Consider the following 278649-nt stretch of genomic DNA (forward strand, 5'->3'; position numbering starts at 1 on the left):
GACAGGATTGTTCCTACCTCTGCCTGTGTAGAAAGGATGTGGATGTGCTGGAGCAGGTTCAGGCGAGGGCAACAAAAATGATGCAGGGGCTGGAGCACATGACCTGTGAGGAGAGGCTGAGGGATTTGGGCTTGTTTAGCTTACAGAAGAGAAGACTGAGGGGTGATTTAATAGCAGCCTTCAACTTCCTGCAGGAGAGCTCTAAAGAGGATGGAGAGAAACTGCTCTCAGTGGTGTCAGATGGCACAACAAGGAGCAATGGTCTGAAGTTACAGAGGGGGAGGTGTAGGTTGGATATTAGGAAAAACTACTTCCCCAGCTGGGTGGGGAAGCACTGGAATGTGTTGCCTAGAGAGGTGGTGGATTCTCCATCCCTCGAGGTTTATAAGTCCTGGCTTGACAAGGTCCCAGCTGGGATGACTTAGTGGGGGTTTATCCTGCTTGAAGCAGGTGGCTGGACTAGATGACCTCTTGAGGTTCCTTCCAGCCCTAGGATTCTATGACAATGAGCCCTGCTGCTGCTGGGGCAATAGGGTGACAATCCACATGTCTGACTCAGCCCACCTAGCTGAACATGGGCCTGCCAACTGCCTATTCCCTTGGCTCTGGTGCAGGCTCTGCACCTAGGAGTTAGAGAAAAGGTCTCAGGATTTAGGGTGGGGAAGGGCTCTGACCCATTTAAGTTGTCCCTCCCCCATTTCTGGCTCCTTGCTGCTTGGCACAGGATGGGCACCGCACACCAGGGCAGCCCTGAGTCTCTCAACTTCATTTCACGCTGCCCTGGGGCTGCTGGGAGCAGGAGAGCCTCTCTCCCATTCTCCACCCACCTTGCAACAGCTGCTCTTTGGTGGTCAAGGCTTCTCTTCGGTCAGCAGCTGCTGGCTTGGGTTCTTCACAGAGAGAGTCTGCTGCCCTTCAGCTCGCCGGGCAGCCGTGCCTCCTGCAGGGGGGCTCCTCCACAGGCGCTTTAGCACTTGGGGTTCCACGTGCAGCTTTGCCCCAGGTATCGCCAGTGCCCTGCAAGTCACTTGAGGTGCCCCGCTCTCCGTACCAGGAGCTGCCCGCACTGCCCTGCAGCTGTAGCGTCCACCACGCTCGCCGTCAGCCACCTGGCCCTAGTTGGCTGGAACTATAGATTTGCTATAGCAGGAGCCACAGAACTGGCTGGCTTGAGACACGCCTCTGTGCCTCAGTTTCCCATCTGTAGAACGGGGATAACAGCTCTGTTCTGCCCCCTGCCTTTGTGCGGATGTGGACAATAAAGACTTACCAATGCTCAGCTGCGAGTCCGGAGGAACATCTACGACAGAAATTAATGGGAAACAGGCAGCTGCCTTTTGGGCCCACCTCAAGGGAGTCCTGCATGCATAGTGAACCAAGGGAGTGACTGGACAGGAGTTTCTAAGAGAAATCCCACGCCCACCACCACTGGGCAGCAACACCAAAGATCACCTGATCGAACAGGTTCTACTCAGAGCCTCCAGCAGGCTGGGAGAAGCATCCCACAGGGAGAGACGAGCTCCCTGGTGCCCCAAAGAACCGAGCCCCACAGCTCCTCCATACTTTGAGATGGTTTAATATGAGAGAAAGCGAGTCCACAATACAAAATTTAAAAACCAGCCCCTGGGTTTTTCCCGCCCGTTTTCCTAGCCATTCCGGAGACGACACAAACTGAAATAAAACGAGAGGGCGGCTGCCCAAAGCGCTGCGTGGCCGCGGACGTGCCCCGGGGTGGAACGTCGAGACGGCAGGAGGCCTTCGGGCAGGGCCGTGGCCTATGGAGGCTGCTCCCACCCCGACGGTTTCTCCGGACACATACGCACAACACGATGCTGATACACAATTGGTCTTTTTGTCTTCATCCCTTGTCTGGATCTCGGCCCGGCCTGGTTCTGACACGCCCGGCCCGGCCTGGTCCAGGTGCGCGAGGTCACTGCTCTTTTTTATCCGTTCCCACCGCTGCGTCTTTGGCGTCCCCAGGCCCCTCCTTTGGCGCGGAATTCTCCTCGTAGCTGAGGGCAAGAGGGGAAGAGGGCATTGGGAGCTGAGCAGCTGCAGTTCTTGGGCTGCAAGCGGGGCCCAGCACTGCCAGCAGTGAAGGGAGTGGAGCTGCACAGGCTCGCCGGCCTCTAGCGCTGCCTAGAGCGGGACTGGGCACAGCTGGAGGGGAGAATGTGGCTCGCCCTGACTGCAGCGTTACAGCGCCAGGCACGGAATTCAGCGGGTGGCCACCCTGACGACGCACGGCTGTACCACTCCACCCAGTATACCTCCCAACCCTGCCCCTCTCTAAGCTCCATGGCTGCACAGCAGCCTGTTAAGTGCCTCTCAGGCCTGTGGCCAGGAGCCATGCCTCTCTGTCACCCCCACAGCTGCTGTGGCTGGCGGGGGAAAGGTGTCCTTCCCCCAGCCCCACCCCTCTTCTCCCCAGCCCAGGTGCTGCTGTGGCAGGTCCCCCCTCCCACATGCAGCCTCTGCACCCCAACCCCCGCCGCACTGCAAACCCCTCAGCCCCACCGCGCTCCAGGACGTTTGGTGGCGGAGTCACACGTCACCTCCACACCAGCACCCGTCACAGAGTTCGCACTGCACGGGCGCGGGCCGAGTTCGAGGGGACACAGCCCCCGAGCCAAGGAGAGAGGGTTTTGCTACGGCAGGAAGACGCACATGTGGATACACAAACACACGCATTGGTTGGCCCATGGAGCGCACTCCCCGCCCCCGGGCTAGACCTAGGCTCACGCCAGGCCTGGCTTTCGTAGGTGTGCGTGGATCTGCTGACACCGGCTGCCCCCGCCACGCAGAACTTGCAGACACTGGCGGTAAAGGCCCGGCCCCTCCGTGCCATGGGCCACTGGCATGTCCATGAGGTGATGGGCCAGGCAGCCAAGAGCTCGTGTGCTTTGTGCAAGTGAATCAGGAGAGCCTGCAGCTGGGGGGCGGCTCGGCGAGGCGGATTTAGGAGGGTTCTTTCGGTGGCTGGCTCTGGCCGCGTGAAGGGGCGAGCGTGCGCAGAGGCTGGCCCCTTGGCAGTGCAGGGACCGTTTCGTGGGGCAGGAGAAGCCTCAAGAGTAGGTGAGAGCAGAGAAGCGACCCTGGCAGCACGGCCATCAGGACAAGCTGAACGAAGGCAATGCTGCCACCAAGCCTCGGACAGAGCCAAGCTCACAGCTCCTGTCCTGTCGGATGCTCGAGCCTCTGGGGGGCTGCAGACAAGCGTCACCCGTCCAAAGAGGACAGAGACCCGCCCAGGCAGCAAGGTGGCTGGTCACAGCACAAGCCAGAGGGTGTGCAGCTGGGAAGGGGTTTGCTGGAGCTAGAGAGACCCTACCTGGCCAGCCAGAGACAAAGAAAGGGCACCGCGAGCGATTGCTACATGGCGCTGGGGCTTTGCTGCCGGCGTCGGCGGGGACAGGACAGTTTCTGCTGCATGGAATCGGCAAGGCTAGCCGGAGAACCCGACACGGTGGGGAAGTGGGTAAGTCTCGGAGTGTGTGGCAAGATTTCAGCAGAGGATTCGTAGCTGCAGAAAAGACGGGAAGGAGGCAGGGGACAGGGAGGAAAGGGAAAGGAGGAAAGAGAAAGAAAGGAGTAAGAATCGTTCAGAGCGAGATGGCTGCAAATGCTCTGCCCCGCAGAGCCTGCGTCTACACTCGCCCTCGCGCCCCCGGCATGGGCTGGGCTGCGGGGCCACGTGGGGCTCCAGGGAGCTCACGCTACTGCGCTCTCTGTGGAAACCCTTGGGGCAGCTGTCCAAGGAGGGAGGGGCTGAGGCCTAGGGCATGGCAGTGTGACCACAGAAAGCCCCAGGCAGGGCCAGGCGCAGAGACCATTGAGAGGCAGGAGATTGATGCAGGCAAAAAGCTCTTCCATGCCAGTCACACCAGGCTGCCCTGCAGCAGCTCCCACTGGGCATGCTGGCTACCCGCTTTCCTGCTGGTAGTTCAAAGCAGAGGTAGACGGGAGTTAGGGACTGGCCACGGGGGCTTCGCAAGGATGTCAGCTCGGAGCCGGGTGCTGTTTAGCTGTGCTCCAGCCTGCACCTCTTCCTTACCCCACTCCCCCAGCCTCTAAAATCTAACTGTGCCCCCCAGCTGCCCTTCCAGTCCCCCGCAGCCAGGCCCAGCAGGTACCCTCCCTCCTTAGCACGCTCATTCCGGGACCCCAGCACCGTGTTCTCAAGTGCCAGGCTGCTTCAAAGGCGGCGGCAGCGGGAGGGATTCCACCGGTTGGTCACCTGGAGCTCCTTGGGCAGTGCCATGTCTCCAGTCACCACAGGCTGCAGGGCCAGGCCGGGCCGGGCCAGGCTACCACAGGCCGAGTGGGGCGTGAGGACGGGGACCAGCCGCACACTGAGGTGTGCTGCCAGCAGTGCAGGTGGCTGACAGAGACACCAGCTCAAATCACAGACTTTCAGCGCTCACAGGAACCCGGGCGGCATCAAAGCACTGAGGCACCTCCACCTGGTGGAATTCCTCGGGGGGGCGGGGGGGCTTCCGCTCCTCCAGGCGGATGGGCTTGATCACATTCCATTTTCTCCTCCAAGTCCTGGAGCTGGTTCAAGAGACGCTGGATCCCAGGAACTTTCCTAAGCCAGCCAACCCCTGCTCTCTGGGGGACAGCCAACGCCCAGAGATGCAGAGGGCTGTGTCTGCCGGCTGAGGCTAGCAAAGAGTGACACCCTCCTGCCAAGCTAGTTCAAAGAGGGCCGTGCTAATCACGGGGAGCCATGCGGGGATACGCTGTGCTCTGTGCCTGTGCCAGCCCTGCCATGAGAATCCGTGAGGTCCCTGTTCAAACACCGCCTGCACGGGCTACGTGTCTCTCGCCAGAGAGATGCTGCTGCAGCAGGCTGGTGAGTCACTGGCCTGTGGGAGAAGCGGCTGCGGGATATCAGGTGCACAGGAAGGAGGAAGCCAGAACACACAGTGCCTGCAGCAGCGACTGTCAGAAGCAAACATCAAAGAGCAGGCAGGTGCGGAAGGGACTGGGAAGAGTGAAAGTCCCAGCTCAGAGCCACGGGGGGAATGGCGCAAAGCGGGCTAGGAGACGGGGAGGGAAAGACGGGGTCCACTGGCCCCCAGCGGGTGAATGACACCTCCCCCCTTCCCGCAGCACATGCCTGCCTCCCCGAGTTTCTGAACAGTTCTGGGGGGGGCCCTGGGTTCAGGCCGACTGCCAGGCCCGGAGCCAGAGTCCTCCTTGGAGCAGCTGGTCGACAAAGAAAGTAGCTCACGTTCCCACGTGGCGGACGCTAGCGGTGGAGGAAGACTTACGGGGCAGTCCGGCCCTGCTCCACTGGGCTGGGACAGGCCAGCCGGCAGGTGCTCTGGCCAGCCTGAGGGGTGCCACCAGTCGCTGAGCAGCTGCCTGAGAGCAGCAAAGGAAGGATGGGGCCATAGGTGCCCTTCTGCAGAGCCTGGGGTGGGAGCAGCGTGGAGAAGACAGCTCCTAGCTAGGACCTGTCTCCCTGCTCGGGGGAGGCCCCCCCGATGAGGACACATGCCATCGCCTCTCCAGGCTCCGTGGCTGGGCTGGCTCCGCTCCCTTCTGCAACAGCTCCTGGGGCTGACGGGCCAGGTGTGCAGGCCCACCCCACCCTGTGACTTCGCCCCAGCTCAGCGGAAGAGTGAGTCAGAGCTCCCAGCGCAGAGACAGCTGCAGCCGCGCCTTCCGCTCCCACACAGCTCCCACGGAGGTGGGGAGGGGCCGGGCGAGAGGAGGAACACGCCAGGGAACATACAGTCACTCCCTCACCCGTACACGCCCCCCAGCATAGCCAGGTGAACTCATCCAGTCGCCTGTGGGCCAGCATGGGAACACCTGCACTTTGCAGGCACTCCCAGGGCCGGGGCTCGGAGCCGTGCCACCAGGTGACTTACCTGAACATTTCAGTTACTTCTCCCTTCACCAAGGCCACGAGGAGCGGGAACCCAATGCAGGCAGGAACCAGGTACAGCAGGGCTGGCTGCAGGGGAAGGAGAAACAGGCAATTACTGCATCAGAGCAGCCTTGAAAAGCAGCTAAGCCTGCAGCCAAGGCTGCTGGGGAGGAACAGGGCAGCCTTGTCCCAGGATGACAGCTGCTCAAGGTCCCTGGATTATGGTCACACACATCGGCCACAGCTCAGGGATAGGGCTCGGTGCCTGATCTTTCCCTGGTACTCCAGAAATCTGCAAGCTTCACGTCCCAACAAGCTGCAGCATTAGGACAAGACTGACCTGAAGTCCCCCCTTCTGGCCCAGTGTTCACGAGACAGAGCAGCTCCTGGAAGGGGCAGGTGACACTTGCAGGCACTGACTATCCCACAGCCAAGGTCTGCCTGGTTGTCTAGCACCCTCTTTGGATGGGGACTAACAATCTCGGGGCATGGCCCCCAAAGGCAGGGAGGGAAGCACCTCAGTGCAGAGCCCCTCAGAACAGCCCACTGTCCGAGGCCAGCAGAGCTGTGAGTGGCTGGGAAACAGAACCAGCTGGTATTTCTGCTGTGCTGGCACCTGGTTCTGGGAGCCAGGCGACTCCAGCTATACTCAGAGGTGCCCACTGCAGGCTTCACGCTTGGCACCTGCAGATCCCAAAGCTAGTTTGTTCAGTTTGCAATCCAAGCCACATCCTCAATGCACACTGCACCTGGGATGAAAACCCTGGCGGCCTCCTGCGTCACCCCTGGCAGGACACACCCTGCAGGGGATCTTAGCAGCCAGGCGTGCAGCTGCATGGAGCTATGGAGGGGCACTTGCTGTGAGGGCAAAAGGGTCAGAGCCAGCTCAGGAATCCAGCTTCGATCTTCTGCCCCCAAAGCGGCGCCCTCACTCTCGGACTAACACTAGCTCTGACCAAGCCCCAGCCTGCTGCTGCATCTGGCTGTGTGGGGCACAGGCACCAGCGAGCAGAACACCACTCAGGGCCTGCAAACCCTGAGCAGCAGAGGCCACGCATCAAAGAGCCTCCCTGCCCCAAGCCAGGCGGACGTCATGGCCGAGGCGACAGCACCGCTGACCGCTGCTGCCCTGTGTGGCCGCAAGGCGAGGCCGGCGGGAAAGCGGGCTCACCTGCGCGTGCTTGAAGATGTGCATGATGAAGATGGTCAGGCCCAGGCCAAAGATGTACGCCACGAAGCTGGTGTAGAAGTACGTGTGCGTGTTCTTCTTTAAACTGCAGGGCAGGGAGGAGAGCAGAAGGTCAGACCGGCCAGCTGGGCTCAAACCCAAGGTCCCCCCAGCCCAGACTCCTGTCTGCCCACAGCGGCCAGTGCCCAATGCCCCAGAGGGAGTGAACAGAACAGGGAACCAGTGACTGATCCCTCCCCTGCTGCTCAGTTCAGCTTCTGCCAGACTAGGAACAAACTGGCTAAAAGAGGCCAGGAGGTCTAACTTCGGTATGGGCCAGACTGGTTGAAGCTCTAGGAAACACCGGTACTGCCAGGCACAAGTCAACATGGCTTCTGCAAAGAGAATTCATGGCTCACCAAGCTGCCGGAATGCTTGGAGGGGGCACCCCAGGGATATTCTGGTCACTGTTACCAAGCGGTTTAGTTACATTCACCAGATCCGGACCTCCACTTAGAACCACATCAAGAACTCTCTCTCTTCTTGTGGGGTCCAGAGCAGCTGCTCCCAAGAAGCTGTTGTTTAAGCAGGATGAATGTGGGCTCTCAGAGTGGCACTACCAAACCACCCCAGCTTCTGGCATTGGTGGGTTTTATCAGGACACAGGCATAGCTGGCTTAGCAGTCTAGAGGCAACACACCCACACACTGGCACAGACTGAGCAGCCCGTCCTGCCCATACTAGGAGTGGTGCAGAGAGGGTCTGGGGAGAGCACAGTGCAGGCCTGGAGGGGAGGCAGGAGGCCTCTGGAGGGATCCTGGAACCTCCAGCCCTTACCCAAGAAGTACAAAAGGAGCCTTACTCCATGAACAGGGGTGAGCAAACGGCAGTGAGAAGCCCTCCGCCAAGGGAGCAGCTCTTCACCTGGCTCTCCTGCACCCACTCCCTAGCTGGGAGGCTGCTTCCCTGCAGGTCAGGCCGGGCAGCACTGCAGGCAGACATGGGCAAAGGCACCCAGCACGCTTGCAGCCTGCCTGGAGAAGCCAGCATGGGGCTGGGGCAAGTGGAGCGTTTGAGGAGCGGGGACCTGAGCGCCTCAGGGAGGGAGGCACGTTCAGGAGCCCGTCCTCTGAGTGACGCCAGGTGACCACAGAGAACTCGAGCCCCGAGGCCAGCAGGACGCCCCATGCGAAGGTCCTGCATTCCCGACCCATGGGAAAGCACGGCACTGCTATACCCAGCTCTTCCCCGGTGCGACGGCCTCCTCCTGGCCTCCACCTGCTGCAGCAGAGCCCCGAGCACTTTCCTTCCTGTCTCCTGGTGCCCAGCCGCCCTGGCGTTGCTGCCTTGCGTCTGCTTCTCCCAGCTCTTCCTCAAGCACCAGCTCTCCAGACTGCAGCATGGGCAGGATGCTGCTCTCACAGGCTCTAAGGCATCAGCATTTTCAGGGTCTGCCCAGACCCCAATCGCTTCAGGGTCCAGATCATAAGTGACCTCCTCTGTCCAAGGGCTCTTGACCCTTCTGGGCTTGCCTCCTCTGTGTCTCCCTGCTTCCTAGATTTACCCCGTGGCCTCCTGTCACCGCGCCCCATCTCAAAGCTCAGCACATAAGGTTTGGCTGCCCTGGCCGCTCATCTACTTCAACAAAGCAGCCCGGGGCAACTCTCCAACCCAGAGTGAAGGCAAACTGTACTGGAGACAAGCTCTGGGGGCACAGCTCACCTGACGTCGAAACGCAGCAGCAGGGCAATGAAGATCCCTGAGTGGGAACAGATGCACAGTTAGAGGGACAGGGGAACCCGGCGCAGAAGGCAGGGGGACAGGAGAGGAGTTTGTGCTTGGGTCCCTCCTAGAAGCACACAGAGGACCACAGCGCCCACTTGCGGCTGAATTCAGTATCGGTCCATTTTTAGCAAAGCAATTCCCCAGTTGGTCGGTCTTGTAGAGCAGAGGTGCTCGACCTGGGGTAGCCCCAGAAGACCTCTGCGTACATCAGCCCAGCTTGACATTTGCCTTGTTTTACGACAAGCTGCAGAAAAGCCCTACGGAGCTCAGTGCGAACTCTGATTTCGTACAATCCCTTGTTTGCGTACTCCTCTTTACACCGTACCCTGAAACAGAGGCACGATATTTATATTCTAACTGATTTTACCATCGCAGGGTCACAGGAGAAAGTTGGCCTTTTTTCAGCACTAGTGCAGCTGTGACACTTGGGTATTTTCGTATCGGATTTTGAAAGCAAGTTGTTTGTAAGTAAGACATGTGGCGGGTGTGCAAGACAAATCAGCCTCCTGATCTGGGGGTCAGTACTCTGTAGACACCCAACCCCTTGCTGCACAGAGACAGCTGTAGGAGGGAGAGGCACTGAAGATCAGAGGAGTTAAATACGGGGGGCCAGCTGAGGCACAGGGCAGAGCGAGCCAAGAGAGGGGTGCACCTGACCCCACATGCTCGCCCATTTCCTTTCAGACAGGTGGTCCCCAGCCTGGAATTCAATCATCAGCACCTCTCCAGTGTGCAAGGAATGGCCAAGCACTGCTCTCTCCACCCCCACGCCGTGCAGCACAAGAGATCTCTACCCCGGCCCTAAGAGGGAGGGAGGCCTGGCGTACCAGGCAGCAGCCTAGAGCCAGATGATGCGCCAAGGCCCAGCACACCTGTGGCCACCACTAGCTGTGCTGCCAGAAGCCGAAAATGCTTCTAAGCCCATCTGTGCCCTGCAGCTCCTTCTGGAGGGGCCCTTGGCTAGGGCGACCCTACCGCCCTGTCCCAAATACGGGATAGGGAGATACGGCGGGAGGGGCAGCTCCTTCTGGCTGCACCAAGCCCCAGGGAGCTGGCACCCTCGCCCTCTCCCCAGGAAATTGGGGGCCATGGGTGCTCCCCGCCGGGAGCCCCGGGGTAATGGCGACCGCAGGCGCTCCCAGCCCTGGAGCCCTGGCTAGTGGTAGCTGTGGGCGCTCCTGGCCCCAGAGTCCCAGGGAAGTGGTGGCCGCAGCCTCTCCCGCCCCCACCCTCAGCCCCCAAGGGCCCAAACACGGGACAATTCATCCCTTTTACAAAATAAGTAGGGATGCCTTTTTGGTGTCCGAAATATGGGACTGTCCTGCCCAGCGCGGGACAGCTGGTCACCCTACCTATGGTAGCAGGGGGAGGTGGAGCTACCAAGATGGCAGCCCAGCCCAGTAAGCACAGGCCAGGCCAGGCCAGCCAGCCCCAGCAGCGCTGACTGGAGCAGGTCTCCGGCAGCCCAAGGTTGCGAGCCTGTGGCAGACTCCACAGGAATGCTTGTAACAGAGCTGTGGCCTGCAGCAAGGCCAGTGCCAGTCCTAGAGATCAGCTGGGCCAAGAGACTCTCCGGCTATCCCAACAGCACCGGTGCCAAAACCTCTGGAACCCTTCCCACTCCTACTGCCCACAGCCTCCCCTGACTCCTAGGCACAGCTCCCCTCCGGCAGCCTCTGCGTGGGAGACACGAGACCGGGCTCCCGTTCAGCTCTTGTGCAGAGTCGTCATCTGCTGAGCTGTGGCTATGCAGCTGGATCTGCAGTCTGCGCTCCACCCCCTGGCCCCCGAATCCCAGGCACCCAGCTCGTACTCTTGGTTGAGTAACACCCTTTCTATTAACACACCATCTTTACCTGGAATGACGACATCTCCAAGGCCCAGCATGGCAAAGTTGTCAGCCTCCAGCCCCTTCTCCAGCAGATCCTGGGGGAAAACCACTGGAAAAGCAGAGAGGGAGCATTAGAAGGGGGACGAGCTCAGGTTTAGATGCGCAAATCCACGCTGATGCTTTGGACAGGCGTGCGCACAGGTATGGAAAGAGCTGGAGATGAGAGCGTCCTCTCCACACGCCAACTCCAACTGCCTGCACATCCGCCCACTGCAAGAGAGAAACCGCCTACAGGCCATGCACACGCCACTTGCGGCCAGCGCCCAAAGTAGGCAAACGGGGAGACATGGCCCCAGCTACGTTCAAAGGCTGGGTTCTGCCTAGGAAGCTGGGGAAACAGGGGCATTAGGACACTCAGCGCTTCCTTTGATGGGGATGTCTGGTTACCCCCCTCTTGCAGGCAGCACTGCTGTGTGGCAGCAACCTGCGGGAAGACACATAGGGGAGAGGCTCCCTGCGTCCTGCCCTGGGTCCCCTAGCTGGAGACAGAGCGCAACAGGGCTGAGCAGCTGGGTGGCTGGAGCTCCCATCTCTGAAGAGGGGTCATGAGCTCAGCTTGTCAAGTGTCTTGACTGGCAATTATCCCATCATGTTTCCATGAGGGGACGGGAAAGAAGGCAGCTGATGAAGTCTGCACCCATCCAGACCACAGGGGGCCAACAGGTCCGAGTGACCCGTGCCCGAGATGGGACAGGAATGGATGGTGGGGTAACCTGGAGCGGATGGGATGTTTAGCTAAAGCAGTGGTTCTCAAAGCATGGCCCACGGATCGTTGGCCTGCAATCATCTCACAGGTGGGCCACGGGCTCAGGATTCCCGGCGCCCACAGCGGAGCCCGCCTGACTCTCCAGGCCTGCCCCTGCACCCACATTACAGCTGCGTATCTATGTTTTTACGCTCCAGTAGACTAATATGAATAATTTAGTATTTAAAGTACTTAGAGATAAATAAATGTGTTTTGTCATCCTGGGTGGTCGGCTGGTGGTCTAGGGAAAGGCTTGCACTGAACAGGGTGGGCCACGGGCCAAGAAGTTTGAGACCCCCTGAGCTAAAGGAACTCAAGGAACCAGCGCAATATGGTTCTCTCGCTCTGTGTGAAAGCAGAGAGTCAGATGCGTTCAAAATCTCAAGAGAATCCAACAGCCCAACACACACTCTCTCCAGAGAGAGATTCCCTGCTTGTTTAAGAGCAGCCCAGCAGGAACACAGTGCCAACCATCTGCCCAGGAGGAGGATGACTCTCAGCGACTAGAGAGACTACAAACACAGAAACCCCAACAACAACGGGGGATTGCAGCTGTCCCCACATTGACTGGGTACATGTCAGCTCAGGGCGAAATGTGGAGATAAAATTTCTAGACACTGTTAATGGATACTACTTAGAGCAGCCAGTCCTGAAACCCACAAGGGGGCAGAATTTTGATTTAGTTCTAAGCCGCCCAGAAGATCTGGTCCAAGAGGAGAATATATCCAAACCACAAGCCTAACATCCTTCTAGGGGAGAAAAATACCAAAACCCCCCAACACAGCAGCATTTCACTTCCAAATGGGGAAGTGCACAAAAATGAGGCGGCTAGTTAAATAGAAATTAAGAACAGGCACATGACTGAACTGCCTGCAAGATGCACAGAAACACTACAACAGAGGCTCAAATTATACACGCATCCTGAAAGAAAAATACTTGAGAGCCAAACAATGGTTAAACAATATAAAAACACGCTCTCTAAAAACTGCAACTCCCTAGACGGCTGGAGAAAGTAGATGAAGAGTAAACTCTGGCAAGTCAAGTATAACTAGGCAGGCCAAAAAAGAATTGAAAAACAACTAGAAGAAGAGACACAAACTGCAATTTTTTTTGAAAGTGTATCAGAGGCCAGAATCCTGCCTGGCAATCAATGGGATCAGAGGACCATGAAGGTACTACAGGAGCAGTCAAAGAAGATAAGGCTTTTATAGAAAAGCTAAATGAACTCTGCATTCATCTTCACTGCAAAGGTGTGAGGAAGATTCCTATACATGTGCCATGCTTTTTAGGGAACAAATCTGAGGACCTGTCCCCAGCAGAGATGTCGAGAGGGGGTTTTACAACAAACTGGTGCATTAAATAGTAATAAGCCACCAAGACCACCCAAGAGCTTGGAAAAAATTCAAAGGTGAAACTGTAGAACTACAAACTATGGTATATAATCGATTGCTTAAATAGGCCTCTGTACCAAATGACTGGAGGCCAGCTAATGTCACACCAATTTTTTTAAAAAGTCCGCAGCAGTGATCCTGGCAATTACAGACTGGTAAGCCCAACTTCAGTGGCAGGCAAAGTGGTTGAAACAATAGCAAAGAGCAGAATGATCAGACACAGACAAACAGGATATGTTGGGAAATACTCAACACAGCTTTTGTAAAGACAAATTGTGACTCAAGCAATTGTTCTTTGAGAGGCTCAAACATGTGGACAAGGGTGACCCGGGGGACTATGTGTACCTGGATCTTTAGGAAGCTTTTGACAAGGTGCCTCACTAAAAGGCTCTTAAGCAAAGTAAGCTGTTATGACAAAAGGAGGAGGGTCCCCTCATGGATCAGTCATGGTTAAAAAAGGCAGGAAACAAAGCGTAGGAATAAATGGTCAGTTTTCACAGTTGAGGGGGTAAATTGCAGGGTCCCACTAGGATCTGTACTAGGACCAGTGCTGTTCAACATATTTGCAATCATCTGGAAAAGGGGGCAAATACGGAAGTGGCAGTGTTTGCAGACAATGCAAAACTACTCAAAAGAGTAAAGTTCAAAGCCTATCGAAAAGACTTACAAAGGGGCTCTCACAAAACTGGGTGCCTGGAAAACAAAATGACAAATAAAATTTAATAAATGCAAAGCAATGCATATTGGAAAACATCATCCCAACGATACATACAAAGGGATGGGATGGAAGTTAGATGTTACTACGCAGAGAGATCTTGGAGTCATTGTGGATAATTTTCTGAAAACATCCATTCAATACAGAGCAGCAATCAAAAAAAAAACCTCACAATGTAAGAAGCTATTAGGAAAGAGATGCATATTAAGGCAGAAAATATGCCACTATATACATCCATGGTAGGGCCACACCCTTAATACTGCATGCAGTTCTGGTCACTGCATCTCGGAAACCATGCATTCAAATTGGAAAAAATACAGAGAAGGGCCCTGTAACAGCTTCCACATAAGGAGAAATTAAAGATATTGGGGCTGTACCATCTGGAAAAGAGATGACTATGATAGAGGGCTCTAAAATCATGAATAGTGCAGAGAAGGATTAGAGTTCTGGGGCTGGGTTTGTTCAACATCTTTATTAATGACCTGGATGAGGGGATGGATTGCATCCTCAGCAAATTTGGGGATGACACTAAGCTAGAGGGAGAGATAGATACACTGGTGGGTGGGGATAGGATACAGAGTGACCTAGATAAATTGGAGGACTGTGCCAAAAGAAATCCGATGAAGTTCAACAAGGACAAGTGCAGAGTCCTGCACTTGGGACGGAAGAATCCCAACCATTTTTACAGACTGGGGACCGACTGGTTAAGTAACACTACAGCAGAAAAGGACCTAGGGATTACAGTGGATGAGAAGTTGGATATGAGTCAACAGTGTGCCCTTATAGCCAAGCAGGCTAATGGTATATTGGGTGCATTACGAGGAGCACTTCCAGATAAGTTATTACTCCCCTCTATTCGGCAGTGGTGAGGCCACATCTGGCGTACTGCATCCAGTTCTGGGCCTCCAGTATAGAAAGGATGTGGATGCATTGGAGAAGGTCCAGCAACGGGCAACGAAAATGATTAAGGGGCTGGAGCACATGATGTATGACGAGAGGCTGAGGAATTTGGGCTTATTTAGTTTGTAGAAGAGAAGAGTGAGGGGCAATTTGATAGCAGCTTTCAACTTCCTGAAAGGGGGCTCTAGAGAGGCTGTTCTTTGTAGTGACAGGATGGCAGAACAAGGAGCAACGGTCTCAAGTTACAGTGGGAGAGGTCTAGGAGAGGAGGTCTAGTTTGGATATTAGGAAAAACTACTTCACCAGGAGGGTGGTGAAGCATTGGAATGCGTTGCCTAGAGAGGTGGTGGAATCTCCATCCCTAGAGGTTTTAAGTCTTGGCTTGACGTCATCAACTGGGACGATTAGTTGGGGTTAATCCTGCTTTGGGCAGGGGGTTAGACTAGATAACCTCCTGAGGTCCCTTCCACTCCTAGGATTCTATGATTCTACAAATCAATAAGGAAGCGTTAGTTACCCACAAGAACCAGTGGTCACTCAGTGAAATGAAAAGACTGTAGGTTTAAAACTAGTGTAAGGGAGTAGTCCAACAACACACAGTTAACTTATGGAACTCCTTGCCAGGGGATATTGAGAAAGCCAAACATATTTCTGGGTTCAAAAAGGAATTAGATACATTCATGGATGACAGATCCACTGATGGCTATTAGACAAGATAGTCAGGAATGCCATCCACATTCTGAGCTTCCCTAAACCTCTAAGCGCAAGAAGGTGGGGCAGAACAATAGGAGACAGAGCACTCAGTGAATTGCACTGTGCTGCTCTCTCGCCCGACGCACACGGCACTGACCACTTTCACAAGACAGGATACTGGGCAAGCTGGACCGCTGGTCTGACCCTGTGTGGTCCTCCTTACTTTCCTAAAGGTATTAGCTGGGAGATTCCATTGTCCTTTAAGGTTACTAGACCAAATCCAGAGGCTAAGGGATTCTATTCTTGGCTTTACAAGCCAATCCCCACAAATCAGCTACCGTGGCCCCAGAACACTGCAGAGTCACTGGCTTCCGGGGCTCTTCAGATCACACCTGATGCAACTGCCTTATTCAGTGACTTTAAACTTCTGTGGCAACCTGGAATCCTCATTATTTCCCCCACAAAGGCTTTGTATTCACTCCCTTCACTGGGCTGGACCAGGTGCCTGCAGATGTTCCTGCCCTATCATCAGAGATCTGAATGCTCACATCCAATGTTATCTTGCCTGACAGGTCTGTTGTACTTCACGGTTTGGCTGGGACAGACTATGCTGGAAAAGACCTTAACTAGCTCTAAAGCAAATGGCTGTGAGAGGATTCAAGGTCCTTCTGGTGTGACCAGGAGTAACATTCCAACTCAGAGGCAGGGAGCCCGGGGTGGGGGAAAACCCATTAACGGACAGTGGCACACACAACTAGTCAGGTGGCATGCAGAGCCCAGGCAGCAAGGGTGATGGGCAAGAGGCAGGACAGGTCCGTTCAGGAAGCAGGACAGATCTACTCACATTTTATTGGTGCCTCAAATGATTTGGCAACAGTCACCATCACGTTGGTGCCAAAGACCTAGGAGCAAACAGTCCAAAGTGAAAACAGAGGCCCAAGTAAGACAGAAGCCATCCCACTGCAGCTATCCTCAGCAGGACCAGCCATGGCCACAGCAGAGACCGAGCTCCCAGCAGTCACAGAACCCCATATTCATTTCTACTCCAATTCAGGTCAGTTCAGCATGAAGCCAGAGTAACACGTGTGCTGCAATTCCCAACCAGGCCACATTTCTGGGGTTTAATGTCTTGCACCCCACAACCCCAAAGCTTATTTTAGGCATGTTTAGATGAGGTATTAGGTGGAACTGTCAAGTACTGCCAAAAGCACGTGGTCAAGGTCACACACCAGTACCCACAATGAGAAACGTTTTTGCAGTTTCAGGAACAGTGTAACATGACTATGACTGGAGCTGTACTGTTTGATTTCAACATCTTACAGTGTGTGTTTATTAGTTCAAAGTACCAAACAATATATTAAAACATTTATACCGGTCTTGCATGAGCAAGTACTCTTTTCAGAAATTATCCTACTTACCGTGTGGCAAAAGTGATGAATATCAAAATTTTGCAATGCATTAACATGAAATGTTTTCACATTGCACATTCTCCATTGTCAAAGGATCTCAGAAGTGATGAGAACAGTTTTCTTGTATGTTAACTGCAATATGCTGACCAGAGCAGTTTAACCAACAGCCTGCAGACCCATCATCTGTCCTGCATGGTGGGTGGACAGAAACAGACATGGATTCCTAGCACAGTGCTTCTCCTTTTGTAAAGCCAATCTGCCTCATAGAAGGGTTCAATGTGTAACAGCCTTAGAACATAGTACTAGCCCTTTAAACATTCCCAAAACCAGCACTGTAATTCAGAAACACCTCATGCAGAGGTCAGGATTTGTGGTAGAGAGGACAATACAAAAGTTTGTATTATGAATATGCAAAAGGATTGGGAGAAAGAAGACACAGGCCACAAACAAGGCCTTGTTTCTGCCCTGAAGGGAGACGAAAAGCCTGTTTTGTCTCTTACCAACTACGTCAGCAACAACATGACAAACCCACTTGATCTTGTAGCACATCCAGAGGTGCTTAAAAACAGCTTTCGGATGGCAGGTAACATCACATGAAGAAAAGTCTCTACAGAAGACAGCAGATAGAATCATAGAACACTAGGACTGGAAGGGACCTCGAGAGGCCATCGAGTCCAGCCCCCTGCCTCAATGACAGCACCAAGTACTGTCTAGACCATCCCTGATAGACATCTATCTAACCTGTTCTTAAATATCTCCAGAGATGGCGATTCCACAACCTCCCGAGGCAATTTATTCCAGTGTTTGACCACCCTGACAGTTAGGAATCTTTTCCTAATGTCCAGCCTAAACCTCCCTTGCTGCAGTTTAAGTCCATTGCTTCTTGTTCTATCCTCAGAGGCCCAGAAGAACAAGTTTTCTCCCTCCTCCTTATGGCTCCCTTTTAGATACCTGAAAACCACTATGATGTGCCCCCTCAATCTTCTTTTTTTCCAAACTAAACAAGCCCAGTTCTTTCAGCCTTTCTTCACAGGTCACGTTCTCCAGACCTTTGATCATTCTTGCTGCTCTTTTCTGGACCCTTCCAATTTTGACACATCTTTCTTGAAATGTGGTGCCCAGAACTGGACACAATCCTCCAACTGAGGCCTAACCAGAGCAGAGCAGAGTGGAAGAATGATTTCTCATGTCTTGTTCACAACATGCCTGTTAATGCATCCCAGAATCATGCTTGCTTTCTTTGCAACAGCATCACACTGTTGACTCATATTTAGCTTGTGGTCCACTATAACCCCTAGATCCCTTTCTGCTACACTCCTTCCCAGACAGTCGCTTCCCATTCTGTATGGGTGAAACTGTTTGTTCCTTCTTAAAGCTGAGCACTTTGTATTTGTCTTTATTAAACTTCATCCTGTTTACCTCAGACCATTTTTCCAATTTGTCCAGATCATTTTGAATTATGACCCTATCCTCCAAAGCAGTTACCAAGCTAGGAGGAGTTGCATCATCTGCAAGCTTAATAAGCGTACTTTCTATGTCAACATCTAAATCGTTGATGAAGATATTGAACAGAACCGGTCCCAAAACACACCCCTGCGGAACCCCACTTTCCAGCAGGATTGAGAACCATTAGTAACTACTCTCTGAGTATGGGTATCCAGCCAGTTTGGCACTCATCTTATAGTAGCCCCATCTAAATTGCATTTGCCTAGTTTATTGAGAAGAATATCATGTGAGACCATATCAAATGCCTTACTAAAGTCTAGGTGTACCACATCCACCGCTTCTCCCTTATCCACAAGGCTCGTTATCCTATTGAAGAAAGCTATCAGATTGGTTTGACGTGATTTGTACTTTACAAATCCATGCTGGCTGTTCCCCATCACTTTACCACCTTCCAAGTGTCTGCTGATGATTTCCTTAATTACTTGTTCCATTATCTTTCCTGGCACAGAAGTTAAAGATGTTAGATGTAAGATGTTACAGAAGACCAAACAGTGAGACATGTACTTGATTCTAATGAGACCCAGCATGTCTTCAGCCCAGCCAAGAAACCTGGCACCAGAACATCTGCTGACATGGTCAAGACAACCAAATTTAAGTCTGCCAAGGGAGGGACACTTGGAACAGCTATCAGTCCCTAAACTGTCTTCTGCAGACCCCTGCTCTCAGCAGGATGCAGAGACAATATTTCAATGGCAATTATTCTTAGTCACTCAATAAGACCTGTGCTCTGTCCCTGTTCCACACTGATAAAACAATGAGAAGAACTGACAAAGCTGAATTAGGAAGCTTAAGCCGAAAGAAGGTAAGAGCATGCAACAAAGAAATCACTGCACACAGAGATGCCAGGGCTATCAAAGAAATAATGGCTGGAGACAATTTCCACATATCTGAAGTGCAGCCTGCTGAGTATTTGACGCAGGTCCAAAAAGGATTTGACAAAGCTAATTCCGAAATCAAAAAGTCTGACAGATACAACAATTGCGACTCCATGAAAACTTCAGAAAGAGAGCACCAGACAGGACTGAAGGATGGATGCAGGAAACAGCAGGTAACTGGTGGATGCCCTGTGCCTCCAGGGAAGAAGTTTCCAAACGAGGCACCCAGCAAGTGGTCATTTGTAAAATTCCTGATCATATGGTTCAAAACGCAACGGACTTTGCAGGAAAACACTCAGCAAACACGCCCCTCATGGCTGAAGTCTTTTCCAGTGATGCAGTAGCAAAGTCCATTACCAGTGGAGGTTTTGAAGGAGGAACCCGATAAGGAAGTACTTGCATGCTGTGTGTGCCAATATTGCCAGCAGGAGACCTAAAAGCCAAAGAACTATAGTAATTAGGTCTCTTGAGGCCAATAATTTGGTCCTTGCTGTTCTCTACTTGCCAAAAATGGAACAGAGATAACATGTGGGTTGAAACAGGCCCCATTACTAGCACAACTGACAAGTACTGCTGCCCGCTTGGGCATGTGGTTTGTGACCCACTCCTGACTTCTGCAACATACCTCCTGCTGTACCTGCCTTTACAGAACATGACTGCCTCATTCATCTGTGCACGTATCAGAAGGTGTCGCTGAATAGTCACGTGTGTGTCACCAGAACAATCTTCCTGTCTCAGAAGTGGGTACACGGCCAGGCAAAGAAAACTGCATTAGCCCACACGCTCCAAGATCGTGGGGATAAGAACATAATAAGCTCTGGTGACATTTCCATACCACCTACAAAAGTTTCTTACTCGACTTTGTTTCACCCTTTAGTTCATTGTTGTGACGTCTTGAAGTCATAAAGAAACACAAATTAATATTCTGAAACATTAAGGGAGACATCAAACTAACAAGTGAATGCAAATATTACAAAGTGGACACTAACAAGAGATGGGCCGTGTCTACACTAGCCCCAAACTTCGAAATGGCCATGCAAATTGCCAGTGGAGGTTTTGAAGGAGGAACCCGATAAGGAAGTACTTGCATGCTGTGTGTACCAATATTGCCAGCAGGAGACCTAAAAGCCAAAGAACTATAGTAATTAGGTCTCTTGAGGCCAATAATTTGGTCCTTGCTGTTCTCTACTTGTCAAAAATGGAACAGAGATAACATGTGGGTTGAAACAGGCCCCATTACTAGTACAACTGACAACTGAGCTGATGGGAATAAGGGGACTTCGAAGTAGGCGGGGTCCTTTCGAAAAGGAGCCCTGTGGGGACGAGCCATGCAGCGGCAAGGCGCGTCAATTTCGAAGTGCTGCGGCCGCCCGCATCCTAATGAAGCGCTGAATATGCATTTCAGCGCTTCATTAGTAAACTTCGAAATGGCCATTTGCGTGGCCATTTCGAAGTTTGAGGCTAGTGTAGACACGGCCATGGTGTCATTGTTTATCCCCATTTCTACGGTAGTAGCACTACTTGACAGCTCCGCACCATACCTCACCCTACTGTAGGCATCATAAACTTCCAAATGACGTATGATTTTTGTCTGGGAGGATATACTAAGTCGACTGCAATGACGGGGCCTGGCAAAGGCCTAAATTCGCAGGCACACATTTCAGACAATGTGTAGTTTGTGTCTAGAAGCTTCAAACAGAACTGAATTCACTAGGACATGTAACAATTATTTCTGAACTGTATTTGGCTTTGAGGGCATCTATTTTATTGTATTAGCTGGAGGAATGCGTAGGTTTCAAATAATGGCACGTTTTTGTTGAACTGACTGTGAACATGTTTGTCAGGGCTCCTAGGTATTTCACGTGCCTACTTCAGGTTAAGCCAACAGTAAATCTATAAACCAAAGGCAACTAGTTCTTGGCTGGTGAGAGTCAAGAGTTAGCATTCAAAAAGACAAGTGCATGATAGACTGGTACAGTCACTGTGAGAGCGCCTTTTATAACCAAGGTGAGAAAGCTCTAGTAGGGCCAAAGAGGACAGTATCCAGAGGGACCTTGCAGCAGGCCGTGTCTTGAGCCAATGTCAAAAACAAAGGAAGAGCTTTAATGAACATTCTAGCAAAATCTCACACCAAGGTTACAAGAGGTACCTGTAGCAAGTTCAGTAAATTATTTATCTTTTCCTTATTGTACAATCATCAGCTTGGATCCCAAATTGTGACACTCTCTCACTGAGCTACAACGTGAACGGTGAATGCCAAAGAAGACGCATGAAGTCAAGAGGAAGGACAAGCCCTTTGTACAGAGCTAGGAGGTCTGGCTGGATTCTACTTGCAGGCACAGCATGATAATCAGCTGAGAAAACCAGATGTAGTAGAGCAAACACATGGCCGGGCTGGTGCCAGCTGCATTATGCAAGGCAGCAGGTTTCTCTTGCTGGAGAGATGCATGCTCTAGGAGCCACCCTAGGGGATTAAGTGAATAAACTGGAAGTGTCATTGCTGGGCCATGTTTTAGCCCCTTCTGCCCCCTTGCTTTCGGGCAGACAGGAAAGCATACACCTGATTGCGGGCATAGTTCCCAATATGCCCTCCTGTGCCAAACGAACATAGCATCACGCTGACCCCTGGGCCCAAAAACCCAGGTAAAGGAAGCGGTACGACACTGCCCCACCTCCCTCCAACACCAGCAGCCACATCTGCTTACCCAGAACACATCGTAGATAAACAGGCCCCCGAGCAGGATGCAGCCGGTGCTGACATTGTTCAAATGCAGGAGCTCCACACCATTGAGAGAGAACGCCAGTCCAAAGAGATTGTTTGCAATCCAGTGCTAAGGGCCAAACACAGCAGAAAAATGGAGCTGGTTCAGCACAGCCAGCTGCACTGAATGACTATTCCTTGCAGGCACATTACCAAGAGGCTCCCACATTTGATTTAGCTGCTGTCCCTTCCCCCTACCCCCTCCCCAGTTTAACTATCCCCCTGCTGCTTTGTTCCCTTTCCTACCTTCCTCAGCAGGTACCAGACTCCAACGACGCTGCTCATGGCCAAGCACACGAGGTCCTTGGAATCAAACTCATAATTCACTATTTCTGTAACAAACATAACAGCGTGATTCCATCCAGCCCGCACAGCTCCTCTCCCAGTCACTCACAGGCAGAGCAGAGCACACGTACAGCTGGGACCATCACAACAACTTTTGCAAAGGGGTGTTAAGTGTGGCACTGCCCATGCGAGTGACCAATTCTGCCACAGCTACGTGCATGTTAGGTGTGCACTTCACAGAACTGGGAAAATGTAGGCCTCTCCTTTACACCAGGTCAGGCTTCCTCAGTGCATTGCTTTGCCACTAGGAAGGAAACCAGACTGGCACCCTATACACAACACATTCACAGGAGGCGAGGTACCTCTGAACAGGCGTGGAATGGGGAACCAGAGGCAGAGAGTCAAAAATATTTTGATTCACTGAAGCATTGAAAATTGACAAGCTGAGACACATAAAGCAGCAAACAAAAGGGTGGAACAATCGGCCCCGTGTCAAAGCAGGCAAGATGGATATACCTTCCTTGGTCTCCCCCGTGCCCTGGGTGAAGAGAAGCTGGTACTGTTTGCTGGGGAAGTTAGCTGGAAAGAGTTTGTTCATGACAGGGCTGAAATATAGATGGAGAGAAGGTCAAGGCCACAGAAGCACCTGTGAATTCAATGCACTCCCACTCCCTACCCTAACATCTCTGGCATGACTGCAAATCGCATTTGAAACACTAAGTCCCAACACTTCTGCCCTAACCTCTCTGTCCAGATGGGGAAACTCACATACAGAACAATAAAGTGACGTGCCAAATGTCCCAGAGTTAGTGACCCAGTGAGGGCTGAGGCCCCAGCACCAGGCTCCAGCTGTCAGAAGACAGTCTTTGGTTTGACTACTGCCTATAACCCCACAATCTGGAGGGGGACCAGCAGGGGACCACTGCTGGGAATCTTTTGGAAGCATGCCAATTTGGTGCAATCAGAGTCACCCATGGCCAAGCTGGTTTAGCAGTAGCCAGGGAAGAAGGAGCACTCTGCTGCAGCCAGAGAAGCCTAACTCCAACTCTGTGTCTCACAAGCGATGCTTCTCATTTCCAATTCACCACACCTCCTACTGCCGCGAGTCTGTGGCTCACTCTGGGTTGCCCTCTGTCTGCCCCAGCACACCTAACCGTTTCTAGCAAACCCTGCTGCAGCAGCCCACAGGTCTCCTGCATCAGACTTGCAGTGGAAGACCCACGTCGGAAGCCTGACACCAGCAATACCTGCTTCTGGAGTAGCTAATGTGTTTGTGTCAGCACATCTAGGCTACGTCTACACGTGCCCCAAACTTCGAAATGGCCACGCAAATAGCCATTTCGAAGTTTACTAATGAAGCGCTGAAATGCATATTCAGCGCTTCATTAGCATGCGGGCGGCTGCGGCGCTTCGAAATTGACGCTCCTTGCCTCCGCGCGGCGTGTCCAGACAGGGCTCCTTTTCGAAAGGACGCCGCCTACTTCGAAGTCCCCTGATGGGGATAAGGAGCCCCGTCTGGACGCACCGCGTGGCGGCAAGGAGCGTCAATTTTGAAGCGCCCTGGCCGCCCGCATGCTAATGAAGCGCTGAATATGCATTTCAGCGCTTCATTAGTAAACTTCGAAATGGCCATTTGAGTGGCCATTTCGAAGTTTGGGGCACGTGTAGACACGGCCCTAGAGGGAGGGAGGATGACAAAATGTAGTCCAAAAGCTTGGGGAAAATTCTGTCAAAAGAGCCCCCCACCTCCTATTTTGCAGGGAACAGTGGAACCGACATGAGGAGCGAGCAGGGTTCATAATCCTGTAATCTAAAGGAAGGCATCTTTCCCCTCCCCTCCCCTGCAAAATGCCCCAAACAGCTCAGGAAACAGGAAGTTGATTCTCATGCCTTGCTTTCCCTGGCTAATCTGACTTTTCTAGAAAAGCTCTGATATGATTGCAACTTTCCAAGGTCAGCTCTTACCTTGCTCTAAGGTGCAAAGGGACCTTAAAAGCTGCTCTCAGCAGGCAACTACTTTCCCCTGGAAATGGGGAATCCCCAGCTGGTGCAAATCTGACCCCCAGTGGCATACAGTGCAGAAGAGGGGTAAAGCTGGAGTACGCCAAACTGCAGTAATCCTTGCTGATGCAACAAGTTCAGATTGCTCTAATTTGCACTGGGAGGCAAGGTTCGGCCCTGGCTAGCTCCAGGAATGGGAAATGGATCAGAACAGTGGCCCAATTCCACCTTTGGTTCCCTGCCTGTATCACATTTCTGTGCAGCTGAGAATTTAGCCTGTAGTTTTCACTTAGATTTGTGTTTTGTAAATCACATTTCCCAGCTGGATTTGCCGAGGCACAAGCTCTGACAGTAAAAGACCACAGAGGATTTCAGAGCCACCTCTCATGGTTGCTGTTCAAAACAAAACACTCTGGCTGCGTCTACACGTGCACGCTACTTCGAAGTAGCGGCAGTAACTTCGAAATAGCGCCCGTCACGTCTACACGTGTTGGGCGCTATTTCGAAGTTGAAATCGACGTTAGGCGGCGAGACGTCGAAGTCGCTAACCCCATGAGCGGATGGGAATAGCGCCCTACTTCGACGTTCAACATCGAAGTAGGGACGTGTAGACGATCCGCGTCCCGCAACATCGAAATAGCGGGGTCCTCCATGGCGGCCATCAGCTGGGGGGTTGAGAGATACTCTCTCTCCAGCCCTTGCGGGGCTCTGTGGTCACCGTGGGCAGCAGCCCTTAGCCCAGGGCTTCTGGCTGCTGCTGCTGCAGCTGGGGGTCCGTGCTGCATATACAGGGTCTGCAACTAGTTGTTGGCTCTGTGTATCTTGCACTGTTTAATGAAAGTGTGTCTGGGAGGGGCCCTTTAAGGGAGCGACTTGCTGTTGAGTCCGCCCCGTGACCCTGTCTGCAGCTGTGCCTGGCTCCCTTATTTCGATGTGTGCTACTTTGGCGTGTAGACGTTCCCTCGCTGTGCCTATTTCGATGTTGGGCTGAGCAACGTCGAAGTTGAACATCGACGTTGCCAGCCCTGGAGGACGTGTAGACGTTATTCATCGAAATAGCCTATTTCGATGTCGCAACATCGAAACAAGCTATTTCGAAGTTGGGTGCACGTGTAGACGTAGCCTCTCTGTCCTATTAAAATACAATATATGTGGCAAGCTGCTCAGGAAAGGGACACAGAACAGCACAAATCCAGACTCTTTTGCAGGCAGCAAAGCCTGGGGCTCGGGAGTGCTGGGGGGAGGGATCTATGCCTTGCTTGGCCACTGGTCTGCTACGTGACCTTGGGCAAGTCACTTCAACTCTTTGTGCTTCAGCTTCCTAGTCTGTAAGTCAGAGACAATGAAGCTGCCCTCCCTTGCAAAACGCTTCGAGTTCTATTGCTGCAAAGCACTATGTAAGAGCTAGGTCATATCATTGCTGCTGCAAGGTAGCAGCCCTCTAGGAATAAACTACTCTTATCTATCCTCTTCTGTTTGTACATACATCACAGGGCACCACCCTGGTACTTCCCTAGCCATCAGGACAGAGTTTACTACACAACTTAGAGGGAAACCACCCCCCTCTGCCCATTTTTTACCTGATGGTGTGTGACAGGGCTAGGATCCCCAAGACAAAGAAATACATGGAGAGCAACAGGTTGATATATTCTTGAGAGAAGATCTGAAAGGCAAAGCATGAGATTCCATTACAATCACAGTTCTGATCTTGCAGATAGCAGGAAAGGCAAGAAGTTGTCTACATTTTACACAGTTACTAGCAAGTTGCTTGTCCCTGCTTTCTGGTCACAGTTAAGGCAGGTGACTAAGGCTACGTCTACACTAGCCCCAAACTTCGAAATGGCCACGCAAATGGCCATTTGGAAGTTTACTAATGAAGCACTGAAATGCATATTCAGCGCTTCATTAGCACGAGGGGAGCCGCAGCACTTCGAAATTGACGCGGCTCGCCCCAACAGGGCTCCTTTTCAAAAGGACCCCGCCTACTAACCCTAACCCTAACCCCTAACCCTAGTAGGGGTCCTACAGCAATGCACAAATGCCTACAGCAGAGCAACAGCACAGCAACTATTTTAAACATGTCCAAGTGAAGGGTTGTGCAGCAACATTCATTTGGCCACAGCTCGAACGTTTAGCACTTTCCCTCCAGGTACGTACCACAGCCAGACATGGTGTGAACAAAAGATAAGGGAGGATAAAGGTACCATAGGAATGCTGCTTCCATCCTGCTGCCAGAGAAGTTTGGGCTTCTCAGGGAGTACACCTTCTCTGACCAAAGTCAAAAAGGAATTAACTGGAATGTTTGACGGACACAGTTTGTAACCGCAGGTGGCGGAGGATGCGGGGTGTGTGTGAAAGGGAGATGCCATAAAGAGTATGGATCCTAACTTATAGTCTCCCCTGTTCTAGGAGCAAGAACCCTGATCAGAAGGTATCTTCAGAAAAGTATTCTCCCACCCCTCTGCTCATATAACACAGATACATCTGAACCAACTTCGTTCAAGTATTCTAAAAATAAATTCCCCTTGGGCTAAAGACCAAGAATGGAATATTACAGCCCAGAGAAGTATGAGAAACTGGTAAGGGATAAAGGATTAGAATAGCAGTTGATATTAATTATTAAGGCCTCATCAATAAAAGAAAGGTTGCACCACTTTAACTAAGGTGATTTAAGTTGTAAATCAGGCCTGTACAAACCCCTTAAGTAGACACATTTAAACCAGTTTAAGTTTCAGTTTAAAAATTGGTAACTTGCTGCCTTAAGTGCAACTACACAAGGTGTTTATATAGGCATAACTACAAAAGTTGACTTTAAATTATGTACAAATATGAGCCTAAATCAGTTTAGTTACATCAGTGTCACTATTCTCATATTCTAAGGCCCTTTCTGCCATGACCTCTATGTGCAGTTTTGGCATTTTTAGGTAACCTGAGATGTAGGTGTAGTATTTCTCTGAGACATCCCTCATGAAACATATGGGAGATTGTCTGTAGGTAAAAATAACATCACCCTTTACCTTCTCAGCTAGCTGGATAGTCTGCATTTATCAATGCCTAAGGTTGGTTACAGCTGGAAAGGAATATGAAACAAAGTCAGAAGAACCTATAGTTCAAATGCCTTCATTCTCCTCCGCTTTCAGTCAGGTCACTGAGTTATCAGTCAGCACATCACAGACTTCAAAGCCAGCACCACAGTGTATCAGGGAATGCCCATACCCATGCCCATGCCCGTGCCCTCAGTAGTCTGAGAACTGACTCAAAACTTCTAGGGGCTCTTTGACCTTGTTTCATAACCAATCATTTTTGCACACACACTCAGAACTCCCACAATGGTTAGATAATTCAGAATACAAGACTGTAACTTATCCAGCCTTCATGTCTCCCCATCCCTAGCGTTGCTGCAAGGATCTCTAAAACCTGTGCAATTGCAACACAGCGTGTAGCCTAATACTGGCAATCACCACACCACAAGCCAAAAAAAAAAAATAAAAAGCCTTCCAAGACTCTTCTTCAAGATATCTGCACTGCAGGCTGTGTTCAGTCATTCTGTGATTTAAACATGAATGCGGAAAGGTAGAGCTTAAAACAATCACCTAGTTAGGAAGTGAGTTTAAATGTTTCTATGGCCCCTCAAACATAGGATCTAAGAGTCTTTCTTACTTTAAAGAAGAGGTAGAGTCCAAAGAGGGTGCAACTGGCAACAATAGGAAAGCGAGCGGCGTCCCGGCTGGTAATAGTCTCTGGCATATCTGAGGCATTCTAGAAGGGGAAGAAGAGTATATCTGTAGATTAACTTGCTCTCTATATCAGCACACAAGGGACAACAGGTTCAGAAACACCAGCAGAGCCATCAGCTTGCCAGACTCGGCTTAACTTATCCCTCACTGGGCTCACACAGAAGCAGTTGTTTGCTGCTTCCAGTCATCCTTGCTGAGCCTTTAACAAAAGCAGAAATGGAAACAGACACTTACTCACCTTTGTCCTAGCAGGGATTTGACAGTTTACTACTTTTTCCCCTAGTGAGAAAGAAGCCGGCTGGCCGACTTCTCCTTTTTACTCTCCCAGTTCCCCCAGCCCAGCAGATAAACGTTGGCCATTGCTGGCCCTGCAGCCCTTTGATGTTCTTCTTGCATTGAGACTGTATCATCATTATTCATATTCTTCAATTCATTCCCAGTCTGCGTGGGCCATATGTTTATTACGTTTCAAAACCACAGTTCTTTCTAGCCACTTACTTACTCATTTCATTTCTAGGATGTGCCCTTGTGTTGAGCCCTAACAAGTGAGAAAAATACATCACTTTGTAAAATCCTTTACGTCATTCTGGAAGCTTCTATTAGGTAGCCAAGATTCTCTCCTGTTTTTGACATAAAAAAGTCTGGTTATCTCAGTATAGGCCCAATACTTCCTGATATGACTTTTTGTTCTTCTACACTGTCTCCCCCATGTAACATCAATAGCCTTGCTGCAGTATGGAGACCATATGGCAGGGCACTATAGCCAGCAATCTCCCTACAACACTGAAACAAGCACCACTAAGTGCTGATTCCTGGACAGCTGACGACACGCTATACTTGGCGTTCCCTGTTTGGCTAATCGAGACACAAACTTTCGTAACACACTTGCAGTCCTGCTTGAGCAGTATGCGTGCTAGTGCTACCACTTATGCAAAACAACCACGTGAAAGTAGTGAGGACTTATATTGAGCACACAGCTGGCTGCTGCACAGCATTCCCCAGCTCAAGACAGTAACTAAGTAACCAAAGAACTGTTCATTCTCAGCAGCAAGGACTGGAGTTAACTCAGCAGCCGCACCATCATCTAGCAAACTCTGAACAAAATTGCTACCATGAACTCTCTCAGGCTAGGCATCAGGGAAGAAAATGGGATATACCTGCAAACCAGTGTGAACCATTAATACTAGACATCCCACAAGAAAGAGACAGGCTAAAGCACAGAATCATAGAAATGAAGAAGGGCAGGAACAGCCTTTGGGAGGTTTCCTAGTGCAGTGTCTTGCAGTGAAGCAGCGACTAAGTACATGTATGTGCTCAGAGGTGTTTGTTTAACCTGAAGCTGAAAGGGAGCATGATTCGCTGGCAGGGAAGGCTTCTCAGGGATGGACAGTGAAAGAAAGCAGGAACACCTCCTGAATCAGCACCAGTTTTTCCAGGGAGAAGGCCAGAGGAATAGAAACAGACCACAGGATCAGCTCTCTCAACTGGATGCATTATTCAAAAAAAGATTGTGGGGCTCTGAAACTTTCCAAGGATAGATGAACTTCTCCTGAGCTAGTGGGGCACTACCCAGGGGGCAACAACCAAGGAGGTGGAGAAACCCATCGGCTACTTTTCTCCAGAAAGGGAAATGAAGGAAGCACTACTAGGGGATGAAAGTAGCACCATAGAGGTCACATACTGGGGTGAGGGACCAGTAGCTGCAGCGCGTATCTTTCCAGAAAGAGAGCAGTAATACCTGGGGGTATTAAAAAAAATCCTTGCCCCCATGTGGGCACATATGGGTCCAGTCCCTGGAGGAGGCTCCCTCCAAGGGAATGCTGAGGACTTTTCCCCACCTGGTGTGAGAAGGGAATCTCTGAAATCAGATCAAGTGCCTTAGAACACCATCAGTGTCCCTGGATAGAAAGTGGAACAGAGAAGACTGCAGCAATATGCTGACATGTCACTGGGGATCCCAGCCTCCTAGTGAAGTCAACTACAGCAACAATACCAGGAATTATAGCCCCTTAGTGTGGGAGGTACCTAGGGGGAGCCCCTGGCCTTCAAAGAGCATGCGTTAGCGAATAAGTCCTTTGGGGGAAGGGTGTTTCCAGGTTCAGGGACATGTGCCTCAATGAGCAAGGGCATTAGAGCCCAGTCCCTGGAGATTCTAGTCTTGGGTGGGGTCTGGGGCTCAGAACCTGAGGTTGGGGGGCAGGGTCTGGGATCCAGTCCCTTGGGGAGGAAGGGTTTCCAGTCTTGGGGTGGGGAGGCAAGAAAGGTGGGATTCCAATGCTGGGGAGCAGAATCTAGATCCAGTCCCACAGGGGGTTCCCATCCAAGGAGTCCCAATCCTGGGGGAGGAGACCTCAGATGCTGGTCCCACCAGGGAGTTCCAATCCACGGGGATCCTGAGCTTGAGGACAGGTTTAGGAGCCCGATCCCATAGGATGCCAGGGCCCAGGGAAGAGCCCAGTCTCACGGGGAGAGGGGAGGATTCAGGGCCCAGAGAATGGGGGGGGGGGTTTGTGATCCTGGGGGAGGGGTCTCGGGACTCGGCCCCACGGGGGTTCTCATCCGGGAGGTCTCAGGGCCGGTCCCACGGGGGGGGGGGGGAGGGGGAATCCGGGGGTGTCGCGGCGGCGGCGGTTACCTTGCTCTTGGCACAGGTGACGGAGCGCAGCGCCCCGAAGAAGATGGGCAGCAGCGCCATGAGCACCAGGCTGCCGTAGGCCAGAGCCATGCCCTCGGGGGTGGCGGGCGGGCGCGCCGGGCCGGCGGCGGGGGCGGCCCCGGGCCCGCTCCCGTTGTGCGCCTCACTCAGGGGAGCCGTAGCCTGCTCCGCCATCGCTGCTTGCTCCCAACGCGGTCCGCGCTTCCGGCCCGGCAGCCGCGCCGCGTCAGGGACACGTTCCCTTAAGAACCGGAAGTGGGAAGTGCGCGTGCGCCAGCCGGACCCCGCCCCCTAGCAACCGAGCCGACTCCGTTACCAAGGGACCTGCGGCGGCACCTGCCTCGCCCAGGGATGGGCAGGGGACCCTCCTAGGCCTGGACCAGCCCCCGGAGCCCGATCCCCTGCCCCGCCCTGGGCCCCATGGGCCACCCCGTCCGGACCCCACCCGCAGGCCGGCCCAGATCCCTGGTCCCCCGCAGCCACGGACCGGGACCCCACCTGCCCTGCCGCTGCCTGGGCCCTCGTCACCCACCTCGGCTGGGCCGCCATTGCCCCTGCGGGTAAGAATCCCCTGTCCCGCCCTGCCCCGCCCCGCCCCCCCGCTGGCCTGCGCCCCTCCCGCATCAGGGACCCCACTGGGCTGGACACATTCCTGGAGATTTCATCACAAGACACAGTCTAAGTTCTGGTGACTCCAGGCCAGTCGTGGGAGCTGGTGTCCTTACCCACCTGCACCCCTGGCCCTGGCCCACCCCAGTGCTTTATCCTCGGGCCCCATCCTCTCTTCCCAGGCCTGCCCATCTCTGGCATGGCTCCTCGCTCCCAAGACCTATCTTCTCCCGTAGGCTGGGACCACTAGCCTTGGGCCTTTGACCTGTGCTCCCAGTGGGGTAGAACGAAGGGTCCCCTCTCACAGGGGGACAGAGAGAGCTTGCGGGGTGGGGGAAGAAGCAGCAGCACATCCTTTGCCCGTTCAATAGCTTCTAGCTAATCAGCCCCAGCTTGCCCCATGTAGACAGTGTCCCCACGTAGCACCAAGAGGAGCTTGGCAGAACTCTTAGCAGGGGAGGTGATTTCACCTCAGGCATCAGCAGTGGAGCTCTGTTACTTCCTCCATCTTTTGTGCTTGGTCTCTTGACTAGCATGTGTCTACTGGGTTTTGCAAGCCCTATGCACTATGCTGGTGCACCAGCCAGTGTGAGCTGCACTCCCAGTCACTCCCTCACCCTGACAGTGCAATATGTGCACTGGTCTGTGCAACACCCCATTTAATGGGCCTACCTGGGCACTAGATAGACTTGTGCCAATAGGGCTTATGCTTTTAGTACTGGGCTGGCTTGTGGGGTTGTGCACCTTGTATGAAGGTGTTCATATAATCCTGTCACTGTCCAACACTACAGAGGGTTTAACAAGGTCCAGGTTTTCATTTACAGACACTTCAGCTTGCTTAGTGTCATGGCAAACACAATAAAAATCCTCTTTAACCTGTTAAAGATAAAAAAAGAGAACAAAACAGTTAAACCGTTTAAAATAAAAATATGAAATAACACTTTCATTTTCCTTTATTCTCCTTCCCTGAAGCTGGGGAGAGCATTTAGAAGGGAAAAAACACAACAAAAAACAAAAACAACAACAAAAAAACCCTTGTCTGACAGTCTCATAGATGGAATCAAAGATGGTAATAATTGTCCTTTGAGGAGGGGAGAAAAGATAACTGAGATGGGTTGGAGCTGGTGGCTGCTGCTGTTAAAATCTGTTCCCACTTTGTCCTAAGTGAAGTCTGGGATTCATTTGGAGCCAGTGGAAGTGGCAACGTCATTTAAAACAGAGGCCATATGAAAGGTCCATCTAATCCAGTATCCTGTTTCCCAACAGTGGCCAACATCAGGTGCTTCAGAGGAATGAACAGAACAGGGACTCATCAAGTGATGTGTCCCATGGCCTGGTCCCAGCTTCTGGCAGATGGAGGTTAGGGACACTTAAGAGGATGGTTTTGCATCTCTGTCCATCCTGGCTCATAGCCATTGATAGACAAATTTGCCATGACCTTACCTAATTCTTTGTTGAACCCGGTTATAGCCATGGTCCTCACAACATCCTCTGGCAAAGAGTTCCACAGGTTGGCTGCATTCTGTGAAGAAAGACTTCCTTTTGTTCTTTTTAAACATGTTACCTGTTAATTTGATTGGATACCCTCATTTCTGTGTTATGAGCAGAAGTAAACAACACTTCCCTATTTACTGTCTCCACACTAGTCATGATTTATAGACCTCTCATACTTCCCTGCAGATGCCTCTTTCCAAGCTAAGTCCCAGTCTTATTCATCTCTCATCATGGATGCTGTTCCTTACCCTTAGTTTTTGTTGCCCTTTTCTGTATCTCTTCCAATTCCAATATCTTTTTTAGACTGAAGGGCCAGATCTGCATGCATTATTCAAAATGTGGGCGTATCATACATTTATATGGAAGCAATATGTTTTTGTCTTATTATGTATCCCTAATGATTTCTAAAGTTCTGCTAGGTTTTTAATCGCTACTGCACATTGAGTAGATGTTTTCTGATAATTATCCACAATGACTCCAAGATCTCTTTCTGGGTTGATAACAGCTAATTTAAACTCACGACTTTAATTGTATTGTTGGAATTACATTTTCCAATGCGCATTGCTTTGCATTTGGTTTCTTCTTTCTGCTCTGTCCTGTCAGGATGATGAAGGCCTGGGGTCCCTGGAGACAATAGGCATGCTAACCACGATGCTGATGCTCACTCCAGTAGCCAGTTTTTCTCCCCAAAGTCTATTTCTTTAAGTATTCACAAAGGAACTATAGCTGGAATAGACCACCTTATTATTTTATCCTCCAGTTAGGCCTAGTTTCTAACCCACCACTTTTGGGTCACTGATTCCTGGCACTACTTTTTTTGTTCACCATGTGCAACACCACCAGACTCAGATCACCAGCACCAGGGATTGAACCTGTGATCATAGGGGCTGAAGCCCTGAGCTCTACCAGATGAGCTAAAGGCTGGCTTCACTCATCCTAGTGTGAGGTCTCAGTGCCTCTAGGTACTACACTGATATGATCTGAACACAGTCCATAAGTCACTGCAGGAGTGGGGGCAATGCATGGGGAGCAGGAGGGCACATGAGCTCCCACCCCAAATGCTGTGGACAGAAGGGCAAAAGGCTAGAGCATCTGGGCAAACTAGCAGGGGAACTGGGGCCCTCAGCAGGGCTCAAACTGTCTCCCACACTACTGCCCCAGTTCCTGGCCTTGTTGGTTGGGGGAGATCTGCCCTTATTGGCAGGAAGCAGACCAGCGCAGCCAGGATAACAGAGCAAGCTGGAGCTGTGTTGCTGTGTTTCCCACTGTTCTTACCGGTGGGAGGTGGCGTGACTCCTAGTGCTTGCTCTGACACCGCCCCCCAGACCATGCTAGTCCCCCAGGCCATATCTGGGGTAGGAAACTTGAGAGAAGAGGCAGGGTGGGCATGGAGCAAGGACAGGGAAGAGGAGGGAAGGGGCAGGAGAGGGGAGGGCAGAGGGCAGAAAGAGGCAGGGCCTGGGGCAAAGGAGGGGGGTTTCCAAGCTCTCCCCCACAGTTGGTTCAGGGAGAAGTCATGGGGGGGCAGTCATGTGGCCTGTGGCCCCCCATGGCCCTCCTCGGTGGTCACCTCCCTTGCTCAGGAGGCCTTTTTGTTTGGACAAATTCAGTCTTTTTTCACGTTTCCCCATCAACTTTGATTGTTACAGGTTATTGTGATGTGACCTTTTAAGCATCAGAGGCTGCCGAGTTAGTCTGTATCTTCAAACATAACAAGGCCTTATAGACTAACAGATATTTTGGAGCATAAGCTTTCATGGGCAAAGACACGCTTCATCAGATGCATGAGTGGGGTGAAACCCCCCCACTCATGCATCTGACAAAGCCGGTCTTTGCCCACAAAAGCTTATGCTCCAAAATATCTGATAGTCTATGACCTTTTAAATACTTCTTACAACTGAGCTCACAATTAGGCTATGTTTGTAAGCCCAGTTATTACAGTGGGTAATAATGTGGTCACACAGCTGTCACAGGGCTAAGGCCGTCACAGCCAAGGTGTTAGAAATACGTTCTTTGATAAAGTGAATACAAAGAATTGTATAACGACACATTTTCACACAGCATAGTTCTGCATCTTCTATAGCACGAAATAAAGCACACAAGTCAGGTCCTTTTTCTGAATATCATGAGTGTTACAAAGAATTCAGCTGTATTCAAGTGTTATGGCTACAGCAATGCCAGGGTGTTATGGATTAGCTAATCAGTCCCACACACTCTTTGACAGGCAGTTGCTAACAGCAGCAGCAAATTTCCAGATGAGAGAACGCCAGATTAGAAATGAAGAGCTCTCATTCCTTTTGGGGTCAGAAGATTGACCCATATTGTGACCACTCAAGCTGAAAGCGATAGAGAACACACTCTTGCACAGAGAAAGGATATTTGAGCTGGACCTGCTTATTTACTCTGAGCAATTCAGGTAGGAAAACACCATCCCCCCCCAACACCCTCCCCCCAGAAAATCCCCAAAGGGTCCAGAGTTGGGGCTGGTGTTGTAATCATTCTCTCCTGGGTTGGGCACTAGAGTAACACTCCAGTGGTAGCCACAGCCAGAGGGAATGCCCCTCAGCTCACAGTGAACAGTTTGGCTGGTTCAGAAGTAGTCCTGGAGTGTGGTGGAGGGCAGCCATTTCCAGCTCTCCTCATGAGGACTGAGCAGGGCCAACCCGCGGGAGTGGGACTGGAGGGCCATTTGGCCTTGGCCTCAAGCTCAAAGGAAGCCTCAGGTTTAGACATATGTTCTTTTTTGGCATTTGCTAAGTTTCACAACTTGGTTTGATGCGCCTCCCTCGTGAAGTAGCACATTTACACAGGAAAAGGCTGGACATGCATTTGTTGAACTAAAAAAACTCAGATAATCTCTCACACTTCTTTGGTGCCTTGTTTGGTTTCATGTGCCGTCATTTTTCATTTTTATTATGGGTCAGGTCTCAAAAACTGGAAGTGGCCAGGGCCTGTCTGGGTCTCTGAGAGGGCCTAGGTTCCTGTGTGGCTGAAACAGGATTCGGACTCTGAATGGGAAATTATGGGTGTGGGATGGAGACAGGGGGTTGCCTAGGTCACTGAGAAGAGTGTTGTGGAAACATGACAAGAACAAATAAATCATTAGCGAACTTTAACGGAGCTGGGCCGCCTGGAGTGAGCTGCTGTTGAACCCGAGAGCCGCCAGAGGTCAGCAGAATCCAGCTGACAGAGGCCTGGATGAGTTGGAAGACAAGACTTTGCATCCCCCGTTTCCTCTCTATACACTCTGCACCTGGAGGTGCTGCTGACTTGGTTTCCATTAGATGCAGGACAAAAAAGCAGTCACGTAGTACTTCAAAGACTAACAAAGTAATGTATTAGGTGATGAGCTTTTATGGGGCAGACCCCCTTCTTCTTGTGATCTGAAGAAGCAGGTCCGCTCTACGAAAGCTCATCACCTACTCAATAATGTGAGTCTTTCATGTGCTACATGACTGCTGTTTCGTTTTGTGAGGATACAGACTCACACAGCTACCTCTCTATGATAATACACAGGGTTTACAGTAAGGCTCAGTGGCATTCAGCACCCCCTCATACAAATGGTTCCAGCACCATTGCATCAGAGAGCTGCAATCAGCAGCACCAACAGCTGCCCAAGGCCCCAGGCCCCAGGCCCCAGCTCCCTGCCCTGGAAGGGGCGGGGCCAAGAGTAGAAGGGGTGGGGCCAAGAGCAGAAGGGGCAGGGCCAAGGGTAGTCAGCTCTTGGTCCTGCCTGGACCATGGTGCTTGCTTGACCTCCCTCCCCCTACTCCATCACAGCAGCACTTCAAAGGGGCCCGGAGCTCTTGCTGCTACCAAAGGGTACCAGAGCTCCAGGCCCCATTGAAACTCCAAGCCCTGCCTACGTTGGCCCCCTGCCCTGTTGGCAGGGCTGGGTGCAATGTCTGAACTGGCTGAGCTTGGGCCACAACAGCAGTGGTTTTCCAGTTACCAAAGGGTCTCTGATGGCAGTCGCTCTTGGGACAGGAGAACAGTAACTGACGCCTTCGCTCACAACCAACCGGAAACAACAAGAGGGAGCCCCAGCACCTACAAGCACGAGCAGGGCTTGCCAGCCTCTCTGGGCATGGCTGCCTTCAGGGAAAGAGCATTCCCTCGTCATTACAAGGGGAACAAGTGTTGGAGAAGAGGGTAGCACGGAGGTCTGGCAGACAAAGGTATAACAAGGCCCATGTGCTGGGAGTTTTTGCTACACAAATTTGGACTAGAAATAAGAGGCAAATTCTCACCAGTGAGATAAATTAACCCTGGAACTACTAACCGAGAGTTGTGGTGGATGCTCCACTTCTGGGAACCTGTAAATCAAGACTGGCTGTTTTTCTAAATGCTCTGCTCTAGCTCAGAGGGATATACTCAGAAAAACCCTCTGGCTTGTGTTACACTCGAGGTCAGAATAGACAATCACAAGGGTCCCGCCTCACTGCGTAATCTATGCTGCTGGTCCTTACGGCTGTATTTCAGGACTAGATGTCACCGTGACAGAGTGCTTGACTGACGGACAACTGGAGTAGCCTGAGCTTCCCTGCAGCTTTCTTTAAAAGAGTGCAATACAGGGTTTGGGTGGGTGGGGGAAGCAAGGGGGTGTTGTCCTTTTATTCTTTACCTGCAGGCTGTGCTCTGGATCATTGAATGGTGGGTGTAAGCAATGCAATGCAATTGCAGTTGTAGTTGGTATTGTAGCAGCAGGGCAGCAGAAACTTCCTGCTGAAGATGGTGCATCAAGGACTGCTGTGGTTTGCAGATGATGTCATGGTCCAATCTCCAAAGTAAAAATCTCTGCTCATGGCCATTATAGTCAGGGTGTGAAAGGCTCAGCCACTTACAGGTTGTGGGAGAGCAGAGAGGAGCCATGGCAAAAAAGGCCTTTTCTCTTGTGCCTGGAGACATGGCCCACTAGTCTTCTGCGCGCCTTGCACAAATCAAACCTCTTAAGTATGCCCAGCGTGTGTCCAGGAGCAGGGTGCGTGTGTTGCTAGCTTCCTTGCTCACAGTCCTTCGCACATCTAACTTTCCTTGCAGCTGCTTCTCCCTTCTCCTCCACACTTTCACCACCAACACAAGTCTCCCGAAAAAGGCAGTAAAAGAGAAAGTTAAAGATAGCAGCTTTTAAGTACAAAAGAGGGTTACAAGGAGGAGGGAGAAAAATTGTTCTCCTGGGCCTCTGAGGACCCGACAAGGAGCAATGGGCTTAAACTGCAGCAAGGGAGGTTTAGGCTGGACAGTAGGAAAAAATTCCTGACTGTCAGGGCTGTTAAACACTGGAATAAGTTACCTGGGGAGGTTGCGGAATCTCCATTGCTGGAGATATTTAAGAGCAGGTTAGATACACACCTGTCAGCAGCTGCTTGGTCCTGCCAAGAGGGCAGGGGACTGGACTCGATGACCTCTTGAGGTCCCCTGCAGTTCTAGTGTTCTATGATTCTGTGTGTGGCCAGTGGAGGCATTGGACTAAATTACTAAATCTGGCGCTATCATCATTGGCAAATGTCCCTGTTTTATACTGGGCTTCCCTGTTCTGGGGATGGCCGGTTCAGAGGGAAGGCTAATCACTCTGAGTCTTTCCTTTGCCTCGTTGGATCCAGCTCACCCGAATTCTTTCTTGGATCCCACCTGCTGTAGGACTCCACAGATAAGCCTCAGTGAAAATGCCTCCTATATGAAAGCAAACTTTCCATGCAGCTGGCCAGGAGCCAGGGCTGCACTGGAAAATTGGCTGAAACCCGTGTTTTCTTTGGGAATAACTCCTTCCCTTCTGGGCTGCTGGCTGCTTGGCTGTGTGTGGTTAGCTTATACACTGACGCTGCTAGGCTGTTGTTCCCACTTCCTCCTCTGCTGGAGAAGGGGAAGATTGGTGCATTGGGGATGCAGTGTCCTCCTCCCGATTCATCCCTACAAATAAACTCTGTCGAAATCAGTTCTTCTGCTTCCTGTGGATCCTTCTTTTGATGTCTGAGCCTGTCAGCATAGGCATTTACAGTATCTCAGACTTTAGTCTCTGGGTCTTCCAGTCTGTAGGAGCTAGCCCTGAATCAGGAGCCCATACATATACATTCTCTGATCTGCGAAATCCTAAAATTCAGACCTGGCAAAGGGTTCTCTTCTGTGAAGGTGCAGGGTAAGTGAGCCCTTTCTATCTATCAAAGAAGGACAGGCTAAGCAGTCCTGTCCCCCATTTGTACCAGTGAGGGGTACGGTAGCTCTGTTTCCAGCAAATAAAGTGTTACCATCCTAAAACTAAGGGAAATTAGGATTTACCCATCACAAAATAAAGGTTTCAGATGTGCAATGAAATTCACAGGTGTCCCATGGCTCTGAACGGGAGAGTTTAGGTCATCTCAGGTTGTTAAGGCTATTTGGGAAATTTCATCTGTTGCAGACTGAATCTGTTTCATGTATAACTAATTAATGTATGAAAACAAAAAAGCACTTTAAAGTAGCACTTTAAAGACTAACAAAACCATGGGATACCCACGGGACAGAGACTCCAGAAGAATTCCACAGAGACTTTAACACTCTGCACCCCACCATCAACTTATGCCTCGATTACTCCACACGAGGGATACATTTCCTGGACGTTACAGTACAAATCAAGGATGGCCTGATCAGTACCACACTCTACCAGAAACCCGCTGATCGCTATACTCCCGTACACACTTCTAGCTTCCATCCTGCACACATAGCTAGATCCATTGTTTACAGTCAAACCCTTAGGTACAATCGCATTTGCTCTGATCCTACTGACAAGAGACCAAAAACTACAAGATCTTTACCAAATATTCATAAACCTGAATTACCCACCAGGAGAAATAAAAAAACAAATTGTCAGGGCCAGACCAATACCCAGAGACCAGCTACTCCAAGATAGGCCCAAAAAAGCCAAGAACAGAACACCACTGGTAATTACCTACAGCCCCCAGCTCAGACCACTGCAACGCATTATTAAAGACCTACAACCTGTCCTTAATCAGGATGCCACACTCCAGAAGGCCCTAGGCGACAGGCCTGTTCTCTCTTACAGACAACCTCCCAACCTTATGAGGATTCTCACTCACAACCACAGTCTATACCACAGGAACACCAGTCCTGGAACTTTTCCTTGCAACAAAGCCTGCTGCCAGCTTTGTCCACATATCTACTCTGGAGATACCATCACTGGACCTAACCAGGTTATTCACAGAATCATGGGCACATTCTCATGTTCCTCAACTAACATCATATATGCCATCATGTGCCAACAATGCCCAGATGCTTTGTATATTGGACAGACTTCAAACTCTCTTAGACAAAGAGTTAATGGGCACAAAACAGACATAAAATCAATCCTGATCCACAAACTGGTCAGCCAGCATTTTCATGGAGTGGGTCATTCTGTTAATGACTTAAACGTTTGCGTCTTACTGAAGAGGAATTTTCACAACACTCTTGAAAGAGAGGCTGCTGAACTCTCTTTTATATTCAAATTCGACACATTAACATGTGGTTTGAACCGGGATGGGAATTTTCTGGGTCATTAGAGGGGCTCGTTTGCATACGTGGCTTAAATTAATTCCGGACTTCCCCTCCCGCCCCATTCTGCCCCTCTACTCTCTGATTTGCTCTCCTTGATCATTTTTTTTCTGATTTGTCCACCTTGCTTACTGTTTTTGGTTCTCTGTGCCTTAAATATTGAGTCTGTTCTGGTATGGCTATGGTCTGAAGAAGTGGGTCTGTCCCACGAAAGCTCATCACTTAATACATTATTTTGTTAGTCTTTAAAGTGCTACTTGACTGCTTTTTTGTTTTGATAGTATATAGACTAGCACAGCTTTCTCTCTGTTACTAATTAATATATGGAGATATACCTATCTCACAGAGCTGGAAGGGACCTTCAGAGGTCATGAAATCTAGTCCCCCTGCACTCACAGCAAAATCTATCACTGTCTCTAACAGATTTTTTTTTAAATCTATTTGCCCCAGATTCCCTCAAGGGCTGAGCTCACAACTCTGAGTTTACAAAGCCAGTGCACTAACCACTGAGCCACCCATCCATCCATCCCCCTTAGTAGTTAAACTCTGTTTGCCACAGATCCTGCTATGACCCCCTCAAGGATTGAACGCACAACCCTGGGTTTAGCAGGCTAAGGCTCTGAGAGATCCCTCCTTGCTCCCCAATTTGTGCATTGGCCTTGTGGGCTGTGCACCTCCAGCATACGTTGCAAGGAGATTGCAGCCCTGCTGGAGTATCAGAATGCATGGTAGCTCTCCAGGTTGCCAAGTGCTATTCAAGGTGCTGGTGTCAAATATAAAATCAGTGACTTGGGACCTGATTACCCGAGGGCTGGCCTCTTTCCCCAGGCTGTACTGGAGCTAGTGCTTTGAAATGAGCCATCTGCCACTTGCCCCACATCTGCTGGCTCCAGGGAATGACAGAAGCCTCCAAAGCCCGAGGGACTACAGGCTGTCCCAATGAGCTGAGGAGAACACAAAGGAGTGGGATGAAGGCTCCACTTGTCTCTTAGGAGAGAAGCAACTTTGCTGAGTTATCAATGCACTGGTACTGCTGGGAGGTAGAGATCATGTGTGGGGGCTGGTCTACACTAGGCGGTTTGATTGAATGTAGCTAACTAAGGTTGATTTTCTAAGCCACCAGTCCACACTATAAGGTCTGTTCCACTGACTTTAAGGGCTCCTAAGGTTGACTTTTGTGCTGCTTTTCACAAGGAGTAATGCCAAATTGCACTTTGCAGGGCTGACTTCATGGCAGTGCAGATGCAGCATTGTGAAATTTGACGTTCTTGGCCTTCTGGAGGTGTCCCTCAGTGCCCCACCGTGACTACTCTGGCCACCACTTTCAGCATCACACCAAGTCCCGTGAGTGCATGTGAGGGGCCAATATGGGAGAGGGGACTATGGGTGACCCCTCCTGTGCACCCCCACTTGTCACGTCTGACTGGGGCTTGAGAGCTTGTCTTGTGGGAAAGGTGGCGGGGGAAAGGGAGGCTGGCTATTCAAAAGGTCCCAGTGCTCTGGTTGCTACCAGCACTACTACAGCAGTGGGAGTGCCTGGAGTCCTGCATCTTTTAAATTACTGCTGGAGCGCTGGGTGATGCTTGGGACTGGTTGGTGGGAGAGAGGGACACAGTGTGCTCTGGCGGTGCTAAGGCCCCGCCCCTTCCGGGAGCATAGCGCCACCTCCCACCTTGCCCAGGGAACCAGCAAGGCTGTTGGCCTTCAGATCACAGGTGAAAACAAGGAGGGCAAAGATCTTTTTAGGCTAAAGGACAAAGCTGGCACAAGAACAGCTGGCCAGGAGTAGAGCTGGACGTGAGAAGCTGGTTTCCAGAACTCAAGAGGGGTAATGCGTGTGTGGCGGAGGAGCAGGGGGACAACACCAGAACTGGTGTGAAGATGGAGCTTGGTGACTCTACGTACATGGTTATGTGTGTGATGGGGTGGCTCTGACGGCAGGGCTGCGCTCAGGCCTACGACCCTGCACATGGAAGCTCTGCTGTATAACTCTTGGCTGTCTCTGAATTCATGGGCTTTCCCGCAAGGATGAGTCTGGCCCAGGGCATATAACTTTCCAAATGCCTCTCTTCAGCAGGAAACCTCTTCTGCCTCTTTTCAGCCTTTTGGGGAACAGCCACGAGAGTCTGTTGGGTTCTGAGACTTCACAAAATGGAGGAAAAAATGGTATTTTTTCACTAGGTAAAGAATAAAAAAAAGACATTTCTGAGCCATGAGACCCAACCGGCATTGACTTAGTGCCGGGCAGGCTTGGATGGGCCTTTGTGTGTAAGTGAGAGGAAGGTCTTTGACACGAATGAAGAAACTGGATTTAGAAACCAGGTTGCAGCATAAGAACATAAGAACGGCCAGACTGTGTCAGACCCTACACCCATCAAGCCCAGTATCCTGTCTTCTGACAGTGGCCAATGCCAGGTATCCCAGGGGGAGCGAACAGAACATGTGCTCAGCAAGCGATCAATTCCCTGCTGCCCATTTCCAGCCTCTTGCAAACAGAGGCTGGGGACACCGTCCATGCCCATCCTGGCTAATAGCCATTGATGGACCAGTCCCCTCTGGATTTATCTAGGGCTCTTTTAAACTCTACCATAGTCTTGGTCTTCACAACATAACTTTGAACTCAGCTGATGGACCATTCTTTTCTCCTGACAGTGGCAGGAAGTCCCAACAGGCGCAGCTCAGCTCACCGGTGCGCCATGTGTACAGCCTTCCAGGACTCTGGTTTTGTACACTAGCCATTTCCCTTGCTGGTGTGAAGCTGATACTGGGGTAGCAGCTTCCATGACTCACCGGGGTAGATTTCAGGGCAAAAGGCCTTAGTCCTAAAGGGTCTGCTTACAGAATGACAGCTTCAAAAAGCAGGACTGGTGGGTGTCAGGCTCTCTAGGCCCCCCGAGCATTGGTAAAAATACCCTCATCGTGGCATTTAGGCAGCGCTTTGGATGGAGTAAGATGACCTCAGGACAGCGGCTTCAGGGTTCCAGGAAGAATTAATTGCAGGGATATTAGTCATTTGCAAGCAAGAGTGCCCCAGTGGGGCAGCAGTCAGCAGAGTGAAGAGGTCAGCAGAGTACGAGGAATGTTCTGCATAAGCAAAGCAGGAGGGACTTTCCGCTATCCCGGCACTAGAGGGATTTGGACTGTGACCTGCAGCACCCAGTGAGGAACAGGAGAGGGGCAGCCTGGCCTTCCCAACAGCTTTTCTCAGGGTCTCTTCATGAGAAGATGAACTGTGGCACATTTTATAAATGCATAACCATTTCCACCCCAGGCTGCTGGTCTGACCCATGCAGATTTCAGAGGCCTTCCCTGCCTGTATGCGCACGGTCACGCACACCTTAGGTTTCACAGACTCAGCAGTCCTAATTCAAAGCAACACAAATTTCAGGGTCAAATCCCCAGGTTGGGCCCTTTCTCACTGCTGAGATTCACAGCTGCAAACCCTGCCCTGGTCCCTTTGGTGCATCTTCCCAGCAATCTGGAGAAGACCTTGGTCTGAAGCCCTTCAAACGGAGAGACCTCCACGCTGAATTTGAGGGGGCAAGAGAGACAGAGAAATACTGCCTCACTTTATTTCCCCCCATGGCCAGGAAGAAATAGTGAGTGCGAGGGAAACAGGAGGTTAGATCTGAGAGAAAGCAAATTGCCGGATGGACTGAGAAGTGACCCAGAATGACACCCAAAGAGGCTGCCAATGACATCAGCAGGCAGTTTAGAAATCCCAGCTCATGTCAGTCAACAGGGCAAACCTGTTCTGCAACGGGAAGGCCCACAGTGCTGAGGCAGGATGGGACCAGGAGATCAGCCTCAGACACACTCTTACTAGGGCCCATGTGGCAACCGCAGCCTAGAATAGTCATTCCTGGGTCTGCTCCTCCAGAATGCTTGTCCCTTCCTCTCCAAAGCACAGCTCGCTCTGTCACGTCTTTGCCATGTTCATTCTGGATTACTGAGGCGATTTTCTATAATAGCACCAACAGCTTCAACGCTCACAAACTGGGCTGTCCTGCCTGCGCCTTGGGATCAGAGCAAGAGAAGTGGGTCTTTGAATCCTCTGCCATCTCTCTGGGGTGCCAAGACCCACCCCGTGGACACAGTACAACGCCCTGGCAATGGTAGAACCTTCAACACCTCCTGTAAATCCTGGGTACCCCAGTGAGATGGGATTGCTGCATCCCCTATCCCAGCAGTCATGGCCAGAAGACATGGATTTGTCTGCTCTGGGTTCCTCTGTGAGTCAGGAGCAGGGATGGCTCAGGTGAAGATCCCTGGCTGACGTACAAGTCTGCCAAAGGCCTCGCCTAACTCCCCTCAGACCATCATGTAAACCTCCTTTACTTCAGGTGGGCTCTTTGGGGTCAGGGATGGGCTCTTCCTGTTCCCTGCATATTCGCTACCCTTCATCCTTACTCTTGCTAGATGGAATTGAGCCCGGTGCAGGCCAAGTGGCTTGCCCCATGTCTGTGACTAGGCTTGTCTCAGTGCCAGACACTATTTTATGCTGTCTGGAGGTGAATTGTCTTTGGCTGGTTGATTCTCTGGATACAGTTTTTAATTGTACATTTCTTAGATGCCTCACAAGAGTGACCTTTCAAAGGACTAAATAAGTAAAGTAAAAATAGGGTTGTCTCCCTAGCCTGTCCAGACACTGGCCTGTCTGCCAAATCCAGGGCCATGTCCCCAGGGCTGGTGTGCTTTGTAGGGGGACACGTCTCAGTTGGAAGCTGGATGAGAACCCAACCAGCTTGTTTCACCGACTGAGGTCACCCCACAGCAAGTCAATGACAACAACTTTTCATCCCCATTGACCCAGCCTGGTGGGTCTTTGCCCACGAAAACTTATGTTCCAAAATATCTGTTAGTCTACCAGCTGCCATAGGACTTCTTGTTTTTGTGGATACAGACTAACTCGACTCCCTGTCTGATACTTGGAAGAGCAAGTGACCGAGAAAGGTTAGGCCCAGATCCTCCTTTGGAATAACCAGGCACTGATCTGTGACTTTCAGGGACATGCCGAAGTTCACAGCAGCAGGGATCCAACCTTTCCTTTTCAGTCTGAACATCGCCAGCGGCTCCTGGCCACTTGAAAAGCTCTTGGCATTTTCCTTCCTGCCCTTTACATTTTTTTGGCCTTCCGTTTCCTGCAGAGCCACCACTCCACAGACACTACTTCCTGGAAGTTGCACCATCTCCAACTCCTTGAGCTCACTCCACTGCCTTTACAGCCATCGTGGCACCTGGAACAGTTCGGGGTAGCCAGCTGTGATTGGGAGCAGCCTCTGGCCCATCCCCTTCTGCCCCATGGGGGATGCTTCTCTCCGAGAACCTGTTTCAGCTGGAACATTGGCAAAAGTCCCACCAGCTTCCTTGGCAGCTGGATCAGCACTGAAAGCTTCCGTTCACACCCCAGTGACCAGGCATTTCAAAGCAGCCAGCAGATTGGTGTCCGTGACCTAAGGGTACGAAACGTTCACACAGGCACATCGCTCGGTTTGAACGTATGTGGTAAACGGTGCCTGTCGGGGGAGGGGATGCAGGGCTCAAACCCACCACCCGTGGGGGATGGAGGAGGGGCGGAGTGCCTGGACCTGGTCCTTCGCTGCTTCGCACACCAGGTCACCCTTTACGCAGGAGCTGAGCCAAAGCAGTGGCATGGGAACGCTGGGGACCTGCTGTGCGTGGTCTGCAGGATGGCACAGGACGCTGGAGCCTGCGTGCGCAGCAGAATCGGGCGGGGTGGACAGGGCGAAACAAGCCCGGAAGTGGCAGGTACTGACAGCGCCTTAAAACGTGCTCGTGGCGTGCTGGCTCCTGGCTGGATCATACTGACCAGGCCCCTTGCACTCGGCCCCTGCCTACGGAGCCCTGAGCAGCACTAGAGGAAAGGGGCGACAGCCTGGCTGGGGGCGCCGGGGGCAGATTCACAGATTCCAGGGCCGAAGGGAATGGGGTGGGCACCTCATCAGACTCCCTTGGAACAGGCCCTCAATGCCCAGAGGAGGTCCTACGGCAGAGCTATTAGAAAAACCTCCTAGCCCGCGTTCGGACCTGTCCGCAAGGGAACAGCTGCCGCGTTCCTCGGCCGGGCGGGCTCCCTGTCCCCTCGCCAGCGTAGCACAGGCCGGGATGGACAGGCAGAGCTACTTGGGGAGGTGGGACACAGCCGAGCCCCTGGCTTTCCCCACCTGGGCCAGGTAGTATGGCCTAGCAGGCTGCCCCACCCAGAACCCCTGGCCAAAAGCCAGCCTCCCCCTTGTCCTTTCCCAGCCTGTCAGCGTCTCGCCCCCTTGGCTGCTCCTCCCAGCCCTCTGTCAGGGCTGCATTTTTCTGGGTTCGACCTCATTCTTTCCACTCTGTGTCCGCGCCGGCAGCCTCTTGCCAACTTTCCATAAGGAGGGCCCCTCCCACACTGCCTGAAACCCCGCAGTGCCTGCCAGGGCTTTCAGCCGGTCGGTTGGCCGGTCAGTCGGTCGCACACAGCAGATACGCGGGTGGGAGAAAGGAGGGGGGCGGCCAGGCTGGAGTTAATCTTCAAACAACAACAAAGGGCTTTACAGCTCAACGGCTGACACTGTGCAGAGAACTGTTTCCACTGCGCCTTGGAGAGGGGCTGCCCAGCACCAGGTCACGACAGCGAGGGAACGCTGAGCTCAACAGGCACGTCATGGGTCCCGCTGCAGCGAGGCTTCAAGCCCTAGGGGAGCAGCACTCGGCCAAGGCCTGCTGGCACTCCAGTGCTGCGAGCTTCCTCCCAGCAGTGCCCTGCCAGCAGCCAGGGAGACTCCTCCAGTGCGAGCCTCCCTGCCGTGGTGGCTTGAGGAAGCTGCTGGATCCCAAGCAAGAGCAAGCATGGCTGGGGGAGCGGCTGCCACTTCTAGCATCAGCCTTCTCAGCTCTGAAGCAGTTGGCGGGTTAGAGAAAACCCAGCAGCGGCACCCAGGGGCTGCCGGGCAGATTTCTCTGGGGTTCTCCGGCTCGATGAACAGGACAGCAGCTCAGGGGCTGATTCGGCGCTTGCTGGCAGCTGGATACAGCTGGACTCAGCAGCTCAGTGGGATCTTTGCCCTGGTGCAAAGAGCAGCACCACTGAGTTTGTATTTCCTTTCCCCCACCTCCGCCCAGCCGCCTAGATGAACGACTGCAATTCCCCAGAGTGGTGCATCTCCCCCGTGCTCCCCTCAAACAGCCCTTCCCGTGCCTGATGCGCCAGCTGCGAGGCGAGTGGAAACTCCTGACCTGACCCAGCGTGGGACGGCTAGCCAAGACAGCTTTGGCCTAGGGCCCAAGGCTTCTGAGCAAGCTACCACCACCAGCCACTGGAAGGTTTGTTCAGAAGCCCCAGCTTCCTACAAAACAAGCCAAAAGGGGGCTTCTGGTTCTTACTGGAGTTACGGCATCCCCCTGTTTCGGTGGGCAAGTGGCGAGGTGGGCTGTGCCCCACTGTGGAATTGCTCGCTGTTGTCTGTGGTGCCCCAGTCATGTACCAGCCTGGGGACCCTGTTGGCCAGCTGGGGGAGGTAAGCTGCTCTCAGCTGCCAAGCAAGGAGCGGATGAGTGCTGCAATCACAGGGTGCATTTCTGTGCCCTGACCTCCACTGCCCTCAACAGCTGGGCCATGACCTCTGCTCACCACAGCCCAGCCCGGCTCTCCAGCCTGCCCAAAGCTTGACAGCCCAGTACAGCTACCAGGGAGTTCAGCCTCCCAGCAGCCCTGCAAGGTGGGCAAGTTAGAGGCTGCAGCTCCAAGTGCCCCAAGGAGGTCCTTGGTCCCTCACCTGTAGCACAGCTAGACTCTTCCTGGATTGCCCAGGACTGGCCACTGTCACCGTATAACAACTATGGCTTTTCCATAACCATACCGAGAGGCCTAGAGCCTTCCCCTGCAGAATGAAGAGCAGCAGCCGCCATTGACTGTAACGCGGGAAGTCACATTCCATCTAAATTTCATTACACTAGTGTTAAACCAGACTGACCACATCCTAATGCCACACCAAATAAAGCACACGGTTCTCAAGATGGGTAAAGAAAACTTAGTTAACAGCCTTTTGGTTTAACAGCATTTCGTCTGGCAAGAAACTGCTTATCAAGAGCTGATTGTCAATAAGCTGATTGTCCTCACTTTCCTACTGTTTTCCATCTGATCTCAGTCCGGTTTGTAATTGTTTCTGTCTGCTTTATAGGTATAAATCACCTAAGGTGGAGGGTTTGGGTTAGGTAATTCCGTTAGAGAAGGTTACAATTGGTTAGTAAAATTATAACTAAAGTAATTGGTAGAGGTTTAGCTAAGCAGGACACAAGTTTCGCTACTTCAACTGGGGACCAAGAAGGAAAATAGCAGGAGGAAGGAAAGGCAAAGAAAGGAAAGAAGAAGAAGAAGAAAAAGGAAAAAGATCTGGAGGGAGAACTCACCTCCACGACGCAGCCAAAGCCCAGATCTGCCAGGACTCCTCTGCATAGCCCTGAGATGCAGCAGCCAGCATCCAGAGAGAAACTGATCTTTCTGCCCAAGAGGGGAAGTCTGCCGGCCTCTATCAGGACCGGTGAGCATGGCACTGAGCGCTTAGCAGGTATTCTGCTTGCTTGGTAATTGTCAATAAGTAGAAAAATAGAATTACTGTGTAAGGATTTGTTTAGTGGCAAAGATCCTGCAGACACGCAGGGAATTACACTAGGCCCTAGGAATCAGGTAAGGGTGGGAGTTTAAATTAAAAGGGCCCTGCCTTGAGCCCTTGGGATTGCGTAAGTGGGTGTGTGTGTCCCTGAAGCATGGAAGGGATAAAGAAATGTGTGCAGGTAACACTACAAGTCAGAGTGGGGAGCTCCCGACAACATTCCTGGGCTCTGTCTCCTCCACAGTGGGCTCCTGCCTGGGAGATCCGAGGTCAGAAGTGACCTGTCCTCATCCTGGTCTGGGGAAGTCAGGGCCAGAGCAGTAGCAGCATGGCCTGGGACGGGAGATGCAGCAGGCCCCTGGGACTGGGGAATGCTCCTTGTTCTAAGGGGGAGCAGTGGTCAGGCCCTCGCTCGCTGCAGAGGGGAAGGGGCTGTGTAACAGCATGGGCCTTAACAAAGCCACATAGCATGCAGGAGCCGGTGTTGGTGTGACACGGCTGTGGGCAGGGGGGCACACACAGAGCCTCACGCGCCAGTGCAGAAGGGCTTCCCGGAGATGGGGGTGAAAGGCTGCTGGGTCCCCATGGTCAAGGCCAGGGCAAGGGAGTTCTCTGGAGCAGGGCCATGGGCAGTTGGGCTTTGCAGGGAGTCTGTACAGACATTGACCGCTGGATTGCAGACAGCCCTGGGCTGGGAGCCTCTGAGCTGGTCCCTCCTGGCTGTGCCAACCAGCCAGACAAGGCCAGTGAGCAGCCATGGAAGTCACCTGATTACCTGGCCCTTCCCTTCCCCTTGCAGCTGACACGGATGGTCACTGGCACAGCAGGCAGGGCACCTTGGCCCTCCAGCAACAACCTCCAGCTTGGGATTTCGCTGCCCGGGAGCTGGGCAGGGAGCCCTGTTTGGTTTCTCCTGTCTGGAGTCACTTGCAGCCACCAGCTGCTCTTGCTCCCTGATCACAGGGTCTGCTCGGCTTGTGGCCAAGTGCTCCGGCCCCCACAGCCCGTGACCCTGCGCCGGGCAGAGCTCTGTTTTCACTGCAGTCCAGTGAGTGGGTAAGAAATCAGACAGACTGTCACCCACTGGCTGTTCCATTAGCCCAGCCCCACTGCTGGGTCCCAGCCTCTCACACCTGCTGGGCACCAGCCACCCCTCTTGTTCCCAACCCCGCGGCACAGCCCAGCCCCCTGCCAGGCTGCGCAGTCACTGAACTGCAAGGAGCTGCAGTGAGCCCACCATCGGCCCCGTGGGACCCCCAACAGTCAGACACCTTCCCCCCCCACACCGTTCTTGCACCAGCCCCCACACCTCACCTCTTCTCAGTGACCCCGACAGTCGGACACCTTCCCCCCACACCTTTCTTACACCAGCCCCCACACCTCACCTCTTCTCAGTGACCCCGACAGTCGGACACCTTCCCCCTCACACCGTTCTCACACCAGCCCCCGCACCTCACCTCTTCTCAGGGACCCCACCAGTCAGACACCTTCCCCCCACACCGTTCTCACACCAGCCCCCGCACCTCACCTCTTCTCAGGGACCCCGACAGTCAGACACCTTCCCCCCGCACCGTTCTCACACCAGCCCCCGCACCTCACCTCTTCTCAGGGACCCCGACAGTCAGACACCTTCCCCCCACACCGTTCTCACACCAGCCCCCGCACCTCACCTCTTCTCAGTGACCCCAACAGTTGGACACCTTCCCCCCACACCGTTCTCAAACCAGCCCCCACACCTCACCTCTTCTCAGGGACCCCACCAGTCAGACACCTTCCCCCCACACCGTTCTCACACCAGCCCCCACACCTCACCTCTTCTCAGGGACCCCACCAGTCAGACACCTTCCCCCCACACCGTTCTCACACCAGCCCCCACACCTCACCTCTTCTCAGGGACTCCGACAGTTGGACACCTTCCCCCTCACACCATTCTTATACCAGCTGCCGCACCTCACCTCTTCTCAGGGACCCCGACAGTCAGACACCTTCCCCCTCACACCATTCTTATACCAGCCCCCGCACCTCACCTCTTCTCAGCAACCCCAACAGTCAGACACTTTCCCCCAACACCGTTCTACACCAGCCCCCGCACCTCACCTCTTCTCAGGGACCCCGACAGTCAGACACCTTCCCCCCGCACCGTTCTCACACCAGCCCCCGCACCTCACCTCTTCTCAGGGACCCCGACAGTCAGACACCTTCCCCCCACACCGTTCTCACACCAGCCCCCGCACCTCACCTCTTCTCAGTGACCCCACCAGTCAGACACCTTCCCCCCACACCGTTCTCAAACCAGCCCCCACACCTCACCTCTTCTCAGGGACCCCACCAGTCAGACACCTTCCCCCCACACCGTTCTCACACCAGCCCCCACACCTCACCTCTTCTCAGGGACCCCACCAGTCAGACACCTTCCCCCCACACCGTTCTCACACCAGCCCCCACACCTCACCTCTTCTCAGGGACTCCGACAGTTGGACACCTTCCCCCTCACACCATTCTTATACCAGCCGCCGCACCTCACCTCTTCTCAGCGACCCCGACAGTCAGACACCTTCCCCCTCACACCATTCTTATACCAGCCCCCGCACCTCACCTCTTCTCAGCAACCCCGACAGTCAGACACCTTCCCCCCACACCGTTCTCACACCAGCCCCCGCACCTCACCTCTTCTCAGTGACCGCAACAGTTGGACACCTTCCCCCTCACACCATTCTTATACCAGCCCCCGCACCTCACCTCTTCTCAGGGACCCCAACAGTTGGACACCTTCCCCCTCACACCATTCTTATACCAGCCCCGGCACCTCACCTCTTCTCAGGGACCCCGACAGTCAGACACCTTCCCCCCACACCGTTCTCACACCAGCCCCCGCACCTCACCTCTTCTCAGTGACCGCAACAGTTGGACACCTTCCCCCTCACACCATTCTTATACCAGCCCCCGCACCTCACCTCTTCTCAGGGACCCCAACAGTCAGACACCTTCCCCCTCACACCGTTCTTACACCAGCCCCCGCACCTCACCTCAGGGACCCCACCAGTCAGACACCTTCCCCCCACACCGTTCTCACACCAGCCCCCACACCTCACCTCTTCTCAGGGACTCCGACAGTTGGACACCTTCCCCCTCACACCATTCTTATACCAGCCGCCGCACCTCACCTCTTCTCAGGGACCCCGACAGTCAGACACCTTCCCCCTCACACCATTCTTATACCAGCCCCCGCACCTCACCTCTTCTCAGCGACCCCAACAGTCAGACACTTTCCCCCAACACCGTTCTACACCAGCCCCCGCACCTCACCTCTTCTCAGGGACCCCAACAGTTGGACACCTTCCCCCTCACACCATTCTTATACCAGCCCCCGCACCTCACCTCTTCTCAGGGACCCCAACAGTCAGACACCTTCCCCCTCACACCGTTCTTACACCAGCCCCCGCACCTCACCTCAGGGACCCCGACAGTCAGACACCTTCCCCCCCACACTGTTCTTACACCAGCCCCCACACCTCACCTCTTCTCAGGGACCCCAACAGTTGGACACCTTCCCCGCCACACCGTTCTTACACCAGCCCCCACACCTCACCTCTTCTCAGGGACCCCGACAGTCGGACACCTTCCCCCCCACACCATTCTTACACCAGCCCCCACACCTCACCTCTTCTCAGGGACCCCAACAGTTGGACACCTTCCCCGCCACACCGTTCTTACACCAGCCCCCACACCTCACCTCTTCTCAGGGACCCCAACAGTTGGACACCTTCCCTGCCACACCGTTCTTACACCAGCCCCCGCACCTCACCTCTTCTCAGGGACCCCGACAGTTGGACACCTTCCCCCTCACACCATTCTTATACCAGCCCCCGCACCTCACCTCTTCTCAGGGACCCTGACAGTCAGACACCTTCCCCCCACACCTTTCTTACACCAGCCCCCACACCTCCCCTCTTCTCAGGGACCCCAACAGTCAGACACCTTCCCCGCCACACCGTTCTTACACCAGCCCCCACACCTCACCTCTTCTCAGGGACCCCAACAGTCAGACACTTTCCCCCCACACTGTTCTTACACCAGCCCCCGCACCTCACCTCTTCTCAGGGACCCTGACAGTCGGACACCTCCAATTCACCATTCTTACTTCCCTGACCCATCTCACCCCTTCTTGCAGGCTCCTCCCTCAGTTTCCAGCTGTCTCCCATGCTGCCTTATAGATCTGGGACCCCCAGACGCTGCTGGCCAAGCACCCTCCCCCCAGCTCCAATCTCTTGTAGGAGCTGGAGCTGGGCTCTGTCATAGCTCCCTAAGCCACGGCTCTGACCCACCCTGGGAGTCCCTAGCCTGCAGCTGCCTTGCAGATGTCCAGCGCTGTCACCACCGCCCTAGATTCCCCAGGGCCCTCCCCACACGCACAGCGCAAACCTGGGACAGTGCCCGATGCCCACCTGCTCTCTTCACGGGTTGCCCCCAAATCCAGCTTGGAGGAGAAGATTCCAGGTGACCGCTGGCCTCAGCCCTGGCTTCTGACCCCACGCCCACTGGGATCCAAACGGCTTCGCTCACCGGTGTCACAGACCCATCAAAAACTCCACATCCACCCTCTGAACCGGGCAGAGCTCGAACCGGCCTTCCACTGTCCAAGCCAGCTGCCATCTCCCCTGGAAACCCTGCCATGCAGGGACTAGGGCTGGGCTGGCTTCTGCCTGGCTCCTCCTGCTCGCCAGCTGAGCCTCCACCTGCTTTGTGGGGCGCGGGTGGCACATGGTGCAGGGGACAGAACCAGCAGCTTGGAAGACTAACTGGACCTGAGATCTCAAACCGCCCGGCCATGCACAGGAGAGAAAGCCCACCTGACCCTCCCCACCCTACCCCGGCCAGGCTCCACTCGCTGGCAGCCGCAGGGAGCCCATGGGGGCTTCTGATCTCTGAGCTCTCAGCTCCAGCCGCAGCAGGGCGCAGACTGACTCCTGCGCTGGGGAGAGCTGTGTCACTTAGCAGAGCTCTGCTGCGGCACGCTCACTCCTGCCTGTAACACCCCCTTCCCACCCACACCCTGGGAGCAGGGCAGCTGGGCTGACCACTGCCCAGATTCCTGCTGTGCCAGGGGGCTCTCCAGCCAGGTTCAGTTCACTTGGCGCCTTGTAAGCAGCACCCAGGGACGTTGGCCGGGTGGAGCCTCCTGCCCAGACTCCTCAAGGATAGTCCATGGGATTCCCTAGCCCCCTGCAAACCCTGCGTGTGAACCAGATTCCGCAACCTGCACCTCCCTCCCCTGCTCCGTGTGCTGCTGAGCTGCCATTTCAGGGCCTCTACTGAAGATCAAGCGACATCAGGAGCTCCCCACGAACCCAGCCGGTTTGCCCCCAAGAACTGTGCGTTTGAGATGCTGGCTCTGACGCCCAGACCCGCAGCGTCAGACTCAGGGCTCTGCTCTGGGCTTTGCCCTGCTCCGATTCAGAAGCGGGTGCAACGGAGTCGTGGACCCAGCTCCCCGCCTCTGGGCGGTCAGGCGACAGGGAAGCCAGCAGAAAAGCCGCTTGCATGGGGAGCGAGGCTGCAGGGAGGGCTCCGCGGTCACTGCTCACGGGCGTCTTTCCAGATCTGGTTTATTGTGCTCGTTTAGGCCAGGGGCCCCCCTCCGCAGAGAGACGACAACAGAAAAACCCCAGTCATAAAAATATTGTACAAAAGAAAGACGTGCTACAAAAGCCTCACCCTGCCCACCGCCCAGTCCCTGGCTCCCCCCTCCGTCATGCCCACTATCTCACCAAGATTCTCCGCCCTGCACAGCCAGGCCAGGGGACAGGCGGGGGCTGGCCTCCCAGGCTCCTGCTCAAGCAAGATGGTTCTCTGCTGCTCTCTTCTCCTGTCCCCACTGAGGTTAATGCGCCCAGAGGTGGCAGCGAGAAGCCTCCCTCTCCCACCCTGACCAACATGCCACTGCACCCAGCTTGGGGCCCTCCTGTCTACGGGGTTCCTGGAGCGCCTGCCTGCTCGTCAGCAAGTGCCGACGATGCTCCTGGCTCCCAGCAGCGTTCAGAGGCAGCTTCCGACTTGGGCGTTGGCTTTGTGAACTCCAGCAGGAGCCGGTGGCCACCCTGCCCTACGATCCAAGTGTCCTGCATAGGCCCTTCCTTGGCGTGGGTGCAGCCAGAGGTGCAGAATCTCTAGGCCCCAGCGCTTACTCCAGCTTCTCCCTCCGAATCCCCACTCCTCCCTCTGGGGCATCCTCTTCCTACTCTCCTCTCCACGGGCAAACCCAAGACCACTTCCTGGCACCTGGAGACCTGTCCTAGCTGCTCCCTGCCCGCCTCCTCCTGCAGGGCTCCAGGTGAGCGGCAGGGCTGGAGCAGGTGCTGTTGGGAGTAGGCTGTTCAGTCCATGCAAGGGTTCTTCCCTACGGGGGTTTTCTAGTTGCTGGTGTCACGTTGGTTGTGCAGCTCGGGGGAGGAGGTTAACTCCATCTCCTGGCTTATTGCTCCAGAGGAGTCTGGTCTCTTCCCTGAGCAGAGGAGAGAGTTCATAACCCCCTGCGTACATGGTCGAGGGCCTCGTAGGAGGGACAAGAGGCCACGTCCCCTTGTGCAAGAGAAGCCAACAGCGAGTTCAGCGGCAGGTCTCACAGCACAGACAGGTCGTGGCATGATTTGGAGCGAACTTTCAGAGCCACCTTCTTGTTGTTCCTAGCGACCAGCCGGTCCAGGAAGCGCCGGGCCTTCTTGGTGAGGCTCTCCTTGCGTTTGTAGATGGACATGCGCCTCTCGTTGGCCTCCTTGCTGTCCCGGCGCAGGCGGATCTGGCGCACCACCCCCTCGAAGAGCTCCGTCACGTTGTGCTGGAGGGCAGCAGACGTCTCGATGAACTTGCAGTCGAAGACCATGGCGCAGGACCGGCCCTCTGCGTAGAGAGAGGGACCCAGCCCTGCCTGAGTCTCGACCACCAGGACAAAGAGGGCTCTCAGGCAGAGCCGGGCGGTGCTACAGGGGGTCATGCCAGGGGAGGCACACGCTCAGGGCAGCAGCCAGCGGCTGCGGGGAGAGACACTGAGGAACAGGCTGGCTTGGTGGCAGAGCACAGGGGAGCGCAGAGATGGAGGTGACGGGACGGGCTGCTAAAAGAGAGCTGACTGGAAAGATGGCTGGCAGGAGGTTAGACAGATGGACAGAAAGCAGCTTTCCTGGATGGCTGCTCGGCAGGGCGTGGTACCATGGCAATCTCTCGCTTGTCATCTCAGCGAGATGTGAGCAGAAGAAGCCAGACGAGAAGCCCACCGATACCAAAAATGATGAGGGGGCTGAAGCCTACAGCCTACAAGGAGAGGCTGAGGGATTTGGGCTTATTTAGTTTGCAGAAGAGAAGACAGAGGGGCAATTTGATAGCAGCCTTCAACTTCCTGAAGGGGGGTCTAAAGAGGATGGAGAGAAACTGTTCTCTGTAGTGACAGGCAGCAGAACAAGGAGCAATGGTCTGAAGTTACAGAGGGGGAGGTGTAGGTTGGATATTAGGAAAAACTATTTCACCAAGAAAGTGGTGAAGCACTGGAATGTGTTGCCTGGAGAGGTGGTGGAATCTCCATCCCTGGAGGTTTTTAAGTCCCGGCTTGACAAGGTCCTGGCTGGGATGACTTACTTGGGGTTGACCATGATTTAGGCAGGGGGCTGGACTCAATGACCTCCTGAGGTCCCTTCCAGCCCTAGGATTCAAGGATTCTAGGATCTCCCCAGCTCCCAGGCCCTGAGCAGCTGGCTGGGAACATTCTCCCGCCAGGTGGGGATGGCAGGCCCTGCTCACTCACCTTCCACCGAGACCTCTCGGCACCGCACCAGGTCCGTCTTGTTTCCCACCAGGATGATGGGGATGTTCTCTGCTTGCCGGATCCGGCGCAGCTGGATTCGCAGCTCAGAGGCGCTCTCGAAACTGCCCCTGTCGGTGACGGAGTAGACGATGACGTAGGCGTTCCCCACCTGCAGGCAGTAATTGCGGACCCAGGTCTCCTCCTCCTGGAGCTGGACAGGGAAAGGCGGCGTTACTCCCATCAGCCCCATGGCTCTGCGAGGGTGGACCAGACTCAGCAGGGCGGGGGCCAGCAGGACCGGGGCACGCTGCCCGTACTCAGACCCCTGGGCTTCCCTGGGGCCATGTGGGTGCTGAGGAGCGGGGAGGAGCGTCAAGCAACTCACCCCGTCTCAGCCCCCCGGTGAGCGGCCTCCTTAGCAAACCCCACTCGTCTGCCTCTGCTGAGAATGCCACAGGTTCAGGCTGGGCAGGGCTGTGCTGCAGGCTGAGCTGGGGTCACAGTGTGGGCGGGCGGACCTGGGCTAGCACTGCCGAAAGGGGCCATGTAGATGCCACTGCACAGGCTTCAGCGTGGGCCACACGTGAGCCTGAAAGCCCTGCGCTATGCCTTCTCCCAGTGCCCTCCAGCCCTGCCTGTCTGGGAGCGCTGGCCCGCATTTAGGCCACTGCTGCTGGGGCCACGCTGCCAGCGTTAGTTCTGCTAGTGTGGGTGCTGCTGCAGCAGGCCTGGCTCCCCGAGCAGCTGCCACGCTACGGAGCGCGGTGCAGCGCAGACGCCCCGGCTGTGACTCCAGGAGCCAAAGTCAGAGACAACCCAACACGCGAGGGGGGCTGGGAGTCTGTGCCGGGGGCCTGCTGGAGCCCCCATTGGTGGGACGTGCGAGGGGGAGGGGGCGGTGTATGTCCCACAAGGGGGCTCAGCTCTCGTTCCAGGAGCGGTGAGCGAGCGGGCTGCTCCCTGTGCTGTGGGTGTGCTATGGCACAGCTACCAGGGGAGCAACGCCAGTTCATTCCTAGGGAACCGAAGCCCTAAAGAAACGCTGGACCTGAGCCTCCGGCCTCCCAGCTATGGGCTCGTGTTCGACCCAAACTCCAGAGCCAACTTCTGCCGTGCCTAGGCGGCTCCCCCCGTGCAAGGGGTGTGCAAAATGCTGCCACTCACCTTTGCTGGCAGTTCGCACGGACACAGTGATGAGACAGGGGTTGGCCTGTGAGACCCAAGTCTCAGAAGTCTGCAGTCCCCTGGGGCAATGAAGGATGCACCCCATCACTCGCTCCCAATGCCCTGCTGCCAAGCACTTCCTCTGCACCAGCTCCTCTGGCGGCTGGGGCCAAGAGTGAAGCAGAGAAGACGGGCTGGTGGGCTGGGCAGGGCAGAGGCAGAGTAACAGCTCGGTGAACAGCGAGAAGTCTGGTGGCACCTTGTAGACTAACAGATATTTTGGAGCATAAGCTCACGTGGGCAAGACCCGCTTCGTCAGATGCATGAGTGGGGGGGTCTCAGAGGAGTATTTAAAGAGGGGGGTCCCAGTGAAAGGGAGGGCCAGAGCTGACAAGGTCTATTCAGTCAGGGCGTATAAACATACAAAAGCCCGCAGGAGAACACTTCACTCTCCCTGGACACTCAGTAACAGATCTGAAAGCAGCAGTCCTACCACAAAGAAATTTCAAAAATCAAACGGAGAGAGAAATCTCTGAGCTGCAGTTCAGTTGCAAATTTGACTCCATCAACCAAGGATTAAACAGAGACGGGGAGTGGCTGGCCCCTTACAAAAGCAGCTTCTCTGCCCTGGGTGTTCACACCTCCATATTAGAATCTGACAATGGGCCACATCCCCCGACTGATCTGACCTGTTTTCTCCTCTCTTGATGTATTCTACTGACACTGGGCCATTTCCACCCTGACTGAACAGACCTTGTCAGCTCTGGGCCTCCCTCCCTAAATCCTCCTCTGAAACTCCCCCCCACCACTCATGCATCTGGTGAAGTGGGTCTTTGCCCACGAAAGCTTATGCTCCAAAAGATCTGTTAAGTCTATAAGGTGCCACAGGACTTCTCATTGTTCTCGAAGATACAGACTAAGACGGCTCCCTCTCCGATACAGCTCACTGGACAGTGGCTGCGCTCCAGGTTGACTTCAAGAGGAGGCTAAGGACTGGTTCTCCCACCAGACTGCTCCCTACCAGCTAGGGCCAGCCTGAGCATTTGGCCAGCCTGGTCCCCAGAGGGGTGCAACTCGCTAGGCTGTGGACAGGGCACAAGGGGGAAGCAGCTCCGATGGTGGGTGGTGCCCACTTCTGCCAGCCATCCTCATCAGCTCGGGCTGCTGTGGCCTCTGGCCACCCAGCAGACATGTGGCTCCGTCAATAACACGCAGATTAAAAGCTTCTGGCTTTGGGGGGCATTTGATACCGTCTCCTGCTCAATCTGCGTCAGCCACAAAGGACAGCCCCAGGGCTCCACTCCTTGCCAATCAGCTACCCATCTGGGTCAGCACAGGGACTGCAAACGCCGAGGCAGCCCCTGGGCTCACCCCCACCCCTACTCTCTGGTCCCACCTGCACACAGGGTTAGCAGCCCCTCCCAGAAGGTTGTGAGTAGGGACGCTAAATGATTAGCTCAGTAAGCATGAGGCTTCTGCTCTGCTCACCAGGAAACCAGCCCTCTCCAATGAACTGTGGCGGCAGCCAGCTGCCCCAGAGCAGCCCCAGCTGCAGTGAGACTGGCGGACCAGGCCGCAGGATCCCACTGCTGCGGAAGGGCGAGTTAGAACGATTACCCAGTTAACCATTTTAACATCCTTCGTGGTGAGGCTGAACACATTAGCTATTGCGATGTGTTTCGAGATCTACTGATGAGAAATATCATGTACAGTAAAATCTTTTGTATCCTGCAGCCCTGGAAACGGGAGGTTGCCAGATAGTCAAATATTCCGGATAACAGTAAGTTACACCTAGCAATGCCTAACAGGATTAGATATTAAGAAACAAACAAAAATGCATGCAGAGTACTTTGTTTACCCACAACAGTAGTATTGTGTGCTGTAAACCGATCCTGTCCTTGCTGTAGTTATTTGGGGTTACTTTCACTACCCTGTACTTGAGGAAAATGTATCTCCAATTTACTTATGGTTTAAAGGCCAGTTATTTCAGAGTGCCCCATGATAGACTGCCAAATACAAACGAATTTACTGTAAGAGCGAGATAATGTTACAGGCCAGAGCCCCCGGGGAGAAAACACAAGCTTTTCAAGTGGGATCTTTTAGTGGGAAGGATGGGGTGGGCAGATTTCACGGGGAAGTGGGTTCAAGGCCTTAGAACCCACCACAGCTAAAATGCTGACATTCTCTGTGTTCCTCAACAAATTAATTTAATAATCGGTATCTTCTCATGTGATGAAACAGCAGCAGGTAGAAAAATGCAATTCAGGGATAATGGAAATAAATTAAAGGCTTTAGAATGTGGCAGATTTAAGGACAATTTAGATGCACCACTGCAGGTGCCAAATGCACGCACAATTACCCTGGCTGGATGCACAGGCTGCACGCTAATCAACACGCATTTTGTGCGCAGCGTGCTCCTAAATTCAGCGTCAAACCAGCCTGCTGGTTCCAGAGCTGTGACGTCGGGCGCAAACCTCAAACAGCAGAGATCCCGGCTGGGAGCAGGTCCCAAACGCTGCCAGGACCAGCTGCCTTAGGGGCTTTAGACCCACTGATGCCAATTTACAGTCAATTGCTGCTTTACAGGCGATGTAGAAGACACCGGTGTTTCTGAGCCAGCGTGACAGCTCTTCCAGCTGGTGGTCCTGTCACTGCATTTGGACAAGCTGCATGTGCCAGACCCCTGCCGAGAGCTGAGTGGGACCCCCAGCAACCCCCCAACGTAGGCAACCCTTCTCATGGCTAAGAAACGCCTAGCCGTGGTCACTGCCAGCAGGCCCAGATGGGCCAGGCTATGGGGTCCCACCAGAATCCCTGCCCCTCATCTTGGCCTGGGTCTCTCCCCTCATCTCCGCTTCTAAAACTCATTCAGGGCTCGGTGGGTGCTGCCGACTCGCACGCTCATCCCCACCAGGTGACTTGCTCTATGGATGTTCCCCAGGCCCCTGCTGTGCCCCTCGGCCCCCTCCTGGCTGAGAAGGGCAGCTTGTTAAGGGGTGTCTCCATGCAGAGCTCCAGGCGGAACTGACGCTGCAGAACAGCGGAGTTGTTCCTTGCATGTACCATGCCAGGTGCGTGGCACGGCCACTAGCCCAGCAAGTCCATCCCTTCCCAGGCACCATGGGAGGCCTGGGCCAGGAGGGGCAGGGGCAGCAGGCAATGCAGGGGATGAGTGCAGGTGGAGAGGCCAGTGACATCAGAACCCTGTTGTCGCCAGCGGGAGTTGCCCATGTGGGTGTTGAGAAAAGACCAGGGTGGGGCTGGAAGAGGGGAATCTTGCTCCTGTTCATCTCCAGTCACCCACAAGCAGGGGCAGAAGGGGAGAGATGTTGTCAAGGACTGCGACTGCTGCCTGCAAGCAGAGCCCCTTGAATAGCAGCATTTCCTTGCCCAAAGTTTGCCTGCCTTCTGCACACTTCCTAACTTTTGTGTGGCCAGGAGACAAACGTATCCCAGCACCACCAGCACACACAGCTCTGGGGGACCTGGCACGTCTCCATCCTTCTCTACACCTTCCTGGGTGATGTCGCAGGCCCTGCGTTCACTGCCTGGCACCTCACGTCCATGCTTACACCAGCACAGCCACCTGACCTGGCAGCAGCCTGCACTCCCTCTGCAGGCACATCAGCGGCTACGCTGGAGGGAGAATCAGGTCCCATGTGCCTAGTTTACAGCAGCTGCTCTGTGGGGAGCTGTGGGGGCAGGGAGCTGTGTCTGTTCAGAGTCACTCCCACAGTTTGCAAAGAGAAGCCCCTGCTCCCTCCCACAGCAGTCAACCCCGGTGCCAGGGATCCCTGTATGCTCCATGATCGGGAGGCCACCCAGGAGCGATTCAGGTGCTGTCCAGCTGATTAGAGCGGCCACAGTCACCCAGAGCCAGCAGCGTGTGTTTCCATTGGTGGTGCTCATCCACACGTGCCTTGCTGCACACAACATTTGTTCCACCCTCAGCTGGGAAATGTCGGAGGGAACCCAAGAGGGTGGGTGGAGGGTGGGGATTCTTTCCCGTTCCTGGGGTATTAGGACCCTCCCTTGGGCACACGAAGGGCCAGTCAGCTCTGCACTGCTGACATCATCCTCGCCCCCTTCCCAGTTGCTGAGCTTAACTCAGCTGCAGCCTCCCATCTCCAGCTGCCTGTGGATGTTTCTGAGCCCCTGGGCTGCGTGGCAAGAGCAGCGAGCACAGCACAGCTCCCCAGGGAGCTGAAGAGGGGCCTGGTGGATGTAGTGGCCAGCAGGAGAGTGTCCACGAGCAGGTGGGCCTGGAAAGAGTTGGCCGTACAGATCTACTGTGGCCTTCACCAGGGCAACAGACCTGGCTTAAATAGCTCTGGGCTAGCTACAGAACCCACTTCACTGAAAAGGTGGCCCTCCCATCCCACGACTGCCATGTTCCACGCATGCTCCCCTACCTGCTTCTCTGGTTCCCAGGTGTCCATCACCAGCAGCGTGGTCTCCTCCCCATCCACCGACAGGGTGCGTTCGTACACGTCCTCTGAAACAAGCCAGACACACCCAGGTCAGCCAGACGCCGCATGCCCAGTGGTGCCACTCGCCCAGGCCCAGCGCTGCTGAGCTCCACAGGAGCAGAGGCTGCACTGGCTGGCAGGTTAAACACAGAGCCAGGCAGAAACAATGACCACTCAGGGGAGAAACTAAAGCTATAAACCAGCCACCGTCATGGAGGGACATGAGGAAGTGGTGAGGCCCAGAGGGGCGATGCCCTGGTGGGAGCCTGGCTGCTCTCCCGCCTCAGGCACTTGGAAGGAGGGGGAAGGTATGGGATATCTTATGGCACTTCCCAGGTTCAGGGCCCACCTGCTCCAACCTTGTGGGGAGGCTAAAGACACTGAGACTCCAGCAAGCAGCTGGACAACTGCGTTCACTGGACCCAGGCGGCTGAATCCTGCGCATGTCAGGACCACGTCCCCCGAGGTGTCCATCTCAAACCCATGGAAATCCACTGGTAGGGACCGCCATGTTTCAAGGGTGTGTTACAGTACGTACAGCAGAACGGAGCCAGCAGTGGTGCTCAGGTGACTTGTGCGCACCCCCGTGTCCTGCTAACTTCCCCTGCCCAGGCCCTGGGCGCCGTTCCTCGCCACTCAGCAGCGGCTCTGCCGTCTCTCTGCTCCCAAGCTGGCAGCGGGGCCTCTGTGCCCTGCCCCTTTGTGTGGGCTTACGCATGCCTTCTTCACGCTGTGACCCAACCCCCACCGCCGCACCATGGGGCCCTTGGGAGCGTTGCATTCCACAGCGCCACAAAGGCCTGGGGCAGCCGGTCTGGAACCCACGCGGTATCCCCCCAGGCCGGGAGCCCTACCTCCAGGCTGGTCTGGCAGGTCCCGCTCTTGGATCCCAGCAAAGAGGTTTACCAGGCTGGTCTTGCCCACACCGGGATCACCCAGCAGCACAACCCGGTAGGAGGATTCCCAGGAGCCGTCGGAGTCGGCCGAGTCCGACGAGCAGCTGCTGCACGGCACGACAGGAGCTTTGTCGCCAGGCTCAAAGGACGAGGAGTTGCCAAGCTGAGGGTGACTGGACTCAAGCGGGTTTGGTCTTGGCCCACACGTCCCTGGGCGGGACCGGTGGGAGAGGGGGGCCGGGGTGCTGGCCCGTCTCTGTACGGGGCTCTTGCCCCCTTGCTGTGTGTTTAGAGTCATTGCTGGCGAACCAGGCCAGGCCGAGCTGAGAGCTTGTGGACGCAGTGGCGCCACTGGGGAGCTGGAGGTCCTGGCTGCCTCTCCTCGTCCTGCTCTGGCTGGGATTCTCCGGCCGCACGCCAGCCCTGGTGCCCTCCGAGCTTGGCTCCGTTCACCCTGGTTCCAGCCCGGTGTTTGCTGTTCCACTCCTGTTGTCTCTCCACGGGAGGCAGGCCTAGGAGAAACACGCGTAACTCATCCCTGTCTCCTACGGCCCGGCCCGTCGCCCTGCACTGCCTTCGCCAGCAGCTTTTAAACTGGAAAAACGAGACTGGGGCCAAAGACTCTTCGCAGCCCGTTGGATCCTGGGGGCGAGTCCGGCTCCAGGGGGCGCTGAATGAGAAAGCTCTGCTTCCTCCCCCCCGCTTTCCACCCGCTGGGGCAGGGGCAGGGGCAGGGACAGGAAGGGTCCCAGCAGCCTGGGCAGGGTGTTAGTGGGGACAGTTCCAGGAATAAAGGAGACTCCGGCTGGCACCAGAAACCCAAGACCTGGATGCCATGGGGACAGCGGAGCCAACCCCAAGGCGGTTAAAAATTCAGGAGGCCGGGCAGGCACCATTGTGCGCGGGCAGGTCGGGTTGCAGCTGCGGTGGGGCCAGCAGGAGACCGCACAGCAGCCGCACGTGGCCCGCTGGCACCTCCGGCCCCCGGGGCCGAGGCTTCCCGGGGGACGCGCCGCACATTAGGGGGCTCCCTGTGCCCGGTCCCGGGCGGCTCCCCGCGCAGAGCCCGCTAGCGGCGGACGGGGCGGCGCCGGCTCTGCCGGGGGAAGGGCCCGGCCCAGCCCCAGCAGGCGGCGCCAGGCAGCGGGACCAGCACGGAGCCTCCGGCCGGGGGCGGCTGGGACAGCGCGGACGCCCGGGATCGCGCCCCCCGCACCCTCCCACCGCCGCCGCCGCCGCCGCCGCGGAAAGTTTGTTGCGCGCGGCCCAGCTCACCTCTGCGCTCCCGGGGAACCCGCTGCCGGCTCGGCCGCCGAGCGCCCGGCTTTAAAGGCGGAGAGGTGGAGCCCCCTCCGGCCGTCTAGTGCGGGACCCACCCCCTCGCCTGGACTGGACCCTCTGCTGCCACAGGATACAGCAGCGAAACGGGACCCCCCCGGCGTGCTGGGGGTCGCAGCTCGGGATCAGCTCGGCCTAGGGCCGATCGGACGCGGGGGGGTGAAGACTGAAAACACCCTGCGGAGCCCAATGGGATCTCAGCACCAGGGCAGCCCGGGGACCTGCCCTAAAATCAGCTGGCCTCATTCTAGAGCCCCCCACCCGCCGCCTATGCTCTAGGATCACAGCCCCCTAGGACCTGGTGCCCCAGGCCATTGTCACAGCAGCAGCATCCCACTGGGAGCAAAGAGAGCAAGCAAATGAGGTGGCCAGAGGACGGAGCTCCCTGCACAGCTGCTTCCCCAGCAAAGCATGTGCCAAGCCTTGCACTCTGCTCCCTGGGGCTGCAGGGCCCAGACTGTGACCTGCTGTGTGACCACACAAATGGCTGCTTGAATGCCTGCAAAGCCCTCCTGCCACCTTGGGCGCTCGGGCTCTAAGCACCTTTCATTTCCAGGCCTTAGTCAATTCCCATGCTCAGTGCCCTGCCAACATGCAGCATCATGCCTGTCTGATCCCCCGCCACGGTGGGGCCCAAGCCAAGGGCGCTGTCACTTCGGCTGGGCTGGATCAGGCCCCCATGGACAAATCTGTGTGTAAAGGCCCTGCTTCCGCTGCACTAGGGGCTGGGGAGCCAGTTCCTACTCTCTCTCTGGGTCAGGCTGCGCTGCCATTCCCAGCGGATGGGCGTTGGGATTCCAGACAGAGGAACTCTGTGCAGGTGTGAGAAAAGCAGAGCAGCAACAGCCTGGCAGGAGTCTTCTTCTGCCTGAGATGCTTTGAGAGATTCACTTCCCTCCTTTCATGGGTGAGAGGGGGATGCCAGCCCCCTAGCGTGGTTAAGGGAAGTTCCAGGGGACTTGCCTTCAAAGAGCAGGGCTGCTTCCCAGTGCTCCCCCTTGCCTGCTCAGCAGCAGGGAGCCCCCGCCCACAACTCCAGCTCGGTGAGTTTTCTATCAGTCGTTTATCTCCCCCCACCCAAATCTGACAGATCTGCATTTATGTCTGTGGAGCTGCTGCCTTTCTCCCCCTAGTGGCAGGCTGAAGAAGTACAGCAGCTGCAGCTCTTTCACCAAGTAAGGGCGTGTGAGTCAGTGAAATAAGACTTTGCACTTTTATAGCACTTTTCCTCCACCAATCACGAAGCACTTTTGAGGACCGTGTCCGTAGTACTCTCCTACCTTGTAAAGAGCGACTCGCTCACACACCTCCAGGAACAAGCGTCTTAGAGGGGCACGTGAAATATTATGGGGTGCGAGGCAGGCTCTCACCCTCCAAGGCTGGGGCTGGGAGTACCCAGCCAGCTAGCCAGGCTCTGTGCCAGCGAGGCTGTGCAGTTACGTTTAGTTGTGTCTGTGGAGCACTTGGAGAGCCCTGCGGGAGGCACACCGCTGAAGTGGAAAGTGCTGTTATTCTGGCAAATAATAAAAGGCGCCTGGAGATTTATTCTGACAGGATGGAACTTCAGTTACAGATTCAGGACCCACCTAAGTTTTATTTCAAAATGTAGATTGCAAGCTGCAGGTTAAACGTGTTACACCGTTCTCCATCAAGTGGTAGACCTCCCCAGCTGCACACAGCCAGAACCACTCACCAGGCGCAAGACGCCGCTGGGAAGTGATGAAATATTGTCAGAGGGCAAGCGACACCCGCTGCTAGGACTGCAGGCCTTTGTACAGAACTCTGTGAGCGGGAGATCCCATCACCTGCCACCATTCTGTCCCTGCACACAGATCTGCGATGGCTGACGGGGAGGTAATCGTTCTGACACGAGACTGCTGGGGGGCACTTAGCGACAGCTCCTCTCTGATCCATTACTGACGACCCCATCCTGGGTCTGGGCTGCCGCTCAACAGAAATCAAGATACCGAGACAAATACCTGTTACAAAGCAGTTTCTCTGGGGCAGATAAAAGGCCCAATTCATTTCTGATGGTGCTCCCCTGGGCTTCAGTAGAATTACACCACGTATGACTCAAGCAGAGCGTAAGTGTCTGCTGGTTTATAGGTAGCTGGTGGACACCAATGACACCTGGTTGTGCTGCAAGACTGGGAGATGGGGGTGGCGACGCTGACAATAGTGACACCTTCTCAATGGCCCCCTCTCTTGGATAAGGCCTGGCTGCTTGATAGAACTCTGCACCATATTCCTTCTAGTGAGATGGCAGCTGTCTGGCTTCAACCAGAACTCTTCCACCTCCCGAAAACTGGTGGGAAGGCTGCAGTGATTCCCACTGACTGCTCTGTGATGGAGCTAGTTAGTCCTGACAAAACAGACGCAGCGCAGAGCAGAACTCCCGGAGAACGGGGATGGGTTTGGAGGACTTGTCCGTAAAGAGGGGGTGATTGGTTGAACAGCTCCCCATTCTGTTCTTGGCCAGCTGTCTTCGTTGATGGCATGATTCCTTAGGCAAGGCCTGCCCGCCCACCCATCTTCCCACTTCAGGTCCAAAGCTTCTGGGACTAAATGAAAAACTCCTCCTCTAAGGGGATATTGAGAACAATCTCTGTGTCTGGCAGGCATCTGAGCAGAGAAAGGAGAGACCAATGAGGAGAAAGTCAAGCCATAGCCAAGGAAACAACTCTGACTCAATTCAGATCAATGAATCATTGGCGCAAGGTGGTAGGGAAGAGAAAGCTTGGTACAAGCAAGGCCAGAAATGCATGTAACCTCTCAGACTTGCTGTACAGCCAGAATGATAGCTCAGAGGCCTGGCCATCCCTTGCCCAATAAATCCTTCATTAGTAGACGGTGGGAAGAGGGGTAGTACCAGAGGGCCAGGCTTGCTCCTAGAACAGCAATCCTTTAAAGCCAGAGCCCAGGCAGGCTGCACACCCCGCAGAGGTGTTGCCCAAGCGGTTTTATTTGTCAGCTCTGACTCACCCTGAAGAGCCCCTCTGGCAGTAAATCAGACTGGCCATCCCCACTCTTCCGACAGCAAACTCACACATTGTAAATCAAAGCCTGAGCCCCATGGCACAGCTGTTTCCTAGGCAGCATGTACGGGAGAGCTGAGCCCTTTGCCAACTGTCAGGCAGCGGGTTTAGGAAAACAAAACAATGTATTTAGCTGTGGGTCTCCTTCAACCCCAACAGACAAACCCAGAGGAAGAAAGTGCCACAGCAGCAGTCAGTGGGAGAGACACAGCAAGGTGAAATTTGACCATGGGCCTGCATATCACTTCCTTTGCTACTCCTGCTTTCCCAACACCTTCAATCCAGGCTTGTGAAACAGCTGGGCAAAGCTCAGTGAGTCACTCCCATGGCACTCAGAGGAGGTATGTTTTTAAAGCATGGGGAAACTGAGGCACAAAGGCTTAAATTGCCGGATATCCAGAAGGCCTGAATACCCACAAGTATCAGAGGGGTGGCCATGTTAGTCTGTATCCGCAAAAACTATGAGAAGTCCTGTGGCACCTTATAGACTAACAGATTTATTGCAGCATAAGCTTTCGTGGGCAAAGACCCGCTTCATCAGATGCATCTGACAACGAGGATCTTTGCCCACAAAAGCTTTTGCTGCAATAAGCCTGATAATGAATACCCAGAGTGCCCATAGCCTTCCCACGCTCAGAAATCAGGCCCCACATGACTTGACAAATATCCTACAATGAGTCCGTGCCAGAGCCTGGAATAGCTCCCTAGTCTTCTGACTCCCAGCCACATCACCCCTTCCTTGCTGACTAAGCTGCAACGCCCATTCTGCACAAACAGTGGACCTGTAGCATCTTGGCAAAGCAGAGGCAGGGAATGGAGGCGGAGAGGAAAGAATGAATGGGGTTCGCTGCTTTGGTCCCATAGCAAACTAACCGCGATACAAAAATGAGGGTGGAAAGGGATCAGTTTCTGCTCCTCTGCTGCAAGTGAGGATGGGGATGGGGATGGGGATGGGGGTGGCGTGGGAGAGGAGCGACTGAGCCTCCACCACATTCATTCCTCAGCTCTCCCAGGTCTTTCTGGGCTGAACTTAACTTTATTCCTTCGGTGTCTGGAAACCACTGGGACAATCTAAGGAAAGGAGCTCATTGTGAAGTCATGTGAAAAGCGTAAGGGAGGTCAGTGGGAACTGTCTGAACGATCTCTGTGGAGGAGACAGTCATGGTGGTGATGGTTTTGGTAAAGGCGCCAGCCTGTCAAGGCTCTGTAATCACCAAATGCCTGAGTTATGATGCTACAGAAACTTTCCCACTTGGCCTTTCTTCTATTTTTAAATCTTTTCCCAGTCACACACAGTCTACCATCGGTCAGCACTAATTAATGCTCATTTCAATTCTTCTGTTATCTGAAAAAATTAAGTTAGTCTAACAGATCACAAGGCCATTCAGCTCTCCCCAGTTTCCTGACATATTGCAGGCTTTGCTTCTGCTCCATCTGGCCTCCAGGCCTCTGCAGTTAGACCAGACCAAGCAATGGTCTTGTGGTTGAAACGTGGATTTGGAGATCTGTCCCTAATACTGGCTCTGTCACAGACTCATGGCCTGGGCTTACAGCAATCATGGAGGAGCTCTGTGATTCCTATGGTTCACGTCAATAATCTGCATATGCAAAATCTGGATAAACTACAGGCCTAATTTGTCTGTAAAATTACCTTATGTGCAAAAATGGGGAAGTTAGAGGTGAAAAATCAGAGTAATTGACAGACTGTACATATACTCACATTGCACACACAGTTGCTATAAATGCACAGGCAAACTGAACATAATTATATGCACATTTTGCACACATGCCTACAAGTTTACACTGTCTGACATTCAAGATCTGAATCCTTTTGGGCCAGATGTGGCCCTGTCTTACATCCTAATTAAAGTCATGACTGATGGCCAGATGTAATGTCACTTGTTAATCAAGCTTCTATTTTAAAATGCATTGCATTTCCTTTAGCTATGTGAATCACTGTGCATTTGGTGTGCAGTCAACCACAGTATGATGTGTTATCACAACTGCTCTTTGGATCAACTGCACCCTGGTAGGTCTGAGTGGGAGCAGTTTCAGAGTGGGCTGGTGCATTTCTCTGAGTTTTCTGTTATAAGCCCATAAGCTCAAACAAAGCTCTTCGATTGTCGCAGGCAGTTAGAAGCCAGGATTTCTGTGAATGAACATGTTCTCACCCACTGATACACAGAAAGCAGTCAGCTAGCCGTGAATTGGGTCTGGGATGGGAGCAAAGAGGAGACACCAGGTTTGACTTTTTGAAGCTCTCACCTGCCTTTGAAACCTCTTTAACACAGCAGGAACACAGGGGCATTTACTAGGGCTGTTCAAAAAGTGACTTCAGATAATTAGTCTCCTGGGATGGGACAACTATGAATATACTGCTTACAGAGAGACTCAGAGCCTTAATTTTCCCCACTGCAAAATGAGAACAGAGCACTTCCTAACTGCATCACAGAAAGCTTGTAAAGCTTTAGTAAGCCTCACAATACCCTAATGGGGAAACTGAGGAATAGCAAAGGAAAGTGACTTACCCAAGGCTGACAACGCATCAGTGCCAGAGCCAGGGCTTATAATGATTTTATAATTGGAGATACATGTCTCCTAGAACTGGAAGGGACCTCAGGAGGTCATCTAGTCCAGTCCCCTGCCCTCTTGACAGGACCAAGCACCATCGCTGGCATCTACTTGCTCCAATCCCTAAATAGCCTCCTTAAGAATTGAACTCACAACCCTGGGTCTAGCCCTTTCCAGTTCCTGCCCTGTGTTTGGCCATTAGGCTGTGCACTTCCCTTCTCCAACTGGATCTGACATTATCGCTATGTCTACACTTAGTGAAAACTTTGAAATGGCCCATGGCCAGATTGAAGAATACTAATGAGGCACTGAAATGCATATTCAGCGCCTTATTAGCATGCCAGCAGCCGCGGCACTTAGAAATTGCCGCATTTCACTGCCGTATGGCTCATCTACACCAGGGTCCTTTTCGAAAGGACCCCACCAACATCGAAATCCTCTTATTCCTATGAGCTCCTATAGGCGGCCGCTGACATGCTAATGAGGTGCTCCATATGCATTTCAGCACCTCATTAGTATTCTTCGATCTGGCCATTAGCATGGCCACTTCGAAGTTTTTACTAAGTGTAGACGTAGCCTGTAACTCTATGGTGAGGTGCAGAGTATAATCTGGTGAGACGTGCAATTTGCCTTTGATGACTGTGCAAATGTTTGGGTTGAATTTCTTAACACAGGCTGCAAAGACATTCCGAGTGGCTATTAACTCCCCAGCGCACCAAGCAGAGGGTAACCTATGAACAGTCACACTGAAGCTGGTGTCAGAAGGGCCTATGGCACCTTGTTCAAAGAACCCTACTGCTTAGGAAACGGGTCCAAAGACCTACTTGGGCCTGCGGAGCAGGACGTCAGCGAAGATCACCTCTCTTGGGTCCCTCACGCTTCCGCGAAGGTTCACAATGCTCTTTCGCAGCTCTGTGATTTCTTCCAACAGCTCACGAATGATCTGGAAGAATTTCAGCAGTCAGACTTTTCTTTAAGCACACATAGACATAGGGCACACAAAGGTACTAGAGCAGTGGTTTTCAACTGATGTGCCACAGCACACTGTGTGCCATGAGAACTGTCTAAGTGTGCTGTGAAGATTTCATCTATTTCCCCTCCCGCCAGCTCTTTGCAGAGCCAAGTGGGGGTGTTGCGGGGGGGTGATGAAATTTCAGGGCATACTTAGATGAACCTGCGCCAGTTGGAGGTGCAAGCAGCAAGACTGCCTGAGTCCCAGCTAGCTCGGGGTGGTCAATTTCCCTCCTGCAGCTGCTTTGCAAAGCTCTGTGAGGGGAAATTGACCAACCCTGTGCCAGCTGGGGGCTCAAGCAGCAAGGCTGCCTGATTCCAAGTTGGTGTGGGGTTGGCCTATTTTCCCTCACAGAGGTTTTGCAAAGATGTGAGAGGGACATTGATTACCCTGTGCTAGCTGGGCCTCAGGCAGCCTGGCTGCTTGAACCCCCACCTGGTGCTGGGTGGTCAATCCCTGCCCCCACTCTGCAAGGCAGGGAAGCAAAAATTGCAAGCCCCTCTAGTAAGACTGTAACCATAGTAAATGGAAGTCAATATGACATTTACGAGCAATCGATTCAGCCAGAAAAAGTGGGTGTGCCCTGAAACCGTTTGTGTCATTGAAGTGTGTCGTGTTACTGAACAGGTTGGGAACCACTGTAGCAGAGAACTATAAACATCAGAGCAGCTAGAGAAGATTTGCCAGGGCAGTGGGTCCATCCTCAAAAAGCAGAGCTGAAGCATTCCCCACAGAACACTGTGCAGTGTGCCAGGCATATGGGCTGCACTTTTCAGCATCATAGGTATGCCCTAATAGTCCCGATTCCACTGGAAACTGCATGGCACAGCCATTGCATTAGAGGACCAGCAACAAAGGAATTAATACACATTAGGCCCACACACCTGCTGCACCATGCTATTGCCTCCTCAACCTGCTCACCTTCTTCTGCATTTGGACTTCCTTCTTGAGAATCTGATTGTTGAGAGTCATCTGCTTCAGCCCAGCCAGACCACGAAACACCTTGTCCTGCACAGATGGAGAAAATAAACCAGCCAAAGTAAAAGTCCACGCAGGAAATCCCAATATGCGTCTAGACCAGAAGAGAAGCAAAATATAGTTGGGGAGAGCTGCAGCACTTACAGATGTGAGTGTCCATGGTTTTCTTTGCTCTAACAGGCTCAGCAGAACGTGTTCACAGCTTCCATAGGAGGAAAGAATGGTGCCTCTAAGGGGTCTGGTTTTCAAAAACCTGCACTTTAGAGCTGACTGGCTATAATTTATTTCTACAATGCTACCAACAATGACAGCTATAAACCTGCCACTTGCAGACTGTAGAGATGATCCAGTATTTGCCACGTCTAAAAAAAAGGTGAACTCCCCATTTAAGGAAATGTAAGGTGGCACAAATTCTGGGGCTATCATCTCAATACCCAACGAGAGCTCATTGTGCTGAACACAGGACCTGGGGACAGTAATACTGGTGTTCTAATTCCAGCTGCCCACGCAGACTTCCTGCACGGCCTTGGGCATATCACATCACTCTTGTTTACAGATTCATCTGTGAAATGGGAATAATAATGTTCCTCCTCCTTACCTTACCAGGCTGTGGGGAGGGTTCCTTAATGTTTGCACAGAAGACTTAAGTCAGCAGTTATACCACAGAAATATTCTGTATCTTCCAAAGGGACAATAAGGTCTCATATTTTCAGTATTGTGCATAATCGTATGCTTAATTTTCTTATGCAATTACTGCAAATGTGTGTACAATCCCAGTAACTGTGCAAATGAGTAACTCTCTAAACACCTATCTAAATAATAGTATCAGTTCAATGTAATTAATTCACTCTAATTTTGTGCGCAAATATTCATACAAGGCCACAATTGTACCACCAATGCAAAATCCAGTTCTGCACCTAAGGCTTCCTGTTACTCTGAAGTACCAGGTGCCAACTACGCTGGAGGCAAGAGAGCTTTGTTATAACTTTGCACGTCCTCTGTACCACAGTGGTGACTGATGGGCTAAATCTGGAATCCCCTAGCCAGTAGCAGTTGAGTTTGATAAGGTGCTCTGCTCTCTTTCTCACTGACCTTCAAGCATGTGCAGACAGACACAATCAACTAACCTCGGCAACAGCCTGCAGTATCTGCTCCTTCTCGTCTTGCACCTTCTTTCTCAGTTGCTGCATTGCTGTTTTTGCCAGATCTTCTAGATCATCCATTTCATCCTGAGAATCACAGGGATGCATGGCAGGGAAACAACAGGATGAACACTCAACTGCCTTGATCCCCATCCCTTCTCTTGCCATGCAGGAATCACATAGATCAGGACAGGTCTCTTTACCTGCTGTTCTTCTCTCAGGTTTCGGAGGCTGCGAAGCAGAGAACCTATCTGGATGGCTTTCACTGGGTACTCCTTGTCCATGTATGTTCGCAAAACATTAAGCTCTTCCTGGAGCTCTTGCACCTTGGTGTTCATGTGATCAACCTCATGTGTCAGTTCTGATTACAAGATCAAAGTAGAAAGTTAAGCCAGAGAGGCTGCCAAACACTCTCTCTCCCGAGTCTCCTGTTCAGTGGAGCTAAGGAAATGTTTGGTCTGAAATAGGGCCTTCTTGTTATGATAGTTAAATAATTAGTCTAATGGCCATGGGTTAGAACTACCAGACTGAATCAGACCAGTTGCTGAATCTAGTCCACTATCTTGTCTCTGACAGGGGCCAGTACCGGATGTTTTCAAACATGCAAAGGTATAGTATAATAGTGGGTAGGACGCACCAAAGGAGAGAAGGTTTCACAAGCCAGAGGCTAGTGACCAGCGGGAGTGTGCCCAGCGGGGAGCTGCAAACGCAGCTGCTAACAGGGGAGTCTGCCTAGGATTTCACTTTTTGAGGTGGAGCCCCATACTATTATTTGGTCTCTCTTTTTTATAGTTTTATTTCTCTTCTGCCATTCTGCCCTTCAAGGCGGCACTAATAGCAGGAACAGTAGGAATTCTCTGCAGAAAGGGAAAAATGTGACCAGTCTACTGACAAGTCAGCTGTTGTGACCTGCATCGCATGTGCTATAGTAACAGAGAGGGAGCCATGCTAGTCTATACACTATCAAAACAAAAAGCAGTCAAGTAGCACTTTAAAGACTAGCAAAATAGTTTATTAGGTGAGCTTTCGTGGGACAGACCCACTTCTTCAGACCATGGTCTGGCTATGGTCTGAAGAAGTAGGTCTGTCCCACGAAAGCTCACCTAATAAACTATTTTGCTAGTCTTTAAAGTGCTACTTGACTGCTTTTTGTTTTGATCGCATGTGCCATGTTTGTCTTCCTCCCAGAAGATAGAGGGGATTTCGTTTCTGCCAAGTGCAAGCTGGTTGCTATCTTGGAAGAAAAGGTTAGAGGACTTGAGGCGCAAATATCAACCCTTCCTCGACAGAAGGCAGCATTTAGTACTGCAGGCACAGCAGGCTGAGCAACCAGTGAGGAGAGTACAAACCAAGGAAGATAACTGGAAGCATGTAACCTCCAGGAGAAGAAAGCCACTTCAGGTATCTCCAGTTCTGGTGGTGGTAAGCAACCACTTTCAGGCTCTCTGCACGGGTGATATGGTGTAGAATACTGCGGCAGAGACCTCTCAGGGAAGGGATCAGAAGAAGATGCCACTCACTGGAAGGCAGTGATGCATAGGTCTAGGGATGCGAGTTCTACGACCACCAACCCTAAGAGAAGACGGGTGGTGGTGGTGAAGGACTCCCTCCTAAGAGGGACAGAGTCATCCATCTGCTGCCCAGACCTGGAATCTCAGGAAGTTTGCTGCTTACCAGGAGCTAGAATCCAGGAGGTGACACAGAGACTTCCAAAAATGATCAAACCTGCGGATTACTACCCATTCTGTCCATGGAGGAACTAATGACACAGCAAAGAACAACTTTGAGCAGATCATTGGGGATTATGTAACTGGGAAGGAAGATCAAGGAATATGGGCTGCAAGTGATGCTCTTGATCATCCTCCCTGTTGAAGGAAGGGGTCCAGGTAGAGATTGTCAAATCATGGAAGTAAAGCCGTGGTTGCGCAGGTGGTGTCGGAGAGAGGGCTGCGGTTTCTTTGACCATGGGATTCTGTTTCAGGAACAAGGACTGCTAGGAAGAGATAGGATCCACCTACCGAAAAGAGGAGAAAACATGTTTGTGGGCAGGCTTGCCAACCTAGTGAAGAGGGCTTCAACCTAGGTTCATCGGGGGATGGTGACATAAGCCCTGAGGTAAGTGGGGAAGGAGGAAGGAACAATAAAGAAAGACCCCTGATTCAAAAGGAGAAAGTGGGCCAATCAGGTAATTATCTAAGGTGTTTGTGCAAATGCAAGAAGCTTGGAAAACAAACAGGAAGAATTAGAGGCCCTGGCACACTCAAAGAAGTATGAAGTGATTGGAATAACGGAGACTTGGTGGGATGACTCACATAACAGGAGCACTGTCGTGGAAGGGTGTAAAATGCTCAGGAAGGACAGGGAGGGGAGAAAAAGAGGAAGAGTTGCAATGTATGTGAGAGAGCAGTATGACTGCTCAGAGCTCCAGTATATGGAGGGAGAAAAGCCAGTCGAGAGTCTTTGGGTTAAGTTTAGAGGTGGAAGCAACAGAAGTGATGTGGTTGGTGTCTGCTATAGACCATCAGATCAGGTAGATGAGGTAGTCAAGGATTTCTTCAGACAACTAAGAGAAGCTTCCAAATCACAGGCCCTGGTTCTCATGGGAGACTTTAATCACCCAGACATTTGTTGGCAGACCACACAGCAGCAGCACAGACAATTCCGGACGTTTTTGGAGAATGTTGTGGATAACTTCCTGGTACAAGTGCTGAAGGAAACGACCAGGGGCCATGCACAGCTTGACCTGTTGCTCACAAACAGGGAAGAACTAGTAGGAGAAACAGAAGTGGGCAGAAATCTGGGCTGCAGCAATTGTGAGATGGTAGATTTCAGGATTCTGACAACAGGAAGAAAGCAGAATGGTAGAATACAGACCCTGAATTTCAGAAGAGCAGACTTTGACCCCCTGAAAGAACTGATGGGCAGGGTCCCCTGGGAAGCTAATATGAATGTGAAAGGAGTTCAGGAGAACTGGCAGTATTTTAAAGAAGTCTTATTGAAGGCAAATATGGTAGGCAACCAGCTTGGCTTACCAGGGAAATCCTTGGTGAGCTTAAACTCAAAGAGGATGTGTATAAGAAGTGGAAACTTGGACAGATGACTAAGGAGAAGTATAAATATATGGCTGGAGAATGCCAGGCAGTAATCAGGAAAGCAAAAGCACAACTGGAATTTGCAGCTGGCAAGGAATGTGAAGAGCAACAAGAAGGGTTTCTACAGGCATGTTAGCAATAAGAGGGTTATCAGGGAGGGTGTGGGGCCGTTACTGGATGAGGGAGGTAACCTGGTGACAGATGATGTAGGAAAAACTGAAGTGCTCAATGCTTTGTTTGCCTTAGTCTTCATGGACAAGGTCAGCTCCCAGACTACAGCACTAAGCAATACAGTATGGGAAGAAGATGGGCAGTCCTCAGTGGGGAAAGAATAGGTTAAGAACTATTTAGAAAAGCTAGAGGAACACAGATCCAGGGGTCTGGATTTAATGCATCCAAGGGTACTGAGGGAATTGTCAGATGTCATTGCAGAGCCTTTGGCTATTATCTTTGAAAACTCATGGAGATCGGGAGCGGTCCTAGGTGATTGGAAAAAGGCAAATGTACTGCCCATTTTTAAAAAAGGAAAGGAGGATAATCCAGGGAACTATAGACTGGTCAGCCTTACCTCAGTCTCCGGAAAATCATGGAGGGAATCCTCAAGGAATCTATTTTGAAGCAGTTGGAAGAGGAGAAAATGATCAAGAATAGTCAACAAGGATTCACTAAGAGCAAGTCAAGCCTGACCAATCTGATTAGCTTCTATGATGAGGTAACTGGCTCTGTGGACATGGGGAAGTCAATAGATGTGATATACTTTGACTTTAGAAAAGCTTTTGATACAGTCTCCCACAACATTCTTGCCCACAAGTTAAGGAAGTATGGACTACATACATGTACTGTAAGATGGATAGAAAGCTGTCTAGATGGCTGGGCCCAACTGGTAGTGATGAATGGCTCAATGTCTGGTTGGCAATCATTTTCAAATGGGGTGCCCCAAGCATTGGTTCTAGGGGTAGTATTCATAGAATCATAAAACACTAGAACTGGAATGGACCTTGAGAGGTTATCGAGTCCAGTCCCCTGTTCTCACAGTAGGACCAAGCACTGTCTAGACCATCCCCAGTAGACGTCTACCTAACCTCCTCTTAAATATCTCCAGTGATGGAGATTCCACAGCCTCCCTAGGTAGTTTATTCCAGTAACCATCCAGACCATTAGGAACTTTTTCCTAATGTCCAACCTAAACCTCCCTGGCTGCAGTTTAAACCCATTGCTCCTTGTCCTGTCCTCAGAGGCCAAGGAGAACAATTTTTCTTCCTCCTTCTTGAAACCCTCTTTTAGGTATTTGAAAACCACTATCATACCCCCTCTAAGGCTCTTTTCTAAACTAAAGAAGCCCAGTTTGTTCAGTCTTGTATCATAGCTCATGTTCTCTGGACTTTTTATCATTCTTGTTGCTCTTTTTCTGGACCTTCTCCAGTTTCTCCAGATCTTTCTTGAAATGTGGTGCCCAGAACTGGACATAATATTCCAACTGAGGCCTAATGAGAGCTGACTAGAGCGGACGAATGACTTCTCGTGTCTTGCTCTCAACACTTCTGTTAATGCATCCCAGAATCATGTTTGGTTTTTTTGCAACAGCATCACACTGTTGACTCATATTTAGCTCGTGGCCCCTATGACCCCTAAATCCCTTTCCGCAGCATTCCTTCTTAGACAATCATGTCCCATTTTGTATGTATGAAGCTGAATGTTCTTTCCTAAGTGGAGTACTTTGCACTTCTCTTTATTAAACTTCATTTGCGGATGACATTAAGCTAGTGGGAGAGGCAGATATATTGGAGGGTAGGGATAGGGTCCAGAGTGACCTAGATAAATTAGAGGACTGGGTCAAAAGAAACCTGATGCAGTTGAACAAGGACAAGTGCAGAGTCCTGCAACTGGGACGGAAGAATCCCAAGCATTATCACAGGCTGGGGACCAACTGGCTAAGTAGCAGTTCAGCAGAAAAGGACCTGGGGAGTACAGTGGATAAGAGCCTGGACATGAGTCAAAGTGGCCCTGGTAGCCAAGAAGCCTAATAGCATATCAGGGTGCATTAAGAGAAGCATTTCCAGCAGATGTAGAGAAGTTATTGTTCCCCTCTATTCAGCACTGGTGAGGCCACACCTGGAGTACTGTGTCCAGTTCTGGGCTCCGCATATAGAAAGGGTGTGGATGCATTAGAGCGGGTTCAGCGGAGGGCAATGAAAATGATTAGGGGGCTGCAGCACATGACCTACGAGGAGAGGCTGAGTGACTTGGGCTTATTTAATTGCAGAAGAGAAGAGTGAGGGATGATTTGACAGCAGCCTGCAACTTCCTAAAAGGGGGATCTAAAGAGGATGGAGAGATGCTGTTTTCAATAGTGATGGATGGCAGAACAAGGAGCAATGGTCTCAAGTTACAGAGGAAGAGGTGTAAGTTGGATATTAGGAAATAGTATTTCACCAGGAGGATGGTGAACCACTGGAATGAGTTACCAAGAGAGATGGTGGAATCTCCATCCCTGGAGGTTTTTAAGTCCTGGCTTGACAAAGTCCTGGCTGGGACAATATAGTTGAGGTTGATCCTATTTTAGGCAGGGGGCTGGACTTGGTGACCTCCTAAGGTCCCTTCCAGTCCTAGGATTCTATGATTCAAACATTTTTCACTGGAGTTGATTGAGACAACATGTCCCTGTGACAGAAATTGCAGCTGCATGCAGTATCCCACATTGTAGTATGCGTATGATTGGTTTGTATATCATTGTGGGCCAGGAACTGTGTGCAACTTCAGTAGGGAAAAGGTTGCTTTTACCATGGCCAGGAATGAAGAATGGACATGAGTGTAATAATTAAGGTGAGACATTCAGGTTGTCAAAACCTACAGAGAAATACCAACCCACAGAGGCCCGTTCATACTGGTTCAAATTGGGTTTTCCAGAGGCCAATGGACAAAGAAGGGCAAAGACTATTTAAACAGACTCAGGCCTTCCTGCTCTTCCAGAATGCACAAACCTTCTTTCCCAGGGGGGCACCAGCCCTTGCAGAAGGTTTGGAAAGACTCTGGCTAACACAGACACCATAAGTCTAACGGGTGACTCCAGACATGTTTAATGTGAGTTCAAGTCTATTGATTGTTTTTATGATGTTTATTCTATAACTGGTTTCACTGTAAGAATAAATCTGCTTCCTTATGAGGAGCTGTGTAGTAGATGGTAAGTGCTGGTAATAGCTGGCTGTTTATAGCTCACAGAGAGAAAGCAAGGCACAGGCCCCGGCCGCCAGGCAGACTGGCTTGCTGGGGATACCACAGACGGAGGCAGGGAGCTGTTCAGCCTTAAAACCCCAGTTAGAAGGGAAGGGGACAAAGGTCCCTGCCCAGAGACAGGTCACTGATAAAGCCCTGAGACCTGGCTGGGCACTTCTCAAGTGGACTACGGAGGGAGGATACAAACACAGTTATCCTGAAACTCTGACAGTCCCCAGATACCAAAATTAACCCTATCTGATGTTTGCAACAGCGATCTGGCATTTATAACATAACGAGATGAAGCATAAAGGACAATAGGGTTGTATGTGCTGTATTGCATATTAGCTTAATGTCAACTACCCAGTCTTACTACTCAGATTCTTTTCCACCATTTTTTCTGTTTCCTGGAGTTCTGCTCTTGCTACACCAACTTGGTTCTGACTGGAGTCACAAAGCGTTGAGAGGAGTGTCTGCAAAGAGAGAAATCTGGTCACTGACTGCTAAGTGCTACTGACAATCTATGAAGTGTCTAGCTGCAGGCTTCCTAATGCACCTCTCACCATGGTATTTATTGATCCCACTAATAGCATGATGGAGTGAACCGCACTGTGCCATGGCAGCACAGCTGCAAGCACAGGAGAGCTGCTCTCGGGAATGACTTTGAGGTTCACACCTCATGAGCCAGTTGAGGTCATGCACTGCATGATGGGGACATGTTCAAGCTACTAGGAGAGAGTGACAGTTGTCACTTGCTACACTGTCGCTTCCTCAGAACATCTTGCAGCGGCATTGCCTTTGGGACTAGCAAGGTGGCTGCTCTGCACACTCCAGGGCCATATCTGCCCTACAAGGGATGCTTAAAGAGAAGGCAGCAGGATGAAGGTAGAGGCAGCACGTTTGGCTTCTGTGAGGCAGAGCCCATTGGTACATCAACTGTGTACACAGAAAGCTGCTGAGGAGCTTCAGGGCCAGCACTGCTCCATCTTCCAAGCGTGACATTCCAGTCACGACTTGGGCTGTGCAATTACCACACAAGAGCTTGAACCTGCTCGGGTGCAATTAGAAGAACATGGGATTGTGCAGGGACTCTGCCCATCTGACATCACTAGTCACACCTAAGCCTCACCCCAAAAATCTCGTACTGCTGCAGCAGGTCTCTGGCATGCTTGGCAGTGCTGGCATCTGTCTGCTGAATGCTCTGAGCCAGTCGCCTGTTGGTCTCTAGAAGGGTGGCGCTGTGATGCTGCAGCTCCACTAGGGACTCTCTCTTGGACTTGGTTAGTTTCTGAAAGAATTTATGAATGAAAGATTTACAAATGTGTACCACCTGCCATCCAAATGGCAACCCTGTTTACTAATAATTAGTAGTGACCTTGAGTTATCTTGGCATCATAAACCCACCCAAAAAACCTGAATCTTTTTGCTACATCACACCAACATATCCCTGCACCCGCCCTCCTTACTGGCCTGATTTGCCACTCCTTGTGGCATCATTTGCATGAGTGGGAGTATCAAATTGGTGCATGTCTCCAGATCAGAATAGCAGCATTTGGAATCCACTTTGTGTGAGTGTAAATGAGAGAATCAGGCCACTAGTTTTTTCCTGTCTTGGAACAACCCTGAACAGCTATATGGTCTGTGCCAGCCTCCCTGTAGTCACAGCACCAATAATTTGTTTCACATACTTTAATAACTTTGATGTTCTCCAAGACTGTAGTTAGATCAGTCTCCTTTGCTGAGGTTTTCTGTTGAGCAAATCTGGGATTCAGAGAAGATACGGCCTTTGAAGACAAGGATGAACTGGGACTGAACTGAACTGGGAAAAGAGAAGATGCTCTGCATTTATTATACTGTTTACATATAATACATGACAGGAATTGAATACACTTGCCATGTATGGCTGAGGTACATTTAGGAATGCCAGCCACAGGGAGTTTATAGTTACTGCAGACCCTGAGGAAGTAACTACAAGAAATGGTACAGGAGCTCTGAATGTGAGCGGCTCACTGGTCTCCAGGCCTGGTACTTTCATTCTCAGCAGGATTCACTGCAGAGAACAGTGACGCTTTACTGGCTTTGAGGAAACTCCCAGCTCCTCTGCCCAACCCAGCCCACCCCATCAGGAAGCACTTTTGGGACTGTAAGCAGGGGCACTGATAGGCAGTAAGATGCCATATGGTACAGAAAGAGTCTCAGCCAACCTGACCGCCTGTCTTTCTGGTAGCCAGCAGAGCTCCCTTTGCTTCTCTTGTCCCCTCTCGGTGGTGTGATAGGTGGCAAAGCTGGTTTGTGTGCTGCTGGTTTCGTCTTTTTTGCTTCTGCCCTCTGCCACTTGCTGTAATCCTAAACTCAGCAGGAGGCACAAACAGGATTGTAGGTGTCATGGGAAATTTACGGTCAGTCTTCACTACAATTCTAACTTCCCTCTCTGATTCCTTAAGTCCGGGAACTACACCACTGTGCCAGAGGGCTGAACAGACTTGGGCAGGGCTCCCTTCAGGCCTTCTATCAGGGACAGTTTGCTAGCATGTCCGATAGGACTAGTCGAACATGCACTTAGATCAAACAGCAGTGATCCACTTCCCAGCCCCCAACTCGTCTTTCACCGCCAGTGGCATGGAGAGAGACACTTACAGGTTCTATCATGCACTTCTAAAGCCCCCTTCACCCAAGTGTCTTGGCTCCAGCCCCCAAAAGGAGCCCAGTTCAAGTTCCATTGGGTACCTTACCACTGTTTCACATCTATTTGTTATGTTTTGGGATAGGATGGGCAGGACCTTTGCAGCCATCTCTGGTGGCAGCTCTGAAAGAGAATCGGAAGACACTAGCCAGACAGCTGTCCCACAGGTGACTTTATGATTACCACAGACCCTGGGGAAGTAACTAGATGACACTGGTAAAGCAGCACTGACGGCAGCAGCTCACTGGTCTCCAGGACCAGCACAAGTCACGGCCGAGAACAGTGACATTGGACTGGCTTTGGGGAAACTCTTCCACTGCGTCCAAGCCCTCCTAGCAGGAACCACTGTGGCGGCCCTGGTGGGTGGACTGTGACGTGCCATAGGGCTATGCAGACAAGCGAGTGAGACAACATCCTGGGGTCCCACCAGCACCTCAGTGGAGCCAGAGACCCCCCCGGGGACCCCAACACCCCCCTAGGAGCCAGAGATCTCCTGGGGACCCCAACACTCCTCTGGGGACCCCAACACCCCCCTAGGAGCCAGAGACCCCCTGGGGACCCCAACACTCCTCTGGGGACCCCAATATCCCCCAGGAGCCAGAGATCCCCTGGGGACCCCAACACTCTCCTGGGGACCCCAATACCCCCTAGGAGCCAGAGACCCGCTGGGGTTCCCCAGCCCCGCCCCCTCCGCACCTGCCCTCGCCCCCTCCCGGCCGGCTCCTCCCCAGGTCTTCTGCGTCTCGCGGCAGCCGCAGCCGCAGCAGCGCGGCGCGAGGGGTTTCCATGGGAACGAGACGGAGGCAGCGTACGGAAGCCGCCTGGGGGCGGGGCCTGACTCTCTAGCTCCTCCCAGGGCTCTGGGCTCAAGCGGTGCCCGGCGTGCCGCGGCTCTCTAGCGCCCCCTGGCGACCTCAGCCGGTAGAGCCCCGTCTGGATCCCTGGAGCACCATGGTATATCGATACAACTGCAACTGGTTCTTGGTACCTTGGGACATGCAGGCTGTGTCTACACGTGCCCCAAACTTCGAAATGGCCATGCAAATGGCCATTTCGAAGTTTACTAATGAAGCGCTGAAATGCATATTCAGCGCTTCATTAGCATGCGGGCGGCAGCGGCGCTTCGAAATTGACGCGCCTTGCCGCCGCGCGGCGCGTCCAGACGCGGCTCCTTTTCGAAAGGACTCCGCCTACTTCGAAGTCCCGGGACTTCGAAGTAGGCGGAGTCCTTTCGAAAAGGAGCCGCGTCTGGACGCGCCGCGCGGCGGCAAGGCGCGTCAATTTCGAAGCGCCGCTGCCGCCCGCATGCTAATGAAGCGCTGAATATGCATTTCAGCGCTTCATTAGTAAACTTCGAAATGGCCATTTGCATGGCCATTTCGAAGTTTGGGGCACGTGTAGACACAGCCGCATGGGGCAGAGAAGCCCTTAGTACTGATCTTCCACAGCCCTCTTGGCAGATGTGCAACGACTAGCCCCAGTTCTGCAGGAGCGCAGGGGGAGAGGTAATCAGCACCAGCACCAGCAGCAGCAACCAGGGGCTCAGCGCCCATCGGTGTCCAATGCCTCCCTCACTATTTCCTTCCATCTTTCCCTGTCCAGTGCAGAGTGGCTTAGTTTCTGTAGACTAGCTCAACACCAACCTACTACATCACCTACCCATTCTCTGCGGGGTCTGCCTCTCCTCTTCGCACCGCCCATTATGCCGAATACCAGGGTCTTGCCTTTTCGTTTGTCGTTCATTCTGTACATATGCCCGAATAGCTGTAACTGCCGTTGTACAACCTTCTGCAGCAGGTTCCCTTGCAGCTGTGTCTTTCTATATAACTCCTCGTTGGTGACCTTCTGCATCCATCCTATTCCCAGGATCTTTCTATAATGACTCCTCTCGAACGCCAATATCCTTCTCTTCGAACCTTTCGTTATCAGCCGTGTCTCACATCCATACAACATGCTGCTGAATACGCACGTTCTCAAGACGCTCAGGGTCACCCGGGCAGCAAGGGGCACAGCCAGGAATAGAACTCTAGTGTCCTGAGTCCCAGCCTAATGCTTTACCACCAGGGAGAGAGACCGGGGCAGCCGAAGCAGAAGAGGAAGGTGGTCTGGATTTTGATGCTTGAATGCAATGGACACCGAGTGGTGCCCTTAGACAGGATGGAGCTGAATTATCACACGTTCTGCCCAAGCTCCTTGAATGACATGGTGTGTAACTGCTCGTGTGTTCCAGCTGGCAGGTCGAGCAGAGCATTGGAGGGAAGTGGAGAATGTTCCCCAGGCTGCCACCGTGTGAGGCCCAATAACAGGGAGCCTTTGATGAAAGGTAAGCAGGGGATGTGGTCACCAGCCAGGGAGGAGAGGCTGTGACTGGCATTGGTTCTCATGGCTGACCAGCAGTGGGTCCTGTATGGAGAAGAGGGTGGAGATGTCGGGGGATATCTCCCGACTAATAAAACTAATAAAAGAAAGTTTTTCTTCACACAGCGCACAGTCAACCTGTGGAACTCCTTACCAGAGGACGCTGTGAAGGCCAGGACTCTAACAGAGCTTAAAAAAGAGCTTGATAAATGTTTGGAGGTTAGGTCCATAGGTGGCTATTAGCAAGGGGTAAGGTACAGTGACTTGCCTTTTATTGAAGGTGGGAGATGGGTGGCAGGAGACAAGTCACTTGATCATTGTCTTCGGTTCACCTCCTCTGGGGCACCTGGCATTGGCTACTGTCGGCAGACAGGATACTGGGCTAGATGGACTTTTGGTCTGACCCAGTATGGCCATTCTTATGTTCTTATGGGTACAGAGGGTGAGGGCTGGGGTGTGGGGAGTTCAGGGCAGAGGGTGGGGTTTTGGGGGGGATGGGGGCAGGGGCTGGGGTGTGGGAGGGTGTGGGGAGCTCAGGGCAGATGGTGGGGCTTTGGGGGGCATGGGGGAGGGGCTGGGTGTGGGAGGGTGTGGGGAGCTCAGGGCAGTGGGTGGGGTTTTTGGAGGCAAGGGGGCAGGGGCTGGGGTGTGGGAGGGTGTGGGGAGCTCAGGGCAGATGGTGGGGCTTTGGGGGGCATGGGGGCAGGGGCTGGGGTGTGGGAGGGTGTGGGGAGGTCCAGGCAGTGGGTGGGGTTTTGGGGGGTATGGGAGCAGGGGCAGGGGCTGGGGTGTGGGAGGGTGTGGGGAGCTCAGGGTAGATGGTGGGGCTTTAGGGGGCATGGGGGCAGGGGCTGGGGTGTGGGAGGGTGTGGGGAGCTCAGGGCAGATGGTGGGGCTTTGGGGGGCATGGGGGCAGGGGCTGGGGTGTGGGGAGGTCAGGGCAGTGGGTGAGGTTTTGGGGGGTATGGGAGTCAGGGAAGGGGCTAGGAGGCATGGAGGGATCAGGGTAGGGGGTTCAGGAGACAGGCGGTTGGGTGCGTGGGGATCTCATGGCAGGGGATTTGGGGTGTGAGAGGGCTCAGGACAACACTGGGGGCTCAGGGCTTGGTGTGTGGCCCCCACGCTGCCCAGATGCTGGATCCCCAAGGTGGCCTGGCCCAGTGACTGCATCGTCTGGGCTTCAGTGCTGAAGCCTGAGTGAGCTGTGGCCACCCAGGGGCTGTGGGTGCTGGCTTGGACCCACCATAGCTGAGGCCTCACATTCCCGTCCCCAGCTGTCTGGCCATGGGGTCAAAGCCCATCGGATGGGAGCGGTTTGGGCTCCGGCTGTGGAGGATGAGGGTCCGAATGCGAGGGGTGGGCTGCCAGCCCAGCGCTCACATGGGAATCTCACCCAGGCATGGTGGCCAGCAACATCCAGAGCCCTGCCCCAGCCGGCCACTCTTACCTGGGTTCCCACTGGCTCTGGGGTCGGTGCTCTCCTCTGCCGTAACTACCTGCCAGCGCTCTGGCTATAGCTGCGACATGCCGATTGCCCTGGCTGAAGCGCTCGGCTTGGGAAAGGACAGTCAGTCCCTGGGGATCAGCCATCTCGGGCCCCTTGTGGGGATAGTCCCACCACGGCCTTCTCCTCGGCTGTAACCCTGGCCTCTTCCATTCGCCTGCTGAGCCTCGACCTGACCTGCCAGGCCGCAACCTCCTAACGGAGCTCCACAAAACACCCCCAGTCCTGGCGGGGTGCAGGGCCCCAGTTGGAAAGCCCTGCCCTGCAGGCCCCAGTCACCCCAGAGGAGGTACGTGCCACTGCCCCCATCTGCAACGGGGCTGTGCCCATGTTCCTCAGGGCTGCGATTACCTCTAGGGGTCTACGCTGCCCTCTGCCAGGGCACTGTCTATGCCCAGTATCCCTGGGGAGCTGGCACGGCTCTTGTCCAGGGGCAGGAGGTGTGAGAGGGGCTCAGACTCCTTCCATGCTGACGCTGTGGCTGTGCAGAGAGGTTGGCGTGTGGCAGGGTCCAGGAGGAACATTTAACAGCTGGCGAAGGAGGAGGAACACCCTAGGCTGTTCCACTTCCCCTCTCCAGCTTGTCCACACCCCAGTGGCCATGGAACCCGCCTCCTGTGTCTCTGAGCGGTCCTGCCCTCATCCCCTCTGCCCAGACACCTGCCTGGGGTGATCCAGCGAGCCTGCTGGGCATGTCTCCTGCAGGCTAACGCCCAGGCCCCTGTGGGATGGTGCCAGTGCCCACTTCCAGCGGGGCAGGGATCTGCGGCTCACACCCCTCACTCATGCCAGCCCAAACACTGGGCAAAGCTGGGGATGGCTTCAGCTCATCTCTGCTTTAGCAAACCAGGCCTGCCCCCCGCCCCCCCCACAACCCTAGGGGTTTATTTCTTCTTGGAAGAAAGTGATGAATGACTTTGGGGGATTGCGCAGCCTGGGAAGCCTCAGAGTCCAAGACAGCCCCAGGAGCTGCAGGGCAGAGTGGGGTCTCGCCCACCCCTTCGGTGCTCCCTTTGTTCCTTGCAGGATGGGGTGGGGGGAGGGACTGCACAGAGCAGTGACGGGCTCCTTTGTTCACTGGGCTGTCACTTGCTGCAGGTGAGTGGGAAGTGGGGAAGCCCTTTAAAACAGCGGTTTGGGGGCACTGAGGTTTCCTTCTTTGGCTTAGCAGAAAATTTATTACGGGGGGAGGGTACCTGGGGCTGGGAAAAGGGCGTTTGGCTTTTCACCCTGTCCCGGCTCCTTTGCCCCTGGGACTGGATCTGGTCCTTCTCTCTCCTCTCATTTGCAGCGTGGCTGTCGGTTCTTTGGCCCCTTGGGGTGAGCAGCTCCTCTGGGCTGGGAACGGCAGATTGCTCCATTCTGCAGGCGTCTGTGCCGCACTCAGCAGGCTGGTGACCGAGCCTGGTCCTGCCCCCCATTTCCGAGTGACGACAGTGATGATGACCAGTCATCGGGGAAGGGCGGCACTGCCTCCTCCCCCAGCTAATCAGAGAGGGTCATCCGTGGGTGTACCTAGCAACAGAACCACCTGCGCGTGGACTCAGAGACACAGGGAGAGGCCTGGAAGCAGCCAGGGTCCTTGCTCACAGCATCACGGTTCCAGGCTCACACTGACTCACTGTAGCCCCACTCTGCAGCCCCCAGGGCTGCCCCAGGCACAGAGATCTGGAGAGGGCCCATGCGTGGGCTGACACCGCGTGCAGTGATCTGTGATCAGGGAGGTGGGGTTTTTTATCAAAATTAATTTCCTTTTTACTGTCATGTGAGAACTCAAAGCTTTGTACACCTGCAGGGTGTATTTTCATTTAGTCTGCAAAGTCTCTTTCCAATATATTAATTAAAGTTTGTGCCTAACATACAGTTTCACCAGACCTTTATATTTTGCATCCATCATCATTTAGGACATAATGCATTTTGCCATCAGTAATTCCTCTACTTTTTGGAAGCATGGGGGCGTCACTGAACACTAATTAGGGCCAGTTAATTATCTGAGCAAGCCTTCCAAAGCTACTTCTGTGGTTCAGACTACCAGAATTGTTGGCCCAACAAGCTAACAATTTAAACAGATGTAACAGGGTGGGCTTTTTTTTAAAGAGATGGCAGCCCATGGAAATCCACAGAGATCTCTTCCTGCTATGGAGGAAGCTGTGACTCTGCAGCTCTAAACTACGCTGCAGCATGAGAGAGAACTGTGCCTGCTTCCCGCCTGGAGATGGAACAAGCCGGATTCTGATCTGGCACTGTGAGGGATGCAGAGACAAGCCAGGACAGTGTCTGTCTGAGCCAGTGTCACTCCGGGCCAAATCCAGCCCAGGGTTCTACGTGCAATCAGATAAGAAAACAGACAGAAGCAGCCCAAGTTCTCATTGTCGCTGGTGGAAGTGAGAGGAGAATAGGCCCATGGAGGCTACGTCTACACGTGCAGCCAACATCGAAATAGCTTATTTCGATGTAGCGACATCGAAATAGTCTATTTCGATGAATAACGTCTACACGTCCTCCAGGGCCGGCAACGTCGATGTTCAACTTCGACGTTGCTCAGCCCAACATCGAAATAGGCGCAGCGAGGGAACGTCTACACGTCAAAGTAGCACACATCGAAATAGGGATGCCAGGCACAGCTGCAGACAGGGTCACAGGGCGGACTCAACAGCCAGCCGCTCCCTTAAAGGGCCCCTCCCAGACACAGTTGCACTAAACAACACAAGATACACAGAGCTGACAACTGGTTGCAGACCCTGTGCCTGCAGCATAGATCCCCAGCTGCCGCAGAAGCAGCCAGAAGCCCTGGGCTAAGGGCTGCTGCCCACGGTGACCATAGAGCCCTGCAGGGGCTGGAGAGAGAGCATCTCTCAACCCCCCAGCTGATGGCCGCCATGGAGGACCCAGCAATTTCGACGTTGCGGGACGCGGATCGTCTACACGGTCCCTACTTCGACGTTGAACGTCGAAGTAGGGCGCTATTCCTATCTCCTCATGAGGTTAGCGACTTCGACGTCTTGCCGCCTAATGTCGAAGTTAACTTCGAAATAGCGCCCGACGCGTGTAGCCACGACGGGCGCTATTTCGAAGTTGGTGCCGCTACTTTGAAGTAGCGTGCATGTGTAGACGCAGCTGGAGTGTCTGGGCATACAGGTGCCCAGCTGTCAATGGCTGAGCCACACGAGTTAGAAGAAGATGGCTTGAACCTACCTTTGTTCAGAGATTCTGCCCATCCAAGTGACGTCGGACCAGCCTGCTGGGCCTGTGAGTCTCACTTCTCGCCTCATGGCTGCCAGTGTCCACCAGCCCCTGCACACTTATCTGCCCAGCAGCTCCACATGGAGAACAGCTGAAAGCCCCCTGTGACAGGTTGGGTCACAGGGGTCCCCTGGGGCTGTTTTCTGGTGTACTGGACATGCCACTGAACCCGCCTGCCTGATCTCTGGGGCGTCCCTCTACCCTGTCCTGCTGGGCCAGAAGCTCTGGTCTCCCCCAGCCAAGGCATGGCGTTGGGGTGACCACCCCCCAGCAGAGCCACACAGAAGCTGACTCAGCTCAGTTCTGGCAGTGCTCAGGTATAAGGCCACAGACATCACCCGTGGGCACAGTCCCAGAGAGGGATAAACCCCAAATAAATCCGTTTGGCTCGGTATGGACGTTCCACACGGCGAAGGCTCTTTATCGATGAAAGAGAGAGATGCGCAGTGCGTGCTCACCCCATGCTTGGGTCACAATTATTTACACTGGGCCTGCTAATAAAACCAATGTATTTTGGTGAAGGACAGTAAACCCTCGATTTCGTGGACTAAGAAGGGGAGAGGGTGTCCGTTAAGCCTGAAAATCTGGTAAACCCGAGGGTTTACGTCTCACCCAGCCCTGCCCGGCTTCCCCAGCCCCAGTCCCCTCCTCCACCCAAATGCCGGACACTCACGTCCACTGCGGCTGGAGCCCTGCTGTGGCTGGAGCTTCCGAACCTGCTGTGGCCACGAGAGCTGGCTGGTGACTCTGCTGCAGCCACCGGAGCCCTGCCACGGCTGGAGACTGCGGCTTGGCCACCAGGGCCAGCTGGAGCCCCTGCCACGGCTGGAGGCTCCCTCATAGCCTGGAGGAGCTGCTGCTGCAGCGGCCATGTGATCCTCCCACCAGGCATGGGGCGCATATGCGAGTTTACCCCACCCCTCATGGGAGGGCATGTGGTGGCTCCGGCGGTGGCAGTCCTGGATGAACCACAGGCTCCAGGCTCCACAGCTTCTCTAGCTGCAGCGGCTGGAAGCGAAGGCCCCTCCAGCCATGGTAGCAGCGGCAGCTCTGGGTAAGTCCCTAACATACCCTTTTGCGGGGTGGAGGGAGTTAGGATTTTATGGGCCCTGATTAAGAGGACTTCAGGAACAACGGGGGACAAGGGAAAGGATGACCGTTGTTCTTGAAATCTGCTAAATCAGGGTCCATAAAATCAAGGATTTACTGTATATAAAGTGGGCTTTAAGTGACTGGCAGTGAAAACAGTCACATCAAAGTAGGTTACTAAGCTAAAAGAAGCAAAACACACTAGCAAATCCTAATACACTAAGAAACTTGTTACATGCAAATTCTTACCCCGACTGTTGTTCTAATCATCTCTTTCGTGAGTTAGGCAGCATCTTGGGTGGTCATTGGGGGTCTCAATTGTCTGGCAGATCCCTATTGTTTGGTTCCCTCCTTTATATTCCTTTTGCCCAAGGTGGGAATTCTTTGTGCTCAGTTCAGATTTTTCTCACCTTGAGTAGAAAAGTACCAGGTCCAAAATGGGTTCCAGCATCAGATGACCAGTCACAATCTAGGCTTAGCTTAAAAAACAAAACCATTCACAGATTGTTACCTTGAGTACCAGGCCATTAAGTTTCCAAGGAACCAGTAATGGCTCTCGTTAGCACATTTAGAATTATAAACAGATTCACACATCATATATCTAACTTCACAAACAAGAGTGATACATGCACAGAAATAGAATATCCACATTCAGCAGATTGTAACTTTAAAAACAATATGTTCCATGATATATTTTGCCTAAAGCATCTTTGAGTTATGCATATGCATAAGCCAATTTTCATAAAGCATGGTGGGGCTGTGACACCTCCTCCACAAACCGTTTCTCAGCGCCATTCCAGGCAAACCTCCAAAGCAGCGAGTGCTCCGCCCAGAGCCTCTTCCCCCACTGATGAAGTGGGTCTTTGCCCATGAAAGTTTGTGCTCCAAAATATCTATAAGGTGCCACAGGACTTTTTGGTGTTTTTGCAGATACAGACTATCACGGATACACCTCTGATACGATGACTCCCTTGTTCCTCTGTGCTTGCTCACTCACTGGGAGCAGCAGTACCCTTTCTCCAGTTTTTGTTCTGAGCAACAGGAACTTTCCTGTTGTCCTTGGCAGGGTCTCCTGCGGTCAGAGGAGAGGGAGGGCTGGACGCACTCAGATTTTGTTTTTTGTAAGAAACCCTCTCTTGTCTCCTCTGGCTCTGGCTGCTCCAGATCAGCTGCTGGGTTATTTTCACCCATCTTCTCATTGCTCTCGTCTGGCCATGCCATCCAGGCCAGACATCAGCAGAGGCCAAGGATCTGAAGGAGATTGTGGAGGTCCAAGTGCTTTCCTGGCCCTGGATGTGGTCTCTCCAGAAACCTTTGCAAGCACTGACTAAAAGCTCAGCATTCTTCTCGACGTGTCTCCATTTTTACCATGGCTTTTTTCCTCTGGTCAGATTTTCAGCATCTAGTTACAGCTAATGGAACGGGAAAGCTTTACTGTTGTTCTTTTGTTTGGCTTTGGTTTTGGTCCTCTGTTGACATTAATTCCCAGCTACGGCTGCAGTCATCTGAAACACTTTGAACTGCTCGTGTTTTTCTTTGTAACTTGTGGGGTGAGAATCTAAACATTCCTGGATTGACAATGTGACATGGAAATGAATTATTGTGAAGAAACCCCTTTAGGCTGTTGGAAATCTCTTCCTCAGTTTAATATGGGCCTATTTTCATGTGTTGAGTCATGAAGGTAGGCGTAGTGGTGACCTTTCTAAACAGGAATTACTGTACATTGGTTTGACTTGATCTTTATTACTTACAGTAACAGGAGGAGTGTGTTACCTCAGAGGGCAAAAAAAAAAAATCCCCTCAGGGCTGGAGTGTGTTAATAGGTGGCCCTTGAGGGAAAGGCCAAGTTCAGGTGCTGCTCCTGGTCTGTGGAGAAGCAGGTCTCTGTCCTTCCCAAGCACAGCCCCCAGAGATACAAGCCACCATCTGACATGCTGCAGCTCCCTGCTGCACCCTTGGGTGCCATCTGGCTCCTGCCCCCTGTTGGGCTGGTGACCTGGCCCTTTTGGGGCGAGAGGTTGACCTTCACCCTGAAGCTGGCGCCCTGTGTCAGAGGGTTTCCTGGGCTCAGCTGATACATGGGTGGACTCGAGTTTTTATCGCCTACCTCTTGTCCTTGAGTTTGGAGCTGGGCTGAATTGGAGAGCCCCACTAACCTCCTTGGGGTCAGCCACCAGTGTGGCAGCATTTCTTATGGCCTCTCGCTGTCTCCTTTGTCAGCAAGGACATCCTGGGGGAGTCCCTCACCCCTGCTCTGGGCCTTTATGCAGGATAGGAAGCTAAGGGCCCTAAAAGCCCCATATCTTGCTGGGAGAAGATGCTCCCTGAGCAGGTCCCACAGGAGACAGCCATGAAAATTCCTTCTGATGGCCATCCTTGCGAACTGTGGCCTACTACATCAGGAGCAGGACTGCCTGGTGTGGTTGCTGTAACTGGGAGAGGGCCCCTGGGCTGAATCAGACTGGGGCAGCCCAGGATCAGATGGATGCAAAGGTGGCTTAAAGCCACGTTTCTGCCAGGGCCCCCTCCTGGCTGCGATTTCTGTGCCACAAGTCTTGTAGGTCTCACTCATGGGCTTTCAATCTCCGTTCCCCCAGGAGTTTTTCTGTTCCTGTGCCCAGCTCTGTTCCCACTGCACCCTCCATGAGAGAGGGGACCCAGAGCAGAGCCCAGGCACCCAGGTGAAGGCTCCCAATCATTACGGGGGACGGGAGCTAGCCTCTCTCATCAGTGACATCCTACGACCTATTTGTGTGACTGGTCTTGGTCCCAGCACAGCGGCAGACGTTCTTTGGGCTCCACCTTGTGCAGGGGCTGCAGGGAACATTTCAGGGGACTGTCCTTGTGCCTAACATTGGAGCTGTGGCCTCTGTGCAGATCCACTCTTCTTGCAGTGTAGGTGTTGGGCTTTCCCCACACAGCAAGCCAGAGGTCAAGACATGCTCTCCAAAGTCTGATGGCAAAAAATGCACCAGTTTCACTTACCTTCCTGCCAGCCATCTCTGGTCAACTGTACCACAAGGAGGTCCCTTCTGCAGCTATCCGCAAGGGCTGGCCTGGCCCTGCAGGGTAAATTTATCCAGACAAGTAACAGACATCCTGCATAACTGAGGCTTGCTGCCGGCCAGCTCTGGGGCGGAAGCGCATGTCAGGAAAGCCTTGAAAAGAAGGTTTGCATTTTCTATGTTGCTCCAGTTCCCTGGGGGTGGCTGGTGGGGGATGCCAGGGTCCCGGTCACAGCCCTGAGGCCATTTAATAAAAACCCAGAGCCAGGGACTGCAGGCGACTGATCACTGGCAGAGAATCTGGGTCGTGCGCTGCCTCCCAGTTGGGAGAATGTCCCAAACGGGCCCCTCTGTCTCTTGGGGCCTGGGGAGTTTCTCACAAACACACATTCTCTGGATGAGGCCAGCTGCTCTCTTCTGATGTCTTCTACCTCTCTGTCCTGCAGTCCACTTGGACTAAACCCCAGGAACTCCCCTTTCCTCTGGGGCTGGCTGCTCCCTGCAGCCCTGGCCTGGCTGGAGTGGTCTTTCACCCTGGGCTTTGCCTCTGAAAAGATCTGGGGGGAAGAAATCCACCGAGGCCCAAGGCCAGGGTTGAATTCAACTCATGGCTCTCACATCACTGTCACAGCCTCTCTGTTCCCTGGCTGCCTCCGACAGCCGGCTCTGATGGCGGGAGAACAGCACCACTTCCTCACGGAGCCTCCAGCACCAGCTACGCGCTGGTGTCCCTCCAGCCTGGGCTGCTTCAGCACCGAGACCTCTCCGTGGCCCCCCGCACCCCGACTGGGACAGGCCCCAGGCCCCCTTTCTCTCCAGGTGTGAATGCAGGGCGTGCCAGCAGAGGGCACCACACACCCAGCTCGGCTCCAGGTGAGGGGTGTGAAAGGGCAGAGAGCAGAGCCCTTCCTCCCTCTCTCTCCCACACACACACACACACACACACACACACACACAGGGCATGCGCTGTGGTTCCTCACTCCTTATTCAGCCATGGGGCAGTGAGAACAGGGCTCCGGCACCTGGGGCTTCGGTCGCCAAACCAGCTGTGTTCCAGGGATCCTGGTGGTGGCACAAGCCAAGCCCCCCCCGGCTTCAGACGCCGAGGAAGTTTGGACCCAGAGCTGAACCTTGCAGCTGGCCAGAGCTGCAAAGCCAACTGCCAGGCCCAGCCAGCTGGGAGTTCCTGGGAGAAGTCCGATTCAGCCCTGAGCATTAAGCGTACACCCCCGGGTACCTGGCACGTGCTGTGAGGCCACTGCAGGAGGGCTGAGGCTGGGCTGGGATGCTGAGCTCAGGAAAGAGGTGACAGTCCGTTCTGTGGACTTACGGAGCGCTGGCTGCCAGGGGCTCTCCACGCACTTGGCAGGGGGGTCCCACAAAGGTCCCAGCCAGCCTTGGCTGATGGGGCTGGACAGCCATATTGTCTTTCCTGTCCTGGCTCTAAGGACAGGGAGGAGAGGAACCTGCAGCTGCTGTAGCAGCACAGAGCCTGCTAGGAACAGCAGCAGGAATGAGACTCTGGGACGGAGGGCAGAGGGACGGCGCCAGCCCCACTGCAATGCATGGGGCTGGCATCTCAGGAAGGTGCCCAAGGGCCAGTGAGCTGGAGCTGGAAGTCTCCCCCAGGAGAAGACTCTTTCTGCAGAGCGGGGAGCGTAGGGTCTGTGAAGGGGTGGGGTGGGGAGAGCCAGGCTCCAGGGGACACCCGGCACAGCAGGGAATCTGTGGTGCCCCACCCAGCCCGCAAGGGGCCCATGAAGTGAGACAGCCACTCTCCTAACACTGCTTTCCCCACTGCCCCAGGGCAGGCTGTCTCCCAAGTCCCTGTTGCCAAGCCCGCCCCCTCCCAGGCCAGTCACCCCTTCCCCAGCAGAGGTGGGAGCCTGGAGCAGCACCAGTCCCAGGGGAGGCAGGAGAGCCCAGCAGCAGTGGATGCAGCAGGGCTTGGGCCAAGGCCTGGAAATGGGGATAGCGTTCGGAGCTGAGGGATGAAGGCCGGGGTGAGGGAGCTCAGCGGCTGGAGGAGCTGGATTCCAGGGACCAGTAGGGATGGGGAAGTCACAGCTGGATGCGATGCACAGAGAGGTCAGAACAGCATCCCAATCCAGGCGAGCAAATGGGGCATGAGGGAGGCCCCACCACCCAGGAGCTGCCAAGGACACAGTGTCTGAAGATGCACGAGTGACCCAGGCCAGCCTCCCAGCCTTGTTTGGCATGCTGGGGAGCAGGGGAAGGCCGGCAGGTTCCATGACCCCTTCAGGGCGGGGAGAGGCTGGCACTCTTGGCTAATCCACGCCAGCCCCCTGCCTCCGAGACCAGGCCCTGATGGCAGTAATGCAAACGCTGTGCGCGGGACATGGTGGGATGCCCAAGTCTGCAGGTGAGTGGAAAAGCACAGCCAGAGCTGTGCTGGGCACAGGCGCAGACTGTTAGGGGCAGGAGAGGAGTGAGCCGCCCCCCCCCCCGCCCCGTGCGTCTCAGCAGGACGTTAATGAAGAAGCTCTACCGCACAGCTGGCTGCATCCTGCCTGACCACAGCAGCAGAAGGAGCTTCCAGGGCTGGGGGCAGTGTTTGGCGTTGGGCCACTCCCTTCTCACTGGCATCGAAGGCATCAGAGAGGTGACACTGCTGCTACTTCCCTGGGAGAGGGAAGCCTCGTCCTTCTCTGCAAGGGCCCTGCACCGCGGCGGGGCTGTGGCTGAGCCCACTCCCTGTGGAAGGCCGGTTAATCCGGGGCCCTGGGCTCGAGAGAAGCAGTGAAGGACAGAGGGGCTCAGCTGCTGCTGCGGAAAGTTTTGTGGTGGGGCCTTCGCAGCCAAGTGCAACGGCCACGCTCCTGGCTGCCAGGCTGCATTATGGCGCAGCTTCCTGAGGTCCCTGCACGGGTCAGGTAGGAGGGCCCCTGCCGGCAAGCCCACCTGAAGCTGGGGTCAGGCCGCTGTAATGCTCAAGCAGGGACGGGCTTCCTGTTGTCAGCCTTCCAGCACACCAAGATGGTTCCTGTCTGGCCTTAGCAAGGAGAGGCTGCAGCTGGCTGCCTAGGAGGCTTCAGTCATGTATAAGCTGTTGATGTCCTTCCCTAAAGCTTCCCCACAGCTGGGCCTTGGAAGGTGGATCTCTCTGTGCCCTCCAGGGCTTGCTTTAGTGTCATCCTCCAGTCCCCACGAGCTTCTGTCTGGAACCAACCCGGCTCTGCCCCGCCGCAGGGTGGCTCAACACACTTGGTTTTCCGAGAGGGTCCTGGCATTTGGGGCACAGCTCAGGAAAGCGCAGGGGGGCAGAGGGAGGCAGACCTGGCTGTGCCGGGCCCCTCAAGTGGTTCATCCCCATCCCTGAAGCCTGCTCGTTTTGCGGCATGAGGGAAAACCTGGCGCACACCTATCTAGAATGCACCAGGTTACAGCCCCTGTTCCTGCTCCTTTTATTGAGGTTCTGGCTGCACTTCCCCCCACACCTGTTCTTCTTCGCACACTCCATATGTGGCCCCACAAAGTCGCGAGACCTCCTCGTCCACCTCCTCCTGGCCCTCGCCAAAGCTGCAATCTATCACACCCGGAGGAGGATGGTAGACGAGGGGCGCTGCTGCGACCATGGGGCCCACTTCCGTCCCTCCCTTATCTCGCGCATCCGGGCAGAGTTCTCCTGGGCGGCATCCACTGGCCCCTTATCCAGCTTCAAGGACCAGCGGGCGCTGTCCGGGGTTCTCTGCTTGGTGTCCCCCTCTGGTTCCCTTGTTTTACACCTGGGACCCTCCCCGCCTGCCCCTAGTTATTTTTTTGGTTTGTCCTAAGTATTCAGTTGAGTCTGGGTCTGGTAGCCACTCCTGATAGGCTGTGGGAGGGCTCTTGGTGGATCAGTTTAGCCTCACCACCACCACCACCACCAGCACGCAGCCAGTGCCCCAGCAGCCAAAAGGCAGTTGTAGCCATCCCCCCCTGGAGATGCCTAGTGGGGAGTGCTGGGGTGACTGGAGTTCCTTCCTCCCCCTCTCACTGACTCGCAGGACGGCTGCGGCTGCCCTGGAGCAGAGGTCTTCTGGAGCTGTGCAGGGAGGATGGGCATTCTGTTCCACTCGGTGACTGAATGGGGCATCTGGATTCCTTAGGGGCATTGAAAATGACAGCCCGAGCCTCTGGCTTTCCCATCAATGCACACAACGCTCCCTCTGGTCTGCAGGGGATGCTCAGATGGGTGCCTCCCGAGCTCCAGCGAGGTGCCCACACCTTAGAAATTCTGCTGTTCCTAGAGCCAAGTACAGTGCCCCCCAGGCTGCCTGGCACGAGAGCTCTCCCCAGACTGTCTCTGCCCCTACAGGTACGGCCCGGGGTGGGATGTTTGTGCCAAGCCCCAGCTGCTAGTGGCCAGTTGTCGGAGGCTGGGCGCTTGTGTGGACGGTGGAGCAGCACGTCCCCCTCTCCCAGTCAGCAGAGGCTCTGGGTGCGCAGCTGGGGCAGTTTCAGTAATGGCCTTGCCCCCCCATGAACGAGCTGGCCACTGTGGGAGGCAGAGGGCCAGGAGGGAGGTGGCGTTCCTCTGCTCCGAATGGAGACCCCCAGCCCCTGTCCTCTCCACCCACCGAGAACAAATCGACAAGCAGGCAGGGTGCCTGGGCTGGGCAGTGCCCCAGTGCTGAGCTGCAGTGTGCCATGGATCCTGTGCTCTGGCCTCCGGGATCGGTGCTGGGCAAAGCCTGTAGCGTATCCATCCTCCAGTGCTACCCCTCCATGCCTTTTGTCTCCCTGGAATCAGGTGTCTGCTGAGCCCACCTCCCCTGTGGCTCCCATCCCCAGCTGCCGCTGGGTGCACGCAACCTCAGGTGAGAGGAGCAGCTGCGGCTGGCTGGAATCATGCCACTTTGCTCCGGCCCAGTCTGCTGCTGCATGGTCAAGTGTCCCCCCATGTCCAGAGCGGGCACTAGTCATGCCAAGCAAAGCTGGTGCAGACAGCACACCCAGCTGGACTGAGCACCCCAGCACACCTTGGGGCTGGCTGGGTTGGCTGTGAGGCTGTGCCTTCTTGGGGGTTGAGGGAGGGTTTTTAGTCCTCATAAACCGGAGAGGAAGGGAACCCTGGATCCCTGGGAAGGGGTCTGGCCCCTGGGAAGTGGTTAGAGGTACAGGAAAGAGGGGATCAGCAGGGGAGAGGCAACTCATGGTCCTCCTTGGAGAGCGCAGGAACAACCTGCCGCTGAGGGCTCTGGAGCTGCCCCGTCTGTCAATGCACAAGATCCCGCTGCTGCTGGTGCAGCAGGGTGGGGACAGGATGTGACGCAGCCCAAGTGGGTGTCTGGTAACAGGACACTGTGCGGTGCCCCTGTGCAGCGACGGGGGTAACCCCGTGGAGACACCTGCTCACCCAGGGCACAACTGCAATGCTCTGATTGGCTGTCAGTGGTGTCACCCAATGGCCTGTGGGTACCCTGGCCCCACCCCTCCCCTCCCCTCCCCACATGGTATTTCCACCTGCCCTGTGTACCCCATTCCCCAGGGAGGTACCTTAAAGGGACACTTACTCTAAAAAGAGGTGGAGAACTTGGAAAGGGTCCAGAAAAGAGAAGCAAGAATGATCAAAGGTCTAGAGAACGTGACCTGTGAAGAGAGGCTGAAAGAATTGGGCTTGTTTAGTTTGGAAAAGAGAAGGGTGAGGGGGGACATGATAGCGGTTTTCAGGTATCTAAAAAGGTGTCATAAGCAGGAGGGAGAAAACTTGTTCTTTTTGGCCGCTGAGGATAGAACAAGAGGCAATGGACTTACACTGCAGCAAGGGAGGTTTAGGCTGGACATTAGGAAAAAGTTCCTAACTGTCAGGGTGGTCAAGCAGTGGAATAAATTACCAAGGGAGGTTGTGGAATCTCCATCTCTGGAGATATTTAAGAACAGGTTAGATACATGTCTGTCAGGGGTAGTCTAGACAGTACTTGGTCCTGCCATGAGGGCAGGGGGCTGGACTTGATGGCCTCTCAAGGTCCCGTCCAGTCCCAGTGTTCTTTTATTCTATGTCTGCCAAAACAGCCCCCCCTGCCCCGCCACTCCAGGCACTATGTAAATAAATTAGCCCATTGGAACAAACTGCCCCCCCAACCCCATCCTTTGCCCTGAGTCCTGACAGGCACTACTCCAGTTTAACTCTCGGTGCCTCCACTGGGCTGATCCAGGCAGGGAGGTGCTTGCTCGGTTCTATTCGACCAGCCGAGCCTGGCTGTCCTGGCCTGGAGCAGCCAGTGCACCTGTGAAGCAGTCTGGGGGATGAGGTGAGCCTTCTTTGGGGAAATCATGCTCTGAACTTCATCCGGGCTGCCCTGCCAGCGAATGACCCTCCAGCAGCTTGTTTACAAAGTGCTGATAATCCTCGGGGTGCTGCAGAACCTCCTCTCCCAGCGTCTCACAACCTGTAATTGGCCCTCTGGGAGCTGTGTCTGTGCTATAGACAGAAACACCAGCAGACAGAGCGACTCGGTGGTAATCTCGTCAAGGGTCAGGCCATGAACATGGGGCAGACCTGGATGGGACCAGGGGTCCTGTTCCCCACACTGCCTCCCACCTGTAAATTAACCTGAGGGGGAGGGATAGCTGAGTGGTTCATGCATGGGCCTTGTACACCCGGGATTGTGAGCGCAATCCTTGAGGGGGCCATTTAGGGGTCTGGGGCAAAGGAAAAAAAAATCTGCCAGAGATGGTGACAGACCTGCTGTGAGGACAGGGGACTGGACTAGGTGACCTCTCAAGGTGCCTGCCAGTTCTATGGGATAGATAGGTGGATTAGGTACATCTCCATATACAACTTGCCTGTTACCCTCCCTCCACAGAGCTTCTGCACCTGTCCTCATGGCTTGGACTGAAAGAAACTGCTTAGGTCCTGCTTGAGCTGTGTGTGGTGAGGTTCTGCATGGCTGGGTCTGTCCTGGGAACCTCTGTGTCATAGAAATCCTGTAACACTAGAGCGACGGGTGCTATCATCTCGGGGAGAGAGAGACTGGATGGCACCAGCAGCTGAACCTTCTGCCTCGCCTGGCCTGGCTGGGGAACCGTGAACACACGAATGGCCATGCTGGCTCAGACCAATGGTCCTTCCAGCCCAGCGTCCTGTCTTCTGACAATGGCCAATGTCAGGTGCCCTTTAACATTTTATTAGCATCATTTTCCATATTCCAGTTCCTAACACCCTTATCCCTGGCAGCAAGCACTGTGTGCCCCTGGCATGGGAGAGCACAGCTCAGAAGCAGGGGCTGCTGCCAGCCCAGCCAGGGGAACCCCTGTGTGTCAGCAGGAGCAGGGCTCAGAATCAGAGAGAAGCTGGCTCAAGGTGCCTCAGCCGGCTGGTGGAACGTGGATCTTAAAGGCACAGTAGAGCAGAGAAGGTTTCAGAGCTGCTATTGGGCATCGGGAGGCAGGTTCATACCAGGCTGCTGCCACTTGACCCCTCGTTTACTTGCCCCCACTGTGGAGCAGGAGGGCACCCTCTTGGAGAACCTGTTTGCTCGCAGAGTAACTGGCTCTGAGTAGCAATAGAGCTAGTCTAGGGTTAGAGCAGCTCTCTGCAGATTGGCTTCCTGGCGTTGTTAGTGAGCTGTGATATTTTACACCAGGCCACTTGTTCACCTCCACTGTAGGTCTGGAGCAGCTGGCAGTGGTCTGAAGGCTATTCAAGTTGCAGATGCCTGCTCTGGTTCCCAGCAGGAAGGCAGCTGCACCGCCAAATCACAGGACCGAGCCCATCACCCCCGAATGATGAAGGGTGAAAATCCCAGAGCATGACAGCACCAGCCCTGTGCGCCTGAGTGACGCCTCCCCGAAGGCCCTGATCTAACAGCACCATCTCCTGCAGCCCAGAGGACAAGGTTCATTTCCCTCGCGTGCTCAGGCATGTTGGCCCCAGCTCCTAGGCCCCCCAGGCCGGAAAGCAGGTCTCCTGCTCAACCCAGAACGATGGCTTCAGCTCTGCTATCCCAGGAGCAGGACTTGTCAGTTTGCTCTGGGTGACAAAGCTCTGTCTTTAGCTTTCCACCTCCTTCGGAAGCCTGGACGTCACCTTGGTGGGCATCAATGGCCTGGCATTCCAGGTGCCAGGGGACTACTTGTCTTTACACCACGTCCTCCAGAACACCAGCTGGGGGCAGGCTGCCCCCTCACCGGCTGTGAGCCAGCATCCTGTAAAGTCCAGCACGACCCCAGGGGCACAGGGCAGCCTGGTACTGCCAATGGGCTGCCTTATTTACTTTCCCGGGGGATGACTTTGCCCCAGCCCTGTATGCAAGGCTTAGAAAATGCTAATTGGTGTGTTAATTAAAACGATGCAGGATATGCCCGCATCTCAATTAGTCCTCTCACATGGCCGTGCAGATGGTCGTGCTCCGGGGGGAGGGGGTGGGTCTCATTCTGGCCCGGTCTGCCTGGGCAGGACAAGTACTGGCACCAAGTACAGCAGCAGGCACCCCCGATTTCCAGGGCCCAGGGTCCTCACCGGCTCTGCTCCCTGGACCCCTCTCAAATGGGGGGATAGGGCAAACTGCCCCTCCCCTCGCCATCTGAGCAGCCCCGCATGGGGGGGATGGTCCCCTCAAGCAGGACAGGGCGCAGGGGGCTCGGGGTGGGACAGGCCCTTGGCGGGTCTGCAGCCGCCTGTGCGGGGAGGGCACCCGCCCCTCCTTTTCCTTTACAACTGTTGTTGCTACGGCAACTCGCTGCCTGGCTTGGATGCTCTGATAACCTGTCAGTCAGTCACCCAGGCAGCCAATGGCGTCGGCCGCGCTCCCAGATTCTCCCAGGCGCCCGGGCGACCAATGGGCACGTCCCCTGCCTGTCACTGAGGCAACCCGCAGGTCGGTCCTGCCGGCGGCGTACCAGGCCTCGGGGGTGATTAGGGCTGACATCTGTCGGTCCTGTCTGCGCGCCACCCTAAGCTCCTGCTGGCGTCTCCCTGCCCAGCGCAGGCCGGAGCCGCGCAGGAGGGGAACTGGGTGCAGAATAGCTGCCCTGTTTCCATGCCTCCCCACACTTCACCTGGGGGCTCTGTTAACCCTTCCCATCCCTCTGCCCACAGAGCTGGCCTGGGCAGGGACTGGGCACGAGACCCAGCCTGCAGATGCTTGTTAGAGGGCCGCGGGGCCCCCTGGGAAACATACCCTCAACCAGCGGATCCCAACCTGGGGTGGGCGGATGCTGGAGGGTCTGCGAGGGTCTGGAGGGGTTCTGTGGGGGAAAAAAAAGGGTAAATAAAAATGATCACAGAAAGTAAGTTTTAAATAAGTGGCAATCGGTTCCTGTTTTTTAATTAAACATCTTCCAATGAGAGAAAGCAGCAGAAATGGGGCATGTTAAAGACTAACAAAATGATTTACTCGGCGATGAGCTCTCGTGGGACAGACCCACTTCTCCAGATTTTGCTTCGCTTTGTTGGAGTACAGACTAACCCAGCTACCTCTCTGTTACATCTTCCAATGAGGTTATTAATGGCAGTCCGAAAACCGATGCTGTGGTTTCATGTTTCACTGAATGACGTGTACATGGCAGCTAGAATTGGCTTTGATGGAGGGGGCCTGCGAATGCTTTGGGAGGTGACTGGGGGCGGTCCATGAGCAGTTTGGGGAGTAGCTGGAGGTTGGTGTTGGTGAAAAGGTTGGGAACCGCTGCCCTAGGCACGTGGCAGCTCCCCAGGGCAACTTGCCCTCAAATGCTGGGCCGCGGGACCGGAACCACACTGCCCAAGCAACCAGTTTCCCCATCTCAGGTTGTAGTGATGTGGGCCCTGGGGAAGGGGCAGGGCTGTGTCCTTCCTTCGGAGCACGATGTTTCTTGGCAAAATCCACCACATATCTTGTACAGAACGTTTTTCTCTCCCTGAAAAAGGCTGGAAAGTTTCTATCCCCACCCCAGCCCCCATGGGGCAGGGCAGGGCAGGCTGGGTAGCCCTGAGAGGGCCTGGGGCTCCCTTTCACATGACCATGGAGGAAACTTGGAAGAGGGAGCCGGGTCCCATATTTGTAACACACAACCCTTTGTGACCATCCTTGGGAGACAGATCCAGTCTGCTCCTCCCTGTTCCTCAACAACGGGGGCAGCTCCTTCCCTCTGTGGCATCTCCTCCTCACCCAGGCAGCCAGGAGCCTCTCTGAAACCATGGTCTCTCTGGGACTCAGGTGCTCCCTCCTTAGGACTCAGCCCTCTGGGGTGCCCGAGTCCCCTGGACAGGCTGCCCCTATACCTGTCTGGCAGTCATCCACTCCAAGTCTAGGCCCCGTGCTACTTTCCCACTGGCTGGTGGCAGAACCCAGGCCAGGGACCCTGCTCTGTTCACTCTCAGCCCCTGTGGCTGTTTCCCTGGGCAATGTCCTACCTCACTTCTCTACCTGTGGGTCTTCCAACTCAAGCTTCCATCATTCCAATGGCTTCTCTCCCACTGTTGGCTTCTTGCTGGATGCACAGGGCAGCAGCCACGGGCTTTGTCACCCCCTAGAACATCTCCATGTTCCTAGCCACCTCCCTGTCTCCTTAGAGAGCAACTACACTGCTCTCAACTTCCTTGCTTTGTACAAGCCAAGCCAAGCCCAGTCCAGCCTGCCTGGGTGGGCTTTATCTTCAGTTAGACTGCATCAGGCCCTGGCTCTCCTCCAGGTGCACCTATCAGGTAAATTGGCCCTTTTAAACCTGTGTGATGGGGTTCAGGGGTCCCTGTGCACTGCACCCCGTCCGCTGGCAGGAGTGACTCTCACTCAGCAGGTACAACAGGAGGTTTATTAGGCAACAGATGCCCAGTTTCTCACAGAAGCGACAATACAGCAGTCAGAGACAGTCCTCTCAACCCGTCCTGGGGAGAGGACCCCGAGGGGTGCCCCTCTGGGGTGTAGCTTTCCCCCTCCTCAGGCTGGCTGCCTTCCAGCTCCTCTTTCCCTAGCCTCTAACTGCCGCCCCCGCCCCCCGATTCAAAAACCCCACTGGGCTCCTTCCTCCTCTTTGTTCAGGGCAGAGGTGTTACCTGCCAGTTGTAGCCCCAGGGTCATCCTTGCCTCTCACAACCAGCCTGACTCACACATGCTCTCCCCCCACTCCATCACAACCTGCCCGGCCCTTGTGTGGGGTGGACACCAGTGGAGCCTGGTTCTGTCAGTGTTCACACCACACACCTTCACTTGGTGTTGTTGCCACATCACCAACTTCCACATGACAAGCCAACTTCCTTTCCCCGGTGGCACACCATCATCTCATCCACCCCTCTGCAAGGCTGCCAGAGTTCCCCCAGAGAGTGCTGTGCCCCTTCCCCAGAGCCAACTGCTCATGGAGGCTACCTGACCCCTCTTCATTTGGGAGAAATACATTGGAAGAAGTTAGGTCATGGAGACTATGGGCAATGCCCCTGCTTGGGCATCGTCTGAAGTCACGTACTGGCCTTCCGCTCAGCGCAGAGTGATTGAGGACACATAAGCTCATTACATGGTGGTCACGTGGACCAAGTGGTTGCAGCAGAGGACTGGAAATGGCTCAGTGAGTCACCCATTTCCCCCCGGTGAGCTTCTTTCTGCATCTGTGAAAGGAGAGAGCAGTAAATGCTGCATCGGCTGTCCTCTGAAAAGCCCAGAATACTGCACTCTCAACCTCTCCACCAATGCGCGCAGGGGGGCACAGCCAGACCCTGCTGGGGGTACTTGTGCCAGAGATTTGTGGATTTGCAAGACTGAGCCAGATCTGGGAACTTCACTGCACAATGCCCGGTGCCATGTCACCACCAAGAGTCAGCCAGGAGACTCTGATTGATTTGGTTTTGGAGCAGTAATGCCGAGTGCTTCTACTGCACTTCCAGTTCAAGAATTTCAAGCGGCTTTTTAAATGTGACTGACCTTACAAGCCTCACAACATACCCAAGCGGCAGATGGCATAGTTAGCCCTATTTTTCAGGTAGGTAAAATGAGGCTCAAGATCACATGTAATGTGGCACAGCCAGGAAATAGAGTCCAGGAGCCTTAGGCAGTAGCCGCTGGTCCATCCTTCCTCTGAAGTGCTTGTGTGCGAACGTCCCTTGATGAAAGGCACTTTAAGCTCTTGATTTAATAAAATACATAAATAAAAAAAACTTGTTAAAGTAACATTTTACCAGCACTAGCTCAGGGATCCTGGAAAATCAATTTTACAAGTAAAGAAGCAATTGTCAATATACGGCATCTTTTCATGAGAATTGTAAACTAGTGAGAGGAATCTTATTAGCATATCCCTGGCATCCTCGAAGGCGTTTGTACATTTCAAAGAGCTTTGGGGTCTGCATTTTCCAATGTCAGTGTCACACGTCACACTATAAAATTCTATTTGATTTTGATATACCACAGGGCTCTGGTTCTCAGAGCGGTGACAAAACACTGGGAACAGGATTCCAGGATACAAGAGACTATAGACAAACGGATTCTCAAAGACTGGGATTGCACTTTTATTCTGGTCCATCATGTCCTGAACCACTTTCCTGCCCCTGTGCATTTAACATCAGGTCGCTCTGTTTCCTGATCCAAAGGTGAGGTGAGGAGGAAGGCGTCAATTGATTTCAGTGAGCTCTGGAGGAGGCCCGTATCGTAGAAGCTGTTTCTTACACAGAAGCGCTATTGTTAGCTCATGAAATATTAAAGGAACACTGACAATTCATAAACCGGCATTTCCTTCAGAAAATTGTTTACCTGCTCCTGCAGTAAGAAACTCCTGAGGTTGCTGTAGCTGAACGAGATGAGTGACAAATATCTTTTCGCTTTGTTTTTGTGTTTCCTTGGTGCATTTGACGGCACTTACTGTGCCCTTTGGCGGCTTCCCGGAGTCAGGCTCTCCAGGCATTCGTGCAGCCTGGGGGTTTACCATACATGCCATTCAAGCACAGAGCGTTTTTTTAAAAGTGAGCTGTGGGACCATCAAGTTCCAAACACTGACCAGGAGAGTGAGGGCACTTTGAGAGAACCGAGTCCGTGTCATGCATCCGTGTCAGCACCATAAGCTATGCCAGCAAAACTAGGCCTGTAACCTTGCCAGTGCCAAGCGGCGGGTGGGTGAGCGTTCACACACGTGCAAAATTCCCCCCTTGAACGTACAAACGGAGGGTTGAATGCCAGTCGGGTGGCTGGTTCTCTAGGCGCCTCGAGCCCCTTGTTAAACGCCCGCTCCTGTCAACGCCCAGGGAACGTGCAAAGTAGTGGGGACACACTGGCTTGAGAACGTAAAAAATAAATGGGTTTGTGCCAAAGAGGTGAGGCCAGATTCCCCTCTGGCTTCACTGGTGTAAATCTGGAGTCGCTCTGGTACTCAGCGGAGGAGCAGACTGTCCCAGATGCAGCAGAGATCTGTGTCTGGCTGGGGTATCTTAGTCAGTATTGGGTTACTGCCACATGTGCATCCTCCGTCCATCCTACTTCCTTCTTTCATGACTCCTGAATGGTGAGCCCTGAGGACTCTCCCAGGCAGGGACAAGGCCAAGGTTACAGCCTCCATCTTGCTTTCTGTCTGGTCCCCCACTGCAGTAACCACAGGGAAACAGGCTCCTGTGCCTTTAAGAGCCTCACCCCCCTCCTCCGCCTCTGCCCCCCCATCCCCCACCCCCATGCCTTGCTTGCCTCCTCATTGAAATGGCTGAGCTGCTCCCGCACAAGCTCTGGATGCTGGTTCGTGTCTCTTGCTGCGCCTGCCGCCATCAGCATTGGCAGACACTGTGCGCAGGAAGCCTGACCCCAGCCTCACACCCGTCGCCCTGGCTGTCACAAGGCCAGGCAATGGAGAGCCGTCAAGGCCTGGCAGATATCATGACACACCCCCTGTTGCACTGTCCTCCCACGTCCTGGGCAAGCTCACAGCCAGCCCCCTGGCCAACACCTGGAACTTTCAGCCCCTACCCTCCCTGCCCTACAGATCTGCTTGCCATGGGCCGCCCGCCCTTTGCACTGCATCCTCAGATTCCACTGGGGCTGCACCCCCAGCTTCTAAACAACAGCACATCCATGCAAAGATTCTGCCCTGACCACAGCCACCTCTAGCTCTGAGCACTGGTGTTTTGCCTGCTGGGCTGAGCAGAGCCAGCCCTCCCCAGGTCCTGCCGCTCTCTGCCTGGCTAGAGCGAGAGGCCTGTGCTCTTTGCTGACGTGGGGAAGTGGCTGCTGGCTCACTCACCCTGACGGTGCAGTGGGGTCGACAGGCAGGACCATTCCCAAAGGGAATGGCTGCTTCCCCAAATTGCACTTTCTCTAGGTGGGCCCCCTTGGCGGGGCATGAAATTTCATACGGGGGGGCAGGCGGCACAGTCAGCTGCTAGGTCTCAGGCTCATCCATCTCATTAAAAATGTTGATTATGCTACTGTTTTTATGTCTGTGTATTCACATTTATATACCAATTCATAAAGGTTTTACATTCTACCAACTTAGTTTCTCTCACATGCTGAACGGAGGTGTTTTTTCAGATGAACATAACCAAACTTCCCAGTGGTTTGTGTTATGGTAGACGGGTTGGGAGCCCCTGCTAAGGTCAGGGATGAGAAAGTGGGGCCCGGGAAAAGTTTGCTCACCCCTTTTCTAGAGCCCCACTCCGACTGCGTGAAATTCACCAGGGCTGAGCCGATGTGCTCAGGGGGCGTCTGCTGCACCATGTGCTAAGCTAACCCACGGTGCAGGCCTTCTCCCCGGCCTGGGCTTTGCTGGTTGTGCTTGGGGTGGTAAGCCTGTTACGTGAATGCCCAGGTGTTGGGCTGCAGCAGAAGGGGCTGGCAGGCTGCTTAGCTGTTAAGGTGGCAGGCTCACGTGGAGGATGGTACATTGGCAGGGGATGCGTGTGCCAGCTCACAAGGGCGTTCTGGGAAGGATGACACAGACGTGACAGCCTAGCTGTCCTGCACGCCTGATATACCCATCCTGGTTGGGGGAGGGGGACCAGGTGGGTGGCTCATGCTGCAATTGAGGGAATTGTTCAGATGCCCAGAGGAGTAGGCAGTAGCTGGTTCTGTATCTGTGGCCAGTGTCTGGGCTTTGTGGATAAGGTCTAGTGACAAGGCAGGAAAGACTCATGCAGTAGGCAGGTGCCTTGGGAAAACCCCTGGTTTCCTTCCAAACCCGGAGTGTGGCCTGAGGTGGGCAGTCTGTCCGCATACATACAACAAACATTGCACACATACCTGGGCTGGCAAAGCCCTTTACTTGACCAGCGCAATCATATTATCCCCGGTTTACAGATGGAGAAACTGAGGCAGAGAGGAGCTAAGTGGCTTGCTCATGGTCACGCTCCAAGTCAGTGGCGGAGCTGGGAAAGAAGCAGACGTCCTGACCCAGCCCTCTGTTCCAGCTCTAGAGAAGCATCTTTTTTGTGGGCAGACAACCACCTCCCAGGCAGCAGTCACAAGACCCCCAACCGCAGGCTTGAGACTCCACAGCATGCTAACGCACCTCCACTCCCAGGAATGAGCTCCCAGGTCCCCAGAGCTGCTGGGGAACCGTGCAGCAGAGCACGCCACCCTCAGAGCCTGCCCTGCATTTTGTCAGAGGACTCGGTCCCTTTTCACTGGTCTCCACGCGGGGAACGGAGCAGGGAATTCTGGAATCACTGGCTAGCCTCTCTCAGGTGGGGGAGGGGCAGCCAACTTCTCATTATACCCCAGTCACGCTCCCAGATCCATAAAAAGCTGCAATGACAGCCCTGAGCCTGTGCTCAGGGCTCTTGGCTGGAGGATGGGAGTGGTTAAGAACTCCCTGGCAGCCACAGTCCTCCCTACAGCCCAGTGCAAACCTGAACTTGTGCAAACAGGGCTTGTAGTACAGCAAGGGGCAGTACCAAAGGAGGCTGCAATGGGGCTGCACAAAGCTTGCTTCTGCAAGCCGACCAGCCTCGCCATATGCAAATAGATGGCAATAAATATGTATCAGACACCCTCCCACCTGAGCGCTCAGGCTGAAGCGCAACTGCAGAAAGCCAGCAGCGACTGACAAAAACTCCTAAAGGACCTCCCCATCTCCATCAGTACCTACACCCACACATGGCTATTGTGCATTGTGTGTGTCATTCTGAGGATACCGTGCATATGCAAATCTGACCACAGACTGTGGAAATAAAGGGCACTGGCCCGGTGCAGGCGCACGTTCCCAGCCTGCAAGTGTAACAGCCGTTGTGGAGCGTACAACCTGGATGCACAACTGCACACATATTTGCATTCTAAATTGTACCTTCGATGTGCCTGAAAATGCAGTGCTAACGTATCTTCAAAGACCAGATGGTGCCTCCAGCTCAGCAGTGGGCAACCTGCAGCCTGAGGGTTGTATGTATCCCACTGGGGTTCTAGATATGGCCCACAGGACATTTGGTTTACCATTGCCCATGCACAGGGATGCCAGATTCCACTGGTTTTCATCCGCCTAGTGTTTTTCCATATGGTATGCCTAAAGTGACACATGTGTAAAGCACATGAAGTGAAGTGTGTGCTGATTACACACAACATTGTAAGCCGTGTGAGCCTTCTGCATACAATCAAAGTGCTGCTAAGATTCAACCCACACGCACCGCAAATCCCAGACGCACAAGCGCAGTTAGCACAGCTAGCCTATCCTAGGAGGTTGGTAACGTCAATCTTGCGGCTCACTGAAATGAAGAAGGGGCACTCGTGAGACTCACTCACTAGCCTAGGTTGCCTCTCACTGCTCTTGCAGGAGGCACCACTGCCATGAGCGCAGCATGCTCTATCATGAGGGGATCACCTAACCGTGCTTTAAGGAAGAGTTCCAATGCCAATGAGGGCAGTCAACACGCCATGGAACTTTCAGACAGGTAGGCCCCTGCATGGCCCATGCACCATCCCGCTCTCTAATACTTCGCTTGCTCTGTCGCATAAAGAGAAAAGCAGGTGGGATGTGTTCCTGAATGCTCGCCCCATTGTCAAACACACTGCCACATTCTGCATGGACAGCAAGTCCCAGGTCTGCTGCACAGACATCCTAGCATCCAGAGAGCTGCATGGGCTGTTCTACAAAGAAGCTGCAATAAAGTACTCCTGGGGCATGCCGAGTTACCCAATTTGCATGTGCAAATGCGAGGCAGCGGATACAAAGGCAAAGTTTTTGTACTACAAGCAATGGGCTGAACTCAGCGGTGGTATAACTGTACTAAAGCTGCGGTATGACACTGCATGTGGATTTGGCCAAATGGTTTCATGTGTGATTTTCAGGCACCCTTGTTGGACACACATTTGAAGATATGGCTGTTGGTCCACTGTGTTCCCACGTCTCACCCTTTATGGCCCTCCCATACTGTGGCAGCACTTGGCAACCTAGACTAGTGAGTAAGCTGCATGAGTGACCCTAGTTCATCTCAGGGGGTTGCAGGGGTGTCGTAATCAAGAGGGTCTCCCGGAATAGGCGAGTTTTGCTAATTGCACTGGAATACCTAGAATTTGCAGAGTGCCGACGGAACCGTAGGAGTGCTTTGCTTAGCTGCAGAAGGAGCGCATGGCTCTCACAGCCAATGAAGTGTGCCATCGGTACGCACCTCTCTTCCCGTGCCCTGGCTTTACACGCATGTCACTTTAGTCACACCGGTAGGAAAAAACCTACATAGATGGAAACTGGGGGAATCCGGCAACCCTAGCATGGGAAGCAGGAAACAAAGTATCTTGGGCCAAACACACGACCCAGATGGGCCGCAAGTGGCCTGCAGGCTGCAGGTTGCCCACTACGGCTCTGTGGTCTGGGTTGGCAGAAAGTTACATAGTCGGACCAACACTAGTGATTTCATTGCCTGTCCCGTGATAGTTGTTCTCCTGGAAGGTACAACTGCTGGAGTCAGGTGATTACCTAATATGCTCAGCTGTCATTATTTTTCAAAAAGTCCAGTTTCTACTTTTTAATTTTTGTAGGAGAACCTTCATCTCCCCCTCCCTCAAAGACTCAGGGACTCAGAGTCAAAGCCAGAGAACCTAATGGTAACTCATTTCAAAATCTCGTGACTGGCTTAGCAATCTCTTGACCTTGGGGCCTGACCACCACTCCCTGTAAGCTGAGTGCTTTAGCAGCTGCCCAGGAGAGACTCAGGTGCTGCCCTGCTGATTAGCAGAGCATCCACGGCCACCCATGGCCAGCAGCGTGTGTTTCTACTGGTGGTACACATCCACATGTGCCTTGGTGCACATAAAATTTATTCTCCCCATGAACGGAAAATTCTAGCGGGAACCTTGGGTCTGATTCATGATTTTGGAAGAGCTGGGGCTCGCAGTGCTGTTTACACCCAATTTATGCCACCACAACTCCAGAGACCTTTATCCCCAGCATGGACTGAACTGGTTTTTAACAACTTGCCTAAATACAAGACATTCTTAGTGCACCGACAGGTAAAGGCCAACCTTTGGGGTGGGGCCAACCACATGTCTGTCCCCACAGTGCGTGCACATAATGCCCCACAGCTGTACGCTGTGCCTGGGCAAAGGGGGGCAGCTGGAGCAGCTAAAGTCATCCGGACCGGTCTGATCACCTCACCGCTAGTATCGTTGCAAGACTGCTCAGACCAGCTCTGGGCCAATGCTTTCATAGCCCTGGTAAATAACAACCCTGCCATGGAGGCTCAAGACCTGGGGACAACTGGATTCTGCCCATGCAGTTAAAGAAGGAACACAACAACCCCAGCCTCTAGCTTTCTGTGTGAGACTGGCTGGGGTTTGGAGAGGGGCAGTGAAACTGAGCCAGACCTGGAGCAGCAGAGATCCCCCAGAAAGGATTAGACAGACAGCACGGAGGTGAGTCCTTCCAGCAGGGAAGGAAAATGCAGGGGGGGACTAGAAGTGAGCGCATCCAGAGTGCTCATAGGTGACTTGGGGTAGCACTTGGGAAGTGCACCACTCCCCTATGCTAAATGGGGTGTCCCCACAGGCCCCCTGCCCCACTTACCCCCAAAGGCAACAGTTGCCCGGTGTTAGACCACTGGATCAGGAGTCCAGCATTCTGGGTTCCAGTCCTTGCTCTGCCATAGATTCACAACGTGACCTTGAGGAAGTCACTGCCCTGCTGTGCCTCAGTTTCCCCACCTGCAAAATGACAACCAGCCATGTTTGTCCCTGGTACAACATGTTGGCTGCAGTGACATGACACCAGGGGCCGTGTCCCTGTCAGACATCCCCCAGAGGGGTGGAGTGGGCTCACCCATGGCCCGGTTTGTCAAGATTACCAACATCCCCAGCTCTCAGGAAGCGCTGAGCGTTGTGGCCTTGCACCCCTTGCTCCCCGCCACCACCCTCTTCTGTGCCTGCTGCTCCTGCCCCAGGCCCCAGAGCCGGCCAGGGCTGTGCCAGCAGTGCTGACTGGTGCCCGCCTGGTTTGGTGTGACAACCCTCTGGTGCCCAGTGCCCTTCCTGCCTGGGGCAGCCGCAGGCTGCTGGGGGCGAAGATCTCAGCCCAGAGCTGGGCAGCATCGGGGTCGGTACAAGGACAGGACGCCAGTGACCACATGGGAGATTCGCTTGGCTTCTTCCTTCCCTCTCCCCCTCCCCCAGCGGGTCCCGGTACACAGCGCTGTATAAGGGGAGGCCCGGGCCCTGCTGGCCAGGGTGTCCCCGGCCCGCAGCCACCCCCACCCCTGGGCCCTGTTGGCCAGGGTGCCCCCGGTCTGCAGCCACCCCGACCCCTGGGCCCTGCTGGCCAGGATCCCCCCGGCCTGCAGCCACCCCCACCCCTGGGCCCTGCTGGCCAGGGTGCCCCCGGTCTGCAGCCACCCCCACCCCTGGGCCCTGCTGGCCAGGATCCCCCTGGCCGGCAGCCACCCCGACCCTTGGGCCTTGCTGACCAGGGGGCCCCCAGCCCGCAGCCACCCCGACCCCTGGGCCTTGCTGGCCAGGGTGCCCCTGGCCTGCAGGCACCCCCACCCATGGGCCCTGCTGTCCAGGGGGCCCCCGGCCTGCAGCCACCCCCACCCACGGGCCCTGCTGTCCAGGGGGCCCCCGGCCTGCAGTCACCCCGACCCCTGGGCCCTGCTGGCCAGGATCCCCCCGGCCTGCAGCCACCCCCACCCCCGCTGGTCCAGACCCCAAGTAAGTGATGGGAGGGGGCCCAGGCCAAAGTTTGACATTCGCTCTAGCAACCCCCTCCTCGCCGCTCGCCCATTGGGGGATGCAAATCCTGTCTGCCGGCCCGGCAACCAATGACGCGCCGGCCTGGGCGGAGCCTCCCATTGACAGGAGACGCACCTGGGTGTTTACACGAGCGGCGGTGGGGGCGGCGGGCGCAGCCCCCAGCCCGCACGCGAGGGGCGGAGAGCGTCTGCGGGAGCCCGCGCCGGCTGCCAGCTCGCCAGAGCGCGGAGAGGAGGCGCCGCAGCGAGGGGGAGGGCGGGCAGCCAGCGTGCAGGGCGAGGCAGGCGCTAGGCTGCAGCCACCGGGAGCAACTGGCTGGGGGGAGCCTGGGCGGGCCGAGCCTGCTGCTTTTGACCCAGAAATTGCCCGTCGATCCCCTTCCCCCCTGCCGTGGGGGCTCCTGCGCTGCGGGCCAGGACCCCGGCGTCGCTCCGGTGCAGCGCCAGGCGGGTGTGGGGAGCCAGGGGACCGGCTGGCCTTGCTCTCACCGGACCCCCGGTTCAGAAGCCAGCTGCCTTCTGCCAAGCCCCCTCCGGCTCAGGGACCAGGGCAGGTTTTTGCAGAGGTGCCAAGCCGCTTGCATTGATTGGCAGGACGGAGGGGAGAGGGGGCGGACGGGCCCCAGGACCCCGCCAGGCCGCAGCACGCCGAAGATTCTTCCTTCTCCTCCTCTTCGTCCGGACAATGACAATAACCCTGCTTGGCATTTAGCTTCTGGGAGTGGTTCGGCAGCAGCATGGTCCAGCAAAGGAACATGAGGAGCCGTACGATGGAGTCCAAGAGGGAGGTGTGTCCCCAGCTAGGCACCAAAGACTCCCTGCTGCTGAAGGATGCAGGCACCAAGGGCGAGCCTGCCTGGTGCAAGACGCCTAGCGGGCACATCAAGCGGCCCATGAATGCCTTCATGGTGTGGTCCCAGAATGAGCGGCGGAAGATCATGGACCAGTGGCCAGACATGCACAATGCAGAGATCTCCAAGCGCCTGGGCAGGAGGTGGCAGCTCCTGCAGGACTCGGAGAAGATCCCCTTTGTCAAGGAGGCGGAGCGCCTGCGACTGAAGCACATGGCCGACTACCCAGACTATAAGTACCGGCCCAGGAAAAAGGGCAAAATTGGGGCCAGCAAGTCCCGGCCGAGGCTCCCCGTGAAGATAAAACCATCCGTCCTCGGCAGGGTCACCTCCAGCAGAAGGCAGCCCTCCAAGCCGGCCTCCGGCCGCCAGACGGGAGAGGCCACGCTCAAGGTGGAAGAGGACCTCCTTGAGGTGCGGCTGTCGGAGGTGCCCTTTGAGGACTGCCCCAAGGAGTTCTGGCACATGGTCCCCGCCGGGCGGGCAACAGGGGAGAAAAGGAGCAAGAGGGATGACTCCACTGAGCCACACCAGCCGAGGGACCCCGAACCCACCACAGAGCCCTTCCCAGAGCAGGTGAGCTCCCCAGAGAGCGGGTCCCCCTCCCCGATGTCAACCGCATCCCCACCTTCCTCCTTCTCCTCCTCTGACGAAGAGGTGGAGGAAGAGCTCCTGTGCACCCTGCCTGGGAGAGCCCAGCCAAGCCCAGCCTGCGGAGCCCTGGACTGGTCCGGCTTTGACAAAGACCTTGACCTTTTCCCCTTGGGGGTGGCTTCTCACTTTGAATTCCCGGACTACTGCACTCCGGAGGTGACGGAGATGATCGCCGGGGACTGGCTGATGTCCAGCATCTCGGACTTGGTCTTTACGTACTGAGTCCTGCGCCCGGCCGGGGACTCTTTTCCGCAATCAGGTCGTATCAAAAAACAGGAAGAAAAACCAGCTGTTTACAAACAGGAATCAGGTATTTTGCCTTGAACGCATTCAAAGGCAGACACTCCCCTGATCGCCCCATCCCCCCGCCGCACACACCCACCTCTCCCAGCGCTACTGTCCCCCAGCTCAGGTGAAGAGCCAGAGGGGCTGCAGCTCAGTGCCTGGCTGGCTCATCGCCTTTCACTCCTGAAGCCTGGGGGAGCACGGGGCTCGACCCGGCCTCTATTTGGCCGTGAAATGTGACTGTCTAATCAGGTTTTCATTGTGAACCGCGTCTCTCCTGCCATCTCCCCTTCCCCCACCGCTGCTCAGCTCTGCCGTCATCCATCCTCCGCTGCTGAGAGACACTCCCCCAACTCCATCTCTCTTCTGCCCCATGTTTGTTCTCCCTGCCCTCTCCTGCTAGCAGAACCCGCCTGCCCCCTCCCCGGGAATCGTCCCACACCAGCCCCCGTCCTTTGCATGCCCGGGAATTGCCAGTCTCCTTTGCTTTTCTTTCAGTGCGTTTTCAAACCTGCCTTCGTTTTTTCCTTTCTTCCTTCCAACAGCCCTTGGGAAAGAGCCCCATGAATCTGGCCACCACTGGGTTTATGGGGAGGTGAGGGAGAGCGTAACTTCCCTCTCCCAGCCTGCTGAAGCCCAGGGGCTCAGGTGGGACAAGCGTCCGTCCCTGCCTGGTGGCCATGGCGCGTGCGCTCCCCGCAACTCACTTTGGGAAAGAGCGAAGTTGCACGCACGTGATTTGCACGTGGATCCGAGAGCCTGGCGTTCGTCTCTCCAGACGCTCGTGCCGGCAGCTACGCCGTCCGTGTGGGGGGCCTGTTCCTAGGAAGGAGCCTGCTTCCTGCTAACACGAGCGGTGTGCCGGAGGCGTGGGAAGCGGCACGTGTTGCTTCCTTCTGCCTTACACCCTGGTTTTAGCACCAGGCGTCCAAGCCCTGGGCTCTGGCATTGCTGGCCAATTACCCACCCCAGCCCTGCGCTATTTAAGACCCGGGTCCAGCTCCAGTCTGGTCTTGGGTCTCACCTGTGCTGAGACTTGCCCAGGGGAAGCTGTTAGTGGACAGAGTGTGCGGAGCCAGGGCGTGCTGGGGAAGTGAAGTCCCAGGGAAATCTGCCTTAAGCGACCACCTAAAAGGGACCAATGACCCTCTAGCTGATGATAACTGAAGGGAGAATAAAATTGTCCAGCGTGCGGCACGGAGCCTGTGTCCCTTTGTGGAGCTGGGCCTTAGGGCTGGTTTCCCTGCAGGCTGCTGACCTGGGGCTTCCAGGCAGGGAGGGCCCTGGTGGCAGAGCTCTTGGGCTGGGCTTTTGCTTGCCTTTGCTAATGTCTCCTTCATGCAGTAAAACCACCTCCTCCTGCTGCCACCTGGAAATGTATGGCTGCAATGGCAGGCTCCGATTTAAAGGCATGGCACAATGCTGCAGAAGGAAGGGATCTTTCTGCCCAGGTATGCATGTGCTCTGTTCGGTGACCCTAGACAGGGGGCCAGCTGCTCCCTGGCAGCAGCCGGAGACTGGGAGGCCCCGCTGCAGGAAGCGACTCGCCATGGTGAGACGAAATCCCAGTTGTCTGGAGAGGGTGGGTCAGGGATCACACTGTCCTGTCGGAGGCTGGGATGGCTCCTAGCCCTGTAGCCACCCCCAGCCCTGGCTCGCCAGGGAGCTTGTGCTTTACACAAGCTATAGGGGGGTTTCCTTTGCCCTGGAGCCCCACCCCCAGCAAGGCAGTCCCAGGGGTGCACCACATTGTCCCCATTTCTCAGTGGTGCTGCCTCACCTGTGTGTGGCTCTGAGGCCTGCTTCTCAGGCAGCCACTTGACTCTAGGTCAGACTTCCCCTGGGCGCACCACGGCGAGAATTTCCATTCAGACGCGGCGGAGGCGAAAAGTCCAGAGTTGCTTGGGTGTGAACGAGACCTTCACTCAGAGGGGATCAAAAAGTCCAGGCTCTTAACGCCAGCATGATTTTCAGGGTACCCAGTGTCTAGCGCCTTGGCTGGGAGCCGTGGTGAGTGGTGCCCCTGAAAAGCAGGCCCGGGGCAAGGGCCTGGTGGCAACCGCTGTCTGCTTTGATCCAGCGGTGATTTTGGCAGCTCTGGTTGAAGTGGCCCAGATGTTAGACTTTGAACTGGGACAAGTGGGCATGTTCTGGAAGTCCTTTCCCAAGGACTTTGCCCACTCCCTCTGCCAGCTGAGCTCTCTGGACATGTTTGAGAAATAGTCTAGATGTGTGTGTGTGTGTGTGTGTGTGTGTGCGCGCGCGTGCGCGTGTGTGTGTTTGTAGATGGATTCAAATGTATAAGCTAGGCTTAAAGAGCACTGAGCCCATAATTCAAATCTGAAAAAGCCAGGACCCCGACTGAGCAGAACAAATGGCCCCTCCTGCAGCCCACCCATTCCTTCTCCCCCACCCCAGCAGGCAACACGCTGCTGGAGTGGCCCTTAGCAAACCAAATAAGCCCCTGGAAAGCCACACAAGTGACAGATGCTCCCCAATGCCCTGCTCGAGGCAGCTCGTTCGCCCGCTGTGGCACAAGGCGGGGACAGAGGCCTTCGCTGCAGCCCATCTGCGTCATTGCAGCGTTCTCCCCCGAGACAGAGGCCAGACAGGTCCTTTGTAACGAAACCCCACCCCTTCCCTTCTCCTCAGGACACTTGGCAGGGCAGGGGATCCCAAAGGGTTTTAGACCCATACAGAGGAGGGCGGGGCCTTCCCGTCACTTTTGATCCTCAGGAATCCAGGCACGGAGGTGCCCTCCGCACATGCTGGCTGCAGGAGGGTCTGTCCCCTCCAGGCCTTTTCAGGACACCCAGAGCCCTTTAGGATCTCTGTGCCTTCCTGGACTCTGTCTGTTTTATTGTTCTGTGTTCAAGTGAGGCCTGAGACAGCCTTGGGGGTGGCTCAGCTCTGTCCAGGAGAAGCAGCGCCCGGTGCACCCTGCTGCGCACAGGGTCCTATGCTGGGCTGAGTCAGAGGCAGTCAGGCTTTTACCCAGCGCATTCAGTGGGCTCTGAATGGACCTTTATGGGGTTAGTTCTGCCAGCCTGCTTCCAGAGGTCACCCAGAGCCACAGCCTGGCTGCTGTGGAAAGCAAACCAGCAACATCCTTTTACACAGTCAGAGTCAGGACCGCCCTGCCCCAAGGAAGCCCTGGCCTTCTGAGGAAATGGGTTCGGCTGCAGTGTGTGCAAGGAGAAAGTGTTGGCCAGTCATCATAATGATGGGGTGTTTTATCCTCTTGTGGCAGAGATTGTGGGGCTACCAGTGCAGTGCTTCCCTCTTCCTGTTCGTGCAAGCCAGGAAAGCACATGGCTGGTTTGCTAGCAGGTGGGATGCGGGTTACTCCCCAAGGCATGGCTCTCTTAGCTCCTGGGGATCCGACACGCCCGTCCCTAGGGTGGCAGGGCCCAGAGGGTAATTTTAAAGTGAGCATTGCCTGTTCACAGCTATGCCCGCAAGACTCGGCTCCGAGGAAGTCCTGAGTCACATCTCACAAAGTAGGGGAGAGGGAGAGAGCAGCGGCGTGCTCTGAGATAGGTGTGGCCAGAAGGGCAGTACACCGAGTGGCCCTGGAGTGTTTCACAGGAAGGGGTAGTTGCAGGAATCGGGTACCAGCAGGAGGCAGGACAATTTGTAGGGTGCAGCTCAGCAGGTGCGGCACAACCAGCAAACTCCCAGCACCTCCCACACAAGCGACCACAGATCTCCTGCTTTCTTGTGGCCCACAGGGAAGTGGTCAGGTTCCCCCTGGGGGAGGCAGGAGACTGGAGGTAATGCTGAGCTCTCCCTACCTGGCCTGAGAGATCCTCTGGGGAAAAGCAGGCTCTGGTTCCTGTTAGTTTACAACTCATCCGCAGGAGCAGGCCCCAGGCAGGGTCCTCCCAGTGGGCCAGATCACAGCGGCAGGAGGTGCAAGCAGGATGCTGGGGAGAGAGGAATGAGACTCTTCAACCTCCTTTAAGCACAAAGAGCGTTTGCTTCCTCCCGGCTCCTCTACGTGGGGCGCACAGGGAGAGCAGAAGTGCCCGGGGTACCTGGTGCAGACAGTCCAGCCAGGAACAGGGGCCAGGGTTAGGTGCAGATCGGCTGGGCCTGGGGGCAGAATGGAGGCTCAAAGGGTGCCATCCTCGGGCGCCTGGGTGGAGGTGGCTTGCCTGGGCACAGGGGTGTGAGGGAGAGGGGGTGGTGTGTGCCCCACCTCAGCCAGAGCGTCGCATGCTCTCTGCTAGCCGAACCCCTGGGAGCACCTGGGGCAGGCGGGGGGCACGCCTCACCCTGTGCTTGTAGGGAGAGGTGGGTTTCATTGGCCAGCTGCTTGTCCCTTCCCCTAGTCCGCAGCTCCCAGGCAGGAGAGGAAGCTGCTCTGCCTGGTCCCTGTGCATGTGCCCTTCAGAACGGCAGGCCCCCCCTGGGCAGAGGGGGCAGAGCCGGGGGAGCCCTCAGGTGGAGGGAACTCCAGGCTGGAGGGATTACTGCAAAACACAGCGCTTGCCCCTGGCCAGGCTCTGCTCCTCTTGGTGGGGGCAGGCCCCAGGGCTGCCGGCCAAAACGTGCTCTGTATAGACCAGGTTCCCTCGGCCCCTTGGGGCTGGCAGGGGCCAGGGGGATTGCTGGGCTCTCCCTGGCCTGAGAGATCCCCGGGGGAATAGCAGGCTCTGGTTCCTGTTAGTTCCAGGTGGCGTCCTCCCGTCTGGGGCCTGATCACAGCCGGGGCCTTGGGGAGAGGGAAGTGCAACTCTTTAGCCCCCTTTAAGCACAAAGAGCGTTTGCTTCCTCTCTGCTCCCCCTCTAGGCGTTTCTTGTTCCCCCGTCCCAGGAGAAGGCCTTGTGAACCCCGGTGAACCGTTGTGACGTGTGGGTTTCGTCCCTTAGCCATGCGCGCTGTCCCCCACGTTCTGACTCCCCTCTCATTCTACCTACTGCTTGGCTAGTTTCTGCTGTGACGCCCCCGCCCCGCTGCCTGTGATTCGCTGCCCCCTGCGTGCGTGCGTGTGTGTGACCCATTCGAGTCATCGCTATCGATACATAAAAACTTGTCTCAGGAACAAACTCCACAGATTGTGGCCAGCAGGGCTCTGGGGATGCCAACCCCATCCCTTCCCCCAAACCTCTCCCAACGCTTTACAGTTGTCGCAGGTGCTGAGGGAGAAAAGCCCCAGCCTGCAAATGGTGCTACAAGCGCTCTGGGTTTTCTTTTGTAATGTTGTGTTCGTGACGAGGTTCCTGTATCTGTTGTATTGGAGAAATAGGCTTTTAGATAAGGGGAAGTAACGGCACTTGGTACATCCAAACAGTGTGTGTGACATGTCCCGGACTGGTTATGTGAAAGCTCGGCTAATGGTTATTCTGATTGTTGTGACTATGGAATAAAGTGTATTCTTGGTCTGCCTCAGGCATGCTTCTTGTTCGGTTTGTACCTCTGTCTTTGGTTTAGCTCTCCCACACTGGCAGCCTGACACTAGTGTTACACAACTGATTAAAACAGAGTTCCTCCCGATTTACCCAGTGGGGAGCGCAGAATCAGATCCTTCTTCTCTGCGCACAAGAACCCCACGGCTGGAATAGCAGCCTGCTCCTTCCTCTGATCCAGCCAGCTGAACCCTGTCTAAGCAGCCCCACAGGGACCACAAAATCTGCCAAATCTCACAAGCCATGTGCTTAGAGTCCAAATAGCATCATCCATTCATACAGAGCATCACCTCCCAGGTTTAGAAAGAGGACCCAGAGATCACTTTCTCCAGACCTGGAGCTACACGCCCACTAGTGCTGAACAGCACACGCGTGTGCATACACACACGCATGGAACGAAGAACAAAATGTCCATCTGAAAGTGCAACAGACAGTTGGAAGGAAGCAGCATGCCACAGCCTGACCTGGGCTTTGGCTGGGATATTGTAACACAAATTTCACCAAGTTACCTGCTTACAAAATCAGGCATATAAACAGCAACATGTCACAGCGCACGGCCCCTCCAAAATGCATTAAAATCCTGCAAAAACATTTTTGTGAATTTCATGGGATTCTGGGTCAAAACTCTTTTTTGCAGAAAATTTCCCTGCTACTTTGTATGCTGCCTCTCTCCTGTCCCCAGTCCTTCCCTTCCTGGAGCTGTTCCCAGTAGTTCAGCCCGATGCTCTGTTGCTGTCTTATCCCTGAACGTCCCCAGGTATGGCTGCAATATGCCCCTGCTCGCACGATCTCCACGCCAAACCAAGAGTCCCATTTCCTAGTTCTAGCCCCTGCGGGCAGCATGGGTCCCTCTCGAGGTTTAACGATGCCTTGTCTAACACAGCGTTTGCATCCTGGCATCTCAGCGCACTTTCCAAAGGCGGGTAGGAATTAGTATCCCGCTTCTTACAGGTAGAGAAAGCAAGGTTCTGTTTTACAAGCATTTCACCTGGCACTATTTCCCACCACTATTTGCAGCACCATGGAAATGCAGCCTGCTCTGGGGCACAGGGAAGCAAACAAGCAGGCAGTGGCACTCAGCCAGGGTTGGGAGAGTTCTGCTCAAGGAAACCATCAGGGCAGTTCTGGGAGCTCTCGAGGTTCTCTCAGCGCAGACGAGACCTCGCTTTCCAGGGCTCTGAGGCGCCTCTTTCTGTGACACAGGAAGTTTCATGGACACGGGCCTGTGCTTGCAGCAGTTCAGGTGTTTCCAGTCTGAGGCTCAGGTCGCTAGACCAACTGGGGGAACCGGCGACCTCCTCTGAGGGCTTCATCAACAAGGAGGGGATAAGGAAACCTCACAGGGAGGAGTGATACAAGTATTGCAAAGGAGCCAGGCTGCACTGGGACGCAGTTGCCTCTAGCCTCCTGTCCTTCTCTGGCACCATCTCCCAGACCTTCCTGAGCATCAGCAGCCCTGGGCAGCACCCTGCCACCTCTCTAGATCAACAGGAAATAAAGCGACTTGCTGCGTGTGGTTTGCAGAGACATCTGCTGGGCAGCAGAGGTAGCAGCTACGGACAGGATGATACCGTGGGGGAAGAGAACTCCCTCCGCACATAGAAAAGGGAGAGTGGAGAGGAAATTAGAACCTAATACTGGTCATGGGCACTGTTCCCTGGAAGCTGAGTGCTTGGGTGGCCAACCAGGGGAATTCAAATACTGCCCAGCTGGTTAGCAGAAAGCCCACAGCTGGAAGTAGCCGGCAGTGTGTGTTTGCATTGGTGGTACACATCTGAACATGCCTTCGTGCATACAACAAAACTTATTCTGCCCATGGATGGAAAAAAATCAGAGGGAACCCTGGTCACGGGGCCACTGATGTCCCAGAGGCTCTGATGGTGACTGTGCCCAGTATAATTACTTGAAACTCAATGCCCTATCCCTAAAGTCCTCCAGCTTTTAACTGTACCCAAACTCCTTGTGTACAATTCACTGGAAAAGCTCCTTCTCACCCTGAGACAATGCCCAGGGCTTGCTTCTCCTATTAGAACAGCAAATTACATGTTCGATGTTTTGCCAGGAGGGCTGGGAGCTGAGAGAAGACTAAAGAGTTGAGTTACCTGTAAAGGTATGTGCAGTCTGTGTGCTGTATGCATTGTGTATGCAGACTGACCCACAACTCCACAGATCGCGGCCAGCAGGTAAAGGCGAGGGAGCGCTCATGGCCTTGGGGGGCAGTGTGGGGCAAACAGGAACTCAACCCCCAGGTCTGGCTGGAAGCGGAAATGAACACAGGTGATGTTATCAAGTCAGTCCCTGGAATTTCTAAAGCTAGTGTCCTGCCAACACACCCTTTGGGCCTTGGGGCCACAGGGCTCCAGGCAACCAAACTGGCTGGTTAGTAACTGCCAAAGAGCCAGCTGGAGACACAATACCTTGTTCATTGAGTGTATCACAAATAGAAAGATTTAATAGAGTTTAAAAACACACAAACCCCAAACATCTATAGTCTTCCCCCATCTCATTATAACAGCCATGTCAAACTCCAACCCAGCTGATGTCAGTGACCCTTGAATACCCCAGCACAGCTGCCCTCACCTGCTATACGAGACAGTCTTCTGCACCGGAGAGATGCCCAGGCTGCAAGCTGGGTTTGCCAGGGGAGCCAGCTTAGAGCAGCCTGTAAAGTGCCCAGGGCGGTGTGTGAACGCACAGCCTCCCAGTGGCAGGCAGGAGTGCTAAGGGCCTACGGGACGGGTCTGACATGCCTGGCAGATGGGAGCGCAGTGCAGGGAGACAGGCAGTCTGGAGGCAGAGGTGCGGGAGCCTTTCGCCCTGGGTTGCTGATTGAAAACAGGCCCATGAAAGGAGCTGGTGTGCTCAGCTTCCCCCACTGCAGTTAGCGCTAGTTGGCCCTAGGTGTGGCCAAGGCTCAGCAGAGAGGCTGGATGTCCCGGGCGGTGGGGAGGGCAGCCCTGTTCTCCGTGGGTCTCACTCCACCGTGTCACCATTCCCCAAAGAGCAGCACCGCCACATGCCCTGGACTTCCACCTTCGGGGTGCACCAGGCTGCGCATGCTGTGCTACAGTGCAGGGGCCCAGCTGGGGGTGAAAGGCCGAGGCCCACGCACGCAAGGGATGGCTGCAGCACCTGGCCTGGTGCCTCTTGGGAACAGGAAAGCTCCGGCCATGTAAAGACAGAGAGGCCTTGGCTCAACTGGAGGTTGCTGCACACCCAGCCCTGTCCTCCCATTGCCTGGGAGCTGGGTGAGCGGTGGCACATGGGAGGCACGGTGTGGTCAGAGCTTGGGATCCCGGCTGGACTGAAATCCTGGGCAATGTTCCCAGTGAGGTCAGGATTTCAGCCTGAGTCTCTCAGCCAGCCCCCTCCTTCCGTGGCTAGCCAGCATTGGGCCAGCTGGGCGAAGCCCTTCATGGGAACGAGCATGGCCGTGGTGGACTCGACAGATGGGTGGCCAGTGGATCATGGCAGTGGGGGGCATTGGAGCCCTTCAATGCATGGGACTTCATGGGCCTGGCTGTGGTGCAGGCCCAGGACCCGGTGGGGAGAAGGCAGTTAAACCTTCGGCTAGTGCTAGTCCCCAGCACTAAACGGCTCCTGTTTAGTGACCCCAAAGACATCATGGGGCAGGTGCTCCGGTGCCACGGCTTCCCTGCCCCGCTCCCGGCCTGAGCAGCTCCGTGGGCTCTCTTGCCCATCCATGCTTCCAGCCGGGCTCAGAGCACCCCCAAACCCCTCACTGGTGGGGTGCCACCAGCCGCCCTCCCACCCTCCACAACCAACAGCCTGGGAGCGTCAGCTTCAGCATGCAGCCAGAGCTGTGCCCGTGGCCACAGGCGCCCGTGACTCCCGGTAAACAAGCTGTCCCCAGAGCCCGCTGCCGAGAAGCTCCGCAGCTCAACCCCCCCCTTAGAGCGGCTCCGAGCGGCGTGGGCCGGGCAGCGGCTCTCCTGCCTGCCGCCAGCACCGGGCAGGCATTGCACCGGCTGCGCCTCTCCCAGCCCCGCAGCCTCTGCACCGTCCCAGCAGCGCCGGCGCAGCGGAGGAGGCGAGCGGCGGCCCCGCCCCCCGGCCTTGTCTCCACGGCGCCCGACGCCCGCAGGAATCGCCGCCCCCCGCCTCCTCCGCCGCGCGCGGCTGTTGCCACGGCGACGGCGGGCGCAGGGCTCTACCCGCGCGGTGGGGGGTCCCTGCCTGACTGCAGCGGCCGCCGGCTAAGGGCGCTGCAAACCAAAGCCCCCCCCCCCGCGTCCTGGGGGGTCTGGGTGTGGGTCAGACCCTCAGCGCTGAGGCCCCCCCCCGCTTTCTTTTGGAGGGGGAGGGGCGGAGGGCAAATGCTGCCCCCGCCTTCGTTGCAATCCGCCAAGCCCAGGCCTGTTGCTGTCTGTGGCCTCCCGGGTCCCGTTATTTCCTCCTCCTGGTGCCTCGGTAATCTTCTCTCCCCGGGGGCCTTGCAGATCCCCGGGGCTCCAGGCAGCTCCAGTCCCGCCAGCAATGCCTGCGGGGAGAACGGGGACAAAGGGAGCTTCCGATACAGGGCGCAGGGCTGGACTGGCCTTTGCTCTGACCTAGTCCTGCCGCTCTTACCCGGAATGAAATCAAGCGGCTTCCCTGCGCCACACCCTCCCCCACACCCAGCCCCGCCCTGTGGCTTCCCTCTCGGGGGCTCAGTTCTGATGTGACCCGGAGTTAAATCTGCAGTTGCAGCCTTCCAAGCAGCCCCATGGCCGGGACTGTCCGACCCGCAGAGGGCCGGACCCACCTCCGCCGAACTTCGGGGCATTCCTGTTTGGCGTTGCTTGTGCTCTGGGTTTGGGGCAGGGCTGTGGGAACCCGCAGGATCCCAGTCGGTCAGGATGGACGAGCTTGCGGGCAGGCGCCGGCAGGATCCGCAGCAGGGATCTGCCAGCCCCACCCGTGCCTCAGGGTCATCTCACCCGACCTCCTGCAAAGCACAGACCTGAGCCTCGCCCAGGGGTCCTGCTGGCCGAGTCAGAGCGGCGTGCGTTGCAGGGGTCCCGCCTTTGGCCGCAGAAAGCCCGGCGAGCAGAGGGCAGCAAACGGCCTCTGCCTCTGGGAGCGTCAGAGATGCGCCAGTGGTCTGAACGCTGGGAGGCAGACACAGGAGCAGCAGCATAACGTGCGTCACAGCTCCTCCGCGGATGCCCCCGGCTCCCCGGTTTGCAGGGACGGGGACCGCGGGCAGACACCCGGAGCAGCCGTTAGACTGCACTGCACTAATGTGGGGGGACCGTCACTGCCCCATGTCTCTGGGCCTGTGGCCCTTCCCCCGTGCGTATCAGTGTCCCAGCGTGGGGCTGGCTCCCAGCTGCCACAGCCACGTAGGGCCCAGTATCCAGAGAGGAAGAGACGCCAGTGTCTGCCGCCAACGCTGGGCTCTCCGGAGCCCCCCAGCAGCCCCCCCCCCAGAATTCAGCCCAGCCCTGGAGTCATTACGGTCACGCTCGCGGCTCCCTCGGTGGGCCACTGTATCCTCCCCACGCGTGCTCGCTCGTGGCGCCCTCGCTGCGCTGAGCACATGGGGAGTGACCGCAGAGCACGCCCCTCTGCAGGGCCCGGGGTGCGGGCAGAGCCGGCAGGGGAGGAGGTGCAGGCCGGGAGCTGAAGGGGAAGGCCCAGCGGGGAGAAGGACCGGGGGATGGGCGGAGAGAAAGCCGCTATGGGCTCTCAGTGGCTCCAAATCTGGTCCAGGCTCTGCTGGGCTGCTCCGCTCCACGGGGGAAGTGTCCCCCCTCAGAGATAGGGGCCCAGTTGTCCCGGCAATGAGCACCCCATGCCAGCCACCGAATCAGGATGAAACAGCTCAGGACAGCCTGCAGCCCTGGGCCTGTCCTGTTTGGGGTGCAGCACCGCTTCCGAGGGGGCCTGGCTGTCCGGGGAGCAGGAGCAGGGGGCTGCAGGCAGGACGCTGCGGAAACTGGGGGAGGGCAGTGTTGCCTAGCAGTTAGAGGGAGAGGGTTCTGCAGGTGGACGCCTGGGTTGTGTTTTCAGCTCCTCCAGACAGGCCACGCCTGGGCACCGCCCGCTGGGTCACAGGCCAGCCGGGGGAAGGCGAGGGATTTCGAAGGCGCTGCCTTTGGTTGGAGGCCATTGCAGGAAGCTGTGGACCTGCCTTCCAACCTACGGGCTGTCATTGATAGGCCAAGGCCGGGGGTTTTCCTCCCTGCCAGCCTGAGGGGCTCTGCGGAGAGGCCTACAGCCCTGGGCAGCCCAGAAAGGGGTCAGCCAGAGGCTCTGGAGGCTGGAGCAGCCCTTACGCCCAGCCTGGAGTTTGGGTGTCCTAGATCCGGCTCTACCCCAGGGTCCCCGAGATCAGCCGGCGGGCAGAGAGCGGTGCTGCGGGCTGGGCCTGCCCGGGAACCTAGGAGATGCCTCTTCTCTGTGCCTTCCCCTCCCGCTGCCAGCCCAGTCGGCCTTGGCTGCATTGCCCCTCTGCCCAGGGGCACACGGGGCTCCCCAGCGCTGCGACTGCCGGCCCAGCCCCTTCGCCGGGCTGCCACGCTGCCACTCCTCCTGACTCAGCCCTGCTCAGCTCCCTGCGGCGCGCAGCCAGCCTTCCTCGAGCTCGCCGGCCGGGCAGATGCCAGGCTAGCCGAGCACTGCAACAGGTAAGCGGCTCTCTCCGCCGCGCCCCCTCCCCACGACCCCGGCCTGCCCCCAACCCCCGCAGCCCTGGTCCCTCGCCGGCAGCCAGCCTGCCAAGGCCTGGCACGTCGAAGCCAGGTCTGTCGTCCTGCCCGGAGGGTGTCCCGCAAGCAGACGGGCCCCGGAAGGGACGGATGCCCTAGGAGCTCCGCCAGCGGGTGCAGCAGTTCCCCGGGGGAGGTGGCGCAGCGGCCCTGCAGGCCGGGGGAGCGAGCGGGGAGGGGGCGCAGGGGGGCGGGAGGCAGCGCGGCAGACAGGCTTGAGTCATCAGCCACGGAGCGGGGGAGATTCCCAGTGCTGCGGCCACCTGGGACCCTCCCGGAGCCCGGGGAGGACACCCCGTGCCCACCGCGGGGCTTCGTGGTACGGGAGGGGGAAGGGCCGGCCTCGTGGGTAACGGGGCCCCGGACCCAGCGGCACTGGTTGCGCGTGTCTCTAGCCGGGGGAAGTGCCCGGGCGGCGGGCAAGGCCCCGGCTGGGCCTGAGCTCCCGTTACTGGCGCCGAAGCTCCGGGCTCAGCCTCGTGGCCCGGGGGCGGCGCTGGGACTCCGAGAGGGATCGGGCCCCTGGGTCTTCTCCAAGGCCGCTCCTGGGCCTGGCGGGGTGGCCCCGCCCACGCGGGCCCAGCAGAGGCTGACCCCTCCTCCCGCTGTCAGCGTGCCAAGCCCCGCCCCGGCGGCGAGCGGCTCCGCGTTCCCATGGCAACAGCCAATCAGCCCCGGGCTGCACTGGGTTGCGCTGCGGGGGGGGGGCGGAGGGCTGTGGGGAACGGGGCGGGGCGGGAGGATCCGGAGCCCGGCGGCCCCGCCCCTCCCCCGCTCACGCGATTGGCTGGCGGGGACAGCCCGGTGGACCGGCCGGTTTTGCACGCGGGGCACCCGACCGCCCCCCGGCTCCGGCCAGCAGCAGGGCGGGCGCCTGGGACCCCCGTGACCGCCGCCGGCGGCTGCTGCAGAGCTGCGGGGCGTGAGTCTGCAACGCGGGCCGGGCGTGCCGAGGGGCGCTGCGCGGCTCCCCCGCCCCCACATGCCCAGCGCGGTGCTGCGGCCCCCAGCGGCGCGGGGAACGGGACGGTTCGGTTCGGTTCGGTTCGGTTCTCACACGCGCTGCCCTATCGCAGCGGGGGCTCGGCCAGCTCTTCCCGCGGCTTTGGGGCGCACCCGCGGCCTTACCCCGGTGGGACGGTGGGATACACGTGGGGGGGCTCACAGGAGTGTGGGGCTCCGGCTGAGGTAACCCAGGCGACCAGGTGACACCTCTGAGCTGCAGACAAGGGGGCAGGTGGAGCCCGAGGGGTTTGAATTGGAACTGGGAGTTGGGGAGCAGTGAGTCTGGGCTGGGGAGAGAGAGACAAAGGAGGGGGCAAGGCCCCGGCTTCGGGGTGGGGGGGCTAGTTGTGATGGGGTTCAGGGGACCCCAGGCTCTGCGCCCCGTCCGCAGGCAGGAGTGACTCTCACTCGGCAGGAGAACAGCGGGTTTATCAGCCGACAGGGCACAGCCTGGCACAGAGGAGTCAGCGCAGCCAGCAGAGCCAGCCAGTCCAATCACTGGGGAGAGGAGACCCCAAGGGCCCTCCCCCCACGCCGGGGCCTTGCTGCCTCCTTTGTCTCTCTCTCTCTCCCAGCCCAGACTCACTGCTCCCCAACTCCCAGTTCCAATTCAAACCCCTCGGGCTCCACCTCCCCCTTTGTCTGCAGCCCAGAGGTGTCACCTGGTCGCCAGGTTACCCTCAGCAGGAGCCACACACGTATCCCCCACTACATCACATCTCTCCCCCCTTCCAGACCGAACTGAGCAGGGTCACTCAGCCAGTGACCTGGGAAGTTCGGGGCCCTCCCTGCGTGACAGGGCATCGGCTGTGCCCTCAGTCCTCCCCTTGATGTGCACCACCTCCACGTTGTAATCCTGCCAGGGGAGGCTGCACACCAGGAGCTTGGCATTGGCCCCTTTCATGTGATGCAGCCAAGCAAGTCAGGTTGGTTCCCTCAGGTTGGTTGGTCTCCCTGCTTTGGCCTCGGGTCCATCAGCCACGTTCTCAAATCAGGCAGGCAGAGTCCGTACAGCTGCTCCCGCACCAGCAGATCAGACAGTTCTTCTCTGGTCTGGGCCCCGTCGCCTCTGCCCACCAGTCCATACAGCTGCTCCAGCAAATATCTAGAATTCAGTCACTGTCCAGTAAATGAAGGTACAAATGCTTTCCACCCTTGGCATTTAGCCATACACCAAAATGGTTGTGTGCCTCAGTTTCCCCTTCCATACCACACAATAAGTTTGGAATGTTCCTTCTCGTGTGAAAGGTTGCAAGACTAGTTACAGGGCACAATGGTGACATTTCAGAATTAAAAACACACAATTCATGCTTATACTTCAATGTCAACCTTACATGGTTCTTTCCAAACATCCAAACAAGGTACAATTCTACAGCTTTTGGTGGCAGCACCCATTGGTTACAGCAGTCAGCATGGGTAACGAGAACAAACTCATTGCAATTGTACATTTACATTGCTTTTTGGTATACCACAACCTTTGTGTAACATCCTTGAGAATCTGGCATTTGGGGGCTAAATGGCTGAGGCCTTTTTTTGCACCATCAAGTTCTAACCTTCCCCTTTGCCCCATGGGGTGGAAATGTGATCTTTTTGGTTGTGCCCACCCTTCTAACAATAGCTAGGCCATTGCTGATCCTCAGGAAGACTTCCTCCTCCTGCTTTCTGAAAGTTGCTTTTTAAGTCTCAGATGCAGAATCCACATGAAGGAATCCCCATTTACCCTTTACTGGCCCAGCAGTCCCATAGCTTCTTCGTCCTTCCACCTCCACCTTCTGCCTCCCCATGGAATCAGAAGTGGAGTCCATCACAAGAATACAAGTGTTTCCAGCATCTGGGGATGGGGAGTTGCTGGCCCTCTCCTGCAAGTGACCTATATCAGGACTACATGCCCAGTCACTTCGTTATCACAGATCTGCTCACATTCCCTTATTGCTTTCACTTTACCGGGACCAGCTTCCAGTTCCTGAGATACCTTTACACTGTCTGCTCTGGACCCTTGCAGAGCACAGCCAGTGGTTTCACACTCAGACAGGTCCTGGCCATCAGGAACTGAGACAAACTTCTCCCCAAACAAACTGCTGCCTTCTACAGACAAGCAACTTCCCTGATTACTCTCCTTTACCTTGCTCCCATACTGCAGACTGCTCAGGGAAACTTCCAGGGGGAGCTCCTTCCTCAGAAGTACCCTCAAACGACAATCGACCTCTGTCTGGTTTTACAGGGCCCTGCTCCCTTTAGCCACAACCAACTCTTTCTGGGCTTCAGCTGCTCTCACATCCAGCTCTGGGATCTTACCACCATTTTGAGCCACCCTAGGCTCAGGCAAAGAACTAGCTTCCCCAGAAGTGGAAACACCTTCCTTGTACCAAGAATCAGCATCCCTAGCAGGGATGTCACTGCCTATCCCAGAGACATTCCTTCTGTTCCAGCCCCGCTGGCTGGATTCAGGATCACACCTATAGTGTTCTTTCATGGTTCCCTCTACAGCCATCCCAGGCTGGGGGGGATCTTCCTCAAACAATGGACTAGTTTCCTCTTGGCACCTTTTTCAAAAACAGGTTCTGCTTTCTTCCCAGGCCTGCGGCTGCTGTTCGACACAGACACAATCAGAGACATTCTCCTTTGTCCCAGCCACCCCACCCCTGCTTGATCTCAGACACACACCCAGAAGGTGAGGCAGCTTCTCTCACAGACAACTTGCCATTCTCAGTGGACAAGCTGCTTTCCTGTACAGACACACAGGCACCTTCCTTGGCCCAGGCCTGGAAAACCCTTCGCAGGCCTGTCCTGGCCACTAGTAGACAGTGGGTTGGAATTGCTCCTTCCCTCCTTGAGCTGTGGCAGGCCATTCAGTTCAGAGCTCCATGCAGTCCAGGGCTCCCTGCCCCAATCTGGGCTCACCCCTGCAGGAGTTTCCTTAACCCTCAGCTATGCCACTGCACATTCATGCTGCCGCTCTCTTTTTCTCAGTTGTTCCCATCCTTTAATCTCAGTTCAATTTCCAGGCGCTGCAGCTTCACAAAGAGTTAGTGAGCAGGGCTGCAGACTCACAGGCTGATGCCCGCTGCACCCCACAATTCCTGTAAGAATCCCTTCAATGCGTCAGCCTCCTTGTGGGTCACATGTTCTCAGGGTTAGGCCGTAGGCCCCTCTGCCTTTTGGGACCGACTCCAACAGACTCCCAGGAGTAACCCCTCCTTGGGTGTGACACCCCCTCTCGAGGACCATGACCACACTCTCTTGGGTTCAGCCACAGGCCCCTCTGCCTAGTGGCACTGCACCTCGCTGCCCTTCAGCACACCTGGGTCTCCCTGGCCCTCTTCTTCCTCCTGCGCCCCAGTCACTTACTGCCAGGTGCTCCATCCTGGGGTACAGTACATCCCACCTCTGCCACCAGGTGTCATGGGGTTCAGGGGTCCCTCAGGCTCTGCACCCCATCTGCAGGCAGGAGTGACTGTCACTCAGCAGGAGAACAGCAGGTTTATTAGCTGACAGGGCACAGTGTCAAACAGAGGAGTCGGTACAGCAGGCAGAGTAGTAGGCATCCTTCAGTCTGCATAGACTATGGATCGCGGCCTTTAAAGTTTCAATTGAGGACTTCATTTACAGCATCTATTGTGACTATGAAGACCCACACGAGAGTGACAGTCCTTGCTGCATCTCTTGCAGATGTAGTGGGTGTCTGGCAAGTCCTTATTGTGCTTTCTGTGCGCTCGCTTCTCCTCTGCTAGCTGTCTGATCTTCATCTCGCCCTTCTGAAGGCCCTTGTGTAACCCCTGCCTCCATCTGCTGCGGTCGTCTGCTAGTTCTTCCCAGTTGGCCAGCTCGATGTCTACCTCTCTTGCAGGCATCTTTGTAGCGCAACTGGGGGCGTGTGGGAGGTCTTTTGCCAGAGGCTAGCTCACCACACAGGATGTCTTTTGGAATCCTTCCATCATTCATCCTGTGGACGTGGCCAAGCCAGCGGAGCCGACGCTGCCTGAGGAGGGTGTGCGTGGTTGGGATTCCAGCTTGCTCGAGGATGGCAGTGTTGGTCACTCTGTCCTTCCATGATATTCCAAGACAGCCAGTCCAATCCATGCTGGGGAGAGGGGGCCCCCCCAAGCTGGGGCCTTGCCCCCTCCTTTGTCTCTCTCTCTCTCCCAGCCCATACTCACTGCTTCCCAACTCCCAGTTCCAATTCAACCCCCTCGGGCTTCACCTCCGCCTTTGTCTGCAGCCCAGAGGTGTCACATGGTCGCCTGGGTTACCCTCAGCACAAGTCCCACACCCTCTGTGAGCTGTGCGTGTACTCACACACACGCACACTCTATTCCGTACTGCGTCACAGAGGCCACCTGAACATCATCTCCCGCGCCTTTCTCAGGTCCTGCAGGCTGGCTCTGCCCATGGGGCAACGGGCCCCCACCCTGGCTGCGTGGGAGTCTGTGGCCAACCTCCCACCCCTGCTGTCCACAGAGCAGGGCCAGTCCCCGCTGGTCAGGGCCTAGGCTGACATAAGAACGGCCATACTGGGTCAGACCAAAGGTCCATCTAGCCCAGTATCCTGTCTGCTGACAGTAGCCAATACCTGGTGCCCCAGAGGAGGTGAACCGAAGACAACGATCAAGTGATTTGTCTCCTGCCATCCATCTCCCGCCTTCGACAAAAGGCTAGGGGCACCATACCTTACCCCTTGCTATAGCCATCTATGGACCTAACCTCCAAATATTTATCGAGCTCTTTTTTAAACTCTGTTAGCGTCCTGGCCTTCACAGCGTCCTATGGAAAGGAGTTCCGCAGGTTGACTGCGCTGTGTGAAGAAAAACTTTCTTTTATTAGTTTTGAACCTGCTACCCATTAATTTCATTTGGTGTCCTCTAGTTCTTATATTATGGGAACAAGTAAATAACTTTTCTGTATTCACTTTCTCCACACCATTCATGATTTTATATACCTCTATCATATCGCCCCTCAATCTCCTCTTTTCTAGGCTGAAAAGTCCCAGTCTCTCTAGCCTCTCCTCGTATGGGACCTGTTCCAAACCCTTAATCATTTTAGTTGCCCTTTTCTGAACCTTTTCTAACGCCAATGTATCTTTTCTGAGGTGAGGAGACCACATCTGCACGCAGTACTCAAGATGTGGGCGTACCATAGTTTTATATAGGGGAAGTAAGATATTCTTCATCTTATTTTCTATCCCTTTTTTAATTATTCCTAACATCCTATTTGCTTTACTGACTGCCGCTGCACACTGCGTGGATGTTTTCAGAGAACTATCCACTATAGTTCCAAGATCCCTTTCCTGATCTGTTGTAGCTAAATTTGCCCCCATCATATTGTGTGTATAATTGGGGTTATTTTTCCCAATGTGCATTACCTTACACTTACCCACATTAAATTTCATTTGCCATTTTGCTGCCCAATCACTCAGTTTGCTGAGATCTTTTTGAAGTTCTTCACAGTCTGCTTTGGTTTTGACTATCCTGAACAGTTTGGTGTCATCTGCAAACTTTGCCACCTCACTGCTTCCCCCTTTCTCTAGATCATTGATGAATAAGTTGAACAAGATTGGTCCCAGGACTGACCCTTGGGGAACGCCACTAGTTACCTCTTTCCATTGTGAAAATTTACCATTTATTCCCACCCTTTGTTTCCTGTCTTTTAACCAGTTCCCAATCCATGAAAGGATCTTTCCTCCTATGACCTCTTGAGAATGCCCAGGGCCCCTCGGTGCCAGGACGAGATGCTCCCATGAGGTTGAGATGGAGCTTCAGAGCTGTCATGCCTGTCCACTCACCTGTCCTCATACCCGCCCAGCTCCCTTCTGCCCCACGCCCTGGCCACTAACCTCCCAGCCCCGGCTAACCTGACCCTCTCTGCCCCCATCTTTTCAGGGCGGGGTTTCCAACGCCGTATCCTGCCCAACAAGAAGGTGAATCTGGTCCCCAGCTGGGAGAACCACCTTGCCGGGGAGGGAGGTGCACACAGCTTGGGGGTGTCCTGGCTCAGAAAGAGGAGGGGGAAGAGTCATGGCCGCTGGGTGACAGCAGGAGTCTGAGCTTTACAGACTCCTCGGACTAGCTGCCTTCCCACAGCCGGCCCTCCCTGCTGCTCACTCGGCCCTTTGTGACAGGCACAAGGGTCCTCCCCCACTTTCCAGCTGGGGAAACTGAGTCACACAGCGATTCTGTGACTCACCCAAGGCCACTTGGCTAGTTACCCGCACAGCTGGGAACTGAACCCAGGATACTGCCTGTTCTCGCTCTAACCACTAGGCTATTCCCACTAGCCAAATGCTGGACAGCCTAGGGGGTGGGCAGGAGCCAGCAGTGGGCAGGAACCACAGGAGCCAGCAGTGCAGGGGTGCTCCCCCCGGGCGGGCTGTTTTCAGCAGAATGTGAATCTCTTGCTGCGGTTGTGTCCTGGCATTCCACTGAGGGATTTTGTGGGTCTCCCTGACGCACGGGCCCTTGGGGTGCAGGAGTACCTCCACCCCTCGAGGGGCATCAGAGCCCCCACAGCTTGGCATCAGCAGGGCAGGGACATCCTGACAGGTGTTCTCCGTCCCCTCCCAGGCCCCATGTCTGCCTGCGACCAGTCCTGCAGCTGCAGCCGAGGGCCCAGCCTGAAGCACGGGAAGTGGTACGGGGTCCGCTCCTACCTGCACCTGTTCTATGAGGACTGCACCGGCGCCAGCCTGGCTGAGGACACGGCCGAGCCCCCTGTCTCCCGTGCCCTGGGCGGATGGCCCGCTCTCGCCTGGAAGGTAAGAGTTCCCTGTCGGCACCGTTAGCCTGTGCTGGGAGGCGCCCTGCTCCCCAAGCCTGGGGACAAGGGGCCCACAGCTTGCCAGGGCAGCACCTTTGGGACGGCCAAGCCTCCCATCCAAGGCTGTCCCCCCTGGAGCTCTCCAGCCCCCGCCACAGCCTGGGCTGCCCCTCTTGGTTTGGCTGGTTCAGGGATCCCCTCCCCCCAGTCAGGAGGCTGCAGACCCCCAGGTGCAGGGACGGGGCAGGCTCAGCCTGCTGGAGGTGCTGGGTGAGGCTTGGGAGGGCGGGTGGTTCAGCCCTCAGTGGCTCTGGCCATAGTCGTCCGGCTGAAGCGCTGCACAGGGAGGTACAACACTGGCCTGCCCTGCACAGCTCAGCCCACGCACCTTAACCTGCGTCTCCCCTGCAGCCTCCGTCTAGCCCAGCCCTGACTCCAGCCCTGGCATCGGCGGGTCTGCCCCGTCTGGGGCTCCCCCCGGTGCTCCTGCAGGAGCTAGAGGCGAGCCTGTGGGAAGCAGCCCCGGTGGGCGTAACGCCGAGTGCTGAGTACAGCTCCTCACAGCCCTCATACGTTGCTCCCTGTTGTCCCTGAAGTCAGGCCAGGCTAGGAGGAGCCCAGGCAAGGAGGAACCACCCCAGCTGGAGGCAGGATGGCAGTCTGGCCCCCTCTTTATCGGAGGGTCTCCACTCACTCCCCAGTGCAGCCAGCCCTGGGAAGGAGGCATCCTCAGTCCCCAGCTGCAGGGGAAGGAATGGAGGCACAGAGGGGGTGAGGCCTGCCTGCTACAGGCCACAGTGGGGTCCCAGCCAGGAGTCTTGGCTCTCTGACCCCGTGGAAAGGCTGCACCCACAAGCTGAGCACCGTGCTCCAGAGCCAGCACCCGACTGCTTCCCTGCCAACGGGAGAGCTCAGGGGGTCTCCAGCTAGGGCTCCCCCTCCTCAGCCCGTGGCAGTGCAGGGTTGCCGGGGGGACAGTGCAGGTGGCCCAGAGATCAGCTGGTGCCCTTCCCCCTGAAGCAGTGAGCACCACGGTGCAGCTTGGCTGCTGTGCTTGCCTGGTCTCTGCGCGTTCCTCCCCTTGTTGTTCTGGGCCCTCGCTGCAGAGCCAGAGCCGCCCCATCCCCAGGTCTGCAGTGAACGCAGGGGCCCCCGGACACAGGATGAGCTCTTGGGATGGGCGATGTGTTCCTTGGGGGCCTAGGGCAGGGCTCTCGCTATGCAGCTGCCCAAATGCCTAATGCTGGGGACCTGCCAGCTGGGAATGTGACTCTGCAGTGGGCCTGGGCACTGGCCTTTGGTTACAGCCCAGGGCTAACTGAGCTGGGCTATGGACGTGCAAGCCCGGTGGGGGCCTCTGCACGCGGCCGGGTCGTTAGTTTGTCTTATGGAGGTGCCTAGGTGTGCTGGGTGCCAGGCACCACGAGAGCTCGTCCCGCCTGCAGAGGAGGCAGTCAAGGGCCGTGTTTCCCCGGTGTGGCCCACCCTGCAGCCATGTGATGTCCTCAGGGCCTACAGGTAGTATTGGATGTGGGCCTTATCTGCGGCCCACGGGTTGCCAGGTTGTGACCCCCAGGTCTAGGGGGGCAAAGGGTGGGAGGGGAAACTGAGGCTGGGCTGAGCTGAGCTGAGCCAGGAGCGGAAGCTCAGTTCTGGTGGGTGCCAGGCCAGTGCCCTGGGCCGTTTCAGCTCCAGCTCCAGCCCCAGCATCTCCTCTGGTTAGCAGCAGGCTGACAGCCCTTTGCGCCCGGCCCCCAGGTGAGCCTCTCAGCTGGAACCCTGCTCTTGCTGATCGGCGCCGCTGCACTGGCCACAGGGTCCCTGGTGCCCCCGAAGCTGGAGGGCATCGGCGAGGAGGAGCTGATGGTGCTTGACCTGCAGGCTGTGGCGTACAACCGTGCCCTGGGGACCTGCAGGCTGGTGGGAGCCATCCTGTGTGCCGTGGCCGGGGTGCTGTGGGCTGTGGGTGTGCTGGCCTGCGTGCTGGGCAGGGCTGCGCGGGGCCGCCGGGGCGAGGAGGAGGAAGAGGAGGAGCAGCTGTCGCCCATCCTGCGGGAGTCCCCCCCGAAGAAGCACAGTGCCATCGTCCTGCCACCGGCAGCAGCGGCCGCGCCCTTCGGTGCATCGCGGATCCACGGTGTACAGCCACTGAGGGACACGCAGCTCCCCCGCCTGCCTCCTGCCGACACGGCGTCCCCGAGCTCCCAGCTCCTCTGTCTCCAGCCGGCACTGCCGCTCCCAGATTAACAGCCCCCGCCCTGGCCCCGAGGAGCCCGGCGCTGGCAGGAGGGAGGTGGGCGCAGCACCCAGGCCCTTTCCCGCTGCTTCAGCTGCAGACCTGGGGAGCTGCACCCGGCTGAAGCGAAGCCACCCCAGGGAGGGATGCAGGGAGGCTGGGGTGCTTGAGCTCCCCGGTGAGAACTGGATCCACCTGAGCTCAGGCAGACTCAGCATGTAAGGCAGTGGGATCTGCTGCTGCAGTGGTCGCAGGCTGGGCTCTGACTGCGCGCGGGGGGAGAAGTGGATTACGTTTGGCCATCACCCAACAGACAACCCCACCTTTGCTGTGGGCCAGCCCCTCTGTCCTGCCCCATCTCCCCTGGGACTGGGTGTGGGGCACGTCGGCTCTGCTGCCCTGCAGGTCAATAAAGGGACCGAGACACTCAGGCTCCTCAGTCATTTCCGGCAGGGTTTTGTCAGGCCCGTGAGCGCTGGGTCTCACGCCCCAAATGCTCCAGTGCAGACCTGCATCCCATCCACCCGCTTCCCACACCGCTTAGGGCCTTGCACTCAGTGGCCCCAGTTCAGCCCCTCAGCCCGGGTTACCTCAGGTCTAAGTGCAAGCAACAGATTGGACCCCCTGGCCCCGCTCGGCACGGCCTGGCTTTGGGCCGGCTTTTCGGATATTCCTGGCTCAGCATCAGTAGCCGCCAGCGCCCCGGCAGAGACTGGGGGCTCCCCAGGGAAGGCGCAGGGCAGCTGACACACACCGGGGAGGGCGTTGCTTGGCAGGAAAGCCCAGGGCAGGGAGCGCTGGAGGGGGGAGTGTGAGCACACCGGGCATGTCAGCTGGGTACAACTGCCCAAGTCATACCTGGTCTCTGCGGGGATCGTCCCCATGCTGCACCCGCTCAGATCCCCCCAGTGTGCCCAACCCAGGGCAGGCTCTGGGTGGCCCTGTCCAGCACCTCACCTTCTGGGGGAGCTGTGTGCTCAGGGCCAGGGCACACGGAGACAGGCCCCCGAGGACACAGAGCCTGGGGCAGCTTGCCAGCAATCAGCAGAGGTCGCCTCGCCCTGGTGCACCGGGGCCTGAGCTCTGGGGCTGCCCAACGCTCTCCCCATACCAGGCTGGAGCAGGGGCAGGCTCAGGGCAGTCCCCAGGGAGCAGGAAATCCCACCAAGACCCGGCTGCCCTGGCTCCCAGAGGAGGGGGCAGCCTGGGAGAGACGTCCCATTTCCGTGCCATGTCCCATGCGCCCCGAGTGTCCATGCAGCTGTGCTTGGGCCAGGCCTCCTGGGGCGGTGGTTCCAGTCCCAGCTGCTGTGCTGCCCGACCTGGATCCCAGGCCGAGCCCCACCCCCAGTCTGCCTCCAGTGAGTGCTTCGTGCCATGCTACGGACCTGTTTTCCTGGCCCTTCCCATCCACCCCCGGAGCTGGCAGCTTTAACGTTGCTTACAGCTTAGCTGGCGCCCGCTGAGTCTCTCCCAGCCTGCAAACACGGGGCCCAGTCTGCCCTGGGGCAGCGTCAGGCCCCCAAACCCATCTTTGGAAAACCACGTCCACCAGAGGCCCTGCGGTGCCCTGGAGCGCTGGGTAGAGCTCCTTGGAGAGGGCTCCTGCTGCGCGCAGTGGGAGGCATGTGGCAGAAGGGCCCTGATGAGCAGGCGGCTTGTCCCTGGGCTAACCTCAGCTTTCCTGCCTGGCTCCCAGGGCGCAGTCAGGGCGAGTAACCAACAGCGAGCCAGCCTCGGGGGCGGGGGGGTCACTGTGAGAACCCCATGGGAGGAAGTGACACCGGGTCTCTGAGCAGCTGAATGAGGGCAGAAACCAGGATGTGAATGAAGAGGGAAGTGGGGGGCGAGGGGTGTGCAGCCGGGGTAGGGGACTTCCAGGGCGTGGGAAAGAATGAATGAAGCAGCAAGGGATGGAGGGGAGGCCAGAAGAAAGGGAGGCACTGTGTGGGGGGAGGGGATGCCGGTCATGTGCCCCTGAGTTCTGCCGGGGTTTGCATGCCCTGCCCCGAGCCCAGCTGCGCACTCTCGAATCCATATGTTGGGCCCCTGGAAAGGAAAGAGCCTGGGGGGCGCACCCAGAGCAGGGGCACCACAGGCAGGCCGGGGGTCCCTCATAGCGCTGGGTGTGGGCAGAAGGCAGAGACAGGCCCTGGGAGATGGGTGAAGGAGGCAGGCAGCTCGGGGTGGGGGGGCGGGAAATGTGGCTGGCTGGACACTCCCATGGCGGGGTCCTGAGAGCAGCTGTGGAGGAGGTTCAGCGTTTCCTTTGGCATAGGCCCCACTGAGCACTCAAGCCCCCAGCTGCACTGCAGGGCAGAGCCCCCCAGCAGCCCTTCCACAGGGCTGTCCGGGGAGGAGACAGACAGGGCCTGATGCTGGTGTGGCTGGGATCCTGCACCAGCTCTCCCCAGGCCACTTCCAAAGCATGGGCACACAAACCCAGTGCTGCAGGCAGCTGCTGGGCCAGGAGAGCTCCCTCCCAGCCAGCTCTCAGGCCCTGTTCCCTGCAGTGACCCCAGGGGAGAGGGTGGGTGCACGCCACCCTGGGCTTCCAAATGCAGCTACTGCTCCTTCCTCATTCCAGACGGGCCAGGTGGGAGCAGCCGGACTTGGGGCAGACATGAGGCCCTCCCGCTGGACTCCCACGCCCCGGGCAGCTGGGAGAGCCCGGTAGTAACCCCTGCTCTAGCAGCAGGTCCTGCAGGGCTGGGAATGCGAAGGCGTAGGAGTGCGCAGCGTTTCTGGTCCTGCCCGGCTGCGTGCATGCTGGTCCCTGCACAGGGCGCTGCCTTGTGTGCTGGTGCTGGCAGCCACCGAGCCTGGCCCATGATGAACGGGAAAGCTGAAAGGAGCCTCAGACCGAAGGCCGACTCAGCCAGAGCCTGGGTCGCTGCAGGAGTGGAAGCCGGACGTTAGCCCTGATGCTGCCACAGGCTGGACTGTGCCTCCTGCTCCCCAGAGGGCTAACCGAGGCCAGCTCTGCAAGGACCACACCTGCCTTCATGGGGGCAGAGCGGCTGCCCAGGCCTGGCCTCACAAACAGGTGTGATGGAGTGAGGGACGTGTGCCGCAGGCTGAGCAGCTCTCACAGGCTGGGGATGACCCCCCCCCCCCCCGCCCCGCTGGCAGGTAACACCTCTGTCCCTGAACAAAGTGTGGGGAGAAGCCCAGATGGGTTTTGAATCAGAGGCGGCCATTGGAAGCTGGGGGGGAGAGCGGGAAGGCAGCCAGCCTGTGCTGAGGGGGGCCTAGATCCCAGATGGGGCACCCCTCGGGCTCCTCTCCCCAAGACGGGTTGGAATGACTGTCCCTGCTGGCTGTACTGACCCCTCTGCACTGCACTGGGCCTCTGTCCGCTAATAAACTCCCTGTTCTATCTGCCGAGTGACAGTCACTTCTGGCTGCTTAGGGACCCCTGATCCCCATTACAAGAGGCCAGTGGGCTGGGGGTGGGGGTTGTACGTTTATTTCATCCTTGCTCCCCCCCACCCCCATTGGCCACATTGTTTGTTCTACCTCAGGCCACGGAGATGGACCTGTGGGACCGACAGGAACCGCAACAGGTTTCAAGCACAAGGTGCCCCATGCAGTGTGCTAACCACACTGGAAATCTGCAAGGCCGAGCTCAGGAGGAGCCAAACCTCGCAGCCAAACAGCCCACAGCTGCAGGGAACCTGAATGCAGATTTGTACCCACCTTCAGAGGTGGGGTGGGGGGAACTCGTGTGTCCAAACTGGGCCAGAGCCGGGCCGGAGTCAAGCCCTGGGACGTTTGAACTCACACCCATCACTGGTCCAAGGGGGTTTGTAACTGGGTCAAGCAGAACAGACAGTTAATTTACAGGCAACAGCTTTGCCCCTTCTGCTCGGGTCCCTTTCCCAGCTATGTGTGTGCAGGCTCTGGCTTCCCGCTCGGGCCCTGCTTCCTGTGTCACCCCCTCCCTGGCAGCACTGCCTAACCTCTGGAAACTGACGGTGTTCCCTCTCTCCCCTCCCTGCAGGGTGCTGTTAAAGGCCCACCCGTGTGAACGCAAACCCCCCAGCTTGCCTCCACCTGGCGCACAGCAGGGAGCTCCTGGAGGCCTTTGGAGAGGTGCTAATCCCTCCTCCAGTCCTGGGGCTGAATCTCACACATTGCAGGTGGGGCCTGGCCTTGCTGCAGCAGCAAGGAAGGGTGCCCTGTGTTCTGGGACAGGAGAGGGCGGCTGTGATGGGGTTCGGGGTCCCCAGGCCCTGCATCCCGACTGCAGCCAGAAGTGACTGTCACTCGGCAGGTAGAACAGGGAGTTTATTAGCGGACAGAGACCCAGCACAGTGCAGAGGGGTCAGTACAGCCAGCAGGGACAGTCATTCCAACCCGTCTTGGGGAGAGGAGCCCGAGGGGTGCCCCATCTGGGGTCTAGGCCCCCCTCAGCACAGGCTGGCTGCCTTCCCGCTCTCCCCCCCAAGCTTCCAACGGCGGCCTCTGATTGAAACCCAGCTGGGCTCCTCCCTGCTCTTTGTTCAGGGACAGAGGTGTTATCTGCTAGCTTAGGTTACAGCCCCATGGTGGGGGGGTCAGCCCCAGCTTGTGTGAGCTGCTCAGCCTGTCACGTACACATCCAGCCTGACTTTCTCACACCTCCCCCACTGCCCCGACTCCATCACAGGCTCACCCTCTGGCCAGGCCACCCCATTTCTGCAGAAAAGAGTCTTTGGGCGTCAGGCCTCAGGCAGCACCTCGAGGGGTGGGAGCCACTGGCAAATAGCACCAGGAGCCCGTGTGCAGATGCTGGGCACAGTGGAGGCCAGCAGCTGGATGGGGTCACTCCCAGCACATCAGCCAGTCTCCGGCAGGCACGCTGCAAAGCCCAGCTCTTCCGGTGCCGCTGCAGAACCTGCACACCTCTCTGAGCTATGCATGGGGGAACCGCATGCCAGCACCGTGGCAGGCCCAGCTTCCTGATGCCAGAAAGATCCTGTCTCGGCAGCAGCTTGGCAGGGGCCCAGGCACACCTGGTGCGTGGCAGGACTCCAGCCGAACTTGCCTGGCCTAATCCCACGGACCATTTTGCAACTCCTCTGGTGCTCCTGGGCCACTGGGCAGAGCTGCCAAGCCCACTGGAGTCTGGTCCCTACCCTGTCAAGGCTGGCCCAGGTGCCTGGGAACCACACTCCAGCCCTAGTGTTGGAGTAAAGTCTGGGTACCGTATGTGAAGCAGCAAAGGTTTATTACAACCAGCTGGCAGAGTGATTCTGAACTTGGTTGCATTTCAGAATGCACTGACAGGCACCAAGTTGTGATTGGCTGTACAGAGATCTGCTGGACAGAGGAAAGGGTAGGAGCAGACAGTAAGGAAGTGAGCGTAATCAATGAACAATCAATGAGCAATCCATGTAAATTAACAAACAATCTGGGAGTTACAGAGAGTTTCTGTGCACAGAACATTTTATCTACAAACAAGTCCTTTGAAGAGTGCAGTCCCCAGCACCGATGTATAAAGTGATATCTCACCTGTAATACACCAATGTGTACAGCAGTGATGTCTGGTCTGGCGTCCTGATGTAATCCCCGTAAGGACGTGATCATTCGTGGTATCTCTACAGAATCAAAGCAAGGGGGCGACACGGGATCAAAGCAGTGAAAGAATCGTGTCTGTCGCCCTTTAACTATAGTCCAGTTACCCTCCCCACAGGGTCCCTTCCTGGAATGTGGCTGCCTAGGGACTTGTACATAACTGGGGTGCCCTCCCCAGATGGCTGGGTTGGGGGGAGCTGACCAGACTCCATTTTGGAACAGTGGTTCTTAGCAAATATCATGGCCTACTTCAAATTTTTATCCTATGCCTAGAATGGGTGGGCACCATAAGAACATCTTCCCAGTGCAAGCCGGCGACTGGCAGTGCCCACCCCATCATCCAGACACAGGCGGCAGTGTATGGCACCGGCTCCAAGCCCACCTGCAGCCGCAGACCCTGCACATGATCACACCTGCCCGGTGCAAACCCCTCTGCCCCCAGCGTCTACGGGCCAGCGGCCACGCACTGCCCAGGTAGGTCCAGGTGCTGTCTCCTGCCACCACAGACGAGGCTTTGGCACTGTGCCCTGCTGGTGCCCACAGCTGAGCTTAGAAAGTAGAGGTGCAGGGTTGAATCACACAGGTCCCCTGTGGATTGCACTTTCCTACTCTCTGGGGTCCCCCACCACTTTGTGCCTCTGGGCCAGATCCTCTGGCCTCCCCAGCCAAGGCACAGATCTGGGCTGCCCACCCCCCCGCAGAACCACACAGACGCTGAACGCTTCCAGCTGAGCCCTCCCAGAACTGAGCTGCTTTCCGGCCACTGCCTGGCAGCCAGAGCTAGTGGGCCCAGCCGCTGGGGGAAGAGCTGAGCAGGAGCACAGGGGTCCCGAGGAGGGGAAAACAGAAGCTGCTGCTGGTGTCCTGAACCTGGTGTGAGCTTCTGACCCCCAGTGCGCGGGAACATAGCAGCCCTGGGAAGCGGATGGAGGAGACCGTGTGGGTGGCGTGGGAGCCAGCTTCCTGGAGTGGTTGGGGGAGGAGGGGGCTTTCCAGCGGCAGTGCAAAGGCGCCAGGCTTGAGGAATGCTTTCCTGTGTTGGGGCCCTGCCAGGCCTGGTCCTTTTCCCTGGGCTCTGCCCCGCGCAGCGCAGCTGGAAACCTGTCGGCTTCTTGCCCTCCGGCTCTGGGGTAGTGTGGCCAGTTCTAGCCCCGAGATGCCCCTGAGCGTCTGCCTCTCCTCCTGGCCCTACCACTTGAACCACCTGCCCCTGGGCTCCATCTAGAGCACACAGCCCAGAGGTGCCCCCGCCCTGCCTTCGGCCTGTGCCCCTCCCCGAATCCCACCCTGGGCTCCCCTCCCCCACCGGGGACTTCTCAGCCTCCCCTGCCAAACCCCCATCTGCTCCCATCGTACTTTCTCCCAGGCCGCCCCTTGGACATGGGGCTTTGGGAACCTGCAGAGCCCTGGGCTTGGCAGGACTTGGGCAGGGCACTGCTGGACCATGGCACTGGCTGCTCATTGGCTACTTACACCAAGCTGCAGGGCACACGACCCAGCTGGAGTTAACCATTCTGTGTTCGCTGTTACCCGCGTTGGTTTCGTCCGCCAGCTAGGTCTTACTGTGAGCTCTTTGGGGGCAGAGACTCATTCAGCATGGGGTGTGCCCAGCGGCTGGAGTGACAGGCCCCAAGCCAGGCTGGCAGCTGGGGCTGCTGGCAGAGTAACAGAGCCTTGGAGCCTTGGGGTTTTGTCACAGCGTCCCTGGGGGACCCCTCACAGCCAGGCCCCCTGCATCCCCAGCCCAGGATGGGCCCTGGAAAGGGGGATGGAGATGGAGTGGTTGCCTCCCAGCTGTGCACGAGCTCACAGACATGCCCATGGGTGGCTGAGTGTGGTCTTGTGGCTGGGTGTGCAAACGGGTGTCTGTGCATTAGTGACCACCGTGGTGTGGATAACTGCCTGTGGATCAGCTCATGGACAGGAGCACAGGCTGCTGGTGGGGTGTGTGTGTTAGGACTGTGTGTCCTAGCCAGACGATGCGGCAACATGCGTGTTTGGGATGTGTCATGTACATGTGTGCTCTGGGGGTGGGGGGGGCTGTGGCTGGCAGCAGCTGTTGCCACCAGGCAGGTCAGGGCAGAGCAGATGATAGGCGGGGTGGGGGCAGTTGCACAGAACTGGGACATACTGGTGTGACACAGGGGGTGCGCGAGGATTTTATTCCCCTGGTTAAGTTGTGGGTGTTTCTTATTGTCCTGTACTGACCTGAGGTGTGTGCCTCAGTTTCCCCAGGCACAGAATCAGTGCATAGTGGTGAGGGGAGATTTGGTGGGTTCATGTCGCCCATGAATGCAATGGGCCTCCACGGCCATTTGTAACGCAGGCAACCAGGTGACACCTTTCCTCCCTGGGGAGCAGGACAAAGCGGGGAGGAGGGGCCTGGCTGGTTTGAATTGGAACTGGGCAGTGGGGTGGAGCAGTCTGGTCTGGCTGGAGAGGGAGGCAGGAGGGTCAGGTCCCAGCTGAGGGACCCCCCGGGGGCTCCTCTCCCCAGGTGGATTGTGCTGACAGCTCCTGGCTCCTGTGCTGATAAGTTTGTTCTACGCTGTGTCTCTGTTGCCTGATAACCTTCTGTTCTCCCTACTGAGTTACAGTCACACCTGCCTGTAGCTGGATGCAGGGCCTGGGGCCCCCCATACTGTGACACCTGGTCTCTCACCTCTCAGCACATGTTCAGTGCTCCCTAAGCTGAACACTTGGGCATTCATACAGGAGAGAGTCAGGTGCTGCGCAGCTGAGCTACCACAGCCACCCACAGCCGGACAACCTATGCCTCTGTGCACACAACAAAATTTATTCCATCCACGGATGGACAACATTAGCGGGAACCTGCTCATGTGCCCTGGGTAAACCCTTTTGCTCAGGCCAGGCCAAGAGCAATCGTGCAGTGTCCAGGGCAGTGCTGTGAAATGCACAGATACAGGCTCTCGGCGTGCCAGCAGCTGTGCCTCCTGGGTGCCAGAGTGCCCTGCCTTGCTGCTGGGAGCAGGGCCTGTTTGCACTGTGGACTGGGGCTACCAGGAGCCGGTTGTGGTTCCCTTCTGCACAAGGCCACCAGCTCCTCTGCTGATAGGGACTTTACTTGGCAGCGAGCGGAGAAGAAAGTCCTTGTCAGTGACATTGGCTCTGCCAGATCTCCAGATGTTGATCCATCCAGCTCCTGCGGCACGGCGGGCGTGACAGGTCGGACCGAGCACCTGTCAGGAACTGCATTCTCCAGGCGAGGCTGCCAGCTGTTTGAGGCAGCGGCTTGTCTGCCGGGCCTCAGCTGCACCAGCAAGTATGGCTCTGGCTTCCAACCAGTGCCTGCAGGAGCTGCCCGGGAGAGAGCAGCTGGTGGGGCGCCAGGAGCCTCCCAGGCTGTGGAGACCCAGCTTTGGGGGCAGAGGCTGCATTCCAGAGTGGCCAGTGGGGAGCAGAGCAGAGCAGAGCAGCAGGACTTTCTATTTCACCAGAAACCCGACTGACTGCAGCCTGGACTTCCCCCAGCTGTCAGGAGCTGCAGGGCTTTGGAGACCAGTTTGTGGCAAAGCCTGCGGATGGGCCAGCTGGGCAGGGTTTGAGGAAGTGAGGGGTTTCCCAGCTCCACCCATGCCGTCTCCGAAGGGCCATCACTGCTTCCCAGAATGGGGCAGGGAAAGGAGAAATTACCCCGCCTGCCCTGCCAGAGCCGAGTTCCTAGACGGCTGGGCACATGCCGGGCAGGAGCTGCTTCACGCCCAGCAGCCAGCCAGGAACTGGGGCGTCACACCCGCCTTTTGCACATTTCCCATAGCAGCTAGAATGAGTGCCAAGCCACCTGCTCAGAGCCCACGTCTCCGTCACCTCCAGCTGCCCAGCCAGGAGGGGCCCACAGGCTCCTGCACCCACATCACCTTTGGCCAGAACTCTGTGCCACCAAAGGCCTGGGGCCAATGCCTGTCTGGGGCGGTTGGGAAAACACCCCTCTGCAGTGCACCATCCACGTGGGCCCAGGCTGCCTGTGCCTGTGGATTCAGGTGCTGCTGCAGCACCAGGAATGCGGGAAATCTCCAGAAACCCAGTGCCGACCCCCCTGCAGGACAGAAAACCTCTGCGTGAGGTCTGTGGCTTAGGAGTGGGAGGAGGGAGCCAGGCCTGCTGCTGCCTCTGGGTGTCTGGGCCGTCCCTGCTGGAGGGATTCCCTTCCTGGAGGACTGGTGATGTTCCCACTGACAGCTCAGTTCCCAGTAACAGGTGGCTCAGCTGCTGAGGCGGTTTTCCAGGAAGCAGCAAAAGGGTGTCTGTGACGGCCATGGCAGAGAGTGAGAAATCAGTGGAGTCAGCAGGCACCTGGGACAACCTCTGCACCTGAGACAATCCCCTGCCGCATCCACCTGTCCCTCACCACAGAGGGTGGGGCAGCGGGATTCCCTGTAAGCTGAGCGCTTTGGCAGCTGCCCAGGAGAAATTCAGGCCTGCCCAGTTGATTAGCAGCATGCCCACAGTGGGCAGCGTGTTTCTATGGGTGGTGCACATCTGTACAGGCCTTGTGCACATAAAATTTATTCTGCACATGGGTGGAAAAATTAGGGGGAACCCTGGGGAGGGGCAGACCAAGGCCTCAAATCTGGGCACCCCAAATCCCAGGGAAGAGACTCTGCTTGCCCCGTCTCTGTTCCTCAAGGGCTAGCGTGTGCTGGGCGGCAGCAGGCAGGCAGCATGGTTGGGGGGAGCTGCTTTGGGCTGTTCCAAGTGAGACTCCAGAGGACTGTCAGGGAGCCCTGCAGCTCTTACCCCTGCACTGGATCTCTGCCTGGGTCCCTGCCCTGTACGTTCCCAGCCCTCCTGGCTCCACAAGGAGCTCCTGGCCTTCCAGCAGGTCCCGGCCATCCCAGGCCATATACTGGAGCTGCTGCTGTGGGCCTTGGCTGAGGAAGGGTGAAAGGAGGGTGATGTATGCCCGGCCCATCGACACGGGGCTCTGGAACAAGGAGCCTGTCCAATGAACAAGGGCCTTTTTGTCCAGATTGCAGGCTGGGCTGATAAAAGTAACAGGTGGGTATGCCCAGGTACCTGGAAGGCGTCTGCAGAGCAGAACCATCTCCTGCATTGGATGGTCGGGGGGGGCGGGTCCCACACTGCTGGGAGACGCGGGAACTGGGTGACCCAGGGGCCAACGACTGGCTCCACATCACTGGCCCTCGGCATTGCTTAGGGGCTTTGTGTGGGTGTGGGCATGGAGAGGGAGTGGGGCAAGGCAGAGCAGGGTGGGAAGGGGCAGAGCTGGGGCAGGGGCTGGGGGAGGGTTGAAAGGGATGGGCTCAACCCCACATGGGGCCGGCTGGATGTTACGACGCGTCCCACAGGCTGGAGGCAGAACTTAGACCAACACGGAGAGGGAATGTGGTGTAAAAGTCAGACTTGTGCGTAATTGCCCCTGGGGACAATGCACCCAGGGTTGTGCTGGAGTTTCCAAAGCCTCCAAGCCCGACTGGAGGTTGTCCTACTGGGTTTGCTCTAGGAAGTATTTGGGGGAGGTCCCTGGTGAAGGTCCCTTCCAGTTGTGGGATCTGTGACTCCTTATCTGAGACCTTTCCCTCTGGCCAAATGCTGGTCCTGGCCCAAAGGCTGGGCTGCCCCGCTTCCCTGGGGCTCATCTCCCCTCCCCCCACACCAGCGGTCTGTCCTGCCTGCAGGGCTTAGCCGTGGGACAGGAGCAAGGCCTGGCAGGCTGCCCTTTGGGAAGCTAATCTCCCAACGCGCCCTGTGTGATCCCAAGGGCTGGATGAGTTATCAGCTGGGTGCAGCCAGGAGACGCTAGGGAGCCAGGGCTCTCTGCCGCCCTTCTGCATTCAAGTCCCCAGGTTCGCCATCACATCACCAGCACCAGCCCCACCCCGACCTGCTCGTACAGTGTCCTTCTGCCCCCACCCCCCAGGGCAGGGACAGGCCCCAAATCAGAAGGTGCCCAAAAGCAGCTCTGGGGCTGAGACTGGTGTGATGAAGTGGGGTCTGTAGGATTCGATTCCCCTGGTCAGGTGGCAGGTGTTTCCTACTGCCCTGTAGTGATGTCATGTGTGTGCCTCAGTTTCCCTAGGCACAGCATCAGTGCAGAGTGGTGATGGGAGTTTGGGTGATGACCTCTCACATGTACTCAATGGCCCCCCATGGCCTTCGTAACCCAGGCAGCCAGGCGACACCTTTCTTCCTTGGGAAACAGGCCAAAGGCGGGAGGAGGGGCCTGGCTGGTTTGAACTGGAACTGGGCAGTGGGGTGGGGCGGTTGGGTCTGACTGGGGAGAGAGGCAGGAGGTCCAGGGCCCTGGCCTGGGGACCCCTCTGGGCCCCTCTCCCCAGGATGGATTGTACTGATGGCTCCTGTGCTGACCAGTCTGTTCTACGCTGCGTCCCTGTCGCCTGATAACCTCCTGTTCTCCCTGCGGAGTAAGAGTCGTGTCTGCCTGCAGCTGGGTGCAGGGCCTGGGGACCCCCCACTCTGTAACATCGGGCCATTTGGCTCCCTCACTGTGCAGCCCCAGCCCTATCACAGCGCGGGAAGAACACGGCTTGCACAGGCCCAGGCAGGACACTGTCCCCGGGACTGGGATGACATATCTCAGAGCTGGAAGGGACCTCGAGAGGTCATCCAGTCCAGTCCCCGGCCCTCCCAGCAGGACCAAGCACCATCTCTGACAGGCTTTTTTTTTTTTTTTTAAATCTAACCTGCCCCAGAATCTTTAAAGGCCCCTCAAGGCCTGAACTCCCAACCTGCTTGTATCTCCTACTTCTCCGCCAAGGGATCTGCTGCAGTCAGGGACCGGGGCTCCCCAAAGCCCTATCTGCAGCGTCTGTGCAGCCCCAGAAGGAAACAAGAGCCCTTTGCTGCTGCTTGTCACAACCCGCCGGACAGGATGGAGGCGAACTGTCTCTGGGCGGAATGGCACGACAGGAAACGCTTGAAGATCACAGAGCTGCCACGTCAGGGAAGTGCCTGACGCAGCTTTTCCAGTGACAGGTGAGTATTTTAACTCCCTTCAGGACAGGCATTCCAGAAACCCGGCACAGATCTGCAGATCCCCAAATACCGTGTCCCCCTGCTTGGCACCCGCTACCCTCTACGTGTGTCCTGCAGCCCCCAAACAAGGAGCACTGGACAGGGCTCTCCTGGGCTGGCATGACTGCTGAAATGTGCTCTCTCTCCCTATAGAGCCCTAGCTCCTGCGCCCCAGGGACTACATGAATGGGCCTGGGAAACAAGCACAGGCTTTCCCTTCCATGGTGGGACAGGCAGAATGAAACCTACACACATCTACTCTAAAGAGGATGGAGAGAGGCTGTTCTCAGTGGTGACAGGTGGCAGAACAAGGAGCAATGGTCTGAAGCTACAGAGCGGGAGGTGTAGGCTGGATATTAGGAAACAGTATTTCACCAGGAGGTTACCTGGGGAGGTGGGGGAGTCTCCATCCCTAGAGGTTTTTAAGTCCTGGATTGGCAAGGTCCTGGCTGGGATGACTTAGTGGGGGTTGGTCCTGCTTTGGGCAGGGAGCTGGAGTTGATGACCTCCTGAGGTCCCCTCCAGCCCTAGGAGTCTAGGAGGAAGGCCACGTCGGCACAAGAAGAACTGGGATAAACTGACCAGGAATGACTTGTTACGGCGCCCTAGCGCAGCACTGTGCGAGTCGGCAGAGCTGCTGTGATTTGCCTGCTGCCAGGCGCCATGCCCGCCCCGTGAAAGCGGAAGGCTGGGATCCGTGATGCTGGCGGGGAGCAGAGGCTCAGGGCTCCGGTGGCTTTGCCCAGTGGCAATGGAAAGTAGCGCGAACGGGAAAGACAGGGCGTGCCTGCTCCGAGTCACCATCAGCTGCTCTGTGCTGGGGCTTTCCTTGTGCAGCACCAGGTAACCTTTGGAGGCTTCCGGTTCACCTCGCACCCCGCGCTTGTGAGCCCAGCACACTGCTGGCTGGGGCATACCATGCCTCAAAGCCTGGCCTGTTTCATCGGCCCTGGTGGCCTGGGAGGCAGCCCTGCTGTCGGTGGCTACGGGGGGCGGGGGAGGTGCCAAGGGCAGGGCAGGGCAGGCTGGTGCCGTCCCTCCAGGGGCACAGACCCACTTGCACGGCTGCAGCTGTAGAATCGCAAGGCCCCGTTTTCCGCCTGAGCGCCAGGCCTCGAGGGGACCCTTCGGGGCCATCGTGGCGCGCGGTTATGGCGGTTTTGATCTGGGCCCTCGCTGCCCCCTGCTTTAGGGAGTCCGGGGCGCGGGGCAGAGAATGGGGCGCCTCAACGCTGCCTGGGGCAATGGAGAAGCCGGGGGGGGGCATGGGGCTGCAGGTGCAGGAAGGGGGCAGCTCCGGGGTCCCCCCAGGACCCCTGTGATACTGCCTGACTCGGGCTTTGGAGGGGGCGCGCTCCGGGCAGGCCTTGTCCTGTCCCCCGGGGGCACAAAGCTTGTGGGGGCCCAGAGCAGCGCCAGCTCCGAGTCGAGCGGGGCGGGGCGGGGCGGGGCCTGTCCTGGCGGGCGGCGCCAGGCTGCTGCAATCCGCCCGCGGGTTGAGTAACGCGGCCGGGGTGGCGCAATCCCGCTCGGCGGGGCCGGTGGCGAGCGCGCCGCGCCGGTGTCATCAGGGGCGGGCCCCGGGGCTGCTGCAATCCGCAGCGAGCAGCGCGTCAGCCGGCCCCGGGGAGCCGAGCGCGCACAAAGGCCGGGGCGGGCTCCGGGCGAAGCCGCGGCCCGACACCCCGGCGCGCCCGCTGGAGCGGAGCTGGCCGCGACCATGGGGGATCCGGGCGCCTGAGACTCGGGGCAGAACCGCGCCGGGGCCGGCCGCCGCCACCCCCCCAAGGTACAGCGCTGCCCCCGCCCCGGGATCGCAGCCCGCGGGGGCCGGGAGCCAGGCGCGTAGGGCGGCTCGGGGGGCCCGGCCCGGCCCGGCGGGGGGCGGGAGCGGAGACAAAGCGCGGGGGTCTGCAGGTCACCCCTCCCGCGCCTGCCACACTCACCGCTGCTGTTACCCGGGCGGGGACACGCTCACCCTTCCTTGTGCTACCCTGTGACACACTCGTGATACGGACACACACTCACCCTTCCTTGTGCTACCCCGTGAGACGGACACACGCTCACCCTTCCTTGTGCTACCCTGTGACACACTCGTGATACGGACACACATTCACCCTTCCTTGTGCTACCCCGTGACACGGACACACACTCACCCTTCCTTGTGCTGCCCTGTGACACACTCGTGACACGGACACACGCTCACCCTTCCTTGTGCTACCCTGTAACACACTCGTGACATGGACACACGCTCACCCTTCCTTGTGCTGCCCTGTGACACGGACACACACTCACCCTTCCTTGTGCTACCCCGTGACAGGGACACACACTCACCCTTCCTTGTGCTACCCCATGACACGGACACACACTCACCCTTCCTTGTGCTGCCGTGACACACTCATGACACGGACACACACTCACCCTTCCTTGTGCTACCCCGTGAGACGGACACACGCTCACCCTTCCTTGTGCTACCCTGTGACACACTCGTGATACGGACACACATTCACCCTTCCTTGTGCTACCCCGTGAGACGGACACACGCTCACCCTTCCTTGTGCTACCCTGTGACACACTCGTGATACGGACACACATTCACCCTTCCTTGTGCTACCCCGTGACACGGACACACACTCACCCTTCCTTGTGCTGCCCTGTGACACACTCGTGACACGGACACACGCTCACCCTTCCTTGTGCTACCCTGTAACACACTCGTGACATGGACACACGCTCACCCTTCCTTGTGCTGCCCTGTGACACGGACACACTCACCCTTCCTTGTGCTACCCCGTGACAGGGACACACTCACCCTTCCTTGTGCTACCCCATGACACACTCATGACACGGACACACACTCACCCTTCCTTGTGCTACCCCATGACACGGACGCACACTCACCCTTGTGCTACCCTGTGACACACTTGTGACATGGACACACACTCACCCTTCCTTGTGCTGCCCTGTGACACACACACACACTCACCCTTCCTTGTGCTACCCTGTGACATGGACACACACTCACCTCTCCTTGTGCTACCCTGTAACACACTCGTGACACGGACACGCACACACACTCACCCTTCCTTGTGCTACCCTGTAACACACTCATGACACGGACATGCACACACACTCACCCATCCTCGTGCTACCCTGTAACACAGTTGGCACTGTTATTACCAGATGAGACATGCGTTCATCATGACACACTCTCCCCGCTATTGCACTCTGAGGCAGTGACATTACATCATCAGATGTGAATGCTCACACACATCCTCATCCGACACGGCCCCGCTGGCACAGCCTGCCTGGAGCCTGAGCTGCTCTGGACAGGCAGCCGTTGGTGGGTGGCCAGGTCTGATAAGGATACGTCTCCATCCGTCATCTGGGGATGAACTCGTGCCTAACGCAGGGCTTTCCTGCTTGCTCGGTAATAATGGGAGTTAACCAGAAGCAGCTGTTCTGAGCTGCCTAGCAGGTTGGCACAAATTTCCACCCCAGCGCAGCGGCAGGTGCTTTCGCCCAGGGTGCGTGGACTCTCGGCCGGAAGGAGGGAGAGGAATCCTGGAGCAGGGATTCCCTGGTTTTCCTTTAAGTCGCTCGTTTTGCTTTGCAACTGCAGCGTGCTGTAACGGCTTCATCTCTTTGTTCTGCAGATGAGCCTAAACGCTCAGGGAGTCCCTGGAGAGTGTCTGCTGCAGAAGAAACGGCTGGACTTGGAGGATACCCCTGACTCGGAGGCCCCAAAGCCCAAGCGCCCCCGGTGGAGTCCAGCGTTGGGGCTCACGCCATGCCTGCAGCCCCTTGCACAGTCCCCTTGTGCTGTGGACCAGGACTCCAGGGTTTTGCAGATTGGACCGTACATCCTTTTGGAGCCCCGGGAAGGGGGTTGCTCCTACAGGGCTGTGCACCGGCACACAGAGGCAGAGTACAGCTGCAAGGTACAGCAGGTTTCTGGTGTGAGGGGGCCTGTCTCTGCCCCCCCCACCCCCCAGATCAGAGCCTGATGACAGCGGAGGTTAAGTGCCGTGGCACTCAGATTGGGCTGGGGAAGTGCCACGGCACTTCCTGTGCTGGTGGAGACTCCTGCTGTGCTGAGCTCCTTGGGGCACCTCTCTGGGGCACCCTGTGCCCTGCTCTGGGAGGGCACCTGCGTCAGCTCCTTGAGCACTGGCTTTTCTGACCGGCAAAGGCGCAGGTGGGTTTGGGGGCTCTTGCTGTACAGAAAGCATTGGCAAGGAGTTTGTGGGGGAAATTCCATCCCCAGCTGCCCCCTGCACCCCCACCCCAATGTATCACCTCCACCTTCCAGCCAGGGACAGACTTGGACTTGCAAGTAGAGTCCTGCACCTGGGGCGGAAGAATCCCAAGCAGTGTTACAGGCTGGGGACTGGCTGGTTAAGCAGCAGTATAGCGGAAAGGGACCTAGGGGTTACGGTGGATGAGAGGCTGGATATGAGTAAGCAGTGTGCCCTTGTAGCCAAAAAGGCTAACGGCATACTAGGGTGCATTAGGAGCAGCACTGAGAGCAGATCTAGAGAAGTGGTTGTTCCCCTCTATTCGGCACTGGTGAGGCCACATCTGGAATATTGTGTCCAGTTTTGGGCCCCCCAGTATAAAAAGGGTGTGGATGTGCTGGAGCAGGTTCAGCGAAGGGCAACAAAAATAATGAAGGGGCTGGAGCACAAGACCTATGAGGAGAGGCTGAGGGATTTGGGCTTGTTTAGTTTACAGAAGAGAAGACTGAGGGGTGATTTAATAGCAGCCTTCAACTTCCTGCAGGGGGGTCTAAAGAGGATGGAGAGAGGCTGTTCTCAGTGGTGACAGGTGGCAGAACAAGGAGCAATGGTCTGAAGTTACAGAGGGAGAGGTGTAGGTTGGATATTAGGAAAAACTATTTCACCAGGCGGGTGGGGAAGCATTGGAATGTGTTACCTAGAGAGGTGGTGGAATCTCCATCCCTGGAGGTTTTTAAGTCCCGGCTTGACAAGGTCCTGGCTGGGATGACTTAGTTGGGGCTGATCCTGCTTGAAGCAGGGGGCTGGACTAGATGACCTCCTGAGGTCCCTTCCAGCCCTAGGAGTCTGATTCCTCCAGCCAATGGGAAGGACCTGTGGGTGAGGGGGTTGGGGTAGGGGGGTGCAGACCTGCACTGGGGCTCCTGTGCCCCCTTCCCGGGTCCCTTGCTCCTCACGGTCCTCTGAAGCAGTGCTGCCCCCTGGTGGCTGCACTGGGAGCCGTGAATCAGGCTGTTCCCCTGGCGCACAAGTGTGAGTTGTGCTGCTGCCCAGCTGAGAGCCTGGGCCCCGTGCGGCACCAGGGCTGTGTACAGGAGGGTGGGATTGCCCTGGGGCCTGGGCCTGGCCCAGCTGCACCATCCCCTTGCTGCTCTTCCCGGGGGGTTCCTCCTTACCCCAGCGTCGTTCCTCTTCTAGGTCTATCCGGCCAGGAGCTGCCTGGTGACCCTGGCTCCCTACGGGCGCCTCTCACCCCACCCCAACGTGGCGCAGGTCGCCGAGGTGCTCCACGGGGACCGGAGCATCTACATCTTCTTTCCGCCCGCACATGGCGACATGCACAGCTACGTGCGACACTGTAAGCGCCTGCCCGAGGGGGAGGCCGCCGTGCTTTTCAGGCAGATGGCCGAGGCGGTCGCCCACTGCCACGACCACGGGGTCGTCCTTCGAGACCTCAAACTCCGCAAGTTTGTCTTCGTGGATCGGGAGAGGTGAGGGCTGCAGCCAGGTTCCCCCTTCAGCAGCAGAGGCCGTGCAGTGGGTGTGATGGGTAGGGCCCTGTGCTGGCGGAAAGGACAGTCTGCGCATGCAGGTGGCCAGGGACAGACCCTGTGAGCTGCAGGGCTGTGATCCCAGGAGCCTCTGCAGACAACAGAGCCTGGACTTCCTCCAGTGGATGGGCAGGGGCAGACCTGCACGGAGGCTGGCAGCTCCTCCTGGCAGCGAGGCTGTCTCCCGGCTGGGGTTGTGCAGCCCAGATGGTGCTGGGTTTGAGGGCAGTTCAGCTGCACCGCCAGCATGGGCTGCTGGCCAGCGTTCCCTGGAAGCTGAGCACTTGGGCAGTCACCCAGGAGAGATTCAGGTGCTCCTCAGCTCGTTAGCAGAGCGCCCACAATCGGCAGCCTGTGTGTCTATTGGTGGTGCACTTCTGCACATGCCTCGGTGCGCAGAACAAAATTTATTCTGTACAAGGATGGAAAAAGTTTGAGGGAACTCCGCTGCCGGCGCAGGGCACCGGCTCCTGGGCGCGACCGGGTAAAGCCCCTCTCTGCTGGCTGCAGTGGCTCTTGAGAGCAGAGCCCTGCAGATCTCCGGGTCACATAGCCTGTCCGCAGATAGACATTGATGTCCAAGCAGAGCTGTGCTGATGGGGAGCAGGACTCCTGGGTCCAGTGTATGGGAGCCCAGTGCCGTGGTCCTTGTCAGTCCAACGGCTGTGCAGAGTCCAGCCAAAGCTCTGGGACAAGCTCTCCATTCCTGGGGCTGGCAGCCTGGCTGGGACACAGATGGTCTGAGCCCAGGGGAGGAGCAAGACAGCCCTTTATCAGTGCTCCTAGAGGGTGGGGTTCCTGAGCCCATTTGAGACCTGTTTCTCTAGCCAGGCTAAGTCCATGTGCCCCCTGCGTGGTGCAGGTGGCCTTGGGGTTGGTGTCCTCTGAGTCACTGATCCCACCTGCGTGGCCAAGAGCTGAGAGAGACCCCGAGAAGAGCTCAGGGTTGTTCTGCCTTCAGCTTTCGCTCGGGGGCCAGTTCTCTGCGTAGCTCTGAAGAGATCTGCTCATGCAGCAGGGAACTGAAACCTCTGTGCTCTGTCAGGGCTGCTGGCTTGGATCTCAGGCCTCTGCCAGGGCACCTTGCTCCTGGCCCCCTCTCGGTCATGTAGGGAGTTAGTTTCCCACCTTGTTTTCTGGGGTGGTCGTATTGTCTTGTGCTCCGAGCTGTGGGAGTCTGGATGCTGTGTGGCCAACCTGCCCTGGCTGGGCTGTTCATCATGCTCATCTCTCTGCAGGACACAGCTGGTGCTGGAGAACCTGGAGGACTCCTGTGTGCTGAGCGGCCCCAGTGATGCTCTGTCGGACAAGCACGGCTGCCCGGCCTACGTGGGCCCGGAGATCCTGAGCTCCAAGAGCTCCTACTCAGGGAAGGCGGCGGACGTATGGAGCCTGGGCGTGGTGCTTTACACGATGCTGGTGGGGCGCTACCCCTTTCAAGACACAGAGCCCGCCCTGCTCTTCAGCAAGATCCGCCGGGGGGTCTTCTCTCTCCCGGGCGGCCTCTCGCCCAAGGCCAGGTGCCTCATCCGCTGCCTCCTGCGCAGGAACCCGGCCGAGAGGCTAACGGCCCGGGAGACCCTGCTCCACCCCTGGCTGGCGAGCGATGTGCTCGCCTCCACGGCCTCTTGTACAAGCCCCTCTGGCGTGCGGGTTCTGGAGCAGGTTGTGCCAGACGCCTGGAGCCAGGAGGAGGAGCAGGAAGATCTGCAGAGGCCCCAGGGAGTGCACTGCTGAAGCCCCCGGCATGCTGAGAGTGTGGGGTGCCTGTCAGGGCCAGCAGGCTCCAGAGCCAGGACTTCCAAACCCAAGTGCCTCGCGGTGCGCGTGTGAATCCTGTGGAGCAGGAAGGTGCCTCAGCCTCTGACACCCGTTCAGGGCAGGGGGGACTAGACGGGAGGGACCCCCAGGATGCCCTGGGCTAGGGGCCCCCGTGTACTCGTGCCAAAGAACTCGTTCAAACCCCGATCACCAGCACCACCCTCTCGGGGGAACAGGGCATTTCCCATTCCCAGACGTGGGGCTGGGGAGGGAGGGAGCAGCCAGACACTGACCCCGTCCTCCTGTTGATTCAGGCCTTGCCCTCTGTGGGTTCAGCACCAGTCCCTGTGGGTGAGGGAACAGGATGGGTGCCAAGGAGGCTGAGCTGGGGGCCAGCTTTCTGGAGTGGGGGTGGCCCTTCCCGGCAGGACAGCCCAATGGGGGGCGTTTGAGGAGCTCCCTGCTCCGCGTCCTGAGACCTGTGAGTTTTGCTGCAGGTGGGGCCGTGGCTCCGAGGGGCTCGGAGGTTAGAGACACTAGTGAGCAGGGCAGAGATGGGGCTGCTCTCTGCTGGGGGGAGAGAGGGGCGCAGCTATGGGGGAGGGGTGGCCCACTGACCGTGGGCACAGCCTGAGAGCTGAACGCTGCCTGGGGAGCCCCGCAGGGTGCCCCCCCCTTTGTACTGCGACACCAGGGACTGTGAGTCCCACCATGTCGTGCTCTGGGGATGGGGCCCAGGATGCTGGGACGGGGCACGGCTCTGGGCTAGCAGAGCAGGCGGCCTTGGCTGGGTGTGGCCCTTTGCCCGACTGTCCACTCTGTTGGGGACAGGGCGGGGAGCTCTGGTGGGGGTGGAGAGGTGCCATGCAGGCCCCCCGCCCGCCCCTCCGGATCTGGGGTTGTGATTGCAGCAGGCTGGCTTTGCTCTCAACCCACCCTGCCCTGGCCCAGCTTCACCCTCTGCTGCAGCCCAGAGCCTGCGGCAGCAAGCTTGGCCCACCACCTTGGGCTAGCGGGTGGTGGGCCTGGAGCAGCAGTTTGAGGCAGCTGGTTGCTGGGGAGCGGCTGACGTACTCAGGACGGACCTGCCTGCTCCAGCTGGCTGAGCCCAGCAGCGTGCCTGCTGCTGGCCTGGGGCCTCACCCGACTGTGTGTGTGTGTGTTTGTACTCTGACCAGGGGTGACACTACAGAGTCCAGGCCAGTGCTCGTTTGTGCCTGGCCCTAGTTTTCTGTCTTTTGACAAATAAAAGATTTGTAATATTGGCACCTCGCCTGTGCAGTGCATCGAACTCCTGTGCCCTGGCTGCCATCGAGCCGGGCTCCGGTTTGGCTTTACAAAGGCATTCCGATTCCCTGGGAACCCAGCGCCTGCAGACCTAGCGGTCTGGCACCAGACTTGGGATCAGATTATGTTATCCGCACGGCCGGAGTCTGAATGACCTGTTGCCACTCAGAAAAAGGCCTGGCCACTGTGTGAATGGGTCCGTAAAAATGGCTGCTCAGCGAATGGCAGAGGGGGAAGAAGCAAATGAGATAGTTGACTGTAACTAGAGATTGAGACTAATGCTGCAAACAGGGTAACACGATTGTCCAACCCCCCCTCCAGCTGGCGTCCAGCTTGGATCAGCTGCCTGCTTCTTGTATAGCTCTTAGCAAAAAGCAGCAGAGATGGCGGGCGCAGCGGGAAGCCTTCCAGGGCCGGAGAAATTCAGACTGTGGCCTTTGAGAGAGGGGTTGAGTAAGAAAAAGTCCCCAGCCAAGTTCTAGCTGGGCAAGGAAGGTGAAAGTTCTGTTTCTCCTGCAGCAGAGCCCCTGGGTCAAGGGGTTGTCAGAATAAACCCATTTCAAAGGGGTAATGTTTTGATACTGTGCAGTTCACCCAGGGAACCTACTGCTACTCGCCTGTTCCTGAGTCCCCAGGGTTGTCAGGGCTGGAAAAGCAACGAAGGGTCCTGTGGCACCTTGTAGACTAACAGAAAAGTTTTGAGCATGAGCTTTCGTGAGCACAGACTCACTTCATCAGATGCTGGTCTTGGAGATCATCTCCAAGACCAGCATCTGATGAAGTGAGTCTGTGCTCACGAAAGCTCATGCTCAGAACTTTTCTGTTAGTCTATAAGGTGCCACAGGACCCTTCGTTGCTGTTACAGAGCCAGACTAACATGGCTACCCCTCCGATACAGGGCTGGAAAAGGGATTAGACGGTTACAGGGCCAACAGGAGGAGCTGCAGTTGCAGCAGGGCAGAGAGCGTTCAACCCTTGGGCTCTAGGCATGTGAGCCCCAAAGCGGCAGAGCTTAGAAAGAAGCTTCCCCTGGCTGGGTCAGTCTGTAGCTGTCCCTCGGGGATGGCTGATGCCTTCCTCTGGCTGCTGCTGGAGAAAGGAACCAATGGACCGTTGGCCTGATTCTGGGGCTGTCCCAGAGCTCACAGGACAGGAGTGTGTGTTCCTGCCATTGCCAGCTGAACACCTCCCTCTCCGGGAGCACTAGAGCCAGCTGAGCTCTGCCCGGGTGCCCGAGTAGCTTTTCCCAGCCTGCAGCATGGGCCTCGGGCATGCTCCGACCATCCCCCGTGGGGACGAGCTGTGGAAGCTGCAGAATGGAATTCCACTCGCCCATGTGATGCAGGGAGGGGGGAGTTGAGGGCTTTGTTCCCTGCGTTAGGTTGAATGTGTTTCCTACTGTCCTGAGCTGGGTGCCTCAGTTTCCCCAGGCACAGCAGCAGTACAGGGACTTTCGGTGTGCTGACTTCTCACACGCACACAATGGTCCTGCTCTTTGTAACCCAGGCAACCAGGGGAAGAGCCCAAAGGCGGGAGGAGGGGCCTGGCTGGTTTGAATTGGAACTGGGCAGTGGGGTGGGGCAGTTGGGTCTGACTGGGGAGAGAGGCAGGAGGTCCAGAGCCCTGGCTTGGGGACCCCTCTGGGCCCCTCTCCCCAGGATGGATTGTACTGGTGGCTCCTGTGCTGACCAGTCTGTTCTACGCTGTGTCCCCGTCACCTGATAACCTCCGGTTCTCCCTGCAGAGCGAGAGTCGCGTCTGCCTGTGGCTGGGTGCAGGGCCTGAGGACCCCACCTCGTGGCTGGTGTAGCCCTTTCTGCAACGAGGAGAAGCTGATTTCTGAGTCTGTTTCCAGGGTTCACCTGCTCTCCGGCTACGGCCACCCAACCACGGTTTGTCACTAAAACCTGCCCGGTGGTGCCAAACCAGCGAGCGCGTCCGCACTGCGAAGCGGCCAACTGGAGAAACAGCCAGTGGTGGTGATAAACTTCCAGCCTACGAGCGACTTTCTTCTTTCCCCCTCCTGGGCTGTTGACAAAGAGCCAATGTAGATGCTGCTGTTTTGTTCACAGAACTGGAGTCTGCCAGTAGCCCACAATGCCCTGCCCTCCAGGCTCCACAGAGTCATAGAACAATAGAGCTGGAAGAGACCTAAAAAAGCCAAGTCCAGCCCCCTGCTCTAAGCAGGGCCAAACCCATCAGATCAGCCCAGCCAGGGCTTTGTGGAGGCGAGACTTAAACACCTCCCGGGATGGAGACTCCACTACTTCCCTGGGAGGACCATCCCAGTGCTTCCCCACCCTCCTAGTGAAAAAGTTTTTCCTGATGTTCAACCTGGACCTTCCCAACCGCAACTTCAGACCATCGTTCCGTGTTCTGCCATCCATGACCACTGTGAACAGTCTCTCTCCAGCCTCTTTGCAATCTCCCTTCAGTAAGTTGAAGGCTGTTATCAAGTCCCCCCTCAGTCTTCTCTTCTGCAGACTAAACAGTCCCAATTCCCTCAACCTTTCTTCATAGGTCACATGTTCCAGCCCCCTAATTATTTTGGTCGCCCTCTGCTGGACCCTCTCCAGTGTATCCACATCCTTCCTATAATGGGGGCCCAGAACTGGACACTACTCCAGATGTGCCTCACCAAAGCCGAATAAAGAGGAACAATCACCTCCCTGGATCTACTGGCAACGCTCCTCTTGATGCCACCTAATATGCCAATAGCCTCCTTGGCTACGAGGGCACACGGCTGACTCAGGTCCAGCTTCTCGCCCACCACAACTCCCAGGTCTTCTGCAGAATTACTACCCGGCCAGTTTTGACCTGGGCTGCCCAGCAGGCGGGTGTCCCCCTTTCAGAGCTCTGGGGAGTCCTGAGAGCTGAGCCAGCGGCTCCCTTTGGGGACCAGCCACCGAAGCAGTGGCCTGGGCCGGCTCTGCCCTGCAGCAGGACCGCGGCGGCGGCTGCAGGGGAGGGGAACAGGCCGCGGTGCCGCTTTGCCGCCCCCCCCCGCCCGCAGGCAGAGCCCCCAGAGCTCCTCGGCGGCTGCGGGGGGAGGGTCCCGAGGTGCGCAGGGCTCGGCTCGGCTCTGCCTCCCCGTGCAGCCCCGGCTGGGAACGCGTCTCTCGCCAGGCCGGCCCGGCGCAGGCAAAGCCCCGACCCGTCGTGCAGCCAGCGCCGGAGGTTCCCTTCCCCCGGGGCGTTTCTCTGCGGCGCGGCGCTAACGAGGCCCCCCGGGGCCGCGCCTTCGGGGCAGGGCCTCTCCGGGCCTCGGAGCTCAGCGGGGACCCCTGGGGCGCGGGGGGCACCCAGCCATCCCCATCGCCACCCCCCGGCAGCGGCGCGCAGCCCTGCCCTGTGCCAGGGCCTCCGCTCCACTTCCTCGTCCCGCCGCTTCTGCTTTCGCTTTCCCCCTCGGGCCGCGGGGAGCGCTCAGCGGCTCCGGCCCCGGCCAGCTGCACGGCCCGCAGTCCAGCCCCGGGCGGGCGGAGGGCGCCAGCGGGAGGTGAGTGAGCCGGGCAGGGGCGGGGGCGCTCGGCCGCGTGGGCGCTTTGTGCCCGCTGCGCTTCCCTGCTGCGGAGTCGCTCCTCCTCCTGCTGGCGTGGGCTGGGGGAGAGCTGTCCGGCCTGCCCCGGCGCTGCCCCCCGGCTTGTGGGACGCCCCGCTGCAGAGGGGGCCTGCAGGATTTCGGAGGAGGTGGCTGGGTCCCACAGAGGCGCGTGAGCAGCGTGTGGGGCCCAGTGCCCCACCCCGCGGGGCTGTGGCCGGTGCAGAGCCCGGCTCCCTGAGCTGCAGGGCCTGCGGGTGCCCAGAGCGGCTGGCAGACGTGGGGCGGGGGGCTGGAAGGGCAGCGGCTGTGCATGGCGGGGCTTGGGCTGTCAGCGCGTCCTGCCCTCGTCCAGCCGCCTGCCACGGAAATGGAGCAGCTACGCCCTGGTGCCCGGGCCTCAAACGCCAGGCTGGGCTGCAGGCCCAGCACCTGACCCCCCAGCCTGCCCCGGCTGAGCTCATGCGGCTGCGTCTCAGCTGGTGCCCACAGGCCCACTGGCAATACCCGTTGACTAGTAGGGCCAGGCCAGCGCGGTGCCCAGACACCCCACCTGGGACCGCCCTGCTCTGCTTCTGTGGGGCACCATGGGTGCAGGGCAGCTGGGGAACACCACAGGGAGCTCTGGGGAGAAGACAGGGGAGGGGAGGGGAGGACTAAGTGGGAGCAGGGCTGGGAAGGGAGGGTGCAGTGGGACCCCACCCCCCCGCTCTGGCTTGCTTGCCCTGGCTGCTCCTAGCCCCACTCAGAGCCTCGGTGAGCCGCGGATGCTCGGCTGCCTCTAAGCGGAGGCCGGCTGTAGCAGGGGGCACCTGCCCTGGGCGGATGGGCTTTCGGGTCCTGGCCAGGGTGACCGACAGCTGCGCCAGGTTCCCTGCCCCCCAGCCTGGGTTTGACATGTGCCTGTTTGCTTTAAACAGCCCCCGGTTCAGCTGTGATGGGGACCAAACCTGCGGAGGACACAGTGAGGAAAGGTGGGGGCCCTGGGGTGTGGGAGCCAGCGCCGGCCGAGGGACTTGGGGGGCAGTGCAGAGAGGTCTGGCCTATGGGACCAGCCCACGGCTTGGCGTGCCACACACCACGGCTGGCAGGAGGGGCCCTCAGCTCTCACACAGGCCAACCCCCCCCATCCCAGGCCTGGTGACGTGCGGTGAGGGGGTTGGGGGGGGCAGGCCTGGGGGAGGGGAATTCTGGGGGGGGCAGCTGTTTGTGGCTGGGAGCCCCAGAGCCGGGGGGGTGCTCTCCATTTTTGCACACATCTAAATAATAATATTTCTCTCTGGTAATTAGCGCCCCCGCCCCGGGAAGCATCTTGAACCCCCCCAGCCCCCTGCCCAGCCCTAGCTAGGTCCTGGCAGTTCTTGGCACAGGCCCTGAGCCCAGCCCCTTCCACCTCCCAGCCGCTGGGGGCCTGGTCCGGCCCGGCCCAGCCTGTTTCCTTGTCTGCAGCGGAGCAGCTGGCCCTGCAGCTGGCGGAGGCCATCGAGGGCGGGGACAAGGCGCTGGCGCTGAAGTGTGCTGGCTGGCTGGCTGAGCAGCGGGTGCCCATCGCCGTGCAAGTGAAGCAGGAGGCCTATCCCAAGAAAGAAATCAGGTGAGCGGGGGCTGGGTGGCTGCGTGGGGTCCCCCTGGGGGCTGGGCAGCTGCATTGGGTCCCCCCAGGGGTTGGGTGGCTGGCTGAGGTCCCCCAGGGACTGGGCGGCTGGGTGGAGTTCCCCCCCGGGGGCTGGGCAGCTGGGTGGGGTCCCCCCTGGGGCTGGGTGGCTGCATGGGGTCCCCCCAGGGGCTGGGCGGCTGTGTGGGGGACCCCCATGCCTTGGCCTCCTCCACTCCACAGGCTGGGCAGTGCAGGGGTGAGGTGCGCTGGGGCTGGTGGGAACGGGGCTGCCCATCCCGCCCCCAGGGGCATGTCTGCAGGAGACGCTAAGGCTCTCAGGCTTTGGTTCCTCATGCAGTGGCTGCCCCTTTTCACCAAGGTCAAAGGTCAACGCCTATTGTTAGCTCTGCAGAGAGCTCAAGGGTGGGTCTGGCCCTGGGCGCAGCAGGGAGAACAAGGCAGTGGCTTTTCCCATCCAGCTTGTTGCCTGGGGCAGGCGCCCGCCAGGAGGAGGAGGAAGGGAAAATGAATGAGGCGGGTGGGAAGAGAGCTGTGCTGGGAGCCGTGCACGTCAGGCCTGGGGTGGGCGGGAGCCGGGCCTGGGGTAGGCGGGGGGACCCCATAGCCGCCTTCACTGCCTCTCCTCTTGCAGCCTGTGGGTGGGAGTGGAGGATGCCCAGATGACTGCAGTCCCCATCTACCTGAAGGTCAACCCACATATGACACTGGCGGCTCTGAAAGACAAGGTAGGGGCCGGCGGGCTGCACCCGGGGCTCTGGGCCCAGGCTACCTTGCATGGGGCCCCTGACTGTGAGCAAGGCCGCCACACTGCTCACCGCCACCAGGCTGCACCCAGGAGAGGAGGCGGCCGACCTGGGAAGGGGCACCTGGCAGTGGGTGTGAATGGCAGGTGGGGGCCTCTCCCCCCAGCCAGCGCTAACGCTGTTCTGGAGCCCTTTGCCCTGGACAGCATGGCCAGGCTGCTGCCCAGGCTGCGTCCGTGTGCCAGAAGTGCAGCTGGTGCGTGTGTGCGCGTGCATTCACATGGTGTGTGTGTGCGTGTGTGCGTGCACAGGGCGTGTGTGCATGTGTGTGTGCGATCACCGGCCTTGCACTGGGTAGCAGCTGCCTCGTGCACAGCTGGTTGCTGGGCAGGAGGCTGCTGTCTATTGTTTTACTGCCACCCACCTGCCTGGTCCACCTGGCTGCTCTCTGCTCAGCTGGGCAGCTGCTCCCCGGGGGCACCAGCGTAAGGCCCCCGAGCGCCCACCCTCCCAGTCCGCGGTCACTGGCTGCTCCTGAGCGAGGCCCTGGGTGTGTCCTTGTTGCTGCCGGCCCAGGTCTTCCTCCACTATGGCTTCCCACCCTGCGTCCAGCAGTGGGTGGTGGGCAGGAGGCTCCCCAGGGACCAGGAGACGTTGCATTACAACGGCATCCAGCGTGATGGCGACATGGCCTATCTCTACCTCCGCTCGGCCAAGGAGGCCAAGCTCAGCCCAGAGACGTTCCAGAGGGAGCGGGAGCGCCGCGTCCTGGCAGGTGAGCGGCCAGGGGGGCCGGGAGGCAGAGCTGGTGCTGGGGAAGCCCAGCGGGAGAACAGGAGGGAGCTGCTGACGTAGCCGGGGCAGTGGGGGCAGACGGCCTCTGCAGGGTGGAGGCAAGAGGCAGGCGCTGAAATCTGGGGCCGCACTGGGAGTGGGCTAAGTGAGATGGCCAGAGCCGGGGGAGCTGTGTTCTCGCTAATGTTTTCCATCCCTGGGTGGAATAAAATTTGTTACACGCACCAAGGCATGTGGGATGTGCACCACCCGTAGCACACAGACTGCTGGCTGCAGGCGCCCTGCTAATCAACCGGGCAGCACCTGAATCTCTCCTGGGCAGCCACCTGAGTGCTTGGCTTACCGGGAACCCTGCCACAAAGATCCACCTCCTGTCAGCACCTCCTTCTCCGCTGTCTCTAGAGCTGGGCTTTGAAGATCTTACCCTGCAGCCTCGCGGGAGCCAGGAACCGGCAGGCTCTGGGGGGCTGCAGGACAGCCTGGGCATGGAGGAGCTGAGGGGGGAGCTCTTGCAGGTGAAAGCCGCCCTTTCCCCAGAACCTCCCCAGGTAAGGGACCCCCCACTGCAGGGGACCAGCCCCCCTCCAGCTCGTTAATTTCACCTCCCACGTTCTCATGGGGCTCTTCCTAGATGGGCTGGGTCTGTCCGAGCTGCACCTACCTCAACAAGCCCACCCGCCCCGGCTGCGAGATCTGCTGCAAGGAGCGGCCCGAGGGCTACGTGGTGCCCACGGCTTACCGGCCGGATGAGGAGGAGCTGGCGAGGCTGAGGAGCGAGGAGGAAGCCTTGCGGCAGTACGAGCAGGTGGGAGACTGGGATGTGGCAGGTGGTGGTACCCCACTGCCTGCGGGCCCAACCCTGCCGTGTGCAGCTCCCCTGCGCATAGACCAGGAAGCAGGGATGGAGCTTGGTGGTCCTTCCCCTCGGCCAGCAGCACACCTGGAGGGGGATGCTCTGCTGTCCAGGGCTGGTTCCTTGGGGCTGGGAGGGGCAGGTGCAGTGGCTCCCAAGGGCTGCACCTGTGCGTTGCTCCTGGTTCTACAGGGCAGGTGGGGTGGGAAAGCGCCGGCCGCAGGGTGGACACCTGGCCGCGGCAGAGGATGCTGGTTCCCTCCCTGAGCCCTTCTCCCAGCCCTGCCATGGACTCCCTGGGGCAAGTCAGTAACGGATGAATTTGAGGTGTCTAAATCTCCTGGGCCCTCAATTCCCCTCAGGCCAGCTCTGTCCTGCCACTGACTGGCAGGAGGGGAGGCTCAGCAGTGGCTGAGTCGCTGGGCTGCCGGGACCCTGCCAGAAGGCAGAAATTGTGCACTAACCCCTGGGCAGGAAGATAATTACGTTCCCGCCAGGCCAGGCCGGGGTGGGGCCCACCTCCCGCAGCTTTGTCCCAGGCAGGCAGAGGGGCCACACGAAAAGGAGCCCTGGTTTTCAGGCCCGGGGAGGAACTAGCCCCTCTGAGCTGCCCGCAGCAGAAGGGGGCACCCCACACTGCAGGTGCCTTCGTGCCACCCCGCACCCCTCGTTTGCTCGCCCAGCGCCGAACCGGAGAGCTTCGCTCTGCCCTGCTTCTGAGCTGCTGGCACCAGGAGCCCAGGGATGGCACTGCCCTAGTCGCCAGGCTGGAACCGTCCCTCGGGCACCGACCAGCCGGGGCGTGTGGCAGGGCGGCCTGCTGCCCGGCGTTCCCGCTGGCGTGCGGAATACATTTCGTTCCGGCCACCCAGCACCAGCAGAGATGCGCTGCTGGCTGCGAGCGCTCTGCGAATCAGCCGGGGGGGGGGGGGTTTGAATTTCTACTGGGCGGTCACCCAAACGCACTGTTTACAGGGTGCACTGGTCATGTCACCGCCCTGCCCCCCGGGGAGTCCCCGCTGCAGGCGCATGCAGCAGTGGGGGACACAGCCGGCTGCTGGGTGGTGTAGGGAGGCAGCTGGAGTGGGGTACCTATAGGAGAGGTAAGTGCTGGCCCCCCAGAGAGTGTCCCGTCTCCAGGTGAAAGAGCAGCAGAAGATGGAGAACTACCAGCACCTCCTGCAGCTGGACGGGCAGAGCCTGGTGCCCATCGATGAAGCCATCGAATGCCCCATCTGCTTTACCACCCTGCAGCCGGGAGAGGGGGTGACCCTCCGGGAGTGCCTGCACTCCTTCTGCAGGTGGGTCAGCCCTAGGACCAGCCCTTGCTCGCCCACCTGGCCTGCCTGTGCCTGGGGGCTCAGGCCCATCAGTTCCCCCAGCCAGCCTGTCTATGCCTGGGAGCCTCACCCTTCTGCCCTATAGCCTCTCTCCTCTCTGGCCTCCACTTAGGGAGCCTTCCCTGCCCCAGGGCCTTGTAGGCTCTGCCAGCCGGTTGTGTCTGGGTTTGAGGGCCTGGTTGCAGGTCCCCTGGTCGAAATTGCTGCCCAGTTAAGCTGCACTGAGACCGGCTGAGCCCCCCGCCCCCATCCCCTGTCTGTCAGCAAGGGGCCCTCAGGGCAGCGCACCCCAAAGGGCAGCTGCTGCCGGGGAGCAGAGTGGAGCTGGGGGAGTTTAACTCCAGTGCGGTGCTCTGTGCACCTCTGCCTGCAGCCTGTGTAACTGGAGACTGGCAGGCCCCAGGGGCTCCCCTCGATCAGCGGGCAGCTCTGCTCCCCGTCCCTGGAGCAGGGCCGCTGGGGAGGGACCGTTAGAGTCGCTCTGCAGGGCGGACTCTGCCTACAAGGGAGAGCTGACAGTGGGGGTGCCAGCCACGGTACCAGCCAGCCCTGCGGGGCTGCCAGGCTGCAGGCAGGTGGAAAGGAGCCAGGTGCCGCACGCTGTGCAGTAACCCCACATCCTGTAATCCCCTCTAGCTGCTGCAGGGACTGGGGCCCCAGGCAGGACGCACAGTCCCCTGGGCCAAGCTGGCTAGGGATTTCCCCTCCTCACCCCCCACCTGGCTCTGCTGGGGCCTCGCTCGGCTCCTGGGTGACCCTGCCCAGCTCAGCCTCCCGGCAGCTGGCCCCCTGCTCGCGCCTCGCTGGCGTCTCCTCTGACCCTGGCTCCCCGCAGGGACTGTCTGAAGGGGACGATCCTGAACAGTTTGGAGCCGGAGGTGCCCTGCCCGTACATCGACGAGAAGTACTCCTGCTCAGGACAGCTGCTGGAGCGGGAGATCAAAGCGGTGAGGGCCAGGCCCGGGGGGCTGGAGCAGGAGGGGGCAGAGCTGTGCCAGGTGGCAGCTGCAGGCATGGCTGGCCGTGGCCGGAGAAAGCACAGGTACGCCCAGGTGGTCAGGTCCCAGAGGCTCAGCTTGCAGGGGGATTGGACCAGCTCTGCTGTGGGGGCAGGGGGTTGGGGCAGAGGAGGGCGGACCTGTTGTCAGAGCCACCGCCAGGGCTGGGTGTGTCCTGGTGCTCACGAGGAGGGGTGGGCCCCTTGCAGCTCCTGAGCTCTGCCGAATACCAGCACTTCCTGGACTTCAGCGTCTCCATCGCCGAGAACCGCAGCCAGTCCAGCTACCACTGCAAGACGGCGGACTGCCGGGGCTGGTGCATCTTTGAGGACGACGTGAATGAGTTCATCTGCCCCGTGTGCCAGAAGGTGAACTGCCTGCTGTGCAAGGTGAGCTCCCGCCTGCAAAGCCCTGGAGCCATGGGGCACGGCTGTGTTCAGGGACGGCAAGACCAGACCCTGGAGCCAGCGGTAAAGCAGCTGCTGGCCTTGGAGCTGCCTGTGATGGCAACGCTAATGCCCATGAGCCCTACTCCTGCCTGGCTGCTCCAGAACTGGCCCCCGGCTCGGCCAGGGTTAGAGGAGCCCCACAGGAGGGATGTGCAGCCATTCAAACAGCAGCAGCTCTCTGCAGCTCTATTGCCAGGCTGGTGTCCTGGGGCATCTGCAGTGGTCCCTTGGCCTTCCTCTGGGCTTGCTCAGTGCAAGGGGCCGGGCCGGGCGAAAAGGGGCACACTGAGAGGTGAGCTGGAGCGTTATGAAACGGCAGCCCCGAGCTTACCGCTGCCCCCAGCCTGCTGCAGGCCTGCCCTGCTGGGAGAGGCCTGGCCAGAGTGCCAGCCCTCCCCTGGAGCCAGCCCAGCTCTCCCCTCAGCTCCATCACCTTTCCTTGCCCCACAACAGCAGCGTAGGCTGGCGCTGCCCTGGGGCGTGATGGGTGACCCTGGGGCAAGGGGGAGGAGATCTGTTTGGTCAGCCCTGTAGCGAGGGTGGGGTGGGAGCCCAAACCAGGATGCTGGGTGCTGCAGGGGCAGGAGCAGCCGGGAACCACGCCCTGGTGCATCAGAGTGCAGTGAGCTAGCAGGGTGCTCTCTCCAGGCTATTCACGAGAACATGAACTGCAAGGAGTACCAGGACGACCTCCGGCTGCGGGCTCAGAACGACCAGGATGCCAGGCAGACCACGGAGATGCTGACAGTAAGGGCCCTTTTGGGTGGGCAGATGGGCGTGGGGGGATGAGGAGGTGCAGCTAGCACTGGGTGCGTGGCCAGGGAGTACAGCAGTGTTAATGGTGAAGTCCTGTGACCATCCTCGGCCCTCCCTGGTGCTTTAGGAAACGGGCTGAGCAGCCAGCAGGGTTAGAGCCAGGCAGATGAGGAGGGGCTGGAAGAGGGGGGTGACGGAGGAAGGCCTCAGCTTTCCACTGTCTGCCTGGGGTAACGTGAATGCCCCATGGGAACGCGCATGGCTCTGCTCCTGGGCTGGGCCAGCTCCAGGCAGTATCGGCTGGCAGGAGCCGGGTAAGGCTGCCGGGCGGCTGATTCTGAGCTTGGGGCAGCCCAGCGGCAGGGCCGGGCAGGCAGCTTTGCTGGGGGGTGCAGAGGAGGGAGGGGAAGCCCAGGCCAGCTCCCCGGGCGGCCCTTATCCCTTTCCTCCTCTCCTTTCAGACAATGGTCCAGAAAGGGGAGGCCATGTACTGTCCCACCTGTAAGATTGTGGTGCAGAAGAAGGACGGCTGTGACTGGATCCGCTGCGCTGTCTGTCACACGGAGATCTGCTGGGTGACCAAGGGGCCGCGCTGGGGGCCGGCGGTAGGTTTGGAGCAGGGGCCCATGGCCGCGTGCACTGCTTCCCCCGGGGGGGCACTGCTGTTCTGCGGCTCACCTGGGCCCCACCAGCCCCTTGGGCTCTCTTCTCAGGTCGGCAAGCAGCCCCCGCCTGCACAGGGCACAGCAGGGATGTTCATAGGGGAGCCTATTTCTGCGCAATGAAACAATGACTGCAGGCAGCAGCTGCACGCAGGTGTCCGGGGGATGCTGGGGCAGCTGGCGGGGCTGGCACAGCTCGGCTGGCTGCAGGCATGGGGAGATAACTCCAGCACCCCCTCCCCCTTACATTTTGCTCCCTGTACCCCCATCACAGAGGAGAGGAAAACAGTCCCCCTTTCCCCACCTCCACTACAAGAGCCTGGTCTGCCTCCAGCCTGGCCCAACCTGAGCCTGGGAGGCCCTGCCCAGCTGTTGGGCATGCACCCCTCGCTGCCAGGGCTTGCCTGCTGCTTCACCCCGCTCTGTGAAGCTCACCCCACATCCAGCCACCCCCGCTCCCTGCGGCTGCATCACCTCTGCTCTGCTCTGCTCTCTCCCCAGGGCCCGGGCGACACCAGTGGGGGCTGCCGGTGCAGGTTGAATGGCGCGCCTTGCCACCCCCAGTGTCGTAACTGCCACTGAACAGGCAGGAGCCCAGAGGGATCAGGGAGCTGCTGTGCCCTATGCAGCTTCTCCCCTTTACTGTGGGGGAAGGGGCACGTGGGACAATTCCAGCAATTCTGGGACACAGCCTGCTGTACAATTCCCCCGGCCCACTCCCCACTGTGCCGTCATAGCGTGGCGCTCTGAGCCCAGCGTGGCGCCTCAGGGAAGGACTGTGCAGATCGCAACCATGCGGCAAGGGGAACAGTCCAGAGTGGGGGACTGAAGGCTGGGAACCGAGTGCCCCAGGAAAGCTGGGGGGAGCCCAGCTCACGAGCTGCTTCCTGCATTGGTCCTGCCACAGCAGCTGTGAAGATGACAGGGCTGAGCTGGGGCAGTAGGTTGGCACGCAGGAAACGCTCTCACTCCTCTGTCAAGGGAACTGGAGCCTGAGCAGCCCTCAGGCTTGAGAGATTCCTCCCCACCCTTGGGGGAACAGGGCCAACGGCCTGCAGGACAGCATTGCAGCTTTTGGTGCCTCTGGTCTCCCAAGTGGCCAAGCACAAAAAGGCCCCAGGCCCTCAGAGGAACAAAACTGCTGAGTGGGGCAGAAGACTGGACGATTGTTTCTCGACTTGGCCCCACGCACAGCCTCCAGCTGCAGCCCACTGGCACCTCTCTGGCAGCTGGTGCAGCACGACTGGGCTAAGCTGGCACACGCCAGGGTTGGGGGACGAGCTGAGCTGCTTTGGTTCTGGGTTGGTTGTTAGTGGGCAGCTTTCGTTGCTCTGTGCCTGGATTTACAATAAAGGGCTGCAACTTTGGTCCAGAGGTTTGTGGGTGAAACCACTGGTGCTGTGGTGGGTTCTGTAGCTGCAGGACCCGTGGGGGGCAGGTGAGGCTGGCCCCTAGGCAGCAGTGGGTGGCAGACATCAGTCTCCATCTGGGCCAGATACCTCCTCTGGAGCAGGAGGGGCTGGCACCAGGCAGCACCGTCTCACTGTGCTAGATCCTCCGTCACCTCCAGGAAAACATCCTCCTCCTCCCACCCCCCAAGAGCTGCCATATCCCCATGGCTGCCTCCAGAGAGGGAGCCAGACGGCTGCGTAGTGCCTGAGCAGTGCAGGAACCTTACTCACGGGGGACTCTCCCTTCTGTTTACCAGCTCCGGCTCCCTAGCTCTTCCTTGGCTGGGAGGCCTGAGTCCCTGTCCTATGCTGTCGCTAGCAGCCCCGAGCACTCAGTGTTGTGGGGCTGGGGTGGGCTGCCTTGCAGGAATACATCCCGTTAACGTTTACATACCGCTTCTAGGGCTGTTATGACAATGACCACTTGGGAGGAAGTCGCAGCCTGCTAAAAATAGCACCACCCCCTCTCGTGAACAGCCTCCTCTTACCAGGGCCCACATGCCAGGGAGCTGGAGAGGGGAAGGAACCCAGCAGCACCTGCAGGGCTGAGAAGAGCAGGGCAGAGGGTTGCTAATGATCTCAAAGCCAGCTTAGCAGGGGATGCTGCTGGAGCTCCCAAAGGACAGGATGGTGCCACCGGCGGGTGGCTAAGGGTGCCATGAGCAACAGAACAAGCCTCTCTGAGCAGGGCACTGCAGCTCCCCCTGCTCACCCACCCCTTCACTTGCCTTGAACCCTCCTCAGCTCAGAGGGGAGAGGCCCTCTCAGGGTTGTGTGCTCTTTCAGCTCATGCATCAGTGATGTCCCCCTAAGCCCGAGGCAGCTGGCATGGGGAGCTGCCGACAGCAGCAGCTGGAGTCGCAGTAAAGCAAGACATTGTGCTGGCACAGCTCAGCGCTCCAAGGGTGTTACATACAGGGCCCCAGCCCACCCTACAACTCCCCGCCCCCCAGCCAGGCCCCAGAAAAGGAGCAGTGGGGCTGAGCACCTCTGCCATTGGCTGACCCCAAATGAAGGCAGAGCTAGCCAGGTCCCACAGCTTCTCAGAACAGTGGCAAAGGGGGAACTGGAAAAGACGCTCTGAGCAGTGAAACACCCAGGAGGTGGAAACAGTCTCTGGGTGATTCATTCACAGCAAGACCAGCTTCAGGCTGGGGGGGGGGTGCATAAAAACCATTCTGCACCTCTCAGGCTGCAGGCCCCAGGCAGACAGAAGGTCGAGCCCCCAGGCACACACTGCAGGAGGCATGCGGTAACCGGCTATTGCCATTTATTCGACATGGCAGCATTTCCACGTGCACATAAATCTTTATACAGAGCAAACCACCTGAAGAGATCATTGTCTTTCAGCAGGGGCCAGCCTGGCCTGCTCTACAAAGGTGAGAAAAACAGATGAAACTGCTCCATCCCTGGAGACCCTCGTGTGCAGTCCCCCTGCATTAGCCACCTCTCCCCAGGGCCCCTCAGCAACAGAAGGGTACTGAAGGCCCAGCAACCCCTGCGGGCTGGGAGAAGGCTCACGTGGGCTGGGTACCACTCCGTAGGCTGTAACGCAGAACTTTCCCCCTAGGCGTGGGAGATGTGACAATCAGAGCTCTGCTGGTTTCCAGCAGCAGTTCCTGGCTACCTGCTAGGCCTTTTGATCTTCATACGCTGGGGGAAACTGCATAATACACACAACAACAGGTCCCCGCAGGGCACCTTTGTCACTTTATAGGCACGTTACTAGGTGTTTTCCCCTCAGGAGGCTCAGTAACATCCAGTCTCCTCCCTCCGTATGCCAGAGGGCCAGAGAGCTGGAGCAGGAGTGCTCCTGGCCCACAACCGAAGCACAGACAGAAGGTTTCAATGGTTAACAAAGATCTTTCCACCAACTGCCTGCCTGGTGCTGGAGCACGAGGCGTTAACAGGGAAAAACAATGATAAAAGCTGGCTACACCTTGCAGGTGCTCACTATTGCTTCTCAGTATCAATCCCACCAGCTCTGCAGTTGCTCAGTGTCTGATAAGCAAAGCACTCAGACAAGACCTGAATTTCTGATGTGCAAAAGGACTGTTGAATGGGAGGGAGCTCCTTTACACACAGCAGAGCCCCAGCCCCCCACTGTTAACTGTGCAGGTCAGGCAGGATTTGCAGATGCTCCTGAATGAGAGGCATAAACCCAATCAAAGGGGACTTGCCCTCCCAACACACGTCCGGGCTTTGGAAAACCTTCCCACCCACACCTTCACTTCTAAACGCCCGGAACGGCCTATTACAAACCACACCAGGTTAACAACAACCTAGCACTGCGGACACGCTCAGCTCTCGTGGTCACTACACGGGAAGGTATCTTGTCTCAGTGAGATCAACTGCAAGCACCCAAGGCACCCCTGCTGGAACCAGGACCCTGGGTTTATATTTAGGCCAGGAAAGTAGCCCAGTGAGGCAAAACTGGGGCAGAGTGCCCTCCTTCTCCAGGAGTGGTTTGTTTTAAAGTGCTTTGTGTAACCGCTCTTCCCATACCCCCAACTCCCCGTACTGCAACACGGCGGATGCCACCAGTGACTTCCCACTGGTGGGGCATCCCACTCCCATGCAGCCAGAAATGTACAATACCTTTTAAACTCGCAGTGATGTCAAATTCGTTGGCAAAGGGGAGGAGTGACAGGCTGAATGGAGACAGCAAAGTGCTCAGGAAGAAGGGCCAACAACAGACTGGGGAATTGTGCAAACTTCCTCCTAGTTTTTTTGTGTTTGTTGAATTCAAACATACCACAGGCATCAGCAATTGCAGAAGCAATCAGCGAAAGGGCAATTTTTCTGAGTACAGCCTGGGCTCCAGTCCGTTGACGGTATGCTTGTGTAAAGTGCACATGGCTGTGCTATCTAAGCACCATTACTTCCTTAGCTGCAGTTCTGAAAGACATGGGGCCTTCTGGACCGAGGGCCCAGTCAGACTCAGATCTCAAACCATTATTAAAAGGCTCTAGGTATTGCAGGGTACAAAGCTTCTAAATCTTCAACCAATACCTAACTTGTAGGTGCATCACTGCAGGAACAAGGGCAGAAGGTGCTGGGTGGGGCACAGCAGGGGACGGTTAGTCACCTGGGAGGTGGAGGGGGCAGGGTAAGGGCACTTGTGGGAGGGTTTAGCAGCAGTGGGAGAGGAGGTAGAGATGTACAATGTCTACTGGCTTAGTTTAAGTTAGACATGCACTAGGTGCTTGGAGGAGAAGCTGCCAGCAGGTCTGGGGAGCAGCTGGGCTCCAGGCACCTGGGGGGTCAGTTTCTGGAAAAGTCACTCACCTGCAGCATTTTAAGGGATGACGTGAAAGTCTGAACAGTTAGCTGGAGAGAGGTTTTAAAGGGGTTTCCAGGGGCAATGGCTTCTGTCCCACTGCAAGCTGTTTTGCATAGTGGAAAGAATCCTTTTTTATTTTAAAGGCTGTGTTTAAATGTTTCAAAGTCAACAACTGAAATGGCTTTTCTAGGTGCTGTAACACATGAACTGGTGTGACCTGGCATTCACCCTCCCCCCCACAAATAATTCACTGTCTGCCCTCTTATCTTGCTGAACTGAAAGAACCAATTACACTTACACTAGTCAAGACCCTGTGCTGGCTGAGAGTTGACCTCTCTAACAGACTAGGAAAAGCACATGGCTCATCCTTGTTGCAAACATACGGGACTGGGGAGATTGGGACACTAACTTAACTCATGCTGTTAGACAGTGGTAAGAACCCTGAACCCCAGTGTTAGTTGAGGGGCTCTATTCCCCAAACAGGAATTTGTTAAGAGGGCTCTACTCTGCTAAAATGTTGCCCACAGAGCAAGAAAAGAGATGAGCATGTTGGTAAGTCCAAGACTCCACCGAAAGCAGCGAGCTCTGGGGAAGGGGGTGATAGGAACCAGAAAGCTACTAACATCATTCGCCAGCATTCCAACTCCCCATCAACTCTCTGAGACCGCAGCCGGACTCCTGGGGCAGACGTGACCACTCCTCTACCTGAAAACATCCAGCTGCTTCCTCTCCAGTTGCACTCTGTGGAGAGAGCGTCCGAGTGCTTCAAAGCCCCACAGGCACAGAACTCTGCAGGTGTCCACTTGCTGGGTGTGAAACCTGAGTGGCCAGGCTGTTCCAGGCGCTGCCAGCGCAAGAAGTGTTAGCTTCTAGCTCCTCAGAGTAAGAGAGCAGGAGTTTCCTTGCTGCTCAGGGAGGCAAGAACAAGGTGAGCACCCTGCATGGCTGCTGTTGGGCCAGGTCCCCTGCCCCACCTCTGACTGAGAGGCAAAGGCCAGTTGTGTTACGGAGGGCAGCAGGACTAGAAAGCTCTACACCCCACGCATTTTTAGACAAGTCCTTCCAATGAAGGAAAGGTGGTGCTCTCCTGCCACGGCAGGAGGTGATATTTAAAGTGTCAGGGCACCAGTCTCCCACTTCAGGGGAAAAGTTGCAATTCAAACTTGGGTGCCCACTCTAGTGCACTCTTCACCACGGCAAGAGCAGCTGCCCCCAGTGCCACCGTCAGCCCCATCACTGCCAGCTTGACAAAGCGGTTGGTCCTTGGTTTTGTCAAGATGGCTTTTGTCCGTTCCTCCCCTCGGAGCCGGTCTCTGAAGCGCTGTCGCAGCACAGTGTCTGGTCTCTGCTGGGCTGAAGCCAACTCAAAGTCTTTAAAGGTGGACGCAGCAGTTCTGGAAGAGAGAGACAAAGAGGAAAGGCGCTGAACAGGTCCTACTTGTGCCCAGACATCTGAAAGCTGGCAGAGCGCTGCTCCAAGCGGCATAAGAACTCCTTAGTGTACTGCCAGTGGAACGAGCATGATTCAGGAGCAGGGGACTGCAGGACTACCCTGTCCTGAAAGCAACCAACACAAGTGCGAAAGAAACGTTGGCAGCTGCTCCACCAGACACTGGCAGTGCTACAGCAACAAAGCCAGAGGGCGGGTGACGTCCAAGGATGGAGTCTATGACCCAAACAACCCAAGAGAGACCTTGGGCATGGAGAAGCAGCGCTCTGGGGCAAGAGGCCCTTTGATTAGGCATTAAGAACAGCTAACACATGGAAGTGGTAAGTCCCTACAGAGTGCTCTGGTGTTCTAACCACCAACCCAGGGACAATCCAGCCAACAGACTTAGAGCATCATCTGCCTGTTATTCAGACCAAGTGCTCAACAGTTTAGAGTTGTGTGGGGACCAAATGGCAGAGAAGAGGCTTGGCTTCCGGCCCCTGAGACGAGTGCTCCCAGCCCCTAGAAGGGATGGATCCAGCAGGGAGGGAGGGAGGGAGGAAGCAGTTGGCGTTTGTGCAGAAGAGGAGAAGGTGGAGCCTGATGGCATGAGCCAACCCACATGGCCTGGTTTTCTCTTACAGAGCTATGCCCAGGTGCAATGGATCACTCTGCCTGCGCACACAGAAGCATAAGGATTTAAAGCACACATCTGACCCTAGTCATACTCAGTTCCTGTGAGCACCTTCTGAGCTGGACCCTGGGCTTTCCTCCCGAGCTGCACTCATGCCGTGCTGGTGTTGCCCAGCAAACCCACGTGCTGTCCGACGCTCACCTCTCCGCACGCTGTTGCGCTGCTGCCCTGGCGAGCTCCGATGGAGGGAACTGGACGAAGAGATCCCCAGCTCTGCTAATCAGGGTCTCATAGGGAAGATCCTGTGGGATCTGGGACAAGAGATGGTGGACAGAGGCCATGTCACATTCGCAGTCCAGAACCTCCTGCTCCCGATACAAAACAATCTGCAAAGGAAGGGAGAAGCTGAGGGCTCCGGGGCAGGATGGTGCCCTGTTTTCAGTCACTCACACCACCCCCAGGGCCTGAAAGGAACTCAGCTTGCCATGGAAAGGGACCACCCAATTCTTAACGAATGCCAGTATCCAGCCTGGAGGCACCTGTTAGCACATCACACTCCTGGGTGAGGAGAGGTGCTATGTTCCCCCCACTGCTCTGAAGCCCTGAAAAGCTCCTGCTGGAGATGCTGTGGCTTTGCGAGCAGACCAAGGCTCACCGTGGGGAGACCGTTTTGGAGGTCAGATTTGTTGTGGTGGCACTTAGATGAATGGCAGAGGATCACAAATCAAAACCTGCTCAGAACCCAGCTCTGACAATAAACAGCTCCTTGGTAAGTCTCCATCCCAAGCTGCAGTGGCGATGCCAGGAAAAGGAATTCCAGCTGGTACTGCAACCAGGCTCTGCCCCACACAGTCACTCACCGCTGTAGTACGAAACAACAGGCCTACGCCGGCTGAATGTCCTGCTTCCCGCTTCGCCACACAGCAGGAAGGTGAACCACTCCCAGGGCTCAGACATGGGGCGGTGGGCAAAGAGGGGCATGGGATGTTCTTCACTAAACCCCATTCCCTTGGGGACACCTGGCATTCTAGAGGGCAGGGGTAGAAGCAAAGGTTGAATTCACTACTAGCCCTATCTCCATAACTGTTAATGGCACATGCTGGTTTCCTTTTTTTAGAGTCATGACAGCTGATCCCTACCACGGCAGCAAAGTAAATGGGCATCAGTGGGTGGCAGGCCAGGAAGAAGTCATACAGTCGCACCACGTGTCGGAAGTCTGCCAGGACATGCCCAAACCAGGTGATCAGCCAACTGAGTGCAAAGATGGTCCCCACTTCGGCACTGTGAAACAGAAAGCGCCTAATCAGACAGCTCATCTGCTACCAGAGTCCTCTGCCATACCGCAGGCACCTCCCGCCAGACCCTTAATTCCACAGACTGGGACGGGACAGGCCATTGACCATGAGTGATGAGAGGTTAGGGCCCAGCCCTCCCACTGGAAGAGATCCTGCCATCTTGGAAACGCCCTGTCACTACACCGCCCATCCTCAGTGTCGCAGGTAGCCTAGGGTTTCTTCAGCTCCCAGGTCACCTGCACATGTTAACGGTTCATTCAGAGACGATTAAGAGTCAGCAAAAAGGCCAGGAGCCTGACCCTGAATTCTCTCTTCAGGAGGGTTTCTCTGCTGCACTAATGCAAAGTACACTGCATGGTTTGTGCTACGAACCCTCCAGCTGGGGTGCTCTGGGGACTCCTTCCCACCCAGAAGAGTGACCAGTCCCTGGGAGCCTGCCGCTAACCTCAGCACTACACGGATATTGCCAGCAAAATGGACAGCGCAGCCAGGTGTCTTTGAGTAAGGGACTCGGAACCAAAGTTTCTCACCTCGGCTTTTCTCTGGACAGGTCATCCCTTCTCCCCTGATTTCAACCCACCATCATTTTTGAGAGATGGCTCAGTTACCCTCAGGGCCAATGACACTGCAGAAAGCCCTCAGAGATGTCTCAGCACCCAAAGAGCTATACAAAAGGGATGTAAAATCCCATTTAATTAGTTAACCAGTTAAACTGGGAGAGGAGGCCACTCTGGCCACATTGAAGCACCCCTGCCTGTGGCGATCCCAGGCTGGGTCCCCTGCAGATGAGGGCTGCTCCAGCCCCCACTGGTTAACCGTAACGGGCAAGCTTTACCCATTTAGGGTGAGGCTTCTGGTTAAACGTTAACATCCCTACTATACAAACCAGGCAATCAGGACAGACTAACTGACCGTGTCCCACATCGCCTGCTAATTGTTTTGCCAAGCGGGCACAGATAAGCAGTCAGGATAGTGATGCCATACTCTGAACCAGACCTCAAGATGAAGTGTAATGGCTTCAAAAGCAAGGGGCAGTAGGGGCTGCTGGAAAACCCGGGCCACAAGGGCTTCGACTTTATCAGTGGTGGGCCCTCAGTTCCGTTTTGAGGAAAGCACCAGCTGATCCACAGTGGCTTGGACTAACATCATGGGAAAGACAGGGCTTGGCTGGGAGCTTCTGCTGAGCCCTATGAGAAAGGGAAAGGGGTGGTAAATGTCAAGGTACCTCTGCATGAAGTCATGGAGTTCAGGGTTCACCTGATCTATAATGGGCATCAGGTAATTTAGAATGTGCTTCGTGTTGTCCATTGTGGGGTCCATAAAATCCCTGTCATGAGACAAACAAAAGCCCCATCAGGCAACAGTGTCATTCTGGCGCCATTCACCCCTGGGAGCGCACAACACTCAGAAGGTAAGAGACACCTGCAACCTGACTGATGCGGGGTGGGACTGTCCTTACATTTGCATTGCAGGGAGTTCTGTCCCTGCTGCATTCCATCCCTTCCTGAGGTCCAGACTCACACTGAGGAAAGGGACAGGGAGACTCGGCCCTAGCATCCCCTCTTCCCTGCAATACTACCTCCCGTTAGCAGCACAACTGCGTGACCTTGCAGTGAAATTATCACACTGGTTTTATTCCAACCTTTTGCTACATCCCCCCACCTGAACGGAGAGAAGCCCAGGGTTAGGAAAATAACGTTAGCAAAACCCCACTGTCTTCCCAATGCCACAGGCTGTAGTCAGCTCCCCACAGGGGGACTGCAGAAGACTCCCTTCAAAACCAGTCCCACTACCAAAGGCTGGCTGTCAACCCAGCTGACACACAACTCACTTGGAGTCAGATCTCTCCCATGGTACCTGGCTGTATTCACTGTTGAGTGGGGCCTGGACAGCCCACTGAACCACATGAAAAAATGGGCCACTGTGTGAAGCCACCCTGGGGAAAGCCATGGAAGTGACAGAGGAGCAGGAAGGGGCTATAAAGTGAGTTTTTAAAAGTACAAAGGCAGTGTTCTCAATAATGACATTTGAAAAAAACAGCCTCCGGTTCAGCTTTCTCCCGCATGGCTTGCTGTGAAGCCCATGTGTCAGTCATGCTATTACTACTGCAGACCCCCTTCCTTGACAGCACTGCTGGCTACAAGCCACCAGTCTCTGTATTTTGCTTTTCGGGCTTTAGGGACTTCTGTGTTTTCACCCCATTCCTTACGCTTCCAGACTCTCCCCTATGTAAATGGCAGGAAAGGCTTCTCTGCAGCATGTAGCTTCTGATAGCAAGGTGGACAGGAGGCTGCTCATCACCTCACCCTGTAGGAGACGCGCTGTGCATGCCCAGAGGAAGTACCTGAGGTGGTGAGTTGAAAGCTTTTCCACAAGAGCGGTCGCCAGTCTCTCCCCCACGACCAGCAGGAAAGTGACCACAATGTCATGGTAGCCCTGATAGTAGTGCAGCTGGGGATTGCGCTGTAAAACCTGCAAGATGATGTCGATCAGTTCTTCCTGGAGCCCTTCCCTCTGCTCATCTGGCATCCCTGTGGGAACAGCAGCAGATGGGACTAGTGCAAAGCTGAGTTAGAGACCTGACAAGTACCTGCTGTGTCACCCATCATCACCCACGGAATCCAAGGAGCAGTCCAACCTCCTGCACGATGCAGAGATGGCCACGATCTCAATATCCTGACTGTTGTCACCCAATCCTCCCTGCATGGGGCTGTCACTTAAGCATGGGGCTAGAAGCCAGCAGCTCCTGGGTTCTAATCCTGGTTCTGGTAACCTCCTGTTCCCCATGGGCCTTGCCAGGTTACTTAATATGTTGTGCTCATTTTCCCCACCCGTAAAATGGGAATATTAATATTCACTCTGCAAGAATGGGGAGTATTTACTTGTGTGTAAAGCATCTTGAAGGGTAAGTTATGTTCTATGCCTGTAAGTGCTGAGGGTCTTAATTGCTTCAGAGAAAGTCCTAAGAAATTAAACCAATCCTCTTTAGAGCTGAGTTTGCAAAGCTCACAGAAGCCACAGCCCTACCCACCTATAGAGAGGGTTCTGCCCACTGATAAAGCAACTTCAGAACAGAATACCATGTGAAGAGAAAACTGCATCTACCGACTGCCAGGACCCATATGCTGCCCCCTGGAAAAGCAAGCCTCACAGAAGCTCAAGCAACATTTTGACAACACAGACTCTTTTTGGGTCTATGATGAACTCTAAATTTGGACATTCCAAAGCAATATGCTATTAGCAGAATCTTGAGCAACACAGATCTGCAGGGTATACACAACATATTGATGATCTGAATATAATGTTTATATATACAAAGGAAAAAAGCAGGCAGTGAAAAGCAGTTTCTGCCCCAGAGGCAACAAACAGCTGCTCTGCAAAGTCAGACTAGTTTGAAAGGGTCTAAAAATAACATCAGGCACCAACTAACCAAGCATATGAACTACGCAAATGCAAGAAGCTTTTGTTATTAAATGTTGAGAGCTGTTTTAAAAGTTGGTGCAGGAGAATTGCTGGAAAAACACAAATCTTTAGCAATGATGAAAAACAAAATCCATTTAAATCACTAGTGAACTCAGGCTCCAAACCCATATATGTTTCAGCCCAAGATAAATGTATGTAAATAGTAAAACCCTCAAACATAAGCCACCACTCTTGTCACACCCTATGAATAGCAGAAGGGCCAGGGATAGTTACATCTGAGTCAGGTCTCTCTAGATACAGGGAGAATTTTTACTGTACCAGATGGGCCAGTAGAATGAGTCAGCAAGTTAAGGGTGAGAATTTAGCGTGCAAAGAACAAGCTGAAAAACAGCTACAGTGCAAGGAAAAGCCTGAAAAAAACCTGCACCTATACTGGAAACGGGTGCTGCAGCAAACAGATTTGTGGAAAGGCCTTTCTAGAAGGCTCCATGTCTGTTGGCCCGTGGACTGTTGCTCCTGCATATCTCCTGTGGCCCTGGAAGCGAGATGCATCACATGGAGATATGGGGACAGAGAGCTTGGACGCACACAGCTTCTCTGCTATAAACAGGAAGACCATCTCACCTGGTGGGAATCGGCGCAGGGATCGCCTCACATCCAGTAACACCTGCTGGTAGTCTTCATTGTTCTCTCGCAGCTCCTTCCCTGTTGGACAAAGAGCATTACAAACCCATATAGGCTACTGAGAGGCATACACAGTACAGTAGATGGAGGAGGTTCACAGGACCCAGTACAAGTAAAGGAAATGAAATTTAGGCCCCAAATTGCTCACATCCCCAATTTTAGATCTCCATTTTCACTTTTTACACAAGCCCAGCGATCTCACTTTTATAGCTGTACCCTCTGGCACTATCAATCCCAATTTATGACATTCCAGTGCCAGAAAACAGGGCACTTATTTCTTTGGTAGAAACATTTCAAGATCCTTACATCATCTCTCCTTTGTCCTTCGACATAAGTCTTTGCTCCATCACCATGCTACAGGAACGAGGCACAATACAGCTAAGACATTATATATGGCAGAGGCAACACACAGTTTATTAAGCAGAAATAGAGTGAAATTATGCTTAGGGAGTTAAGATATTTAAAATATCAAAAGTGGAAGAAATCATTAGTGTGCCATAAACCATGCAAGCGACTGCATGGAGCTGAACATTAGTCCCCAGTCTCCTACATTTGTACTCCAATCCTACCTGCCCAAGGAGAACCAGGAATACACACTTTTTGAACCAATACTTCAGCTCACAAAAACACATCCTATAGTTTGGGGGCCGTGGAAATAACCATCACTGCACATGAAACTCCATGTCTGTTTTTTGCTAAAAAAAAAAATTTTCTCTGCCTTAGCTTCGATGACTTCTACATACAAGCTCCAATTTACGGAAATTTGGCCACTGATTCATCCAGGCCTGGGACAAGAACCTCCACTGAGTATTCAATAAATCATGCTCCCATGCATAATGGAAACTAAACTAGGTAAGTTTTCAACATAGTAGCTTCCTGCTATTGATCAACATGTGTTTTGTAAGCTAATTACACCAGTGTGCACCAGCTGCGTTCCAAACACACAGCAAAAGTAAAAGGGTTCTTACAGCGCAACAGAAAACCTAAAAATTCAGGTCATTCCTGGAGTGCTTTTTAATATCATTAAACATGTAATGCAGATGAAATCATGGGAAAGGTTTTGTGCCACAACTGTCATTCTCAAGCAAGCGTAATGGAAAAGGCACCTCAACTTACATGAAGAAAATGCAAATTGAAAACAGGATAATTCACGCTCCAACTAAGTACAAAGCTCACTAGAGTTTTTCCCAAAGCTGCAAAGAAAGGGCTTCTCTGTACCTGGAGCAGGAGGCAAATCATCTGTCTTCACATTGAGAAGTTTTGGCCACACTTTGCTACGAATCTCATCTGTCAGGAGACCCCCTTCACTGATTGCCATTCGTCTGAGTGCAGCCACATCAGTGGGATCGCTGTTTAGAGCCTGAAAAATCTCTGCTACTTTCCTTTTCTTTTTAGGATCACAGTCTGTGAAAGAAACAAAGAATAAAGTGTCAGGACTACAGCTATTGTTCAGCATGTAAAACAAAGGCACAGACTCGTTTAGCTTCAAATGCAAAAACTATGTTAAAAAACGATAACTGATATAACAAACATGTTGGCTATGTCTACACTAGCCAAAAACTTCGAAATGGCCATGCAAATGGCCATTTTGAAGTTTACTAATGAAGCGCTGAAATGCATATTCAGTGCCTCATTAGAATGAGGGTGGCCGCGGCACTTCGAAATTGATGCGGCTCACCCAGACGGGGCTCCTTTTCGAAAGGACCCCAGCAACTTCTAAGTCTCCTTATTCCTATCTGCTCATCGGAATAAGGGGACTTCGAAGTAGACGGGGTCCTTTCGAAAAGGAGCCCTGTCTGGACGAGCCGCGTCAATTTCCAAGTGCCACGGCCGCCCGCATTCTAATGAGGTGCTGAATATACATTTCAGTGCTTCATTAGTAAACTTCGAAATGGCCATTTGCATTTTTGGCTAGTGTAGACACGGCCATTGTGTCACTTTAGCTAGAGATGGGATAGGTTTAGGAGATTATTTACTCTGCTTTCCCTTCCAGGGCAGATTATGTGTGTCCTGTCATCAATGGATACAAAGATTCTTTACCAAAGGCCAAACATAACATGTTCAATGGGCTGCTGTAAACCACACCGAGTGATTCTAAGTCATGGTAGGAAAACTACATAATGTGCCAGCTCCTCTAACCGTCTGAAATTCCTTCAGACCCTGTGAGATCTCTCTGGAATATATGCTATTGTTCTTCAGATGACCTGTGAATTAAGAAGCGTCAGAGAAACACTCGCAAATGCTCCTACAGAATCCTTTGTCCTTCAGTTCGAATATGATGTCAACAGAGCTGTCACTGCACCTGACAAAGTACAGATTGAAGCTCTTTTATCCGACACCCTTGGAATCTGACCAGTGCCGGCTGAGAGAATTTGCTGGACCACAGGAGGTCAATATTGTCCAGCACATTACCAACATTTCCACTGCTTACTAGGCTTTTAGGAGACATTTAGAGGTAAATTACAGCTAAATAACAGCACAGAACACACAGAGCCAGGACTGGTAGCTGTAAACAAACTTTACGGGACCGTGGGACGCTTGGCCACACCCAGGATAAACGGTCATCTGGCTAACTAAAATCATGCTGGAATAGGGATGTTGCCAGACCAGAGTGTTCCGGTTTAGAGAGGTTCAAACTGTAGTTACTATTCAAAGACACTTAGCAACTGTTTGCCTACCAGTGCTGGGATGGCTTAGCTTCCAACTGAGGAATCAAGTGTTTCATAAGACTGGTACTCTGCATTCTTACCAGTTGGCCGCCAAACTCTCGGACTGTTGAACTGAACTTACTCCAAATCAGTACCCAGAAATGTCACATAACTGAAAATTTCCCCATGGGGACCTTTTTACATTCAAATTATACTCCTTTTCCAAAGGGATCACACCTTACCCACCCCTCCAGTGTATTACTTGAATTTGTCAATAGTTGTTTAGTGAAAGGTCATGGTTAAGTACTATCAACAAATACACCATGATGCCTTCATAGGACATTTGATCTTTAGGGACATTAGATGGGGAACATAAAGACACATACTGCATGTACTGAACTGCTTATTAACAGGTGAAAGGCATTATACAGAATACAGAGATACCTCCCTGGTGCAGATTCCAGCACAGCTGTATTTGCAGCACTACACTATATATGTGGGAAAAGTAAGGCAGCTGATAATCAGCTGATTTCCATAGACTATGGCAGCAAAATCCTTCCATGGCTACGTCTACACTAGCACCGCCCTTTCAAAAGGGGGATGCTAATGACACACATTGGGATACGCTAATGAGTCTCCCCTATGAATATGCAGCACCTCATTAGCATAATGGCAGCCGTGGCACTTTGAAAGTGCCGCTTTCGATTGCGTACGGCTCGTCTACATGGGGTCCTTTTCGAAAGACCCCCTGTAGACAAGCCGCACACAATCAAAAGCGGCACTTTCAAAGTGCCACAGCTGCCATTATGATAATGAGGTGCTGCATATTCATAGGGGAGACTCATTAGCGTATCCCAATGTGTGTCATTAGCATCCCCCTTTCGTAAGGGCGGTGCTAGTGGAGAGACAGTCCATACGTCTGAAGATTTCATTTAAGAGCTGTAGCTCCAGTGAGTAACATATAATAATATCTAGAGATACACATCTCATAGAACTGGAAGGGACCTCAGGAGGCCATTGAGTCCAGTCCCCTGTCCTCTTGGTAGGACCAAGCACCATCCTTTAATTTTTTTTAGATCTATTTGCCCCAGATCCCTAAATGGCCCCCCCAAGGATTGAACTCACAACATTGAGCTTACCAGGCTGATGCTAAAAGCACTGAGCTTAAACACAAGCCCATCTTTTACCCCTTCAGAAGCTTTTCAGGCAGGATTGTGTTTGTGTGGCTTCCAGGCTAAACTCCTCTCACGATCCAGTAGATATCCCTTTTGATTTCAACTCAATTAAATTGGTGTCAAGTCAGTCTGGATGGGAGAGGTGGGGGAAGGGACCTAAAATTGGCCTCATGGAGAAATCTTAGTTTTCCAGCCCTGATTTCACTCAGTGTAGTTTACAGCAGCTCTTTGATCATATGGTATCAGAAGTGCTTCCTCCTCACTACTCTTGCACACTTATTTCGTATTAGGGAGTTACTTCTGACTGCTCTGAAGTATTTGAATGAGAGACACAGATGCAATGACAGAATGTTCAAGTACCATCTAAACAGTACGCTTCCCTTTCAAATCCCACTTTTTTGTATTGCTTGTTTTTCGGTAAAGCAATGTTTAGTTTTTGATAGGTCTGCAGCTCTGCCTTTAAGAAACTAGTTTCCTGATGACAGTAAACAGAGCAAATTATCAAAACTGCACCCAAAAATTCTACTAGCCCCATATTTACTCATCTCTGCTGCACAACAAGGCTTTAGCGTGTGAACAGAAGTTACCTCAATTATTGCCCACCAAAGTCAAGCTTTAAAGTCAGCACAAACAGTGGGTTGGCATACAGTCAATGAATCAAGGAGAAGAGAATGCTTACAAAAGAGAAAGTGCCTATTTATGCTCAAGGAATTTAGGAAGCAACACCAAGCAAAGAAAATGTATGCTGCACTGGCCTCCCCCACGTTCAATTATTTCAAGTTCTACCAGCATGAAAAATGACAACTGTTGTGTGGAGGTGGAAAGAATGCATGTTTTCAAACATGCTTTTATCCATCAAGTTCTTCTACTTAAGTCCCTAGCACGTATCAACCACCAACACCTTATCTGAGACAAATGTGCAGCCAAAAGGATGAGACAGGTTTTACGATACAAGTAATTCCACATCCTCCACAAAATAAGGCTCAGCTGTTAGTTTAAGTGGGTTTTGTTTATTTCTGGGACCAGAGAGGGAGTTCAGAGCCTGGGACAGATGCTCTGTCATATTGTGGTACAAATTCAAAGCTAAATAAATCCATAAAACAAAGATGCACATGATCACCAAGCTCACCACCTAATAAGTTTTCTTGTTAGTCCTTAAAGTGCTACTGGACTGCTTTTTTGGTTTTGATAACCCAGCTATCTCTCTGTTATGATTATCAAGGAACCTGAAGGAATATGTAGAGATGTTTGCATGCATCAGTCTCTAATTTCAGAAATTATGCTGCAGAACTCTACAGTTCCAATGGCACATGGAAACAGACAGCAATGGTACCGCATTTATAACATTTAACACTTAGGTAAGTCATTGCGAAGACTGTAGCACTGCTATAAAGGAGCAAATATTCTCTTACTTTACAGATGAGAAAATTGAGGCTCAAAATCTTCTAAGGAATTGTTCAATGCCATACTAGGACTGGAACTACATTCACGCCATAGCCACCTCTCAGGCAATGGAAAAACAATTATACTTTGCTTAGCAAGACACAAAACTAAGACTGGCCTCTTTGACTTGCTTTCCCCCTAAATAGCCATTGGGACTACTCATGTGTTTAAAGGTAAACACACGCCTATTGGCAAGGCCCGGCCAACATCACTAAGAGGAGGAAAGGTGTATCACAGTTAGTTCCATTTCGGAGGCACAACGCTGCTCTCCTCCCCCACGCTGCACAAACACCTAAGAAACAGTGGCGGAGAGGTAGCCGTGTTAGTCTGTACCCTCACACAACCAAAACGCAGTCCTGGAGCGCTGTAAAGACTAACAAAATGATGTACCGCAACAGAGAGGGAGCCGTGCTCCTCTATGCGCTACCAAAACAAAAAGCAGCCGAGTAGCACTTTAAAGACGAGCAAAATGGTTCATTAGGTGAGCTTTCGTGGGAGGGTCTGTCCCACGAAAGCTCACCTAATAAACCATTTTGCTCGTCTTTAAAGTGCTACTCGGCTGCTTTTTGTTTCGAAAGCGACGCACTCGCTTTCCCGGGGCAGACTGAAGAAACGGGTCCGTCGCACCCCAGCTCATCACCTCATAAGCGGCGTGGTTAGTCTGCAACGCGCGGCGTGACCGCGGGTTTGTTACCTAAGCAACGGGGTTCGGCGAAATGCAGCGGCGACAGGCGAGGGGCGGACGCGGGCTGGGTGGCGGCGGCGGCGCTGGAACCCCACCCTCGCAGCGCGCAACCCCGCGCGTGCAACACTCGGGGAGGTAACTCGGGGCGCGCGCGCCGGGGTCCCCTCCTGGGGCTGCCACCGACTCGCGCGACCGCGGGCATCGCTCTGGGACACCCCCCGCCCCCGACACGCGTTTGTTGCCACCGCCCCTCCCGACGCGCGCACCCGAGCGCTGCCGCCCGGGTGTCGTTACACAGGGACGGGCCCAGGGAGGCGGCGGCGGCGAGCAGGGCCCGGGCCAGGCCGGCCGGCGGGGTGCGCACCCGTCAGGGGAGACCGGCCCCGGCTCCGCGACAGGAAGCGGGGGCCGGAGGGGGGCGGGGTAAGGGGCCCGGCCGGAGACCCTCCCCCGCCTCCCCGTACCGTGCGGCGCGCCGGCGGCGGGCGGCCCGCGCAGGGACATGGTCTCCGGGCGCTGAGGCGCCGCCCGGCTCCGCCAACTCCTCCCCCGCGACGTCAGCGCGCGACCCCGCAACGTCAGCGCGGGCGACGCCAGCTCCGGGGCCCGGGCGGAAGAAGCCACGGCGCGTGCGCGGCCGTCCCAGTCCCAGTCCCGCCCTGGCCGCGCGTGGCGCGGAAGCCGGTGGGCGCCGTTCCCGCGCGGCGGCCGGCGAAGCGCAGACCCGGAGCCCGCGCTGCTTTCAGCTCCGCCGCGGGCCGGGGGGAGGAGTCGCCGTTGGCGTGGGTGGGGGCAGAGCGGTAGCGACACGCCAGGGCTTTGTCCGCCGCGTGCCCCAGCGCAAGTCACGCCGCAGAGCCGGCGCGGAGAGGAGAGTTTCGTGCCACGGGGGAAGGGCGCAGTGAACCCCTGCGGGCAGCGGCCTAGGTCCAGGCCGCGTGCGCAGTGGAAATCCTCGCGCCGGAGCCTGAGAACAGGGCGCTAGAACGGACCGTCTGATTGGGGAAACTGACTTCGGGGGCATCAAGCTGCCCGCCCTCAGCAGGGACAGGGAAACAGAGCTGCTGCCTGCAGGCGCGAGGTGGAGGAGAGGAAGCTAATTATAGTGTTGACTGACGTAGATCAACCACGTTGGGTATGAAATGAGGTAGCAAAAGTGCTCGATATTTTCACATTAAATTCTTCAGATGCAGACTCAAGAATGCTGCAGTCAGCCATCAACGCAGGCCGAAAGGTTCTTTTTTTTTTTTTGAAAATGATCTGTCACTGGATGTGTTAACCAAGACCCAAAAATGAGCATCTTGAGACAGTTTTAACTGATGCCGGCAGTGGCAATGATAGGCTAGATTAAACTATGGGCAAGTAGAAGTGGAATGGAGAAGTAGCAGCAGCAGTTCATATTGTGAATAACGTAGTGCCAGCTGGAATAATATTTCCTCAAAGAAATTCATAAAGTGACAGACCTCCCCTGAGGGTACTATAAAAGATCTGGTAGATCACATCTGCATTTCAAAGTCTGAGGTTTCTTGACAGATGTAGGTATGTATAGAGGAGCTGATGCAAGTGGTAAGCATAGCCTTGGTATTAAATTGAAGTTCATATTAAAGATTAAAAAGGGTAGATGATCATACAGAAGCCTCTGACTCTTAGAGTGCTGAAGTGCATTTCAGTTAGTTAAATCCAGTCTTCTTTCAAGTTCATTCTAGCAGTCAACTGAAGGAAATCAAGACAGATGCAGGGAGGCATCAGTGTACTATTCAGAAACTGCAAATAATCCTAACAGCAACAAAATCGAAAAAGGGAAGAATGGATTAGCAACATGAGTTAGGCAGCAATACCATAAAGCAAAATCTCCTGAATACTAAGACAACATATAAGCAAGGGGATGAAGACTGAGTTCCAGCTAGAGATAAAAAGAGGTGATAGAAGAGAAAAACATGTATCAAGAGGCTAACAGTGCTAGCCAGCAAGTGACCCTAGATTTTTATATAAGGATGAAATATCAACAGAACCATTAGCAGTAATGGAAGTTTTATTAAAAGATACAAATAAGATGGTCAAAAGATTTTTAGACTGTTTTAAATTGACCAAAGCCAAGTAAATTAGACATTCACGACTGACCTCTCCTGAGTTTGATTGTCAATTTGAGATATACTACAGTGGATGTTAGAAAAGGCATTAATAACCTTAAAACGGGAAAGCAGCTGGAGAGGATATTACTGGAAAGACACAAAACAAGTGCTGAAAAATAGCCCCGAGTTTCCTTGGGATTTTAAATAAAAATATAGATACAAATCAAATCCAGTGACAGAGAATTAAGTAAAATTGCCAAAGTGTACTTTACCAGCTACCACAGCTGGAGAGGAATCATTTATTCAGTGCCTAGAAAATAATGCGGCCTGGAGCATAGCAAAAAGCAAACATTTCCAACTTAACCAGCATGTTCCTCTCTTTTACTGAGATCGTCTGCAGACCATCTTTTCCTCTCTGCCCCTCTCTCCTTTTTAAATTTTTATATTTAGCTGATTCCTGAGTTTTCCTCTCAGTTCTGCTTCAGAATCTGAAGTGGGTCTTTCCCTCCTAATAAATAACATTGTTAGTCTTTAAGGTGCTACAGGCCTGCTTGCTTTGTTTTGCAGACCATATAATTATTCTTAGAATGAAGTATGGAGTGGCAAGCACCTTATGTTAAATTTTATTGACTACCAGAAGGCTATCAGTGCACACAAACAATCTTTGTAAAATTAAGGAATGCTACAGAATTCCAGCAAAAATAATTTGAATAATGAGGGATCATGATGATAATTCTGAACATGCAGCCAGAGATGGCAACAAAACAGCCAATACTTGGAAGCAACAACTCGAGTAAGGCAAGGGTTTATTACGTCCACGCTATTGTTTGCATTCATGGTTTGCTATGTCATGAGAAAAGTAGTTACAGAAGACAAAGAATTTTATGGAAAAATAATCAATCACAATTGGATGACCTTATTTTCTCATGACGACATTGTCCTGCTTAGCTCAACACAGTTTAATTGAAGAAACCACCCAGCTTTTGGTAAGCACAACAAAACAATTATGTTCATTAACAGGAGGACAAAAATATATGATTACTAAAGTCTCCAAAGCATCCACAGTAAAAGCAGTCAGGCATGTTACCTTCCCAGGGAAGAGATGTGCAAGGATGGCATCACCACCATGGTATCTGTCAAGGAATGATTTTAAGCAGCAAACAACTGTCAAACTTGGAGATTTGGAAAAAACGACAAGATTGACTGACAAAAATACAAATATTTAACACCAGCTTCATTTCTGTCCTTTACAGAGCAGAGTTGTGGAAATCTAAGAAAATGTGTAAGATTATTTCATTCCAAAGTAAATGCCTGTGAAAGTTTAGTTTATTAGATTTTCTGGAACACATGCAGTTTTAAGGCAGTGTTTCTCAAATGGTGGTTCACAAAGTCCTAGGGTTCTGCAAAGTGAAAATAAGGGTTCCAAGAAAAAAAAATACCATTACAATGGCTGACTCCTCTGTGGCTCCCTGCCCTGCCGCCACTGAAACAGTAGAACTAAATTTAATTGGTTTAATGGCCGGCAGGGTGGAGGGATGGATCTAGACATTAAACCAACTGAATTTAGCCCTTCACTCACCCTGCAACCCAAGTGCCCGCACCCCTCCAGAAGGTATGGCTCAGCTCACTCCCAGAAGCAGAATGCCTCCACACCAGCCTTCCTTCCACATGGCCACCTGGCACAGGTTCCCCAGCCAAGTGCCACAGATGGCATTAAGTCCCTTGGGCTGGTTTGGGGTTGAGGGGGCTTAAGCCTGGGGATGGGGGGGGTGTGTGGTTTGGCAGGATGGGGGGCAGAGCTGTGGACTCAGGCAGGTAAAGCCTGGGGATGGGGGGCAGGTTTGGGGGCTGAGGGGGGTTAAAGTCTGGGAATGGGGTTCTGCAAAATTCTTTCACATTTAAAAGGGTTCTGTGGCCAAATAAATTGGTAAACACTGTTTCTAAGGAAAGCAACCCTATTCTACAGCATGAAATATGGTAAGGATGACAAAAAGATGCTTATGCTCAGGATCTCTTCAGGATGCTACCAACATGGCTTCCACATGGTGTCCCCCTGGAAAGAGAGAGGGTGATCCAAAGAAACTTTAGGCAGAACAGAGAGAAGGCAGTTCCACCAACTGACACTCTGAAGGGCTCCTCTCTACACTGCAGACGATGAAAACAAACAAATTGACCACCAAGGAGAACGTACTGAAACAGATGTCACAAGTAGATATACTAAGATTTTGTCTGACACAGCTCTAGCATCTGATGAAGCGGGTCTTTGCCCACGAAAGCTTATGCTCCAAAGTATCTGTTAGTCTATAAGATGCCACAGGAATTCTTGTTGAGCTCTAGCATAGCTAGCCAGGCACCCTGGAATTTTTTACTTTTAGTTTGCTTTAATTTTCACCCTACATGTCAGGCCTAGTTTAATAGTATTGATTTACGCAGCACCATTTTACAAAAATGACAGGTTTGGACTTTCTTCAGGGAGCATTGTACAACTTCTGGCACAATGAAGCCCTGATCTTCACTGGAGCAACCTTCTGTTAAAAGACCAACTTGAAACTGCTTCACTTGCCATCTGAATGCAGGCACCTCTAGGTTATAACGTGGCCAGCGTTTAGCAGCATGCCAGCAGTTTAGGCCAGGAATTGAACAGCAGGTCACCAGAAGTCCAACATTTGCTTTGTAAGACAAAGATCCTTTTTCAGTTAACTACATATTCTCCATCACACGTTGCTTGTGTTCCTGAAATCTCTTTCCATGGAGTAAGAGGAAGGGTTCCATGCATTCCAAATTTCAGAATTTGACTTTTGTCTTCGTCCAAGTGACAGTGGTGCCAACGACAGTTTGCCCATAATTGCCACAGGGAAAAAAATGCATCTGCCAAAGGAGCCCCACTTCCTGCAGCACCTAGTTGCTCTTTGGAGGTTTCCATCAAAGTTCTGACAAACCAGGACCTGCTTGCTTGTGTGAGCCTGGGGGCGTTGGGGGGAACCACAAAGTGGTATGGTACAGAAGATATAGTACTGCTTGAGCAGGGCACAAGTTTCTGCAGCATTAGAACAGTGCAAGAACATTTCATCTCCATTCCCTTTTATGGAAGACAACGGTATAATTTACGTAAAATGAAAGCAATTAAGTATTCATGGGTAACAAGCTGCAGGTTTCTGTACTGCTCACTCTGCGGGTATGATTTTTGTTTCAATGTTTTTATTAAAAAAAATTAAAGACCTCCATGGCACAACTTCTTCCCAGCATGGTTAGGGTTAGTTATAACAATTACAATACAATTACAACCAATCAAGAGAAAAGAAAGTCTAACTTCCAACAAAAATGGGACACTTCAAACAAGATAAAAAAAACCTTTAAAAATGACCTTGGAGTTAATTGCCAACAGACTAATATATTGGCATTTAATTTCCCACCATCTAACACAATGCAGAGACACGTAGTGCTGAGAAATAAGTGTTCCAATACAAGGTGTACAGATGAGGTAATTTACAACAAAGAAGTTGTTACAATCTGTAAACCCTTGGCCTCCCACCACCACTTGGACACACTATACCCAGTCTGTTCAGTTGCAAGCTTGTGCAGCGAGTCTGAAATAGCATTTTATGTAAAGACCTTGAGTCACTTCCAGAACAGAATCCTTCCATTCTCATCTCGTTTTCTTGAGTTCTATTGCAAGGCTTGATGGGCACAAGGACTTTCAGCTGTTTGAGGGTTCCTTATTATACAGCCTTATGTACAATTATACTCTTTGCCACAAAGGAGCCAAGTTTTGATTTACAGTCCTCCCTCATTTACAAAAAATAAATTGGCTAAGTGTCCTGTGTAGCTCCCAACCAAGTGCAAACAAACCACAAGTTAGATCTCTGCCATACCATGGTGCTTTTAACTACTGAACATAAACAGATACAGTCAACATGGTCCGATTTTCACATCATTCTAGGATATACAGAGATTAAGCATGATACATTTCCACTGGATGACATCATGGACAAGCAAGCTACTCCGGTGTGCATTAAAAATCCATCTCCCATGTAGTTGATCTTAATGTAAAGGGGGCTCTGGGTTCCATGCTGACCAGTTTCTCTCAATTTAATCCAGCCCATGCACTTAACCACCTTATTTTGCAGAACTGAAGCAACAAAGAAATAGTGGTTGAAACCCACCCCTCGGCCCCCCCCCAAAAAAAAATTAAAGTGGTAGATTCTCATAAAACAAGCAGGATGAAAAGCCAAGGCTTCAGGACTTGTTGCAAGAACTAGAGGAGTGCTCAATGCCCAGCACAAGCAGCTGCTGCAATGGCATTGAAAGGAGGTTCCAGAAGTGATGGGTGCCATTGTGCTTAAAAAGTCTCTCCAGTGGAGCACCTGACAAGTTAAAAGTGGTTTGATTTCAGTGAAGAGCAATGCACAAAAAGCCGGGAATTGTTTCCCTGCCACAAATCCCAGCATGGTTGAGAAACAAAAGGGGTTCTATGGCAAAAGATCCTTATCTCAGGAGATACTTTGGCTTGTGATGCTTCTATAAGGCTTCTCTGCACTGCCCACTACAACAGATCATACAAAGGTGCATATGAATAGGAAAGCAGCCTCCCTCAATATGTGCAGGCCTGCAGGCCACGCCTGTGTAAAAGTGTGCAACACCAACCCAGTGAGACCTCTACACAGGGAACTTAAATCTAACCTTGATAAATAAAACCAAATGTTTATTTACACTGAAGAATTCCAACACTGGATCTTTCACATATGAAGGACAAAGTATATATACACAGCAAAGGATAGCAAGGCTGTAACAAGGGTGCTTTGTCATCAATAGTTATATCTGTCCACAATTACAGGTCTACCATTTCAGTTTGTTAGTCTACTCACTCCTTCCTCTCAGTGCATATTTACAAGACTGTGAGGTAACCAGAATTCTCACCACATGGCACGTGAGGGTGGGGGTGGTGGGTGATAACTCATTACGTGACTTGGCGTAGTCTGATTTTCCAGCTTTTTAAGTAGCCACCAGTTTGAAATCTTTATAAACCACTTTTAAAAACAATATACCCAGTTAAATTAATTCCAGAATTCCAAGCCAATGGATTGGCCAGAAGAAGCTTATGTGGAGAAAGGTGCTGGTTAGAGTCCAACTTACCCTACTGGAGCACCTTCAACAGGAGATGGCAAGATCATCAACAGGACTGGTAATTTTATGCTTTAAGATTAAAATTACATGCAAGGGAGGGAGTTGGTGCTCTGGTTAGCCCCTAAGGAGACATGATTCATACAGGACAGAACAGGGTTTTAGGCCTTATCTGCACTTATTTCTGATAAGTTTTTACCATCTCTACGTATTGAAGTTGTCTCCTCAATATACCCCAGTTGAATCATATGCAGAATATGGTGTTAAAGTGACTGATACTTTAAGAATCACCCTCCCACTGCCTTGTGAAAACTTGGTCTGGTAGACTCCAGAGAAAAGCACAAGACCATCCCACTCAAGGTGTGGGTTGGTGGAGGAGTAATGGTGGGACTACGAAGAGAAGAGATTTCCAGCAGGATACAACGGCCTGGAAATGTAGTTGGTTCATCTTTGTTCTCAAGTGAGCAGGAATTTGGGGAAAAAAAATTGTCCGAGAAATATTCCATCTGCAGTATTTTCAGGGATTCCCCTGAGTTACGAAAAGTTCAAGTAAAAAAAAAAATCAGCCTATAATAATTTTTTTATATAATGACTGAACTACTATAAATCCACAAGCAACTGTTCAGACACGGTGCCTCCAAAGTGTTCCATCCCCTCCCTTCCCCTGCCAGGTGCAAGCTGCATCCCAGGGAGAGGTAGTGGGGGGAACCTCTTCCCCACCTGACTCAACGCAGGCATTCGGAGACAAAGCCCATCATTACTGCTGAGCTCCTGCAGCAGCTGGAACCGGCATCCCCAGAGTATTGGTGGCAGAAATCACTGGAGAGCCTGCTAGAGGTCCAAGGGGTGAAGGAGTTGGCACTGAGGAGATCCCTGAAAGAAGACAGTTTACCATGAATTAGAGCAAGGAGGTAACTCAATATGCTTCTAAAGACCAGCTATTTTGGGAGGTCACTTCAGAGGAAGTATAACAAAACGCCACTACTTTCTAAAGAACAAGATTTGACTGGAGAGCTCTCACTGGTCTCTAACCAAATCAGCACTAGTCTCCAAGGCTGGGGGGGTGGGGGGGAAAACGCATGCTGGTAAACCTGTCTGCTTTTGAGATGACGACGATTTGGTTAAGCACTACCCTCCCACCTCCTGCCCCCAAGACAGTCAACAACAGAGCACTTCTCTGCAAAACACGCAGGGATCATGACAGGTTAAGTTAGTGAAGTCAGATCCACCTTTCCTCCCATTTCATCCTCAACTCCTTTGCAGCCCTCCATTCACAGGGCATAGCTGGAGGTTAGCAACGTCACCTACAGAATTCACTACTCCGGTTTGTTTTCCTCCCCTCACAGCCAGCTGCTGTACAGGAAGTTTTACAGCATTTACCCAAAAGGAACTGACCTGACATCATACTGGCGCTGCTGACAGGAGTGCTGCCACCTGGCATACTGGACGAGCCCATACGAGCCTGGTCCTTCACAATGGGATCTAAGAAAAATACGAGAGATGAGGGTCTGTTCTGTCAGACAGCACCTCAGGAGCACAAGACCTGCAGGATGGAAAATCTATTTACACTGCTAACCACTACATAAGTATGCACTGAGTGTTTTTGTGTGATATGTCAAATTCTTCCCTCTGGTACACAATGACTTCAGTGGGAGATGTGTGTAAGTGTATGAGGGTTTCATTTGCTCACTGACACTACACTAATGCAGCACTGAATCTCAATGGGCGTGCTTCAGGCAGCTGAGAGAAATACATCCCAAGTTATTCTGGAAAGGAAGGATTAAGTGACTTGACTTGTAATAAAGCTGAACTCTGAAAGTGAGTTTAGTGGACAGGAGACCAAGATTTATCCCAAATTAAGGGATAATTTCTAAATACGAGTTGTTCAGTTTTAGAGGGTTTACAAGATTGCACCTCTCAAATTTGATACTCTCATCCGACATGATCACAGATGCTGCCAGATGAGAGAGTAGACGGCAGCTGCAGGAGCCCCAGCGGGGGTGGGAGCAGGAGTCCCAGACTCGCAGTGAAGAGTAGGAGGCTGCTGCTGCAGGGCTGGAACCGGAGCCCCCGCCTGCCCCAAGCAGGGAACTGGAGCAATAACTTGCCCCGTGGCAGCACAGGGCCGGAGCTCATGCCGGACCTGCAGCAGCATGGGGACAGGAGGCTGCTGAGAGGCAGGAATTGGAGCCCTCACCTACCTGGTTGTCATGGGGAGGCAGGTACTAGCTGGAGTCCTGTGACAGCCCCTGGGAGTCTGGGCTGTGGCTAGAGCCCCAAGGGAGTGAGCCTGGAGGCCAGTGCTTTAGCAGTCCCTGAGCACAGCCCTGCACCTTCCCTTATCTGACATAGCATGCTAGATAAGGGAGGTGCAGCCTGTATCACTTCAGATGACACTTGCTTTCTAGGTCTTTATCTTTCATAAAAAGGCTCTGTTCCATCAACTGCCTCTTTTCTTCCCAGCTGCAGACAGTGTCACACCCATGGCTGATGATAAAAGGCCCAGGGTCTTGCTTATGTAACAGCAGCACAAGGAACCACAAATGCTGCCTTCCTTGCCTGCTGCTGAGCTAGAGCTGAGAAATTTCTGAAACCATTTTGCTGCATATATTTGTTCATATCCGAATAAAAAATTCTCCAACATTTTTCCAGAAGCCTTTTTGCACTCGCTGTTCGGGAAAAGTTCTAGCACTTGAGCTTTACCATTGCCAACGCCCGTGGAAATCAATCTAACATTTTCCAAAGCAAATTGAACTGCACATTAGATTGCAAAATTTTCATTATAGACTTTGTGGGTTAATTTTAGGAGTCAATCAGGGACCAAAAGACACCATTACTATTGTTCACTAAGCAAATAATCAGATTTCATATTGTTTCCTCTGTTCACAAAATACGTACTGACCAAGAATTATTTGTGGAGGACACAAATAGGTTTGAATAAATGTGTTTGAGGATTTTGCCATAAATTTAAACAAAATATAGGCAAAAATTGAATGAGGTATTCAAGTTAAATATTTAACAGTAAAATGGGATGAGGTACTAGTCATCTGGTTTTATTAAAACATGGGAGACAGATGAGAAATCAGACATCTGTGCCGCAATTATCACAAGGCTGGCATCAAAGCAGCACCCAGAGCCTTTATTAACAAGGCAGATGTCCTGAAAGTAAAATTATACCACAACTCATCCCCTCTTGGAGTAGTCCACCACCACCTAAGCCTGGGCTTGCCATGCTGGGAAGGCACTTCCATCTACCACACTCAGAGAGACAGTCTCTCAGCTCCTATTCAAGCACTGGAAGAGAAGCAGCTCAGTTTACAGCCACTTGCCCCTCTCCACCATCACTAACCATTAGAACCAACAGCACAAAACATAGCAAAACCTAAGATGATTCACACTCACAGAAATAGGGGTGTTCCATGGCTTCTCTTGCTGTGAGTCGTGACTGGTGATCATATCGCAGCAATTTGTCCAGGAAATCCAGAGCTTCTGGGCTCACCAAGTGTTGATTTTCACTGTGAACAAAGCGCTCCCATCGCTTACGGGAGTGCCTGTAGAGGCAGGAAGGTCAAATGAAAGGAGTCTGCAATATGACTGCTGAATATGGCTTTTCCTCAGTTTCTAAACAGAGCCACCTGGTGAGCTGTGCGTCTCAAAAAGAGACGGGCACTATTCAATAGGGCACCAAATATGATCAAAAATGGTATGATAGATTATAAAGTTGAAGTACACCAAACCACCTCTGGATGACAGAGTAGTCCCCATGACTTCTTATAGCACACTGATTCAGGCTGGGACATTAACTCCCAGGCCTTAAAACCCGCACCTCCCCTCTGTAACCCCACCTCCCCAAGGTAGTTTTGGGGATTTCACCAATGAAAACTGTCACTGTTTAAAAAAAAAAAAAAATCCATCTCCTCTAAGCAGTGATTGACAAAGTCAGTGGCTACCCCATCAAATTCCTGTGAAGGAAAGTGGTAGCATTTGCCTAGCTACTAACTCCATCTGTACTTTTACTGCCTACAAGACCTCTGAGAACCTGCCAGCACTTGTCCTCAGCCACATCTGCAAGACAGGATCCTTTGCAAGGCAGCACTCCTCAGATGGAGTGGTATCAGATAAAAACCAGGTCACCTTTAAAAGCCCTGGAGCTGCTTTTTCTCCCCCCTACACGATGGTTTGTCTCTAAACACAGAGCTGCTGCCAGAGCATTAATTCACCTGCTCCGAGATTCTGGATTGATCTTAAAGCTCCTTGGCTCACCTGCCCAAGATGTCATTGAAGCGTGGATCCAGCTCAATGTTGTATTTGTCGATGTAGTCATATAGGTCTTCTGTCCCCAACACCTTCGCTATCCTCACCAACTGGTATCAAACAACAAAAGATAAACCATGGGGGGGGGGGGGGGGGGGGAGAGTGGGAGGAGGAGGAGGACGACATGATACAACCATCATGAAACTAACACAGCATCTCCCCTAGGACACTGAAATCATATTCAGAAGAGTGACCTTGTGGCTCCTACTCCCCAGACTACCTAGGATCACAAATGCTGCAACCATTCCCTCACCAATATTCAGTTCTTCTTGTCAGTTACAGGAGTCTATTAGAGGAGAGCGTGCAATATTCTAATCCAATTTGTACAGGAAGAGTCCCAAAATAGCACTTGCGTGGGAAGGCAAGATAAAAAGCCAAAGCCCCAGCACGAGCAACTGAAGGGCAATGAGCTATTTTAGAGGGCTCTGCAATGAAGGTCTGAACAAGACGTCCAACTTTAAATTAACGCATCAGTTCAGGCACCTGAATCCAGGGGAGAGAGAAGTTACTCACCGTAGTAACGATGGTTCTTCGAGATGTGTCCCCATGGGTGCTCCACGATAGGTGTCGGGCTCGCCCCGGCGCCGCAGATCAGATCTTTCCAGCAGTTTCTGCTGGACCGCACATGCGCCGGCGAGCACCGCTCCCCTGCGTGCTCCTGGCCACGTGCGCAATCTGGTCCCCGCCAGTTCCTTGACCAACCGCCTCGGATGCTCCTGAAAAACACTAAACAGAGATCCGAAGCGGGGAGGATGGGCGGGTGGTGGAGCACCCACGGGGACACATCTCGAAGAACCATTGTTACTACGGTGAGTAACTTCTCTTTCTTCCTCGAGTGTTCCCGTGGGTGCTCCACGATAGGTGACTACCCAGCAGTAACCCAAGAAAGGAGGTGGGTAATCGGGTTATGTGCAGCTTGCCCCCGAAAGGACCGCTGTCGAGAGGCCGGTATCCTCTTGGAATACCCGGTGTAGGGCATAATGCTTGGCGAAGGTGTCATAGGATGACCAGGTCGCCGCTCTGCAGATGTCTTTTAGCATGATGCCCTTGAAAAAGGCTGTTGATGCCGCCACCGCCCAGGTGGAATGAGCCCTAGGCGGGGCCAGTAAAGGAGTCTTTTGAAGTTCGTAGCACATCTTTATGCAGGACACAATGGGCTTCGAGATTCTCTGTGAAGAGAGACCCTCTCCTTTTGACCTGGGAGCGAGAGAGACTAAGAGTCTGTCCGTTTTCCGGAAGGACTTAGTTCTGTCTATGTAGAAGGCCAACGCCCTCCTCACATCCAGGAGGTGCAGGCGTGCCTCCTTGCCGGAGCTGTGAGGCTTCGGGTAAAACGAGGGTAAGACTATAGGTTCATTAAGATGGAACTCTGAAGAAACTTTCGGAACAAAGGCTGGGTGCAGCCGTAAGGTTACCGCCTCCTTTGAGAATACCATGCAGGGCGGCGTTGCCATAACTGCTGCGAGCTCACTCACCCTGCGAGCTGACGTGATTGCAAGAAGGAAGGTTGTCTTTATCGTAAGGAGACGGAGGGAAACCGTGGCTAAGGGTTCAAAGGGTGGTCCCGTTAGCGCGCTGAGCACCAGGTCCAAGCTCCACGATGGTGGAAGCGGTTTCCGAGGGGGGCACAGGTTTACCAGCCCCTTCAGGAACCTGGTAACAATAGGATAGGCAAACACCATGGGCCCTTCCTCTTCATGCCGAAAAGCCGATATAGCGGCAAGATGGACCTTCAACGAGGAGAGGGAGAGCCCTCCTCTCTTGAGGTCCAGTAAGTATTCTAGTATTACAGGTATAGGCACTTCAAGGGGAGCTAACTGCTTGGTGGAACACCATGCAGTGAATCGAGTCCATTTCTGCTTGTAGGTCTTCCTGGTGGAGATCCTTCGGCTACTTTCCAGGACTTGTTGTACTCCCTCCATACATGTACTTTCTAGGGAGCTGAGCCATGGATTAACCATGCTTGTAGGCGCAGGCCTCGGGGGTGTGGATGCACTATGGACCCCTGGGCCTGCGTGAGCAGGTCTGGCGCTACCGGAAGGGGAAGCGGTGGACGATCCGACATGCGGAGAAGCAAGGGGAACCATTGCTGTCAATCCCACATGGGGACCACTAGGATCACGCGGGCTCTCTCCCTCCTGGCTTTCTGCAGGACCTTGTGGATGAGCACCATGGGGGGGAACGCGTAAAGCAGTGGGCCCTTCCACGAAATCGCGAACGCGTCCCCCAAGGACCCCCGCCCCAGTCCTGCCCTGGAGCAGTATTGGGGGCACTTCTTGTTGTGCTGAGTGGCAAACAGGTCTATCTGGGGAAACCCCCATGCATGAAAAAAATTGGTCGTAGCAGATCGGAGCGGATCTGCCACTCGTGTGTGAGTGCGAAGTGCCTGCTCAGCTGGCCTGCCTTCACATTGTGAGTGCCTGGTAAGTACGAGGCTTTCAACGTTATATTGTTGGCGATGCACCAGTTCCACAGCCAGACTGCTTCCGCACATAAGGCACGGGATCGAGCTCCGCCTTGTCGATTTATATAAAACATGGTGGAGATATTGTCTGTATTGATCCCGACTACCTTGCCTTGTATGTGGTCTTGAAAGTGTTTGCAGGCGTTGAACACCGCTCTGAGCTCCAGTATATTTATATGCAGTGACTGTTCCGTAGGGGACCACAGTCCTTGCATCACCTTTTTGCCAATATGTGCTCCCCACCCTCTGTGGGAGGCATCGGTGGTGAGAAAAATAGAGATTTGTGGTTGGTGAAAGGGTACCCCTGTTAGCATGTTCTTGGGGTTTACCCACCATTGCAGGGATCTGCGCACCTCTGTCGTGGGCGACACCACCCTGCGGACGGTATGGGATGCCGGCTTGTAAACGCTCACCAGCCAATGTCGTAGGTTGCGCATATGCAATCTGGCGTTCTGTACCACGAATGTTGCCGCTGCCATGTGGCCGAGCAGCTGCAAACACATTAAAACCGGCACCGTGGGGCTGTATGTAATGACTTGTACCAGGGAACCGATGGCGCGAAAACAAGCGTCAGGTAGATAAATCCTTGCTGTGATAGAATTTATGCGTGCCCCTACGAACTCTATGTCCTGTGTGGGGTCGATCTTTGACTTCGCAAGGTTGATGACCAGGCCCAGCGAAGAAAACGCGTTTGCTGTTACGCGTATCATGTGTAGTACCTCCGCCTTTGAGGCCCCTTTCAGTAGGCAGTTGTCCAGATATGGGAATATAAATATCCCCTGTCTGTGCAGGTAGGCTGACACCACTGCCAGGGTCTTGGTAAAGACTCTGGGGGCCGAGGAGAGGCCGAACCTTGTATTGGAAATGCTCTTTGCCGACCATAAACCGGAGAAAATGTCTGTGAGCCGGGTGGATCGTTATATGAAGATACACATCTTGTAAGTCGAGGGCTGCAAACCAATCTCCATCGTCCAGTGCCGTGAGTATAGAGGCGACTGTGATCATCCGAAAGCGTTGTTTGCACAAGTACCGGTTGAGGCCTCGAAGATCTAAGATGGGCCTCCAGCCTCCTGTTTTCTTCTCTGTGAGGAAGTAACGTGAATAAAACCCTTTCCCCTGGAGTCGCTCCGGCACTCTTTCCACCGCCCCTATAAGCATCAGGTGGTCCACCTCGTGCTTGAGTTTCGCCTCGTGGGAGGCATCCCTGAGATGAGGCCTGGGCGGAGGTCTTGGCGGTGGGAGCGACTGAAAGGGGATCAACGTAACCCGTGGCTATGATCTCTAGTACCCACTTGTCTGTGGTGATCTTTTGCCATTGTGAGTGGAACGGTCGGAAGCGATGATGGAACATTAATTGTGGATGACATTGCGCGACGGTAGTAATAGTGCAGCCCTCGACCTGTCCGTCAAACTTGTTGCCTTTGGGCCTGCCCCGAGAATGCACGGCCTTGTTGGGAACGTCGCCTAGGAGTTCTATACTGTTGTTGCTGTTGATGCCGCCCTTAGTCGTAGCCCCGTGGGTACTGAGCACGCTGAGGTTGGTACTGGTATCGCCTTTGTTGAGGGTAACACTTTTTCTTTCTGTATGGAGGGGTATAAATACCCAGGGTTCTGAGTGTGGCTCTTGAGTCTTTATTGGAATGAAGGACCGAATCAGTTGACTCTGCAAACAACTTCTGCGTGTCGAAAGGGAGATCGACAATTTTTGCCTGCAGATCCCTCGGGATACCCGATGTCTGGAGCCAGGATTCCCTGCGCATGACCACTGCCGTAGCCGTTGAGCGTGCCGCCGTGTCCGCTACGTCCAGGGCGATCTGGAGTCCCGTCCTTGAAGCTGCATAGCCCTCTTGCACGATGGCCTTCAGCACCGGCTTCTTATCTTCTGGAAGTGAATCCATGAGAGAAGTAAGCCTGGAGTAATTGTCGAAATTGTGGTTCGCTAGATGTGCTGCATAATTAGCCACTCTCAGCAGCAGGGTGGAGGAGGAGTAGACCTTTCTGCCAAATAGCTCTAGCTTCTTGGCATCTCTATCTGTTCCCCCCGCTTTGTAGTGGGAAGTCTTCGATCTCCGCTGAGACGATTCTACCACCAGAGAATTTGGTTGTGGGTGACTAAACGGGAACTCCATGCCCTTTGCCGGGACGAAGTATTTCTTATCCGCCCTCTTGTTTACAGGTGAAGCAGAAGCCGGGGTCTGCCCTATGGTAGTAGCAGACTCCACGATTGCTTCGTCGAGCGGGATAGCGATTTTGGACGAGGCTGGAGGCCTCAGGTTTTTGAGGCGCTTGTGGTGCTTCTCCTGCACCTCTGCTGTTTGGATGCCTTGCGTGAAAGCCACCCTTTTAAACAGCTCCTGAAACTGTTTGAGGTCGTCCGGGGGGGCAACATCCCCGGGGGCCGTAGCCTCATCGGGGGAGGACAAGGAGGAACCACTAGGGTAGACCTCCCTTGAACTCTCAGGGTCCTGCTGCCGGTGCTACACCCTCTCACTGGAGGCTTGTGAGGGAAAATCTCGGGGTTCCAAATTCAGCTCCCCTTGAGACAGCTGTGTTTCCGTCCCCGTCCGTGAGTGCCCGCGGGGGTACTGGGCGGTCGAGGGGGACCTGCCCCGGGTGTATGCCTGTGGTGTCTATGCCCAGCGTGATAAGGACGACCATGGCAGCACGGGCATGGTTCCCGGGATGGAGACCTGGATCACTCTCGAGGTGCATACCCCCGATGTCTGGGGGAGCGAGATCGTCTGGATGACTGAGACAATGGTGAAACTGGTTTGTGGTAGTACTCCAGAGGGTCAAATCCCAGAAAAGGCAAGGGTGGCCCGAGCCATGGTGATGCTGGTTGGAGGAACGGAGGAGGCGGCTCTGGGCAGGCTGGGGGAGACCCATGTCTCCTGGTTGGTGTACGCAGCATAAGGGGAGGACTTGTTGAGAGCAGCCCTGCAGCCCTGTCCAAAGAAGGGCTGCGGTGCCAGGTTTTTGCTGCTGCCTTTCCCCTCCCCTGCGGGGCTGGCTCCGCCCCTCCCCGTGCCAGGGATCTCGGCCCCGCTGTCGGTGCCGCGCGGGTGGTCTCCTCCGGTGCCTGCAGGCTATGTGCCTGTTGGCCCTGCACCATTGGTGCTGCGGGGGTCTGTGCCGCTTGCGGCGGTGCCGCCGGTTCCGGCGCTTGCCTGGCCGCCGCTCTGAATGTGCGGGCCGGCTGCTTAGTAATCGGAGGCTCAGCCTCTGCCACGTGCGCTGCTGCTTGCTTGTGACTGCGGCTGGGGGCTGTGTGCTACGCCCGTCCTGCTCGCTGTGACTGCCGGCAGGGATCGGGCTGGAGAGAGCTTCCTCCGTTTCTGCACCGAGGGGGTGAGGGACACTGCCTTCCTTTTATGGAGCCCTGTGGGTCCCTCCAGTTGAGGCCTCTCCGGCACGTCTGGCTGGAGGACCTTATCAAACAGCAGCATTTTCAGCCGCATTTCTCTATCCTTTCTGGCTCTGGCCGTGAGCTTTGCACAGAAGGAGCATTTCTGGGTGACGTGTGATTCCCCCAGGCACCTAATACATTGACTGTGCCCATCAGAGACTGGCATAGCTTCGCAGCACGACTCACACTTCTTGAATCCTGAAGAGGACATTGTGGTGAGTCTTTGAGCTGTTAATAGGGTACTTGGCACCTTCTCTGTGCCTGTTCCCCTCTCACGGACTCCAGCCTGCTGCAGCAGGAGGCCTACTGGCCTTCACGTCCCCAGGTTGCCTCCGCTCCTCCTTCTCGTTATTAAGACTTTCTACTTATAAATTTTTTTTTTTTTTTTTTTTTTTTTTTTTTTTTTTTTATTTACAATAAAGAAACAATTTAACTAAGAACTCTGAAAAGAAACTCTAAAACTCTGAAAAACTCTAAATACGCTGACTCTGGCCGCAGCCTGAGCAGATTCCGTCTGCAGCCGATGGCTGTTAAGAAGGAACTGGTGGGGACCGGATTGCGCACATGGCCGGGAGTGCGCAGGGGAGCGGTGCGCCCCAGTGCATGTGCGGTCGGGCAGAAACTGCTGGAAAGATCCGATTTGCGGCACCGGGGCGAGCCCGACACCTATCGTGGAGCACCCACGGGGACACTCGAGGAAGAACTGTGGGTTAATTAAAGGCTTAATTTTAGACATGTCCCATTTGAAAGCTTTGGTCCAAGGTCTTAGAACCTACACGATTCTAGTGCATAAGTGCCCAAAGGGGATAAATAAGGAAGCTGATGTGAAGTCAGTCATTTTATTGAATAGGGGAAACAATGCAAATACTGGGGAAGTCTAAGAGCAGAAGTGAAGACATCTATCAGGAAGGACTTTTCATATATGTGACTGGCTCTGTCGTTTTTATGAAACTCTGTCCCTTAGGCTAAACGTAACCATTGCTCTTGATGAGAGCAAATATCTTCAGGTAAACCTGCTGAGACAGGCCTCACGTGATGTACAATTCCTTCCAGCCAAATGTTTCTATTTAGTTAGAACGTGTTGCACACAGAACAACACTAAATGTGGTTTCAGACTGAGAAAAAGTGACAAATGCTAATTATTCAGCATCTTGTGGTAGTTGGAAATACAAAACCAAAACGTGGACCATGGGATCTGCACCTCCCAAACTCACCTGATCGTAATTGTCGTGGCCATGGAAAAATGGCTCCTTTCGGAAGATCATACTAGCCAACATGCAACCCAAGCTCCACATATCCAGACTATAGTCATACATCTGGAAAAAGCAAAGGCACGATTCACTCCTTCTGGCAAGCTAACTTCTTAAGTGACTCCAATGTTAAAGAAAGTGATCTATAGGTCAGATTATGTTAGGAATAAAGAAAGAAACATGTTCAAACGACACAATCCCTCTTTGGTTTGAAAATTCCAGTTGCTCAAATGGGACTCGGGGAACTTAAAAGAATAGCAGCAGATATCCTTAGCTCCATCTTTCTGTCTTGATGGAACTGCAGCTCTCATACACTTTATTACACTCACTGGAAGCAGATATAATGGAACCGATCAATTGGTAGTACATTTGAGTCACCAGAGAAGCCATGAAGGACATGCAAAAAAGAATAGAAACCTCCCCTCTAAGAAAAATATGCTGGTGAGAAGTTGGTTTGGCTCTGAAGCCAGAACAGAATCTGGGATGCTAGGCCCCTGGATCATTTTGATCCCCAGCACATGGTTTGTGACACTCCACACTGGGAACAGCATGTAGTTCAACTGAACTACAGCAATAACCTGTCTTAAAGATTTGTAATGGCTTTCAATAATTTATGCCATACATTTAGTTGTCCTGAGTGTAAACATGAGTCCAGTTGAATTCTTTGTATGCTCTTTGTAGGGTAAAAAGTCCCAATGTGTATCATGGTTTATGTTAAGACCCCTTTCCCATCAGGCCCAAAATTTCATAGTCTAGTATCAGGCCTCACTAAACATGATTCATAAGTGCAGTTAGTGTTAGTGAGAACCTATTAGTGAGAACTTCCCACTCTCACTAATAGCATTGTGAGCCATTATGCATGTTATGAGATAGAAAGGCCTCACACCAGACTATAAAATTTAGGAATAATGAGAAGAAACAGGTCTTAACAGAAACCATAACATACATTAGGAATTTTCATCCTGCACTCTTCCTTAGAGCAAGACCGGTCCCCTTATCTTCCCTTGCTTCCGAAATCAAGGAAGCAAGCCTGTAAGTTTTTTGGATTTTTTTTCTAGAGACTTAGAAGCATTTGTACCTGCAGACTACTGGTGCTCAATACCCTCTGCTGCTTTTTTTTTTCCCCCTACACTGGAGGACAGACCCTCCATGAGTCTTGTTGCCAGATGTTCCATTTCTTTAGTTTCCTAACCTGGTATGGTCCTGGGGTTTTACACAAACCAAAGTGAGCATCTTTGGCCTGAACCTCACTTGTGATTCTTACCTGATAATCTACAAGGAGTTCGGGTCCTTTGAAGTATCGGGAAGCCACTCTGACATTGTACTCCTGGCCAGGATGATAGAATTCAGCCAGACCCCAGTCTATTAGCCTGAGCTACAAATGGAAGAGGAAGAGGTGAAAAGGCCTGCTTGGGGTCTTGCTTCTCCAATGACTTTACACACCATGTCTCAGAAAACTGTAATTTTAGTGAAACTGTGACATTTTAGTGAATATTGGAGCCTTTTAATTGGCTAGAAGTGAGATCACGAACACTTGCGCTGATTCTTGATAGAGGATTAGTTTAAACCTGACACTGCTACCCCCTCTATCTTTGGATTAGAAATACTAAATCAGCACCTCCCCACTACCCCCTGCACACACTTGAGAGCATTTGAGCAAGCTTTTCGCTTGCAAGATAAGACAGCTTCCTGTCCTGTAACTGGTGTTCTTCAAGATGTGTTGCTCACGTCCTTTCCAAGTTGGGTGGGCGCAGGCGCATGCCCAGTCGCCATAGGGTCGGTGAGGTGACCCCTGGAGTGGCACCAATATGGAGACCAATATATGCACAGCCCGGCCCCCTCACCCACTCAGCTCCTTATTGCTGGCTACTCCTACAGTGGGGAAGGCGGGAGGGTTTTGGAATGGACACAAGGAACACATCTTGAAGAACATCGGTTACGGAACAGGGAACTGTCTTTTTTTTTTGCATGATTGCTCAGGTCCATTCCAAGTTGGGCGAATACAAGCCAGTGCCTAGGAGGTGGGGTCAGAGCCCCAAGCAGACTGCAGGACAGCCCTGCATACCACAGCGTCTTCCCGTGCCTGCTGTGTCAAAGCGTAATGTGCTGTAAATGTATGAATTGAGGCCCACGTGGCCGCCCTACAGATATCATGAATAGGTACCTGCACCAAATATACCATAGACACCTGCGCTCTCATGGAGCGTGCCCTAACCAGCAGGGGAGGAGCCCCCCCCGGCCCATGAGCTTGTAATACTCCTTGATGCATCACTATCCAGGAGGAAATCCACTGGGAGGAGACCAGAAGGCCATTCATCCTATCAGCAACTGCCACAAAGAGTTGTTGCATTCTCCTAAAGGGCCTAGTCCTGTCCATATAGAAGACCAGCGCCCTTCTCGTGTCCAACGTATGTAAGCATTGCTTCCTTGGGGAGGCAGGGGGTTTTGTGCAAAAAACCAGTAGGGAAATGTCTCAGTTAACATGAAATGAGGAGACCACCCAAGGTAAAAAAGCAGGGTGCGGTCTCAGCTTAACCTTATCCTTGTGAAACACTGTGTACAAGGGGTCCACTGAAAGTGCCCTCAACTTAGATACCCTCCTTGCTGAGGTGACTGCCACCAAAAATGCTGGTTTTCAACTGAAAGAGCAGGGAGCAGGCAGCCAGGGATTCAAAGGGGGCCCCCCATAAGCTTGGCTAACACCAAATTAAGATCCCACGGGGACAGTGGTGCCCGAATCTGGGACTTGATTCTTTCTGAAGATTTCAGAAACCTTTTGACTATGGGGTCTGAGAACATAGAAGTCTTTCCATGACCTGGGTGAAAGGCTGAGATAGCAGCTAAGTGCACCCCGATAGCCCTCTGCCAGACACCCACACTGAGAACCTTTTGCACTTAATAAATCTCCCTCGTGGAGGGTTTTCTACTATTTAACCATACTTCCTTTATCCAAACAGGCCAGCTCCCGGTCTCTCAGCCACAGAGTATCCACGCTCTGAGGTGCAACGATTGGAGATTGAGATGTTGGTCTCCCCTCTTGCTGCATCAGCAGCTCTGGCCAGATTGGCAACGTCATCGGTTTGTGGACCAAGAGGTTCAGGAGGTTCGGGCACCAGTGCTGACGGGCCTATGCCTGTGCCACCAAAATGATCAATGCTCCTGAGTTGGTCTGCCAGTGAATTGTGCACACCTCGCAGGTAAAGGGCCTGCAGCATGCAGAAGTCCCAGAGCATCATGACCTTGTGACACAGGGGAGAGGAGTGTGCATCCCCATTTGTTGGTATAGTACCTTGCTGTTGTGTTGTCTGTACTGATTGACCCGCAATATCCCATCAGATTGGCCTTGAAAGTCACACATGCTAGTCTGACGGCCCTGAACTCCCTCACATTTACATGGAGCTGAAGGTCTGACACACTCCAAAGAGCCTGGGTTCGTAGTTGACCCAGGTGCGCTCCCCACCCCTGGTCTGAAGCATCCATTACAAGGCAAAGTGATGGCTGCTGAGGGCTGCAAAGGGGACTCCTGTGAGGATGGCCCCCTCATCCAATCACCAGTGCAGGGCCGACAAAGTCCATGTCGGCACCGTAACCAAGTCTAAACTGTCTCTTACAGGGTGATACACTGATGACAGCCACAGCTGTAGAGGGGCATCCTTAACCTGGTGCGCTTATCACAAAGTTGCATGCTGCCATGTGACCCAGCAAATGCAGGCAGCACCTGGCTGTTGTGGTGGAAACTGCCAGAATGTCTCAGATGATGGCCCCCACGGACATGAACCTGTTGTCCAGCAGGAATGCCCAGGCACAACTGGCATCCAGCCCTGCCCCTGCTGATGTCATGCGCGCCAGGGACGGTGCTGGTGCCAGCATACAGGGCACCGAATATGGTGTCAGTGCCGGTGTCAACGTGAGCACAGGGGTTGGCACCGGTGTCACGTCCACGAGCCCCAACTGTTCCATTTCAGTCCTACAGTGCCTGTCCTCCATAGATGGAGAAGGACCCAGCACCGTCATCTGCAGGAGTCCTTGTACCGCCTGAAACGCCTCCGGCACTGAGGGCAAGTCCAGTGCCTGCAGGCTCTCACTCTGCACCGGCTTCAACGGATCCGCCTCCTGCCCTTTGGCAGTGTGCGCCAGAGCCCTGGAGTTGAGGCCGCACCGCTTCTTCAGGAAGTGATGCCTCTCGTGCCTCCTCCTCTTCATCCGCACCGGAGATTGACTCTTACGGGGCTGAGAAGGGGATGGTGCCTGCACCTGCTCTCGGTGCGTGGAGTTCTTCGGCAGCACTGTGGTTGACAGCACAGGTGCACTTTGCACCGAAGAGGCTCCACGCCTGGTGGAGACTCTTGTGGCTTAAGAGCCACCTCCATTAAGAGGACTAAGGCGTTGGGCCCTACCTTTCAAAGTTCTGGGCTTAAAGGCCTTACAAATCAGACAGTGATCACGCAAGTGTCCATCCCCCAAGCAAATCAAACAGGCTGAATGCGGGGGGGTCACTTTTGGGCATACGTTTTCCACATTTTGAACAAGACTTAAAGCCTGGGGAGCCAGGCATTCCCCAGCAGTGAGGGGGACAGAAAGCCCCGCCTCAGCTATTAGTTACAACACTAATTATCAAGTACTGAAACTATTTACACTTCAAGAACTATTTGCACTACAACAGGCCACTAGCTAAAGAGCTGAGCAGAGAAAGCAAGAGCTCCAATGACGGGCAGCAGGATGGGAAGGAAAGAGCAGCAGCAGCGGGGTGGGGGGGGAATATATTGGTCGTCATATCAGCTTCAGGTGACTGGGAATGGACATGAGCAATCATTTGAAGAACTAATGGAGTAGGAAGGAACCATTTCTTAGCACAAGATGCTTTTTGTCTGGGTTAAGACCAGGGCTGGGCAAAATACAATCTGCAGGCTGGATATGGCCCATCAAGCCATCAGATCCAGTGCACGAGAGCCTCTGCTGGCTACCTGCCCGTCCTGCCGCTAACCGGCACTCACAACAGCTGGCTGCAGAGCCACCTGTACATCTGTAAATGCTGAGAGCCTGCAGGAGGATGACAGAGGCATCTTACACTGCCCCCCACCCCCAATGGCTCACACTGGTCTCTCCTTCAGGTCACACCACTGTTCCAGACCTTGCACACCAACCCCCTAACCCTGGTCACAACCCAAATCCTTGCACTCTCATCCTCACCACTCTCTCCTAGACCCTGCACCCCTCGCTACAGCCTTCCTCCAGGTCAGAGTCATTGCCTTCATCCAAACTCCCTCCCAGACCCCACACCCCAAGCCCCCTTCTGCACCCAACCTCCACCCCTGACTCCGCACCTCCTCCATTAATATCATGGAACACAGCAGCCTTGACCACTTACTGAATTCTTGGAGTGCCCCCCCACCATAAAAAATTATGCCCACCCTTAGTTAAGAGAGCGGGGGCATCTCATAAAAGAGCAGCTGTTGAGAGGGGAAGGAATCACATTACAATCACTAGCACAGATGGACTTGCAAGTGAAAGCAGTGACCACATTCCAGCTTCACACAGGCATCAGCCCTGAGCACAAGGATACAACCACCCCAGCTACACATGCTACAGCATGAACTATACAGGAGGGTGGCCAGCTGTGAGCAACGGCTGTCACTTAAACAGAGATGATTCTGTATACAGTTCAGCTAAAGCTGTTTAGATTAGGGCAGGTCACAGATTTTCATTTTCAGTGTGTTCCCATGATGGAAAGAAAAGATGCCACGCTGAGCCTGGATCTCTTGCAGCACCACACCAATGGCACAATGGAAGTACTGGAGATGTGAAGAAAAAAGTGAAACCCACCTCACATTCTGTTCCTTACCTTTCTATGCTCATGGTCAATCATGACGTTGTGCGGTTTGACATCTCTGTGCATGATTCCCATGCTATGGCAGTAATCCAAAGCCTGTGTACAACCCAGAGGAAAGGAAGAAGTTGGTCAGTACAGGTGATCACTTCTTTTTTGTACCCACTCTGACCAAAGCAGGGGTCATGATAGAACCATACCAATCTGTGTTCCTTGAGATGCACAGGAAAGGAGGAACATGCATGAGGAGGGAGTTCACAAATAGGTAACTGCCCTACCCGAGGACAGATTTATAAGCCAAACATTTGTAAAGTTAATACAGATTGAACCTCACTCGTCTGGCACCTTTGGGACCTGACCAGTGCTGAACCAGAGAATTTGTCAAACAACAGAAGGTCAATATTATCTAGCAGCATCACCAACGCTTCCATGGCTTACTGGGCTCTTACAAGAAATTTAGGAGTAAATTAGAGCTAACTAAGAGTACAGAACATCAAAAGCCAGAACTGGTGGCTGTAAGCTAACTTTATGAGACCATGGAAAGCTTGGCCACACCCATGATAAATGGACTAAAATCACGCTGTACGACGGCTGTTGCTGGACCAGAGAGTTTCAACCCGTACTGGTTACGGGAATAATGTTCGATATACAGCTTTCTTGAAACCCAGCAGATGGGCAAGTGTTTTCACACATACCCCAACTTCACCACACAGCAGACCAGACTATTTTTCAAGGTCTGTTCAAATCAGACACCTACTAAAATCTCTCAGGGGGGTAGCCGTGTTAGTCTGTAGCGTCACAAAAAACCAAACAGTCCTGTAGCACCTGAGAGACTATTTTATTTCCTAAGAAATAAAACTGTTAAATGTGTTAGTCCCTAAGGTGCTACAGAGCTACTAAGAAGAAAACCTCCACAACTTGCCACCTTTCAATACCTTTTCCCCAATAATGGATATAGACCTACCTCACAGAGCTGGAAGGGATGTTCAGAGGTCATTGAGTCCAGCCCCCTGCTGTCACAGCAGGACCTATTACCATCTGACTTTTTTTTTTTTTTTTGAAAAACATCTATTTGCCCTGGGTCCCTAAGTGGCCCGCTCAAAGACTGAACTCACAACCCTGGGTTTAGCAGGCCAATGCTCAAACCACTGAGCTATCCCCTGCCCTCCCCACAGAAGTAGGCCCAGCTATTTCTGGGCAGAGCACTGTTTCTAGCTTTAACACAGTTGCCTTCTAATAGCAGCAGCAGCAGCATTTCAATAATGCCTATAGAAGCAGAGCTATGAGGCACCTTCGACCAAACAGGTCTAGCTTCCTTCAAACTCTGATAAAAGGGGAAATGGGAACTTTTGCATATGGGAAAATATGCAAATGGGAACATATACATAAGAAAGGGGATTTTTTGCTGTGGACGTGCTCAGTTCACAGGCTACACTGAAGCAGGAAGCCTGCACATAACAGTTGTCAGTCCAAGTTTTCTCTTTTCATGGGCTGTACACACACATCTGATTAAGTATTTCTAATTGTTTCAATATACCCAAAAATTCAAAGACAGCAAATCCGCTATCCCCTGCAGGCCAGCTCCTGTAAACTTGACAGCAGCCCTCACACTTCTGGCATTCAGAACCCCGATCCTTCTCCCATCTGTCTTTGTCTTCCACCACTGACTAGTCACACCAACCACAGTAGGACTGCAGCAAGGGGGCAAATCCCAGATCTGTACAAAACTGATAATCAACGAACTAGAGAATATCCACTTACCTTCAAAATCTCATACATGTAGAACCTAATATCATAGTCCGTTAATGTCTGATACAATTGCTGTGGAAGACAGAGATATTACTTCAGTTTGAGAACACAGCAGGAAATCAATCCATGCCAATACAGAACAAAAAAAACCAGGTGCCCTGCAGCTACGTCTCTCCAGCTGCATTCAAAGTGGTAGCAAAATCTACCAGCCATTCAGCACTTTCTCCCTTCTTCCCACAATTCTGTTGTATCATTCATCTCTAGCTGAGGCCAATTTTCTTTCAATATACTAACTGCACTTTCAAGGAGTCCAGTTCTGATTCAATTTCCTACAGACATCCTCAGCCCTCCAATGCAGTGTCATGAGAAGCAATGGCCTACAGGCTGGCTCACAGAGGCTGAAGATTTCTGCAAAATCGAGGCAACTATTCCAGATGGTGTTAGCAAAAGAGTGGCTGTAATGGGTAAGAACAATTGTCCACCTGGCCCAGTATCTTGTCTTCCAAGAGTGGCCAATGCTAAATGCATCAGGGGGAATGAACAGTCCATGGCAATTATTGACTGGGCCGTCCAGCTTCTGTCAGAGGTTTAGGGACACCTAGAGCATAAATTTCATCACTGACCATCTTGGTGAGTAGCCACTAATGGACCTATCCTCCATGAATCTAATTCTTTTTGGAGCCCAGTTATCTTGTGGCCTTCATACAGGCCCGAAACAATGAGTTCCATGGGATAACAGTGCATTATTAAAGCTTATTAATGTTTTTTCAGTGACCCTTGGTTCTTGGGTTATATGAAGGGGAAAATAACTCCAGAGATAGGTCAAAGGAGGTATAAGACAGCAGCACTTCTCCCCAGAACCAGGCATTTTTACATTTTCAAATTAGGGAAGCAATCAGGGCAGGAACTTTTATACTGGGAGTAAAAACCAAACTACTGCTGTTGAACCTGAGCCTGAATGCAAACTGCACAAATGTTGGTGAAATGCACATGAAGCATTTAATAGAATGAGACTTGTGATCAGGATCCCTGTGTTCTGTTATCAGTTCTACTATTGGGTCATTATGAATGGCTAATTACAAACTTCTGACTCACGATTAAATAATTTTTATGTCAGGATAACATGTCAAAAGGAAACAGCAACTGAATTACCTCTCCGAGACCCAGGTACCAACCCCTATACATAAATAAAAGGTAAGGGTGGTGGGTTTTCAAATGGAAAAGAACACAATTACAAGCAGATGTCCCAAACTGTACCTTAAAGTCTGTGTTGTTTACATGTTCAAAAACCAAAGCAGGGGTCCGGGACTAGGAAGAGATAAAGTAATATTTAGCTATGCTGGACCTGTGATAAGAAATCTTTGTATACAGAAGATGACCAGATTCATTCATATCTATGATTCCTCCCTCCTTGGATAATTTATATGGTTCAGTTGTTTTCCCACATTCACACAGATACGGCAGAGCTGAAACCATCACTAACTGGCATTGGCCGTGTGTTTACAGAATGAATCCACAAATTTCAATTCGACCTTTAGTTTAGAAGGGCTTGGTTTAACACTGGCATAGCTACGCCTCTCAGTGGTGTGAAAAATCTACCCCCAAGAGATACAGCTTTGCCAATCTCAACTCACTTGGGGATGGCAGAATTCTTTAAACATAGCTACAGCCTCTTACGGATGTGAATTAACTACAGCAACAGGAGAACCCTGCCTGTGGCTGCAGTGAGTGTCTACACTGAAGCACTGCGGAAAACAGAGGGAGGACAGGCCCTAAGCCATTTATACTCACCACAGGGTCTTTTACTATATCTGCAAGGGTGATTATATTGGGACCACCTCGCAAGTTCTCCAAGATCTTGATTTCACGCTTGATTTTCTTCTTTTTTACTGGCTGAAATAAAAACTCGAAGCATTAGTAAAATAAAACATTCCAGTGAGCAAGACTAATGGAAAAACTGGAGCGTAGCATCTGCCTCTCCTAAAAGTAGCTGTCAGCGCCCTGATAAAATTAGGTTAAAGAGCTAAATTTTCCAGTTTCATTATCTAATTTTGCACATAGTTGCAACAGCGCACCATCTCTCTTTCCACTCTGTCCTACAACCACCTAGTGAGAACTACAGCTAGTCACTTATTACCTGAAAGGTGGTATCAGGATCATGTTGTGTTTTTGGCTACCTGTCTGAGGAGACAACTGGAAAGGAGAAGTTAGGTGCCCAGCAAGTACTGAATGGAACACTAGCAAAACAGCTACTTTGAAAACAATGGATTATAACAGTTCACCAGTTAAGGCTGTAAGAGGTATGTTCCATTGCTAACCTTTCATTAGCCAGAGACAACACGCCAGGATCTTTAGCAGTTAGCAATTGAGAACCTACCTCTTAAATTTGCACTTCAGTTGTAAATCTTAACTATAGACAATTTGTAGAGCAGAAAGCAGTGCTCCGAAGTAATAAAACTTAGCTAATTATCAGCCTTAAAGAGGAACAACTCCAGGCTGACCTTTGGGTGTTTCACTTCTGTTCCACAGGGGAAAAACAGCCAGAGTGCTCCAGGCTTCATACAGGGCCAGAGAATTTTCTAATCATTCCTTTGGCCTCAACAGCTCAGCTGTAAGAGTGGCTGTCTGGCGTACTAGCATTGATCTTGAAGAAATCCTAGTTTCCTAACGCAGTAGGGAGAAAACCCTGGCAGCACACAGAGACAGAAGGATGGACAGGCACAGAAGGCTGTTTCAAGCAGAGGCTTTCTAAAGACAGATTTAACATAGTACACAAGCATGGGGCTTGCATGGATTGATAGCAAGTTGTGGTGAGTTACAGGAAATTCAAAGAGGTTCCAAGTGCCACAGAGTGAGATTTCCCATAACAGAATTACTTCAGGAGACTCAAGTGTTTATTCCAAGCCCTGCACTTTATATCCACCTAACCCCAGGGCCAGGTTTCCACCTTCCACATGATCCCTTGCTCACCTTGAGGATTTTAACAACTACTTTTTCATTGTTTGTGATGTTGATGGCTTCAAACACTTCGCTGTATTTGCCCCGGCCTAATTTCCGAACAAGCTGGTAGTCATCTTGATTTCTGTGAACAGAGAAAGGCACAGAGTTCCCGAAGAGCTCAGTCAGTCCCTTTTCATTTACGAAATTGTTCCTCTACAAACACCATCTTGCCTTCTGTATAAGGAAGGTAGACTCACTGATCGACCTTCTCTTCCTACAATAAAAGATCAAGGACTGGTAGAGAAATGTGGAACTTTGCCTTTCCATGTCAGTACAAATTCAACCCTGACAAGCAGTGACCAGAGTAGCTGCCATCTGATAACTGCCTATTTGTAATGACCTGGTCTGTGAACACCACCTTCATGGTTGGTGTGAGGTCAAGGACTGAAGGGACCATGTAGACAGCTATCCCCATTGGCAGAAGTGGCCCTTCCTGTTCAGGGGTGAAGCACATTGGGAGAGGAAGCTTTTCATTGTCATTGCCCGTTTTGCAACTTTCCTTGGAGAGAGGACTTATTTTCTGGGATGTCAGAAGAACCAAGTTACTTGAACTGATCTGTTTCTCCTCAAGCAAGTGAGAAAACAAGCCTGTACTCAATTACTTCCAAGGGTGGAGGGCTGGGAAAAATGATGCCTTTCAACTGAGATCACACCAATACAGGAAGGACTTACACAGCCCAAAATGTTGCTATATAAGAGCAGCAATGCTGTCTGAATCTTGGGAGGCTTTAACTACAAGCTCAGTTCAACGTTTCATTCGTTTGAATGAAATATACAGAATTTCTCCAAACCCTTGTAGAAGGTAGAACAATGAGACAGTTATAAAGGGATACAGAGACTGTTAGCCAGATCCACAAGGATCAATCCCGGCCTGGCACAGTCAATACAAAGTACAGGCACTTACCCCCATTCGACAACATGTGACTCATAGTCCCAGTATTCTCGGGGTCTGTGTGTGTTTACATCAGTGTAAACTCGGGCCCTGCTTGGCACGGGTCCTGACATGTCGGACAGTTTGCTGGGTGGAGTTATATTAGATGTTTAGAGTTGTCGTAGCCTCCGATCTCAAAGCCAGACACAGGGCGCAGGCCTGGGGTGGGCCTTTGGTTTTTCCAACTATAGGAAAAATGAACAAAGGTTAAAAATCTCTAGGTAATATAAAAATGTTTAAGTTTAATCATAAAAACCTTTTCAGCAGAACTAGAAATTGGCCATGGGCATGAAAACGTTCCTTAGGGCCTGAAAAGCCTATTTGCCTGCTCCCCTAGAGTTCGTATGCCTTCCCACTTATCTACCAGTTCTGGCAGAGGCAAAATTCCACTGTTTCTGACTTTCATGGTTACAAATGGGAATCAATGCAGCGTGGTCCGAACCAGCAGTTTGCGTGGGATGGGAGTGAGGAGGAAGAACAGAGAGAGAATTTAGAAATGCAAGGCCTTTAAGGCAGGAGTGGGAAACCCACAGCCTGGGAGGTGAGAGACTCAAACCCTGCCTCCCCCGGCAGGGACGCAAACTGGCTCTCCAGCCACATGGGGGGCACCTTGGCTAGAATGCTAGTGCCAGCTAGCTCAAGCTGCTGTGGGGGTTGGGGGACCACCCTGAACCTCATGGTACTAATTCATACAAGCTGTAGCCAGATCCAGCCCGAGAGCTCTGCTTGGAAGAGGGGAAGCAGCTCCTCAGCCACAGGGAAGCACTCTGGATGTGCCCAACTCTGTCACTCCCATTGGCTGAATCACGGGCCAATGGCAGAGGCATTGGCAGTGATGGTGGGGGCACTTTGCTGAAGCATGCAGAGCCATTTTGAGCGAAGTGTATTCCTCTGGCACCCCCAAATCCCAAAGCAGCACCAGGTAGGCCCACATCTCCTGGGCAGACCTCCCACCCAGAAACCTTTCCGCTCTCCCTGACCCCCACCACTGGTCCTGCACCCTCCCTTCCACACAGATCCCACACCCCAGCCTACTCCTGCATATTCGCTTGCACCCAGAACCCACACCCCAGCCCACTTGTGCCCTCCACCTGCTGCCCAGATCCCATACCCTCACCCCAGCAGCCCCCTCCTATGCACCAAACCCCTTATTTTAGGTCCCACCTCAGAGCTTAGGGGAACCCCCACAAAATCTACCAGCCCCGTTCTCGTAAGCTCTGGGGGAGAGCTTGAGGATAGTGAGGCAAATGTCTCTTATTTTTGCTTTTCAGCTGGGGGGCGGGGGGCCACACCTATGATGGTATTCTTCTCACTTGCATGTGGCCGTTGAGCGATTTTTCCCTGAGTCAACGGCCCCAACCTGAATAAGGTTCCCCACCCCTGCTTTAAGTGTCTAGAAACACTTTCTTGCTTTGGCCACTGACAATGGCCCAAGAGACTGGTACGCAGAACACAGATCCTTAAAGAGGTCTTCTATGTATGGGACATTTCAAAGTGGTAAGAGGTAAACCCGGCATATGTGTAGTAAATGGTGCCTTGGCTCATCCCAGCTATTGAAAGTACAAGCACACTACCTAGAGTGGACAACCCTTGCCCAAACAGATCCTTTCTCCCTACCCTAATTTAAAATACTTTGCTACTGATTTTTCCCCATCCAACAAACTCAAGTCTGCAAAAGGCAAAAGTCTCAGAACATCAAGGCCTGGTCTATACTAGGCAACAATGTCAAACTAAGGAATGCAATTCCAGCTCCGGTAATAGTGTAGGTGGATCAATGTACCTTAGTTCAAGTTCTCACAGAGTCAATGCTAAGGGGAGGAGAGGAAAGTGTCAAAGGGAGAATTTCCCCCCTTGACTCTCCCCTACTGTTCTCTCTCCAGTGGCATATGGAAGTTGACAAGAGCATGATCAACAGCTGATTTAGTGCGTCTTTCTCAGACCTGCAAAATCAACTCCCAGGAGATCGATTTCTGCAGTGTCAATGTCCTGGTAGGTGTAGAGAAGGCCCAAGACACACATTTCACTGATTGTTCACAGTTTTATACCATCTAGAGTGAGAGCTCCTCCGGGCAGAGACTGTGGTTCTCTTACCCCTCAAACATCTAGAACATTGTGAAGGCAATATCAATGAACAAAAATATTGATGCTTAGCATCTCAGCCAACAATCCTGCAGTAAAACAAATCCTTTTCTACTGCTGCCCAGCGCTTGTCATCTGTAATTTACTACTACTCATCCACTGAGAAACAGACAAATCCAAGCATTTTATCTCAGCTAACAAACAGGAGCTGTGCTTTTACTACCACATATATCCATTTTGTGGATTGGAAAGAATCACTGCCCAAGTCTCTGCTGTGGCTTCCCCATGCCAGTTAAGGATTTAGCTAGTAGCTACGTAATTCTCTCCCATTACATATTTAGATAAAGATTAGTCACCTCCATAAGACTTCCCACAAATTATGTTTAAAAAACCCTATGAGATTTGCTTCAAGAAAAGGATCCTTCCATATCTAAGCAGGATAGTTTCTACGGATCACAACACTGTGAGAAGGCTTGCATCAATCAAATAACCAGACTTTTTAATATTATATTCTTACTCTCTCAAGAAAAGCTTAGTAGATTCAGAACCTCAAATGCAACCTAACAGCAACAAAAGTTACTGAAGTCAAGCCAACGCTCCTTTGAGGATTTCTTCTATTTTGTCCTGTAATTTTTTTTCAGCTTCCTCATGTTTTAAGCTTGAGACCCTCCTCCACATATTTATATTCTTCTGCACAGATGTCCCATTACATAGTCCCAACAAGGACACCCTCTACACACCAAAGCCAGCTTTGACACATTAGCTTAAGCTCAAATGGGACAGTAACAGCAGCCCTCATCCTCAAGAGCCCAGCATATAGTCTATGGAGTTTGACTATACACCAAAGTTGCACTGCTTTAGCTGTATCGGTATAGTTAAAGCAGGACATCTCCAGTGTATATGCTGTTATATCAGTACACAGTTACTTATACTAATGGAGCTATTGCCCCATATGGAAAAAGGACACTTTCATACTGATGAAAACTGTGGCTATAGTAAGGCCTAGTCTACACTACATTCCTCAGACGATTTAAGCCAGGGCAGTGCAAAGTGGAGGGCAGGCCCCTTTGGGGGAGCAGGAATTTTCCTAAGTGCGGGGGTACAGCACAATCATCTGCCAGTCTCAGGCTCATCCACCTCATTAAAAAGGTTGAAATGTTAGTTTTTATGTATGTGTATTCACACATATACCGATTAATCAAATTTTTATATTCTACATGCTTATTTTCTTATATGCCAAAAGGTTGGGTTTTTTTGTATAAAGATAACCAACATTTCTGCTGCTTTGGATTATGCTAGAGAGGTTAGGGAGAGGGGCTGCTAACTGTACAGAGGAAAAATGGGCCCACTGTAAAAAGTTTGCTGACCTTGATCTAAGCTATTCAACTTCAGGTACATAAGCCGTAGATATACTTACTGCAGTATCTTCCATGTGGTAAGGTCGGTGGGAGCTACTCTCCCATCAACTCTGGCTACTCCTCTCGACTGGTGGAGTACCAGAGTTGATGGCAGAACACTCAGAGGTTGATTTACCATGTCTAAACAGATGCAATAAATCGAATGCCAGTGGATTGAACGCTGCCAGCATATAGTGAAGAACAGTTGCTGAGTATTGTGTCGGTAAAACAGCCGCACCTAGCTGACAGTTATTTCAGTATAACAAGTGCATAGACATGTCCTCAGTAGCACTGTGAGCCATTGGGGCAGTAAGCAAACTTTGTGGGACTGTGGGAAACTTGGCCACACCCATGATAAGTGGTCATCTGACTAACAAACTGTTGCCAGACTATAGAGGTTCAACTTGCAGTTCCAAGTCTAAGTCATTGTGATAATGCAGCTGTAACGGCCAGCAGGTGGAATTGAAACTGGGACCTCTGGAGCTTGATGCAGGAGCCTCCGTCTCAGCTAGAAGCCAGCAAGCTCTCAGCTAAGGCTGTAGAGAAGACTCATGCTCTCTCTTTGTAACTGGTTTGGGTGCCACCACATGGGACAGTGAAACACACCCAGTCGGTGAGAGTTATACTGCCTCAAGGTTACAAAACTGCATGTCATCATGGCACAGCCTGAATCAGAGATATGACTGAAGTCTCCAATAAGGACTCATTTACTGGTGCATTTCAAAACAAAGTAGGGAAGGCCTTAAACTCCAAAGAAAATCTCTTACCTAAGGCCGTAAATGTGGCTCTGCATGGCCTATACAACTCAAAATTAGGAGTGCAGATAGATGAGAAAGCCCCTGAAGTGTAATTACACACTGCAAAAATTCACAAGTTTATTAAAATGCACTGTGAATGCGTTAACATCTTACATTTCATGTCTAAACTTTCTTCCTTTTTCTTTTTTCATTTCTTTACCCTGCTCCTGCCCAGCAGAGTGACAGTGACTTTCAATATAAGCAGCTAAAGAGCTAAAATTAGAAACCTAGCAGGTTGGATGCAGAGAGACCACGCAAGGCTAATTAGCAATGTTTCAGATGGTTAATTTCTTAATTGGAGAGTTATATTATCACAGTACCTAGGAGCCCAGTCACTGACCTGGATCCTATTGTGCTAGGCATTATGCAAACAGAACAAAGAATCTCCCTCTAAGAATTTGCAATACAAATCTAAAACAAAGGATGAAGATAAACCTATTGGGGAGGGAGGGGTTTACAAAGAAACAATGAGAACTTATCAGCCAGCATGATATGCAGTAATCTAGTTGCTGATGAGTTTTGTAGGAGTAACAGCAAAGGAGTGTTTTCTAGTAATACTGTTTGTAGAACTAGCCTACTAAGGCTAGTCTAAACTGACTTGGGTGTTTTAGTTTAAATACAAGGTTTTAAATACCCATAAGACTGCTAGAGTGAGTCATCTGATCTAGCTTCTTCCAGGAGAACCACTTCATAGTTTTGCTGAAAAAAGTGAGTCTTACTGCTCAAAAGATGAGACAAATTTCACAGTATTTGGCTTCATAGATCAGGTAACTATAGGCTGGCACAGGATTGCTCCAAAAAGACACCTCAGAAAACCACCACCAATCTGAGCTTCCCCAACACTTCCACAAAAAACACCTGGGACTGGGAGAGAAACATGTATTTACCTCCACAGTTCGAGATGAGAAAAGAGGGGAGAGTGGACACAAGAATGGTCATTTTTGGTTTTAAATGAAATGTTACATTAATTGTATATCCCCTTTTCATTTAAAGCCAAAAGTGAGCAGCATTTGTCAAATTCTCTCATCGCTTTTGTAACAACTTTTTTTGGGGGAGGGCTTAAATACATATTTCATCCTCCATCGCAAGAGGGCAAATTAATGAGCTGATTTAACTTTTTGGTCAAAATACCAACATGGTTAGACAGTGTGGTAGGTGGGAATATGCAAAATGCAGTTCAGCCCATAGTTGCGAGGAAGAAAACCTTCACTTTGCACAGTTGTACATGGATCAAATGGGTATAATGAACTGGTTATAACACCACAGTTACACTTACAGTGCAGACAGAGCCTACAAGTGACATGTTTATTTCTGCATGAACACTATCATCACTGCTCTCTGCTTCTATCACTTACGCTCTCAGATCTGAGAGGGCACACTTCCCTTCAAACCAAATAGCAATGAAGTAAACAAAATGAACAAAATGCAGTTTGTCAAAAAAAAATGATGCGGAAAAGTACAAGACACCACACAGGCCCTGGTCCACACTATTTCTGACCTGTGATTTTGTAAACAATTAACAGGTATTGTCACACTGGTTACAAGTAACAGAGGAAAGTTTATTTCCACACAGCAACTTTCTAACTTCACAATCTTTCATTCAGGGACAAGTCAATCTCAGAGGGTAAAGTACACGGAGGGAACACAGTCTAGTGTCAAAAGGAATGCATTGCTCCTTCTGTAGGACGTCCTGTTGCACAGAGACAGGAGAAAGGAGGACCCACCAAGCCAGCCACATAAATGTATGGGTGGGTGGTTCTTGTCCACATTGCACAGTACATTGTGTACCAAATACCAAACTGGTTGCAGGAAAGCAATGGTGCCAGAGCCAACCATGTCAATTAAGTGACTCAGTCCAATCTGCTATATATACAGCGTGTAAAAAACAACAGTGGTCACTGCTTCTGGTTGCAACAGGCATTTGAATTCCTTAATTTTCAGCAGAAGCACATAATACTGAAAACAGCACATTTCTTTTCCGAAAGACAAACACACGGGGAGACCAGTGCCAGCAACCGGATTCTTCTAACCTACAGTTCACAACATTGTCCTCACCACATGCTAAAACAAACTACAAAATTGTCATTCTGACCACTGGGACAAAAAGCATCCTGAGTCACTAAGCACTGCAAAGCAAAGTGTCACCCAAGCAAACCATCATAGAACTTGACTCCTGTAGTAATGCAGTACAGCTTTAAAGACATTTAAGCACCTCCTCTTAAGTGGTGGATGATTTCTAGGCCCACCTCTACCATTAACACGATTTAAGTGTGATTCACAACTTTGGGTTTAGTGCTGTATTGGAGATCAGAAGAAAAGTAGCTTAAGGCTGTGCCTACACTACCTCCTTACTTCAAAGGCAGGATTGTCAGTAGGGTGTTGGGAGATTATTAAAAGTGCTGCACTGCATATGCAGCACTTCATTAAGCTAATTCTCCCCTGCGGCAACTTCGAAGTCCCTTTACTCCTCAAAAAAAATTTTTTTTGGGGGAAAAAGGGTTCTTTTGAAGATGGGGTTTACTTTCGAAAGAGCCGCATCTACACTGCTTTTCTTCTTTCGAAAGAAGATCTTTCAAAAGGATATGCAAATGAGGTGCCAGATATGTAAATCTGCACATTTGCATGCCTCCTTTGAAAGAGGAATACAAGTGTGTACGCCACGTTTGTGCTGCAAATATTATTTAGAAATGATGGATGCCAATTCCTGTGTTACAATTTACTTCTTAGTAGAAGGATTCCATACAACATGTCGGCTAAACATAGCTGCCTATGACATCAGCACCCTTCACTGTTCTAAAGACAGGTATTTTGGAAAACTGTTTTGAAAAGGCACTTTGCATATTTTATTGGGAGTGTAGCTAAATTATGGGAATGCATTTTCCCTTTCAATGGAAGTTCTTCTGATTTCAAGCTTTCCTTACAGGAAAGCCTAAGCATAGGCTCCTTCAGGGCCCTATCCGTAAAACAAGTGTCACACTGAGTCCTGAGAGCTCACATGGACAGTGATGGAGCGGGAAGCCAAGAACTTCCCATAAGACTGGTGTCCTTCCTGAGGAATGCTGCAACAGCTCCAACTCCTGTCCTTTCTGAGTAAGGCAAAGTGATAAATAAGACAACCCTGGATACAAACATCACTAAACAGTAACATTTCACACAGCGGGGAGTAGAAGCACTGCTTCTATGCTTTCAACAGCAACAGAGTATTACCAGAAAGCCCTGAGTTTATCTAGAGCAGTGTTTTGTTAAACTACATTCCACTGAACACTGGTGTTCCGTGATTTCTGTCCTTATCAGTTTAATGTCTAGCATGTTCTCTGTATGAGAAATGTGTATTGTGTGGATTTTTGAACATGGAAGCCGGTGTCTGAGCTTACCTCAGCCCTCACCGGTGTGCCACGAGTGTCTGACTCTCTCTTCTTGAAGAAAATTTTGATAGGTGTGGGGGAAAAAAAAAAGTGATTGCTTGGTGTTCCATGGTCTCAAAAAGTTTAAGAAACACTGACCTAAACAGAACACTTAACTTTTTTCAATAGTTTGTAATTCTTATGGAACATAGTCATTCTTCCACTCTATTCTGCGCTGGTTAGGCCTCAGTTGGAGTAGTGTGTCTTGTTCTGGGAACTGCATTTCACGAAAGATGTGGAGAAATTGGAAAGGGTCCAGAAAACAGCAACAAATTTCTGTCAGGGATGATCTAGACAGTACTTGGTCCTGCCATGAGGGCGGAGGCCTGGACTCGATGACCTCTTGGGGTCCCTTCCAGTCCTGGTATTCTATGAGTCTATGATAGAGCCAGACTAAGCTTACAGAAAACTTCTCTGGAAAAGCAAGAGAACTACTGACAAAATTATCCTTAAAAAAAGGCTGCCTGTTGTCCCCATAAATCCAGGGAAGCCTTCCTCTCCCTTCATCAGTCCTAGAAAGAACATGTACCAAACAGGGTTCCCCAAGGAAAGAATTAGAGCAAAGGCTGATTGCTCAGACGGGTACATGTGCTTTCCATTCACCCCTCCTTTCTTCACATAAGCTTGTTAACAGCTGCGATTGTGCAGTGTTCATGTGGTTAGGAATGAAAAACAGCCTGCACAGTCTGAAATATCACTCGTTATCGGGTATCTGAAGGTGCAAAATTATGATGAAACACCCCCTCCACTGGCCTAAGCAGTAAGAAGAAAAAAGAATCCTTTCCAAACTTGACCTATTTGTTGCCATACCAGTGGGGGAGGGCTGGGGGAAAGGGAAAGAATCCATTGTTGAGTTAAGGCTCTGAAATAACCAATGTTTAATGATATCCAATGTGATCACTGGAAGCATTCAAAAAGCATATCTACTTACAAACTACCTGTTATTCCCTCTCCTCTAACCTGTCTTCTTGTTTGACTACCCTCAACTGTGGGCTCCCTGGAAGAGGCAGCATCCTTCCTGTGTTTGGAAAGGGACTAGCACAAAATGTATGTTATGCTAAATAAGGACGGTCAAAAAGAAGGTACTCTTCACTCAGTATTCAAAAATCCTACTCTGAACCCTAAAACCGAAGATTTAGTAACTGCGATGGCACACCAAAAAAAAAATTACATTTGGCAACAGGGACTTGAATTGCATACCCACTGGATACAGGAACTCCAGAAATCTGACTGTTTCATAATCCAACTAGAAATGGAAATTGATCTGGATTTATTAGGACTGGTGTCTTGTCCCCTCCCCCAGTCACCCACCCACAAGAATCCAAAAAAGCAGTCCAGTAGCACTTTAAAGACTAACAAAATAAGTTACTAGGTGATGAGCTTTCTTGGGACAGGCCCACTTTAGATCTGAAGAAGTGGGCCTGCCCCATGACAGCTCATCACCTAATAACTTATTTTGTTAGTCTTTAAAGTGCTACTGGACTGCTTTTTTGTTTCAACAGTATACAGACTAGCATGGCTATCTCTCTGTTACAAAAGAACCCATTTGCTCAAAGGGACAATGGCAACTTAAAAATAAAGTCAAACTTAAAGCCACCAAAACCCATAGGAACCACACATTCTATTGAAATCCAGACTTTAAAAACCTGATACCTATATACAAAATGGTAAAATCTAGTACCCCAAGGGACTGAAGCCGCCTCCCACCCACTATGGGCAGGGGCAGACTCGTGCAGCTGAAGCAGCCTTCATCTGTGATGAGCCAGGGAATGCCACCAATAGGGAGGTGCTCCAGCCAGGCTGCCACAGGTTAGGGAGGCAATGGCCACGCCGGAGCACCCCGTGCACGTGGTACTCCTGGGCCTGCTGTGGAGGGGGCGCTGCTTAGGCTTGGCTGGAGCTGCAACCTGTCCATTGTGGGACCTGTAGGATTGGAACAATCCCCTGCTTGCATTGGGCATTTCAGCTCAGTCCCCCTCCGCCCCCCATCTTTTTAATTGGTTAACTGGTTAAATCTAACATTTAATCAGTTAACTAATTAAATGGGATTTTATATCCCTAGACAAGGGCTGGGCAAACCATAGCACAAGAGCTGCATGAGGCTCTTTTACAGTTAAAGTGTAGCTTACAGAGCTGCCCATTCTCCATCTGCCAGGCTTGTGCAGGGAGCTCTGGACCTGTGCCTCTCTGTGGGGTGGTGGGGGTAGGAGCTCATGGCTTCAGCTCCGCGGGGTGCTCCTGCCAGAGATCAGGGCTTCAGCAGATGTGGAGTTGAGGCCCTGAGCCCCTCAGTTCTTGAGCTTCTTAAGACATATGCAAGTTTGATGGGTTAGTAAGTCCACACCCTATCTATTCATCCCATCACAGCTGCCTCCTGAGCTGCATCTGAGTCAAAGGTATCCTTCCAGTTTCCTGTTAAATGAGTGGTAGTATTCAGCTGCAGAGAAAGTAGTCAGATTTATAAAACCTGAGACTTTGCTATCAACTCAGGCAACAAGGGAAGAGTTTGCAACATGAACTCAAAATAAAATTTGATCGAGCCCTTGTAACTGGAAATAGCAGGAAAGTCTAGTTCAGAAAATGTGAGTAAGTCTCCTAGAGTAATTCCAGCATAAGCATGCTCTCTAAATTGACACTGAAGGCACTAAAAATGTCACAGACTTCCTACCAGCTCAGTTGGCTCTTCTGCTGAGCTGCCAAAGCTCTATCTGGCTATGAGAGGCATCCTATTAGAGTGAAGCAGCACAGTTCATGGACAAAGCATAGGACTAAGGAGGGAACATCTCTGTTGTAATCCCATACTCAATGCTAGCATCCTCAGTGGTCTCAGGCAAAACAGGTTTTCTGCTTTCACAGAATCATAGAATACTAGGGCTGAAAGAGACCTCAGGAGGTCATCAAGTCCAGCTCCCTTCCCAAACCAGGATCAACTCTAACTAAAACATCAGACAGGTCTTTGTCAAGCCAGAACTTAAAACCTGAAAGGATGGCGATTCCACCACCTCTCTAAGTAGCAAATTTCAGTGTTTCACCACCCCCATAGTGAAATAGTTCTTCCTAATATCCAACCTAGACTTCCCTCACTGTAACTTGAGATGACTGCTCCTTGTTCTGCCATCCATCACTACTGAAAACAGCCTCTCTCCATACTCTTTAGAGCCTCCCTTCAGGAAGTTAAAGGCTGCTCTCAAATTACCTTTCACTCTTTTCCTGCAAACTAAATAAGCCCAAGTCCCTCAACCTCTCTTCATAGGACATGTGCTCCAGCCCCCTTAATCATTTTGGTTGCCCTCCACTGTACCCTCTCCAATGCATCCACATTCTTTCTATACTAGGATGCTCCAGAACTGGACACAACACTCCATACGTGGCCTCACCAGTGTGGAATAAAGGGAAGTAACTTCTCTAGATAGCAAAACTTGTCTGTGTTGGCAGAGACATAGGCAATTGGGCCCAAGCAGCTAGGCACTAGCCTGGCAATAGCAGGCTACTGGTAGCCAAAAGATTTCCCTTCATTCTCTCCCACTCCAATCCCAACAAACACTTCAGGTAGTCTGTTGAATTTGGGAGCTTCCCACTCTCTCTCCTCCCAAAAAAGCCTCGTTCATCCCCCCTTAAATACTACAGCTAGTTCTGGGCATTGTAGTATGATCATAGCAGAAGTCAGTTACATTCCAGCAGCGATACTCAGACCTCAGTGGTTCAGGATTCAAATCAGTGACCAACTTTGCCCAGAAGAATCATAGTAGTGTGAGCTATTTAATATTATTTATATAATTCTCACTACAAAATGAATGACCAAGTATCTACAACTGATTAATACAGCCAAAGCATCTTGATTGGTTAATAAATTAAATTACCCAGTGTTTTAATATGTACTGCAAAGAGCCAAAGTGGGGACATTAAAGAGCCACTGTGGCTGCCAAGCCTCAGTCTGAGTATTGTTACGTTAGCGGAAGGAAAACTGTCTTCTGGATACAAAAATGCTAAGACATGTTCTCAATTAAGTCTACCGAGTTCTCTTACTTTACCATTTTCTATTAAGGCATCTTTATCACAACTAAACATACAACTCCAAGTCTTTTCATTAAAGCACAGGATATCTTTAATTCGCACTTCTGAACAGGCCCAAAGAAGCTTTCATCTTGTTGTTCCAAGTTATTCTCAAAGTATAGCAGATGTCAGTGCAGAGGTCAGCAACCTTTCCGAGGCAGTGTACCGAAATTTGACCTTCTGATCTCTGTGTATGGCCTGAGTGCTGGTGATACTTTTAAAGTCACTAATAGTCCCCCTTACAACAGCTTCATTAATAAATAAATAAAGAGGCAGAACCTTGCCCTTTAGTTGGTGGTTGGTAGCATTAGCCGGTCTTTTGTTAATCCACAGGTGGCCTGGCTTTGAGCAAGCTCCAGGCTGCATGAGGGAGGAGGGGTGGGACTAATATTCCACCTCATGTGCCGATGAAAATTAGCTTGCGTGCCACTCTTGGCACACATGCTGGGAGTTGCTGACCCTGTATTAATGCTACATGTTACCCCATACACTGGCAGAAGAGAAACTCCATCTAAATTTATATGCTTTATTAACAGAGTAAATAAGTGTTGCCAAACTAACAATTCTACTACAAGACAGTAGTAAGCATTTGTCTTCCCCACTCCCCACCCTCCCAGTGCCACACTGTAACAGTTGCTACTGTGCAACTACAATAGTATAGCATACAGGATGATTGAAGGATGCTAGTCATGCAACTAAAACCGAAAGTCATGGAATGTAATTACAAAAATCATATTCCTCCACAAATTTTTAATAGAATGCAAAGCAACAGCACTTGTAACAATTCCAATGCAAAAACAATCTCTCCCCTCCTCAGTCTACTAGATATAAACCTTGTTCTGCTGGGCCTTTTCACAAGCCTGTGGCTGCTGGACTTCTCCATCTGGCAACAGTAAATAACTGCTCCTTCAAATTAGAAAGGGAGATTTTAACATTACTATATGCACTCTGAATCTGATCTCTTAGACAGATTAACAGTGACCTACAACCAAGCTGAGTTCTGGAAAATAATTTCCTACCTGATAACTGTTGCTTTGTGGGGTGGGCTTTTCTTATTAATTAGTAAACAGGCTCTAAGAGAGCACTGATATGTAATCTCCTACCTTGTTTCCCTCATGGATTATTTAAGCAGCGCGCTTTCTCTGGAGTTCAAACAGCAAAGCCACAGCTATTTTAACTATAGGGGGAGCTACTTTAACTTTGGGGGGCTTGGGGCTTGTTTTTAACTACCCCAGGTATTGGCAGAATTGGAAAATAACATCACCAGCAACATCTCACTATTTGGACTTTTCTCCTTAGGAAATCCTTCTGGTTGTCTGTTCTTGTCAAGGTGGTAATGTTTATACACTTTGTTCAACAGAAAATTCATATTTACCATCAGAAATCACTAGAACTGGAGTACAAGACAAGTGACTGTGTCATTTTCAGTAGCATTCAGATAGCATGATGAAAGAAACCAAGGCAGGAAAAGTCTCGGCCAGTTGGGATTCTAAAGCAGGAGATGCAATACATAAATATATTTTTCCCTAAAACACTTGCATCCAGAAAAACCTTATAGGTTTACTTCTTCACACACACTACCAGGGAAGAAAAAAAGCCACTGTCTGCACAAATCATTATGTTAAATGCCAGCTATTGTGTCACTGTTACAGTATAAGAAAAGGTTGCCATGAATAACAATTATTGTTAGAGGGGGCAGATCTCAGGCGGGCAATTGAAATGTATCCACTAAGGAATGTGTCACACTATAATTCTGCTTTTCATCCCCGCACTTCTGAAGATACCTAAATCCACAACACTAGCTGCATTCAACAATCTTTATAACTCAGTGGGGATATGAATGCTGAAATACTTCTTTAACATAGAAAATATTAAAACAAAAATAAAAAAAGATCATCACAGCCGCTCTCAAGAGAATCTGTCCTCCATCTTGGCAACATTTTACATACCTGCTAATTGTCTCAGGCGAACTGATTCTGAAAACTGTACAAACGTATATGCCTCTGTCAAGAGAAACATATCCAAATGTCCTAAAAACGTAGACTATAGTAGAAACTACCACTGCCATTAGTCATCTACTAGCCTCATTACTCATCTTGTTCTGCACACCTTGGGTGTCTTACTAAAGTGGAAGTTAACTCACTTTTATTAAGGTTCCCATATTCTGCAACAAGCTGAATCTAAAATCTCAATGAAACATGGTGGGTGAGATTCTTGAAAGAATAGCTTTCGAACATGCAGTACTCTTCTCTAGTCTCAAGCTTGAAAACTTGTCTCTTTCTTCAAAAGAAGTCTGTCCAATTAAAGGTATTACCTCCCACACCTTGTTTCTCTTATATTCTGAGACTAATACGGCTACAGCCACTCTAAAATCTGTGGCCAAAATTTCCATTTGTTAAAATGTTTTTTGTTGAATGAAAATTAAAAGTACAGTGGCCCTTAGTTTTTATATTAAACTTGGCTGGTTTTACAATATTCCCACTATCAGTTGTCAATATAAGCTAAAAATCGTGTACCAACAACTCATAACTGCACTATCCATCTAGGTAGATGATTAAGGTTTTGGCAACCATGTAGGGTGCATTTGGCACCTAGGGAGTTCATAAAAAGCAGCTGATGTGTAATCAAAACTAGATCATCATTGTGGTGAGACTACTTGTTCGTAATGGTCCTTCCTGGACTTAAGATCAATGAGTTAATACAAACATTTCACTATCATAGGATAAAAAGAACGACACATTTGATAACTTGAAATAGATCCCCACGCTTCCCTAGAGATGACATGAGATATGGAAACTCATCACGCCTCTGCACTGTCACCTACTCTTATGCCTTTCATATTCTTACTTGGTTAACCCACCCTTTCCTTCAAACTAATCTCAGTGCATCCCTTTCATCACATCTTGAACACTCACAGTAATTCCTTCCTCTGCCCTAAGAAATCACCTTTGCTATAATTTTTCCCCTGCAACACCTTGAGTTCATCTTCTTTCTCAACTCACACCTCTCAACTAAGAAGTGGCAACCTTCCCTTTTCCTACTATAGGCCTCATCTCCATGCACACCCTATGATCTAATTCGTGCACTGTGACCACACTACCATCTATGGTCTAACTCCTTTTCCACACATCCATATTCTCCCCAACCCAAGCATCAACTCCTTTCCTCCTCTACCTTCTTCTGTTTCACGCCAGCCAAAATGTATTTCCCCTGTTTTCTCCCCCATATACTTCCCCTCCACACCAGCAATTTCACCATGTTTTTGCCATCCAGGACCTAGATTCCTTCAACTGACTACATCCAATCCTGGCAGTACGAAATCATCTGGTTCTCCACTGTTTTCAAATCCCCCTTCATCCCCCACCCCCACCTACAGCCATTGCCAGGACCCAATCTCTCCCCCACTGCAGATTCACCCCCGTGTTTTGGAATCCTTTTTATAACTTCCCTCAATTCATTTTAGGAGTAATTCCTCTCCAATACACATCCATCTATTTATTGCATTATGGAATTATACCTGCAAGAGGGTGATCCCTCTTCACAAAGAGCACATACTACTTAGTAACACACAGCCAGAAGTTTACATTATCAGAGTTCGAAAAGCTTTGCACCTTGCCATGCCAAGATTTTGGAGGACACGGTTTCCTTTAATATCAAAACCTATGTCCACCCCAAACATACTCTACTTATCTCCCCACCAGAGCTGCAAGGGAATGTATCCCTGACCTCCATCGCCCAAAGGGCTACACACCCAACACAAAGCTGGGAAAAACTTCCTATCTCTAAGACAATACATCCCTTTCTCTGCTACAAGTGAGAGAAAAGGTTGACACCTAACTGTCCAAGGAATACGAAGGCCCTTACTCACCACAGGCTGATATAAAACCATTCTTCTTACAGACCCATTGACCCCCAAGAGAACTATGGAATTAAGTCTGTCTAGCAGACGTGTCCGTACCAACAGATGAATCAATATACTGGACAGATGTTTGATACTTACCTATCACAGATGTCCATGGTCTATGCCAATAGAGCAAACACCCAGCCCATGGGCAGATCTATATGGTCCCATAAGCACCTGATTCTGCATATTTCACATGTGGGCTTTTTATTTTTTATTAAAGAATATATTTCTAACACCTATGTCTAAAAAGACTTCTAAACACAAACTGGAGTCTTGTCTACACTTGAACTGCTCTACCAGCACAGCTGGGCAACAGTAGCACTCCAGCATAAACCCCGTCTACGGTGACTGGAAGGGGACCCCCTGCTGGCATAAGTAATACACCTTCCGGGGTGGTGAAGACTATACTGACAGAAGAGTTCTTCCATCCAACTAGAAATATGTACACCAGCATTAGGTCAGGCTAAATATGCCACACAAGGATGCAGATTTTTCACATTTTCAGGTGAAGCAGCTGAATCAGTCTAAATACACGCAAAGCTGATGTGTTGTCTCCAGGTGTCTGCAAATAGCTTAAAACAGCAACTTTAGGAAAGGTGTGAACTGCCCCCAGTCATCTTAGTGCAGTATTGACTCTTATGCCTGATGATAACACTTTATGGGCCTTTTTCCAAAAAATTATGGTAGTTTTGTGAATCAATTTGTACCATTACCATATTTGTGCACACAAATCGGGTAACTGCATACGAAGAAAGCATAACAAAAGCTATCTGGAGTAATGTGGTCCTAGCAGTGCCCTGCATCACTTAGTCCCTACCAAATGATGCGGATTACAACAGTAACTTCTGAAGGCCCTCGAAGCTGCATCACACTCTCATACAGCAGTGCAAACCCCCGCATCATTGCAGAGTTCCACTGCAGTCAATGGGATTCCACATAGGCACTACTAGACACCGACACAAAATCAGAGCCTAAAAGTTTAGTTAAGCTATAAGGAGCATACGCCATCCTCAGTCCACGCATAAATCTCCCATTGCTCCCACTGAAAGCCTGGCTACAAAAACGTACGTGGTCTAAACTTTCTTGACCCAATGGGTCATTTAATTTTTAATCATGCATTTGCATAATATTGATATTGGTTCCTATGCCAATAAAATTATTTTGAACCAATTTTCAGCTAGGGTGAGAATAGCAGCAATGAGTAGAACTTTCCTCAGGACATAAACCCCTGCCACCCGCACAGCTAAGAGACGGACCAACCACAGCTTAAGGGACAAGAGTACCCTCCCAGGAAAGCCAAAAAGAACCACTATGCTGTTTCACATGGGAAGGGGACATACGCCCCTGATAGCATTAGAAAGTGACAGACCCTTCCTTCCCCATCCAATGAAGGACGGTGCAAATGGAGCCTCTCAGGCACCTCCTCCCCAGCTGATAAGGGGAGTAGGGAAGATACTGCCCCTCTCAGGGGTACACAGACGCTGCCAGCGGCGCTGGGATGGGGAGGGGCTCCTCCTCTCCAGGATACAGCCTCCCCCACTTCCGCCCCCAGAGAACCGAGAGCGGGTGGGAGCCGGGCACCTCCCTGCTTCCTCCCCGCCCCCAGAGCTAAGGGCCCCTTACCCAGCTGACCCCCCCGCCGCCCGCATCACGCAGAGAGAGGAAGGAGCCGGGCCCCTGTCCTCGGGGGACCCACCCGCGTCCCTCTGCCCTAGCAGGGCGGGGTAGGCGACAGGCCCCTCCTCTGCAGGGCTGCAGCCTCCCAAGGCCGGGAAGCGGGGTGAGCCTCTCCTCAGGGTACCCGCGCCCGGCCCCACACACAGTGGGGACGGGGGGTTCTTTCTGGGGTGGGGGGACGGGTCGCTCCACCCAGGCTCCATTCCCTGCCCTCCCCATGGCTCGGTGGGTGGCGTCCGCCCCGCCGGGCTCCGGGAGCAGAGCTCCGGTCCGCCCCGCCCGCCCATACCTGTAGCGCCCGTCGCTCTCTCCTCCCTCCCCACCGGCCTCACACAGACAATATGGCGGAGGCACAAGGCTCGGCAGCCAGCCGCAAGGACCAGAGCGAGGCTGACCGGAAGCGGAAACCCTGCGCCGCCCCACACTCGCTCGCTATGTGCTGCGGTGCCCGCGGCGAAAGCTGGGAGCGCGGGGAGGGGCTTGATGAGACCGCGCACGGTACGTGAAGAAGTCACGCATGCGCAGCATGAGACGCTACGGCACTGCCTTCTGGGAAATGTAGTTCTCTTGGTATCCCAGGAGCCCCTCAACTCCTGGGGCTCAGGGGTCTCAGCTCCTCTCTTTAGCCAGACTCGAGTGTCACAGCTTCATGGCACTGAAGTGCCAGCACGTGGCATGGGCATCCTGAGGGGGCGAAGGCAGCAAAGCACTCGGCGTTGATGATTATAGAATCATAGAATCCTAGGGCTCGAAGGGACCTCAGGAGGTCATCTAGTCCAGCCCCCTGCCCCAAGCAAGATCAGCCCCCACTAAGTCATCCCAGCCAGGACCTGCTCAAGGCGGGACTTAAACTCCTCTAGGGATGGAGATTCCACCTCCTCCCTAGACAATGCATTTCAGTGCTTCACCACATGCCTGGGGAAGTAGTTTTTCCTAATATCCAAATTATTCCCCTCCTTCAGTAACTTCAGACCATTGCTCCTTGTTCTGCCACCTGTCACTGCTGAGATCAGTTTCTCACCCTCCTCTTTAGAGCTCCCCTGCAGGAAGTTGAAGGCTGCTATTGAATCACTCCTAGGTCTTCTCCTCTGTAAACTTAATAAGCCCGAATCCCTCAGACTCTCCTTGTAGGTTATGTGCTCCAGCCCCTTAATCATTTTTGTTGCCCTCCGCTGAACCTGCCCCAGCACATCCCCATCCTTTCTATGCTGGGAGGCCCAAAACTGGACACAATACTCCAGATGTGGCCTCACCAGTGCCGAATAGAGGGGACCAACCACTTCTTTAGATCTGCTCAAAATGCTCCTCCAAATGCACCCCAATATGTAATTGGCCTTCTTGGTTACAAGAGCACACTGTTTACTCATATCCAGCCTTTCATCCATTGTAATCCCTAGGTCCCTTTCTGCTGTACTGCTGCTTAGCCAATCAGTCCCCAGCCTATAACAATACTTGGGATTCTTCTGTCCCAAGGGCAGGACTCTGCACCTCTCCTTGTTGAACTGCATCAGATTTTTTTGGACCAATCCTCCAATTTATCCGGGTCACTCTGGATCCTATCTCTACCTTCCAATGTATCTACCACTCCGCCTAGCTTGGTGTCATCCGCAAACTTGCTGAGGGTGCAATCCAGTCCCTCATCCAGGTCATTAATAAAGAGGTTGAACAACACCGGCCCCAGAACCGAGCCTTGGAACACTCCACTTGAAATTGACCGCCACCCAGATATTGAGCCATTGACCACTACCCGTGGGGCCCGACCGTCAAACCAGCTTTGTATCCGTCCTATAGTCCATGTATGCAATCCATGCTTCCTTAACTTATGGGCAAGAATGTTGTGGGAGACTGTATCAAAAGCTTTGCTGAAGTCAAGGAATATCACATCCACTATCACAGACTCCTAGTGCTGGAGGTCAGAAGGTCGTCTAGTCCAGCTCCCTGCCTAAAACAGGATCAACCCCAACTAAGTCTATGTCAAGCTGGGACTTAAAAACCTCCAGGGATGGAGATTCCACCACCTGTCTAGATAACGCATTCCAGTGCTTCACCTCCCTCCTAGTGAAGCAGCTTTTCCTTATGCAGCAAACCCTTGATTTAACAGACTAATGGGGGGAAGGGCCGTGCATTAACGCTGAATATCCATTAAGTCTGACTCTGCAGCATGTCTGCATCAGCCGCCTGCCCACATATGTGCCCCACCCCGGTGAGAGGATTGTGATGGCTCCAGCAGTGATATCCCTGATGGCTCCTCTGCCCCCAATGGCTACAGCTGCTCCTGTAGCCCCAGCCATGGAGGCAGCTCCTTCAGCCTCATTGGCTCCAGCAGTGGTGGTGGCTCTGGTGGTTCTGGTGAGTTGCCCGCATTTATCTGGGGGCAGAGGGGCTGGTGGACAGTGTCCATTATTTCTGAAGTCTGTTAAATCAAGGGTTTACTGTACCCAACCTAGGTGGACACCCCCCACCCCAGCTTGAGACCATTGCTCCTCATTCTGCCATCCATCGCCACTGAGAACAGCCTCGTGCCATCCTCTTTGTAATCCCCCTTCAGGTAGATGAAGGCTGCTATCAAATCCCCCCTGACTCTTTTCTTCAGTAGACTAAGTCCAAAACCCTCATCTTCTCGAAAGTCATGGGCTCCAACTCCCTAATCATTTTTGTTGCCCTCCACCGGACCCTCTCCAATACGTCCACACCCTTTCTGTAGTGGGGGGCCCAGAATTGGATCATTCTACAAACGTGGCCTCACCAGTGCCAAATAAAGGGGAACAATCACTTCCCTAGTTCTGCTGACAGTGCTTCTGCTAGCGCTCCCCAGTATGCACTAGCCTTCTTGGCTAGGAGGACACACTGTTGACTTATATCCAGTTTCTCATCCATTGTACTGACCAGGTCCTTTTCTGAAGAGCTGCTGCTTAGCCTGTTGGCTCCCAGTGTGTAGCAGGGCTTGCGACTCCTCCATCCTGCGTTCAGGACTCTGCACCAGTCCTTCTTGATTGACCTTCATCACATTTCTTTTTGCACAATCCTCCAATTTATCTAGGTCACTCTGGACGCTATCCCTACCCTCCAACATATCTACCTCTCCCCCACGCTTAGTGTCATCTGCAAATTTGCTGAGGGTGCAATCCAGCCCCTCATCCAGGTCATTAATAATGTTGAACACAACCAGACTGAGAACTGATCCTTGGAGTTCTCTGCTTCGTACTGTTCACCAGCCAGATATTGATCACTACCCATGGAGCCCAACCATCCAGCCAGCTTTCTATCTCCCTCACAGTCAATTTATCCAAGCCACACTTCTTTAACTTGCTGGCAAGTATACTGCGGGAAACTTGATCAAAAGCTTTGCTAAAGTCAAGGGATATTGTGTCCACCACCTTCCCTACATCCACAAGCCAGTTACCTCATCATAGAAGGCAACCAGGTTAGCCAGTCATCACTTGCCCTTGCTGAATCCATGTTGAATCTGAGGGGGGCAAAAGGGGTAATTGCCATCTGAGCCCAGCATTTCAGAGGGAACTGGACCTCCAGCCACTGTGGCGGCCGAAGTTTTGGGACCCTTTGAAACGCCGTGGAGAACTCTGCATTGCTCTGTGGGTGGCTCTGAGGGAGCATGGGGGAGGCCCTGAGGGCTGACTGCCCCAAGCCCTGCCCCTTCTGCCCTTGGCTCTGCCCCTTCCAGGGGCAGAGAGCTGGGAGCCACCCTCACCTTGCCCCAGGCCTGCAGTGCCTCTGGGTTCTGCTGTTGACTGTATCTGATCACTTACCTCTCCTCCAAGTGCTTCAAAATGGATTCCTGGAGGATCTCCTTCATGATTTTCTGGCGATTGAGGTGAAGCTGACAGGTCTGTAATTCCCCACATTCACCTTCTTCCCTTTTTTAGAGCTGGGCCTTACCTTTGCCTTTTTCCAATTGCCCGGGACCTCTCCCAATGCCAGTGGTTCTGCAATTGCATCAGCCAAATCCCTCAGCGTGCTCGGAGGCATTTGATGATCCAGCCCCGTAGATTTGGTCTGCAGAAGTGGGTCTGTCCCACGAAAGCTCATCACCTACCTGACTGCTTTTTTGTTTAGGTAGTATATAGACTAGCACGGCTTTCTCTCTGTTACTAATCCCCATAGATTTGTGTATGTCCAGCCTTTCTAAATAGTTGTTAGCCTGTTCCTTCTGCATTGAGGGCTGCCCACCTCCTCCACACCCTGTGCTGCAGCGGGCTGGGGGTTGACCTCCCCTGTGAAGACAGGAGCAAAAAAGTTTTGTGTTCTTCAGGTTTCTCCACTTAATCTGTCACTAGGTTACCTCCCTCATTCAGTAACGGTCCTACACCTTCCCTGACCAGGCTTTTATTGCTAACACACCTACACGGGAACGCTGCTTGTCCAATCAAAACATGATGTCAACGCAATGGAGTCTGATGATGTCATACCGCAATGTGACGTTAGCGCACAGAGCACGATGACGTTATGTCAAGCCCAGTGTGGCCATGCTGCATGGGCACGTCTGGATGGCACATGCCAAAGGTGCAGCGGCACATGCAATGTCACTCGGAAAGCACATTGTATGTTTGAGGTGCTGGACTGAAGCTGGGGGGTGCCATGCTGAGATGAGACGGTGAATGTAATGTTGTGGGGTCATGAAAAGTATCAGGTCGTGCTGACCCTGTGTGCAGCCTGAGCGTTTTGTCCGGATGTGTCAATGGTGAGCAAGCAAGTGACACAGGACTTGCTCTATAAAACAAGATAGCCTGGTTGACAATCATCATCAGCATCATCATCAACAGCTGTGGGCCTGGGGATTTGTAAGGTCTCAGACCAGAGGCCATCATCGTCATCAACCGTGGGCTCAGTGCCCATTGGTGTCCGATGCCTCCCTCACTATTTCCTTCCATCTTTCCCTGTCCAGTGCAGAGTGGCTTAGTTTCTGTAGACTAGCTCGGCACCAACCTACTAGATCATCTACCCATTCTCTGAGGGGTCTGCCTCTCCTGTTCAGACCATCCATTACGCCCATTACCAAGGTCTTGATTTTTCATTCATTGTTCATTCTGCAGATATGCCCCACTAGCTGTAACTTTTGTTGTATAACCTTCTACAGTGGGTTCTCGTGCAGCTGTATCTTCCTATATAATTCCTCATTGGTCACCTTCTGCATCCTTCCTATTCTCAGGGTTTTTCTATAACAACTCCTCTTGAATGCCAATATTCTTCTCTTGGAATCTTTCATTATCACCCACTTTTCACATCTGTCAACATGCTGCTGAATACACACATTTTTAAGACGCTCAGCTTCATTCCTAAGGTAATCTCTTTGCTTTTCCAGATCTTACCCATCGCCTGCACACTCGCTCTTGCTTTCGCTGTTCTAGTCGCTGTTTCCTTCTCACAGTCTAGATCATATGTCAAGTTGTTGCCCAGATACGTGAACTTCTCTATGTTCTCTAGTTCGATCCTGTCTACGCTGATCTTCCTTCCTATTTCCTTATCTCATCTCCAAATTCCATTGTTTTTGTTTAATCAATGTTCAGTATCAGTCCGTACTGCTACTCCTCCTCCATTAGCACCTGCACCATTCTTGCTAGCTTCTCAGCATCTTCTGCAATGATAACTATATCATCCGCGAACCTCAAGTTGTTGATTCTCATCCCGTGCACAGATATCCCTTCTACCTTTTCCTTGATCTTCTCCATTGCTCTCTCTAGGTGTGTGATGAAGATACTCAGCAATATCGGGTCTCCTTGTCTCCCACTTCTACTTGTTCTAAACCAACTTCTCAACTCGCCACACGTTCTCACCACTGCCTCTGCATTGTCTTTGATATCCTTCAACAACTGTATCAGTCTTTATCCAGGCTTGGGACTGGCATGGAACCCCTAAAGGCTTCATGGTGGAGTTCTGGTTGACGACACTGTTTATAATTTTATATAATTTATATTTATAATTTTCTGTTCTTCAGAACTGCTTTTGGCTCTGGTGTTGCAAAGATTCATGCATGTGCACAATTTTATGTACAGGGATCAGTCTCCTAAAACTGCAGGCATGTAAAGTTAGGCACGTGCATAAGTCCATGCATGATCAGAGGCTTTCTTGGTCCATTTTTGTATCATATTGAGGTATGAACTCTGATGCAATTTGGGGGGGGATGTCTTTTGTCTTGCTTCCAAATGTAAAATAACCTAAGTATAAAACCTACTGATATCTGTCACCATGCTATGATTTTATCCACCCTCCCCACACCACCAAACACATTTTGAGAACCTCAAAAAGCTGCTTGGATTTAAACCTTCCAAAGGTCTCATCCTAGACCTCTAGTAGGAGTGTGTCTTCTTACGATAATCATTTGTCCCAGGCAGTGCCAGAAGCTAACTTCAGCCCAAGTTCCATCATGGTATTGATCATATTTTAAAGCCTTTTTCAATTCATCATCATCATCAACAACCAGGGGCTCAGCGCCTGTTGGTGTCTGATGCCTCTCTCACTATTTCCTTCCATATTTCCCTGGCCAGTGCGGAGGGGCTTAGTTCTGTAGGCTAGCTCTTCACCAATCTACTGTATCATCTACCCATTCTCTGTGGGGTCTGCCTCTCCTATTTGTACCATCCATTATGCTGAACACCAGGGTCTTGATTTTTCGTTCATCGTTCCTTCTGCAAATATGCCCAAATAGTTGTAGCTTCCATTTTATAACCTTCTGCAGTACGTTCTCTTTCGGTTGTATCTTCCTATGTAATTCCTCACTGGTGACCTTCTGCGTCCATCCTATTCTCAGGATATTTCTATAACAACTCCTCTCAAATGTCAATATTCTTCTCTTTGAATCTTCCGTTATCACCCAGGCTTGGACTGGCATGGAACCCCTAGAGGCTTCTTGGCAGAGTTCTTTTTCAATTTCTTGAGATTTTTTTGTATTTAACTTGTAAATTACAAACAACTGTGTCTGATTCGTCACCCTTCCTGGATTTCCATGGCTAGTCACTGCGTAATTAAGTCTTAGTAACCCACACTCAGAGATAGACTTGTATATTCCCACAGACTGATGAAACCCTTGCAAGGAGTTAGAGATCTGCTTCAATCATTGCCTATCTCTAGCCCACATACACAGCTGTTTCTGTAAAATAGGAAACATACTTTATAAAACTCATGAGATCATCCCAGTCATCCCGTCAGTCTCTGCCCTTGTGAGAGAACAGGGTTCTGTGCAGAACCTGGGTGAGGCATTGTGGTTCTTTAAATTTTTCAGCATCATCTCTTGGATCCTTGGCTAGGAGAAGGCAAAATATTTTGTTTACAGCATGTGCCACCAGGAGGCAATCTTGAGCTACGGTTTGGAAGCTGTCACTAATCCAACTCTACATTCTTCCCAGATAGTTTTTCTCTGGCTGGATGCTCAGAAAGCTGCCAGGTCTCTGCAGATGCCTTTACTGCAACAGAAGCACACTCCCAAGCATGTGAAACACACCTGGCCCCACAGAGTCATGTGTTTCACCATGCAAGGGGAACTGTGATTTAAAGCAAGGCTGCCTGTGAGCACCCATAGCTCAGTGGTTTGAGCGTCAGCTTTGTGAACTGGGGGTTGAGTATTCAGTCCTTGAGGAGAGAGCGGACTCCTTGAGGAGATCATTTAAGCTGCGTCTACACGGGGATGCTACATCGAAATAGCTTATTTCGATGTAGCGAAATTGAAATAAGCTATTTAGATGAATAACATCTACACGTCCTCCAGGGCTGGTGCCGTCGACGTTGGGCAGCACTACATCGAAGTAGGAGCTTCAGGGGAGCGTCTACACACCAAAGCGGCCCACATCGAAATAAGGGTGCCAGGCACAGCTGCAGACAGGGTCACAGGGCGGACTAGCACTTCCCGGGTAACAGCAAGCCGCTCCCTTAAAGGGCCCCTCCCAGACACACTTGCACTAAACAGCACAAGATCCACAGAGCCGACAACTGGTTGCAGACCCTGTGCATGCAGCATGGATCCCCAGCTGCAGCAGCAGCAGCCAGAAGCCCTGGGCTAAGGGCTGCTGCACACGGTGACCATAGAGCCCCGCAGGGGCTGGAGAGAGCATCTCTCAACCCCTCAGCTGATGGCCGCCATGGCGGACCCTGCTATTTTGATATTGCGGGACGTGGATCGTCTACACATGCCCTACTTCGACGTTCAGCGTCAAACTAGGGCGCTATTCCAATCTCCTGTTGGGGATAGCGACTTCGACGTCTCACCGCCTTACGTCGATTTCAACTTCAAAATAGCGCTCGCCACGTGTAGAAGTTGCGGGTGCTATTTCGAAGTTGGCACGGCTACTTCAAAGTAGCCGGCTCGTGTAGACGCGGCTTTAGAGACAGGGTGGCAAATTGATTTAAAAAAAAACTGTCAGGGATGGTGCTTGGTCCTGCCGAGAGGGCAGGGAACTGGACGCAAAAACCCCTTGCGGTGCCTTCCAGCCCTATGAGATGTATGTACCCAACCAGATGCAGGAGCCCTTGACGGGAGCAGACCCGTTAAAGCCACAGATGCTCTCTTGATTGCAGGATCAGGGCCTGAATCCTCTCTCCTCATCCCAAAAGCTGTCACCAAGTTGGTGTTTTCTGCTCAGCAGGGAACCACTGTGGGAAGGCAGATGGTCAAGAGAAAGGTCAGCTGCCTCAGAACGGGAATTGGGCCCGACTTGAAGATTAGGGTTGCAGCTTGTCAACACTGATCCTGTTTGATGTGGATTGACAGAGGCATAAGGAAAGCAGAACTGGAATGGTGGAGCTACTGTAAGCCAGCACCTAGCAATACTGACCCTGGGTGGGGGCCGGGATGGGTCTCGGGGCATCCCGGCCTGCGAGGGACATGTCACCCCATGATTCTAGCGAAAGGCAGGCTTGCGGGTGTCTGCTCCCGAACACCATCTGTCTGTCAGCCACTCAGGCGCTCTCCTCAGGGCAATGCAGGTTAACAAGCTGTGCATCATTCCCCTGGGATAGCCTGTCCCTGACGCTGTTCATCTCAGAAACCTCAGATCCTCTGCCTCCCAAGGAGCATGGTACCTCAGTTACCCCTTTACCATATGTCACAGCTCCTATAGAATGTCCAGCACTTTGGGTACCCAGTGGAAAAAAAGTAGGTTTATTAAGAAGGAATAAAAATTCAACTAGAAACAAGTGATTGGTGGAAAACAAATGGTCATAATAGGGAATACATCATAGCTGCCTAAGAGGGGCCTATCCTTGGGCCTGGTTAAAGAAAGGGAGAGATAGCTCACTGGTTTGAGCATTGGCCTGGTAAACCAAGGGGTTGTGAGCTCCATCCTTGAGGAGGCCATTTAGGGAGTGGGGTAAAGAGATGTCAGGGATGGTGCTTGGTCCTACCAAGAGGGCAGGTGACTGGACTAGATGACCTCCCAAGGTCTCTTCCTGTTCTAGAAGATGTGTGTCTCCAAATAATTTTAAAATAGTCAAGTTTCCTGCCTAGTAAATCATTCCTTCACCCCACAACATTCAGTCAGTTGCAGAGCTGGCTGGTGTCAGAGGAACCAGGAACTCAACTTTGACGAAACAACAAGAAGTCCTGTGGCACCCTATAGATTAACAAACATTTTGGAGCATAAGCTTTCATGGAAAAGGACCCAGGTGCTCCAAAATATCTGTTAATCTATAGGGTGCCACAGGACTTCTTGCTGTTTTTGAAGATACAGACTAACACAGCTACCTCTCTGACACTTGTTACCATGCAAGGCAACTTTGATGAAAACACCTTGACTCTGCAAGATGTTTGTTCACTGAATGCACCCAGGAGGCCCATCTCCTGCACTCAGGGTTATACTGAAAGAGTCTTGTCTCTGTCCATAGACAAGGCGCCCTCCCTAATCTGTTGTAATGTCGCTGTTTTATCTTCAAGTGGTTTTGATTGTTTGCTGTTGTCTCTGACAGTTTTCTGTTGATAGTCTTAGGATGGAGAAGGATGCAACTGAGTTTTGCATTACACCACTGGCTAAACTCTCTCCTGCTGTAAGGGACCATCGCTGGAATATGCTGGCTCCTGGTGACTAATGTTTTTTATGGCTAACTATAAAGCAGCCTTTCCATATGCTTACGTTATCCTGAAATACCACCTGTGCACACTCCTCACAGTGACATGTTATGAGCTTTCTGTAGATCCCCAGGTTTACATGTTACCCTTTTGGGATAAGTGCCCTGCAAGAAGTGTATTTGGTTTAGTGGGTTTGTAAGGTCTCAGACCAGAGGTCATCATCTTCATCAACCATCATCTTCATCAACCAACCAGGGGCTCGGCGCCGATTGGTGTCCAATGCCTCCCTCACTATTTCCTTCCATCTTTCCCTGTCCGGTGTGGAGTGGCTTAGTTTCTGTAGACTAGCTCCGCACCAATTTACTACATCATCTACCCATTCTCTGTGGGGTCTGCCTCTCCTACTGGAACTGTCCATTATGCCAAATGCCAAATACCAGGGTCTTGATTTTTCATTCATTGTTCATCCTGCGGATATGCCCGAACTTCCTTTGTATAACCTTGGCTTAATCTAATTCTTGACCTTCCCCCACCTTCTACCCCTCTGCTCTCTGATTTGCTCACCTTGATCCTTTTTTTCCAATTTGTCCTCCTTGATAACTGTTTTTAGTTCTCTGTGCCTCAAATATTGAGTCTGTTCTGGTAGGGCGATGGTCTGCAGAAGTGGGTCTGTCCATGAAAGCTCATCACCTAATAAATTATTTTGTGAGTCTTTAAAGTGCTACTTGACTGTTTTTTTGTTTTGATTGTATATAGATGAGCACAGCTCCCTCTCTGTTACTCTTCTGCAGTAGGTTCTCTTGCGGCTGTATCTTCCCATATAATTCCTCATTGGTGACCTCCTGCATCCCTCCTCGTCTCAGGATCTTTCTATAACAACTTCTCTCCAACGCCAATACTCTTCTTTTTGAATCTTTTGTTATCACCCACGTCTCACATCTGTACGACATGCTGCTTGATGATTGCGAGACTGGAGGAGCTCACAAAGAATTGGGGACACTTTGCCAAGGTCCCAGGGTCCCAGGGCTGAAGTAATACTGGTGGATTGGCTGAGCTGTGTAAGATATGCTGGTAAAGTGCCTGGCCACGCTGGGTATGTCGACAATGCACACTAAGACTGAGGGGTGCGTCCCGGTGTTTCCAAGCCTGCATTGGGTGCCCACGTTGCATTGTAAACCTGGAGTTACAGTGGCTGCTCTGAGGTCTCACAGCTGTGCAAACTCCTCCTCACTGCACTGCATTCACCTTCTGGTCCTTCTAACTTTTTTCCATTTGTGTGCAGAATAAATTTTGTTCTGTGCACCAAGACACATGCGGAGGTGCACCACCAGTAGAAACACAGGCTGCCGGCTGTGGGCGCTCTGGTGAGCAGCCAGATGGCATTTGAATCTCTCGTGAGTGGCTGTCAATGCATTCAGCTTACAGGAAACCCTGCTTCTGACTCAGGTCAGCTGCTTGACCTGTGTGCACTGCAAAATGACAGGGCTTGGACCTGTGTCTCAGCAGGACTCAGGTTCTGACCCACTATCTAGAAGGGGCCCGAGTCCCAAGGTCCTGCATGCTGCTGCCCTGCGGGAGGCTGACTTGTGTGCGGACAGCAGCAGTGTGCAGATGAGTCACAGCCTGGGCTTAGTGTGCGGTGTAGACACCCCCGGTTGCGATTGCACCCAGCATGACCAGCGCTGCTTCGGACGAGCCAGAATACGGCTTGTAGGGCTCAGCTTGAGCTGCAGATGCAAAGCTATGCAGCCCGCCTGCTGCCTCCAGTCCTGGCAGTCAGCCTCCAGCTTGCAGGAGTAAGTTCAGGAGCAGCAGAGCGGCAGGAGGAGGAGGAAAAGCTTCTTGCAGCTGCTTGTGTTGTCTCCCCTTTTCTCATGAGCCATAATTTCAGCCCTGCCCTGGATGAAATGATGGGGTCACGTGGCTGCCAGCTCTAGCTGTCTCCTGTGGGGTGCAGGATGGCTCCTTTCAAGGAAATCCCTTTGATACCTTGTTCCCATTCCCACCCAGCCCCTCCTGCAGCCCTGGCCAACCTTCTCCGCTCTGCCACAGAAGCCCCGCTGGATGCTGCAGAAGTACATGGAGTGCTTCACATCCGTAAGGGACCTGGCTCCAGCTGGGGATCTGCCCTTTGGCAGCAACAACACTGGGCACTGCAAGGGTTGGGGGTGGGCACTGCAGAGGTGAGGGGAAATGCGGCTGGGAACCTGGGCTTGGTCCAGGACGTGGCAGAAACCTTGGGGTTTAGGCAGGGCTTGGTTTGTAACGAATGACAGGCCAGAGCTCAAGAAATTTTTTTTACACTGATAACCAATGCAGCAAGCCCAGAGGTGCCGGGGGGCTGTGATCTGCCAGGCCCAGCGGTGCTGGGGGGCCGAGAACTGCCAGGCCCAGAGGTGCTGCGGGGCTCTGACTTGCCAGGCCCAGAGGTGCTGGGGGGCTGTGAACTGCCAGGCCCAGAGGTGCCAGGATTGTGACCTGATGATTAAGCACCTGGTTTGTGTCTGTAGATGGGAAATGTCCTAGCACTTACTTCCCACCACGGAGCTAAGCTGAGCCAGAGGAGCCAGCCAGGCCGGCCGGGGAAAATCACTGCCTCAGCAGGGAAGATGAGCTCTGCGCGCTGCCTCAGCCACCCGCCCCAGACTGGCCTAGCTGGGACTCAAGAGCATCATATGCCTTAGTGACTCAGGTACGACATGGGTCAGCAAGGGGGCGAATCCAGAGAAAACACATCCTGGGTAGTGCAAAGAGGGTCACTCGGCAGCACAGCAAGAGAGAGACCTGATAAGATCACTGGGTAATGTTTCACTAACCAAATGCTCCTGGCAGCAAGGCGTAGGGCTTGTCTCCATTGTCATGCACTGATGGCTTAGGACCCAGCTAAAGCTTCCGAAACAAGTAAATACAGAACTGCATAGGGGGTGAGGCTTTCTCAAAGGCCTGTAGCCTTGGGGGGCAAGTGGTTTTCTCCAGGTCATTCATACTTGGTGAATGGCAGGGGAGATGGGACAGAGAGAGCTACCTGGATTCCACTGGAATAGTTTCATCTGGCTTCTGCTGGTTCCAGTTACCAGCGGAGTACAGAGCAAGGGGTCTATTGGTCTGCTGGACGCTGGCTCCTCAGACTGAGCCCCCAGGAACCAGTAGAACCCAACAGAGAATGAGTTGCAGCATTCCAGTGATGTCAATGGGAATTTGAACTGTGGGGGAGAGGGGGCAGGAGGGGAAGGGAGAGAGATCACATCCGTTTTGCTGGGACAGGGGAGGAGAGGAGGGCGGTTGTGTGTGAATGACCTTCTGGCAATGTTTCCGGGCCGCGTCTATTTCCCAGAACATCCCCAGGGGGAGTCCAGGGCCCCCTCCTTCACCTGACCAGCTCACCCATGACCAGTAAACTCAACATTCATCCTTGCAGGCATCTGTTTTCCCAGTTCTCCTGCTCCTACAGTTTAACCTCAAGGCGCTACCGTACCATGCCCTGCAGAGACAGCTTTGTCCCCTGACCTCAAGTGCCTGTGAACAAGACTGAACCTCATGCGCTTTTTCAGAAGCTCTTGCAAACCCACTCCTCCTGGCATGTGGTCTTGGGACTTCGCCCTGTGCTGTCTCCTCAGGTTCCCTCCACAGATCTGATCGGGGGGGTTTAGTTACTTTCTGAGCTGTGGCCGGTTAAAATCAAGTGTGATGGAAACACCGGGGTAGTGCCTCTTTCTGTAGGGTCAGCCTGCAAGGCAGCCCCAAGGCAGGGTGTAGGAGATAGAATCCTAGGGCTGGAAGGGACCTCAGGAGGTCATCTAGTCCAGCCCCCTGCTTCAAGCAGGATCAACCCCCACTAAGTCATCCCAGCCAGGACCTTGTCAAGCTGGGACTTAAAAACCTCTAGGGATGGAAAATCCAGCACCTCCTTAACCAACACATTCCAGTGCTTCACCACATGCCTGGTGAAGTAGTTTTTCCTAATATCCAACCTACACCTCCCCCTCTGTAACTTCAGACCATTGCTCCTTGTTGTCACATCTGTCGCTACTGAGAACAGTTTCTCACCCTCCTCTTTGGAGTTCCCCTTCAGGAAGTTGAAGGTTGCTGTTAAATCACCCCTCAGTCTTCTCTTCTGTAAGCTAAGCAAGCCCAAATCCCTCAGCCTCTCCTCATAGGTCTTGTGCTCCAGCCCCTTAATTATTTTTGTTGCCCTTCGCTGAACCTGCTCCAGCAAATCCACATCCTTTCTATATTGGGGGGCCCAAAACGGGTCACAATATTCTAGATGTGGCCTCACAAGTGCAAAATAGAGGGGAACAACCACTTCTCTAGATCTGCTTGAAATGCTCCTCCTAATGCACCCTAATATGCCGTTAGCCTTCTTGGCTACAAGGGCACACTGCTTACTCATCTCCAGCCTTTCATCCACCATAACCCCTCGGTCCCTTTCCACTGTACTGTTGCTTAACCAGTCAGTCCCCAGCCTGTAACACTGCTTGGGATTCTTCCTTCCCAGGTGCAGGACTCTGCACTTCTCCTTGTTGATCTGCATCAGATTTCTTTTGGCCCAATCCTCCAATTTATCCAGGTCACTCTGGATCCTATCTCTACCCTCCAATGTATTTACCTGTCCCCCTAGCTTGGTGTCATCTGCAAACTTGCTGAGGGTGCAATCCAGCCCCTCATCCAGGTCATTAATAAAGATCCCAAGCGTTAGGCCCAATACTCCTCATGCTCAGCTGATTGCCCAGGGCCCCTTGGGATTGGACTATCCTTGGCATTGCCCAGTGTTTCCATTCTCTCTGCCTCTCACCACAGGCCTTACATCTCCCAGTGATCTCTGCTGCCACAACCACCTTCTTGTCTGTGAACCTCATGCAGCACGGTCCTGGGTGACATTTACCAACTAATTTTTGAGTTTGTGACCCTCAATTTCTTGTAGACTCTTAGACTTTGAGCCCAGAAGGGACCATCATGATCACCTATTCTTCTTTGACCTCCTGCACATGGTGGGCCACAGAACCTCCCTTATTGCTCCTGTCCTAGGCCCTTCGCCTCTGGCTCTGTTACCGCATCCTCAAGTGACAGATACTATGCTAGTTACACTAATTTAAACCTGCAGGTGGCCCATTCCCCATGCTATAGAGGAAGGAGGAAACCTCCCAGGGTCTCTGCCAATCTGGCCTGGGAGAAAATTCCTCCCTGACCCCAGGTATGGTGATCAGGTAGACACTGAGCATGTGGGCAAGACCCCCACCTCCTTTGGCTGAAGCCATTTGCAGCTCCTTAATGCTGCCACATCCATCAGCTCTTTTTATCAATGGAGAAGAGACTATGCATTACAAAGACAGCTTCTCCACCTTTGATATTCATAGCCATCCCAGACAAGCCACCTAACAGAATCTTGCACTAAATAATTTTGCTCCCCTTTCCCCTGTCCCTCCTTTTGCCCCCCTTCTGTTCTATGTAGCTGATTTGTCAGTTATCATTTTTTGGGATGCAACCATGGGTTGTGATTAGTTTTGTTAAGGGTCGCCAGCACCTCGGAGCTGCCTGTGGCTCTTAAAGGAGCCATTTGCAGCTCCTTAATGCTGCCACATCCCTTTTGTCCCAGAGCTGATTTGTCCGTTTCATTTTTGTTTGTATCTCCCTCCAGCCACTGAGTGTGACCTCCCAGCCCCCACAACCTCCCCAGCCTCTGAATATCACTCCCCGCAGCCTCTCCAGCTTCTGAGTGTGAGGTTTAAGCTGGGCGAGTGAGAAAGGGATCGGTTTGGGGATGAGGGTCTTTCCCTCACCACAACTCGGATCAAGAATAATAATAACATAATAATTAACGATAATAAACATAGTGCTATTATCTTATTATTAATGTATTTCCCTTTTTCTGTGAAAAAAGTATTGTGAATATATAAACATGGGGGGCACAATTTTATATTCTGGTCTCAGGTGCAAAGCTAGCTAGTTACAGCTCTGTTCCCCCTGCCCCCAGTTTCGAATTGCCATGGGTCACCGAGTCTTCCTGAGCTGTCAGAATGGGTATCCATCTGGAAAAGCCTGGGAACTGCTGGTCTACAGTAACCTGCCCCCACACCCCCGCCTGGGCACAGTAAGAAGTGGCTCATGCTCCAGAATGGGGTTCTTAGGCAAGGACTGGGCCCCAGCGTGGTTTGCGGTCAGTAAGAACTTGCCCTTTTGAAATGGGGCATTGTCTGGCCATAACAAGCTGACCATGTATAACCCAGAAGCACTGAGCCCACTGAGGAGGGAGAGAGACATCTGCTCCACAGCCTTAGCTGAGAACCAGCTGGCTTATAGCTCATATGGTAGAGGCACAGGGGGTCACAGGTTTAATCCCTCCTGCCCACATCCAGGGTCTGTTCGCTTTCCACATGCACACCCCTGAGCTCAGCAGCTGCGAGGAGCATGGGGCAAGGTTTCCAAACACACTCACTGCTGGCCTAACTCTGCTTCCATTGACCCCCAGGGTATGACAGCGGCAGCGTAACGAAGTGTGGATGGAGGCTGTCCCAGCAAAGGCAATGCGGTTTGTACAGCTGTCTTCTGCTGCTGTGACAACTCCCTGAGCAGCCCAGCCGATGGAATGCTCCCAGCCCTGATGCTGGAGGGAGGCAGGCTCAGTTTAAGTAGCACACTGTTCCTCTGTGCAGGACAGAGCAGTTCAAAGGAACCAGGTGCCACAGGGCACTGACTTGGAGACGCGAGCCTGCCGTGGCACACTGGTGTGCCATGAGAACTGTCCAAGTGTGCCATGAAATTGTGGCAATTTCCCCCCCCAGCGCCTCTTTGCACAGTCACCGCAGCGGGTGGGAAGACTGATGACCCCACGCCCTCATACCAGCTGAGGCTCAAGCAGGAAGGCCGCCTGAGTCCCAGCTGGCATGAGGTTTGCCAATTCTCTCCCCACCAGCAGTGGCTTTTTACTGAGCAACCGTAAGGGGAAATGCCGACCCCGCGGGGCCCCCCTGGTGCCAGGAGGCAGCTGAGATGCTGCTTCCCAGCCTGAACGAGCTGGTGGGGAGCCTGCCCCCGCTTCCTGCTGTGGTAAGGGGGAGGGAGGGATCGTGTTGGAGCTGGGACATGGTTTACATGCTGCATCCTGGCTCCAATGGGCTGGTGGGGATAAGCACTAACCACAGTGAATGGGAAGTTTATGAGTAATCGATTTAGCTGAAAAAAGTGGGCGTGCTGGGGAACTGTTTGTCTCGTTGACATGCGTCATGTTACTGAAAAGGTTGGGAACTGCTCTGCTTGGGCGCTGGTTTCAGATGCCAGTAACCCAAAGCCATGCATTGTTTAGCAGCCTGTGTGCAGGAGTAGGTGTCATAACACCCCCCTCTCTGGGGCCTCAGTGAGGACTGACCCCAAACCCTCCAGTGGGAAGGCCATAACCCTCTGCCCCTTGAGCTGAAGACACAGCTCCTCTAGCTAGGAGCTCCTCAGACTCTTCTCCTCCAGCCAAGAGCAGATCTGTAACCCAGGACTCAGTGGTTCACATCCGCACCAGCTGGCCCCTTCTTGGCAGCCTCAGCAGAGAGGCCAAAGACAGGCCAGGCCAGGGTGACCGACCTCCCGTCTCCCTTGCCCTGGGTTGAGTCACTCTGAAGGGGCAGCGCAGCCGATAGCCGCGACCCCTCCATTCCAGGGGCGCTTGGTCCACTCCTAGCTGGTCACTGAGCCGTGTCCGTCGCCTTTGATCCCGGAGCCCTCGTCCCCCACAGACTTTAGACTCTGTGGCTGGGTCGGGGCGGAATTCTTGCGTGGTCACGTAGACAGGCAGGAGCCAGGCCGGAGGCTCCCGCTAACTCCACCAAACCTTGGACCTACCTAATGGAAACCCTGTTTTCCCACTTGTCTGGGAGCCTCACCCATGGGAGGAGCGGGGAGAGCTCCTGATTGCTCACTCTCTCACAGCCCCTCACCCCAGGTCAGTCCCATTAGGCAAGGGAGCAGATCGTCTTGGCTTGGGTATCTCCCTGTTGTGCTTTCCTTGTATTGTATGGGCCTGGGTCATCGAGGAAACCTTGCAGGTCCTTCTGCTGCCCAGTGGTCACTGGGGAAGCCCAGCCCCCTTCCCCCCATTGTCAGACTGCTGGCTGAAGCCTCGCTCTTGACTCCGGCAGCTAAAAATAGCTCTTTGTCAGGCGATTGTTCCGACACCTAAGCTGCAGCACTGACGTGGGGGCGAGGGTGGGACGGAGATAGAGATGGGGTAGTGGAGGTGGATGGGGCCGAGCGGCCGGCTGGGAATTGCTACAAAACTTTTGGCACTGCTAACAGCTCAGTGGCGTGTTCCTGTCGGACCCTGAGAGGGTGAAATAGAATAGCCACAAGGGAGGGTGGGGGGGTCAGAGCCCCTTCTACTCTGTGTCACCTGCCTCGCGGCACTGGCCCACTCCCCTGGCCGCTCTCTCTCGGCCACCATCTCTCTCTTGTCCCTTGCCCCCTTTGCTCCCAGTCCGTCCCCTGGCGGGTGCTTCTCTGGTTGGTCGCAGCATGGAGCCAGTTCTGCATGGCTGGCGGTGGGAACAGATGCTTCCCTCTGCTTTGCCTGAGCTCTGGCAGCTTTGTTTCCTTTCTGTGGGGCTGGGATGCTGTGCTGGGAGCTGGGGTCAGACCCCAGCCTCGGCATCGGAACCCCACTGAATTGCACCTGGGAAACGGAGCGGGCTGGAATCCAAAGCTGGACCCAGGTCTGAACCAAACTCAGCCCGGGGTCCCAGCTGGCAGGTCAGACCCCCCTGTGTTGGAGTGCAGGCCTCCAGGCCTCTTCCCTGCCCTGCTTCTCCGCTGATCCTGGTGGACTGTTGACTGCAGGTGGCCTCTCTGGGGCTGGAGCGGATTAGCCTGTTTTGAGGAAGCCCGGAACTGATTCCCATGGGCCGTGTTTCTCACTGACTTAATCCCTACACCCCGAGAGGTGTTACTGATCGCCAGGACCTGCTGTTGAGCAGCCTTCCTCTTCCACCCGCACACACATGCAGAAATAAATGGGGGAGAGGTAGATCTGTCATCAGCCAGCCTATCAGTCCTGCTGGGAGGGCCTGAGCCTTCACTGGCGTGCTCCCAGGGGTCCAGTTTCTAATCCTCTCTTTTAAACTCGATCTGTCAGCCCAAATGGGCTCTGCTGGGAGGCGCGGAAGAATCCAGCTCAGGTTGTGCAGAGCAGATTTCTAAGCCTTATCTGCCAGGTGCCCAGCACAGAAGCAAGGGCTGGATTCAGGCTCTTTCGGAGCCGTCTTCTAAAATCAACAAATCCTGGCTTGCGCCCCAGCCCCATGCTGGGTCCCTCTTCTGGCTCAGGGAGAATAAAATAAACAACCCGCCCCTGGTCACCTTTGCAGGGGGTGCGCCACCCTCCTGCCAGCAGCCTGAGCGCTTGCGAACACAGGGGCCCCGTTATTTGGGGCAATGTGAAAACCCTCCACATAATGATGTGGAAGAGAATGAGCTCTGCAGATACAGTTGTCTGGTGTTTGGTCAGCTCCGCCGGTGGGAACAGGAACTGTCTGGTTTGGGGCGGCCCAGGATGCTTCATCTGCCACGAACCCCAGGGGTTTAAAATCCCTTCAGGGTCCAGCAGGAGTCCTGCTAGTCAAGGGGCAGGGCTTTCCCACCTGTCAGCGCCGCCCAACGAGAGCTGCTCTGCCCAGTCCTGCTCCCCTACGCAGCTTCTCGCCCCAGTTCTGATAGCAGCCCAGCTTCCCATACCCTGGCAGGCTAGAGCACGGTGTGGCCAGAGCTGGTCCTCTTCATGCTGTTGGCTCCACCTCAGGTGCAAAAGAGCCAGCTGGAAAACCCAACTCAGACTCAGATGCTCGCCCCCAATCCCTGCCCCCTGAGGGTAGCATTCCCGAGCCTTTCCCACCGAGCCTGAGTTTTGTTACCAAACCAAAGCTCACGACCCATAGCTCGGGGTGACCCACTGAGCCGCTCAGGAGCGTCACAGTTCCTGTTCCCGTCCAGCCACCGCCAGCAACATCAAGCATCCCTCGTGCCATCAGCACACAAGCAGCGATTCCAACCAAAGCCACGAAACTCAGCAGGGGACGTTAGTGGTAAATGTGCTCACGAGGGCTCTTACCTCCCGCTATGCAGATTTCAGAGGCAAGACCAAGATTAGTCAAACTGTGGGGTGTTGTGTGTGGGGGGTGTTACAAGGTTATTATGTAGGGGGGAAGTGTCATTCAGAGCAGGGAGGCTCCAAAGGGGACAGCGCAGTAGTTAAAGGGGCGATACAGCACTGTGCTGTCCTTACCTCTGCAGAGCGGCTGACAGTGGCGCTTTCTGGCTGTCCCGCTCTGAAGTCGGCTCTGCCACCACCAGCGTCACCGAAGTAAGGCTGGCAATGCCACAGCCCCTCTATGATCACCTTGCGACCTGCTCCAACAGCCCTCGCGGGGTCAGGAGCCCCCCAGGGGGAAAGGTCAGTTTGAAATGCCTGAAACAATGAAATTTAAACTTTATAAAGCCTCTGGGTGTGAAATTGACCGGCGTGGACGGTGAATTTGGTAGGGCCCCAATTGTAACTCATGCAAATGAAGACAGCCAGGTTTGCCTTTGCCTTTGTCTTCTACAGAGGGGTGTAGAATTCAATCCTGAATGTAGTCTGGTCCCAGGGCTTGCACAAGAGACACCCCTATTCAAGAAGCCCTGTGGCACCTTATAGACTAACATATTTTGGAGCATAAGCTTTCATGGGCAAAGACCTGATTCGTCATCTGATGAAGTGGGTCTTTGCCCACGAAACCTTATGCTCCAAAATATCTGTTAGTCTATAAGGTGCCACAGGACTTCCTGTTGTTTTTGAAGATACAGACTAACTCGGCTGCCCCTCTGATACTCCTATCCCAGACTGCAATGGCTGGGAAGGGAATCCCTTTGCATGTCCTGGAACTCTGTGTCCAGGCACCATGCTCACTTGCTGGGTATCGTGAGATCCGCCAAAGATCTTGCATCCCCCAGCCTCTTTCCAGCACAGCCTCCCAAGCTCTGTGTTAGCTATGAGCTCTATGGAGAGCTCTGTTCAGGGAATGCACCAGCTCAGGGATGTTGCAGCCCTAGTCTCAGAGACTGTGACGTGGGTGGTCATGTCTAGTGGTTACAGCAGAAGTCAGGGCCAGAGCTGGGGGGCCAAGAGCTAGAGCAGACTCAGAGTCAAAGCCGGGGACTGGAGCAGTGGGGCTGGACCAGGCTGTCTAGGGTGAGGCAAGGCCAGGGCAAGGTCATGGTCAAAGCAGGAGCAGGGCTGGGTCTAGGGCGGAAGTAAGAGAGGAGCAGAACTAGAACAGGGCTGAAGCAAGGCAGGGAATGGCAGCCTGGGAGCCATCACACCCACGGGCAAATGCTTTGAACAGCACCAAACTGCTGCTGCTGGGCTTAGCAGCTGCTCTCTGGACTCTTCCACCCATCAGGCAGTGTAGCCAGTCAGGCAGTGGGCTGCAGTCATCAGGGTGCTATGAGATAGGCCCGGCTGCAGGCCGTGATGCCTAACACCTGGTGTGGGAATGCACTGCATGGGTCCTGCCCAGCTGCCCTTGAACACTTGGCAGCATTGCAGGCCAGGTGTGGGAATGCTCCAGATGTGCCCTGCCCTTGCACACTCAGCGGCATTGCAGCCTGGGTGTGGGAATGCTCCAGATGTGCCCTGCCCTTCCACACTCAGCGGCATTGCAGCCTGGGTGTGGGAATGCTCCGGATGTGCCCTGCCCTTCCACACTCAGCAGCATTGCAGCCTGGGTGTGGGAATGCTCCGGATGTGCCCTGCCCTTGCACACTTTATGGCATTGCAGCCTGGGTGTGGGAATGCCACAGATATGCCCTGCCCTTCCACACTCAGCGGCATTGCAGGCTGGGTGTGGGAATGCTCTGGATGTGCTCTGCCCTTGCACACTTAACAGCAATTGCAGCCTGGGTGTGGGAATGCCCCAGATGTGCTCTGCACTTGCACACTCAGCAGCATTGCAGGCCGGGTGTAGGAATGCTCTGGATGTGCTCTGCCCTTGCACACTTAATGGCATCGCAGCCTGGGTGTATGAGTGCCCTCCCCTTCCACACTTAACAGCATTGCAACCCTGATGTGGGAATGTGCCGGACATGCCTTGCCCATTGCATGCTCAAGGACCTTGCATCACGGCTTAGGTGGGTCAGATGCCCTTTCTGTGAATCATCCACTAATATCTGTCTCCCTCCCAGCTGTGAATGCAGCCCACAGCCATTGGCTCTGATTCACCCAGGAACATTCCCATCCAGGCATTCCGGTTCTTTGGAAATGCTGCCTTTCTCAGTAGACTCTCTGGGCTGCACCCCAGCAGAAAAAAAAAAAAAAAAAAAAAAAGGACTGAAATTCCTGAAGCATTCAGCATGGTGTGCTGAGCGCCAAAGAGGCAGGCCAGCAATTCCAGAGAGAGGACCACAGAGAAGTCCAAATCCAGGCCCAGTGAATCTTATCGGCCACGTCCAGCAGAAACCAGAAGCCTTCCACTCTTTGCACATCCAGCTGTGCCCTTCCGGAAGGGCTGGAGTTCCCAGCCGCTCTGGCCAGGAGCCCAAGCGTGGCAACACGCCCCCTGGTGCTAACAGGAAAGGAATTGGATGGGCACCGGCCTGGGATGCTTTGGAGCAGAAGGAGCTGTCCCTGGGGTCTGGGCCAGTTTGCCGGGGATCCTGCAGACCAGTTGACACCAGCTCCAGTAACTGGGGGGAGCCAGTTCCCTGCACGGCTGCACGAGGTTCTTTGGGGGAGCACCACCCGAAGCCCTTTGCTGCAGAAGGACATTGGAAGGCAACAGCCCCCTCCAGTCAAGCGGGTCCCACCATCTACCCTCCCGTGCTCCCGGAAGCAGAGCTACTGCCAGCTGGTGTGGCAGCTGCATTGTAAAGCTGGGGCTGGCTGGGGGTAAGCAATACCAGCACCTGTCCTATGTGAGCCATGCTTCAGGGCATCAGCTGCTCTCCCAGCGGGTCAGAAAGGAGCCTTTCCTTCACACCCCCATGTGCAGCCCCTCTCTCTGGTTATGTACCGGTGGAGTCTGGTTTCCTGCACCATGTCCTGAAGCATCAGGTAGTGGCCCATGCTGGAAGCAGGACACCAGAGCTGATGTACCACCTGTCTGCACCTTACTCTCGTGGACTGAACTCAGTGGAGCGGTGTTGATGCCAGCCAGCTGGGGCTCTGTCCGGAAGGAGCCTGAGGATATATATCACCTGCGTATCACAGCTGGCTGAGTTTCCTTGGGCTGCCAGAGAAGGATCGCACCAGCAGGGAAAGAGTTGTGGTGCAGGACCCCCTCCCTCAGATTTCTGTCCTGTCTCCACTTTCACAGGAGATTTCCCCAAGCCAGGGCACCTATCCCTTCTCTAGCCAGACTTGGCACCACAACAGGATCCTGGGCCCCAGACCTTGGCCGGCTCTGGAGCTGACTCTGGAATCCCCTTTCCAAGGCTAAGGCTCCAGGGAGCGATCCTGGGCTGAGCCCGAGGCAGTCTGGGGAAGGGCTGCAGCCACCTCTCCTTGTTTTCTTAGTTCTGCACCGAGGTTTGTGGCTAATTGGAGTAAGTGCGGCTCAGGTGACCTTCAGGCAGGGGCTTGAGTGGTCCCAGGGGGCCCTCCTGGACAGCCCTGGAAGGAACCAGGCCAGGAATGGCTCTAATTGCCTTGAGGGTTTTTCTTTTTCAATTTACTGACTGCTAAATACAAATATTACAACTTCCCCTTCTCGGGGTTGGTTTACGCAGGCAGCCCCCGGCTGGGCATTGTCTTATTGTTTTCAGAGGGAAGCTCCGTTTGGAAATTAACCTGCTTTTCACCCCGCGCAGTAAGTTTCACACCCTGTCCCTGCTGGCGATTGAGAGAGAGAGAGAGATGGAGGAAATCAGAGGGACACAAACAGCAGGGGGAAGAGGGCCAATGAGAAGGGGTCTGGGAGGCAGAGTGGCTGTGACTGTGGGATGCAGAGTATCGATCTACTCTAAATATACAGGATTTCCTAGAGACAGTCTTGACACGTACTCAGGGCACTGCACACTCACCCACAAGCAGATAGAAAAAACCTAACCTCTGTGCACTTTAATTTCCCTTTAAAACAACAGCAATAATTAACCCAGGCCAAAGCTCCTTGGACGAAAGGCCCTTTCTCACTGCAAAAAATTATGGAGATACAAAGAAATCTAGCAAATTTATTTGAGCGTCAACTTTCCTGGGTAAGACCCCCTTCCTCCGCTGCATCGGACAAAGTCCTTTTTACTGACGAAAGATGAAGCCCAAATAAACCTGTTGGTCTCCGCGGTGCCACAGGACTTGTTGTTTTTGCAGACACAGGCTAACACGGTTACCTCTCTGGGAGAAATCTAGGCCAGAAGTGGTGCGTGTGGATGGGTGTGAATGTGAGCCAGGGAGAGAGCAAAGCTCTTTGTGCCAGTGCCACGTGGGACACAATAGCCGCGTCTACACGTGCCGGCTACTTCAAAGTAGCGGCACTAACTTCGAAATAGCGCCCGTCACGGCTACACGTGTTGGGCGCTATTTCGTTGTTAACATCGACGTTAGGCCGTGAGACGTCGAAGCCGCTAGCCCCATGAGGGGATGGGAATAGCGCCCTACTTCGACGTTCAACGTCAAAGTAGGGCACGTGTAGACGATCCGCGTCCTGCAACATCGAAATAGCGGGGTCCGCCATGGCGGCCATCAGCTGAGGGGTTGAGAGACGCTCTCTCTCCAGCCCCTGCGGGGCTCTATGGTCACCGTATGCAGCAGCCCTTAGCCCAGGGCTTCTGGCTGCTGCTGCTGCAGCTGGGGATCCATGCTGCATGCACAGGGTCTGCAACCAGTTGTCGGCTCTGTGGATCTTGTGTTGTTTAGTGCAACTGTGTCTGGGAGGGGCCCTTTAAGGGAGCGGCTTGCTGTTGAGTCTTCCCTGTGACCTTGTCTGCAGCTGTGCCTGGCACCCTTATTTCGACGTGTGCTACTTTGGCGTGTAGACGTTCCCTCGCAGCGCCTATTTCGATGCGGTGCTGCCCAACGTTGATGTTCAGCATCGACGTTGCCAGCCCTGGAGGACGTGTAGACGTTATTCATCGAAATAGCCTATTTCGATGTCGCTACATCAAAATAAGCTACTTCGATGTAGGCTTCACGTGTAGATGTAGCTAATATGACATAGAGTGAAGGAAACGGGGCCAAGAAACCCATTTCAAAGAGTTTGTCCCTTTGAGAGAATTGATTCCATAGCTTCTCTATGGGCATTTTTTTTTCTGATATAAACTACAGAATAATGCAATGTACTGCAGCTTTTGGGGCCAGGGACATTTGGGTGGCAGAGGAGGTGCCGTGTATGGGGAAAGGAGGGGATAAAGATGGAAGGGCTTATTTAGTTTGCAGAAGGGAAGACTGAGGGGTGATTTAACAGCAGCCTTCAACTTCCTGCAGGGGAGCTCTAAAGAGGATGGAGAGAGGCTGTTCTCAATGGTGACAGACGGCAGAACAGGGTCCAACGATCTGAAGTTACAGAGGGGGAGGTGTAGGTTGGATATTAGGAAAAACTACTTCCCCAGGAGGGAGGTGAAGCACTGGAATGTGTTGCCTAGAGAGGTGGTGGATTCTCCATCCCTCGAGGTTTTTAAGTCCCAGACTGACAAGGTCCTGGCTGAGATGACTTAGGTGGGGTTGATCCTGCTTGGGGCTGTGGGGCTGGACTCGATGACCTCCTGAGGTCCCTTCCAGCTCTGTGATCCTGTGATTCTATAAGAGGAGCTACGGTGATGCCAGAGAGAGGGAGAGACAGAGCTCCCTGGTGGGAATCACCCTGGTGGGAATTACCCTGGTGGGAATTACATGACTTGCCAGGGCGAATGCCTGGGGAATGGGAACACCCATCGCTGAGTGTCACGGCAGCTTTCTGTCATCTGCCCCAAGCCGGCTGGGGAAGGGACAGCACAGGGTTGTTGTCCATTCAGGGGAGCCAGTAGCAGGGCACATTTTGCTGGCATGCCAGGCTCAGGGAGAAAGCACCCTGGGAGCGGGCGGAGGGCCAGAATGGAGCCTGGTGTGGTGCGGGGAAGGTGGGGCAGATGGGGGCGGCAAGGGGCGAGTGAAAATGTGAGGTCTATTTGGAGATTTTAAAACACCCCGCTGAGGCTCCAGCCTCCTATGACCTCGCTGGGCACCAGGGATCCCCTGAAGAGGTACTGCAGCCAGGCTGCTCCCTGCCCACCCCAGAGGTGCAGCGCTAGTGGGTAAAGCGAAGGCACTGGCTGGCAGGTGACTGGCAAGGAATGGAGCGCAGGGCTGCACTCAGGGCAGGGAGCTGTGACCTCCTCTGCATGGCACTGTGCAGACCTGTGGAGAGGGCAGCGCGTGCAAATGGCAGGGGGGCCTGGCACTGCAGCAGAGTTTCCTGCTGTGGGCACATGAGGCTGGGGGCTCCCCAACTCATCTTGGCTTTGGGGGGCATCTGACTGGTCCAGGGCCCAGAGCAGGAGCTAAGGTAGAAATCTAACCCCACGAGGCAGGCTGAGCAGCTGTGGTGAATGCAGCCCCCGGCTGAGCCCAGCCTACCTGCCGCAGTCTGGGCTGTGGATTCCTGGCTGGCTGCCCAGCAAAATGCAAAACTGCAAACCCTCTGGCTTTTGTTTCCGGACCAATCCCAGACCACACAGCGCAGGATCAGCTGCCTTGGTGGGGGGCCTTGCGGTGTCATGCTGCCCTCTGCTTCTGAACTGGGCTGTGACTCCAGGACAGGCTGTGGGTGTAGGGGACAGGCAGTGAGTGACTCTGGGACAGGCTGTGGTGCTGGGGTGATTGGGGACAGGCAGTGAGTGACTCCGGGACGGGCTGTGGTGCTGGGGTGATCGGGGGTGGGCTGAGTGACTCCGGGACGGGCTGTGGTGCTGGGGTGATCGGGGATGGGCTGAGTGACTCCGGGACGGGCTGTGGTGCTGGGGTGATCAGGGGTGGGCTGAATGACTCTGGGACGGGCTGTGGTGCTGGGGTGATCGGGGGTGGGCTGAGTGACTCTGGGACGGGCTGTGGTGCTGGGGTGATCGGGGATGGGCTGAGTGACTCCGGGACAGGCTGTGTCTCTCGGCAGATCCGCGCTTTGCAGAACGAGTAACGCAAGGACGAGGGTGTTTACGTGGGTACATTTCCCATCCTGCTTGCAATGGCCGAGCTGCTGCTCTGCTAAGCGGGCTCCTGGTTTGGTCTGGGTTCTTGTTGTCACAGACCCATGCTCTGACGGAGGAGCCAAGGGACAACGTGGTGAGAAGACAGCAGCCAGCTGTTTTAACAAAGGGCACTGTGTAAATTAGCCCCGTGAGTTGGCCTGGTCCCCACCCCCGCTCTTCCCCCGATTACATCCCAGGGTAACGACTGACTCTGGAGTTGCACCCCTGGGTGAGCCCAGAATCAGGCCCAGCGTCGCCAGGTCCCAGACTGAGCTGGCAGCGTTACCAGGACGGTTCAAACCGCCCTCTCCCCCGGCCCTGCATTTTGTTTGCTTGTTGTGGCTCAGCCAGCTGGACTGAGCCAGCTCCGTAACTCTATTCCGCCCGCCCCCAACACCCCGGTTTGCTTTGACTCCCAGCCCGTTCCAGGCACTCTCCTGCTCCCCGAGCCACGCGTCACAGGCTGGGGCTGGCTTTCGGGCCTGGCTGCAGATAGCACCAGGCTGAACTCGCCCCTGGAGTCCCAACCCACAGGCCTAGTCTGGCCCAAAGGGGGTGTCATTGTGGGATGTCAGTGGAGAACCCAACCCGCCTCGTGTCGGTTCCTCCAGACATTGGGTCAAAGCTGAGTCCAGGATCTAACACCGCAGCTGGGCAACCTCCTGCCAAATCCAGCCAGCCAAGCAGCCCTCTGCTGTGCTGCCAGGCCCTGGCGCAACCCGTCTGCCCCCCCCTTCCATTCTGGGAGCCATTAGCCCTGTTTTCCCAGCTGGATCAGCCCCCTGCACATCACCCTGGCTCCTTCTGCCACCTGCAGCACGCACCATGTGCCCGGGGATTTAAGCGGCTTGCGGGCGGCAGGGAAGGAGGGTAGACAACTCCCCAGCCCCTCTGCCTTCCAGAGTCTTCAGCCCTTCAGGGTTAAACTCTCCCAGCGCCTGAAGTATTTGGGAGGGGCTGGGGAGGAAGAAGAGCGGCTCTATAAAAAGAATGCTTGAAAACACAAGTTATGGGGGGGGAGAAAAAAAAACCCAGGAGCAAAGTGCAGCTGCATTTTGGGTTCCAGTTCCCAGGTGATGTCAGGCTTGGAGCCTATCCAGCCTCGGCCCCTCAGCGACGGTCGTTGTGGGTTCAGCCCTGAGTGTTTTTCCTTCCTGAGACTCGGGGACACCTTCCTGTCTCAGCCAAGGCAGGCAGGAGCCATTCCAAGGGTGTCCGAGATCAGGAAGAGGGCGAGGCCAAGCGAGGCAGGCCGGGACAGCAGCATCTCCGGCCGGCGCTGAGCTGGGAGGAGCAGCACGCGCCTGTGGGCTGGGAGGAAAAGAACACGGTGCCCCCAGTGAGCAGGCTGGGACAGGCCCCCTCCCCACCAGCGTGGGCCTGGCTTAACCCCTTCGGCCCAACAGCTGTAGAGCAGGGCCGTGCCCTGTGCCCTGGCAGTCAGCCGGCCCTTCCTCGCCCCAGCACTTTCCATGTTCACAGCGTTGGGTGGGGCCCCCGTCCTGGACTGCACCAGGGTGTCGTGCCCAGAAACACTGGTGCTTTCGGGATCACACTCCCCGCAGGGGAGCTAGCGAGCCCTGCAGGGCTGTGCCCTCCCAGGTACCAGTCAGTGGCTGAGACACCACAGGCCCACTGCGATCCCAGCTCTGGGCTTGGCCTCCGGCCTTGGAGGCAAACGACACCTCCCTTTAACTGCCCAGCCCTGGCACTGTAAACACCACAAGGCCCTGCCCCCCCAATAAACCCAAGGAGGAGGATTCTGTGCCCCAGAACTGTTTGGAGAATCTCACGGCTGTTTATCGGGGTCTGGTACACATTAGATACACCAGAAACAAGCTGCTCCCCACCCACCGTCGCTGCCGGACCTTTCGCCCACAGCTGTGCCTGGGCTGTCACTACATAAATCAAACCCTGGGAGCAGGGAGCTGTCTCGAGGGAGGGGGCAGGCTGCAAGGCACTGCCTGGGGACCAGGACAAGCTCCCCCTTTCTCCAGCTCCACGAGAAGAGAGGCAGGGCAGGGAGGTGGCTGTTTTGCCCACTCTGCCTAGAATCACCCCTCAGGGGGGCCGCTGCATGGGGGGGGGGGCAGTGAGGTGTCACCACAGCAGGGCCATGTGTGGGAAGTGGGGCTCTCCCCTTGGGAGGCGCAGCAGGGGGAAATGCGTCCCTTGTCCCCATGCGGGAGGCAAAGAGAGCCGGTGTCTCTAAGGGTGAAGGGGTCAGGCCTGGGCCCTTCTCACTGCTGTGCCTGGGGAGCCCTGAGTCTCCCTCAGCACAGCTTGGCACCAGCTTCTCTTCCCGGGTGACTTGGAGCCAGATGATTGGCTTGCACATCTGCGCACCCAGGGAGACCTGGGGACTGGAGGAGCCCAGAGGTCAGAGCCGTCCCTAGTGAGGGGACCCTGGAAAGGTCTGTTCTATAAAGGGAACCCTGTGTGCTTGGGAAGCAGCTCCCAGGCCCTGCTATTCCGCAGCTGCAGCTGACAGCAAATGAGTCACGAGTTCACTGGACTCTGAGGTCACTGCGGCCCTCACACCTCTCCCAGGATCCTCCTGGCAGCGCTGAGCCTGGGCCACCAGCTACTAACCGAAGCCCCTGGGCTGCGCCGAGGCTGGCAGCACATGGGACGGCTGCTGCAATCCCAGGGGCTGTGCATTCCCACAGTCAGACACCCGCTGCAGCTGGGCCAGTTTGGACCCGCACGGAGCCTGGCTCCCAGCTCTCCTCCGACTGGAGCTGCACATCATGAGAACAAACAGGGGGTGGGGGGGACCCGCCCACAAATGATCCAAAAATAACTTTATTTTCAAACCAGCTGAATATGAAACAAACAGTGACTGCGGAGACCTGCAATAACCTTACCTCTCAAAGCTCTGCCTTGACACTGACCATTGAACAATATCTTACACACATGCCCTGGCCCGCTCCTCTGGCCTGCGGCCACTGGGCCAACGCCCCCTTGCAGAGGTCCACGAGCCCTGCTGCCCCCGGGCTGGCCGTGAGGGACAGGCGCAGTGGGTGGCAGAGGAGCGGTCGTGCTCTCTCCTTTTCTCATTCTAAAGCATCATTCTGCCGGTCAGTCCAAGTCGGTGCAGCCCCAGCCCCCTGTCTCTGTGGGGTCCATCTCACACAGGCCCTCCCCTTTCCTTGAGCTCCAGGGATCCCTGGCTCCTTCCCCACCCCGGTCTGGAATAGCAAGCTCCTGTGTTCTGGGGGTTGGCCGCTTGGCCTGGCTTCTCAGGCAGATGCTCCTGTGGCTCGGGCTCATCTCTGCGGCACCCGCATGGGGTTCACCCCTCGCGCCTTCAGGCAGTTGGCCCCCAGCTCCCGTCGGCTGCCCTGCAAGAAAGGAAAGGGAAAGCTGGAAACATGCTGCACCCCCTCTGTGTCCTGGGGGCCCCGGACAGCTGGGCTGTGCCCCAAGCCTCTGCATTGTGGGGCACAGACAGGAGGCCCCTCCTGCAGTTTGCTGTGGGAGCCGGTGTTGCTGGCTAACTCTTGTGTAATGGAGCCAAGCAGGAAGTCCTCACCTCAGGCAGATTTCTGCCTAACTTTGCTGGGGATTTGGCCTGACTGACACCCGTAGCAACGCGCTCAGGGCAGAGCAGGTTGCAGTGGGAGCTGCTCCTTCCCCAGGGCTTCTTCTGTGCGTTGGGACTCTTGCAGCAGACAGAGCCACCCAGCCATGGCAGAGGGCTTGCCCCCAAAGTGATTGGGGCTGATGCACCGCTCTCTGCCTAGGACTGTCTGCAACGTGCCCGTGGGACAAGCCCCGCTCTAGCATCACTCAGGGTGGGCATCTGCCAGAGCTACTCCGACACATGGGACGGGCCAGTCCTTGCTGTAGTTCACCTGGGGGAACCAGAGAGCCCAGGTGTGCGTTCCCACCGGCAGAAGGAGGTCTGGCTGCAGTAGGGCTGTGACTGCCCTGAAATTCTCCCTTGTGATCAGCCAGCAGCCAAGCTGGTACCGGAATGGCCAGAGCTCAGGTTAGGTCAGAGAGCCCGGCTAAGGAATGCAGGGAGGGGTATTTGCAAGCTCCACAGCAGACAAAGGGAGGGTCTAAGATGGGACAGGCTGGGCTGCAGCTGGCAGGCTGACCTCTCGCCTGTTCTGGGGATGCCAGATGGATGTGCGATGCTCTGCAGGTTCCAAGGCCAACAGGACATCTACACCTAACAGGGAACCTTGCACAGAGCAGTTCTCCCTCCCCTCCCCTCCCAGCCCTCTGCCTCCTGACTGTCTCCTGCCGAGTGTCAGGAAGTTCCCAGATGCTTTTCTGGGGACCCCCGGCTGGCAGCATAACTCCTCAGTCCTCCTGAAGTTCTGTTTATTCCCTAGTCTCTGGAAGTGAAGCCCTTGCAGAAACCAGCCTGGGACTGACCCGCAAGGGCGGGTAGAGGGGAGGGTGAGCCTCAGAGCACCTTGGGGCTACAAGACAGCAAGCCCCTGGCCAGGCAAAGAGCTGATCGAGAGTCGTCCCCCTCCCCAACCTAGAGAGTTCCAAGCAGGTCACAAGGGCCGGCTAAGGAATAAAATTCTGGTCTGCTGGAAAATACCTTGGTACCTTCCCATCTGATTGTGCACTGGCCCCCAGGGAGTCACTGCACACCCCCCCCCCCCAAAGCAACCCCACAACCATTTAGAGAGACCAGGAATCTCTAGGGACACAGATCCCAGAACAGGCCGCACCCTGCCTGAGGAGCTGCATGCCCCTCCCAATTGCCAGCCCTGGCCTCGGCTGGGGCTCCTGGGTGACAACAGGGTAGGATCTGCAACAGGCAAAGATGCCAGTGGGTATTACAAACAGATGCCAGTGTCCAGGAAACCAGCCCCCTCTTCCTTCCATCCCACAGTGCAGAGAGGGACCCGGCTTTGTTCCAGGCTGGGGCTTGCCCACCAGGGAGCTCTAATCACAGTAACGACCCTTCTTTGCCATCCAAACCAGCTAGGAGATGGGACGCCAGGTCCTGCCCTCCCACGTGCAGGGCAACTGGTGCCAGTGACAGCAACGCCCATCTCCCTGCTGAGCACAAGCCAGCACCGGTGGGGTTGTACCGGCTCTTCCTACCCCCTTGCTCTGTAGCGCCCTGCAGTTCTCCCAGCTTGCCCAGGCCTAAGGCATTATGGCCTGTAGTAGCCCAGCTTTTGGGCCACAGCCCCCCCTCACTCTGCTGATGCGGCCTCTGGCAGCCTCTCAGCCACCCTCGTGCGTGCGCACACACGCGATGCGGGCTCAAGGCCGGGACTCGTTTTCATGGTTATCTGAGCCAGGACTGGAGACCAGCTCTCTGGGGCAACAGGTCACAATACACAGGGTCTGTACTCCTGAGCCCACAACACCCCCATCACTGTCAGCTTGGGCTGGACTTACAGCCCATCCCCCCACCTCAGAACCGGCTCATGGAAGCCCCCCCCCCCCCCAATAAAGGCCTGACTGCCAAGACCCAGCGGAGGCCAGGCAAAGCGGCAGCAAAGTCCAGTGGCTAGGACGTGGGTGTCTGCCAGGCCTGGGAGCTCGCCCTGGCTTTACCAGTGACCTGCAGAACGAGTCCCTCTCTCAGCATCTCTGCTGGGGGAAAGAAACGCCTGATGGCCGCAGATGGCTGATTCCTGCTTAGACCGAGTGCCCATTGCCACAGGCCGGCAGGAAGGCTCTGCTGCTACCGTCTACTGCCGAGATGGCGGTTCGGCTCCCAGAGCCGAAAGCTCGGAGCAGCGGGAGGAAATTCAGACGGGGGGGGGGAGGGCTTCCTGACACAGTCAGTCTATCTAGGCATGGAAATGGCAGAGGCTCCCTTGCTGGGGCGGCTGAAAGCTAGGCTTACCCCAGCACTGGTCAATGTGCTCTACTGGGGAACAATCCTGCCTTGGGAGCAGTGCTCCCTGTAAGCCGAGCACTTGGCAGCTGCCCACAAGAGACTAAAATGCCACCCAGCTGAGTATCAGGGAGCCCATAGCACCCACCACCAGCAGTGGGTCTGGGTGGTGCACAACTGCACAAGCTTCAGTGCACAAAAATTATTCCACCCCAATGGGAGGAATTAGACAGAACCCTGCTTGGGAGGGAGAGATGGTTCTAAACCTTCCATTGATAGCTGAATGCTTGTCTCCCGCCCACCCCTCCGCTGGCAGCTGCGCCAGCTTTTGGTTAAGCAAGCTTTTGGTTATCACTACCGGCCTCACAGGTTAAGGGCAAGTTTCCAAAAAGGGATGAGGCCAGATCACCCCTGTCTCATGCCTGAGTCTGGGGGCATGGGGAACAGCTGCAAACCAAGGCACTGAGATTGGTGCAGGACCTGGATCACTATTCAGTTACAGGCCCAGATGGTGGGGGCTGTGTGTGTAAGTGCGGCAGGGAATTGAACACATGCATAGGCCTCTCCTGAGGAGCTTTGCACTTGGAGTCTGGTCTCCCAGTTCCCATGCAGCAGCAGCTGCAACCCCCTGGCAGCCCTTCCCAGAGAGTGGACCATGATGCGGGTACTCTGCCAAGGCTCTCTCTCCTCTCCTGCACTGTTCTGGACAGAGCTGCAGCAGGGCCTGGAGCCCAAGCAGCTGATGGCTGTGACCTGTAGCCAGAACACCTGAGATAGGCTTCAGGGGTAGGTTCCGCTTTGAGCCACTGCACACCTCTGTCTTGCTTTCCCCATTTGTACCAGGGCAATTTCGAGACCTTCTGGCTCTTCCCTTCAGTTCCTGGGAGCCGGGCCTTAGCGAAAACTAAGGATTGGGCCCAAGATTATGAAATCAGTGGAGGAAAGCTGGGCCCCAGTGTAACCCTGAACATGCAGAGCCAGCAACACACCGTTGGGATGTCTCTCGCTCGGCCTTTCCAAAGCTGTGAGCTCCCCTGAACTAAGTGCCAAGGGAGTTGCTCCAGGATATGAGATGCGGCAAAGTTGAGGCCCTGCAAGCAGTTGCCCTGTGGCCTGGGGAAAGGGGACAGCTGGGAACTGAGCTGGATCCAGTCTCAAGATAGGTGTCTCTATCTTACCCCTACAAGGGCTGAGCTGACCCCAGGGCCTGCACACGCCCGATGCTGAAGGAGGTTTGGACTCAGGCCTGGCTCTCCAACTCCCAGCAAGATCAGGCCCAACCTGCAGGAGGCCTCTCACAGAAGGGGCCTGTGTTTTTGGGGGTCTCTCCTCCACGCCAGGGGCAGGAGTTCAGCATTTCCAGGACAAGCAAGACAGCCATGAGTCAGGGGACAGCTCCGGAGATGCCCCCAGTAGAGCCATGCAAGCAGGCGTGTTCCACAAGGTGCAGACACGTGCAAAGGGAGTCCGTTCTCCGGACTATACCTTCACGCTCATGCCACTGGGACAGCTATTGCTTGTGAAGGGAGACACGAAGAGCCATTTAGCACACTGGGATCTGCCTACAGAGGCAGCCTGGGGCCCTGCAGCGGGTTCCGTTCGCTACGTGAGAGTCAGGGCACCCCTCCGTGCCTCAGTTTCCCCATTTGGGCAAGGGCACTCCCAGACCCTCAGCTGAAAGCCCCCACCGGCACCCAGCGCCTCATTTCACTGGGCCAGACTCTGCACCCACCCCACCCCCGGGCACCCGCGTGAACCCAGGCGCCTTCGCCACCCCGCGGAGACCCCTGGGGCTGGGCTGGGCGCGGGGACGCAGGTGGGAGCTGTGCCACGCGCCCAAGGGCAGGACAGGGCTGAAGCAGCCGTACCCCCAGCGCTGCCCGCACTCCCAGCCCCCAGCGCGGGCAATCAACGCCCCAGCACCCCACTCAGCGACTCCAGGCCGCCCGTGCAGCTGCCGCCGCGGGGCCCCGCGCCCGGGCGCACTCACCCCTCTGCGCTGGTTGCTGAGGCAGAAGGTGCAGATGCTGCGGGGCTGCGCCGCGTCCCGCTCCCCGCGGGCGCCGTAGAGGGCGCTGAAGCAGGGCTGCCCGTCCTCGCAGCCCTCCCCGAGCAGCAGCACGTTGGCCAGGTGGGCGATGTAGCTGGAGGCCAGGCGGAGGGTCTCGATCTTGGACAGCTTCCGGTCCATGGGCTCGGTGGGGATGAGGGTGCGCAGCGCCGTGAAGGCGGTGTTGACGCTCTGGGTCCGGTCCCGCTCCCGGGCGTTGGCCGCCTGCCGCTGCTTCACCAGCCCCACCTGGCCGGGCTTCCGGGCCCCCTTCCGCCGCCGCTCCAGCCCCTCGCAGCAGCCGTAGGACTGGTCCGAGGCGTCGCTCTCGCTCCGGGTCTCCTCGTCCTCCGAGAGCAGGCCGAGGTCGGGGTACAGCACGCGCGCCGCCACGGGCCGCAGCATGGTGAACGCCATGGCGGGCCCGGGGCGCCCCGGGAGCCGCCTGCAGCCGGGCGCCTGGCCTCGGCGCGCTCCGGCTCCAGCTCCCAGCGCCCGCCGGGGGGCGCCGCAGCGGCGCACGCAGGACGCCTCCCCGCCCGCGCCGCAGGGCCCGTCGCCTTCTCCGGCGCGGGGCAGCTCGCTCCGGGGGGGTAGCGGCCGGGGCCTCGCTATATAAGCCCGGGGGAGGGGCTCGGCGGCCGGAGCCGGTGCCCCGCCAGCCAATGGGGAGGCCTTGGACTTCTCCGCCCAGCCAACCGGAGCGCGGCGCTCGGCCGGCCCCCGGGATTCGAAGCGCGCGGGCGCTGGAGTTCGCGGCTGCAGGAGGGCCGGGAGCGGGGCTGTGCCTGGCGCGCAGGCACCTTGCGAACGGCGCCTGCGAGGAGGCTGCAGCCGGGCCGTGCCGGGAAGGGAAGCGCGGGGCTCCCGCCGGTCCCACATCTGCTCTCCGCTGGGGTCCTAACGCCTGACACATAAGAACGGCCGGACTGGGTCAGACCCTGGGCCCATCAAGCCCAGTGTCCTGTCTTCCCACAACGGCCAGTGCCAGGTGCCCCAGAGGGAGGGAACAGAACAGGCAATCAGCAAGTGATCAATTCCCTGCCGCGCAAAGAGAGGCTGGGGACACCCTCCAGGCCCATCCTGGCTAATAGCCCATGGCTGGACCTACCCCCCAGGAATTCATCTAGTTCCCCTTCCCCTCCCCATGGCCAGCAGCTGTCTGTCACTCTCAGGACAGCCACCACCGCCCTAGCAACTAGGCTCTGCTCCCCGCTGCGCGTTCCCCAGGCGTGGGGCATGTGGGGCAGAGGGGGCACAGAAGATGCAGACATGGGGGCAGCAAGTGGGAGCGGGGATATGTTTCCTTTCCTGCAGGGGAGCTGAGCCTCCAGAGGCTGCCCCATCAGGGGACCCCCTGGAGGGACTGGGCCTGCTTTGGCCTTGAATGCTGCCCAGCGGGCAGATGTGTCATGTAGCCCTTTGTTGGGCGAGGCAGCATGGGGGTTTTGACAGACAATGCCCCCCTTTCTAGTTGAGATTTTTCTCCTAGCTGGCCTGGTTGACAGCTTCACAGTGGTGGGAAATTCCAGGGGGCGGTCAGTCTGTAACTGTTTCCCAGCGGCAGCGGGTGAGGGTTAAAAGGCGCACGCTGCCAAGCCACCGTCGCACGTCAAATTACACCGAGTCCCGGGCCTCAAATCCCCTTCGAGTAAGTTCTCAAACAGCAAGTTTCTCGCCTGCCTTGGATGGCAATTTCAAGGGCCATCAATGCAAACGTGGTTCCTTGCTGTGGGTGCGCCTGGTGACACTGATGTTTCCTGATACAAAATGTGACCTGTCAGTGGCTACCTCTCGGGATTCCTCCTGGGAGGCTTTTGCACACTATGAATGCAGAAGGTGTGTGGAGCGTGCTCATCTCCCATCCTCAGCTGCTGGGAGACGCTGTGTCTGGAGCTGCTCACTCCCTGCCGTGCTTTCTGCTGGAACAGGCCTCAGTGTGGAGCCGCTGGGAGTTCACCCCACCAGTGCTCCGGTGGTACCTGCTGGCTGAGGCAGGGATCGGAGGAGCTCTGGGTTTTTCATTAATCACATAAATCAGCCTCGTGGGGAAAAAAAAAGTAGCTGCAGCTGAGCTAGAGCTCGCTGACTGCGTGGCTGGAGCATGGCTGGGTTGGAGCATTTCCTTTGCCCCCGGAGGAAGGTGTGTGCTGGCAGTGGAAAGACCAAGTTTTTTTTCTCTTTTTCTCCCTGAAATGGGGAGAGATCTGAGCAGCAAAAGCTTCTGAACTCATTTGGGGTTCAGCAATTCCACCCCTCCCAGATCCTCTGCTGACCCGTCAGAGACGAAACCCTCCGGCTGGGGTTAGCCAAAGTCTGCCGCAGCGTAAGAGGTCAGAACAGCCCTGAGGCACCCGGGGGTGTTTGCCTATCTCTGGCTTCCTGAGCCAATGAGTTATTGCTGGGAGATTTCCTTTCCTGTCTGCTCCTCTTGGGCAGAGCCATTCACTCCTGTCTCAGTCGCCCTGTCTTCTTCCCCACCTCTTGTGCTCTGCCGGCAAGCAAGAAGCCCCCCCACCCCCCGCCTCGAGAGAAGGCAGGAGGGGAAGCCAGCCAAATAAAGCAGGCAGAAGGTTTCCTGCGCTTCCCTTCCGCAGGGGCCGAGGCTGAGCGGAGATCAGGGCCAGGGAGGCTAGGAGCCCTGCAAGTCAGAGCAGGATGTTAAACAAACAGAGGGGGAGCCTGCTCCCCAAGCAGAGAGAATCCTTTGTTTATACAGACGGGGCTTGAAACCAACAAGTGGCCGGTGCTTTTGCTAAAGAGACCCTCCTAGGCCTTGTGAGTTCCCTCCCTGGAGGCTCCTTAGTGAAGCCAGGGTGACGCATGGAGTCCTGGAAGGATGGAGCATGTGCCTAGGGCGTAGGCTGAATTTCAACCTGTCCCATGGCGAGAGGCCTGGCATGGCCACCACGCAGGAGAAAACAGAGGAAAAGAGGATGCGGGAGCAGCCTCCAGCTTTGGTTGTAGTTGGTTGTTTGGTTTTCTCAGCTGTGGTTGTAGGAGTAAAGGGTCTCGCTCTGGAGGAGCCCAGCTGCCAGCCTGAGAGGCTGTCCTGGGAGGTGTGGAGCTGTCTGGAGCTTGCAACGGAGACCTCACAGGCACCCCGTTGGCAGGATGGCTCCGAATGAGGCCCCTATGGCTCCATCAGGCGCTCTTTAATAACCTGGAAAATCTCAGAGGAACGGTACAGAAAGGAAGACCCTGACTGTGACGGAGGCACGCTTCAGGACAGCATCAGCCAGGCTACGGCCCAAACCGAATTCTGCCCAGCAAGGAGCACGCAAGGAGCTAAGAAGAGGTTCCTTCCATGTATTAGGAGCTACAGAAATACAACACAAATTGTCGGCTGTCTGCTTAGGAGGCCAGAGAGCAAATAGCAGATGGGCATCAAGAAGGCTGTGGTGGGTGATGCCCATTTTCCTTCAGTTTTCACTACATAGGTCAATGGTGAGCAGATACTCACCACAACGAGTATCACCAACCAGGGGAAAGGAACCCAGGCCAGAAGAAGGAAGGACCAGTCAAAAGAACAGTTAGATAAGTTAGTCCTATTCAAGTGGGCAGAGTCTGGTGAAATACACTCTAGCTCACTTCAGGAAACAGCTGAAGCCATTGTGGAAGTGTTAACAATTATCTTCAAGAACTTCTGGAAAACAGGTGAGGTCCCATGAGACAGGAGAAGGGCAAACTTAGTTTCTGTCTCTACAAAGGGGAACAAAGAGAACAGGGGGAGTCATAGACCACTCAGCCTAACTTTGGATTCTGGAAGGGTACTGGACCAAATTATTAAACCATCTCGTTGTGAGTACGTGGGGGATAAAAGCTTAAGAGGAATAAGGCCCCAATGAAACCACACGGCTGGTTTTGTTCTTATTGGAACTCATCAGACATGCATAAACTGCTGTCTATAGGGTGACTTGAACCCAGGATGCCTTTGCCATAGTCAAGGATGAGACCCTATCTCCATGGGTTTGCAGCATTGGCTGTGGGAAAGGAGTAGATGCAGATCAGTTGGATTGATCGCTTTCCCGCATAATTGGACTAACAACTGTTGGCCACGTGTGCTACATTCACAAGCGAGTGAAATGTGAGCATGCTCCAGTTGGAACCCATGGAGGCATGGTATTGCCCTTGACTATGGCGCAGGCACCCTGGGTTTGACTCATGCTATAGACAGCCGTTGATGCACATCTGATGAATTCCAATAAGAATGAAACTGCTAATGGGGTTTCATCAGAACCTTATTCTAATGAATATAGTCAACCCCCATTGGGGTGTGATTACAGCTCACTGGCTTGTGAACATAGCACACAGGGCCAGCAGTTGTCAGTCCAATTATCAGGGAAAGCGATCAATCCAACTGATCTGCATAATCAGCATGGGTGAGTGGGGACTTTCCTTGTGGATGAGAGGTGGGAAGCTGTGCTGGTGATACAGCTTGATTTTTTTGTAAGGCTTTGGATACAGTCCCATGTGCTGTTCTCACAGACCAGCTAGGGGAATAGGGTCTAGATTAAGTTCTGATAAGATGGGCGTATGACTGGCTGAAAAATTGTACTCAGAGAGCAATCATCAATGGGAGAGCGACTCTAGTGGAATTCACAGGGTCAGTCCTGGGTCAGTCCTCGTCAATATTTTCATGAATGATGTGGCTAATGAAGTGGCAAGTATGCTTATGACATTGGCAAATGACACCAAACTGGGAGGGGTTGCTCGCTCTTGGAAGGTCAGGGTTGGAATTCAAGATGACCTTGGCAAATTGGAGAACTGGTCTGAAATCAACAGAGGTTGGCGGCAATAAAGACAAGTGCAAAATACAGCATGTGGTCCTGTCCAGGTCCCCTGTAAGCTGAGCGGCTCAGGCGGCTGCCCAGGAGGGATTCAGGTGCCGCTCAGCTGATTAGCAGAGCGCCCCCAGCCGGCAGCCTGTGTTTCTGTTGGTGGTGTGCATCCCTACATGCCTGGGTGCACATAACAAAATTTATTCCATGCATGGATAGAAAAAATTAGAGGGAACCCTGGTCCTGCCTGTCCGTTCCCAGGATGCTCCCCAGCACCCTGTCCTCAGTGACTGTGCAGGTGCTGCCAGGAGTTCTACACTGTCCCTTGCTGTGCCTGTAAAGGAGTAACCCTCCAAGGCTGCGCCCAGCTAGTACATCTTCCAGGCCAGAGAGCCTGCTAGCACCTTGGCTTCCCCACAGTGGCTGCAGGGATGGTGCCTTCTTGGGGCTGAGGAGAGGGAGCCTCTGCCTGTCAGACCACATTATGCCCACTGCCAGGTGAAACCTCTGCTCCTGGCCCAGTGGCCCCAGCTGGAGCAGTTGTGCTGCTGGTAGGGGGCTGGGGCCATTTGGCTGTTCTGCCCCTGAGAGGCCTGTTGGGTTGTTTCAGAGGTGCTCACAGGCCAGGAGTGAATTCCTCAGGCTCCCCACTGGTTATTTATCCCAGTGGATATCTGGGAAGGTTCATGTGGGTGCGAGGTGGGGGGCAGGGGAAGAGGTGGAAGTCAATCTCCCGCAGGCTGCAGCTAATTACCTCGGTTTGTCAGGAACCCACGGATTCTGCTAGCAAAGAACTTCTGTCAGGAGCCCCTGAAACATTCGCACGTTTTGCTTTTCCTTTAGCCTGCCAGAGCCAGAACCAAGCCGCCAGCAAGGGTGCTAATGCCAGCCTGGCAGGGCTGCTGACAGTCACAGGGCCACCCCAGCCCTTAGCCCTGACAGACAGACAGGCAGACACCACTCAGGGGGAGCTGCTTAGATCTGACAGACAGACAACGCACGCCTGACGATCTCCTGAGATACAGTTCCCTGAAGCTGGACTCTTAGCCGTGTGCATGGCTAGGGAACGCCTTGGCACTTCTACAGGGATGGGTGCTGTGAGGAGGGCGGGGGGCAGGATTTTTACCCCTGTGTGTGTGTTGGGCAGAGAAGGAAGGGAATTGCCAACCTGAGCCTCAAGCAGGAAGGCTCAGGAACTTCTGTGTCCATCTCACTGCTAAGCGTCTCTCAGCGCACCGGGCGTGGCCTCCTCAGGCGGGAGCTACCTCTGGAGTGTGTTGCTGAGTTGCAGTCCTCTCGCAGAGGGAGCCGCGTTCTCGCGTGTTCGACCGCTAGACACGACAGTCCCAAGCCCAGGGGCCGAGGCTGAGAAGACAAGTCCCTGTCCCATGGCTCCTCCAGCTTCTCATCGGCCTGGTAGAGCCACCAGCCCACCTAGAGCTGACGAGGTGTCCAGGGCCATCGTCTCACACATATGGCCCTCCTGCACCTGCCTGTGGAAATCAAGGCAGCTGGTATCAGAGCCGCTGAGGTGCCGCCTCCCACTGCTGTGCTCAGAGCACTGGGCCGTCCCCTCCAGGAGACAGCAGCACATGGCCTGGGAGACAGGTACACACGCCCAGCAGGGCTGGAGTTGGAGCTCCTCTGGGAAGAAGCAGGTGGAAAACTCCCCATCAGGCTGGCCCAGGCTAGCTCCTCTCAGTCCCATGGGCTCAGCCCATCCTCCCTCTCTCTAAGCGCAGGTCATGGCTTTTCTTTCCCCCCTTGCCTTTCCAAGGGGCTCTTCCACACTGGCCCCCTGCTGGGGTGTGCCTCCGCAGAGCTGAGCAGCACTGCTCCTCCTGACAGTCGGCAAGACGGATAGGCAGGGGCTGTGTATTCAGGTGCAGCTGTTACTGAGCACATGGTCAGCAGCTGAAGGAAAACAGGCCAGGAGAGGGGGAGAGGGGGAGAGATTCACGTCTGTATGAAACCCACCAAGCCTGCCTGCATGAAGCATCTAGGCATGGCTGGAGTCTCCCATCCCATCCTATCCCATCCACTCGTCCAGCAGCCCCTGCAAGCTTTGCAAAAGGCCTGGCACTTTCGCCAGGAGCAGAGCGTAGGGAGCCTGCAGCTTGCCGTGCAGGGACAGCCAGTGCAACCCTGTGGGCGTAGCTGTATGCAGAGAGAGACGTTAAGATGCATGTGGTCGTGCAGAGGAGTTTGTATACCCATCTCCGTGTGCATCAGAGAATCACAGAGCTGGACGGGACCTCAGGAGGTCATCGAGTCCAGCCCCCAGCCCCAAGCAGGATCAACCCCAACTAAGTCATCCCAGCCGGCACTTAAAAACCTCGAGGGATGGAGATTCCACCACCTCTCTAGGCAACACATCCCAGTGCTTCACCTCCCTCCTGGTGAAGTAGTTTTTCCTAATATCCAACCTACACCTCCCCCTCTGTAACTTCAGACCATTGCTCCTTGTTCTGCCACCTGTCACCACTGAGAACAGCTTCTCACCCTCCTCTTTAGAGCTCCCCTTCAGGAAGTTGAAGGCTGCTATTAAATCACCCCTCAGTTTTTTCTTCTGCAAACTAAACAAGCCCAAATCCCTCAGCCTCTCCTCATAGGTCTTGTGCTCCAGCCCCTTCATCATTTTTGTTGCCCTCCACTGAACCTGCTCCAGCACATCCTCACCCTTTCTATACGGGGGCCCCAAAACTGGCGTGTTTGCATGTGTCTGTGCATGCGCGCGGGCTTTGTGTGAGGGCGTCTGTTCTGCACAACTGTGCAGGTGAGACACACATTTCCGGGTACGTCTAAGGTGGGGGCAGCAATGCGAGTCTGCCTCTGTTAATTTTCCCTCTGGGCTTTGCACAGCGACGAGCACA

At 54.1% G+C, this 278649-nt stretch overlaps 10 protein-coding genes across 21 annotated transcripts; 4 read left to right on the forward strand and 6 right to left on the reverse strand.

Moving 5' to 3' along the window:
• Window positions 1-1558: 1558 nt before the first annotated feature.
• Window positions 1559-30626, reverse strand: HM13 (histocompatibility minor 13). Of its 3 annotated transcripts, XM_075011937.1 has the most exons (13): window positions 30379-30626; window positions 27667-27765; window positions 25587-25669; window positions 22522-22610; window positions 21967-22052; window positions 21665-21790; window positions 16014-16071; window positions 10691-10774; window positions 8772-8808; window positions 7053-7155; window positions 5883-5968; window positions 3332-3523; window positions 1559-2012 (listed from the first exon to the last, which is right to left on the reverse strand). In XM_075011937.1, the coding sequence occupies exons 1-12, from the start codon at window positions 30571-30573 to the stop codon at window positions 3373-3375; spliced, it is 1197 nt and encodes a 398-aa protein (XP_074868038.1). In that variant the 5' UTR covers window positions 30574-30626; the 3' UTR covers window positions 1559-2012; window positions 3332-3372. The 3 variants fall into 3 exon arrangements, with proteins under 3 accessions (XP_074868038.1, XP_074868039.1, XP_074868040.1); XM_075011938.1 differs by lacking the exon at window positions 3332-3523 and having other exon boundaries at window positions 30379-30622; XM_075011939.1 differs by lacking the exons at window positions 27667-27765; window positions 30379-30626 and adding an exon at window positions 27024-27076.
• Window positions 30627-54232: 23606 nt separating this feature from the next.
• REM1 (RRAD and GEM like GTPase 1) lies at window positions 54233-64364 on the reverse strand. Of its 2 annotated transcripts, none has more exons than XM_075012036.1 (5): window positions 64241-64364; window positions 62924-63477; window positions 62013-62095; window positions 56437-56647; window positions 54233-55538 (listed from the first exon to the last, which is right to left on the reverse strand). In XM_075012036.1, the coding sequence occupies exons 2-5, from the start codon at window positions 63261-63263 to the stop codon at window positions 55261-55263; spliced, it is 912 nt and encodes a 303-aa protein (XP_074868137.1). In that variant the 5' UTR covers window positions 63264-63477; window positions 64241-64364; the 3' UTR covers window positions 54233-55260. The 2 variants fall into 2 exon arrangements, with proteins under 2 accessions (XP_074868137.1, XP_074868136.1); XM_075012035.1 differs by lacking the exon at window positions 64241-64364 and adding an exon at window positions 63859-64145.
• Window positions 64365-65864: 1500 nt separating this feature from the next.
• C17H20orf96 (chromosome 17 C20orf96 homolog) lies at window positions 65865-82631 on the reverse strand. 2 transcript variants are annotated; one of them, XM_075011672.1, is made up of 10 exons: window positions 82074-82631; window positions 81551-81692; window positions 81035-81094; window positions 80476-80634; window positions 79720-79819; window positions 73245-73402; window positions 73027-73128; window positions 71843-71929; window positions 70734-70852; window positions 65865-66925 (listed from the first exon to the last, which is right to left on the reverse strand). In XM_075011672.1, the coding sequence occupies exons 1-10, from the start codon at window positions 82136-82138 to the stop codon at window positions 66865-66867; spliced, it is 1053 nt and encodes a 350-aa protein (XP_074867773.1). In that variant the 5' UTR covers window positions 82139-82631; the 3' UTR covers window positions 65865-66864. The 2 variants fall into 2 exon arrangements, with proteins under 2 accessions (XP_074867773.1, XP_074867772.1); XM_075011671.1 differs by having other exon boundaries at window positions 81035-81165; window positions 82079-82626.
• A 31321-nt stretch (window positions 82632-113952) lies between these two features.
• On the forward strand, window positions 113953-116031 carry SOX12 (SRY-box transcription factor 12). The gene has a single exon (XM_075011822.1). It carries the CDS (start codon window positions 114013-114015, stop codon window positions 115000-115002), a length of 990 nt encoding a protein of 329 aa, XP_074867923.1. The 5' UTR covers window positions 113953-114012; the 3' UTR covers window positions 115003-116031.
• An 11895-nt stretch (window positions 116032-127926) lies between these two features.
• NRSN2 (neurensin 2) lies at window positions 127927-137606 on the forward strand. 3 transcript variants are annotated; one of them, XM_075011804.1, is made up of 4 exons: window positions 127927-128112; window positions 128931-129135; window positions 134753-134943; window positions 136704-137606. In XM_075011804.1, the coding sequence occupies exons 3-4, from the start codon at window positions 134758-134760 to the stop codon at window positions 137190-137192; spliced, it is 675 nt and encodes a 224-aa protein (XP_074867905.1). In that variant the 5' UTR covers window positions 127927-128112; window positions 128931-129135; window positions 134753-134757; the 3' UTR covers window positions 137193-137606. The 3 variants fall into 3 exon arrangements, with proteins under 3 accessions (XP_074867905.1, XP_074867903.1, XP_074867904.1); XM_075011802.1 differs by having other exon boundaries at window positions 128931-129121; XM_075011803.1 differs by lacking the exon at window positions 128931-129135.
• Window positions 137607-151263: 13657 nt separating this feature from the next.
• On the forward strand, window positions 151264-158574 carry TRIB3 (tribbles pseudokinase 3). The gene is made up of 4 exons (XM_075012038.1): window positions 151264-151546; window positions 153414-153698; window positions 155193-155485; window positions 156784-158574. The coding sequence occupies exons 2-4, from the start codon at window positions 153414-153416 to the stop codon at window positions 157280-157282; spliced, it is 1077 nt and encodes a 358-aa protein (XP_074868139.1). The 5' UTR covers window positions 151264-151546; the 3' UTR covers window positions 157283-158574.
• A 1438-nt stretch (window positions 158575-160012) lies between these two features.
• RBCK1 (RANBP2-type and C3HC4-type zinc finger containing 1) lies at window positions 160013-171717 on the forward strand. Of its 4 annotated transcripts, XM_075011450.1 has the most exons (14): window positions 160013-161027; window positions 161114-161375; window positions 163055-163108; window positions 163584-163728; window positions 164384-164477; window positions 165072-165270; window positions 165693-165838; window positions 165922-166095; window positions 167284-167444; window positions 168319-168430; window positions 168691-168870; window positions 169579-169677; window positions 170148-170291; window positions 170850-171717. In XM_075011450.1, exons 3-14 carry the CDS (start codon window positions 163072-163074, stop codon window positions 170928-170930), a joined length of 1572 nt encoding a protein of 523 aa, XP_074867551.1. In that variant the 5' UTR covers window positions 160013-161027; window positions 161114-161375; window positions 163055-163071; the 3' UTR covers window positions 170931-171717. The 4 variants fall into 4 exon arrangements, with proteins under 4 accessions (XP_074867551.1, XP_074867552.1, XP_074867553.1 ...); XM_075011451.1 differs by having other exon boundaries at window positions 160013-161375; XM_075011452.1 differs by lacking the exons at window positions 160013-161027; window positions 161114-161375 and adding an exon at window positions 161665-161770.
• Window positions 171718-173052: 1335 nt separating this feature from the next.
• Window positions 173053-189044, reverse strand: TBC1D20 (TBC1 domain family member 20). Of its 3 annotated transcripts, none has more exons than XM_075012015.1 (8): window positions 188963-189044; window positions 183766-183951; window positions 182488-182568; window positions 180785-180971; window positions 179666-179767; window positions 178285-178426; window positions 177347-177531; window positions 173053-176476 (listed from the first exon to the last, which is right to left on the reverse strand). In XM_075012015.1, exons 1-8 carry the CDS (start codon window positions 189000-189002, stop codon window positions 176221-176223), a joined length of 1179 nt encoding a protein of 392 aa, XP_074868116.1. In that variant the 5' UTR covers window positions 189003-189044; the 3' UTR covers window positions 173053-176220. The 3 variants fall into 3 exon arrangements, with proteins under 3 accessions (XP_074868116.1, XP_074868115.1, XP_074868114.1); XM_075012014.1 differs by lacking the exon at window positions 188963-189044 and adding an exon at window positions 188508-188901 and having other exon boundaries at window positions 177347-177456; XM_075012013.1 differs by lacking the exon at window positions 188963-189044 and adding an exon at window positions 188508-188895.
• Window positions 189045-193746: 4702 nt separating this feature from the next.
• Window positions 193747-236380, reverse strand: CSNK2A1 (casein kinase 2 alpha 1). Its single transcript, XM_075011323.1, has 13 exons — window positions 236233-236380; window positions 218606-218817; window positions 217672-217783; window positions 216493-216594; window positions 215959-216009; window positions 214714-214773; window positions 212968-213051; window positions 208390-208500; window positions 207090-207191; window positions 199955-200055; window positions 199094-199242; window positions 197087-197173; window positions 193747-196564 (listed from the first exon to the last, which is right to left on the reverse strand). Exons 2-13 carry the CDS (start codon window positions 218704-218706, stop codon window positions 196449-196451), a joined length of 1176 nt encoding a protein of 391 aa, XP_074867424.1. The 5' UTR covers window positions 218707-218817; window positions 236233-236380; the 3' UTR covers window positions 193747-196448.
• A 29534-nt stretch (window positions 236381-265914) lies between these two features.
• On the reverse strand, window positions 265915-271573 carry TCF15 (transcription factor 15). The gene is made up of 2 exons (XM_075011706.1): window positions 270936-271573; window positions 265915-266465 (listed from the first exon to the last, which is right to left on the reverse strand). Exons 1-2 carry the CDS (start codon window positions 271410-271412, stop codon window positions 266391-266393), a joined length of 552 nt encoding a protein of 183 aa, XP_074867807.1. The 5' UTR covers window positions 271413-271573; the 3' UTR covers window positions 265915-266390.
• Between the last annotated feature and the right edge of the window lie 7076 nt (window positions 271574-278649).

Source organism: Carettochelys insculpta, chromosome 17 (genome assembly GCF_033958435.1).
Source record: "Carettochelys insculpta isolate YL-2023 chromosome 17, ASM3395843v1, whole genome shotgun sequence".
Lineage (NCBI taxonomy): Eukaryota > Metazoa > Chordata > Testudines > Carettochelyidae > Carettochelys > Carettochelys insculpta.

What these genes read in the sequence shown, in the direction of transcription:
- HM13 (XM_075011937.1), bottom strand. Translation starts at nt 30,573, where the DNA reads ATGGCGGAGCAGGCTACGGCTCCCCTGAGTGAGGCGCACAACGGGAGC. An exon ending in TCACCTGTGCCAAGAGCAAG is followed by an intron (nt 27,766 to 30,378) that starts GTAACCGCCGCC and finishes TTCCCCTTCTAG; the next exon opens with AATGCCTCAGATATGCCAGA. An exon ending in TGGAGATGTCGTCATTCCAG is followed by an intron (nt 8,809 to 10,690) that starts GTAAAGATGGTG and finishes GTTCCCACTCAG; the next exon opens with GGATCTTCATTGCCCTGCTG.
- REM1 (XM_075012036.1), bottom strand. Translation starts at nt 63,263, where the DNA reads ATGACTCTAAACACACAGCAAGGGGGCAAGAGCCCCGTACAGAGACGG. An exon ending in CCTGCCAGACCAGCCTGGAG is followed by an intron (nt 62,096 to 62,923) that starts GTAGGGCTCCCG and finishes GGCTTGTTTCAG; the next exon opens with AGGACGTGTACGAACGCACC. An exon ending in CCTGGGAACCAGAGAAGCAG is followed by an intron (nt 56,648 to 62,012) that starts GTAGGGGAGCAT and finishes TTCCCTGTCCAG; the next exon opens with CTCCAGGAGGAGGAGACCTG.
- C17H20orf96 (XM_075011671.1), bottom strand. Translation starts at nt 82,138, where the DNA reads ATGGCTGCAAAGGTCCTGCCCATCCTATCCCAAAACATAACAAATAGA. An exon ending in AGCAGTACGAGATTTTTGGG is followed by an intron (nt 79,820 to 80,475) that starts GTGAGGCTTAGG and finishes CTCTCTTTGCAG; the next exon opens with ACACTCCTCTCAACGCTTTG. An exon ending in GTCCTGCTCCGCAGGCCCAA is followed by an intron (nt 66,926 to 70,733) that starts GTAGGTCTTTGG and finishes TTCTCTGCTCAG; the next exon opens with ATGCCTGCCAGACACAGAGA.
- SOX12 (XM_075011822.1), top strand. Translation starts at nt 114,013, where the DNA reads ATGGTCCAGCAAAGGAACATGAGGAGCCGTACGATGGAGTCCAAGAGG.
- NRSN2 (XM_075011802.1), top strand. An exon ending in GGCCCGCTCTCGCCTGGAAG is followed by an intron (nt 134,944 to 136,703) that starts GTAAGAGTTCCC and finishes CCCGGCCCCCAG; the next exon opens with GTGAGCCTCTCAGCTGGAAC.
- TRIB3 (XM_075012038.1), top strand. Translation starts at nt 153,414, where the DNA reads ATGAGCCTAAACGCTCAGGGAGTCCCTGGAGAGTGTCTGCTGCAGAAG. An exon ending in AGGCAGAGTACAGCTGCAAG is followed by an intron (nt 153,699 to 155,192) that starts GTACAGCAGGTT and finishes TTCCTCTTCTAG; the next exon opens with GTCTATCCGGCCAGGAGCTG. An exon ending in GTCTTCGTGGATCGGGAGAG is followed by an intron (nt 155,486 to 156,783) that starts GTGAGGGCTGCA and finishes ATCTCTCTGCAG; the next exon opens with GACACAGCTGGTGCTGGAGA.
- RBCK1 (XM_075011451.1), top strand. Translation starts at nt 163,072, where the DNA reads ATGGGGACCAAACCTGCGGAGGACACAGTGAGGAAAG. An exon ending in TGGCGGCTCTGAAAGACAAG is followed by an intron (nt 164,478 to 165,071) that starts GTAGGGGCCGGC and finishes CTGCCGGCCCAG; the next exon opens with GTCTTCCTCCACTATGGCTT. An exon ending in GGAGCGCCGCGTCCTGGCAG is followed by an intron (nt 165,271 to 165,692) that starts GTGAGCGGCCAG and finishes CGCTGTCTCTAG; the next exon opens with AGCTGGGCTTTGAAGATCTT.
- TBC1D20 (XM_075012013.1), bottom strand. Translation starts at nt 188,700, where the DNA reads ATGCCCGCGGTCGCGCGAGTCGGTGGCAGCCCCAGGAGGGGACCCCGG. An exon ending in CGCCGAACCCCGTTGCTTAG is followed by an intron (nt 183,952 to 188,507) that starts GTAACAAACCCG and finishes TTTCTTTCACAG; the next exon opens with ACTGTGATCCTAAAAAGAAA. An exon ending in TGATTTGCCTCCTGCTCCAG is followed by an intron (nt 182,569 to 183,765) that starts GTACAGAGAAGC and finishes TTTGTCCAACAG; the next exon opens with GGAAGGAGCTGCGAGAGAAC.
- CSNK2A1 (XM_075011323.1), bottom strand. Translation starts at nt 218,706, where the DNA reads ATGTCAGGACCCGTGCCAAGCAGGGCCCGAGTTTACACTGATGTAAAC. An exon ending in ATATAGTAAAAGACCCTGTG is followed by an intron (nt 216,010 to 216,492) that starts GTGAGTATAAAT and finishes ATCTCTTCCTAG; the next exon opens with TCCCGGACCCCTGCTTTGGT. An exon ending in TTCAATGACATCTTGGGCAG is followed by an intron (nt 199,243 to 199,954) that starts GTGAGCCAAGGA and finishes CTGCCTCTACAG; the next exon opens with GCACTCCCGTAAGCGATGGG.
- TCF15 (XM_075011706.1), bottom strand. Translation starts at nt 271,412, where the DNA reads ATGGCGTTCACCATGCTGCGGCCCGTGGCGGCGCGCGTGCTGTACCCC. An exon ending in TCAGCAACCAGCGCAGAGGG is followed by an intron (nt 266,466 to 270,935) that starts GTGAGTGCGCCC and finishes CCTTTCTTGCAG; the next exon opens with GGCAGCCGACGGGAGCTGGG.